This window comes from Orcinus orca, chromosome 17 (genome assembly GCF_937001465.1).
Source record: "Orcinus orca chromosome 17, mOrcOrc1.1, whole genome shotgun sequence".
Taxonomy (NCBI): domain Eukaryota; kingdom Metazoa; phylum Chordata; class Mammalia; order Artiodactyla; family Delphinidae; genus Orcinus; species Orcinus orca.
In genome coordinates this window covers 76235903-76524260 of record NC_064575.1, presented here as the reverse complement: position 1 = coordinate 76524260, position 288358 = coordinate 76235903, and the positions used below count along the sequence as shown (strand labels likewise).

The following is a 288358-nucleotide window of genomic DNA, read 5'->3' as shown; positions in this document are numbered from 1 at the left end:
AAAAGGTGAACCTGGTGGAGCATTTCCCATCCACCCGACTCAGGCAAGCTGCAGGTCTTCTCCCGGTGACAAATGAAGGTAACCGCAACACCCAATGGGGATTGTCACTAAGCATCCCTGACTTAGTGCATTATTAACTAGTGAAGATGCTGAACAGAAACCTTCATAGAGGAGCTGCCATGGCAAATTATATAGGGCACACGTTCTGGAGTCAGAAAAAACTAGGTTTGAATTTGGGGTTTCTCAGATTATTAGTGTGGTGGTCCTTGAGCAATTCTGTCAGCCCATCTCAGCCTCCCTTCACTTCGATCTAAATGGCAGATGATACTACCTGTATCATGCGGTCATAGTAAGATGAGATGATAACTCGTGTAGGAGATGGTATTTGGTGCCCTGTGGAGCTCTTCTTTATGGGGTGGGCAGGTTCCCATCCTTCAACTCTTGTGACATTTGGGTGCTAGCAATTCATAACTACTGTGCATCCCTTTGCACTCTGCTGTTGGGAACTGTCTTGTCTGGAAATTTCTGGGATGCTGTTCTCTCTTCCTAGGTTTGGAGAAGGTTTTCAGTAGCCTGCAGTTAATGACTAACTGATTTGGGAGTTCAAAATGCCTCCTGCTTTAAGGTAGGAGAACTCTAGGATGTCATTTATACTTCAAAGCACCCTATGGAGTCAGAGAGAGACGGTACCTCCACCAAACTCACATCTTTGCCTGACTTTCCCCCTGCCTATCCTGAGAGCACTCAATCAATTATTTCCTTCATAATATTTATCTCAGGCTCCCCTCTAGGGAAACTGACTGAGATGGCTTGTGGATATCTGCCATAAAGCAGGTGCTTGAAGATGGTTAGTTTCTCTCTCCTTCTATCCCTTTTTCCCAGCAACTGTTTCTGAGTACTAGATTTGTTTTGCCTGGGGAAAATTACTGTAAAATAATAGAAAGTTAAAAAAATTCTTAAGTAAATAAAAGATACTAAAAAAATAAAAAGTCAGGCAACACATTCTGTCAAGTTATTTACTATACAAATAATAAAAGATTTATATCCAATACAAAAAACTGCAAGAAAAAGAACAAACAATAAAAAAAAAAAAAGTGGAGAATTTGGTCCACTGATTTTCAGAAGAGGAAACTAGAATGGACAATACATACGTGAAAGAAATTTAGGGCTTCCCTGTGGCGCAGTGGTTGAGAGTCCGCCTGCCGATGCAGGGGACACGGGTTCCTGCCCCGGTCCGGGAATATCCCACATGCCGCGGAGCGGCTGGGCCCGTGAGCCATGGCCTCTGAGCCTGCGCGTCCGGAGCCTGTGCTCCGCAGCGGGAGAGGCCACAGCAGTGAGAGACCCGCGTACCGCAAAAAAAAAAAAAAAAAAAAAAAAAAAAAATTAATCTCAGTAGGGAAAGATGAGATTTTGATTCCATTCCATAGGCAAGATTAAAATGTCTCATAATATTAGTGTTGGCAAAAATGTGAAGCAAACGTAGACTCATATTCCCTGGTGGGAGTGTTCATTAGCATCACTGTTTTGGATTGAAATTTCTCAATATCTAGTAAGTTTGAGGATATGCATATTTTATAATTCATCAGTGATACTTACAGGAATTTACCAGGCATAACTGTCACACATATATAAGAATGTTCCTGGCCAACATTATTTGTTAAAGCAAAAGCAAACAAACTAACAAAACTTGAAAACAACCTTAATGTTCATTATCAGGAATAATGAATGAATTCATTATCAGGAATGAATAAAGCATTTTTAGCATATTTATAAAATGAATGCCAGAAAGCTCTAAAAATGGATGAACTAGAATGATAGATATTTGTATGAAAAATCTGGGAAACATAATGTTGGGCAAAGAGCACAAGTTGCAGTAGGTTATGATCAGGATGATGCCAGTAATTATTATTATTTATTTATTTATTTATTTTTTGCGGTACGCGGGCCTCTCACTGTTGTGGCCTCTCCCGTTGCGGAGCACAGGCTCCGGACGCGCAGGCTCAGCGGCCATGGCTCACGGGCCCAGCCGCTCCGCGGCATGTGGGATCTTCCCGGACCGGGGCACGAACCCACGTCCCCCACATCGGCAGGCGGACTCCCAACCACTGCGCCACCAGGGAAGCCCCAGTAATTATTTTTTTAACTTGAAACATTTGTATACTATTCTTATGCATACTTAAAACTGTTGTAAAATTATACAAACATAGACTTGAGATAGATGTGAACCTTACGAGATATTAACCTGGAAAAAGAAGGATCATCAGACCGATATTGGGAGAGACACGGGTTTCAACTATATTTGTAATGCTTTAGTTCTTTACATTACAATTCTGAAGCAAAAATAGGAAAATGTTAAAATACTATATCTGGGCTGCAAGAATATGTGTTTGTTATTTTTCTTTAAGCTTTTTCTCTATGTTTGAAATATTTTTTTAAAAAAATAGAATGCCATTTCCTGGGTCTGTTTGAGAATTGTAGACTTATAATAATGTGATGATATTTTAATGTGCTTTCTCACACTATACACTTGATTTCAGGCTTGGCTGTGCTAAGTTCTCCAGCTATTCATGGTCCCTTTAAGTCTTATAAGACCTAGCTTAAGTCCTGCCTCTTCCAGGCAACTTTCTGGGTGACCACAGACAGCTTTGGACAGACCCCTTTATGAATTTGACCAATGACATGACTGTGATAAGTTTTATATTTGCTTGTATATTGTTGTTTTCAGTGCTTCAAATGTTTAAATATTGTCTAACATACTTTTAATTCAGAGAAGTCTAGACCTTCTCCTAGGTTCCTCATGAAATTATCTCATAAATACCTGCCTATATTTATCATAAATTATGTCTAGAACACATTTAACTGAAGAAATTGATTTTCAGTAATTATAATTAGTTAATTCATCATTTTGGACTGTTTATGTACTAGTAGTTGTGAATCCAAAGAAAAAGATGTAAGGGTCGTCTCAGAGATCTCACAGCTGAATTAAATTGTAGCATAGATATCTGTTTCTTTCTATATTCATTCAGCTATGCAACCAACAAATAATTATTAAACATAACTCTGGACCAGTTACTGTATTTGAAAATAGGGATAGAATAAAAATCAAGGCAGGAATATTTTTCTTGTATGTATGATTGAGCCTGTCTTGAACTAAAAGTAGAGTCTCAGTTCTGACAAAATACTTCTAGGCTGTGTCTGGTACAAAAGGCCATTTGGAGATTTAGCTTGTAAACTGAATGTAATTTTCAGAAGATGTGAATGACGCAAAGGATTGCCGTGCGTCATGAGACTGCCCTAGAAAATCCGGGAACTATGGTTGTAGTAATCATATATATTAGCTGGATCTGATTTCCTCTCCTGTTTACTTACTGTCGAGCATTTGTTTTCAGTGAATCGATTATTTAGTAACACCAGTGACCAATCATTTTTTTTTTTTTTTTTAAAACACTTGTATTCAATGTGAGGTTATCAATAACAATAAGACAGCCCTCCCAAGGTGATGTTGGCTGATGTCTGTCCTCTCTGCAAGACACTGTACATATCATTTCTTATCGATTTTTGCTCTTTATATATGGCTCTCCTTACATATATGTTCAGGACACCAAGAAAAAGAGTCGTTCTCCAGAAAGCATTATGACGATGATGACTGCAGTTGTGTTGGTCAGCATTATCATTTCCATGCACACGTTTGGTAGGTGTCAGGCATCACACTAGGGAGGGTGATGGAGTCCAGGTGCTTGAGTTGGATTCCCAGTTCTGTCACTTTGCTCTGGGACTTGAGTGCTTGAGCGTTCTGAAACCCAGTTTCACTATTTGGAAAACTGGGGTAAGAGACCTACTACACAGCTCTTTCCAGAGGATCAAGTGACGTGGTGCAATGTGCAAAAGGCATATGTATATGGCAGAGGGCAATACAAAGGAGAGCTGTTGTCTCAGTCAGGGTAGGCTGGGTTATGCCGCAGTAACAAATAGCCCATAACCCCAGCATTCTATGGCTTAAAGCAACAAAGGTAGATTTCTCACTCCTGCTACAGGTCTACCACAGGTCAACCTAGGGGGAACTCTGCTCATTGTAGTCACAGTAGGACACAGGCTGGTGGAACAGCCGTCCACCGCTGAGTCAGAGGGAAATAAAGAACTGCATTGGCTCTTAAAGCTTCTGCTTCTAGTTCATTAGCCCAAGAAAGTCACATGGCCCTATCGACTTCAGGTGGGTGGGGAAGTGCGATCCTACTACGCGTCAGAAGAAGAGAGATCTGGGCTCTTTATTCACAGCCCTATGGCAGGCACAGTTGCTGTTCTACAAGGCTGGATAAGATGTGGTCCCTGCCTTCAAGGAGCTTACCCAGAACTTACCTCCAGATCCTGCCCCAGAGGTTCCAGAAGAGCGCATGCACCTTCCGCCCCAGATTCCCTCCCCCACCTCTGCCCCACGCCTTCTCCTGGGCTGGGCTGCACTCAGTCCCATCTCAGGAATGCCTGTGCTAAAGGCAGGTGGAACACCCACCTGCTTCCTTGGCCTCTGCCACACTGGTTGTAAAATAACCCCAAGGCCTCTCTTTCAGAGCTGGTGTCCTGCCTTTGTCCTTCGCCCAGACTGCACGGAGAGGTGCCCAGGCAGCAGACCCCTCAGGACGGCCTCCCCTGGCTGCAGCTAATTGCACTGGGCTTGACTGCTGCTGGGAGGCACAGCTCTTCACCTGCCTCCAGCCCTTCCTGGGCCTGATGCCTGCTGACCTTCCCTTGGCCCAAGCTCAGGTCTGTCATTCTGCCTTTGGGGAAGAGGCAGGCACACCTAGGTCAGGCTTTGCCCCTCCCAACCTCCTTTAGAACCGTTTTCGTGCTCTTCTGCCAGACTGTAGACATCTCCGACATCCCCTTCTCCATCAGATTCCTGGCATGGCCTGAGATTCAGCGAAGTTTTCCCTCCTTCCTCCTGAGTCATGTCCCTTCTCCTTGACATTTCGGTTGGGACCATGAGGCAGTGTCATATTGACTATTTCTTTCCCTCTGGCTTGGTGTGTCTTTCCTCTTGGAGGAAAAAAAAAAACAGAAGGGAGAACAAAAAGCACACAGGCAGCTCTCCACCTTTCCTGTTCTCATCGCCTTCCATCTCGGCAGCCACTTCCCAGTAACAACGGTGTCGGCAGTGGAGGCCCCTGTCACCATGTTATAACCCGCCAAGTTCCAATGTCATGTCCCAAGGTGGGGAAATTGTAACACTCCTGGGACAGTAGCTGCTGCATTTAAAGCCTTGAATAGCCAGCAATTAGATGAAACCTTCACTTTGATTAAACTCTGGTGGCATAAGGAGCCCTCCTGAGGCAGAGGCAGTGGGGTGTGAAGGAAAGTGGGCACAGGAGTGTCCCTGGCAATGAGACACCAGTCAGCACTCTTCTCACAAAGGATCACTTTCCAGGACACTATCTGCCTCTTTTTGTAACCTTCAGGTTGTCACTTGTCTACTTAGAGCCTCCGTGTTTAACCTTGGGTATATCACTTGACATCTCAACCTCATCTTCCTTGTTTGTAAACTTCTCGCTGCATCGTTCCAGGGGCAGTGACCTCCTTAGTTTCATATGCCACCAACAGAGTGAAGTGTTACCTCCGTCAGGGAGCACAGCCCGCAGGTTCTTGCTTCAGGGATTTTGCATTGATCTCATCTGCTGACCAATCATTTTTGATAACCTTTCATCAAACACATATTTTTCTTTTAAAGTATGACCCTTGAAACGACTGCATGAATGAAGTCTTGCCTTTTTTTTAATGGCCTCCCGCCATCTACAGCTGATCCTTACAAGAAGCATGAGGACAGCCTGATAAGTTTTACTATCCCTATATTCTCAAGGAGGGAAGTGAGTGTCCGAAAGTATGGATGACTTGGACGAGGCCACACACAGGAGCTGAGATGAGAACCAGAAACTTCTGACCCTTAGACAAAAACATCTTTGCATTCTGTGACACTGATCTCTACATATCAGAAATCCCCAAGATGGGAAGTTTACAGCAGGATTTCTCAACCTCAGTACTTACATTCTGGGAATGATTCTTTGTTGCAGAGGAGGGGGCTGTCTTGTACAATGTGGAATGTTTAGCAACAGCCCTGCCCTTTACCCACTAGATGCCATTAGTAGCCCCCTGCCCCCCACAAGTCATGACAATCAAAAATGTCTCCAGATGTGACCAAATGTCTCCTTGAGGATAAAATCACCTCCTGGTTGAGAACCACTGCTTTAGAGCCTTAGAACATTATTCAGTAGCATGCTAGAGTACTTTTTTTTTAATGCCCATGCAAAGATAGAGCTAAGTGCTGGCCGTCCTGTGCATGGAGAAAGATTGCAGATCTCAGCCCCATTGAAGTGGATTAAGATAATGTAATGGGTTCTGACCAAAGGCGTTTGAGTAGAAGTGATGTCTACCACTCCCAGCCTGGTCACTAACCCCTGAGGGGATCCTCTTTTGCTCTCTTTCCATTTTGCAGCAAACCTGGAGAGCATGTTTTAAAGATCAAGGAGCCAAGAGACGAGAGAATCTTGGGTTCCTGGGTGACTGGGGGTTGCAGAGCACTGGCCCCTGATTAGCACTGAATGAGACAGACTTGAATGAGAAATAACACTGTGTTAAAGCAACCAAAATTTGGAGGGTGTTTATCATAGAAGTTAGAACACCCTGAGTATTAGAATGACATTTATTTATATTTTAACGTCTCAATTTTAATTTTCATCAAAGTAATGCATATACATAATAAAGGACAAATAATAATAAAGCTCTTTAGCAACAATCTCCTGTTCCACAAATGCTTCCTGGTAGTTGAGGACTGAACCCTTTGACTCCTTTCCACCATCTCTCTTTTCCCACATCCTGCTTGCATGTGTTTTCTCTGATTATCACTATGCAAATATTGTTCCCTGCTAAGCCAGGTAGTGTAACCTTATATGACCTTATTTGTTTCCCTGGTCAATAACTCTCTCTGGTTCTATAGAACTTCTCCACATCGCCTTGGTTTTCCTATGATCTTACTATGATATATATATATATATATATTTTTTGGATATATGTGTGTATGTATGTGTGCGTGTATATTCATTTTTTCCTGAAGGCCAGAATATCTCTGCTACAGGCCTACTAATAAGCTCAAAAAATCAGTTTTAAAAAAAAATTTTTTAAGACCTCTTTCCCAAAACCTTCTGTTTTTGCAGTAGAATTTGAGATATTTCTTTTTAGGGTAGTTACACAGCTACCTTCCTTATATTTCTTTTCATTTTCCTACACGGGACCTCCTGTTTCATGGATCCCGCATCTTTCTTTCCCTGTAGTCATGTAAACTTCAATTACAGTGTATCCTCAAGTAGCTTTTTCTAGAAATAGATGTACGAATAGTAAAATTTTTGAGATTTTGCATACGTGAGATATCTTGCATATCTTTACTTTTCCTCCATTGAGGGATTTATTCAATCCCTCTATTGAGTTTGAATGTCTCCATTATAGATTTTTTTAAAACTTGGAATTTTGATTATTTCTCTGCCATCTTCTATTTTATAGTATAGCTATTGAGAAATTCAGTGCCATTCTAACTCTTGATGTTCTTATCTGACCTGCCTTTTTTCTCTGGATTTTCATATTCTTCAGTTTCGGGAATTTTCTTGCATTTTAAAGAATTTCCTATGTACCATTTTTTTTTCTTCTTTCTTTTCAGAACTCATTTTCATGGAGTGTTGACCTTTGTCACCTCTATTTAAAAAAATTTTTTTCCCATTCTTTGTCCTTTTGTTCTGTAAATTCATTTGAATTTTATTTTACAACTCTTCTACTCAATTATTTATTTTGATGATGATGTTGTTAACGTCTAAGACTACTTTGTTTTTCTGTGAGTGTTCCTTTTCCGAGGCGGGTTGTTCTTGTTTCAAGGAGCCGGTATATTCTACACTGTTCTCTCCAGATGTTCCACTAAAATCTCACAAGTCAGTATTTAGACTTTCATTTAACTCTGTTTAAATCATCAGATCAACCTGGCTCTGTCTGATGGTCTTGAATCCAGAGTGATCCTTCTTGGGTTCAGTTCTAAACCTCTGGCACAGAGAGGGGTCCTGTAGACCAGGACCAGCCTCTATTCTGTCTTTCCACCAGCATTGCTGTCTTTAGACCTGCACCCAACTCCTCAGGCCTTCCATCATTCCCGGTGTTTCTAAATGCCGACACTCAGGGATTCTGCTGGCCAGTTTGGCTCACTTCTTGGTAGTATTTTCATCTATAGACAGTTAGGTTGGAACTTTCTCAAATCTGCTGAGTCAGATACCAACTTTCTACCTGCTTTTACTTTTCCAGAATGGAACTGAAATCACTGATACGCTGATGTTTCCTCTCTTCATCAATTTGTCTTGTATTCCTTGTCATGCCTTTGCTTTCATTCTGGGTGGATTTTGTGTAGAATAAGTGATAAATGTCTGTGGTCTACTCACCATTTTTCACCTGAAGCCTCCCTCGGGAAAGTAACTTCTTTGGTTTACTTTGTAAGGTAAAGGAGATCATAAAAAACAATTTTTGATGGTTAGGATAGGCTTTAGATTCTTTAAGTCCTCATGAATTGCTGAATTTTCCCTCTTAATCAACCTTTAGGAGACAACCGGCTTGTCCGAATCATCTTGAGTTAACAAGATATTCACACTGTGGACTCGGAAGCGAGGCCAGCTTCGTGGGCATGTGACCAGTGTGGTCACACAGGTCCCTGTTCTCAGATGGGTCCCGTGTTTGTTTTAATGCTCTGCTGTCCCTGTCTTGAAAATCCTAATATATATATATATATATATATATATATATATATATATATATATATATATATATTTTTTTTTTTTTTTTTTTTTTTGCGGTACGCGGGCCTCTCACTGTTGTGGTGGCCTCTCCCGTTGCGGAGCACAGGCTCTGGACGCGCAGGCTCAGCAGCCATGGCTCACGGGCCCAGCCGCTCAGCGGCATGTGAGATCTTCCCGGACCGGGGCATGAACCCGTGTCCCCTGCATCGGCAGGCGGACTCTCAACGACTGTGCCACCAGGGAAGCCCGAAAATCCTAATATTTTAAAGGGACCCACATTTTTATTTTGCACTGGGTCCTGCAAATTATGAAACCGATCCTTCTCTGAAGTGTAAATACCGTGATGGCTAAATATAATTTGTAAGTTCGCATAGTCTTGGGGCTGTCAGCTCAACCTTTCCTTTTATAAATTCTCTACCAGTCTAGCCATGCAGCTGCTTTTGGCTTCTTACCAAGATGGGTCGCTCACTGGCTTCTTAACAATTTCCTTTCCCTCTGAACCTCTCTAACAGAACGTTCTTTCTTACTCTGAAATGAAATACATATCCTTCATCTTATCTGGGCTCATTCCATGTTTTATATGAATAATTTGGTCATTTATATATGTTACAAAACAAATACATATTTATGTTATTATAAAAGAAATACACATCTGGAAAATACTGGAAAATGATGAAGAGCATAAAAGATAATAACCAGTAATCCCTCTATTGGGAAATAACCATTTAATAACCTGTTACCATGGATATTTCTTTTCTATCTTTTTCTTTGCATATATAGTAATAACAACAATGATAAAGATGATAGCTGGTTTATTTAGTGCTCATAATGTTCTGGGAACTGTGCTAAGTGGTTTTTTTAAAAAAATAAATTTATTTACTTATTTGTTTTTATTTTTGGCTGTGTTGGGTCTTCGTTGCTTTGTGTGGGCTTTCTCTAGTTGTGGCGAGTGGGGGCTACACTTCGTTGCGGTGCGTGGGCTTCTCATTGCAACGGCTTCTCTTGTTGCAGAGCACGGGCTCTAGGCGTGCGGGCTTCAGTAGTTGTGGCAGGCGGGCTCAGTAGCTGTGGCTCACGGGCTTTAGAGCACAGGCTCAGTAGTTGTGGTGCATGGGTTTAGTTGCTCCGTGACATGTGGGATCCTCCCGGGCCAGGGATCGAACCCATGTCCCCTGCATTGGCACGTGGATTCTTAACAACTGCACCACCAGGGAAGCTCCTGTGCTAAGTGTTTTAAATGAATTATTGCACTCAGGAGATAGACAGATATAATTAGAGAGATATGGATATATACCACATGCATAAGTGTTAAGATTGTAATGTATATCCAGTTTTTTTTCTTTGTGTCACTTAATATTATATCATGAGCACTTGTAAAAATGAGAGGATTTAAAACAAAATGTAGTTACCACATGGACAGGTAATGAAGAAGGGTCACTTCATTCCTTTTGCAGAGAGTGTCAAGATGTGTGACCTTGGGTAGGTCATTTTTCCTCTTAAATCTTCAGTTTCTGCATTTGTAAAATGTATATAATATAATATCTACCCTGCCTACTTTACAGGATTATAGGGTCAACGATAACATCAGCAATAATAAATTGCTGCCCATGAAACTCTGCTGTGTTTCTGACTCACACACATTTTGTCATGATTATGATTTTACCAATCCCATAAAGTGGGTGAAGTCTTGTTTTCCAGAAGGGGGACTAGAACCTTAAAGATATTATGTGGCTTTTCCAAGGTTACATGCATGGTCAGCTGGGTGATAATCATGGAGCCCATGTCCTTCCACTGCACTGTGCTGTACCAAGCCTGTGGGATTCCGAACATGAGAGAGCTGCCCGCCCTTCACAGGGCTATAATGTCTTAGCAGCAAACGTTTGCTCCTGTCATTTTCCAGGATTAACTTTCCACAATTTTAGTTCTTCAGAAGACCCCTTCTTGTTCATGTTGTTTGGTTCTGTAATATATGTCACTCACTGCAAGAACTCTGGAGCTCCATTGAAGCAGCATCCAGAGAGAGATGAACTCATTAAAATGGACCTGCAACCATTTAGGATTTCCAACTTTTAAAAGGCTGAGGAAGGGAAAGAATATATTTTAACACTTGCCTGAGCTTCACTTATTTAATCTGTGCCACAACCTCAATTTCCTTGATATGTCTCGCAAAATCCATGACAAAATATGACTTGCGCAACTAATTTTGTGAGGCTATAATGGATGCAGAGAAGTTCACTCCTCAATTTTCCCTTCTGCAGAGATCCATTTTCTCTTGAAAAACTGGAACTTCATTCAATCCTTTTACTTTGTCAAGTCACTATTATGGCTTTGCTGTCTGAAGTTTTCCTGTGAGAGTGTTGCACTTTCTCACTCCCTAGGCTGGACCTAGCCTTACTTTGGGGCTAATGAAATGTGAGAAGACCAGCCCTGAGCAGAAGCTTTTAAAACCACTGCAAGTTTTTCACAGAACTGGAACAAAAAATTTCACAATTTGTATGGAAACACAAAAGACCCTGAATAGCCAAAGCAATCTTGAGAAAGAAAAACGGAGCTGGAGGAATCAGGCTCCCTGACTTCAGACTATACTACAAAGCTATAGTAATCAAGACAGTATGGTACTGGCACAAAAACAGAAAGATAGATCAATGGAACAGGATAGAAAGCCCAGAGATAAACCCACGCACATATGGTCACCTTATTTTTGATAAAGGAGGCAAGAATATACAATGGAGAAAAGACAGCCTCTTCAATAAGTGGTGCTGGGAAAACTGGAAAGCTACATGTAAAAGAATGAAATTAGAATATTCCCTAACACCATACACAAAAATAAACTCAAAATGGATTAAAGACCTAAATGTAAGGCCAGACACTATAAAATGCTTAAAGTAAAACATAAGCAGAACACTCTATGACATAAGCAAGATCCTTTTTGACCCACCTCCTAGAGAAATGGAAATAAAAACAAAAATAAACAAATGGGACCTAATGAAACTTAAAAGCTTTTGCACAGCAAAGGAAACCATAAACAAGATGAAAAGACAGCCCTCAGAATGTGAGAAAATATTTGCAAATGAAGCAACTGGCAAAGGATTAATCTCCAAAATTTACAAACAGCTCATGCAGCTCAATATCAAAAAAACAAACAACCCAATCCAAAAATGGGCAAAAGACCTAAACAGACATTTCTCCAAAGAAGATATACAGATTGCCAACAAACACATGAAAGGATGTTCAACATCACTAATCATTAGAGAAATGCAAATCAAAACTACAATGAGGTATCACTTCACACCAGTCAGAATGGCCGTCATCAAAAAGTCTACAAACAATAAATGCTGGAGAGGGTGTGGAGAAAAGGGAACCCTCCTGCACTGTTGCTGGGAATGTAAATTGATACAGCCACTATGGAGAACAGTATGGAGGTTCCTTAAAAAACTAAAAATAGAACTACCATCTGACCCCACAATCCCACTACTGGGCATATACCCTGAGAAAACCATAATTCAAAAAGAGTCATGTACCACAATGTTCATTGCAGCTCTGTTTATGATAGCCAGGATGTGGAAACAACCTAAGTGTCCATCGACAGATGAATGGATAAAGAAGATGTGGCACATACATACAATGGAATATTACTCAGCCATAAAAAGAAACGAAATTGAGTTATTTGTAGAGAGGTGGATGGACCTAGAGTCTGTCATACAGAGTGAAGTAAGTCAGAAAGAGGAAAACAACTTCTGTATGCTAACACATATATGTGGAATCTAAAACAACCTAGGTGCAGGACAGGAATAAAGACACAGACGTAGAGAATGGACTTGAGGACATGGGGAGGGGGAAGGGTAAGCTGGGACGAAGTGAGAGAGTGGCATGGACACGTATACACTACCAAAGGTAAAATAGATAGCTAGTGGGAAGCAGCCACATAGCACAGGGAGATCAGCTCAGTGCTCTGTGACCACCTAGAGGGCTGGGAGGGAGATGCAAGAGGGAGGAGATATAGGGATATATGTATAGCTGATTCACTTTGTTATAAAGCAGAAACTAACACACCATTGTAAAGCAATTATACTCTAATAAAGATGTTAAAAAAGAAATTAAAAAATTAAATAAATAAAATCAAGGGGAAACAGATGCCAAGATGACCCAGATGTTGAAATCAGCAAATAAGGACTTTATAACAGTTATTAGAAATGTGTTTAAGGACTTAAAATTTAAAACAACAATAAGGATTAAAATCTTAGGAGAGATATAGACACTATAACAAAAAACAAATACAAATCCTAGAATTGAAAATTACAGCATATAAATTAAAAAATTTTCTGTGTCCTTAACAGCATATTGAATGGTGTAAAAGAAAAAATAAAAGCAGTGAATTTGAAGACTGGTAAATAGAAATGATCAATCTCAAGAACAGAAAGACAAAGAATTGGGAGGAAAAAAAAAGAAACAGACCTTCTGTGACCTGTGAGATAATATCAACTAAACTATCATATTTGTAAAAAGAGTCCCAAAAGGAGAGGAGAGAGGGAAGGAGCAATATATATTTTCTAAAGAAATGACAAGTGACAATTTCTCACATTAGGTAAAAAATCTACAAAATCAGTAAGTGTAACAACACCAGCAAGATGAATACACACACACCCACACTCATTCTTAGGCATATCAAAGTAAAATATATGAAAAGCAAAAATAAAGATAAAAATTTTAAAAGCACTGAGAGAAGAATAAAAATGACAAGTTACATGCAAAGGAACAAAAGAGACCGGCTGCCTTCCTTTCAGAAACAGCGGATTCCAGGAGACAAAAGAACAACAATCCAGATTACAGTATTTTGAGAAATATTCATCAAAAATATTGGTGAAATAAAGACATTTTCAAATATTTAAAAGCTGAGATATTTTGCACTCCATTTTTATTAGATTTTATGTATAACTGACATACAGCAAAATGCACATATTTCAACAGGTAAAAAAAAGAAAAAGAACCAATGCAAATCTCTGCCATATTCCATTTTCTCTGCCCCTAGACCATCATGTCTCTGGTAGGAGATATTCCTTCAGCCTTTGTTCTGGAATGAAGAAGACAGGATCAGAGCCATAGTTCTGGAGTTTCAACATGGGTGAGAAACAAACCTTTATTGTTGCAAGCCACTGAGATGATATTGGGCTTATTTGTTACTGTTGCATGTCTTATACATTGCTGACTGATACAGTGGGTTATGTCTTTTCTTTCACTCAATCATTTGCTATTATTTAAGTCCTTAGAATACTTGTGACTGTGCACTGTGTGGTGCTCTATGCTATAGCAATGGTTTGTAACCTTGGCTACCTGTTAGAATAATCCAAGGAAGTTCTGTCTGTTTGGTTTATGACGAATCCCTGGGCTACATTCTGGATTAATTGAATTAGAATCCCTGGGTGTAGGTCGAAGCATTGGTATTTTAAGAAGCTCTTTAAGAGTTTGTAAAGTGCAACCAGGGGTGACAACCACTGCTTTAGAGGGAAAGAATTTTGAATTCTTCAGGAATAAGGGTGGTCACTGAGATAGATGATCTACTTGCAGAAAAAGGGTAAAGGAAGAAATTTCCAGGGAAAAGAAAAAACAAAAATACTGAATCACTGTGCTGTACACCTGAAACTAATATAATATTGTAAATCAACTATACTTAAATTAAAAAAATAAAAGAAAAAGACTGCCATCACAACTGAAGAAAGAAGAAGAGAGTCCCTGTCTTTAAGTCAGTTTCACAGCAAAGTCTGAATTTAGCTGAGGCATTTGGCATGTAGTAAGGAAGGTGATGAATTTCAGGTAAATGGGAAGTAGAGTCCCTCAGAAAACCATCCTAATCTGATTATTAAGGATCCCCATGAGATCAAGAAAGACCAAAAGAAAAGATTTTCTATATGCTTAACCATTATAGTACAGCTAGGATATACCCACAGGAAACTGGTAACACAGAGGAGAAAAGCAGGTTTTCAGCTTCATATACCAGCCATTATGTCTATTATTTTATGTTAAAGATTAATTATATAATTTTGGATAAAACTATATGGTATATATTTCCAGTGTTTCCAACAGTGTTGAGGAAGAGGTGAGTGGAGTATTCCAACTTATAATTTTCTATGAATATTTTTATTTTGGGAAATAAGTATAGAAATACACTAACATTAGTATATTAGTATTATCAGGTTTTTGAGACCAAGGAATTGTAACATATATCGTGGCTATAAAATTCAATCTGTCCTTACAAATAGGATAGTAATAAAGTTGGGAAGAAAAGATGGCCCTAGCAGATAATGCCATTTCACCTTTTTCTCTTGAGTAAATTATATTCATCCATCCATCCATTCATCCATTCATCCATTCATCCATCCATCCATCCACAATCATTCCAACGTTTATTGAGCACTTAATATTCATTCATTCAGTCAACATTTATTGAGGGTGTACCACACTCCAGGCACTAATGCCAGGTTAAAAAAGTCCCAATATGCTTGTCCCTGGAGGCGTTGTGAAATCAAATAAGCTAATGTAGATAGAAAGGATATATGTATACTTTGACATGCTATTAAAACATGAAGGCTTATTATTATCCAGTCTTTAATATCACTGCTGTGTAATCCAATGTGGTAATATTTTTCAGTCCATTGACGGGCACAAATATTTCCCAGGGCTCCACAAACTTGCAATTAAGAAACTGGAAACATTCATAAATATACAAGTTGACTAATTAGTCACTAATTAGTTAGAAGACTGGGTATTGTAATCACCCTAATATATATTGGTTAATGTCATGGAATGGAAAGAAGAGTTTTGCTACATTATATTATGTCAAAATTTGCATAAAGATTTCCCTAAAATACTTAATGGGACCTGCCAGTCCTGAGCCATGGCCAGCCAGCCAGTCATTTATGATATCTTATTGGTCTCTGGCAATTTGGGCATCATATTAACAAGTGATCTTTCAATTCTGTCAAAGAAAACTGGAACATTTTCAACACCTATAATATTTCAAGATTTTTATTGACCGCTCAATGGCAATATATAAACATTATTAGTTTGTCTTGCATTTGAAGAGACTAAAGCACAGAGAGGCCAAGAAACGAGCCCAAGATCATTCAGATGGACCTTAGGTTGACTGGATTGTGCTTGGCTTTCAAACTTCATTTCTAACCTCTGCTTCACCCCAGCCACCTGACAAATGCCAAGAATTAGATAGTAGTTCTACTGTCATTTTCACTTTTACTGTATTATGATAGATTTAGGTGCTCTTACATTTGTTTGTTTTAATGCAAAGTCTCTGTGGCTTCCCAACCAGTATCAGAGAAGGTCTAAAAGAGAAGTTAATGGTTTCCGCATAGATACTTCTCAATTTCTTGAGAGAGACTTAGTTGTTCTTCCCTTTGAACCCACGTATTTATTGGTTCATTCCTCTCTGGTCGTATCTCAAGATATTGGAATGAAACGTTGATATCCTAAGTAAGTTAAAGCCCAATGATGCTTTGTTTTTAGCTTCTATTGCTCCATGAAGCTTGAATCATCACTGGCTCAGCATAACTCCTCCCAAAGAAAAACCTTGTCCTTGTAATTTATTATGAAATGTCGATAGAGCTGCTGCCTGAGGACCCTGGCTTCCAAGGTGGCAGCACCACTGTGTTGTTTATTTCCTTGTTCAAGATTCTGGTTCCTGGGTTTTCAAATTTGGAATTTGGTTTGTTTATGATACGCACCCATGCTACCCATATTAGAAGAGAGTACTGCAAACACTGGGATACCTATTTATTAATTGAAACAATTGTCATGATAGTATAAGACTCTTGAGTCTTCTGGTGAACATGTTTCTTGCTGAAACAGCAAGCCACAACAAATCTGGGGTTCCCTTAACATGCTTAGGCATCTTAGTGGCTCTTAGCATCAAGGTACATACACTGTATATAACCCTCTTTAAAATATTAGAAAGATACCTATTAAAGGGGCTGAATATTTAACCTTCTGATCAAAAGTCCCTTCATTTGGACAGTGCTGGAAACTCTCAGTTGTTGCTATCGGCCTTTTGTGACCCTGTATTGACCCTGTTCTGGTGATGGTAAGGAAATTCAAACTAGGACAGTCTTGAATTACTTGAATTACTTCTGCATCTCACTCCTTATCAGCTCTGCTTCCCTGTAGGCCCTTGCTTTTTCACTTCCGCTTTAGTTCATTAATACTTCACCTGCTATTGGACTTTGATCTTGGATTTCTCAGATCTACTCTTGGTTCTCTCTAGGACTGTGTCTTGGACATACAATTTCAGTCTATCTTTCTGGCCTTGAGGACCCAACTTCCCCCCAGTGGCCCAGTTAACTGGTGCTACTCCTGCTTTGTACCAGTTAAGCACCCAGAGAGGAGGCAGACATTCATTGACTTTCCTCTCCCAAGATTCCTCTCATAACAGACCCATTTTATTTAAGCAGTCTTCTTCGTATACATTCAGAACTTTGACTTTCACTAGATTTTCTTACAATTAAGAGGACAGTAGATTAGATTACCAAGATCTTCTTCCTTCTGTCTTTTCCCTGAGAGATGAGTCAGTTGCATATAGTCTTCTGAAAATGTCTTATTCATTATACGCTGATTTTACTTAACTATATCTCAGAGTTTAGGAATGTCTTATTTTTGCCCTTATGCCATTGAATAACTAGAACATTACCTGTGGGGACATTCCTTTGCACTTTAAAGTGTTTTCATGCCCTTTTTCTCATCTCCTTCCAACAGTCCTATGAGGTGGAGGTTACCATGGAGGAAATACCTCGTTTTGGCAAATTTTTGGATCTCCCCTTACATCTGTGCTTTTGATCACGGCTGGAAAAATCAGAGCGACTGACAGAGGCCAGCTAATGTCTCTAGACAAGGAGATTGGGGAAAGCAAAAGAAACATAAAAACAAAGTTGACAATAACAAAAGCCTAATTTACAGAAGGATGAAAAATGGGCGGGTAGCAGGGCCCTGCACATGTTGCATCAGCCTTAGAAAGAGAGCCTCTTGGCCAAAGCACTTGGAGTCAGAACCTTTGCCAAGGGGCCACTCAAATGAGGCTTTGGATACACAAACAGCATTGCTGGTGAGCTATTGGCACATCGCTGTGTTTTCTGGGCCCGTGGAAATTTTCTCAGACCTGTTCCTCGAAAGAAAGTTGAATTATTCTTCAACAGCCAAGGCCTGACTTTGATGTAACTGCTGTGAGCAGGCCTAGCCTCAGGGGCTGTGCAGAAACACTCTCACCTGCCCCTACCACTCAGGCATCACACCTGGGCCCCCATCGGGCGACTGCTGTATCCTCCTCCTCTCACTGCTTCTTTCACTCCAGGTGGCATTTACTCCAATTTGTGCCCCCGGCTGAGCTGGAGCAGTTGACAGTGACTTTTGGGGATATGTGTTTAGAGAATCTTGCTGCCTCTCAAAGAGAGCCAGTACTCCATCCTTCTCTAAAGCTCTGTATGGCTGGCTGGTCTCTCTGCCTTTAGTTTTCTTTCTCCCTTATTCACAAACACACTACTTAAAAAATTTAACAACCAACATCCTTGTTCATACCATGTCCCTGTTCGTAAATCTCCTGTGGCTTTCCATTATATGTAGGTGCCAGACTGAGAGCCCTGGGCATGGCATTCTCATGATCTAGCAATGAGCTCCCATAGCATGTGGCCTGAGGGTCTCTTTTGGGAAATATTTTTCCTTGTTATGTGTGGTGCTACTTGTGTGTGAGCATCTTCTCTCTTGCCCAACTTTAAGCCTCTTGATGATTAGGTCCACATCTGCCTGTCTGACTGAATCTGATGCCTCTCAGAGTACCAACCAGAGCACCTGACTCAGAGCAGATGCTCAGAGAATATTTGCTGCATGTGATAAATAATGAATGAGTTTCATGAGTAACATTTTCCGTCCGAGCAAAGCAGCCAATCTGGTGTTGAATGAATGGCCTGGATGACTGCTTTTTTCTTGTATATGCTTTCATTTGGAGAATTTTCTAAAAAGAAGAAAAGTATGAAGAATAATAAAAAACAGTATCATGCACCCATTATCCCAATGAACCATTGCTAACATTTTTTTTCATATTTGCTTCAGAGTTTTAATGAAAGAAACAAAACATACTACATTCATGTGACCCTTTGTCTTATATCTCATTCCCATTCTGCTTTATCTCTTCTCAGAGACGAGTACTACTATGAATCTCTTGTGAATGCCTTTTATGTTTTCTTATACTTTTACATACAAATATATGCATCAACTGATATATAGCAGGAGTTAACAAACTGTGGTCCATGGGACAAATCCAACCCATAGCCTGTTTCTCTAAAGACTGCAAACTAAAATGGATTTTCCATTTTAAAGAGTTGTTAAAAAAAGACAACAACAAAAAAGAATAATATGTGACAGATGGCATATATGACATGCAAACCCTGAAATATTTACTATTTGTCTTTTGCAGAAAAAAATCTGCCAACCTCTGATATATAATATTTACTTCATTATAGAAGGATCTTGTATCCTACAATCATTCTGAAACTTGCTTGAATATTCAGCCCTATTCTTGAATTCCATTAATATGATTCCATATTATTCCAAGAATTCCATTAATATGGAATCCATTAATGGATTCCAAGAATTCCATTCTTGAATTCCATTAATATGATGGAATACCATGCAGCCATTAAAAGGACTAAAGTAGATACGTATCTACTTTAGTCCTTTTAATGGCTGCATGGTATTCCATCATATTAATATAGTACACTTTTCCTATTCATCCCCGTGCTAGATGGACAGTGACATTGTTTACACCCTTTCACTATTAAAAAAAAGTCAAGAAACATTATGTACTTTGTGTAAATGAGAGTTGCTCAAGGGTTACATTCCTGGAAGTGTAATCACTGGTTTATAGGGAATGTGCATTCTTAAGAGTTGGAATAGAACCAAACTATTCTTGGCAGTAGTTGTAAATATTTCAACACTTACCTTCACTTTGAGATATATTCCTAATTGCTGCAAGCTTCAGCTCTCCCACTGTCCCAGCAAATGGAAAAGACAGCCCCTGCCGTAACAGCCTTCAGTGTTCTATTGCCTTCATGTAACAGACAAGACAGTGGAAGTAAAAACCCTTTCAAAAGCTGTAAGGTGCTCTGACTTTAAAGAGGTTACCTACAAGGACATCAAGAAAGACTCTTGGCAGACTGAATGGAACTGACACAGGCAGAAGGCACTCTCTGGGGAGACTTTGTCAAAAGGATGCTGAATAGCATTCCACTTCAAACAACGTCTGGTGACAGGTGTTCTGCTCTGTGGCAACTTAGTCCACCGCACACCCCCAGGTGCTCTCAGTGAACACTGTGGTCGGGACCACTTCCCTCTAGGTCTACAACTCCAGGAACAAAGACTGACAGACAGAACCCCATGAGGCCAGTTGTGATTGCCCTGAAGAAGCATGTATTGAGCACTCACTGTGCGACTCACCCTGAGCCAGAGGCTGAGACCAAGGCAAGGGAAAGGAACACACAAGAAAGATAAACAAATGAGGGAGGGTCCTTGTTTCCAGTTGCTAGTGGCCTAATGACTCCCTGGCTTGAGAACCAATAGGTGCTTAGTTCTTTCAGGATCATCTTGCTCCATTGAAGAGATAATTATGTATGATCTAAACACAGAGGGGAATGAACCCACACGACTCAGTCCAAGCTGTAGGACCGTTGCATATATTCCTTAGGTACTCTAGACATTATTCCTCACTTGCAAAATGAAGGGATTGCACAAAATGGTTTTCCCTAGTATATAAATATATCCCTAATTTTGTACCCTCCACCCCTGCCACTGCTGCAAATTAGGGTCCATCACCACTCACCTAGACTAATACAATAGGCAGCTAGATGTCTCTCTGGCTCCAGTCTCTCCCTGGTCTACACTGCTGCCAGAGAGAAATATCTTGTGTGTGAAGTTGACCCTTTAAGAAGCCCATTATCTCCAGCTGAAGTCCAACAACATAATACAGAGAACAGGGCTTTGATCCTCTTGTTCCTGACTGTCTAGACTCAACTCCAACACTTCTCAAACTCCTGGATTGTTTGTAGTTCCTGGAAGGGACCACACTGTTTCGTATGTTCCTGAGTCTTGTCACACTCCCTCTGAAAGAAACTTGAGATCCTATCAGGGACTATCTCATATGCATTCTTATAATCCAAGTATCGAGGACAACAGTTGACGCCTAGTGGATCCACAAAACGTGTTTTTAAAATTAATGAATGCATGAATGACGTAGTGTAACTACTCATCTTCATAGTTGGTTGCTTCTTCTTAGAGGAAAGGCTTACTGTTTCCTCAAATGAACATGGAAATGAACTTGCAAAGTGCATAGCAACAGAGTGACAAGTTCAAAGCTCAATTTCCAGTTCTAACTTCTACTAAACAGCTGTGTGGCTTGGAGCACACCATTTAACCTCTTTGAGTCTCAGTGTCTCCTCTGTAACATGGGGTTAAACACTACCTACTTCACAAGTTTATTTGGACAATTAATTCACTGTATGGGAAACATCTGGTGAATGGCTGGCAGATAATATACTCTCAAGTGTGCCTGAGTCTGCTAAAGTCTTGGTTGGGGGAAATCTTCTATGTCAGGGGAATTCTCTTGTGGTCCAGTGGTTAGGAGTCGGTGCTTTCACTGCCGGGGCCCGGGTGTGATCCCTTCGTCCAGCAACTAAGATCCCCTACGCTGCATGGTGTGGCCAAAAAAAAAAGAAAAACGTTTTCTATGTCAGGTCAGGGTGTTAGGGTCTGCTCTTGTTTCCCAGACTTCTCCTTTACGAAACCTTGTTTCCTCCCAGCGTGTGTGTGCACGCATGCGCCCTAGGCTCACAAACACTAGTGACTGTTCATGTGAACATGAACTAATCAGCTTTCTCTCTGGACCTAAGCTCAGTCATCTGTTAGTTAAAGGAGCGGGATCAGATCAGGATGGACAAGTCTATGGCACACATGTCCTCGCTCCCTTCTCCCTTGTCCTTGACAGACATTATTAATTGATGTTGGTCCTGTTTCACTGAGAATCCTTCCAGGAAGCCACTACCAGTTGATCAGAGATGGCTCCTGAGTTGATCTTATCCAAGATTTCTTATAGCTCTGCCACCCTGTACATCTCAAGAAAAATAAGGGAAGTATTTGTGATGGAGAAGTTGCCCTGATTCTCTTACGTTTCTTTGCTAGCACGGTGAGTTTTCTACGACATGTTACTCAAGCCCCAGACCAGAGTGACAGAGGAGAGGCAGCCAGCAACACCACCAGGGACTTGTGGGTGTCTTTGCCATTAGTTGAGATTCTTGATCTGGCTTCAGTTGGCACGCAACACTGATCGCTTATTCAGTAATCACCCCAATAGCCAGCAGTTGTTAAAAAAAACCAAATAACGCAACACAAACCAGCAAAACAAAACTAAAGTCAAAACAATAAAAAATGCAGAATTAATTCCCTTTAAAGAGGTAATCAGCTAAAAATTTGACATTTTAACTAGAGCTAATACACGAGGGGAAAAGACACCTTGTAGATTTTATCAGCATTAATATGAAGTAATAGGGTTGCTCACCATAATTTTATTTCTCTTTGGGGCTTTTGCATCTAGTATATAGCCCATCATCAGCTCTGAGAAATGTTAATTCATCATGAAGCTGCAAAGAGTAGAGGTCACAGAGACCAGGCCAATGTTCTAATTCAGATTCAACTTTCGCATGGCAACAGTGCCTCCCAGGAAAGCACTAGAGTCTTTCCAACACTTTCACAAGTAATTGACCCCCATAATTATTGAAGAGATGGTGTCCATGTTAGAACATGTCTCAGAGTGAAGAGATGGTGTCCATGTCTCTATTCATTCAGGAAAATTGTTGAGGACTTAACTATGTGTTGGGCTTGGGGAACACACATATGAACCAGGCAAAAGCCCAATGACCACAGTCCCGTAGGGAGAAGAAGAGTTGAAGATCAGTTGGCATGCACTGGTATGATTGTGTTGGTTGCTTCCAGCCAACATCAGTTAGGACCAGTTAGAATTTCTGCCACACCAGCTAGTTACGTCTTTTCAATATTCCGCCTGCCTATTTGCTGGCCATAGTTGCTTAACCAAATAACAAGAACTATCAAAGAGGTAAGAACGATGTATTCTGAGAACAGGATGCTCAATTCTGGCAATTTCTAGAGGAAATGAGGCAGAGTGGGATTGTGGAGGGTGGGAAGGGATTCATCAACTTGTAGTGATGGAAGGGTATTCTGAAAAAAGAAAATAGGATGTTGAAAGGCTGTGTGTAGGATCTCATAGCACTTTTGGTGACCTGCGTGGAATTTATCATGGCTATATTACATGGATTTTTTTGTGTCAGTAAATAATTGTCATGAGGGAGGGACCATGCTTCTTTTGTTGCACGAGCACTTCATACTATGCCTGGAATATAGATGCCACCGACTAAATCTTTGTTGAGTGGATGACTGAATGAATGAGGGTGTGGTGGGGAGATGCAGCCAGGGAAGCTTGGGCACCAGCTAATGAAGGACTCCATTTGCCATTTTAAAGAACTTTTAAAATACTTCATCGTGCAGGTAACAGAGAGCATTTGAAAGTTATTTGTGGGTTTGTGAAACTGGAGGTAGTGAACGATGAGGGCATGGATACAGGGATTCATCAGCCTGTCAATTACGAGAAGAGACAATAGGATGCACAGCTGGCAGTGACAGTGACATAACCTCCAGCACCAGCTACCTCTTCACGTCCTTGGCTTCTGTCTTAGCTTAGTTTGAATTCCAAGGCATTCCTAGCTGGTCCTTGTCCCCATTCTATAACCGTTTACTTTCTTCTCACTGACACCTTCTCCCCATCCTCCCGTTCTCATCAATGTGAACTTCTTACTTGTCTCTCACAACTGAGCTCAAATCTCTTGTCTCCTCGTAAGGCATTTATGAACTGTTGTCTCTCTTCTCAGCCCAACATTCCTGGTAGAATTAGAATTTCCTTGAGTCCTCATGATGCCCAATACAGCTTTCTTCCCTGGCATCAACTCAAGGCCATTATTCATTTTTCTGGATTCTTCATTTCATTACAAGCCTTAGAAGCCAGGCACGATGTCATACCCAAATTCGTAACCAATCTCAGTACAAAGCACAGGGCTTGGCTTTAGCAAGGACTCAGAAATAAGCCATACATTAAAAAAATTAGTTGAATTGTAAAGAAAGAACTAACAAATTGGCAAATGGGACATTTTCATGGGAGGTTGCCTGTGAAAGGGCTTACTAGCTGCTAATGGTGGAGCCAGAAAGCAGTGGATGGCTGCAATCTGTCTTAGTTAAAATTTGTAATAAACTGAGTAGACTTAGGAAAGGGCACCTCTTTCTTACGCTGGAATCTAAACTATTAGCCCGCATTATATATGCCATCAAAAGACACTTCTTTTGGACTGAGAGCGCCTTTTGAAAAGAAGCTGCGAGCCCAGAGATCTTGCAGAGTGTTAGAAGAGCCCAGGATGGATTTTTGTTGCTCAGTTCAAAAGACATTAGACTGGACTGTCTGTGTCAATTCAGAATTCCTTCTCCTTGCCATATAGGAAGTAGTGACTCACGAGGACCAAGAAGAGAGATTGCACACACCTTGATTCTTTTTTATCTCATGGTCTTTCTCACACGTCCATTCTCCTTTGTATTTCTCTTGTACCCCAAAGATTGGAGGACATTTTCTAATATTCTTCTCTTTCAAAAAGGGATGGGAGGGCAAGGCATGAGGTGTGCCTTTCCCTTGACATTGTGTAGACAGTGCTAACTGATGATAGAAATCTTTCCTTTTGAATCTGAATGGAATCTAAAAATCTTTCCTGGCAACCATTCTCCATCAGAGGTTGCATAAAAACTATTTTCATTCTGTGTTCTATAGCCTATAGGCTATAAGAGATCCCTGCTAAATATTAGATTGAATCCTGGGAAATTGCCATTTTTTGTAATGACTAAAAATGGTCAAATATTGGGGATTTCATACATTTCAACCTGGAGAAATTTGATAGCTTTGACGTCATGTCCCAGAGTTCTCTGAGTAGATGTGCAGATCACATCTCTTGCAATGATTCTTTGATATACGTGAGTGTAACACTTGACTTATAGCTTCAAAAGCTGATCTGAATAACCCTCTTTCTTTATGGTGCATGTAACTTCATAAGCCAATGTTTCTCAAAGCCTGATCTGCCATAACTTTGCAAAAGGTACCAAGTCGGGTTTATTTTCGGGGGGTCAGGCAGATAACTCTGTGGTATCATTGGAAGAGTTCCAAGGAATCCTACCATTAGAAATGCACTCCTTCGTGCTAGGGCATTGTGTCTCCAAAAGAGTCCTCTCTGCCAATCAAATATCTCTGAAGAATTGACATGTCAACATTAACTATTGACACTTAACACACATTTATGTTACATAAGATGGATCATAGTTTCTCAATGAGGGTGGTATTTCCCCCAAGGGATATTTAACAATAACTGGAGACATTTTTGACGGGGTTGCTACTGGTATTTAGTGCTTCTATACATCTTGCAGGGCGTAGGGCAGCCCTCTATAACAAAGAATTATCCAGTCCAAAATACCAGTAGTATGAAGATGGAGAAACTCTGAAATGGTTAGTTTTTAGAGTGAGCACTATGGAATTTAGCATGAGACAGACAGTTGGCATTTGTTATTAGAATGAGGCAGAGACATAAATCTGGAGATTGGGACATTGTACAAGGTATGCATATCTGGGTGTATCTGGGTACCCTGGGTTAAGGGCCTGTCATAGGTTTAGCTCTCCTGCAAGCAAACTGTTTGATGTCAATCAGTGGGCAGGAGGTTAATTAGTGAGTTCCCCTGGAATCATCAGCTTACCTGGGTGGAGAGAGAAGCAGAGCTTCGTTGCAGTCTCAGTAGAGGTCTAAGGCGACAGCCCAGAGAGCCCTGAAGATGGAATGACCACCTCGTCCTCCACAAGCCCTGATTAAAGGCAGAGCTGACTTCTTCATCATGTGACCCAGGGACTTTCCTGTATCTTTTGCCTTATATTGCCACAAACATTTTCAACTAGCAAATTACACTGGTTACTCTTACTGACACCACTGTTTTATGTATGAGGAAACAGCAGCGTAGGAAGTTAATTTGTCCAAAGGTCACACAGAAAGTGCTGAGCAGAACTGTTCATGGAACCCAGATCTCTGACTCTGCGTCGCTTCCATTCCACCACCCTTGTTCTTAATATCTTTCTTAAAACTTTTAATTTGATATTGGAGTGTAGTTGATTAACGATGTTGTGGTAGTTTCAGGTGCACAGCAAAGTCTTGTCCTTACTGTCTTAAGAAAGGATCTTGTACTGAGGTCCACCCCTGCCCTGATTTGTATTTCATTCTTGTTTTCTTCACGTGTTCCTTTTCTCCTTTTAGAGGGCTGGGGGTCAGGAGCTGTATTATACTGGACCTTTGCCCCATGACTTGGAGCAGAGCCCCTCGCATTTCCTGTTTATGTTCTGGGTAATAGCAGTAATTCCACTCAGTTGTCCAACCCAGAGAAACTTCTGAGTCATCCTGAACCCCTTTTTCTACCTCACTCCACACACAGTCAAGGCCTCTTTCCTACTCATCTCTTGTCCTCACTATTACCACAACTTCTGATATTCGGCATTTGTAGAACCTTGTAACTGCCTTGAATGTCTCTAGATGCACCTCCCTTTGGTTCATTTTTTGTTTGTTTTGTTTTGTATTTTTGCGGTACGCGGGCCTCTCACTGTTGCGGCCTCTACCGTTGCAGAGCACAGCCTCCGATGCTCAGGCTCAGCGGCCATGGCTCACGGGCCCAGCAGCTCCACGGCGTGTGGGATCTTCCCGGACCGGGGCACGAACCCGTGTCCCCTGCATCGGCAGGCGGACTCTCAACCACTGCGCCACCAGGGAAGCCCCCTTTGGTTCATTTTTGCACAGTCACCGGAACATCTTCCAAAAAAGACAGAGCTGGGTTGCATCTCTGTTTCTTAAAGTTCTTCAGGCTTTTTATCAGCTATGGGATAAAGTCCAAATGCCTTATCATGGCCCCCTGAACACTTCTTCATCCTGGATTGCTTGCTTGGTCTGCCTGGTACCCCTCACTCCCTCCAGTGGTAGGCTAAGCTCCAGTCTCTCCATTCATTAAGCACAAGAAACATATTTGGGGCTCTGATCTTTTGCTCTACCTATTCCTAGATTTAGAATATCCTCTCCCTTAGCTTGAAATTCTTTTCAACCTTTAAGACCCAAATGTGAATTTTTATGTGAAAGTTTCCCCATTTCCTCAGCTTCCAATATACTTGTCATTAAACTCCTGTGTACTTTATAGTTAGTTGGAGCTGTCTCGCTCTCTCTCTCCCTCTCTGGACTTGAATAGCCGTCACTGGTAGAGGCCAGGTCTCATTTAGCTTGGTAGGTCCAGAGACTAGGACTGGAATGTGTAAGTACTTACTAAATGCTTGTTAGGAGAATGGCTTTGTGGCAAATATAACCACGTATGAGCATCCCTTCCATTTTCCTCTAGAAAGGCATCAGTGATCTGTTCTCATTCTTTTGCTGTAATGGCAAATACGAACATGCATTGAGAGGGATACCCCAGAAAACATCAAGAGACATTCCTCAGGCCTGTCACAGCTGTCTTTTCTGAATGAGGTGGCTCCACATATAATTAAAATGCCTTTTGTTGTTCCTTTGCATACATGAGAAATACAGGTCATTTCATTACATTAAGGCAGAAGAGACCATTCAGCTTATAAAAGCTGGGCAGTCATCTAAACATCTACTACTGTATCTTCCATTTTCCATCCAGCCAGGGAAAAACTTCATAATCCTTTGAGTTGGGTTCATGTTAGAATTCCATAAGTTTTTGTGCATTTGTGTGTGTGCGTATGCATGCTATATCTCAGTAAATTTCTGCTTTAGAAAATTCCAGGAGATTTCATTTAAAAATTATAATATTCAGGTGCTATCTGGGTGTTGTGGAGGTCCAGTGAAGGTGAAGACATAGACCTTGCCTCCCAAGAGGCCTCAACACCAAGACAAAGCCAGAAATGATCATAGGAACTCATAAATTGTGTTTCCTACGGAGTTTGGTCCTCCTATCCTAGCTTACAAAAGATGGCTCTCCTAAGACTGTCAAGGAAGTCGATCCATTTCCTCTGCCAAGTAGAGTCCAGAGTTTGAAATGACAAGTCTTGAGTTCAAGTTTTGGACCAACTACTTAATATCTGTATAATCCAGAGCAATATGTATAACTGGGCTCTGCCTTACTTTACTCACTGTCAGCCTGTAATAATAAAAACTTCCTTCATAAGGCTGATGTAAGGTTTCAATGAGAAAATATGTAAAATTCACCTAGAATGGTGATCGGCTTATGGTAAGTGTGCTACAAGTTGTGTCCTTTACAGATACAGAGTTTTTGATAAGTTTGCAATATTTTGGGAAACTTAAAGTACTCTGCAAACACTGGTTATTATTGATACCTATTTGATGTAAAGGGACAAGGTTGACTCCTCAGGTATGCTTTAAATAAAACCAAGCGCATGAATAGGTCTTTATAGAGTTGGTACGCAGTTTAATAGTTTAACAAGAGGGAGTGCAGAATAGATCCCTGGAAATCTTTTCCTTGTTTTTGCCCAGTTATAATGTTATGTCTGATAGCTCTGTTCATTTTAGAGCTATCGAGGATGACTGCCAATACTGAAGCATAAAGAGAGAGAAACTGCAAAATTTTACCTTAAAGCATTAGGAATTTAATTAGGTGTGATTTGGTGCTTTAAAATGGCACTCATTAGTTAGGGTCAATACATACACTAATAAGGAACTGAGTCAAAGCAGGTAACTGTTTTATAGGGTAAGATATGAAATGCAGAATTCTAACCCTAAAATATAAGAGTAAAGCAGGTCAGCTGATGTATTATAATAAGCAGGCATGTGGTTTTCGATTCTGTCATGTGTTATGGAGGATGCTTTCATTTTACCACACTTAATCTTCACAGCAGTCCTATGAGGTAGGTGTTAGTATCTCAATTTTGGAAGAGCATTAGGGAGATGAATTGCTTTTTAAAAATTCATGTAATTAGTGAGAGAGAAACTACAATGTAACCTCAGTTCCTCTGAATTTGGAGGGACTTAAATCAAGATTTCAGTTAGTGATGCTCTATGTAGGAGAGGAAGTCCCTGCCTCATGCCTGTCCAGATTAACTCAGAACACAGCGAATCCTAGAGTCAAATCTAGGACCGTCAAGGAAATCGATCCATTTCTTCTGCCAAATAGAGTCCAGAGTTTGAAATGACAAGTCTTGAGTCACTTAACACAAAAGTGCTTTCACATCTAAACATTTCCCGGTAATTACTTTTATGATGAATAATCAAATTTGGACTATGAAGCCCCATTTACATTTCTTCTCCTCACTTGATTCTCATCTGAAACTCTGAAGCAGCAGAGTATGTGTTGAGGGGGGAGAAGAGGGAAGTGGTGTGTACCTGTGTGTACACGTGTGTTCATGCGTGCACATATGTGTGTTTTGAGGGTGATGTTAGAGTTGTGTGTGTGTGTTTCATGGCATGAAGTTGAGTTGGGGGGACAAGGAGTAGGCGAGAGAGGTTTGTGTTCGCATGAGTGGCAGAAATTTTGTTCCTGATGTGGGAACTCCAAGACATTGTCTGTGCCTCACCCACCCCCACTCTACCACCTGTTCAAAAAATCTTAATGACCCCCTCATCTGAGGAGTTGTAACTGAGAACCTTTAAGTCTGAGAAATTCTAGTGAACTTATAGGGCTTCTGAGAGGTAAAATGAGTAAACATGATGTCACTTTTTGATCCCTGCAACTGAGATATAAGACTTGGGAAACTTAGCCGTAGAAAATCTGAAAGGAGGGGAACATTCCATTTAATATTCAACAAAAGAATGCAGGACTGGCATCTCCCAACCCAAGAAGCCTTTCTTCACTGAAAATTGTGATCTTTCAGAGTCAACAGATTTGCTAAGACCAGTTGTATTAGTTTTCTCTGCTGTGTAACAAATCACTGCAAATCTGTAGGCTTAAAACAACACCCATTTATTATCCATGGTTTCTGTGGGTCAGGGGTCCAGGCATCACTTAACCTGGTCCTCTGTGCAGCATCTCACAAGACTTCAATGAAGGTGTTGTCTGGGCTATGTTCTCATCTGGATGTTGGGGTCCTCTTCTAAGCTCATACAGGTTACTGACAGATTTCCATTCCTTGTGGTAGTAGGAGTGATGTTCTCAGCTCCTATCCTAGACACCATCCATTTTCACAGGTAACTCACAACCTGGCTGTTTGCTTCTTCAAAGTCAGTAGGAGATGGTCTCTCCTGCTTTGAGTTTGTTCTTCTGGGAAGACCTGGTCCTTCTTTTAAAAAGCTCATGTGATATCCTGGTAGGGCTACCCAAGATCGTCTCCTCTTCGATTAACTCAAAGTCAGCTGATTAGAGACCTTAATTACATCTGCAAAATTCCATCTGCTTTACCACATTCTATTACTGTGAAGCGAACCATAGACTCTGCCCTCTTTTGAAGGGAGGAAATTGCATATGAGTATAGATATCAGGGGATGGAGATCTTAGAATTCTGCCAGTGGACTCCAAAACAAGGTGTTAGTGTTCAAGCTGCACATGACCCATCAGGTGTAGGGGACAAATGTTAGGACCCCAATTTATAATTACTTTTTATTTCATCCATTTTAATTTAAATTTTTGTGTGATTTATGATGAATACAACCTATTAGAAAAGTAGTAGGTGTATATAATTTATAACTATATCTTTTGCAAGGTGTTTTTTTTCTGATGGAGAAAACAATGAAAAATTTTAGAGACTGCTGACTTAAATAGATGGCCTGACAAGCCCAGTGTGACATTGTTTTTGAGTTTTGAAAACTGACAGGTCGAACCAGATATGTCTATGTTAAAGGCATCACAAATCATTAGTTGTTTCTTTTCTTGACTTTTAGTATGCCTTGTAAATTTGTGTTGCAAACCAGACATGATGTATTGGGCAACAGGTCTTCAGTGTGAAGTTCTGTGTTAATCTGGTGAGAAGCTGAGCTGTGTGTGATATTTGGTGTAGCCGCAAGTGTTAGAGACTTCCAGTTCCTAAAAAAAGTCCTTGTTTTGTCACCTTTGTTGTCTTTGGGCTTCCCTAAGAACCCCTCGTCTGATAGAATCTGATTCTTGCAGCTCTTTCAGCTGTAATTTGCAGTTCTTTTGCTGGAGCCCTGTTGTTTTGGGGGTGAGGTGTGTGAAGTAGAGTGCTGTGTAATCTTATGATTAAAGATCAGTCTTGCAGACAGCCTGTTCCTCCAGGCTGTGACCTTAGCTTCCTTCTCCCCACACTTAGATGACACAGGAAGTCTAGAGGAGGATGAAGGCAGAGAAATGACTTCCTCCAGGAGGGTTAAGGCTCTGGTAAAGTCTTTTTTTTTTTTTTTAACATCTTTATTGGAGTATAATTGCTTTACAATGGTGTGTTAGTTTCTGCTTTATAACAAAGTGAATCAGTTATACATATACATATGTTCCCATATCTCTTCCCTCTTGTGTCTCCCTCCCTCCCACCCTCCCTATCCCACCCCTCTAGGTGGTGGTAAATTCTTTTCCCTAGGAGAGGAGGCTTTTGTTATGGAGAAGTTTCTGAGCATACATCACAATGTTTACTCTTCACTCTGCCAGAGATTCTTCACCATGAGAATGAACCTGGGGTGTTTCCTAGAGATAAAGCCCATAAAAATATGGGCCTCTCTAAGACTGTGGTCCCCAGGAATTTCTCACTATTGAAATAATCACAGTAGTGATTCATCAGAACTACCACTTAGATGTTCCTACCAGTTTATTGTCCTATGAGCTTCTGCTTCAGGTAAGGAGATCTTGTCTGTGACTCTAGATCCACCTGTCTCTCCAGATTTTGGGGGTGGCAGTTTGCCCTATGACCTCAATCTCCTGATGGGTCCAAGAAAAGTCATAGATTTTCAGTTTGTTCAGCTTTTTCTTGCTGTAAAGAATGGGAGTGATGGAGTGGAAACCATTAATTTTGTTTCTTTTCTTTTGTGTTTTTCTTATTGAATATGGAAACAAATCTGGAATCATAGAGATCTAGGTTTGACTTCCATCCCCACCACTTATTTACTCTGTGAGGTTGAAAAGTAATGCCATTCTTAGGACTGTGTGAGGATTACATACAGATACATAGGTGAGCACGTGGCCTAGGATCTGGAACCGAATGCTTGCTCAGTGACTGCTGCAAGGGACCTCAAGGCTCATCAACTCCAAATCTCTATCTCATGTATTTTCCCAACTAAGAGGCTGTCTAGCCTCCGCTTGAAAAATCTTCGATGACATGGAATTCTCTAGCTTTCAGAGAACCTCTGGATAGTGCATGAGATAGTGCACAAGGACTAGGGTGCATCATAGTGCCGTGTGAGATCTGCAGACAGTGTTCCCAGGGCTGGAAGGGCGCATGCTGGGGAATAAGATGCTTTTCACTAGGCAGGTTGGGGGAGGTTTCATAATGAATTTAAGCTGCATTTTGGGAGAGGGAGAGATAATCTTCTAACCTTTCCTCATGAGGCTAAAGGCATTTTGGGAGAAGTACCAGAATGATAGAAAAGGACCTAGAAGTGAAACCAGAGTTGAGGAAGAGGGAGGAAGAGTCCTAACTGCTGAGGGAGGAATGACTATAGGATTATGTAAATTCTTCGTTCCCAATGAGAAGACCTAAGGAGAGGTTGTTCTGACATTCTTTCCCACCAGTTAGTGTGCAAATTAGAAATATTTATTCTTGGTGTGGTCTCAAAATATTCTGTGTTGCTACCACACCCTTGTGGCAGATGCACTGTTAGTTGATTACTCAGTACCTGTGATCTCCTTTTTTTTTTTTTTACCAGAAAGATGATTTTATTTATTTACAGAATTATTAAATAACCTTTTAGATTCTTTTTTCAAAGAAAATCAAAGGAAAAAAGTATTGAGGAAATATAAATGTGAATTGCACTATAACCAAGGAGGTAAGCTGATGAACCGTCTGTGATCTTCTTTCTTGCTAACAAAACTGTGGTTTTATATGGAATAGCGATTGTTCCAAGCCATCAGTGAATCATAGCTGGTCCAAGACTAAGCCAATCATGAAGATGCTGAATTCCCAGTGTTCCCAGTGACCCTTGCAGTTAGAGATTCCACGGGAAGCAGTCTGGCAGGAGGTGGAAGGGGAAGCTGACTTCAAGAAAGCTTCTGATTTCCAGATAAATAGTATACATGTTCCTGTCATCGTTCTTCTGCCACTTCTCTCTGCCTAGGAGGATCTGATGCTTGGACCAGCAGTAATCACCTTACAACTGTCTGCTTCCCAAATGCTTGTTAAGTGAGAAAATAAGACTCTAATTAAAGTCACTCTTACTAAGGTATTTTGCGTGTATCTAAGAGCATTTCTAACTAATATCTCATAATTCATATTTAAAATTTTCCTCCTTGCCTCATTCTGTACCATCTCCAATTTTTTTCCTGAAACGTTGCCCATTTAGACATTTGACATGGGCCACTCTGACGTGGAGAGCAACAGCAAGAGAGGGTGTATCTGAAGACTCTCATTTCTGCATGTTGGTAGGGATACACATGTTACCTTAGAGTAAAAACAGTACGTTTCCTTCTGTGATGTGCTAAATGGTGTTTAATAGGACGGGGGAGGAGGGCAAGCTACTGACACTCATTGGGAAGCAGGACTTCAAAGACAACAACAGCTAAAGATTCCAGTGCAGAGTTCACAGCTAGGGTGGTACCGATTTCTAAGCCTTTCTAAAAAATCATGACATAAGACTTTTGAAAGAATCACGATAAGGCTCTGCAACTCAGAAATTAGCTGGAGCCGCCCTATTTCTTGCACTATATAGATAAGATTGCACAATGCTGGCTACATCACCCCTTGGATTCCTGAGGGGCAGAAGTTCTCCAGAAGGTCATTTCTGGCTTGGAATTCTTGCTGCTTCTGAAGTTGTTTACTTTAGAAATCTGCTGCCTTCACGAAGGTGTTGCCTCTCTTTCCATTGACAAATAACTGTAGAAAGAAGCCTCTGTCCATGATTTTCAGAAATAAAACAGGAAGAAAAAAATAACAGAATTTATCCAAAGCATTTGAGTATCTGGCTCTAGTGGCAGATTGGGGAGCCTGAGGTGTTTACCTCTGCAACATATATGACATCACATTAAGAGAAATATTTAATTTGGGGATAAGTATTAGGTGATGAGGGAAGCCTGGGATTTTGGAGGTCTTGTGGGAGCTGAGAACAATGGGATATAAAAAAGAAAGAGTTAATCTTGAGGATCTCTTGGGGGTGGTAGAAAAAAGAGTGCAGAATGCTATGGTAGCGTTAAATTAATCTCTGAAATTCTGCTGTGAACAGTATGGGCTGCAGTTACGGGGGACTGTTCAGTCAGTTGGGGAGCCCTGTGGTCCCCCCATAAATGACGGTGAAGGGATAGTCAAGGTTGAGGATATGGAATTTCCTTAAATTTGGGAGTGGGAAAATCCTTAAATCATTGTTATCACCCATCAAGTTGCTCTGTTCTCCTTTACCTCTCCTCTCTCCTCATTTTTCCCCCAGAGGGGAAAAAAAATCCTCCCATTTTCTCTGGAACTCCTCAGCTTTGCTGTCCTTTCATATCTATGTTGACATAGGTAAGGGGCTACCAGATCAAGTTTTTAGGTTTTTTTTCCGGTAATGCCTTTATTGAGATTTCACATACCATACAATTCTCCTATTGAAAGTACACAATTCATTACATATTTTAGTATATTTACAGAGTTGTACACCATCATTACAGTCTAATTTTTAGAACACCTATATAATGTGTCATCTTCATTCCCATTTTCTATTTGCTGTTGGGAAAAGGGATGTAGGATGTTAGGCACAATTACATATGATAAGAGTTATTGCACTATATATATGTATATATACATATAATATATATATATTATATATAGTTGTTCTTAGAACACTTTATTTTCTGTTAGCAAATTGGTCTTGAAGGAAGGAAGAAAAGAAGGAAGGAAAAAGGAAAAGAAAGGAAGAAAATAAATGAATCGATTGAGGTAGAATTTTTTACGTTGAAGGTTTATAATTTCTAAAAGTCTTGGAAAACATCTTGGTGTTTTCTGAGGAAGGCAACGGTGTGATTTGACCTTGGACAGATTGCACAATATGTTTTTGTTTGATGACAATTTACATAAAAATATTGAATGGCGATTAGGTTGGTAGTAGGTTTTACATAAATCATAATTTTCCTTTCCCATGTCACCCTGGTAAAATATTTTTCAATGGTGACTGGAGCTCATTCTTTAGTTCCCATGAGCTAAATTTCACAAGTGAAATGAATAGGTTAGTGAATTGCGCATGGTATTTAGCTGTTTGAGGCCTACAGCGCCCTAGTGCAGAAAGTACTGCTCAGGTTTTGCACGCAGCAGATGCAGAAGACAAGGCTGCTTTTGACTTCATTTTGAGCAAATGTACAAGTACTCAGGATGCCATGAAGCTGAATGGGCTTTTTGTCACCTTTCAGAAACAGGGGAGGATGAAAGGAAAATAGAACTCATATCAAGTGTCCCGAGGACAAGAGTTTCAGAGCCACTGCCAAGTTCAGATCTTCAAACGTATTATACAAGCCCTGGACCTCAGCAACAGTTGCCCCGAGAGCAGCCCGCCAGAACCTCTGATCCTGCTTCCTCTCACCTCTTTCTCTTTCCTAATAGTCTGATAGAAAGAACCAATCTTGTTAGCCAGATTCTGGCTCCATCACCAACAAGCTTTGCAATCCTGCACAACCTATGAGCTTGAGAGCTTGTTTATGCAACAGAAAATGGGAATAATAATTAGATATCTAAGAGCATTACTGCAAAGATTGTAGGTACTATACCTGGAGTATCTGTATATCACACACAATACACAATAGCCTTAGATCTTGTTTCATTTCGACAGTAAGCCAATACGTAATAACCAGTTTGTTCACTAGTCAAAAGTAGCTGGTGTTCAGACAGGTTAAATTGTGGCTTCTTGTACAGCAAAAAGGGACGTTGTATGTGTTTTTTAAGAATTATGTCCATTAAGGTATAAAAGAAATCTATAACTTGGCGCTCTGGACTGGTTCATTTGCCCAAAGGTCAGAATAATAAAACTTTTTTGGGGGGGTGGGCGGAGGAGGCAGAAGGATGGGGACCAAAGATTAAAAACTAAGGGAAAAAAACAGCATGTTTAACAACCTAATTAATGGCCAGTTTCCAGTTCAGTGAATTCCATCATTTAAGTAAAGCACTCTAATTACTTCATGTTGAAAGTCATATTTTCTCACATGGGTTGAGGTTTTGAAAGTGTTTATTTACAGTTGGTCATGAATTTTTATTTTTTCCAGTTATTCTGTGCAGCTCTTTAGTGAGCACCTGCCTCGTACCTCTACCCCTACCTAGAGTTTATGATTCTTTTGGGGAAAAAAATTCTACTAAGTAAGAGACGTGCCTAAAACAAAGGTATCAGAAAACTTGACTTGATGCTATCTCATTCAATAATCCAAGCCTCAGTGCCCCTTCTGATATGGTGACAAGACAATATCCTTTGATGGTAACATCAGCGAGTCCTCCTGCATGTGTGGAATGAAAAGCTCTTGAAAACAAAGAACTGAGCCTGATGTGTTGCTTGGTCCCTGTCATGTAACTTCTCAGAGTATAATCAAAGTGGGTATCTGATCATTAACAGAAATAGCAAGAATGGGGGAACCCAAGCCAGATGGAATATGCAGAGCTTCTGCGAGTGTGTGTGTATGTCTGTGATCTCGCACCTGTTAGGTAAGCCACCACCTACCCCAGCCAGATGGAACCTCCTGTTAACAGACTTCATTAGCCACAGAGAGGTGCCAGGGTCTCCCTTGGGTTGTTTCTCATTCTGTGTCTCCATTCTTGAACACTTAAAAAATATTAGGGTATTTTTGGCCTGTAAGACACCTGCTACAGTTGCATAAATGAGTAGTTATGGGACTTTTAATGGAAGGTGGAGGAGGAAAGTGAGTGTACTTAATTTTGGAGCACAGAACCCAATGTTATTTTTTGTTCTATTTTGTTTAAGCAAGGCCTGAGGAGAAAAGACATAGTCATGCAGATGGAACCAGACCATCCAGAAATTCCAGATAGAAAGGTAAAGCCAATCACCCCCAAAGCTGTAAAAATATTCACTTCTCAATCGCTCCTCCAACTTTCTGAATCAGGACTCACCATTTTGTAACTCACGCCCAACCTAAATTAAATTTAAATGAATCTCTTGAAAAGAAGAGGAGGGGAGGGGGAGGGGAAGGAGGAAAAGGAGTAGAATCCAGTTTCTTATTTGAGGACGCTAGTGATTGTTGCCAGTTGTCATGGTAACTTTCCTCACCATGATCAGTCAGCCAGAATCACTTATTTATTTATTTTTTAATTTTATTCCAACAAAAACAGGTCTCCTTCAGTCAAGCACAAGCCAGATAAATGCTTTTTTTCTCAGTGTAAATGGATGGCCAGTTGTTTCCATCATTCAGAGGCTTCCTCTGTTTAAACATTCTCCTCTGCATTTGTTTGTTCACTGTAAGAACCATGGCGACCACATCTAGAATTTATTTTCCTATTTTCAGAGTGATATTGAACTGTTAAAAGATCAGGAATCACTAGAAATAAAGGATCAGTTTAGAGCCAAGTCTTAACTCCATGTCAAGAAGATGAAGTCCGACCAGGCAGTTGAATAGTAAGTTGCAGAGAACACAGCAGAGCAGGATCGTTCCTCTCTTCCTAGCGCTGTTCCTGGTTGTGTGTTATTGGGCCAGGCCACGTCCCTTCCTGGGGCTTAGTTTGCTAATCAGTAAAATAGGAAGGCTGGACTAGATGGGTTCAAGAGCCTTCTGGTGTTTCAGAAGAAGGAGGCAGTGATGAAGGTGTATACACAGGTTCTGGAAGGCAGCTGAGAAAAACAGGTGGGTAGCAGACCTCTGAACATCATCTTGGGAGAACATAAGACAGTGAGCATAGGTTTTGTTTTAAGTGTTATCTTCTTGCAAATTATGGTACTCATGGTAATACAAAGAGATGGTGGATTTTAACATCTATTATGTTTTAGAGAGTTTGTCTCCTACCTATTCACTGAAGAGTGAGATATTACTTTAGACTAGCAAGATGTTTAGGAGACACAGCAATGCTCCCTCCATGTTAACTTTTTCCTTCTCTTTTCTTAAATCCCTCCTTCTCAGTATTATGGGAGCATAGAGGGCACATAAATAATGGCCCTGGCCTCCCTGGAGGAACCTGCTAAACAGAACGCTGCTCTTGGAGAATTTGGATTGGGCCATCTTGTAGGAATTTAATTAGAATCAAGGCCTATTCATTCAAACTGTATTTTATTTCATCATGGCTTCAGCCTCCTCTTGGTCCTATTCTGTGTTGTTGTTTTTTTTTTAACATCTTTATTGGAGTATAATTGCTTTACAATGGTGTGTTAGTTTCTGCTTTATAACAAAGTGAATCAATTATACCTATACATATGTTCCCATATCTCTTCCCTCTTGCGTCTCCCTCCCTCCCACCCTCCCTATCCGACCCCTCTAGGCAGTCACAAACCACCGAGCTGATCTCCCTGTGCTATGCGGCTGCTTCCCACTAGCTATCTATTTTACGTTTGGTAGTGTATATATGTCCATGCCACTCTCTCACTCTGTCACAGCTTACCCTTCCCCCTCCCCGTGTCCTCAAGTCCATTCTCTAGTAGGTCTGTGTCTTTATTCCTGTCTTACCCCTAGGTTCTTCATGACCCTTTTTTTTTTTCTTAGGTTCCATATATATGTGTTAGCATATGGTATTTGTTTTTCTCTTTCTGACTTACTTCACTCTGTATGACAGACTCTAGGTCCATCCACCTCATTACAAATAGCTCAATTTCATTTCTTTTTATGGCTGAGTAATGTTACATTGCATATACATGCCACATCTTCTTTATCCATTCATCTGTTTATGGACACTTAGGTTGCTTCCACGTCCTGGCTATTGTAAATAGAGCTGCAGTGAACATTGTGGTACATGACTCTTTTTGAATTATGGTTTTCTCAGGGTATATGCCCAGTAGTGGGATTGCGGGGTCAGATGGTAGTTCTATTTGTAGTTTTTTAAGGAACCTCCATACTGTTCTCCATAGTGGCTGTATCAATTTACATTCCCACCAACAGTGCAAGAGGGTTCCCTTTTCTCCACACCCTCTCTAGCATTTATTGTTCCTAGATTTTTTGATGATGGCCATTCGGACTGGTGTGAGATGATATCTCATTGTAGTTTTGATTTGCATTTCTCTAATGATTAATGATGTCGAGCATTCTTTCACGTGTTTGTTGGCAATCTGTATATCTTCTTTGGAGAAATGTCTATTTAGGTCTTCTGCCCATTTTTGGATTCGGTTGTTTGTTTTTTTGTTATTGAGCTGCATGAGCTGTTTGTAAATTTTGGAGATTAATCCTTTGTCAGTTGCTTCATTTGCAAATATTTTCTCCCATTCTGAGGGTTGTCCTTTGGTCTTGTTTATGTTTTCCTTTGCTGTGCAAAAGTTTTGAAGTTTCATTAGGTCCCATTTGTTTATTTTTGTTTTTATTTCCATTTCTCTAGGAGGTGGGTCAAAAAGGATCTTGCTGTGATTTATGTCATAGAGTATTCTGCCTATGTTTTCCTCTACCTATTCTGTTCTTGCTTGGGGCCTCCTTTCAAAATGAACTAAGGATATACAAACTCTTTAAGAAAAAAAATTGCTTTTTTAGGTAATACACTTAGGACATTTTACTATCCTCAGTCTTTAGGGAGTCTTTGAGTGATGTAACTTGCTGTGTTAAAGGTTCACATTTATTCTTGTTTTACCCAACCACTTACCTTGTTTCTATGAGGCAGAAGCTGGACTTTGCAAGAAGTGAATTGTATTCAAACTAGTCTAGAGCAAAGCCAGATACCATAGTGATGAACTCAGAGAGACCCAAGAACTGAAATGTTAAAGCCTGGTGACATTTTTCCAGTCATACCCCAGTTGAAGCTGCAATTTCTCCGTCTGTAACATAAGCAGACTGTGCTATATGCTCTGTCAGCTCCCACCTAGTTCTGACCTTCTGTGGAGTTTTTTTTTTTTTAAGTAAGATACATTAAGAAAAGCAACATATTTTAAGATTATATTTAGTTTTGTTGTCTTTTAAATGATCAGTCTAGTTATCTCTAGCATGTTTTGAACCTCCAAATACATTGTCTCAAAGTGTTATTTTTTTCTTAGTTCACCAAGACTAGGGAGTGTACTTGGAGTGTTCTGAACACTGACACGTTGTAAAATTACAGGGCGATCATCAAAGGTGTTTGTTGGATATTTGGGGTATCCTTACTTACTACTGTATTCCTGGATTCTGGTAGAGAATACATAGTCCCACAAAGGCAAAAGGGAATGAAACAATCTGCTTAGTGAAGGTGGCAACAATTACTCTGAATGTTCAAGCCTTTTCAGTAAAGCTTGTGACTGACGACCAAACCCAAAGCTGGCTTTCCTATTTTGTTGTCTAAATATAAACTTTAGAATCTGACTTCAGAACACATGGATCTGAAAAATAGAGTCTGTGTGTTACTCAGTCAGCCCTCATGGAGGAACTGTGGCATGGCTTGTACTCACAGTCTTTGACAGAATGAAGTATATAAGAGCAAGGGCTACGTGACCTTTTCAGTAAAGTTACCCTACCTTCCTTTAAAGAATGGTTCAATGGATTTTAGACTTTCCCCATGTAAATTAGCTGCTCCTTTTCCTGTAATGAATAATGAATGTGGGGCAGGGGGAAAGACTAGGGTGAAACAGGAATAATGCACCCTTCTCTATGGCAATGGGCCAAGGAGGGATGGGAGTCCCCCCACCCCCAAATTATAGGCTTGGAATTTGACAAACCTGGGCTTGAGTCCCTATTCCATCATGTATTAATTGTGCACATGGAAAAATGTCCTCTTTTTGTGTTAATTCCCAAGGTCTAATTTTTCCACATCTGTAATTTGAAGAAAATATTGCCTATCTTGTAAAGTTCTAGTGAAAATTAAATAAGATCATGTATATGAACTGCTCAGTTAAGCAACAGGCATAAGGTATTTTCTCAACACACAATAACACAAAAACACAATAGTGTTTTTATCACTATTTAGCAAGGCATGTCACTGCTCAGGGTCTCAATAATCTCACCTAAAAATGAGACGATTCAGTATTCACTCAGGTCCTTCCTAAATCTGTGGTAGAATTTCCCACATTTATTTGGCCACAGAAACTTTAAAAAAGATAAAGTACTAATAGAACCAACAGTCATTCCTGAGGACATAAATGGTGAATAAGAAGCACTGAATCATGTTCAAGCATGTTCATACCTGTGCTCATCACACATATGGTGCATATTCATTCACTCATCATCGCCTCTGGTGATTTCCCACGTCACCCAGCCAAGGATCTCTGGCAGTTTCTTTGTATTCCCCGAGAGAGCAAACCATTTCTTATAGTGTATTGTCCATTTTAATTACATACATGCATTTAGGTGTTTGCATTCTTGAAAATACAGTTAAGTTATATTTTAGAAGATAAACTTAACTTCAGTTGTTTTTGGTGTGAAACATCTATTAACAGTGTTCATCAGTAACTAACTGGCCAAGCTCCACATCCTGTTTCAGCTAAAGCAGGGTTTTTCAAACTTTTGTGGCAGAGACTCACAGCAGGAAATACATTGTGCCTTGCAAGTGCACACACGCATACAAATGTATATAACTGGAATAAAGTATTTGATGATATAATGATCTCTTCTACAGCTAAACACTCTATTTTTGCATTCTATTCTATTCTATTTTTTCTATATCATATTTAAAGCACTGCTGATCAAAGCCCACTGCTTTGATTTCCAGACCCACTAATGGGCAGCGCTCTCCGTTTGAAAAAGACCTAGGGATTAATCTAGGAAATGCATGGTGTATGTGGCTCTCCTTTACCCAGGCGGGGGTACTTCTTATGTTACACTTCAAGTGTATTTGAAATGGAACCTTCTCTAACCTCCAAAAAGCCTATGGAGGGGGCATTACCTAGGACGGGTCATATTGCCCAGCTGATGAGAGGCAGCTGCAGACTCCCAGGCTTAGAGAAGAGGGGACTATAAGGGAGCCCACAGTTGCCTTGGAGAAAAGCCCAAGGGTAATACTGGGAAGAGGGTTTGGAGGTTCTGCCCATGCCCTTGGGGCTCAGGAGGACCGCTGGGGGATGTCCCCTTCCTCACGACTCACAAGACTGCCAAAGTTTGCATCCCTGCCACCCAGGCTTGTCCCACCTGCTCTGCTCCCAGCAATCAGCCTGCAGCTTTCCTTTGCCCCAAATTTCCACATGCTCACGCCTGAGCTTGAAAACCTTCCTCTGTCTGTTCCTTCCCCTTCTTATGTCAAAAGCCTGCTTCCTATTGATCTGTCATATCTGCCCTTGAAACTTTCCTTACCAGTCCCCAATACCAACCTCACCCACCATCCCCAGGACTGAAACAGAGACTTCATTTTTACCCAAGGCATCCTTTTTTTAAACTCTCCCCATTATAACACATGTTGCATTGTATATAATTATTTTTCTTTTCCACTAAACTGTAGACTCCTCCCAGAGGGCAGGGACCTATCTCTTTGTTTATTGTTTTATCACCACGTCCTAGTACACGTCCTTCGCCTATTATCATGTCCAAAATATTTGCTGAAGAAGTAAAGTCACGAGTAAAACATACTCATTTTATAAACTGCTTACCATGGGCTATGTTGCTTACTAGGAGCCATCTGCGTTCAAGTACATCACCTCATTCAAACATTGTAACAAAACTGTGAGGTGCAGAGGGAAGATAGAACGATTCGCTGCTTGTAGATTAAAAAGCTGAGGTTCAGAGAGGTGAGGAGGTTTTCTGAGGTTGCACAGCTGGCTAGTGGAGAAGGGCAAGCATTGATGCACAGCACAGTTCACACACACAGATCCATTCTCACACATGACCTTCAAAGTTGCAAACAAAAGTCTCACTGACCTGTCCTCATTGTCGGAGTTTTCTGTGAGATGAATGAGCAAAAGGGTGGATACAGACACAAAAGCTTGGGTTCAAGATTGGGCCCATTTTACTGATAATGGAAATTACATCCCCTGAGGATTCTAGAAGACGTTGACCATAGCAGAGAACAGAATTTCTCCTTCCAATTTGGTTAACCCTGACACCTGATTGCATAGAATTTGGAGCAAGAGTTACCTGCAAACATTAAGGAGACGAAGTGTGTCTGTGTTGACACGCATCCTGCATCTGAAAAGTTCAGATACATAAAGAGATGCTTTTGTATAATTCATGTTATTTACTAGAACGATTTTACTGGCCCTCTGAATATCATTGTGTTCTCTGCTATAAATATGCATTTAGACCCTTTCCAAACCACTAGTCATTTGCCCAGCAGGCCATAAAAGCAATGTATCATGTAACCATGTATTGGGATGAAATTTCAAAAGCTCTCCATTTAGGCAGCAGGCCTTAGTGGGTTTGGGGAGCTGTAACATTATCCATTTAATTATACATTTGAACTCACTGAAAAAAAAAAAACCTGTATTATTTACACAATTGCCTATAATATTCTCTCCCAGCTGTTAGACCTGAGTCAGAAACCATTAGAATGCTAATCGAGAGAAGACTATGAAATATATTTCCTTGGTGTAACTGCAGCAAATTTGTAGACCCTTTTATTTGAGCCACAAGGTTTTTTTTTTGTCCCCTCAGACCTCTGTCTGAAGGGGGCTCCCATAGCCATGGTTGGGGTACTACCTACACAGCTAATTTGGGAACATAACGTAATCTGCCAATATTGACTGTATTTCTCAAAGACAATGTCTTGCACGAGGCATGGTGCCTTATACTTGAGAAGAAGCAAATTGTTGGAATGGGCAAGTTGCTTTCTTTGGGGGGAAAAATGTTGCTCAAGGAGATGATCCTGCCAGGGATAGACATTGCATTCACTATTCTCATTTAGATGAACTACTTGAGAGACACAGAGAATGTCTCTTCCTGGATCCCAGGCATTCTAGAGCGTGGTGGAGCAGACTCAGGTGTGTGGAAGGAAGCCCCAAGGTCTGTATTTCTTTCCCAATAATTGAGCAGCTACACAGTTCCCTGTCCTCTACGCATGCTGGCAACACAGAGGCAAACAGAAATAGTTCTTGTCTTAGGGGACTACAGTCTTCAGACAGGAGGCAGATAGCAAAGCAGAAAATTATGCTCGTTGACGAAGGCTCTGACAGAAGAACCAAGACGCTTTTGGCATTGCGCAAGCCCAGAGGTTTTCAGATGCCCCAGGTTCTGGTTTTCTTTTTGCCCCAGGATGTGCTCAGGGCCTCGCAAGTAAGCTTCCTGTCTCTCTTGTCTTCATCCTGCCCACCCCAGCTGGTCATTATCTTGCATTTATCCCTCAGATTTTGGTCATGGGCCTCCCCTTTGCTCAGGTATGTATACACGGCTGTGCACATAGCTTCAGTTTTCCCCTGACTCTTCCTCACTATGCGTACTCAACTTTGGCTTTTCTATACTCCGCCTGTAAAAGACTCTTAAGCTTGTAGGGGCTTGATGCTTCCAGACACATACATAGTTTAATATCATGTGAGACCAGAGAACTCAGAAACCTCCGCGTCTAGCATCTGATTTATCTCCTCTAAGCAATGATAACTTTGAATGACTTTGTATCCATTTGCATCATGGATAGACTATCCTCTTCTTTATTTTGTTGTCCCTGCTCACTGCTTTATGTTGTTATACGATATAGCTGATGGTTCCCATATTCTCCTGATACAGAACAGTTCCACTGATGTGTAACATTTAGGTAGCTTGTTTCATCAAAGCACGATGACCTTCTGTGGAAATCCTCGGAAAACAAAAGGAGACCTGGGCCTTCACCATGATGGTATCAGAAACCCTTCTTCCCACCTCTACTCATACTTGAATTGTCATGGGGCTGAGAGACACAGCAATAGTCCTTTCAGCAAAAATGCACTGAACTTACCAAAATGGAAAATGTTGGCTCACGATGGGTTAGAAAGAGGTCATAGGATTTGGTGCGGGGTGCGGGGGGATATGCTATACATTTTATTCAGTTTAACATAAGTAAAGAGATTTGCTGTATTACATCAAATGTAGGTGAGATCTGGATAGATCATGGATCTGTCCTTCCTGGAAACTGCTTTGAACTTAAGTAGTTTCTTGCCAACGCTGAAATTTACATTGGTGGGTATTTTAGGGCTCTGAAAATCAATCCATGGACCGTTAAATGAATCCTTCATTTCTACTACAAAATAGATCCTACCATTCGATAACCGTATGATATAACGGAAATAATTTAAGAACTTCTCGAAGATTCAGTTTACTCCTTTGCATCATAGGAATAGTAATAACCACCTTGTGAGGCAGAATTAATTGAGATGATTTCTGTGAAGCGCCAAGTCCAGTTCTTGTATAAAGTAGGCGTTATATATATGTCATTTATTTATTTATTTAAATTGACTTATTTTTGGCTGGGTTGGATCTTCATTGCTGTGCGTGGGCTTTCTCTAGTTGCAGTGAGTGGGGGCTACTCTTCGTTGCGGCAAGTGGGCTTCTCATTGTGGTGGCTTTTCATTGCAAAGCACGGGCTCTAGGCGTGTGGGCTTCAGTAGTTGTGGCACGTGGGCTCAGTAGTTGTGGCTCATGGGCTCTAGAGCGCAGGCTCAGTAGTGTGGCGCACGGGCTTAGTTGCTCTGCGGCATGTGGGATCTTCCGGGACCAGGGCTCAAACCTGTGTCCCCTGCATTGGCAGGTGGATTCTTAACCACTGCGCCACCAGGGAAGCCCCTATGGCTTTGTTATAATATGCTTAGCTCATCAGGTAGAGTGCTAGGCTCATGAAATTTCATTGCCAACTGTAGAAGTTGATTTTGCTTTCCAGTATTTTTCTTTTAACTCCACTCCAAAGAAAAGAAGGGAGGAAGGGAGGAAGGGAAAAAAAGATGTTAGACAACAATAATAACAGAGAGAGTATTTCAAAGTGTGTGAAAGGTCACATTTCTTTGGGCAGAAATCTGTTCCTCCTATCTCTTGGGCTTGCAGGCCGGGCTGGCTATGCTGCAGAGATCAGAACCCCAGTGTTTATTTGTGCAATCCTCACTTTCGCTGGCAGCTGCTCCAGTCCAGGAATTTTATGGCAGGAAATATAAAGTGCTGTTGGATTCGGGTGCTCTAGAGTCCTGGGTAGCACTGTCCTTTCTTAAGAAAAAAAAAAGAGAAAGAAAAAAGTAAGAGGGTGACAATCAGCTAAGGTCTATTAAGCTTCACGGCCTTGATCTTATCGTATTGCATCTACTCTTACCAGTTCTTAATGACTACAATGTAATAACATCTTTAAAATTTATTGAGACAATTAGAAGCAAACAGTTCTTTTGACCCCCAGCTCTTTCGAAGTCACATGATGCTACAAGAGAAAGTGGAGCCATGAGACAAAAGTCCTTTTCAAGGTGTTCGTAGTTTAATGTGCATTTTAGATTCCAAAGTGCCATGAAGAAAAGGGAGCTGGACTGTACAACGAAGACACCAGAATTCTGGTCTCAGCTTTTCCTTTAATTTGTGAGCTGATCTTGGGTTGACCTTAATATACTCATATGTAAAATGGGAATGGATCCAAGGTCACTTCCATCTCTAAAATCCTTTTTTGTTAAAAAAAAAAAAAAAAGAAGAAGAAGGAACTCTATCGGGTGATTGAAAACCAGTGCTTTACTTCAGGTCACTGCCTACACTGTCAACCTCATCATTTACAGGACACTGCTGTGTCCACAGCACTGGTTAGATTGGCAGTGGAACATGTGACTTCTCTCTTACGTCCAAGCCACAGCCTACCGGACAACAAGGCTGAGCATCCCATTGAAAAGCAGATCAGGAGGCCAGTGACCTTGAGCCTTCATGAGGGAGCCCATGATCAGGAAAATGATAGGCAGGAATGACTCACTTGGAAGCTGAACCCAAAAGCCATGAGGTCAATTCAGGATTGAGGCATAGAGTGTGGTTCCCAAATACACGGCAGTTATGGCAGAGCTGGCTGTAGTGAGGGTCTAACAGAGCAGACAGGAAAAAGCCAGGAGAGATGTTACGATTGGGACTTTGTGAGAACCTTGAGACACATGCATGTGCGAGTATATGAGTGCACGCACACGCATGTACACACACATACACACAGAATAATTATTTTAGGGCCCAGTTCCAGGCCATTTAGAGCACAGAGTTTAGGCATGAGGGCTCTGAAGTCATGCTAACTGAATTTAAATTCTAGCTGTGTGACCTTGGGTAAGTCATTTAATCTCTCTGGGCCTCAGTTTTCCCACAAGTGGTATGTAGTGGGAGCTAATAGTACCACTGATTTTGTGGGATTGTAGATAAAGTTCTTAGCATAATTCATGAATCATAATAATAGCTTGATAATTTTGTGCCTATTATTATTATTATTGTTTTATTCATTACATTTATATATACCCCTACAATAAACACCTTTTCCTTGAGGTAATACAAATAGGTCTTTCCTTCCTTGCAACTAGCAAGTCTTAACTAAGGTAAACTCCCATTCTGCCAGTGTGAAGAATTTTATGGCAGGAAATACAATCTTTGTCTCTGTCTGTCTGTCTGTCTCTGTCTGTCTCTCTCTCTAACTTCGAAACTGTTCAGTCAAAAGAAATGATCCTTATACTTCAAGGCTGATCTCTATCTCTCGTTCTCCATGAGACTTTCATTGATTATCATAATCTGATTTTCATCTCTGTTGAATTTTGTCGGCATCCACATAACACTTTGTAGAACTGTATCTGAGAACTTTTCCCACCACCATAGCACATAATTGTATGCCGTTTTGATTGTATTGTATGCTCATGATATTTCATGCTTAAATCTTCTCTCTCCCAGCAAAGTATAAGCTTTTTGAGGGTAAGAGCTATGCTTGGCATTTATTTATTTCCCAAAGTGTCTAATATAATGCTGGAATTACCATAGGAATTTAAGACATTTACATAATTGGATAAACGTGGGTAAACCATGAAGACTTCCTCCACAGAGCTGTCCTTCCATTCCTGATTTCACCTTTGGCTAGCCCATTCGGCAATTTTGCAATATTTATTTAATAGTGGAAGACTTGAAAGTAAACAAGTTTAAAGAAGTCCAGTGCATCTGGTTCTTCTGTTATATGTGCAGCTAATAAACTGGGCAATCATATCTACTTTCTGAATCTCAATTTCAACATGGGCTAATTGAAGCTGATAAATGTTTTGACCTCTAATTTTTCCGCCATATTGTTCTAGTATCCATGAAAGATTATGACTGATTTCTTTGTATTTATTCTTTTGTAAACCTCTCTAACGGGGTTTATTTGTGCTTGGAAGCTTAGAGTGGTCCCAGAGGCAATGTAGCATGGTGGTTAAGATGAGGGCTTTAGAGTCTCAGACCTGGGTTTGAATTCCAGCTCTGCTTACCTACGAGGTGATTTTCAGCAAGCCACTGAACCTCTGATCCTCAGGAATAAGACCTATCTCTGATCGCTGGCATGAGGACCTGGGATGAAGATGTATATTAAGCAAAATCGTTTAGAATATGATGGTAAGGACAGAGCTTGGACCCTAACTATTTATCTCTAAAACCCACATGGCTGAGCATCAGCTGTCCCTCACTGGGCACTGTGTATTAGGGAAGATTTTTCTTTTCGTCTGGTTGCACTGGTGGAGGAGAGATATAGCTGATCCTTAGAATGGTTTTGCTTGTTGACTCTGAGGAATAGGAGATGCTGTGGATGCAGTAGTCGGGGGAGGGGGAAGCTCCGGCTGAGACTTAGATACAGACAAATAGTAAGACGTCACCAACAGCCTTGATCTTTGTATTCAGCCTTTACTGCATGTACTGCCTCTATTGTATTACCATCTAAGACCTTGGAAATGACTCTCAAAGGATCTTTCCTCTTTCGGAACTTAGCTTATGCAAACGAATGGGCTATAGACCAACTCTGCGACCTTAGTAGATTTTCCCCCACATCTACAATCCTCTGTTTCCTTACATATAGAATGAGGATGATAATAATTACCTGCCTCTTAGGAGCTTAAGTAATACAATGCATGTGGCTCCTAGTAAGAGCTCAGAAAATATTATCTTTTCGTCTTATCATTATCCATGTAGGATGACAGCTGTGAATGAAGAGGGCTGACTAACACCAGTGGAGTCACAGGGAGGAGCTGGCTAGATGCGCTGGAGGCCAGATGCCTGTGAAAAGCCTTCCTGGGTAGGGATAACAGCACGTGCAGAGTTTGGAGTGATGGAAGAGCAGAGTGTGTCAAGGGATCTCTAAGTATGTCAAATGCTGGAGCTTAGGCTGGGCATGTGCTGACGACATGGGGGGAAAAAGAGACAGAAAACGTAGGACAGGATCACACCAGGCTTTGGTTGACAAATTTTCAGGACACATCTGTTCCTTCTGTTTATTGGCTAAACCAGGAGGCGTTTCCAGCCTTCAAGTTCTCAAGCCTCCCCTGACCTGTGCTCCAGTGTTCCATGGGTCACCGAATCTCTCTGAGGCTCAGTCCACTTGATGGTAACACGTTCTGCTTCTTTTTTTTTCTCTTTAAAAAATTTTAATTTTATTATTACACATTTAACTTTACAGAAAAACAATATCACATACTTTAATTTACAGAAGGATAGAGTGGCATAGAGGAAAGAGCCTTAGAGCTTTAATCTCGGCTCTTCCACTGCAGTGGATCTATCATTTAACCCACTCTGCTTCCCCTTAATGTGGAGGATTATAATTCTCCATGCTATTCAGTCTGGGTTTACATTCTGCTTCTTTATGGGGTTGTTGGCCCCAAACTGCATGGTAAGAGTACATGTGGATTGCAGGTGCTATGCAAGTACAAATTTTTTTGTTTTGGCCGCACCGTGTGGCATGTGGGATCTTAATTCCCCGACCAGGGATGGAACCTGTGCCCCTGCAGTAGAAGCGCGGAGTCTTAACCACTGGACTGCCAGCGAATTCCCTAAATATTTTAAATTAAATGTTGCTTCATGACATCACATATTATATTAAAAACAAAATGCATCCTATCGGGCTTCCCTGGTGGCGCAGTGGTTGAGAGTCCACCTGCCAATGCAGGGGACGCGGGTTCGTGCCCTGGTCCGGGAAGATCCCACATGCCGCGGAGCGGCTGGGCCCGTGAGCCATGGCCGCTGAGCCTGCACGTCCGGAGCCTGTGCTCCGCAACGGGAGAGGCCACGACAGTGAGAGGCCCGCGTACTGCAAAAAAAAAAAAAAAAAAAAAAATGCATCCTATCATCTAGATATTTGATCAGTATAATAGATACAGATATTTGAAATGTAGCAGTAATAACATGCTACTCTAATAGCAATCATCTTTTTTTAGCATTTGCCACTGAAATAAGCCCTTTATAAATATGGCCCCATTTAATTTTCACAATAACTCTATTAGATAAATAATAGTATTCCCACTTTACAGATGAGATAATTGAGCCTCAGAATAGTTAAGAAAACTGCCTACAGTCCCGCAATTCACAACTTCACAAATCATGCAGTTGGGATTTGAATCTGGGTCAACCCGAGTCTCTTGGTTGAGTCATGCAAAGGAAGCAACAAGATTGGGAACATGGATGTGCTGAAAAAAAGATGTGGAAAATATCTATGTAAATAGAAGGAGAGGCATAATGCCAGAGGGGCAGGTACATTCAGTCCAACAACCAGATACTTGTAAAACGAGTGATTAATAACTGCTAGCTTGCTTCAGTTCCACCTTGTTTATTTTTCTCTTATCCTTCACCCCTTCATAGCTTCATATTGGCTTTAATATATAACCATAGAAATAAGAAAAGAGAGAGATACTGTTGTATTCCCAGTAACCGTTTAAGTAGATGCACATGTTACCAAGGAGAAAATGGAATTTAGAATAGGAACTTCTCAAGGTCACCTGGTTGGCCAGTGACTGACCTAGGATTTGAACCCTGATTCCGAGCCTCTTTCCACTACAGCGTGCAATTTCCTCAAGTCATCTTTATCACAAACAGCCCCATTCTCGTGGCTAAGCACCTCTGTTTCTCCAATTCCCAAAGTTTCATTTGAAAACAATACTGTCTCCACTAAACTGAAAGCTGAAACCACCATTTCCCAAATGGGAGAGTTAAATTCATTACTAATGCTTAAAACTCAATTCAGGTATGCTCAGCTACCAACCCAGGTGCTGGCGGGAGACACCTATAATCATCTCTTTATTGTTTGCTAATTTTATGGGGCCCTAGGCCCCCCCCCTCCCTGCCTACCATCAGGAATTCACATCCCGGAGGCTCCTTTGTGGCAGCATGGGCAAGCATCTCAATTTCCAAACATCTGGCTGGCATCAATCAATGACGCTCTAAACTCACCACTCCTGGGGCTGCAGCGGTACTGGTGGGGATAGCTGGATTCAGGATGCACAGCCAGCAATAAGCAACCAGAGGGCCTCTGCATTCTTTTGTTCATAAAACCTTGGTTGACGCTCCCAAAGCTGGGCTGGACAGAGGGAAACATGAAAACAAAGCCTTACTCAGCAACAGGGCCAACAAGCAAGCTTAGTATAGGGCAGGAAAGTCTGCTACTTCCCTCAAAACCAAAATTCTAGTTAGCCACTGCAAGAGAACAGAATCCAAACAGATTTGCAGAGCAATCAGGGCAAGAATTGGATGTCCAAAGCAGGGGAGGAAATATCTTTTCTAAAAGAGAGGATAACAATAAGAAGTTTTTTGCTTTGAATAGTGCTTTATCATCAACAAAATGTAATCTCACGGACTCTCTGGCCAAACTGCTGTGTTCCAATCCAGCTCTTCCCAGTTATAAGCTGAGTGAGCCCGGGCAAGACAAACTTTCGGTGTCTTACTTTCCTGGGGTTCATAAACCCTACTACTACCTTCCTATTAGGACTTCTGTGAGGATTAAATAAGATCGTGCATATGAAGTATTGAGAGCATGCCTGCTACGTGGAAATGCTACATACATGTGTTTGCTATTATTTCATTTGTTCTTTACAAACGGCCTGCAAAGAAAATAGAATAGATATTACCGAAACTGTGGGTAATTAGCCAAATCCATTTCACCTGCCTTCACTCATCAAGGTCGTCTACAAAAGACTTACATAGCTTTCAAGCAGCACGTAGCCTAAATAATAAGATGTTTGCCCCAGTTTTCCAGGAACTTGGAGTCAGCTGTGTCTAGTTTGAGCTGAGCTCGTTAAGACCGGGCATGCGCAATTGTCAGCTGCTGACCTTTTGACGTCAGAGGGCGTCAGGTCACGCTAAGGGCCTCCATTCCTTAAAGGTGCAGACGCCGGTAGCTTAGTTAGAGAACAACAATTACCGCACCTTTTCCCGACTGCATTTCTCCGTGCTCCCCACGCCTTGGGCCGTTCTGCGTCAGGATTCCTTATCCCATAAATATCCCAAGCCGCTTGCCTTCAGGTAAGTGGATCTGAGACTAGTTCTCCCATTTTCCTGATTGGCTGCCTCGCGAATAAAACCTCTCTCTGCTGCAAACCTCGGCATCTCAGCATTTTGGCTTGCTGTGGTTCGGGCAAAAGGAACCTGGTTCAGTAATATTATCTCCGTCGGAAGGATGGAAGCTACGAGTGGTTAAGAAGTTTAAAAGTGTACCAGTAATAAGTTGTAGAGGTAAGGTTAAAACCTAGCTCCAGTGCTTTTCTTTTTTCTTTCCTATTTTCTTTCGGTCCGCCATGCGGCTTGCGGTATTTTAGTTCCCCAACCAGCGATTGAACCTGGGCCACAGCAGTGAAAGCACCGAGTCCTAGCCACTGGACTGCCAGGGAATTCCCCAGTGCTTTTTTCTTTTTTCTTTTTTTTCTTTTTGTGGTACGCGGGCCTCTCACTGTTGCGGCCTCTCCCGTTGTGGAGCACAGGCTCCGGACACGCAGGCCCAGCGGCCATGGCTCATGGGCCCAGCCGCTCCGCGGCTTGTGGGATCTTCCCGGACCGGGGCACGAACCCGCGTCCCCTGCATCGGCAGGCGGACTCTCAACCACTGCGCCACCAGGGAAGCCCCCCAGTGCTTTTCTTTAGTAATTCATTAATCTATTTTTTAAAAAAATAATTAATTTATTTTTGGCTGTGTTGGGTCTTCGTTTCTGTGCGAGGGCTTTCTCTAGTTGCGGTGAGCGGGGGCCACTGTTCATTGCAGTCCACGGGCCTTTCACTGCCGCGGCCTCGCTTGTTGCGGGGCACAGGCTCCAGACGCGCAGGCTCAGTAGTCGTGGCTCACGGGCCCAGTTGCTCCGCGGCATGGGGGATCCTCCCAGACGGGGTCTCGAACCCGTGTACCCTGCATTGGCAGGCAGATTCTCAACCACTGTGCCACCAGGGAAGCCCAAATCCATTTTTTAAAATTCCTTCATTCGATGTGAGTTGAGCCCTTGCTATGTACGAGCCACACTGTTAGGGACACAGAGCTATATCTTGACACAGGTGTTTCCTGAAAGATATCAGAAGGTCATGGTTAGTGCCTGATAAAAGCATTGGTTTGAGGAAAGCTGGCAGTCATTTGGTGGTGTGGATGAGGTAAGCTTTCCGCTAATACCAGGCTTTCATTACTAAGCCAAGGTTTCTCAAGGTTTAAGTGGTGGAACGAGTAGAAGTCATGAAGTTTTGCTGTTCTTTGGGAAACATCATGAACTACTGATCTGCTCCGTTAACGAAAGAGACACTATCCAATTCGTATTATACTTGGAAAGTTTAGCGGTGAAATTTCAGGCTCAGGAGGAGTTGAACTCTCCTGATTCGAAGCCCATTTCATCTCTTACTGGCTGTGTGACTTGGAGTCGATTAATGAACCTCTCTGAGTCTCTATTTGCTGCTCTTTGAAATGGGGATGTCCGTCAGACCTCCCCCTGAAGGATAACAAGATGATGCAGCACTTCCCAATCTTATTTGAGCATTGCATACTTCTTCCTTGGAATCCTGACTGACATCCTGCAGGTAGCCTGCAAGACACCAACATAGAAAATGACCCTGTTTTATTGATTTTTTTTTAATTGTATTAGTTTTATCTTCATGGCTGTGCCTGAGGAAGGAGGGTAGACAATGATGTACTGCATGATTGGGGCTGCAACTCTACCCTGCTCAGTCATGGGTAAAAACAATCTGGTGTTTATCAATCTTTGAGGCCTTTTACTGTGAGTGTATTCTAAAATCAGTTGTCTGATGAAATTTTTTTTTTTTTTTTTTTTTTTTTTTTTTTTTGCGGTACGCGGGCCTCTCACTGTTGTGGCCTCTCCCGTTGCGGAGCACAGGCTCCGGACGCGCAGGCTCAGCGGCCATGGCTCACGGGCCCAGCCGCTCCGCGGCATGTGGGATCTTCCCGGACCGGGCCACAAACCCGTGTCCCCTGCATCGGCAGGTGGACTCTCAACCACTGCACCACCAGGGAAGCCCTATCTGATGAAATTTTAAAAAGTGTTTATCTAATGCTTACTGTGTGTTAAATACTGTTCTAGTCATTGAGGAAACGAGATTAAGCCCCATAAGGCTCACCCTCTCATAGAACTTATATTTTAGTGGAGTGACAGATAACAACCCCCAAACAAACAGTAATTTAAAGCAGTAATATATACTAGGAAGGTTGGCAAATAATGGCACTGCTACAGTTCCTACTACTAAAATGGTAATAATAGTGATAATTATAGCCAGCAGGAGAGAGCTAAGTATATCATAGGCAGCAGTCTGATCTCTATTCATTCACTTATCACCAGTCTTTTTTTTTTTTAATGGAGCAACTTTTAGCATCTCTTAGACTAGTTTTATGGGGTTATGGTTTGGAAAACATAGCTATTCATTTCAAGCAAACAATCTTCAAGTACAGCTTTCAGCATGCCCGCCCTGAACATTTGCAGGGCCCAGGACAAGAGTACAAATAGCGGCCCACATACCATGTGTCTAAATATTTAAGGGTTACAAATCAAGCGAATAAACTTTCAAATCTATCCTCCTGGCTTGACAAATATAACGTCATAACAACGGGGAAGGCCAGGTTTGGATTTAGAACTCTCAGAGCCTTGGATTTTTGTGCTGGAAGGTGGTGGCCTGGGAAGAACTGGCTCCTGGGAACCACATTCCTTCTTGACCCACCATCAGTAAGAGGCTTTGCTTGAAAGATGTGGACCCCAGTCCCGTCCCACAAACAGTCATCACTTGGGTACCTCTTGGAATGGATCTTAGAAAGTATGGACCAGAGATTCCAGAGTTCTGGGTATCCAGCAAACAAAGAAACATAAAGTACAGATAGAATGACTAAGTTACTTCCAACCCTGACATTTCATGATTCGGTTTTTAGTGCTGGAATTTGCATGATCTTAAACCTGCAAAATGTTGATACTATGCTCTGTGTGTACAAGATGTTTTGTCTGGCAAGAAGTGTGCTTTGTGGAAAATTCTAAACAATGGCCTAGGAAACACAAAATTGGAAATTATTATATAGACATGTCTTGACAGTAATATTATTAATTGATCACACAAGGCCCTAGAATTCAAAGAAATGTCAAATCTCAGAGCAAGTAAGAGTAACTTAAGTTCAGAATTATGGGCAAAACATTTCCCTTTCTTGGACTTCAGTTTCCCATGTGAAAACACTAAGTTTTGGATTCTGAGTTCCTTCTAGCACATTTTTATGATTTTTATGATGTGATCTGCAAGAGCTTTTCCCTTGAATAGAAAGCAAGGGTATTTAGTAAGGGGAAGGGTCTGAACAGAGAGATGTTTAACAAGAGCAATAATTACATATTATGTTCCAGTCTTTTATAGCTTATGTAAAAGGTTTTTGAATGCATTATCTCATTGGATTTTCATCCCCTGCCTGTGATGCTGGTATCTTTTCCTCCATTTGCCACTAAAGAACATGAAGCCTAGAAGAGATGAGTGAATTACCCACAATCTCTCAACCTCTGAGTGACACTAGAGCCAGCTCTCAAATCCATATACAGCCTTTAAAGTGGGTGTTTCCAAACCTTTGGTTTCCAAACCTTTGCATTCGGGAAAGATGGTCTTGCAGGTGTGAAATCCATTCTTTCTGAAGGAAGAGGGGGGTAAACAGCAGCAAGTATAAGCATGTCTCTTATGACTCGTTAGTCAACTTAAGGCAGACCTTTATTTCAGACGGGAAATCATTATTGCAGCTGCTACTAGGCCGACACATACGGACGTACACACCCTCCTCGCAGCAGCATTGTCTCACTTTGCCCTGGACACCCAGGCTCCGGAATAATGCAGCCAGTGGGACACTTTCCTGGCGCATATATTGTAAAATGCATAATGGCTGAGGGCATGTTTCGGAGCACTGCATCTCTTTCCATCCCTTAAACAGATTGTGCAGCCTGGCCGGTTGCCCGCAGCATTCTACCTGCCGCATCGGGAAAGGCTGAACCTCGATGGAGAAGAAAAGGAGACTCCACTGTACGGAACGCTCTCCTGTGCGCATGCTCCGAGAGATTTCATGCCAGGCGGAAGGCACAAGATACTCCGATAATTAACTATCAAAGGTGAGTGGTAAAAATGAAAGAGGGGAGGCGGTGTATGAAAAAATAAACATGCAAAGCCTTACAAAAAAGCACACACCTAAATGTAGTCACTGGAACGAATCAAATGAAAGTAAGTCAAAGCAAGAGATGAGTGCTAAATTCGCCAAATGGAAACACATTTTAGGGACGAAATCTTGCTTGTATTAACACACAAACCGTGGTTGGCAATGATGTATCTGGCCCCCAACACTCTGTTCCTGGGTGGTCAACTCACGTGGAGTCGGATTTCAATCTCTGCTCCTTTCCTTAATATCTGTATGAATGTGGGTCGGTTAATTAAACTTTTGAGTCTTAGTTTCTTTGTTTGGAAAGTGGGGATGAGTTATACCTACCACTCAGTTTTTGTGTGTGTGTGTGTGTGTGTGTGTGTGTGTGTGTGTGTGTGTGTGTGTGTGTGTGACAAATGTGTTATATATTCTATCCAAACTGGCTTAGGTCAGCGTTTGGAAAATACATGTTTATCTGGCCTGTGGTAGCTGCCGGATAACCAGAATCACCATCTTCATTAATTTATATTTCCATCTTCCATGCTTAACACTGGATCTTCATTAAATGTTGAATGCACTTGTTAAAAAATTTTAAATCAAATTTAATGGGGCAGAATTTACATACAATAAAACACTCAGTTCAAGTGTAAAGTTCAATGACTTCTGATAATTCTATACCTTCATGTAATCACCACTACCATCAAAATAGGGAAAAATTCTCGTAGCCTAAACTGCTCTCTGCTGTCCCTTTGTGATCAATGACCCTCAACTTCCAGCCCAAGCAACTACTGATCTACTTTCTGTCACTACGCGTATTGCACACTATTTATTTCCTTCCTTTTCACGTACCTTGGGTTTAATCTGCTCTTCTATATCCAGCGTTTCAATGTGTGAATTTAGATAATTGACTTTAGTGCTTTCTTTTCCCGCTTTAGCCACATCTCAAAAATTGATAAGTTTTAATTTTCTTTCAGTTTAAAATATCTTATAATTTCCCATCTTACTTCCTCTTCAATCCATGGTTTATTTAGTAATGCACTGTTGATGTCATAAACATGTAGGGAATTTTGAGTTATCTTTCAATCTGCTGGTAATTTCAATTTTAATTCTGTTATGGTCGGAGAGCATGCCCAGCTTTATTTCGGTTGTTTAAAATTTGAGACTTCTTTTCTGGCTAAGAACATCATGGTGAAAGTGTATATTCTTTTAAAAACTTTTGTTGAGATGGTAGATTTCATGTTAACTATTCTTACCACAATAAACTTAAAAAATTTAGAAAATTGTCCTTTACATTTACCCTATATTTATATTTATATTACCCTGTACCCTATATTTACCATATATTTACCGCATTTAGCACTCTGCATTCTTATGTGTTGATTTAGCTTTCCTTTTGGTATCATTTCCGTTCTTCCTTTAATTCCTTTAAATTTTATTTTTTGTAGGCCATATCTGTTAGCAGTAAACTCTTGCAGGCTTTGTTTGTCTAAAAACGTCTTTATTTTTACCTAAGTTTTCAAAAGTGTTTTTTCTGGTTATAGAACTACTGGTTGCCTGTGTTTTTCTTTCAGCGCTTTAAAGGCTGTAAGCCATCTTCTGTGGTTTACGTAGTGTTAACCATTCTCATCTCTTATTCTTATCTCTGTTCCTCTGTAGATAATAACTTTTTTCTATAGAAGATTTTGAGATTATATTACTGGTTTTTACAATTTGATTATGGTTTGTCATGGTGTCATTTTCCTTTTATTGTCTGTCTTGGCAATTGCAGACCTCCTTTTTATTTATTTATTTATTTATTTTTGGCTGTGTTGGGTCTTCATTGCTGCATGCAGGCTTTCTCTAGTTGTGTTGAGCAGGGGCTACTCTTCGTTGCGGTGCGCAGGCTTCTCATTGCAGTGGCTTCTCTTGTTGCGAAGCACGGGCTCTAGGTGCGCGGGCTTCAGTAGTTGCAGCACGCAGGCTCAGTAGTTGCAGCATGTGGGCCCTAGAGCATGAAGGCTTCAGTAGTCGTGGCTCGTGGGCTCTAGAGTGCATGCTCAGTAGTTGTGGCACATGGGCTTAGTTGCTCCACGGCATGTGGGATCTTCCCGGGCCAGGGCTTGAATGCGTGTCCCCTGCATTGGCAGGCAGATTCTTAACCACTGCAACACCAGGGAAGTCCCATTGCAGACCTTCTTAAATCTGGTTTTAGATTTTTCAACAAATTTGAAAAAAGTTCAGCCATTTTTTTCTCAAGTGCTTTATCTGTTCCATACCCTCATGCTCTTGTATAGTATGCTGTGGTGTTTCATATTCTCCCACAAATCGCTGAAGCCCTGTTGATTTTTTTTTCAATAATTTTTTTCTCTGTATTACATTATGAATAGTATGTGGCTGTATCATCAATTTAACTGACATTTTGTTCTTCAGTGTCTAATCTGCCATCTCATTCAGTGAAATTTGCTTTCCAAATGTTACCTTTTTCATTTTCCAAAGTTTCACTTTTTTTTATATCTTCCATTTTTTCTTCATTGTGTTTATATTTTTCAAATCCTTGTGCATATTGAGTGTATTTGTAGTGGTTACTTAAGGTTCTTTGTTGTTAATTCCATCATCTGTCTTTTCTGAGTCTGTCTCTACTGATTTTTTTTTTTTTTTAATATGGGTCCGTTTTCTTCTTGGCATGTCTGACAGGTTTTGTATACTGAATATCATATTTTTTGTGGTCTTGAGCACTGAATTTTTTGTTGTCTTCTCTTAAAGAGTGTTCAATTTTGTTCTGCCAGGTGTGGCTAAGTTACTTGGGGATCAACTTGATCCTTTTATACCTTGTTTGTAAGTTTCATTATAAAATGCCCTTTATTCAGTGCTACTAAGTAGATCCTTCTGTGATACTTCCTAATGCCCCTGGTTTTCCTGGAGAACTCTCCATGATGACTGGTTAGAACCTGAGCATATCCTATCCTTGTGTGATATTAGTCAGCTTACAGTTTCCTAGTCATTCTTTGTCTGGCTTCTTGGAACCTTACTGGACGCACACATGCTTTTGTGCTTAGAAATAGACTTGAAAGAGCCTTTACAGACAGTCTGATGCTTAAGAAATTCTTTTCCACCTCTCTAGTTGCCTGTTTTACTAATTTCAGCCGTGCTACCCTCTTTGAACTCCAGTATCAGTCTCTTCAGTTCAGCGAGAATGCCATATTCTCTTCGGGCACCCTCCCTTACACTGCAGTCTGGAAAGTACATCCAAGTAGAAATTTAGGGCAATTGTAGGGCTCATATATTTTGTTTCCCTCCTCATAGGGATCACAGTCCAGTGTAAAATGTTGGAAGATATTTGCTTCACATATTTTTCTGGTGTTTGTTTGTTTGTTATTTAGGGTAGGAGGGTAAGTCTGGTCCCAGTTATCCATCATGGTTGGGTGAGAAAGTTGATGTATTTCTTTTTTACAAAGGTTGATAGCATTATTAAAACCAAATGATTCAATTAGGGGCTAAAATGACAGCATCAGCTAATGGTCAAGGGCTTTCTATTTCTGCCTCTGTCACAAGTCAAAGTTTCACGCCACACCAGGGCTTTGTAGTGGTATTCTCCCTTAGTTCCTGTCATGAGGTCAAGCCTGTGGACAGTTGTCAATTGAATTGATACTACTTTTCTTTCAAGATTGGTCAATTTTAAGCTTTTTGTCCTTTGGACTCATGCCTACTTCCTCCATCAGCAAGTGAATTTAAGGAAAGTTTCTTCCCCAAACATTCTGTTATCACTAGCTCAATATTAGAGTTTTCTGCCTGTTTTCTTATTTCTGCGGCCAAGCTGTAATTTCATTGAGAACAGTCCAAAGGTTTGTATTTATAGCATTTGGCATAGTACCTGACTCATAATATATCTTCTAATATCAGTTGGATAAAAAAGAGGAATTCAAGTTATGTCAAATCATCTCCCTTAAACTTTGCTTTAATTCTTCCAGCTAACTGTGAAAAGTGCGGATCTTTTTCGCTCTCTCCATATATTAATCTTCATATTTTACCAACTCTAGTTGCTCCAAAATTATATAATTACAATATAAGTTTTAGGTATTTAAAATTCAAATTTCATTCTGTACACTATCTTTGGGAAATCTTTTCCAAGCCTACACTGTACAATGATGAATTCTAAATATCCTCTCCGTCTTTCCTCTCTCTCTTGAACTCCAAACTGGGTGTTTGCACTTGAATATCCCACAGGGCTCTTAATCTTAATTATGTCCAAAATAGAACTCATCATTTTTCCTTAATTCTGTCCTCTTTTTCTGTGTTTTCTCTCATGGCTTTTGGATAAACAAAGTCCAAAATCCTTCGCATAGCATACAAGATCTTTCCACATCGAATCCCTGGTGACTTCAACTTTTTTGCTCATAAGTCCTCTGCCCTGAATGTGCTCTTATACCTCCCAACTCTCCATAACATTTTACAATGTTATTTATTCTATTAATTCACTTTTTTCACTGACTTATCCTTTCAGCCTACTGCAGTGGAAGTTTTCTGGCTTCTCCAGATATATTCTCCATTCTTTTCACCTGCTCTGGGCCTGAGCATTCTTCTGTATGGGCTATGTGAATGGGGTTCTTTGCCTCTGATATCTGGTGGGGTTTGGTCTAAGAAAATCCAGCGAAGAGATCAAGAATAGGAGATGCTATGGACTGAATGTGTCTCCCCAAATTTATTTATTTATTTATTTATTTATTTATTTATTTATTTATTTATTTTGTCTCCCCAAATTTATACTTTGAAGCCCAAACTCTTTTTTTTTTTTTTAACATCTTTATTGGGGTATAATTGCTTTACAATGGTGTGTTAGTTTCTGCTTTATAACAAAGTGAATCAGTTATACATATACATATGTTCCCATATCTCTTCCCTCTTGCGTCTCCCTCCCTCCCACCCTCCCTATCCCACCCCTCCAGGCTGTCACAAAGCACCGAGCCAATATCCCTGTGCCATGCGGCTGCTTCCCACTAGCTATCTACCTTACTACGTTTGTTAGTGTGTATATGTCCATGACTCTCTCTCGCTTAACGTGATTGTATTTGAAGATAGGACTTTTAGAGAGTAATTAAGGCTAAATGATGTCATAAGGGTGGGGTCCTAATTAGACGGAAATAGTGGCCATATAAGAAGAAGAGAGTTTGCTCTCTCCATGAGCATGCACAAAGAAAAGCCTTTGTGGGGACACGGTAAGAAGAAGGTGGCCATCTGCAAGCTAAGGAGAGAGCTCTCACCAGACACTAACGCTGCTGACACCTTGATCTTGGACTTGCAGTATCCAGAACTTTGAGAAAATAGATTTCAGTTGTTACTGGTCTACCCCCTAAGCAACCACCATTCTACCCTCTGTTTAAATTCAGCTTTTTTATGATTCCACATGTAAATGAGATCATGCATTATATGTCCTTCTCTGTCTGACTCATTTCACTTAGCATAATGCCCTCCAGGTCCATCCATGTTGCTGCAAATGGCATGATGTCTTTCTGTCTCGTGTCTGAATAATATTCCATTGTATATAAAATATACTACATTTTCTTTATCCATTCAGCTATCGATGGACACTTAGGTTGTTTCCATGTCTTGGCTGTTGGGAAGAATACTGCTATGAACATGGGAGTGCAGCCAGCAATCCCACTTCTGAGTATATATCCAAAGGAAATGAAATCACTACTTTGAAGAACTGTCTGCACCTGCATGTTTATTTCAGCATTATTCACCTCTATTGCATCTTGAATTTCACTAGAAAAGTGGTGCTTTATCCGAGTGAATAGATAAAAGCAGTGGGTTCTAATGAACATGAATCTGAGGCCAGAAAATCCTGTTAACATCATCAGTGCCTACTTCATCCAGAGCAGACTCTCAAAGCTTGCTTGAAACTGGACAGCAAGGATTTGTCTTTCTCTCTAAGCACTTAATGTTTGTTTGCGGTCTTATTCCTATGTGTGGCTGTGTCTACCCTCATTTTGTCCCATCTCCCTATTATATCCTTGTTAGTTTCTCCCTCTACCATTCCCAGTCAGTATCTCAATTTGCCCTGATGTGCTTTGCATTTGGCATGAGTCTAGGTCCTGAACCCTGCTTGGAGTAACACTGATTCGACATGCCCTTCAAATATGTAGGCAAAGGCATATCAAAAAACTCTCAGGAAATCAAAAACTTTCTGAAGTCAGTGGGATTTTGTTCAGCTTTGTTCAGGTTTGAGGGTTGAAACGTGTGTGTAAGCAAAAGAAGGTATATTAGCAGGGAGGCATTAAAAAAAATCCCTTAGTGGAGAAATCTGGTAAAAATTAAGTGATGGTATCGTACCCTTTCAGGCATTTAAGGAACTTGTCTTATAAAAAATGATGCTTTTTGGAGATGACATTAAATACACTTTGTTCCCTGGTTAATGCTGCTCTGTTTTGAAATTTTCTTCTCAAAAGTTTGACACCAAGACAACTACTTAGGTAAGGCTGAGGTATGACAAATCCCCCCTAGCTTGTGATTCCATTGTTCACACCAATGGCTGTTAGGGCCCAGGGGCAATGCACCCTATTGGGAAGCAGTTCAAAGGCAAGATACTCATGACCAATATGAAGAAGATGATGATATGATGAAAGGAAAGGAGCAGAAGGGAGAGGAGCGGAAGGCAGGGCAGAGGAGAGGAGGGGAGGAGGTGAAAGAATGGGAGGCGAGGGAGGGAGAAGAGAGAGGAAGAGAGGGGAATGGAAATGCCCTAGTTAGGTTGTTGCAGGGAATTTCGATGGAAGATATTAAAACATTATAAGCCTGAATACTTCATGTTATAGAAAGTGTTCCTCCTTTCTTTCTCTAAAAAGAAAATGGCTTCATTTTTGATATGGAAGTGTTCAAAAGAAAAGAGAAAGAATTTTCAAAAATTTAAAAGTTGTTTTTAAAATAAAAAACAGAAGAAAATGAATGAACTAGGTCTCCTAGTTCTGCTGACCTGAGACAGCCATTGCTCAGTCTTCTGGTGCCCTGTGCATCTCTTCAGATTGTGTTCACCGAGCTGTAGGCACCATGAGTCCAGGACCATGTTTTAGCGTCAGTGGTTAGAATAGTGTCTTGCACAAAATAGATGATACAATTTTTGCTGTTGAATGAGAGAATGAAAATATGCATATGTAAATTGTATTTTAAAAAATGAGATCATGTTATACCTAGAATATTGCAACCTAACGTTTTTCACTTAATAATCTATTGTATACGTTTTTGCCATATCAACATATGAACATTTACCTCATTTTATAGGTACTCCAGAGTAGTCTACATTTTGCCTCCATGGATAATACTGCATTAAAACAATTTTCATAGATATATAATAAAGTTTCCACTTTTCATTATTATAAACAATATTGCAAGAAATATTAAAAAAATATTTTTGCTACTATCTGATTATTTTTCTTGGGGTAAATTCCTAGAAGTGGAATTGCAGGATATAAATCACATGTTCTTACGGTGTTTAATTCATATTGCCAAATAGCCTTTCAGAAAGATTTGACCAATTTACCTTTCTACCAGCTGTATATGAAAATACATTTCAACAGTTTTGATAAAAAATTAGGCATTGCCAATCTTTTAAAATATGCATTTCTATGACTACTGTTAATACTGAACTTTCTAATCTGTTGTCCTTTAGTCTTTTCTTCCTTCTTGCTATTTGCATTTCTTCCTTTTGTGATTATTTTTGTATCCTTTGACCTTTTAAAATCTACCCCTATGTCTTTCCTTACTGATTTTTAAGAGCTCTCTGTATACTGGGAACATTAATCTTCATGGTATCTTATACATTGCAAATATTTCCCCTTCTTTCTGCCATTTGCTTTTTAGTTCTGTTTATAACGGTGGTAACGGTGATAGTGATGCTGTTAGTGGTGTTAGTTTTGTTGTTTGATGGTGGTGGTGGTTTTGAGTAGTGATGATGGTGTTGTGTCATTTTACCTTACAGAAGTTTACATTCTACCTGTATTTACTGTTATAGTTTCTGCCTTTGGTGCCATTCCAGAAAAAAGTAATAATAAAAGACCATTGCTATGGCAAAACTATATATTTTTTAAAGCGTATATTTTGTCCTAATGCTCTTATGATCATATACATACAATGCACTCACATGCATTTTAATCTTAATCTATCTGGAATTAACTTGAGGTAAAGTGCGTAGCAGAGTCAAAGGATGAGGGGCCCGTCACTCATTATCTCAGATTAAAAGACAAAACTGATGATACTCTTCCCAATGAGGGAGAGCTATGCTGCTGAGGCATGGTGCCCTGCAGTGAGATCAGAGCAGGCGGCAGATCTCACAGGGGGCTGGGGAAGTGTGGAAGTCAGAGATGGGGCGTTTTAGGGGTATAAGTGATCTGGCATCTGCATAAGGGAGGTTCTTTGGGGGAAACTGCTGTTGATTGACTCTCAGAGGTGTGTTTCCTAGAGTGAATCAGTTCCTGGTCAGCTGTCTTTCCAGAGCCAGGGACTGTCACTGTTTGAATGGCTTGAATAAGGAAGTTCACTGAGGGGAGTTGTTGTTGATCAATTCAACAGGTTTAAAGGCAGTTCTGGTGGTTACCTGTTACCATGGCTACAGACAAATCAGCCTTTTCCTACAATTGCAGGAACTTTTACAATTCTCAGTGGGGATCTATTTTTTTTTCCCCTAAGTGATGTGAAGGGAAGGGGAGATTTTGATTTTGTTTTCATGCGTATTTCTTTGTACAATGTGCTTTCCTTGAGGTTAGGAAGTGTGCTTCCTTTTCCCTTTACCCCTAGTCCCAAACAGAGGGCTACAACGTGAAAACGTTCAGTACGTTGAATTCTGGGAGCCAGGCTGTCAAGCACCAGCCCAGGCTATGGCCATAAACAACCATTTAGATGATCATGAACTCATGGATTTGAATTTTGGCTCTGGGAAGGTCCTTCAAAAAGCAACCACTGCTTCATATTCCCAGTAACACTCATATTTATATTTGAGAAGGCAGGCATAAAGGATAAGAATGAGAAACATTCATAATAATACTTTCTATCATGATAACACCCAATATTATTTAGTACTTAGCACATCAGTCAGTGTTAAGTCCTTCATACGGACTGCTTCATGAGAGCTTCACAATAATCCTTTGAAGTACTTCCTATTGCCTCCATTTTATAGACAAGGGAGTCGAGGTTCAGAGAAGTAATCAATGAATTACATGGGGGCTGGGGTGAGGGATGGGTGGAACTAGTATTCATTTAGTGAACATTATATTACACAGTTTTTCAAAATATGCAGACCGATTTTTCAACCTGGATTATCTCCTATTGACCGATAAGTGAGAAGGATTTAATTTTAGAGAAGGCCAGGGAACTAATGCTCACTGGCACTATGTTCCATTCATAACATAATTTAGTCTTCACCATAGCCCTGTGAAGTGGCTATTATCACCTTCTACCTTCTATAAATATGGAACTTGAGACCCAGAGAAGTCAAGTACATTGCCAAAGTCACACGGTTGGTAAGTGGCTGAACCAGGATTTTAAACACAAAAATGCTGTTTGTTTATTTCCAGTGACTAGAATACGTTGTCCATCCCTCCTATTCCCGTGTCTGAAACAAAGTGATTCAGCGTACTCTGATTTTTGATGAGCTGACTTAATTATGAGCTTAGTTAAGGGAATTACAGGAATGGGTCCTAAAATCTTATTCTCTTTCTTTTCAGAACTTTAACCTGTATTCTGAATTTGGCTATTTCAGCAAGTTCTGTGACTAATCTGAAATCCATTTCTGTGCAACCTGATCCCTCATGTTGTTGCTTTGATTCCTATAAGGAGAGAGAGATGGCTTTCCCAATTCAATGTTATATTATTTTCTGATTCATTCACAGTCTTGGGGGTAATTAATCACTGAATGTTAAAGTAGAAAGAAGGTGTGATGAGTCTTCATGATTAAGCTAAGGAGGATGGGACCAATGCCATTAACAGAGTTCTTCCCATGGGAAGAAGCAGAGAGCCTTGTGGCTCTGGGAGTTTTCCATGTTCTCGTTTTAGTCCTCTAAGTAATCTCCAATTGACTCTTGATGACCGTAGAGCTTATTCCAATAAATGCAGTATTTGCCAGATGGCATATTGCAATCAAGAAAGTGACACTAACAAGTAGTTCAATAATATCATGGTGGTCACTAATTTCAGCTAGAAAGTTTTTACTAAGGAGCACCTATGCTTTGTGGGATTTCAGTCACTCTTTTGGCAAAATTAAGTCTTATTCTCTTGAGGTCTTTTAGAAGAAGGGTGATAGTTAAGTTCAAGGGGACAAAAAGTGAAAATATCATTAGTGGTAAGTATAGTCTCTCTATCTCAAAGTCATTACAGATGGCCTTGATTCTCCACTGAGACTACATCACCTAGAATGAGGAAACTCAAATATTTGTTGAATGAAAGAATTAGGGTAAAGTGGTCTGAGTCCTGTGTAGTAAGGTCTCTTCATCTGTGTAGGTACTTGGCATTTTCATCTGGAAAAAGAAGAGGTTGGTTAACACTTATTCAATATTTATTAAGTGCTACCATCTTTTTTTTTTTTTTCCAGATATTGCAAGGTGAAGGGAAACAAAGATGAAAAGAACAGATTTCTTTTCTCTTTTTTTTAACATCTATATTAGAGTATAATTGCTTTACAATGGTGTGTTAGTTTCTGCTGTATAACAAAGTGAATCAGCTATACATATACATACATCCCCATATGTCTTCCCTCTTGCGTCTTCCTCCACCCTCCCTATCCCACCCCTCTAGGTGGACACAAAGCACCAAGCTGATCTCCCTGTGCTGTGTGACTGCTTCCTAGGGGGCTATCTATTTTACATTTGGTAGTGTATATATGTCCATGCCACTCTCTCACTTCGTCCCAGTTTACCCTTCCCCCTCCCTGTGTCCTCAAGTCCATTCTCTATGTCTGCGTCTTTATTCCTGTCCTGCACCTAGGTTCTTCAGAACCTTTTTTTTTTTTTTTTTACATTCCATATATATGTGTTAGCATACGGTATTTGTTTTTCTCTTTCTGACTTACTTCACTCTGTATGACAGACTCTAGGTCCATCCACCTCACTACAGATAACTCAGTTTCATTTCTTTTTATGGCTGAGTAATATTCCATTGTATATATGTGCCACATCTTCTTTTCCATTCATCTGTCGATGGACACTTAGGTTGCTTTCATGTCCTGGCTATTATAAATGGAGCTGCAATGAACATTGTGGTACATGACTCTTTTTGAATTATGGTTTTCTCAGGGTGCATGCCCAGTAGTGGGATTGCTGGGTCATATGGTAGTTCTATTTTTAGTTTTTTAAGGAACCTCCATACTGTTCTCCATAGTGGCTGTATCAATTTACATTCCCACCAACAGTGCAAGAGGGTTCCGCTTTCTCCACACCCTCTCCAGCATTTATTGTTTGTAGATTTTTTGATGATGGCCATTCTGACCAGTGAAAAGAACAGATTTCTGTACTCACAGGCCTCAGTTTAGTTGAGACAGACATGTAGACAAGCAAATAAAGCAGTATAGTAATTCCTTTGGTAGACATATAAACAAGTTGCAGGGTGCAGGAAGTACCTCACTGCCTGAGAACTAGGTCAGAGAACCTCCTTGCAGGAGGTGATGTTTAACTATTATAAGAAGAACTGAAATGCGATGGTTCTTCAAGCCAAGGATGGGTACTGGAAATAAGGATAAGAATTAGGAGAACGTATAAAGAAGCAAAAAGGAAAGAGAATACAAGTATGGTTTTGGTGGAGGGAGAAAGGCTTTATAGAAAGTCAGTAAACGGTGTCATATATCTTTAACATGCAAGTCATTCATATTTATTGAATATCAGTATATGTGAGTCATTCTGCTAAGCACCAAAGATGTTGAAAATTAAAGAGATCTATCTGGTCTCTGCAATTACAAAGATTCCTAATAGTCCAGGGTGAATAGACAACAAATTAAATAATTAATTCCAATTGACTGTGGTGTGGATCATCGTGGAGAAGTACAGGGGGCTTTGTGAACACACAGCCTAGGAAACCTAACCAGTTTGTAGGGGAAAAAGGGTTAAAAAGGTAAAAAGCTGGGACTTGAAGGACGATTAGGAACCAGCTGAGCAGAAGGGACAGCATAGAGTGAGAGAAAATGCTTAAGAATGTTCAAGATACTGGAAGATAGGTCAACTAGATCTTAGAATTTAAAGCAGGGTGTGTGAGAGAGCAAGCTCAGGAGGTGAGATGGTCAGATAATAAAAGGTATTACTAGCCACATACTGACTAACAGTGAACATTACCACAAAGAGCTCTAGATATCCAGGAAGCTATTTGAGGGCATTGATCGGGGAAAGGCAAAAAATTGCACCCTCGTATTTTAGAGTGGCTGAAGATTTATATCTAGCTTCAAGAACTAAGAAATAGAACAGGTTACGGGACACAAATTCTGGCCTTGGAGGGTCAGGAACCCTAGTGTCACTAACCACATTGCAACAGATGTCATCTTTCCTGCTTTCATAATGCTGTCACATTCGTGATCTTTTGCAGTTCTTTGAGGAAGTGAAGGGAGAGCATTATTATCCCATTGAGCTGACAAAGAGGCTGCATCTCTGGCTGGTTCAGACATTTGGCCAAGGTTAATTAAGTGCTGTGTTGCTTTTATAGCTGAGGCAGCCCCAGACCTCTGGCCTTCTGTTGTGGTACATTGCCTTTTCCACTACATTTACTGTGTGGGTTTTCAAAGGCCCATGCAAAGCCAAGTATTTCCATGAAAAATTGATTCCTTTCTCTATTGCAGTCCTCAAAATGACACAATCCCTCATCCCCAACTGCCCAGGCTGTTCTTAATAATACTTCCACCATGTTACCAATTACAGCAACTTGTGGATGAGAAGCCTTGCCTACATGGTGTGATGTAAAGGGACTCTGAAAAGACACTACTGTCCTTCGAAGTCTTCCCAAATTTGCCTCCCATAATTACAAAGCATTTTGCCTTAACATTTTTATTTGTTTGAATGAAAAAGCGGTATCTACAAGACGAGTCAGATCTCAGCTTTCATCACCTACCATCCAAACTGGGGATGCTTGTTCTACCCATGGCAGGAGCTCAATGATCCAAGACTTGCAGACAATCACAGTTAGCAGGAGGTGATGTTTAACTATTATAAGAAGAACTGAAATGCAGTGGTTCTTCAAGCCAAGGATGGGTACTGGAAATAAGGATAAGAATTAGGAGAACGTATAAAGAAGCAAAAAGGAAAGAGAATACAAATATGGTTTTGGTGGAGGGAGAAAGGCTTTATAGAAAGTCAATAAATGGTGTCATATATCTTTAACATGCAAGTCATTCATATTTATTGAATGCCACTATATGTGAGTCACTCTGCTAAGTCATTCTGGGAGGGCTGGAAAGAACCCTAGGTATCTTGTTAGATTTCCCCATTTTATGGGTAGAGAAATTGAAAGTCTGAAAGAGATTGTGACAGGTCTAAGGTGACATTGGTTGCCGGAGCCTCTGGGTAATGACTACACTCCTGGTGTCCTGTCCCCCAATCCTGATTATCCCGAACACCATGCTAAGCTTATAGCACAGCTAGCACCCAATATGTGCCAGGCACTGTCCTGAGTGTTTAGATACAGTAACTACTCATAAGAACACAATGAGGGAGGTACTATTATTATTTTATGGATGAGGCACAAACATATTGAATTTCAGAAACCTACAGAGCTGGCAAATGTCAGAGCTTGGATATGACCCTGGGCAGGCCAAGCTCTCAACTACCGTAGCATACTATCTTTGAGGAGAAGCTCGGCAGCTATGTTAAGGTAGAAGAGATGCAGAAGGTCCAAAAGCAGCAAAAGGGAAAGGAGTGTCCGAAATACAATCTAGGGTGATTTTCTGATTTTGTAAAAAGGCTCTATTCTTTCCAAACGCTTGAGTGACCACGAGCCCTCTGGTTCTCAGTATAGCCCAGCTTATGCCTTGGAGAAAGAGCAAAGCTCACAGATTGACCACAGGACTAAACACAAGCCAAATGAGTACCACAGGTGCTGAAAAAACAATTAAAGCACATGCTTAGGCAAAATTAATAGAGATGGAGCGCACAGGTCAAGGGAGGTGATAACTCCAGGCGTTTTCTCTGACACAGCCCACGTTAGAGGTGCTGTTTCAAGTGTAGGTGGCTTATTTTATTTTTTTTGCGGTACGCGGGCCTCTCACTGTTGTGGCCTCTCCTGTTGTGGAGCACAGGCTCTGGACGCTCAGGCTCAGTGGTCATGGCTCACGGGCCCAGCCGCTCCGCGGCATGTGGGATCTTCCCGGACTGGGGCACGAACCCGTGTTCCCTGCATCGGCAGGCGGACTCTCAACCACTGCACCACCAGGGAAGCCCTAGGTGGCTTATTTTAAAGTGTGCATTGGTCAAGTGGTACCACTTTGGGACGCAGAAGCAAGATGGGGGAATGATCTGAGATTTATGTCCAGCCAGGAATGGGGGAGGAATTATCTATGCTTAACATGGGGGAAAGAAGGCTAAGAAGATGTGTGAGGCTCCTTGAAGAACAGCTGTACAAAGAACAAATCCTTCTTGCCTTGTTCCAGCTGGGCCAAGGCAGCATGTTTCATGCCAATAACTGCAACTGTTACACAAAATAGAACGGGCCGAATCATAGAACAATCAAGTAGTAAAGTTCCGTGTGTATTGGTGTATTCAGCAGAAGTTAGGTAAAAATCTAACAAGAATTATTTTAAGGGTGGGGGCTGGTGAGATGGGGGAGATAAAAAATAACTTTGGCTAACATGATCACCTCGTTTCCTTGAAATTTTAAGAATTTGGGAAATCTTTTGCAAATGTGATACATTCAAAATGGCTTCCCAGTTATTGACTGTATATTACTGTGAACCAAAGATACCTAATAAAGAGGAGCTTTGCTTTCCAGGATGGAAAGCATGACGCCTAGCTTCATATGATCCAGTTAGTTAACCACCACTAATTCCTAGACATAGGACAGCTTCTGCAGATGATTGGGTTTCACTTTTGTGGGTGGCAAAAAAAAAAAAGAAAAAGAAAAAAACTAGCATAAAGCAAAATACATGTGGTGGCAACTAATGGAATTACTCTTTTTTGCTGCACTGGTGTCTTGGGAGTGGAAGTATCTCTTGTCTATTCTGGTGAATAGAAGCAGACATGAGTTGTTATTATAGTCTCTGCCTCATAATTTCTGTGTCACCAAGATGTGCTCTGTTTATTACTGCACTTAGAAAGCTTTGGAATAGTAGCCACATAAAGTCTCTCTCCATGGATTCTATTACCACACCCTTCAGTTGTTCCAGGAAACTGAAGCTGTAGAATCACACTTCTGGGGAGACCTAGCCCTCAGCCTTGTTTCTTCCTGGTTGTGCAGTCCATGGGGAAAATTTTGTGATCGATCATTAAAGCAGGAATAATCCCCAGAATCTTCTGGTTTCTCCCTGTGCCTCCTTGCACATTTGAGGAATTGAGACCCAGGGAGCTGAGAGGACTAGTATAAAATCATAGAAGATATTAAAGATTTGGACTTCTAATCTCATTTATTCCCAGATGAGTGGATATACTCTTCTGGGATCCAACTGACCTCCTTTAGAAGTTCTAAACATGTATAAGATGGGTGAAGGAAATAGGTGGTGACCAGTTTACCTGCTGTGCCAATCTCTTGACGCATGGAATGCCCCAGTTTCCACAGGGTGGAGATAGTGAAGGTACCTTGGGGATTTAAAAATGAAAGACAGGATAAGAATAGTTCTAATTCTATCAAAGCTCCTTGAGGATGCTCTGGCTTCTAAACTGTCCCTGAGTAAGGAAGACAAACAGAAGGTCTTCCCACAGTAAGCACATCAAACTTCAGTTTCCTCACTGTAAGAATGGGACTGGCCTAGGGACTGTTGTTAAGGGTAAAATGAGACCAGATATGTAGAGCACCCAGCACTGCTCCCAGTATAGGGGGGCCCTTTGTACCCTCCCTTCTTCCTGTCTTATTTAAAGATGGGAAGGTGTATCTCCAAGCATTGGTTGCGGGACTCTGGTCTCTGCATAGTGGTGGGGCTGGAGTTAGGGACAGGTTTTTGGAATATGGGGAACATACCCTGATTCTCATCTCTTCATTAAGATTTTTAAAAAGCTCCCGAAGGACAGGGATCAAATGAAATCCCTTATTTCCCTTACAGTGGATTTGCACAGCACTGAAATTAAAGTCAAAATCCTATCTAGGGCCCAGAGGCCTTATGTGTCCAGAGCCTTGGTTCCCCCTCTCATCATGCTTCTCTTTCTCTACTTCTTTTGCTGCCTGGAGTGAGAACAAAAAGTTATCTCCACACTCCCTATGTGGGCTTAATTAGTACTAGTGGAGTAGTTCATTAAAGTTAAAATTCTCCTGATTGTTTGTGTACCTGCTAAATAATTCAACAGTTAAAAAAACCGTAGCACCCAATGCTGGCAAGTCTCCGTGAAATTAATACACTGATGTAATACTGGTTGGTGTACAACTGGTAATTGTTTTGTGATTGCAATTGCCAGTATGCGTCAAGAACCACAGTAAAGGGGCTTCCCTGGTGGTGCAGTGGTTAAGAATCCACCTGCCAATGTAGGGGACATGGGTTCGAGCCCTGGTCTGGGAAGATCCCACATGCCACGGAGCAACTAAGCCGGTGCACCACAACTACTGAGCCTGCGCTCTAGAACCTGCGAGCCACAACTACTGAGCCCACGTGCCACAACTACTGAAGCCCGCGCGCCTAGAGCCTGTGCTTTGCGACAAGAGAAGCTACCACAATGAGAAGCCTGCGCGCTGCAACAAAGAGTAGCCCCCGCTCACTGCAACTTGAGAAAGCCCACGTGCAGCAACGGAGACCCAATGCAGCCAAAAATAAATAAATTAATTAATTAAGTTAAAAAAAGAAGAAGCACAGTGAAGATCATGTCCTTTGATCTAGTTATGTCACTCATCAGAATTTATCCTGAAGAAAGAAGCTAATTGAAATAAAAAGGCCACATTACTAGAGATTATCTTTGTAAATTTATGTATCTTTGTAAATTTACGTCTTCATAAACATTGAAACACTTGAGTGGTCCTACTCAGTAAGTTATGATTTCTCCATTCAATAAAGTGTTATGAATAATTAAATATAATAATTATAAAGATAATGATAAAACATTTGCAAAATAATGTTAAAGTATCAAATAGTATATACACTGTGATAATAATTGTATAAATGTGAATTTGTGTGGACAAGAATAGTAGGGACATGGAAAACGAAAATTCTTGTATTAGGTTATGGAATTTTCCTAGTTTAAAATCAAGTGTATGCTCATAACTTTTATCCAAGGTAAATATATTTTTTAAAAAGAAATGAGCCGTAAATTAATAAGAAAATGTCATTGATTAGAAACACATTTTTAAAGTATTTTTAAAAATTTTCTGATTTCTATTTGGAAAAAAATCTTGCTTTTTCCTATTGACATGTGAAAGTGAGAGACACTTTTACTGTTCTTTATATGGGAGATAAAGTTTCATTTATTTTAGTTTTCTCTGTACCTTTCTCTATACTTTCCTTTCAATCAAAACTATCCTCTCCCCAAACTTCACTTCTAATTACTCATCCTTTATTGTTTTCCTCAAATGCCTGTCCTCCAAGAAGCATCCTGAAGGCCTTCTCAGTTACTAGTCCATGGATTTATTCACAGGAGATAAATTTTTAAAAAATCTTGAATACTCATCTATCCATCCACCCAGTCAGCAAAGAGACTAGGCTTCCCTAATCTCTCAGTTGTCATTTGGAATTTAAGGTATTAATTTTGAGACCAAGTCTGTTTTTCAGAGACATTGGCAAGAAGGAAAATGACAGAAATCTGTTTTTTCTTTATATATTTTTCTTTTTTGGAAATGATAATTTGTGTTGGCCACAGTTCTGGTGGAGCATTCGTCTAATTTAACTATATTTCTCATAATACTCTAAGTCAGTGGCTAAATGAGTTGCCTTTATTGCACTGGAGTTGAGCTTTAGCATTTTTCCAATATCTGGTGAAAATATCCATTCACATAAACAAAAACTCCGTAATAGCTACATGTGGAAGTTCTGAGGTAATGTCTCCTTTTCTCAAAAAAGCTTCGTTTTGGAATTTTCCAGAGTGACCCATGAAGCAGTTTGAGATTCTCCATTCCCATTGGGTCAGATGAACTTAGTGAGAACAGACAGGGGAGATGTTGAATGACTGCCATATTACAATCAGTGCAAGATTTCTAGTCTCTGGTTCACAAAAGGATTCCTAGTCACACATGGAAAAGAAAATAACAAGTGCCCTAGGGTAAGTGGGTAGGGAAGAAAAAAGTGGAATAGCATTTCTTGAGTGTCTACAATGTGCCAGTTCTATGCACGTGGCTTTTAATACCATATTTCGTTCTCAGAAGAGCTAGGTGATTTCTCATGGGCTATTAGCCCGTTTTATAGGAGAGCCCTGGGACCAGGAAGGGTACTTATCCAGGGAGTGTTAACCTGGGGTACAAGCAAGCCATGATGTGTCCTGTCCTGAAAACATGGCCATATCCCATCAGTTGTCCTCTCTTTGGAATTTGAAATAGGCAACAAGGAGGGGATAAGAGAGATAGCAGGAACAACTAAAGTTTTGAAAATGATGTGTAGAGAGAGGCCATGAAGTAGAATCATGTTGGAGATATATTGGGATGGAGGATAGGGTGTGGGTACAGAATTATGAGAGGATAAGAAGTTATGAGTAAGCTGAAGCCTTGAAACTATGAGTGAGTATAAGCTTTGAGACAGAGAATAGATGTAAAAAAATTGCAACCCAAAGATCTTACTAAAACAACAAGACTGTCTCCGTGGCAAACCGAGACTGCCCTGAGGACACTTGTGTCTTATTCTTTGTTGTAACACTACAGCTAAACGTTGTTCAGTGTTATCCAGTAGAACTTGATTAACACTTATTAATTAAATCAGCGCATTTGCTTTTTCATCCCATTGGAACATCTTTCCACTGACTTTGGTTGCTATGCAATTCCTATATTGTTATATATAGTTCTTCATGAGTTTGTGCCTCAACTCCACAGTTGTATTAGAAGATCTACATGCCAGAAACAGTGATGGAAGTATCTCTGTATGCCTCTTTTCACAAAGTCCAATGTCGTCATTAAGTGCCAAATGAATATTTGCTGATTGACGCATCAGTACATTAAAAAATACTGATTTGCAAGAGGGCCTTCTAGTGTTTATGTTAGCACAGTATCTTCAGTAGAGTATAGGACCCTTTATCCATCCCTATCTAACTTCTTACCTCCACTGAACCTTCCCTAAAGATGTTATCCATGTACAGTATTTTGTGACTTTGCTCATCGTTTTTCATCTCCCTGGTGAATTATTTTCATCTTTGAAGTTCCATAAATTGTCCCTGGACACAGTCTTGGACAATTACATTCACTTTAATTCTCAGCACTAGTAATACAAAAAGATCTCTAAAAACATTGCATCATTCCATGAAATAATAGGTCATTTGTCGGGCAGAAGTAAAATGTTTGCTCTTAGGAATCAATACCTACAACAATGATTTTCAACATGATGGACACTTTTATTATTTGACATGTACCTTCTAAAAATGATTTACCTTTAGGCAATACCATTCTCAACTGTTTCAGTATTATGGTCCAACAGTATTCTTAGGGCAAAATGGTGTGATAGAAGATCTGTGAGATGCTCTCAGATGGCAGAATCAATCCGCGAGAAGACTCACATTTATATCTTTGAGCTATTTTGACCACAGTTTGGGAGTGTGAGGACTTTTCTGGTAGCCATCTCTTTTGTAAGTTCCTGCAGAACTTGGTTTTGCAAGTGCCAGGGAATGCCACTGCTCCCTTCTGCTTGATCTCATTGTTTCCAGCTAATACAGTCAGATGGCTTTTGGGCACATCCAGTAAAAAGCCAACCACAAAAATGAACAGTTGCTGCTTATAAAACCCCCACGTTGTTATATAATCCAGATGACAGCACAAGTGTGAAATGCTGTTAATATTCAGCTTCAACCACAGTTTTAACACTTGTAGACAGCAAATGTGTTGCTGAGGTATCCAGTTTTACATTAGGAAAAGTCCTGGTAGAAATGGAAACTTTATGAGCTGGGTCTATTGCACTGAAATTTTACTCTGCCTGTTACATGCTGAGGTACCAAGGGGCAGTGAATTAGATACACATAAAGAACCAGAGTGAATTTCCCACAAAGCCTCTGGTTGGTTGTGCCATCCTTCAGTGCTCTGAGGTATGTAGCTGTGTGCTTATTATGGTGCAGTTTTAGCCTGAAAATATGAAGCTGAATAGATGTGTTATTGGGTCGTTTATAGAACTGACTTTGTCTCGCAAGGAACGTATCACTATACTTAGAAATGCCATTTAAATATGGCAGGAAAAACAAATAATAACATGCATTAAACAGCAAAATAACCATAAATCCTTTGCTTTTGTTTACTTATGAAGTCTCGTAATACTAATACCTCTACCTCTGTGTTTATCCATAGCTTATATAGTTTTATCAGGTAGCAATGTCTTTGGATCCAAGTAGCAGGAAATTTAACTAAGAGTGGGTGTCTCCTGTAACAGGAAACTTAGAGGTAGTGCTGGTTCAATGGCTCAGTTATGTTGAGGTTCAACTATGATTTACTTGGCTTTTCTCTAATGGGCTCAGGTGGTTACTGTACCTCCAGACATCATTCCCATATTCAAGTTAAGATGGTGGGAAGGAACAATCATGACTTTCTTTTTTTAAATCAGGAAAACACAGTCTTCTTTTGGAAGCCCCAGAAAGCTTCTTAAATTTCATAGGCTAAAATTTGAACCACAGCTACCCTGATGTCAAGAAAAATAGAGCGTAAGATGATAATGATTGGCTTTAACCAATGACGGTTCACCACCCAGGAATGAGCACATCATGATTCAGAACAAAATCTAGGTCCTTTTGGCAAAGAAGGAAGGTGTTCTGGGCATAGGGTAGACATGCGACAGTGTTTGCCAAAATACCCTGCAGGTCCAGCTCAAGTCTCTCTTCCTCTATCCCGTTGGTTTTCCCCATCTTTGCTTCTCCTTCTTGCTCTTTCCTATCTGACCTGGGCCAATCAGTTTCTCAGTGAATCTGGAAGTGGTGTCCAAGCCATAAAGTTAATACTGAATTATTTATAAAAATTATACACATTTAAGGATGGGAGAGGAAGGCAGTAAAACGAAGTGAATTTAAAAGCAGGGGCTTTGGAGTTAGGTAGAATAATTTTTAAGTCCTGGTGTGGGAGATTTAGCTTCCTTAAATGTCAATTTTACCATGAAAGCATGAATAATAATGCTCAATTGAGAAAGTGGTATTGAAGATTAAATGCATGTAAAATACTTGTAAAACTGCCTGGCCCGTGGTAAAGCACTCAGTAAATGTTAGCTCTAGTGGAATTGTCATTGTTTAAGACTTGAAGACTGTTTTGATGTCATATGATTTTATACAAATTTTAAGAAATATTTAGAGTTGTGTATGTTAGTTTAGAGCTCTAGTAAATGTTTTGCTGTGCTTCAGATAGATGTATTAGTTTATTGCCAACATACATGCTGGGCATCACAGAAGCCTAAGGTCAGGTGTTGGAGATTCAAAGATGAAATGGTTGATAAGTTTAACAGTTTGAAAAAATACATATAAATAACTCTTACATACAGAGAAACATACATATTGATACATAAGGGGGTTCGTTTGGATGTTCATCACATTAGAGTGGTTCAATGTGATTTGAGGTAGAAAGATTGGTTCTGTTTAAAACCCAATTGTTGTATAGATAAATATAAAAGAACCATTTGGAATATATGCCTGACCAATTAAAAGTGTTACCTAGGGCTTCCCTGGTGGCGCAGTGGTTGGGAGTCCGCCTGCCGATGCAGGGGGCGCGGGTTCGTGCCCCGGTCCGGGAGGGTCCCACATGCTGCGGAGCGGCTGGGCCCGTGAGCCATGGCCGCTGAGCGTCCGGAGCCTGTGCTCCGCGACAGGAGAGGCCACAGCGGTGAGAGGCCTGCGTACTGCAAAAAAAAAAAAAAAAAGTTACCTAATATTATTTTTTTCTACTTTATTTTCTATTTGTATAGACTGCAAATGTTTAATCTCCATGTATATATGTTTGGTGCAATAGAATTACAGAATATTAACTCCAGAGGATAATAACAGATGTCAGAAACCCTTCATATAAGGAACTAATACAAGTAAGATGATAAAAATGATAAGTGGCCAACGTTTATTAAGCGAATATGCTACTTTCAAAAGTTCTTTATATGTGCAAAGATCTTTACATGCATTATTTCATTGAATGCTGATGTCAGCTGTATGAATTCTAGTATTCTCCCATTTCAGATGTGAGAAAAAACAATATTTAGAAAGAATATATAATTTGTTCAAGGTTACACATCTAGTAAATACTGTAACTAAAATGCAAACCCAGGTCTATGTCAAGTGAGCATTCAAGGTCTTATCTCCAATGATATTCTGACTACACTTGTCATTGTTTACTAATTACTTCAAGTATTAATATTTGTTCAGTAAATAAATACATAAAATAAAACCTAGTTAGAGACTTTCTAATGGAAGATGTTCCCTACTGGTCACTATTTTATTAAAGCCATGGTACCATGTTGCTTTTATTTTTATAAGATTCAAGAGGGCTGACATAAATGAGCACTTTGCTAATGAGATCATTTATTTTCTAGAGTGGACTTGATGCTCCCACTGACCTTTAATCTCCCCCATTTAAATTTCGCAATATAAGTAAGAGGTGTTCTTATTAATATTATGAAAAAATTAGGTTTAAAAAAAGGAAACTGTGTCCTACATATTGATCAGCTCTCTCTGGGACTTTTTGATTTTTGAATGCTTCCTTGTTCACCTCACTTAAAATGTCCATTCATCCACCTTAAGGGAAAGGAGAGGACTAATTATGATGGCAAGACAAATGATATTCCAGTTTTTATCAGTTGTGCTTTCTTAGAGGTGTAACCAACTTCAGTTACTGAAGGAAGAATTAAGAAACAAGTGTTAAGAAATTTGTGATGCTGATAAGGTATCCACGTTTTGGCATTTATGATCCATAAAAACCAGGTTGTGGAGTCACACCTGTTCTACCAAATAAAACAGCTCCCTCCTCTGTATATCTATTTCGTTTTCCCATGAATACCTAAAACCCAACATGTCCCAAACCAAACCCATCACCTTCCACCTCCTCCCCACACCGCCCGCAAGCAAATGATCTTCTTCTCCAGGGTACTCTGCTCATTGATTGGCATTTCTACCCAACCCATTTCCCAAGCCAGATATCTGAAAGTTGCCCTTGACTCCATTTTCCCTCGCTTCCTACATCTAACCAAGTCGTGAAAAATCTAAAATTATTAATCTGCAAATCTCTGTTCTTGCCATCCACCTGGCACTGCCTTAGTGCAGACCACCATCCTTTGTCAACTTCACTTGAATTACTGCGATGGGGTATTGTCTCCAGTGACCAGTGGCTCCTTTCAAGCCATTCTGTAAACTCTAGCATGGTGATCTTTGGTTTAAGCAAGGCTGATAGTGTTGCTTTTCTGCTTGTCAATCCTCAAGGATTTCCCTTGACTTCAGGAGGAATTCCAGATTCGTTAGGAGGATTTCACTCTACCAGTGGTCTCTGCTTATCTCTTCAGTTCCTCTTCTCACTACCTCCCCCGAGCTGCCCCACCCCCACTCCCCCCTCCCCCGCTGCCCCAGGCATGCTTCCATCAAGATGAATGCTGTTTGGTTTTTCCAGAGGATTCTGGCCTCCATCACTCTCTGTAGTCTGCACAGGTATTCTTGCTTCCTGGAAACATTTGCTTCTCTTTACATCCATTTGAGTGAGTAATTTTTCAGATTTCAGCTTAAAAACTACGTGCTCTTCGAAGCCTTTTCCTGATTTCTAGGACTGGACTTTCCTTTATCTCAGGGCTTACCCTACTATTCAATGACCTTGTTGAAGAACTGTGGGTTTTTTTTGTTTGATTTTTTGCGGTGGCCTCTCCCGTTGCAGAGCACAGGCTCCGAATGCGCAGGCTCAGCGGCCATGGCTCACGGGCCCAGCCGCTCCGCGGCATGTGGGATCTTCCCAGACCGGGGCACGAACCCGTGTGCCCTGCATCGACAGGCGGACTCTTAACCACTGTGCCACCAGGGAAGCCCAGAACTGTGTTTCTGTTATGAAGATTACATCCTGCAGTCTGTCCTAGAGCCCAGCATACAGTAAATGTTCAATAAATACTTACTGAAGATATGGCATGCTGATGGGAAAAAGGAAATTGGGGGTATTTGCTGAATTACTTCAGCAAAGTACTTTGCCTCAATTATTCGATATTTTGAGATAAAGCCTGGGGGTAGGGAGAGAGAGTGTGTGTGTGCATGTGTATATATGTTTAACTTGAGTGTTAGAGTTATTACTGTCAATCTTTCCTTATCTAAGCTTGGATGCATAAACAAGTCTTGCTCAGAGGCCAGAGGACTTAGAGCAACTTCTGGCTTTTGAGGTATTCAGTTTTCTATTGCTATGTGACAGATTACCACAAAATCAGCAGCTTAACACAATACCCATTAATTAGCTCACAGTTCTGTAGGTCAGAAGTCCAGCATGACACGACTGGGTTCTCTGCCCAGGGTACTGCAAGTTTGAAATTAAGATGTCAGCTAGATTGAATTTTCATCTTCAGGCTCTAGGAAAAGAAAAAAAATCCCTCTTCCAATCTTATTCTTGTTGTTGGCAGAATTCAGTTCTTTATGATTGTAGAACTCATGTTCTTATTTCCTTGATGGCTGTCAGCTCTCAGCTTGGAGAAGCCATTCGCATTCTTTGCTCTGTAGCTACTTCCATCTTCAAGCCAGTAATGGTGTGTCAAGTTATTTGCATGCTTTGAATCGCTGGCTTTTCTACTACCAGCTGGAGAAAACTCTCTGCTTTTAAAGGGCTCATGTGTTGAGGTCAGGCTCACCCTCATACTCTTTTTTTTTTAATTTTTATTGCAGTATAGTTGATTTACAATGTTGTGTTAGTTTCTGCTGTACAGCAAAGTGAATCAGTTATACACATACATATGTTCACTCTTTTTTAGATTCTTTTCCCATATAGGTCATTACAGAGTATTGAGTAGAGTTCCTTGTGCTCTACAGTAGGTCCTTATTAGTTATCTATTTTATGTATAGTAGTGTGTATATGTCAATCCCAATCTCCCAATTTATACCCCCCCCCTTTTCCCCCTTGGCAACCATAAGTTTGTTTTCTATTTGTCTTAAGGTCAGTTGATATGGGATCTTTATTACCTCTGCAAAACCCTTTCACAGCAGTACCTGTGTTAGTGTTTGATTGAATAAATAAGAAGTATGAGTACACCAGGGTCCAGGAGTCTTGTGGGCCATTTCAGAATTCTGCCTGCCACATCAACAAATTGTACAAAAAATGAAAACACGTGAAAACTAAATAGAAAAACTACAACAAAATTTGGTGCTGAGAATTAGGTTTGGGTGGAGGGAGACATGTCCTAATTTTGAAGGGAAATTTGGTTTCCTGATATCACTCTTGATGTTATATAATGAGAAACTTGTCCAATGCAAACATCAGTTGACGTAAGTTAGAGGCTGTGTTTTAGGTTCAGCTCCATGTTTCATGGCTTCCTCACTCTCCCTGATTGACCCTGGACACGTTTTCCCAAATTCTTCATCTTTTTTCATTCATCATTTTTATCATTGTTATCATCATTTTTATTGCTACTATGCATTGAATATTTATTCTGTACCAATGTGCTATGTATCTTATGTCATTTAATTCCTTCGACAGCTGTTACCTAGTTATTACTGTGCCCATTTCATAGATTCACTTAAGACCATTCAGCATGTAAGTAGCTGAGGCTCTAGCTGCCTGACTCTAAAGTCCAGTATTCTAAGTATTTGTACCTGTGTCTTTTGAGACTGTGATAAACCAGATTCATTCAGGAGCATGTATTGGAAACATAAGGATCAGAACTCAGCATCTCAGAACTTCTAAACATATCCTCCAAACCCTTCATATGTAGTCAGTAGCTGAAGAGACATCCCACCTGCCTTCTGAGAAAGTCGCCCTTGTGGGCATACAACACATTCCACATTTATTTCCTCTGTCATGATCAGTTAATTATGAACTAAGTGACCAAATCATCTTAATAAAATTGGCCTCTAAATGCTGAATTGTAAACTTGCATGAATCAGGATCATGTGTCCTGTAAGATTTTTTCTTTCTTTTTAAATTGAGTTTCACTTTAATATTCTCAGTAAAATGCAACAATAGGATGTTCTGTTTCAAGAGTTAGACCCAGCTGCTATGAAAATAATATGTTTGAGAAAATTGACTTGACATTTGATGGCCTTACGATTCTTCTGACAGGATATAATCAACTCATTAGGGAGAAACAGAAGCCTTCCTTGTATTGCTATGTAATTCTGGGCATGACCGCATTCACTCAAAGTTGGGTGGGTGAGCTTTTAGGGCAAACTAGGGCTCCATTGCCTTGGGGCCAGCAGTCAAAGTGACTGAATTTACTTTCTTTTCCTCTGTCCACTGCCCTTGATCTGATGAATGGGAAACTTTACTCTCTTAAGCCAACAGTTTTCTTTTTCTTCTGCTTCTTTTCCTCCCCTGAAGTCTAAATTTATAACAAGGGCTTGGATTTTAAAAGATTCTCTCAGCCTTCCTTCTACTCGGGAACAGCTGGGACAGCTCTCTTGGGAAAGTGATTAGAAGCAGGAAGTGACAATTGGGATGCTTCATTTCAGTTCCCAGGCCTATCCTGAATCCTCTGTGGGACTCTGAAGGACTCATCTTAACCTCTTTGCTTAGTTCCCTGCTATAAAATTCCAGCTTCCCACTCCCTGCTGCTTTGCCCATGCTGTTCCCCAAACAGGCAGTATGGAGGAAGGGCAAGACAACCATCTTTGGAGTCTACATCTCAACTCCCTAAGACCTAGGAAGAGATGAAATGTCTTTAGGCCACATTTTCACATTTGTAAAATGGAACCAATAATAACCACCTTGAAAAGCAGCTGTGTCAGATGAGGTCACTTACAGAAAATACCTAGCAGAGTTCTTGGCATGTGTCTTAAATTCTACACTAGATTTGTTTTCCTGGAACTTTCAGCCATTTAAGTCTTTCTGTTCAATCAGTCAGTAAATATGTGCTTGACATTATGTTAAAAAAATGCCTTATAATAAAATAATCATACTGAATATGAAATTGAATCATCACAATGATGGTGATTTATATGGATTTCATGATTTTCAGCTTAGAAAGCTTATTATTATGGCTATTCTCAATTATACAGTGTTCTGATTCACTGTATTATAATATCCACCAGAAGAGGAACTATGTCTTGTCATCACTGTATCTTGAGTATCTAGAAGAGTTCCCAGCACATAGAAGGCATTCCTTGGAGATGTGCTGAGTGAATTGACAAATTAATTAAATGTCCTTCAAATATTTTCCGATCTCTATACCTGACTTCCTCCTGTATACTTTATACCAGGGATCAGCAAACTACAGCCTCTGGACCAAATACTGCCTGCTCTCTGTTTTTGTAAATAAAGCTTTATTTAAGCACAGCCATGCCTATCCATTACGTATTGTCTATGGCTGATTTTGCACTACAACAGAGGATTAAATAGCTGTGATAGAGACTGTATGGATTGCAGAATGCAAAATATTTCCTATCCAACACTTTGAAAAAATGTTTTCAGAACTCTGCATTTACCAGACAGAGTGATATTTCCAAAGTGCAAATCTAATTATTTCACTATCCTTGCTTAAAACTCTCAATGACTCCCAGTTGCCCTTATGAAGAAGTCTAAGATTCTTCTGTAATCAGATTCATGACCTGAATCCTGTCAAACTCCACAGACTCATCACTTGCTGCTCTCCTCTCAAACCATGTGTTCCCTCAGTCTGTCAAAGGTACCAGACTTTTGTATAAGCTACTGCCTGTGTTTAAAACATTGTTTCTTTCAATTTTTGCTTGGTAACCTCTACTCATCCTTCTTGAATTTGTTTATATGACATCCTTTCTGGAAGGCCTTCTCTGAAGTTTCCTAGCTAGGAACTCCTTGTCCATGGGTCTAGTTGCTTCTTGTACTTTTCTTGTTATGGCACTGATCAGCACTTTGCAAATGATGAAAGCCAAATTCTTAGGGATTATTTGATTTGTCCACAGTCACAGTAGTAAGTAGAGAGATTGGATTTGCACTGAGATAAGTCTGAATCCAATGGTTACTTTCTTTCTATTACACCTTGCTTCTGATTAATTATATACAAAATAATACAGCACTTGGGGCCTCTGCAGGATGGTGTGTAGAGACTACAATGAAGCATGACCTTGGGACTTTTCTATAAATTCACAGTCCCAGCCACAGACAATAGTGAAATTGGTAGCAGCAAAAGGCATATAACAGTTGATTTAGGTGGAAAGTACTGAGAGTTATAAATGTATAAGTTATAAGTATATAAGTTAAGAACAAACTATCTACTGTGTAAGTTATCTACTGCTTCATAACAAATTACCCCAATTTGTAGTGACTTAAAACAGCAAACATTTGTCATTTCAAAGTTTTGTGGATCAGAAATCTGGGCATCGTTTATTTGGGCATCTCTGGCTCAGTCTAAGTTAAGTTGCAGTCAAGTTGTTGACCAAAGCTGTGGTCTCACATAAAAGCCTGACTGGGGAGAGATCTGCTTCCAAGCTCACTCGCATGCTGGCAGACCCCATTCCCTTGGCATGTGGTCCTCTCCTCAAAGCTCCCTCACATCATGGCATCTGGGCTTTCACCAACACAAGTGATCTAAGAGAGGGATAGAGAGTCCCCAACATGGAAGTAACAATCTTTTTATAATCTAATCTCAAAAGTGACATCGCATCATTTTTGCCATCCTCTGTTCATTAGAGGTGAGTCAATAAGCCTGGCCCAAACCCAAGGGGAAAGAATTATACAAGGGTATAAATACTGGGAAGGGGAGGTCATTGGTGGCCATCTTAGATCCTGCTTACCGTGCTGCCACTGCTCTGCATTCCACAGTTGAACTTTTCCATTGTAAATATTCCTTCTAGTTTGATTCAAATTATAGTTTGATTCCTTTCTTTAAAGGAAGCTATAATGTATTTGTATATTGACATTTTAAACTGAATAATTCTTTGTTTTTGTGGGCTATTTTGTGTATTATAGTATATTCAAAAGCGTCCCTGGCCCACTAGATGCCAGTAGCACCCCCTCTCCCCAGTTTTAACAATCAAAAAAGTCTCTAGACGTTAACATTGACTTAAATTAATCAGGCATCACCCTTAGGACTGAGACTGACATAGTGAAGAATGTTGAAAACCACAACAAAATCAGGCTTCTGCTAGGAGTAGTAGATATTGGGAGAGTAATAGTAGTGTAGCAGTAGTGTCTCTTAAAGCAATCTAAATCCTAACTTATATAGTTCAGGTAACTGGATAATAGAGTAAGGATGTGAAATAGCACTCTATAATGCTAGGAGGGCTCAGGTGATCTAAAAAGTGATGGAGAAGGCACAGAGTTATGAGATATTTTGAGTCCATATAATAAATATGTCCAAATCTTTCAACAATAGAAAGAAGTGCAGACTTAGGAAAACTAAGGTTATCAATGTTTAAAACTTAATTTTCTCTATTTATATCCATTACATGTTGATGTTCCTTAAGAATTTTGAATTCGAGTTTTTTTTTTTTTTCCAGCATGTAGCCCACCACCTCATTACACATTCTAGGAATGAATAAGTGACTCTTTTCCACTCCCTTGGCTTTTACTTTCTATATGCAAACAGAAGATAGTGGAACATAAATATCCCACCCAGAGAGCTTTCTCATGCTCCAGACTGATTCATCTTCCAATTATCTACTCAGTCTACATATGGAGTTTCCATGCACCTTTCAAACTGATTAATTTTTAAAAGTAAACTGATCATCTCTTCCTTAGAATCTTCTCATATTTCTGAATTTCCTCTCAGTGATTTCCAAAGTAGAAACATCAAAGTCATCTTTGATTCACCTTTTTCCTCACCTCACTTCCCAAAATGTCCTACAAATTCAATTACCTAAATATTCATTGAATAAGGACATTTATTCACTCTGCAGTTATTCATTGAACCCCTGGTATGTATTAGGTACTGTGGCACTTCTCTCCACTACTTCTGACACTGTCTTCATTTATGCTCTCATTACATTTTACCTGGATTAGTAGTAGTATTTTTGAGTGACTGGAGCTATTTAAAGGTGAGAGAGTGGCATGGACATATATACACTACCAAACATAAAATAGATAGCTAGTGGGAAACAGCCACATAGCACAGGGAGATCAGCTCGGTGCTTTGTGACCACCTAGAGGGATGGGATAGGGAGGGTGGGAGGGAGGGAGACGCAAGAGGGAAGAGATGGGGACATATTTATATGTATAACTGATTCACTTTGTTATAAAGCAGAAACTAACACACCATTGTAAAGCAATTATACTCCAATAAAGATCTTTAAAAAAAAAAAAAGGGCTCAGACTAGATAACTAAGGATTATTTGACAAGAAAACCAATCAGAGTAGATCAAACTGTTCGTTCTTTTATCATAAGTTGACATCTTTGATTTATAATTAGAACCACATTTGATTCTAGTCTTTTTATATGGAATCCACGGTGAGGAAAAAATATCACACAAACGATGAGCTAAAGAAAAAGTTAGAATACAGCCAGTTGCTTTACAGTAATTGGAATGAGACAGTTACCCCAAGTATTTTCTACTAGTTACAAGCACCAAAACAGCCAGAAGAATTGGTAGAGATTTCCATCTATCCAGTCCTAAAACATCGATTCTGTTGATTGCAGTAGATCAGTGCTGGGGTCATTCTTTCCTTTAAACTGTGAAGGAAACTCATATCTATTCTTTCCAGGCTTATGTTACTGTCTAAAAATAAGGTAGGTGCTCAGGGACCTTATGTCAACAGTAATAGTGACTTGAAATAGCCCACTCTTGTGAATTAGGAGTATGATATAGTAGTAGGTTGCCTCTCTCTGAGTAACAAGACCCATTACCATCTTTTGGTGGTTAGTGCATGACCAGCAGCAAGTCACTTAAGCTCTCTGAGCCTCAGTTCTGCCCTCTGTTAACTGAGAATAACTGCCTGACTTCTTTTTAATATGATTCCTAGGATTATATAAAAATATTCTATGTGAAAACATTTGAAGGTTATAAGCACTTTACATGAAAAGTTATGTCTTTTCTTATTGCTCTAATTAAGTGTAAATTCAAGCCTCTGGTTACTCAGCCTCTCAAATGATGTTTCCCCATTCTATTTAACGGTAATAATAATATATCAAAAATCTGCAATGACGATTACATGTGAAGCTCAATAATTGTTAGTCCCTCAATATTCTCTACTTCTCTTATAAGATGTATCCTTATGAATGTGACAGATCAAAATATCAAGTGCAATTTTTAGTATTGCTTCTATTCTGTTAGCCCACATAATCTAAATCTGAATTTAAACAAAGCTAGCATTATTAGAAGGAATCGTAGTTCTGGTTGCTGTATTGGCTCTGCAAGATGTGTATAATTGAACAGGTCATTAATTAATAACTATTTTCCATTTGATTTTGGAGTCGATTGAGAGGTGGACACAAGAGTTAAGATATAGAAAATGAACTGTCAGCTTTATTATTGATAGATCTATTGACTTAGGTACATGAGCAAGTAACTTTGATATTCCACCCTTGAAATGGGATTACTCAGTCAGATTCTACATCTAAAGACTGTCCCATATGTAGGGACTTCCCAAGTAAACTTAGGGTACAAAGAGTGATGCAGAACATGTTTTTCCTTGTGCACAGATGGCTTCCAATAAAAGAGAGATGAGATCAAGTGTGTGAAACGTATATAACCAATCATTTATCTCAAAATTTATCTAGATTAAATGCCTTATAGTAAAAATCCCATCACACATTCTTGTAGAAATTGACAAGATGATTCTAAAATGTACAGAGAACTCTAAAGACTTAAAATTGCCAAGAAAACTTTGGAAAAGAATAAAGTTGGAGGACTTACACTACCTGATTTCAAGATTCACCATAAAGCTACAATAATTCTGAGACTGTGGTGCTGGTGACATAAGGATAGACTTTTACATGAATAGTCAATAAACTTATGACAGAGATATGAATGCAATTCCGTTGAGAAAGGAAAGCCGTATGGAACCATGAGAGACCCCGAATTTCCAAAACAATCTTGAGAAAAAAGAACAAAGCTGGCAGTATCATCCTCCCAGACTTCACACTATACTACAAACCTATAATAGTCAAAACAGCGTGGTACCGGCACAAAAACAGACATATAGATCAATGGAACAGAATAGAGAGTCCAGAAATAAAACCATGCATCTTTGTTCAATTAAGCCATGACAAAGGAGGCAAGAGTATACAATGGAGAAAAGACAGTCTCTTTATTAAGTGGTACTGGGAAAACTGGACAGCTGCAGGTGAAACAACTTAGAACATTTTCTCACATCATATACAAAAATAAACTCAAAATGAATAAAGACCTAAATGTAACTTTTATGTCTTACATAAAACTCCTAGAAGAGAACATAGGTGGAACACTCTTTGACATAAATTGTAGCAATTTTTTTTTGATCTGTCTCCTAAGGCAAAAGAAATAAAAGCAAAAATAAACAAATTGGATCTAACTAAACTCAAAAGATGTTGCACAGCAAAGGAAACCATGGACAAAACGAAAAGACAACCCATGAAATGGGAGAAAATATTTGCAAATGATAAAACCAACAAGGGGTTAATATTGAAAAAATATAAACAGCTCATGCAACTCAATATTGGAAAAAAAAATCAACCCAATCAAAAAATGGGCAGAAGACTGAGTAGACATTTTTCCAAAGAAGACACACAGATGGCTAGCAGGCATATGAAAAGATGGTCAACACTGCTAATCATCAGAGAAATGCAAATCAAAACCACAATGAGATATCACCTCACACCTGTCAGAATGGCTATCATCATAAAGTCTACAAATAACAAATGTTGGTGAGGAAGTGGAGAAAAGGAAACCCTGGTACAATGTTGATGGGAATGTAAATTGGTACAGCCACTATGGAAAACAGTATGGAGTTTCCTCAGGAAACTAAAAACAGAACCACTATATGATTCAGCAGTTCCACTCCTGGGTATATATCTGGAAAAAATGAAAACACTGATTTGAAAAGATACATGTACCCCAGTGTTTATTTAACAATAGTAAAGATATGGAAGCAACCCATGGCCATCAACAGATGAATTGATAAAGAATATATATATATTCTTATATATATACACATATATAAGAATATATGTGTATATATATATAGGAATATATGTGTATTCTTATATATATACACATATATAAGAATATATATGTACATATAGACACATATACATACAATGGAATATTAGCCATAAGAAAGGATGAAATTCTGCCATTTGTAGCAGTTTGGATGGATCTAGAGAAGATTATGCTTAGTGAAATAAGACAGACAGAGAAAGACAAATAACTGTATGACATCACCTATTTGTGGAATCTAAAAAAAGATCTTGTTTATTTTTTAAGGTGTGAAATATTTCACATGGCACCATGGGCCCATTACTTGATTTTTATCAAGTTTAACATGCTATATTTGTTCCTCATATGTTAAAATAAATTTAAAAGTTAGGTGTATCTTTCTATAATTTGTTTCACTCAGGTTTTTTTGATAGTTATCTATGGTGACAGATATTCCTCCATTTCATTGATTTTATCTGCTGTATAGTGATCCATTTGTATCACAATTTATGTATTCATTCTTCCATTGATGAACATTGAGTTTTTTCTTTTTTATCTCATTCCTATTCCTTTTGCAAATATATAAGGTTTTCCCTTGAGTATATATCTAGAAATGGAATTGTTGGGTTATAAGGTATAAATATCCTCGATTTACTTCATAGTACATTTTCCTTCTGTCTGTATCAGTGAGAAAATATGAACTGCAGTAATGACCTCAGAAATGCAGTGATTTAACACATAACGTGCTTCTCCTCCTTTTGCTGATCATTTTCTTCTGTATCTCGGTTCTCAAAGGAGAAGATAGCTGTCCCTCAGCACTTTATGTCAAATGAAAGAAGCCACCCACAAAGGACCACATATTGCATGTTCTCATTTATGTGAAATAGCAAGAACAAGTCTATAAAGACAGAAAGTAGATTAGTTGTTTCCTAGTGATAGGGACCAGGGTTCTTGGCCTTCCCCAATCAATAGAAATCGGCTAGAGGCCAGACAAAAATTCAGGTAAGGCTTTACTGGGGCCCCTGCTACCCCAGGAGGGAATGAAAAGAAGTAACAAGTTCCCCTCCTCGCTCCCTGAAGTGGGGCGAGCTTGTTCCTTGTGTGAGGTGAGGGTAGGGCTATGTCCAGGGGTTGGGCCAGAGCGGGTGGCTTAGGTGTTTTGCCCACCCCTTTGTGGTATTGAATGCAGGGGGCATGTTCAGTACCCTACTTTTGCTTCTGACACCGGTTTTTGCTCCTGGCTCTTCAGAAGTGGCAGTTGGAGTTTTTGGTCTTTTTGTATCTTTTTTGTTCATAATTTGCCCCAATTGTGTTAATTTTGGTCCCATATAGCTTCTTTGTATTTTGTTGCTGGAGGAGACGTGTGTCCAGGTGCCAGCATTGCAGCAGTGCAGCAAAGGGTCCCAAGTCCCAGCTTGTCTCACTAGGGCTGAGAGGAGGGGTAATGGGGAATGCCTACTGATGATCATAGTGTTCCTTGTTGGGGTGACAAAATGTTATAAAATTAGTTTGTAGTGATGCCTGCACAACTTTGTGAATATACTAAGAACTCATTGAATTTTACACTTTAAATGAATTTAATGTATGGTGTGTAAATTATATCTCAACAAAGCTCCTAAAAATCAGCACTGAGGAAGAGATTATTCTTCATATCATTTGACAGATAAGGAAAGTAAGTCCACATAAAGTTCAGTTTCTTGAGCCAGGATTCCAATCAGCCCCTAGCTGATTTCAGATCCCATGTTTGCCACCATACATCCCATCTCAGGTGATGGATCTCATGCATAGCCCATCGCTTAACGTTGACAGAGAAGCACGGCAGAATCCAGAATGGTGAGCGCTGGCCTGCAAACAGCCACAGTGTGTGTCTCGGCGCACTGAATCTTCAGCACTTTCATGAGAAACGACAGAATGGAAGAAGGAAGTTCAGAAAGGGAATAATAACGTTTATAGTCTTCTTCTTAAGGAGGTGTGAGGATAATGAGCCTGCATTATATCCCCAGTTGAGAAATAAGGAAGCAGAATCTCAGAGAGGTTTTCTTCCAGTCGCAGAGTTAGCAAGCGGATGGACATCATCCATTGAAAACTATAGTTTGGGGGTTTTCTCATTTTCTCTCTGCAACAAATTATATGGAAAAGCATGCTTTTTACCGTGGCAAGGTTTACTCATATTTCTTACGATTAACTACTTAACTGAAAAAATAACTCTCAGCCTTTTTGCATCTAGTTGTTTCTTGGACTAAGACACGATACATCATGTTTTGTTTTCTTAGAGAAGGTCGGCCTTCAAATGTTGCAAGTGACTATCTAAATATGTGAATATTATAAGGACAGTAAACACAGGTGCAGTGTTTCATGACACAGACCCTGTAACAACTCTTCATCAGGAATGTGTTCCACATTCACAGTCTTACTGTCCTTTAGTTTTGAGTATGTGTGTTTAAAAATAGATCCTCGTTAAGTCTGTAAAGACTCGCCCTTCAAGTATTCAGGTCTCAGATGTTCTTGGCACATACTGTCCTGGTGATGTAGACAAGAGAGTTATGTGTTGCAGGCAGGGCAGCCAGTGGACGGTTCTGGCAGGCTGGTTGCCCCCAGTCAATGACCTGAGAGAAGGGGATTGGTGTCAGGAGCCTGCAGCTAGGATTTATGATTTTAGGGCAATTGCTGTGCCTGCTGAAGCCTTCAGAAGAGGAGCCAGTGCTTAGAGAGGTCGTTTTCACTTCTCAGGCTCACTTGAGCCTGGTAAATGTGGAGAGGCATATTGCTGTCTTCGCTTTAAAGACAAATAAACTGAAAGCCAGTGAGGTTACACAGCCTGGGCAATCTCACAGAGATATCAGCGGCAGAACTGGCATTTGAACCCAAGTCTGTCTAAAGCTGAAGACAGTGTCCTTAACGGCTCCAACCCAGGGCCTCCCCACTGCTGTGACCTCAGCTGTGTCCTGGGTACTAACACTCTGAACAGCATCACCAGTTTGAAATGGAAAAAACTGTGTATCAGTATCTAGACATCTTTCATCTTGATGTCTCAGACAACATGTCTTCAAAAGGAAACAGCCTTGAGAAGGAAGGAAACAGATGAGGTCCCGTCACTGCCGCTAACCTTATGTGACCTTGGGAAAGAAAGTCACTCCAGATCTCTGAGCTTTGATCATTTCGTCTTCTGATGTGGGTCTACTAGTCTTCCCATGCTAATGTCACAGGGTTATTGTGAGTACTAAATAGTCTCAGATCTGGAAGGATGGTAAAAACACGGGATATCCTTGATTCATTCAGGACCGTGACTCGGCAGTGACTCAGAAAAATCTAGGGGGTGGTGAAGATCATCTCTCTGATCCCCTCTCTGTGCTTTATTTCCACTCTGTGATCACACTTCTGCCCTATGACCACCACATGGCAAGTGCTTTCAACCGTATCCCCAGTTGCTACATCAGGGTACAGATATCCAACTAGCAGCGTCAGAAGCTGACAGATAAATTCTAGGACATTAGTAATTGACAATCCAAACCTTACCGGTGCTTTTGCATTTAAATGTCTTTTATAAAACAGTAGAACTACCATATGACCCAGCAATCCCACTACTGGGCATATACCCTGAGAAAACCATAATTCAAAAAGAGTCATGTACCAAAATGTTCATTGCAGCACTATTTACCATAGCCCGGAGATGGAAACAACCTAAGTGTCCATCATCGGATGAATGGATAAAGAAGATGTGGCACATATATACAATGGAATATTAGCCATAAAAAGAAACGAAATTGAGCTATTTGTAATGAGGTGGATGGACCTAGAGTCTGTCATACAGAGTGAAGTAAGTCAGAAAGAGAAAGACAAATACCATATGCTAACACATATATATGGCATTTAAGAAAAAAAAAATGTCATGAAGAACCTAGGGGTAAGACAGGAATAAAGACACAGACCTACTAGAGAATGGACTTGAGGATATGGGGAGGGGGAAGGGTAAGCTGTGACAAAGCGAGAGAGAGGCATGGACATATATGCACTACCAAACGTAAGGTAGATAGCTAGTGGGAAGCAGCCGCATAGCACAGGGAGATCAGCTCGGTGCTTTGTGACCACCTAGAGGGGTGGGATAGGGAGGGTGGGAGGCAGGGAGACGCAAGAGGGAAGAGGTATGGAAACATATGTATATGTATAACTGATTCACTTTGTTATAAAGCAGAAACTAACACACTATTGTAAAGCAATTATGCTCCAATAAAGATGTAAAAAAAAAAAAAAACCCCAAAACCAGGGGTTCATAATCTGGAGTCGCATTCATCTGTAGGCTTCGGGGAGCTCGTAAAGCGTCTGAAATTGTAGAAACAATCGTATATGTCCATCTGTGACTTTTTCTGAGTAGAGGCTTAAGTTTCTGACAGATTCTTAAAAGATGCAGTGAATCTCAATAGTTAAGCATTTGTTCTAGGAGATACAGTTTCATGACCGCGTGGCAGCCACCTAAATTAGAATCTCCATCACCTTCAGCTGTTGCTGTTCTGTCATAACCAATCTCCAATGTATCGCTGAGTCCTACCTTCTGATATGTCCTAAAGTCTAATTTTCCTTCAAGCCTGCTTTCATCGTTGAGACTTTCATCGTCTATTGTCAGGAGTATTGAATTCTTTGAAATGGTCTTCTTGTCTCTACTCTTGCTACCTCTGAGCTGTCTTCTTCAGTCCTGTCACAGGGACCTCTCCAAAACACCCACATAACCTGTTGCTACCCTGCTTCAACTGACTTCCTAGCATCTTCAGTGCAAAGCCCAACCTCCTTATGCTTCATCATGGCCTTCAAGACCCCTGACTGCCTCGCTCCATTCCTGCTTTTTAGCCATATCTCTCCCCAGCTCCCTTCTGTGAGCCCTTTGCACTCTGTGCCAGGTGATCACACACTGTTATACTTTGATTTTCCTCCTTCCTCTGTCTGGAATACCCTTTACCTTATACAGCTAATAAACTCATTCTCAAGCTTCAGGGCCCAACATCACAATGTCATGTCCATCATGAAGCCTTCTCCTTATCCCCATAACTTCCCCCCTAGAAGAGCGAGTCACTCCTTCCTTTACATTCCAAATCTTACCTCTTACATGATTGTTTCTGCCAAGTTGTGTTTTCTTAATTCTATAGATATCTCCTTCCCCTACAGTACTCTGACCTTCATATTGTCCGAGGTGACCAGTCATTGGCAATAAAAAGCTCACAGTGTAGTAGTTTATAAATGAAAGTTTGTCAACTAAAAAGATCAATAGTTTAATAAATAATGCTGAAGAAGTAGGCAACACTGCAGACGACAGGGTGTGGGACCTGGGGTCAGTGTGAAGTTTTCACCGTGCTTGACAAATCACACCTCACGTTGGTGTCAACTGAAAAATTATTCACAACCTAAAAGTTGAGAGTTATGTTTTACTCGGTGGATATTTTTAGGCCTTCAAGCCCGGGAGGCAGCATCTCAAGTAACCCTGCGAGAACTCAGAGGAGGCTAGGGAGGGAGCTAGCATATACAGGAGTTTTGCAACAAAGGGCAGGTAGTCTGAACGTCAAAAGATTACTGTTAATTAGAGAAAATCAGATATCTCAAGTTAAGAAATGTAGTGCTCTTCTGTGTATGAGAAGATGCAAGAGTCTGGGCTCACTGAAATCATTCCTTTGATGTGCACCTTAGCTATCTGGCGCCAGTATCCTGTGTTTTCACAGCCTGAGTTTCTTCAGGGCTCACCTAGGAAATGGCTGCAGTCTGATGGCTGCTAGGTGGCAGGTATTCTCTTTCCTTCCTCAGTTCCCTCAGGGTTCACCAGCTCACCAGTGGCTGAAGTAGGCAGGTGGCTGCCATCACTGATGACTGTGACATCTTTTGTTTACTGATATGACAGGCAATATTCCACTTCTCATTGCTTACTGCTTTGATCTATAAAATGGGAGCAGAAGGTCAATAATTGTATATTGGAAATGATTGGGTCAATGGATACAGGCTAGCGTATTGGAAAGAGCATTGAGTTAGGAACCCTAGATCTTAATATTAGCCCTGCTATCAATTCCTTAGATGGCATTGGCCAAATTGGTTCTTTCTAAGGGTCTGTGTTCTTAGCAAGATAATATTGACCCAGAATATGTCTCAGATCACTTCTAGCACTAACATTTTATGAGTCTAAGAAAACAAACTATAACCCCACATTCTGGGCTGGTTTCCTGACCCTGTTTGTCAAAGAGAAATGGAGATATGAAAACTACCACAACTCAATAAAAAGTATATCTTTTAATTCTAGGGCCTTTAGTCAGGAGGCAGTGGGGAAGTAACATTTTGGTGGTATTGATCCGGGATTCTGTAAAGATACCTCAATTGTGTAAAACTCTGGCATTACTGTCTAATTTCCCAGAAGAGCCTTTATGAGGCTGTCCTGAGTCAAAGATCTCCTGGAAGACCATCCAGAATTATGACTCAAGCTTGGTATGTTAATAGGAGGGTCAAGAAGCTCAAAGACCATGGCAAGAATCAAGATCTTAAATCTAGACCACACTCCAAATCTGGCTGGGGCCCTTGGAACATATAAGCATGAATCAAATGTCCTCTTAAAAAGAATGGGCAGAGTGAAATATTTACCTACGTGTGCTGGAATATTTCTTTCACGATGATAAAACATTTTAATACTAATGGTTTAGTAAGAGGATACTAGACCTGTTTCAACTAGCTGTGTCAGTTCTCTTTGGATAGTCATGTCATCTCCCTGGGCCTTAGTTTCCCCATCTGTGTAATGGGAACAGCTTTCCTTCTTTATGTTGTTGGGAGAAACAGTTGAGGCTTTGTACGTGAAAGCACTTTGTAGATTGTGAGATGAGAGTACCTTTGGAAGGGCTGGTGAGAGTAGGATAAACATAAAAGAAAATCCTATCCTTTCCCTAACTCATGGTTTACTATATCCCGAAACGGGACTGGCTTTTCTCCTGGAGGTGACCAATTTAGAACTTACACTTGAGTTGTTTGGTCTCCGAAGAAGGAGGCACAGAGTGCTAGAACCCAGAATTTTGGGGCCCGCAGTTATAGTGGCTACTAAACATCAGCACATAACAGGAGGAAGGAGAAGTGGTAAAGTCGATTAGCCAGTACATTTTACTTTCCATCAGACACTGACTCCAGAAGAATGTAAAAATAAATATTTCTCCACCTTTGGTTTGAGTTGTATGTTTCAATCCATCTCAAGTCACCGGTCAAAGGGACTTGGGACGGGCCCCTCTAGTCACTTCAGCTTCCATCCCAAATCCTCACCTGGCATTACTACTTTTCTTCTAGTATGTGCCTGTATTAGTTTTCTAGGGCTGCTGTAAAAACGTTACACAGACTAAGGACTTAAACAACAGAACTTTCTTATCTCACAGTTCTGGAGGCCAGAAGTCCAAGATCAGGTGTTGGCAGGGCCAGACTCCCTCTGAAGGTTCTAGGGAATGGTATGCACAGGCCTGTCTCCTGGCTTTTGGTAGTTCCTTGGTTTGTGGCAGCATAACTCGAATCTTCATGTGGTGTGCTTCTCCCAAGATGCGTGTCTACGTTCAGATTTCCCCTTTGGTAAGGACACTAGTCTTTTTGGGGTAGAGGCCCATCCTACTTCAATATGCCCTCATCTTAACTAATTACATCTGTAATAACCCTATTACCAAGTAAGGTTACATTCTGAAGTGCTGGGGATTAGGACTTTAACATATGAAATATTTTTTGGAGTGGGGGACACAATTCAGCCCATAATGCCACCCTTCTCTGTCAAAAGAGAAACATTTTTTCTTTGGACTCTCTCATCTCCACCTCCCACCAACTTGGTTGTGTGGTCCCTTTTACCCATGTGATCTCTCTCCTGCTTTCCCTTCTCCTCTCTGGCTTTGGGCTTGGAGTATTAGTTCATTGGAGTTTATGTTAAATAGGATGGGCAATGTGTCATGGATCCTATAAGTGGAGACATGAAGAGAATGAAGAGTTATTTGAGGTGGACAGGCATCAGGATGGAGGACATGCAGTTGCAGTATTGACTTTCTACCAGGGCATTTCCAGTGATTTAATATGATAAAGTGTCTTTATTCTTTCTCTTTCTTGATTTACATGGCTCCCTTCTGTAAATCTCCTTTAGGCAGGGGGAGAGGGGTAGACAACTTTTCTTACAACATTCCCAGTGTACCTTGGTACTTCTCCAACTTCATCATGGAGCTGACCTGCCTTTGGATGAAGCTGGACCCACAGAGATGAGAGGAGAACAATGCATACGGACATGCATGCACAGACACGTAGATAAACATACAACACAAACAAGTCCTTGGTGATATTGTTAAATCTCTCAATCAAACCCACCCCGAATCTACCTTCTTTCCGGACTTTTAACTATGTAAGTAAAATACAATTTCCTGTATCTTATAAGATTTGGGTTTTCTCATATTTGAAACAAAATGGGTCCAGCACAATACAATTAGAAAGTTGGAAGCACAAAACACAGGCCAAGAAACAAGCCTCACTTTAGGTGTTTTATAAATGAACCCCACCTCTACAATATTGTTAATGCTATCATTTCCAGAATACCACATTGAGACAGTATCTAAGTTGGTAACCTGGATATTCAGTAAGATGAAATAATAGTCATGACCTTGACACAAAGTCCACTTTCAATATCTTGTTTCCATTTTTCTGCCTTCTCTATAATTTGAAATATTTGAGAGATAGACCTAGTTAAGTAAAGGCAGGAGAGAGAATAATTCTTAGGCATCTACATGTTCATAAAAGGTACTTTAATCCCATCTTATTTTATTCTACAATAATCCTCTATAGTGGTGATTAAAACCTCTGTTTCATAAATATGAAAACAGTGGCTCAAATAAATTATATAGTTTGTTCAAAATCCAAGATTGGACTCGAGTTCCTCCTTGTACCATAATCAGTGTTTCCTTGTTTCTCATATTGTTTCAATTAAGAGGGAAACAGTTCAAGTATCAGTAGCGTTCGGAGAAAGTAATTATATTCCTTTTGTGTTTGTATATTATCCAGAATGTGACTGCAAGAAGGATGCTAGGAATATCAAGTGAATCTACCTACGTAATTAGCCTGAAGTAATTTCTAATCCCTGTATAATTTGCTCCTCTTTAAATTGTTACTTTTGGTATTTTTAAAAGCAGTTTGGTCTTTTAAACAGAATATAAACACTTAAAGTGAACTCGTGTAGACCTATATTATAATTCCAGCTCTGACACTTACTAGTTGGTTATTTTAGCCAAGTCCCCTACCCTCACTGGGTTTCCAATTTCCCTACATTGTAAAAGTCAGAATAATAATACGAACCTTATTGTGAAAGGTAATAAAAATCATTTGAATGTACCTAGCACAGGGCTTGGCATATGGAAAGTTATCAGTGAATATGTAAATGAGCTATAAAAATAGTAGTGGAGAATAAAATAATGAATTTTTATTGTGTAAAAGAGGTGAGCCTCAGTCTCCTCATCGTATATTTTAATCTAACTACTTTACATGATCATTATTGCACGAGGTAATTTGAGATTCTGTAGGAAACAAAGGTTCCATGGAAACTTCCAGTGTCCTAATAACTTCATAATATTGCAACTTAAAATATGAAACCAGTTGGAATGGATGGAAAGTTCCTTGGAAATCTAGTGTCTTTTTTTCATTTTTGAGTTCATTTGCTTTGAACAAAGCAGGAACCGTATGCCTGAAATACTATTTCTGTCTCCCTCTATTTATCTGAAGCATGATATTCTTTAGAAACTTCTTGAATTTTAGTAGCTTTTTGAATGTATAATTTCTTTCTTTGATCTATTGTTTGTGGTGTCTAAAATGCTCATTTAATCATGCCTGCCATGTATTATTATATAAATGTCTCATGCTTTTATCCAATCACTTTGCTATCTAAGAGATATTAATTGAATACTCAATTCTGCAGAGTACTCTGAAGGGAAAAAAAAAAAAAGGTGAACCACGAATGATACCTGCTTGTATGGATGTTATTTCTGCTTACTCCATTTGAGATATCTGCAGCCACTCTGTAACCACAACAGATATTAGCCTGAAGCCAGCACACGGGGGGATTCCAAGCCAAGAGAATTGTTGAGAAGTGCAATCAAAGCCATTGTATTACACCAACTCTGAAACCTACCTTATCTCTGGATTTCTATTCCCGAGAGCTTTATGAACTATTTCCATGTTATGTAGGCTAAGCTCAGTTTGACTTTCTGTTGTTTACAGCCTATGATATTTCAGTTGGTATACCTACTCTTTTATCTCTTGTGTGAGACCCTGAGTTCCTGAAGAGTGGGGAATGGTTTATGAGTTCCTTCATTGATTGACACAGTTTTGAACCTAGGGTGGGTACCCAGAATTTGAATTCAGATATTTATGATTCCATAGACCATGATAACGCATATTAAAAATAATGATTCTTAGTGTTTTTAGGGTCATGTTCCTTTCAACAGCTGATAAAAAAAGTATTGGCTATGTCCACGAGAAATATAAATATATACACTTCTGTGTGCAACAAAATATTTACATGCAATTTCAGGGTTTTATAAGCCTCTAAAGCCATTCATGCACTCAAGGACCACTGCTAAGAATTCCATTCTAGGTGATGACTTTTGTCTAGAAATTTACATTTCCCCATCCTCCACACTCTTCTCCGAAACCCACCTAAAATGAAATGTGACCTTCCAAACCTCTGTAGAAAGGGCACTTGTTTTTTTACTTACCAGTTAATGTCAACGTTATCTACACACATTCTCTGCTATTAATCTGAGAGACATTAATTTAGTGCCCGATACTAATGGAATAATTTCTGTAGTAAAGGAAGGAAACCTTGAAACTTTGAAATGACCATGATTTTAAAGTACTTTATTTTTTCATAAATCCTGATATTAATAACAGCAGTAATGAGTATTTGTATAGCGGGTTTCAGTCTTCAGAGTTTTTGTCTGTAATTTATTCCACTCTCAACAACCTTGTGAGGTGGTAAGAGTGGACATTTGTTGATTTATGACTGTCCAGCGTCCATTAATTTGAGGGACCTAGGTGGCCCCCACTTTGTACAATCTCAGTGGGACTATAAATCAATGTCCACTGCCCTCCTAATAGAGGACTAGAGGCCCCTGGAGGCGGTGCGTACCTTTCCCTCCAGACTTTCACTCACTGCTTCAAAGAAGCCGATGGGTTTGTAATCTACACTTAGTTGATTAGACTCTTTTCCCCACTACTTTGTATGTTGCATCAAGTGACTCACAGCAGGGGAAAAAAATGGCCCAAATCCTTCATTCCAGGCGTGGCACTCTGCTGAGATGGTAGGATGCTCTTGTTACCTTGATCTTATTCTGATATTTCATTCTGGTTTTTGCCTTATTTCTCAGCCTGGACACTAGCCTATCAATTTACTTTGTGACATCTTTGACTACATTCCAATACATTCCCTTTTCAAGTTAACTAGATTTAGACTGAGCTGCTGCCAGGAAAGAACTTTAACGATGAAGAAAACATAGTAGACGTTTAAATCTCGGTATTACGAACGAGAATGTAGAGTTGCAATTAGACAGTAAGAAGTGAAGCCAGACCTTTAATTTAAGACTCAGAGGGTTCTGCTCTTTCTGCTGCTCTTTTAGGTACCTCCTTGTTTGTTTGTTTATATATATATATATATAAAATCATTTGGGTGTGTGTATATAAGGTATATATATAACATATATAGTCATTTCTGTGTTCTTTGTGTGGAAGCGAGGACTGAACAGAATTCCACCTTGAACTTTGTATGAGTTAAAATGAACTTCAGCTGAATTAACAAAAAAAATCCAAAATAAGAATGTTTTAAACAAGACCATTTCCCCCCCACCCCTCTTTCTCAGGTAAACTAAATCTAGAGGAAAGGGCTAGTTTAGCAGTTGTGAAAAGTTCTCAGGCAGAGTCAAAGCTTCTTCTAGCTAATCTCTCAAATATCGCTAGGATGTGGCTCTTGTCCTCATGATCAAAGATAGCCTATACATCATCTGTGTTCCCAGATCTAGGGTTGAAGAGGGGAGGAACATGTCCATATCCCTTTAAGAGACTTATTGGCAATATCTCTCCACATATGTGTTTATACTTCATTGGCCAGAACTCAGTCATATCACTCCCTAGCTGCACAGGAGTCCTAGAACATATTTTTTAGCTGGACAAAAATAGGCCCAGATAAATGAAGATTTTTAAAGTTTAATTTTCGTTGATGATTTTATATATATAATAGTATTTCATATTTATATATATTTTTATGATAAATATATCATAAACATATACCCTGATAAATTTTCTCAAACTAAATATATTTCTGTAGGCAACATCCAAATAATTAAACAGAACATTATCAGCACCTAAAATGAGAATTCTTTTCATAAAGAAAAGGAGGGAATAGGTACTTCGGGGCAACTGGTAGTCTCTGGCATAAACCCCAAACCACACTGAACCACAGTAATTTGCTGGATATTTGATGTAAGCAACCATTTCTTCTTCTAACTGAATCACCATCCAATCAGTATTTTCATCACAGCATCCCCAGTAGCAAGCCCGGTGACCAGCACAGAAAAGTTGCTCAGTAAGTTAAACGTATGTGGAATCACTGATTGAGCAAATGAACGTCTCGGACTCCCCCCAAAGCTGAATTATTGAATTAACTAATTTGTACCTGAATTTACAGAGAATGTTTCATAAAATGTTTGAACTTGTACAGGAAGGGAAGGTTGAAAGTTACATCACATTTGCTAATGGCTATTTCCTTGTGGTTACTGCTGAGTAATTAGTTACTAAGTTTCAGGCACTAGGCATCTTATATGAAGTGTCTTGTTTAATTTGCACAGCAATTTAGGTAGTATTATCCATGTTAAAAACTAAGGCTCAGAGGGATTAAGTCGTTGGTTCAAAGTTACCTGATGAGTAACATTTTCCTAAAATTCCTGTTCCTGTGTCACTTTTCTATGTAAAAAAATGAAATCTCTTTCCTTTGCCTTCTTCCTATAAGGACTCTCTCTCCAGGTCCATTTCAATTTTCTCTGATCCCCCAAATACTCTCTATGTTCTGGGTCTTTTAATCAACTCTTTCTAATCTCATGTTACCTTTCCACACAGGCACACAGTATTTCAATTTGCTAACTTACTTGGCCTTCGGGCCTTAGTTTAGATGTTACTTCCTCTAGGAATTCTGGCCTATCCCTCTGTGTCAATTTTCTCCCTTTTGTAGTCCCGCCTGATGTCACCTCTCATCAGAGCACGTCTCAGCCTTATTGTGATGCTAGCTTTCTTTTTCCATGACCCCTGGGTGATAAGCTTGAGAAGAGGACCATATCGCGTCCACTGCTTTATACTCAAGCACACAATAGTCACTTAGAAGTAACTGTTGGATGATTGAACGAATCAATGAATGAATGAAGTAGTGGAGCCATGGTTCAAAGCCACTTCTAGGCAATCCCACATCTTGTGTGTCTATCTAACCCTATAATGTGCAGCATCACTTTAGAGTTCCTTGTCAGCAAGAGAAAGACCTGTCATCGCATATAGAATCCAAGATGGGCTTTATCTTCTCCAGAACAGCACTCACCCATAGAACGTGGCTTTCCTCTGTGCTATAAAACACTTTCCTGCACACTGCGTCTCTCATCTTGACACGAACGGCCATAAAACGTTTCTTTGTGTAACTTTTACCGTGATGCTGGCTTTCCATTGCATTCCACTTACAAGTGTTCCTTTTTGAGGCACCAGAACTCTAATTGGTGAGACCCAATCAGCCCTAGTGGGGTATGTCACCATAGAACACCGATTGCCTCATCACTCCACGTGTTGGAGATCTGGACATTGATGCATGTACTGTGGGGGAAGGTCCAGGACTAGCTCCCGGGAGAGGATCACTCGTCCACGGAAGCATCTCCATCTTTAGCTCTTTGGATTCTGTGAGCTGCATTGGTTGGGGTTTGATTTGCCATTAAGGGTAGGTGAACTCAACAAATAAGGACGATTTTCCACTCTTACTGTCTCATTTCCAGCGCAGCCCCGGTCCAGACATGCCAGAAGCCATTTATTGTGGACGCAGAGCTGTGGCTACGGCAGCCTGAACCGCCTGATACACATGCTCTGTCTGGGCTTTTATAGGCCAGCTGTTTCTCTGAGGATCAAACTCAGGTATCAGGAGTGTGAATTATGAGTCCTAATCAACTTGGTCATGCTTTGTGGCCTGGGAAAAGCCAGAGTGTTTCCCTTTTATGATTTGACGGTGCACTTTTTTGCAGCCTGTGGAGCAATTAGCCAATCTTTGAAATGGATACCCTGTAAATGCGGTGTGTCCTTGGAGAGCCACCATGACAGGTTACTCTGGGAGGGGAAGCCGTGTGGTGGTCCCACAACTGCTTTAGTGCTCGCTAAATGGCCTGCAAGTCAGGGGAAACACTGACTGTAAGAGAAAGAAGATAAAACTTCCAGACAGACAGGAACGTCAGCACATCCATGGCTATCCCTCCCCCCACAGGATCATCAAAGTGTTGAAGAGTTTCCACTAAAGGTTCAAAAGGATCATGCTATTTCCTTTATTGTGAAAGTTCACCTGTTTCTCTGATTGTAACATTGATTTTGTCAGGGCCCAACATCACGTTTGTGTAAAGGAAGAGAGGATCTCCTGAAACGGTTGAGAAAGACCAGGAATCAAATATCCCCCAAGTTTAAGTGAGAATCTGAACCAGGGGGAAGTGGGACCTCTGTCCTTGGTGTGATTATTTCTCCCCTGTACATTTTATAAAAAGTTATTGATATGAAATTCATTTAACATAAAATTAACCATTGTAAAGTGAACAATTCATTGCTATTTAGTACATTCACACTGTTGTGCAACCACCACCTCTACCTAGTTGCAAAATGTTTTCATCACTTCCAAGTAAAACTCTAAAGCCATCAAGCGGTTCCTCCCCGTCTTCGCCTCCCCCCAGCTCCTGGCAACCAACGATCCGCTTTCTGTTTTTTTATGGACTTACCTATTCTGAATATTTCATATATAAATGGAATCACACAATGTGACCTTTTGTGTCTGACTTCCTCCCTTGTACATATTTAAGGAACCAGTATTAAATTAGATGACTTCATGTCAGGCAAAAAGATAACTTAGTTCCAGAGCTCTGGTTCTAGTAAGCTGCAAATTATCATTTATTTGATATGGGTACTGAAAATACGAAAAAACAAAAATCATGAAAAATGAATTTTTACTGTCCTCAATAAATAGGACCATTATCTACCCAATTTCCAAGCTTCCAACTTAAATATCAGCCTTGATTCCTCCCTTTCCTTACGCATCAACCTTCAATCAACTAGCAGTTCTTCTTTCCAAGTACTCAGAGATTCTTTAATGTACTAATGTTTCTCTAATATACTGCCATTTTTTAAAAAAATTCAAGCCTCTTACCATTTCCTTTCTGGACTACCAAAAGAGCTTTCTAGTTGGTTTCTAACTTCAGTCTTCACTCCCTCTAACCCATTTTCCAAGCAGTAGCTTTTGGGGTACTCTTTATTTTATTATTATTTTTACCCTATTAAAAACCTTCAGAGTTTTTGCTGCCTTCAAAATAAATCTGAACTGTGTAACGTAGCCAGCATATAAGTAGATTTAGCCTCTCTGTTCTCAATCTTCCGTCTCCCCTGCTGTGTTCCATCTATTCTGAACTCCCTTAAGGTCCTGACTGCACCCCTTTTTTTGGTCCTCCATAGGCCTTTGTTTTTACTACTTCCTTTCCTGGAGTGCCCCCTTCCTTCACCCTTCTTCACCTGCATATCCCCTGCGTTTCATTTCAGGACCTAGCTTAGATGCTTCTTCTAGGAAGTATTCCCTCCACCGCCCACCTCCCCAGCACCTGCAATTTGTCACCCTCCTCAGCTCACATCAGTCCCCTGGAATCAGACTTTTAATTGCTTAGTTTGGTACTTTTCTCTTCCCTAAACTGTCCAACGTTTGAAGACAAGGATCATGGCTCATTTATTATTGATTCCCCAGTGCCTAATGTAAGACCTGGTACTAATTTATTGATGGATCATGGAATATTGGGAAAGCTTAACTGACTGGTCCCAAGAGACCAGAGACCAAAGGTTCACTATATAAGGCCATGTCATATTATATTATTTTTGATGAGTTGGATGAAATGATGCCCATCTAGAGTTAAAAGACTGAATGTCAGAAATCCCTTGCTCAGCTGCAAGGGAAGAAGCAGTCTGAGTAGTAAAGTTTCTGTCATTGTCTCCCTGAACCCTGAAATCTGGCCCTATATACAAACAATGATCTTTCCTCCTTGTGAAGAATTTGTAAGTCTTAAGAGTTGACTTAGTCACATTCTGGACTTGCTTCCTGACCTCAGTTTATGAAATGGAGGAAGAAAACTGAATGCAATAGCCCTGAAGGAAACTTACCCAGTGAAACCAAGCTTGAGCCAGAACGGGCCGGCAGTTAAATATGTCTATGTGTCTGTGTGGTCACTGAATCAACCACTGGTCATTGAGTCGGGGTTTGGAAGACCATCTTACAGGACTGAGGCTGATTGATTTTACTGACCATCCAAGCAGCCTCAAACGTTTGCTGGGTTTGTTTTCACAATTTTTGCCCCCCATGCAGAACTGGTCACTCCCACATTTGTTCTAACATAGCACATAGTGCAGGCAACCGCTATGGCGTTACCGAGGTCTGTAATTATTTAGGGACATATCTGTCTCTCTTTGAGGATAGGGATTGCTTCTCAAATTCTTTCTATCTCTTTTTTTTTTTTTTGCGGTACGCGGGCCTCTCACTGTTGTGGCCCCTCCCGTTGCGGAGCACAGGCTCCAGACGCGCAGGCTCAGCGGCCATGGCTCACGGGCCCAGCTGCTCTGCGGCATGTGGGATCTTCCTGGACCGAGGCACAAACCCGTGTCCCCTGCATCGACAGGCAGACTCTCAACCACTGTGCCACAAGGGAAGCCCCTTTCTATCTTTTGTATGTATCGCAGAACCTGTACAGATGAAGTACTTAAATTGATAAATTTAATAGCTCTGAATAGTCAGTTATTTCATAAGAGTGAAATTGTGTCTGATTCTTTAGTACTACTATAGTTTCATAAAACCCTCTCAATTATTCTTGGTATTATTGATATTATATAAATTAATAAATTCACCTTAATCGAGAAGTATAATAGTATTACTGATTATACACTGTCTTCCAGACTCTGAGAGTTTAATGGTGCTCCTGTATCAGAGATGGTCCTGGGACCAATGGGCATGGTTCTGCTTGTTAGTATTCTGTGTTCTCAAAACCACACTAGGGAATATATGTTATTAGGAACAACTCAATATAAAACACAAATTTATTGTGAAATTATATGTGTCTCATATATCAAATTTTAGTTGAGGCTGATAAAAATGGTTTGAAGTGAAATTAAAGGCTGTCTACCCTAGTAATGACCAGAATGCAATGTGTCTGGTCTGCTTGACCACAGCCAGACCTGGAATCTGTGGGCCTCCTTTGCAGGGGACATTGTCTTGAGTCAATCGTGCCTGTCAGTAAAGACCACTTTTTGGTTTTGGTGATTACATTTTCTTGGAAAAGATAAAGATGCCTCCCAGCTCAGAGTTCAATAGTTGAGACACAAGGAGCTTTATTCTCCTTGTGGGAATCTGAGAATGTCAATCAGAGAACCGCCCAGTCAGTTCGGGGGAAGGGGAAGATCTTCCCACATTCTTTTCTCTGACTCAGTTTCCCAGAGGATGTGTCCAGTTATTTTAGTGAGTCATGAAAAATCCCTAGAGGTGTCATACTTTTCTGAGTTTTGTGCTTTTTTTCCCCCTCCAGAGAAAATTAAGGTGGAGGGTGGAGAAATAGTGATGATGATTTAAAAAGAGGAGAGGGTTCTAAGACAAAAGTGGCAAAAGACTTAGTCATGCAGTCATGAAACTTTGTGTAACTCTGTGGCCTTGGGCAAATCATCTAACCTCTACCCGCCTTAGTTTCTTCAGTAAACTCAGAAAAATAGTGTGCGATTTTTTTCTTCTGAAGGCTCAGAATGAGAAATAGGGATGCTGTTTACTACACTTGATCTTAGCCAAAAGGCCGAGAAGCGATTAGGGATGCTGTTTACTAAAAGATGCATTATTAATAATGCATTTTGTATTTATTTTAAATGATACAATTTTGTAAAATCGCTTGCACAGAAACTAGTTCACCTCTGCAGTGTACTTATCTTAATGGGACCATTGAACCTGTGCAGACAGGGGCTATCAGTTTAGCTGAGCTTCTTGATTCTGATTTTGATGGGCGGTCTTACTAAAGAAGTGCTTGAGGAGGAGTGTGATGGACTGAATGCTTGGGTCTCCCCCAAATTCATACGTTGAGGTCCTAACTCCCAATGTGATGGTATCAGGGGGTAGATTAGGTCATGAGGGTGGGGCCTCTGTGAATGGATTCGTACCCTTATGAAAAAGACCTCAGAGAGCTCCCAATCTCTTCTGCCATGTGAGGACATAGCAAAAAGAAGGCTATCTGTGAACGAGGAAGCAGGGGCCTTCACCAGACATGAGATCTGCCAGAATCTTCTGGCACATTGATCTTGGATGTTCTCCCCTCCAGAACTATGGGGAAAAATTTCCGTTGTTAATAAGCTACTCAGTCTATGATGTTTTGTTATACCAGCCTGAATGGGTGAAAACAAGGAGCTAGTCCTGCTATCTTCTACCTCCTTCTCGATTCCAGATGGGCAATTACAAAACAATACCCATGCCATTTTAATGGGTTTCATCATATATCTTGTTGTCAATTTTATACAGGCCATGACTTCACTTTTATATTAGTGAGAGAACTCTTTAATTTTGGAAGATAGAGACTCTACGTGTGTCTCTGTGCCTTAGTTTCTTTACTTATCAGATTGGGCCCAAAATTCTCATCCTCCTTACCTTAAAGGGAAGTTGTGATGTCACATAGTAAAGATGCTTTGAGAAATGGGAAGCAGTAATTCAATGTGAATTGTTTCTCTTTTAACTTCTCTTTTGGCATATAGCACTGTGCTGGGCAACTATGAGACATGCAGTAAGTAATCATTGAATGATTTAAATGATTCAGATTTCAAATGTTAGATTTGAATGGCCATTGTGACTCTCTACAGATAAACAGTGCTGATTGGTTTATTTATTGCAAAGTTTAGAGAAGGAAAGCCACATAAGTGCACATGTCTTACCCTTGGGTGAGACCAATGCTTTCTCTTAAATTAGTAACAGTCTTCTGGATTACACAGGCTAATGGCCACCATTTTAGTTTCAGTAGATGTATAGCAGGTTATTCACCCTGGCACTACTGACATCTTGGGCTATATACATCTTTGCTGTGGGGCTGTCTTGTAGGTTGCTTAGCAACATCTCTGGCCTCCACCCACTAGATGCCAGTAGCAATTTGCCCAAGTTTTAAAAACCAAAAATGTCTCTGGACATTGGCAAATCTCTGCTAGGGACAAAATTGTTCTTGCTAGCCAATCTTACATAGTTCTTTAATTGGAAGAGTGAGTAAACGAATGAATGGATAAATGAATGAATGAGTGTAAAGAAAGGAAACAGAAAACAGACTTAGAAGGGTTGTTATACTTCATCAAACTAACAGTCCCTTATAGTCTCTGTTTTTCTCATACTCTAACAATAGAAATAGAAAAAATACAGATATGTATGTGTGCGTCTATGTGCATTCCTCACCCAGACACAGCATACTTAGTAGAGCTGTAGTTTTTAGTATCCCTAATTTCAGGCCTGGGAATATAGGTTGAGATGCTAAAGTAGTAGAGAAATCAACTGTTGGCTATTCGTTGGTTGATTGAGTCACTCATGTAACAACTATCTATGGATCACGTACTAGGTGTCAAGGTCTGTATTAGGCATAGTCTAGTGGATTGAAACACATGAATAGCTATCTATAATATCAGGTAGTGCAATACACACTGCTATAGTAGAATTAAGAACATATTGCTATGAGAAAACAGACTATCTCTATCTTAGGGTGTGGGTAGTTTCGGAAGGGTTACCTGAGGAACATGGGAAGTATCCTACGATTAATAATTTGCACAAGTTTTCCCAGCTGTGTGTACCCCTAAACAATCAATCAGTTGTTTATGTTATTCTATAAATTTTTAAGTGCTGAGCATTTCCATTTAGGTAGCTCTCTTTGTGGATAGGAATGAGCTTGGTGTGTTTGAGAAGTGGCAGGAAGGCTGTTTGAAAGGCGTTGTGCTTGGTGTGCCATATGCTACGACAATGAACAAAACACACACTTGTGGCCTTCCACAACCTAGTAAAGCGAAATTCTATGCTTTTGTCCTTCACTCACTTCATGTACATCCTTAGGTAAGTAACCTTATCTCTCTAAACCTCTGTTTCCCAAGGTGTAAAATTAGGAGGTAGGATGAGATGATTTCAGCGTGTCACCGTTTGACCTTCTAGTATTCCACATTATTATATCTCTCACAGCCATTAAGTTCTCAACAAAAGTCAATTGCTGTTTGGTTTAAGGAAATAAAATGGATGGAAAATGCATCTTGTTAAAGATTCAGGGTTTTTTTTTCCCCCACTTTTTTTTTTCACGTCTTTATTGGAGTATAATTGCTTTACAAAGGTGTGTTAGTTTCTGCTTTATAACAAAGTGAATCAGTTATACATATACATATGTCCCCATATCTCTTCCCTCCTGCGTCTCCCTCCCTCCCACCCTCCCTATCCCATCCCTCTAGGTGGTTGCAAAGCACCGAGCTGATCTCCCTGTGCTATGCGGCTGCTTCCCACTAGCTATCTATTTTACGTTTGGTAGTGTCTATATATCCATGCCACTCTCTCACTTTGTCACAGCTTACCCTTCCCCCTCCCCATATCCTCAAGTCCATTCTCTCGTAGGTCTGCATCTTTATTCCCGTCTTGCCCCTAGGTTCTTCCTGACCATTTTGTTTGTTTGTTTTTTAGATTCCATATATGTGTGTTAGCATACGGTATTTATTTTTCTCTTTCTGACTTACTTCACTCTGTATGACAGACTCTAGGTCTATCCACCTCATTACAAATAGCTCAATTCCGTTCCTGTTTATGGCTGAGTAATACTCCATTGTATATATGTGCCACATCTTCTGTATCCATTCATCCGATGATGTACGCTTAGGTTGCTTCCATGTCCTGGCTATTGTAAATAGAGCTGCAATGAACACTGTGGTACACGGCCCTGAGGCTCAGGTTTTTGAGAAGTGGCACCACCTTCTTGGGGAAGACATCTTTGCCTCATTGGATATATTCACTAGAAAAGCAAGGGAACTGAGAGGAAATGAGAAATAAGGAATGTCAACGTCAAGTTCTGAAAATACCTGTATGAGTGCGGAGGCTCACATCTGGGAACATTATTTCGGTCTTACAAGACTTCCTTTTTTTGTGTAGGATGTGTAACTAAAAGTTCTTTATCTCGCGGATATGAACTAAAGATATCACGCTCATAGGTGATTTATTCCTAACCTGTTTTTCTACCCAGCATATATTACACTTATATAAGTTATCTATAATAGTTATAAACCATTGTTACAGTTCTTCACCTGGATACTGTATGAATTCTCAAGCTTCTGCCTATGTAGTATCTAATTTGTTCCTCCCAACAACAATATGATATAGGTTGGGTGAGGGTCATTCTTCCCATTTTATAGATAGGGAATTCACGTTCAGAGAGCTTATTAACTCACCTGAATTCTCACAGGTAAGAAACTGCGGAGGCATGATTCCACTTCATTTGTTTCCAGAGCAATATTCAGAAATGAAGAAGACTCAAACCAAAGGCAAGCTGCAGAGCAAGAGAAGATATTTGCACCACATATGCTAACCAAAGGACTCTGCAAAATATATAAAGCACTTCACAAGTCAATAAGTAAAAGATAGACAATTCAACAGTAAACCATGGGCAAAAAACTTGAACAGGAATTTCATTAAAAGAGTATATCCAAGTGACAAATAAACTTATGAAAGGCTGTTCACCTTTATTAGTCATCAGGGAAGTGAAAATTACAATCACAAAGCAATATCACTGTACATTAACCAGAATGGTTCAAATGTAAAAGATGGAACATGTCAAAACATGTTGAACGATAGGTACATTAGTTAATAGGAACCAACCGATAGGGAACAATGATAATAATTAGTAGCAAGAATAGCTAGTGAATGTATTGAGTAACAGGAACTCTATACCCTGTTGGTGGGAGTATACATTGTTGCAGCCACTTTGGAAAAGTGGCCATATTGACTTGGATAAAGTTGGATATTTTCATACTCTGTGACCCAGTAATTCTAGTCCTAGGTATCCAAAAGTGTACCTCTGTTGACAAAAACTCATGTGCAAGAATGTTTATAGCAGCACTCTTTGTCAATGTCCAGAACTGAAGTAATCTAAGTATTCATCCACAGAGAGATGAATAAACAATTGTGATATATTCACACAATGGAATAGTATACAGCAATGACAAGTAACACTGAAGCTAACAACATTAATTTATCCTATAAACATGGAGTTTAATGAAAGAAGCCCTAAGCAAAAGAGTGCCTACAATGCTCTTATTGGTATTAGAAATAAGGATAGTAGTTAGCTTTTGGTTGTGGAAGAGGATGCAGGGGATTTTGGGATGTGGAAGGTGTTCAGTTTCATGATATAAATATTGGTTACACAGGGCTCTCAGTTCGTGAAGATCCATTAAGCTATCCATTTATGATGTTATTCCTCAATAACATTTTACTAAGTCAAACAAATAAAGAACTGGAGTTATTAGGATACAGTGAGTATCTCTGTATGCCAAGAAGAAAGATGACTCCATGGAAAAATTAACAACAAACCTGGAGGTAGGTTATTTAAGAAAGTATAAGTGAGGAAATGAAGAAGAATGAAAATTAGAATATCAGGGTGTGAATAGACCACTGGCCACCTGCTCAGATGAAGAAAAACAGCTTCATGTGCATTAAGTAAATTGCTGAAGGTCCAACAGGTCGTGCGTGGTTCAGCTGGAATTCTAATCAAAGTCTTTTTACTCCATAGCTCATGCTCCTTCAACTGTACCATCTCAGCAGGCAATATTTTACTTCAACCCTGAAACAATAAAGAATAGGAAAAACAGAAGGAGGTAACAGCGTAGACGTCATCAAGAAACAATTTAAAATATTGCTTTAAAGTCTGCCTTTCACCATAAGCTCTAGATCCTTATCTACCCTGTTAGCTACTCTTTATCCGAAAAAAGGTCTTTAATTGAAAGAATGAGTGAATGAATGAATGGAGAGGAAAAAGAAAACAGCCTTGGGATGGATGCCACACTCCATCAAACTAATACAGTCTCTGATGGCCTTTGGTTTTCGTATTCTAAGTGAAGAAGCAAATAGCACACACACACACACACACACACACACACACACACACACACACACACACACACACACACACACACACACACACACAGACAACACGCTTACTTGGCCTACAGCATCAGGGATCTCAATATCCTTAATTACAGCTTATATTGCAGGCTACACAGAAGCACTGCTGATTCCAGTCCTGGCATGACTCCTGTTCAAACATACTTCCCAGAAATCTTAGGCAGCTTGCCATGGTAAGGAAACAATTTACGTCAGATTTTGAGCAGGGGACTCCGTCGAGGGTGGGGAGGAAGGCGGGGGCGAGTCGTTAAAGGTGGTAAGAGTAAGGCTTTTCATGGAGGCTACAGCTGATCAGTATTTCCCTGGTCCAGGATGAGGACAAAGCCCTCATTATTCCTCTTTGGCTCACCATTGCCCCAGCAGCTCCGTTCTGAAAGTCAATGGCTGCCTGAAGATTCCTTTGGGGATACAGAATGAGTCTGGCTATGATGCTAAAGAATTTTCCTCTCTTTTGCTGGCTCTCTTGATGTTTTGCCATAGTTACAAGATTTCTTTTTATTAATTATAGACAGTCTTTAATGTTCCCTTTAGTTCATGGACTGGTATTGAAATGACCTCAGAAATTATTTTGTCAAACTTCTTCCCATTGTAGGAATTATTTGTGTAGCAAAAAATCATTCTCCATTCGATAACTATTTATTCATTGTGACAGTTATTTTTAATATTCTACCTAGTGTTCAACTACTCTTCCCTGCTTGCTAACAGCACTCTCATGGAGTTGTTTTTTTTTTTTTTTGAGTGGAAGCATTATGTCCACAGCCAAGCAATAAATTTTTTTGGTGTAAGTCAATCATGATAATCTCATTCTCATTCTTTCAGCATTCTTGGAAGCCTTCGTATACCTTAGTTTTGTCCAAAGAGACCTAGGAAAATGAAGTTTTCCTGCAGAATTCTTAAAGAGGTTTTGATTTTCTGATAAAAAGGGACAGACACACTGCCATGTCCTTTCTCATTCTGGCCTTGACTGTGAATATGACAGTTGCTACCTTGTGACCATGAGGGTAATGGCAAGCAAACCACAGACTTCATTGATCTATTGAACCCACATAAGTTACTCTTCTTATATACCTGTTGGTAGGAATGTAAACTGGTACAGTCACTGTGGAAAACAGCATGGAGGTTCCTCATAAAATTAAAATAGAACTAACATATGATCCAGCAATTCCACATTCCACTCCTTGGTGTTTATCCAAAGAAAATGAAAACATCAATCTGAAAGGATATATTACCTTCAATGTTCATAGCAGCTTATTTATTACAGCCAAGATGTGGAAGCAACCTAAGTGTCCAGGGACAGGTGAATGGATAGAGAAGCTCTCTATCTATCTGTCTATCTATCTGTCTGTCTATCTATCTGTCTATCTATCTATCTGTCTCACAAACACTGTATGTTTTCATTTGTATATAGAATCTAAAAAAACAAAGCAAACAAACAAATATAACAAAACAGATACAGATTCACAGATACAGAGAACAAACTAGTGGTTATCAGAAAGGATGTGGGGTTGAGGGATGGGTGGAATACATGAAAAGGATTAAGAGTTACCAACTACCAGTTATAAATCACAGGGATGTAATGTTCAGCATAGGCAATATAGTCAATAACAGTAATAACGTTGTATGGTGTGCATAATCTATAAAAATATCAAATTGCTATATTGGAAACCTGAAACAAATATAATATTATAAGTCAACTATACTTCAGTTAAAATTAGAAAAAAAATACAATGTCACTAAGGTCAGGTTTTCTGTTTCTTGCAAATACATGAATATATGTACTATATTCGAGGCACTGTGTGTGTGACAGCCTTCAGCCATCGGATCCGTTAGATTTCAGTGTCGACCTCAGCTACCCAGAACTACTTAACTTGGGGTCTCACCCTTCCTTGGAAGCCTATATCTTGTGCCTAAGTGAGATGGGGGTGTAAAGACTCAGTCATTTGGGGCCAATGTGGGATGCTCTGACAGGCAGTACTTAGTCCAGAGCTCCCCACTAGGTTGACTGAGGGTTTGTTGAGCTAGCATTGCATTAATGCCCTTGAAAGGCAGTAGCAAGGAAAAATACTCTTAATGGGTAGAGTTTTGGGCATTGCATCTGGTTATCCATTTTGTGTGAAAAGATAATTGGCCAAGGAAGAGAGAAGGGGTGATATAGGGGTAGAGGACTAAGAAGTACAAACTATGTATAAAATAAGCTACAAGGATATATTGTACACCATGGGGAATATAGCCAATATGTTATAATAACTATAAATGGAGTATAACCTTTAAAATTTATGAATCACTATATTGTACACCTGTAACTTACATAATATTGTACATCAGCTATACTTCAATAAAAAAATTCACCATGATAAAAAGATAAGGGTCAAAAAGGGAGGGACAATAAAGAGATGAATGTGAGAAAGAATGAAGCAGAAGAAAAATGGGGCAAGACAGAGAGAGAGTGGGGACGAGAGATACGAGTAAAAGAGAAAATACTTCTCTATGGTAAAAAAAGAAATTACACATTTTAAGGTGCAAATGAAAGATGAAGTAAATACTGGCAGCACACATTAAAAAGTTTCAAAATCCATAACACAGAGAGTTCCAACACATAAATAAAGGAAATAGATTGGGTTGACCTTTTTATTTCTTATGAAAGTAGTAGGTAAGTTGTTTGATTAATGATTTAAAAGAAGACATCACGGAGAGAGAGGTATTCTGGATGTGCTGTTCATGCTGGCAGAACGGCACATCGAGGGGCCAGGTCTGGGCCTTTGGGTGCCCTGTCTTTCCGGTCAGTCCTTCAAGAAGCAATTCCAATCTTGGTGAGTAACCAGTATCATCAGGTACTGATTATTAGTCCAGACTCCATTTTATGAATGAAATATAGAGAATGTAGCTCTAACGAGGACTAAGGAGTTCTTGTTTGTCATCACATTTTTCCCCAGTGGGGAAGTTCCCAAGGAAAGTGAAGTCAGTATCAGTAGCTTATTGAACAAAGGCAGTAGACCCGCAGCATCTTTTAAAAGCTGTTTTCGGAACCCGTAGAGAACAGTTGAAAGAGCCCAGGTTTGGGGGGATAGAAAGATCAGGATCTGATTCTCAGTTCTAGCAGTAATTAGAGCAATTTTCTTATTCTCTCTGGACCTCAGTGTTTTATCTCATTTCAAAGAGGTAATGATTTTAAAGGATTGTTGTGGGAGATTAAGTGGGAATTCCTGGCACTCTAAATGCAGGCGTCCCCGTTTCCAGGACATCAAAGCCTGAGACTGGCTAATCAGAGCTGCTGCTTCTTCCTTGTACTGTGCCACTGACCTTGACCCAATTTCCATCACCGTGCAAACCACGTGGATCTATTAACATATCTTTCCTCAGAATGTCCAGTTGTAATTCAGTAGATGAACTAACAACGGTTCTGGGTCACATCTGAGATCTGAGGATGTACACAGTTACTCTGGTTGAATTTGGGTGATTTCCAAGTTTCCTGCGGACCATGTTTACAATGTCATGTCTTAGGAAGGGCTACTCTGGAAAGTACTGTTTATTACTCACAGATTGTTTTTAGTCTCTGCCAGCGGCCTTTTCTCACCTTTTTCCAATTTTTATTTATTCAACACATTCTTTTAGAATATCTATGACATGCCAAGCACTGTGTGAAGCGTTGGGATACACATCTTAGTAAGATCTGGTTCTGGAGATGAAGTGTGAGGAATATAGACATTTCACTAAAATAAAAATGTGATCAGTGCTAAGACAGAATTATATCTAACATTTTTATGTCATTCTCTGAATCATAGTATCTTCTTGAGATACTGTTAGGGGAGAGTCCAATTTCCTAGTAGCATGTTTCCAGGAAGAAACTTCCACTCCCAGGAGAGCAATGAATTAGGACAGGAACAGTTTTGCCTTTTTGAGCCACTGAACTGACAAGACTAGTGCCAGATCTGGGTGTGAAGTTTGTACACAGGTTTAGCTTTCTTTTCTTCCTCCTTGTTGGAACAGGCCTAAAATTGTCCGGTTTCTACAGGGAGAAAAGTTTAATATGATGAAAGCAGTGGTGGTGGAAGGAGTAGTTGGAAGCCTTATTCTGACAAAAGGTTAAAGCACATCCTCTAATTCACCTTCAGCAGTCATGAAACTTTGTTTTGTATTCATTCTTCTGATCCTCCTGTTGGTCATTCTGTTCTGCAGTTAATGTGTGCATTGTTCTCTATGTGTCAGGTTGTGTTTGTTTTTCATGTTAGTCAAATATCCTACATCCTTGCTCGTTTTGTATCTGCTTATTTGATCAGAACTTGAGCGAGGGATGCATGAATTTCTGCCAAATGACTGTGACTTTATTTCTCTTTTTAGTCCTATTAGTACTTGCTTTATGTACTTTAAAGCTATGTTATTAGATGTAAATTTAGATTTGGTACATTTCCTCATAGGTTGATCCTTTTATTATAAAAAAATTGCACCTTTTAATCTGTAGTAATGTTTCTTGCTTTAAAATAACTGTCAAATATTAGTATATATCAAACTTCTTTTATTAATGTTTGCACTGTATAAATATTTCCAACCTTTTTTTTTTTTTTTTTTTTTTTTTTTGGCCGAACGCGGGCCTCTCACTGTTGTGGCCTCTCCCATTGTGGAGCACAGGCTCCGGATGCGCAGGCTCAGCGACCATGGCTCACTGGCCCAGCCGCTCCGCGGCATGTGGCATCTTCCCGGACCGGGGCACGAACCTGCGTCCCCCACATCGGCAGGCGGACTCTCAACCACTGAGCCACCAGGGAAGCCCTTCACTTTTATTTTTGAAGGGTATTTTCACCGAGTATAGAAGTCTAGGGTGGTCATTATTTTCTTCAACACTTTGAATATGTCATTTCAGTTTTTTCTGGCTCCTGTCTTTTCTCTTATGTAGTCAACGATCACTACTGCTGGTGCTGATGTCCATTTGAAATATCCGTCTCCCCACCTATCTATTTATCTGTCTATCCTTCTCCCACTGCACTTGGGCTGAGGGACAAACACATGCCTCCCACCCTAGGGTAGGCGAAGGGTGATGGCTCAACACCCTATGACTGTGCAATTAAACTCTCATTCTGCCATTTTCACCTCAACCCTTTCACATCCTCAAGTGAGACCTCCCGCCCTCTTTAGTTGGTCTCTCCTGACTATATGTAGATTTACAATATGCCAACAAAAGAAATTTTGGAGAAACTACATAATTAATGTTAAAATACAGCCTATGGGTTTAGACTTACTGAGTAATTGTTATTTAATTTTCTGTAGTTTTCTCTTTTTTCCCAAAAGTTGTACGATGAACATTTGTTACGTTTACAACAGAATTTTGAGTTTTTTTTTAAAGTGGAGTTAAAGTTATTACCTTGAAATGTATCCTGAAAGACTGTTTAATGATGGAGTGCCTGAATTGTAGTTAAATACCAAAATTATTTTGTTTTTAAAAAAAATAACTAATCAGTCCTCTTCCTCGTCACTTCTTAGTTTTCTGAAGCATCTCAATTGAAATGTTATGGTTTCTATGTATTTAAATCAGATGTGAAGTCTTTTAAGGACCCACTGAATTAATCACAAAATGTATCACTTTAGGCATCCTTAGGATATACAGAACTTGTTTATTTTAAGTGAGGTCACTGAATAATGCCCATCTGTTTTTGCCTTTCTTCTCCTCCTTCAGGTTGATGGAGCGCCATGGAAATTCACCGAAGGCTGCTAGCCAGGAGGCTCAAGAAGGAATTGTCAAAAAGGAGAACTATCCAGACATTGTCTTTGCAGCCTAAACAGGAAAGAAAACTCATAGGTAAGTAATAATAGGTGCTCTGTGTGCTCGAGCACTCTAAGAAGGGTATTGTCTGGACTGGGGAGCTGCGGCTTTGGCTACACATTCAATGAACCAAGGTCTATGAGGTTCAAGTTCAGAGAAATGGATTTCTGCCACTGCAGACTCATTAGGGCTGATGCTATCACAGTGCTAAAAGGAAAACCTTATGTTCACCTCAGGGCTGCCAACTGTCCAGCTGCCATCTGCATCAGCAATGGCAAGGAATGCTCTGAATTTGGACTAGAGAAAACATAGCCAGAGCCAGGCTAGTCAATGAGCCTAATTATAATAATGCTAATAATAGCAAACCTTTATTGAGCCCTTACTGTGAGCCAGCACTGCTGAGAGCAGCCTGTGTGCGTTACCCCGTGTAATCCTCACTACTCCAGTCATGAAGCTGGAGCTCTTATGAGGACAGTTTTGCATCTAAGAAATGAGGCTCAGACAGGTTAAGTAATTTGTCTGTGATCACTCAGCTGGAGCGGAGTAGAGCTGGGTTCTGCACTCTGGTCTGTCTAACGCTGTTGCCCAGAATCCCACCACTTGGTTTTTCTAACTCTGAAGTCCAGTCTCTCGGCAGGGCACTCTGGTCCTCCAGGATGTGACTCAGAGCATCCTGCCCCTTTCCCCACCCCCAGACCCCAGGGTCTCCCCTCCCTACCACCCAGTGCCTCTTTTCTCTGGCCCAGTCGCAGACTCCACGCCCTGCGCACATCTCGCGTTTCTAAGGTCCTTTGCTTTTGCTCATTACTTGTGCCTTAAAGGTACATTCCCTTTTCCCTGCCAAACCAGCTCTATCATCCATTAATTCTCTGTGCAAAGGTCACTTCCTCTGTGAATCCTGTCTCAGCATACGCCTCCCAACTCTTGGCCTCCTTAACTGCTCCTTTGGTACCAAGTTCATATTTAAGCACAGAGGTCAGCAAACTATGGCCTGAGGGCCAAATCTGGCCTGCTGCCTGGTTTTGTATGGCCCACGAGCTAAAGATAGTATTGTGTTTTTATATATTCGGAGGAAGAAATCAAAAGAAAGATATATTGTGGCACATGAAAATTATATGGAGTACAAATTTCAGTGGACATGAAGCAAGTTTTATTGGTACATAGCCATACTCACTTGTGGACATATCGTCTGTAGCTGCTTGTGTCCTACAATGGAAGACTTGAGTAGTTGCAACAAATACATAGGGCCCAGTGTCTAAAATATTGGTTGTTTGGCTCTTTCTACAGAAACAATTTGCTAACTCCTGCATTGGAGTGCTATCAAGTGGTGTTTTGGAATAATGAGCACCCATGTGTTACTGATTATTATATTGCCTGTGCCCAGCACGGGGCCTTTCTCTTAGTAGACAATAATTTAATGAGCATATGATTGAAAGTTAAGTGAGTATGAAGGACAGATTCTACACCAAGAACCAGCAGTCTTGGACTCCAGTATCATTTCTGTCACTTACCGTTATCTGGCAGAACACTCAAAGTAGGATAATTTGATAAACATTTTTCACAAAGGGACAGTGCAGTAATTCAGAGCTGGTAGCAGCAAACACGTTACCATCTGTCAACTGGAAGGGTCCAGAGGTGGGAGCAGTTTCAGGATTCTGGAAAGATAAAGTCACGTAGAGTTAGCCTACGTGAGCACCTATAGCTTCTGTAGAGGTACACAGCAGCTGAGAGGGTCCTCTCGGGGAAGAAGCCAAGAAAAGAAATGCCCTGACCCCATTCTCCTCTCCCTTCCCACCTTCTGCTGTGTCTCCCTATTGGGGAACTCATGCAGGCACGGGAGCCTTGTCAGTGTCATGCATGAAGATTGGCTCTTGGAAAGCAGAGGAGGATGGAGAAGATAGCAATCTGGAAGGGCAAGGGAAGACATCCCACACACAAACTTAGTGACAATCACATCTATTCCTCAGGCTTTAATTTCTTTACCTATAAAATGGGCGAGTTGGATTATCAGATATTTACAATAATAATAACTGAAACAACAACACTGATAGAGGTTATTTGTTGAGACCTTATTCTGAATCATACATTCATTTTGTCAAATAGCCTTCAGAATAAATATTATCCCCATCATACAAGTGAGGAAACTGAGGCTCAGAGAGATAATGCAGGATACTCATTCACATCGTTGTTAAATTGACCCCTCCCCCTTGAAAATATACTTTCCTGAAGTCCCTCCCTCACTTTCACTTACCCTAACCCTAACCCTAACCCTAACCCTAACCCTAACCCCAGTCTGCTTGCACTGTTTGGGGCAGTAGCTGTTTGGGGTTTCTGCTGTCTTTGTTTTATTTATGATTCTTATTATTTTTTTAACATCTTTATTGGAGTATAACTGCTTTACAATGGTATGTTAGTTTCTGCTTTATAACGAAGTATCCCCATATCTCTTCCCTCTTGCGTCTCCCTCCCTCGCACCCTCCCTATCCCACCCCTCTAGGTGGTCACAAAGCACCGAGCTGATCTCCCTGTGCTGTGCGGCTGCTTCCCACTAGCTATCTATTTTACATTTGGTAGTGTATATATGTCCATGCCACTCTCTCACTTCGTCCCAGCTTACCCTTCCCCCTCCCCGTGTCCTCAAGTCTATTCTCTACATCTGCTTCTTTATTCCTGTCCTGCCCCTAGGTTTGTCAGAACCATTTTTTTTTTTTTTTGGATTCCATAATGTGTTAGCATATGGTATTTGTTTTGCTCTTTCTGACTTACTTCACTCTGTATGACAGTCTCTAGGTCCATCCACCTCACTACAAATAACTCAATTTCGTTTCTTTTTATGGCTGAGTAATATTCCATTGTATATATGTGCCACATCTTCTTTATCCATTCCTCTGTAGATGGACACTTAGGTTGCTTCCATGTCCTGGCTATCGTAAATAGTGATGCAATGAACACTGTGGTACATGACTCTTTGAATTATGGTTTTCTGCCATCTTTAAAATTAAGCTCAACACTAACTAGTCATCCTTGGGGTTTCTTGATCAGCCCTTCTGGATTCACTAAGTTCACACAGCCCTCTCTGATCTCACACCTGGTTTCCCATGGACACCAGTTTCAGCCAGGGTCCTCCCTGAAAGATCAGAACTTCCAAAGAAACATGCAGCCACCCCCACTCCATCCCCTGACCTCTTTCTTGTTACTATCATAACATAAAGCTTGGGCAGGAGTCCTGGTAACAGAGATCTCATCAATAGAATTAGCCTGATGACAGATGTACCAAGTTTTTCCAAGAAACATGTTTGAAGGCTGAATGTTATAGGTCTGAACCCTGGTATGTTTCTTTATTTATTCTGGGCAATTTGCTCAACATTGGAACCCTTGTACATCATAGCATGGATGTGATCTCTTAATTATTCATGCCATTAATAATTGACACCATTAATAACACCGTAATACCATTAATAATTGAGTACATAAAATGGAATTCTCTGGAATTAATTTATTATTATTAATTTTCTGTGCCAGCTAGCAGGCCTCATTAAAATGGTGGTCAGGGTCTGTGCATCAAATTATTTTAACTAGTAATCTCCAGGTTTAAAAGGCCAAGGAATTGTGGAATTCACTTCAGCCACTTCCTTTCCTTGCCATTAACAGTGCCTCCTTTCTCCCTCTAGGAAAGGGGGAAAGCTTCTTGTGAACAATTCTATAGAATTCAGCACATCTCACTGCTGGCTTATAAAATGGGGCCTAACAAAAGGGGAAAGAAAGCTACCTTTGGGAGTACAAATCCTTGCATCAAACCTGCCCTCAGGGCTACCAGTCCTCCCAGGCCAGGTCCAGGCATCAGCCCCTTTCCTGCCGTAGACCCCAAGGGCTGTGACCACTCCCTTTCCCTAATTAAAGCTTTGGCCCCTATTCTCTCCTCCAGGATCCCTCTTTCTTAAACTGACCAAAGAAAAATATTCCTGACTCCCCCCATCTCCCCTTGATGCTATCCTCTGAGACAGGCCCCTTGTCCCTTCTCGTAGTTTCAGAGCCAACTTTAATAGAGACACTGAAAGGAGAGAACAAGAATGATCTACATGAGTCGTGTACACAGGCTCAATTCTTTGATTTTACAGAGGTCCAATTCTCATGCAAGTCACTGGAATTCACCCAGCCTAATTTCCTTATCTACAGAATGGTGGAGTGCCTACAGCAAAGGTAAGAGTGGTAACCATGGAGAAGCACTGCTCCAGATGCTCATTCTAGGAAGGAGCTGATACCCAGGTGAAGAGGGGCTTCAGCAGACAGACTCCAGCTGTCGGTGCCTTCAGGGTCTGCTCAGGTGTGGAGAACTGCCCTGCCCGATATCACAGCCTTCTCAGGTAGGATGACCAGCTCACTTGGTTTCTTGGTACCAAAAAGTCTGGCACCATAGGATGGGTCTCTGGGCTGGAGTCTGACCCCATGGGCACGTCCTTACAAGCAGAGGCATTTGCCCTCAGTGTCGGACGAGGACGATGGTTTGTGAAGTTTTGGGTGCATTGTCTGGAACAATGGACCACAGTGATTCCACTCTTCCACCCCTCCCCCATGCCAGCTGAGCTGAGTACAGCTGCCACTGAGCCCACTGGGATCTTTGACAGGAAAATTAATGTGATATATTCCTCCCATGAAGTCCCATAACACTCCGTAACTTTCTAATGGTGCTCTCCACAAGCCAGCTTTTATTATAGCTATTGCTGGAACCTGTCTTCCTCTCTCTCCTGGACCTGTGAGCCTCAGACCCCTTGCCAGCGACTGGCATGTTTGTGTGTGAAGAAATGGGCAAATGGGTGGTACATTGCAACCTATACTTCCCTTTCTTATATGCCTATTAAAGTTTAAGAGGGCTCCCAACTGGGAGGGGTTCAACATATATGAAAACCTGTGACATCAAAAATCGACATTCTTCTCCCACCTCCACCTGAATTCCTAAGCTTCATTTTGCTTAGCTCTTAGGTTTGTCTGTGCATGAATAAATATGTTAAATAATAGATGCAAGGTCATTTTAGGAATTATTTATATGAGAGATTAAGCCTAGAAATACTCTGTGTCTCTGTTTAAACATAGTTTAATCCAGTCTTTGATATAAAGCAAAATGTGTCAAATTGCTATTCTAAATTGTACTGAGGTTTTCTGATAAAAAGAAATAACCTAATATTGTCTAGTAGCAGGTTCTTATTACTAATCTTCTCTTAGTGGATTGAATGGTTCAGTTAGTTTTTTAGGATCTTTGAAAATCTTATCTTGCATTCCGGAGTCTTTTTCTCTCGTGTCCCTGGAGGTATGTATAAATAGATTCCATCATGTGCTCTAGAATGCAAATTGTGGCGGTTTTTCCATCTCTCTGACCTTGTTTAACCCTCCTTCTGGATTTAGTCTTCCTGATTAACCAGAGGGGGAAAAATTCATAGTATCACTTGGACACTTTGATGAAGGATACTGAACCCCTGTGATAGAAATCGTCTTCTCCCTGATGAAACTTATCAACTATTAATTAGTTCCCTCAGCTGACCAGGGATCCATCTGCATCAGATGATATTAAATGTTATAGGAAAAGGAAACATCTGGGACTCAGAGGCCCATGAATTTGAAACTCTTTGCCTTCCTGCCACTGGGGTTTGAAATTGAGTACTGCTCTAAGTTAAGTTTAAAACTCAGCTCCAGCGAAAAATGTTAGATCTTATATTAGCAGGTATGGTCATCTGGCCTATTAAATGTTGATTCGTTTATGTGTTTATTGTCTATCTCCCTCCGATATACATAAGTTCTATGTGGGTAGGGATTTTTGTGATCGGGACCTAGGACAGAAATTTTTTATTTCTTGGGTGAATGAATCGTGAATTTCTGAATGTTCAAACTCATAAGATCTCAAGTGTAAGGGATTCTCAAAGCCATCTAGTCTAACACGCACTCCATACCCATCTTAACAGTCATCCCCTTGAATATATGCCATTCCAGGAAAAGGGGCTTGTCATCTCCCAGAAAGGCCACCCAATTATTTTGCTTTGCGGCATAGAATAAATTTACTCACAGGGAACTTTGTCTATAAAGTCATAGCTGTTTTTGTACTTGTTACAATGGAACGAGCCTTACAACTCCCCCATAGGGTTAGTACTTTTCATAAAGTCAAATGCGATTTTTTACAAACATTTATTAAATCCCTTCTCTACTCTAGGTGCTTTGCTTACAGTAATTCACATAATAGGGCAACGAGGTAATCTTTAGTGTACCCATTATCCAGATGAGCCAGGTGAGCTTCAGAGAGGGTCTTATGAAGGCATTCAGCTAAAAAGTGTCGGAGAGTTCAGTTCTGAATTCAGGTCTTAGTGTTGTCATGCCCATTGCTCAAATAATGAGTAATACTTGCAGAACACTTGCACAGCTCACCAAATGCTCCAAGATATCTGTATTACTTGAAATTTATTAGCATCCCATAAGTAAGGAAGGCATTAATCACTCTGAAACTAGAGGTCGAGAGGCCATAAATAGTGGAGTTGAGTTAAAAACAAGTCAACTAAGAGCAGATTTCATAGTTTTTACACTAATACCATATTACTACAAAAAATTATCTGATCCTCACACTGCTTCAAAAAATTGATATTTATTTCAATCACCTAATAAACACATTATTAATAAACACATTTTCTTTTTTTTTTGCGGTACACGAGCCTCTCACTGTTGCGGCCTCTCCCGTTGCGGAGCACAGGCTCTGGACGTGCAGGCTCAGCGGCCATGGCTCACGGGCCCAGCCGCTCTGCGGCATGTGGGATCCTCCCGGACCGGGGCACAAACCCGTGTCCCCTGCATCGGCAGGCGGACTCTCAACCACTGCGCCACCAGGGAAGCCCTAATAAACACATTATTAATAAACACAAATGTATTCCAATTATAAGCCATGGCTGGAACTGAAGGGGAAAAGATGACCCAAGCATAGACCCTGTATGGTATGGGTTCACAATCTTGTTGGAGAGATAGGGACAGTCATAGAAAGGTTTAGGAACATCATGGAAGGAAGTAAGAGTTAGGTGTCAAGCTTGCTTTGGGAAACCAGGGCAGGGCAGGTGTTTCATCCTGCTAGTCTTTGCAGTTAGTTGTGAACACATCATCTTCCCCTAGAAGATTGTTAATATCTGGAGGGCAGATATGGTGTCTGAGACATTTTGACGTCCTCTTAGCGTATGGCACAGAACTTTGCCCAAAGTCTGTGCCAGTGATAGTGTATGATACAAGCAGCTTTTAGACCATGGCATAACCACTCAGATGCTCAAATAAATCAGTAACCCTACATGTAATAGGTTGGGCTGTTTTGGAAGTGTCTCCCCATGAGAGGACTGTTGGAAGTGGCTAAGTGACTCAGCAGAGAGGTGGACCACCAAATCAGGGGCTGGAACTTGGAGGGAAAAGGTGTGGTGAGAGACAGGCCAGGTAATTGGAGCTCCCATGGAATTTCTGATGAACTTAGGGAAGCTCTTCAAGGAGCGGTTATCCATATTGGGAATCTGCCACCCCAGAGGGCACAATGATCAGATGATGTCCAAGCCTGTCTCAGCTCTGGGGCAGCCTGAGATAGCCTGTGAGGGAGAAAAAGAGAGGAAAAGAAAGGAGAGAAAAGAAGCTGACTGGGTATATGTGCCTTACTGAAGGCCCTGAGGCATGAAGCAGGACCCCAAGTTGGCATAGAAGTGAAATCTTAAATTGTATTAGTGGGTGGTGTTATATACTGATGGATAATTTATTATTGAAATGAGACTGTTTTCACACCTGAAGGTCACTAGAGGGTATTTTGTGTGTGTGTGTGTGTGTGTGTGTGTGTGTGTATAAAAATCAGAGATGGCCTGGAAAAGTTAAAGGCCTATCTCTATAAGTCTGTTGTACAGATTTAAAGGGACAGCTGAAAGAAAGAAGAAAGCTACTTGCTGTTTGTACACTGTGGAGCCCATCATGATCAACCAAACTTGCTTATGTTGATGGATCGACTGTTCAAGGTGCCCACTGCCTCTAGAAAGGCTCGCTGTAAAGCAAGTACTGAACGCTATTTTTGCTTTTCACCTATTTTCGTAAAAGTGAAAATCCTCTTCTAATTTCTTGTGGTTACTGGAAACAGGTACTAAAGGAGGTCTTTAGTAAAAGTGAAGTGGTGTAAAGCTGATTTCCCAACAGTGGGGATACCTGTAATGCGGGTTCCAGGATTTCGAATCTTGCATTGTTATTTAAAGTTATAACATGAGCACTTCTTCATACTCAAAAAAATTTACATAACTATTTCATGGCTGCATAATGATCCATTCAATGCATGTGCTTCCCCAGTGATTTTGGGGATGTTTGGGTTGTTTCAAGTAATTTACATTTTACACTCAGATTACACTTACATTTTACATTTTACACATTTTACACTTATTACTCCATGTATAACCATATAAGGCAGCTGGAACAAGTGAAGTTGAGTTCTAATTCTTTTTTCATAAAGCATTGAATTAAGTGAATTACTACTGCTCACCCAGGGGAATGGACCTGAAAATTAGATTTTCAGGAAGTTTGGGCTTCTTTCAAACAATGGGCTGATTGTCCCACTTGAATTAACTTCTTGAGAATGATGCTAGACAGCAAACAGGAGGAGGCAGTGTCCTGCTCAGAGCAGGGCTCTCAGCTCTCCAGTTAGCTCTGCTACAGCTCCCGTAGAAGATATTACAGATTCTGAAGATTTAACAGTGAACAAATCCCCTGATTATTTTGACACTGGGATTGATAGTGCACGCGACCTAAGAAAATCCCTTTCCCCCAGAAGTCATTGGACATATCCTGCATCATTGAGCCCCAGCACCCTCATTATTTCATTAGGGCTAAAAAATAACCTTGGCTTGTGAGCAAGACAGACTCATTAACTCATTTAGTATATGAGGAAATTGAGGCTCAGAACTTTTCCAAACTCAATCTACTATTGGGTAGCAACACCTGAGGACCAGAACCTAGGCCTTCTCTCTCCTAGTTCCCTCTATATATTCATATATATGATTTCATATATATATAATTCATATGTATTTTATATATATATAATCTTAACACTATTTGCAATAATCTGATATTTATATATACAGATATAAAACCTTGACACTATTAGTGATAATCTGGGATTGGAATAGTTTGCTTGGATAATGAAGGCCCTGGAATGTGATGTGGTCTGATTTCACTGGTGCAGTGCGTGTTCGACAATTCTTCAAATTCTTGAATTTCAAGCCAGAGCCATGCATTTAGCAATTAGGAAAACTCAGTGAAGTATGGCCTCACAGAGGGAGAAAGCTTTATTCAAAGTGCTTTTCAGAAAATATAGCATTTCCTTCCCTTGATGAATACAGTGATCTAAGCGTTCCATTATTCAAACACGGGGTGAATAATAATAAGGCACTGGTTGAAACTATTAAGGAGGGAAAAATACTTGGAGGGATTTATAAGTCTTTGTATTTAAACTTGTTCGACCTCTTCTCTTGGAGAAAACATTCCCATGACTCAGTTTGACTCCTTTGCTGAATGTTATTTTATTTTCTGTTCAGGTCAGAGTTGCTAAGAAATCCTGGCTGTTTCCAGTGTAAGAGGCAATGGGTTATAGAATCATCTGAAGTAGAGTTGGGGAATAGCTGCAAAGCTATTGCCTTCGTCCTGTGGGGACGAATGCTGGATTCCACCCTATAATATGTTCCTCGTGTGGTGTAGCTGAATCTGATTTCAGTGGTGGGTGTAACCAGAGACCTTTGCCCCCAAATTCATTGCAAGCGGCTGTGGACAACAAAGGCCACTAGAGGACTGACAAGGGGTCCTCTTGGAATGAACGTCATCCAAAACCCAGCACAGAGTTTTATTAGAACCAGGGAAGGCGACAGAACTATTGGTCGTGACTCCAAAGAAGCTAAAGAAAACCCACACGATTCAGAGACTAATGCAAAGTTATTTCCAGAGCCAAAGGCTTATATCAAATAGTTTTCCTCTTTGACTGAGGGCAGAAGAAAGTACTCATATTGTTGAATTTGGGCCACTTATTTTGGCTCTTTCTTTTTCAACTTTTCTGGAAAATGTGACCATAAACCTCTCTAAAACAGCATCTTCTGTTGGTTAAAATTGGACACACATCACCCGATATAACCAAGGTGCTTATGAGTGCTCAGTAGAACTTAGCCTTAGCTTAACTTGTTTCTTTCTTGGCAATATCCACTTATTTTTTTTATTTTATTTTATTTTTTTGCTGTACGCGGGCCTCTCACTGTTGTGGCCTCTCCCGTTGCGGAGCACAGGCTCCGGACGCGCAGGCTCAGCGGCCATGGCTCACGGGCCCAGCCGCTCCGCGGCATGTGGGATCTTCCCGGACCGGGGCACGAACCCGTGTCCCCTGCATCGGCAGGCGGACTCTCAACCACTGCGCCACCAGGGAAGCCCTATCCACTTATTTTTATGATTTTTGTAAGGGAGAAGACATTCCTTAATTAATGGAAAGAGTTGTAGACAGAAAACTAGCTTTTATCAGTTATTAGTATGTTACTCCAGGAGAAATTCTAAACTTCCCTGAGCCTTAGAGATAGCTAGCATTTTCATAAACAGTCCGATGACTTGGGGCGCATCATTGCCATTTTACAGACGAGAAAAATGTTACCGAGAGAAATTCCATAGTCACACCAAAAACAGAGTTAGTAGGTACAGAGCTAGACTCTGAAAGCTCATTGCTAAAACTCAGTGACTATGCTGAGTCCACTTTACAGTGTATTTTCTCTAGATGGTACTATTCATCGGGCATCTGTCTGTCAGTCCTTCTCTAATCATGTACTTCATCAAATTTTGGACCAGCATGGACATAAACTTTTTCTTGATAGAAAAACAACCCGGTTTAATTCTGAACTCCAGTTTGCTTTCAGTCTTCTCCCCTGTATTTCTTGATCTGGTCTGGCATTACATAGTCTCTGTGAACCGTGGATGGAGGGATTGTTTGATGTTTAGAATATGAGAGCACTCATAATATTGTTTCCAGAAACATGCTACTTTTTGACCCATCCCAAATAACCCGTCACCCACCCATGGAGGCTTAGAATCATTCTGTTATGCATGCATGACACTCTAATATAGTTTTTACTTTACCAAAGAAGGTTTTTATTTTATAGTCAAATCGACTAGATTTTGAACTCAAAAGAGGTCAGATGCTGGGTTTTCTAAACTTGTTGGTTGAATTCAGTTAGGCACTAGATTGATTGTAGGGCTTTCTTTCCAGACCCAAGTAAATAAAAATTCACCTGGATACATACACACAAAGCCACCTAAACAGACTCATTCTCACACTTAAAAAAATTTAATGAGCCCCTCTTGCATACAAGCCACTATACTAGACAGAGAACCATACATATGCAGGCCCTGCCCTCATGAAGCTTTCTGGCTAGCTGGGAAGACATGTTTGTACAAATAATGGCAAGTGCACTGAGCTTAACGAAGTATAGTGTGTGCTATGTGGGCATGTCTTTAATTAGTGTGGGCAGAGATTGCTAAGAAGGCTTTCTGAGGAGTGTAGCATTTGAGCTGAAATATAAAGGATGATCAGAATTAATTAGGTAAACTTGGGGTGGGGAGAAAGATCAGTGTAAACAGAAGTAGCCAGCATGATGAGACAGTCTATGATACCTTTACGAAGACAATAGAAGCTCAGCATGGCTCAAATCTGGAGATGAAGTCATTGTGGTGGGCTGTGATGAGAGGCTTAAGTGATGGATCAAGAATTTGGATTTACCAAAGGCTGAGGGTATGAAGGGTATTAATACACTTTAAATTTTGGAGTGACCATATCAGATTTGCGCTTAAAAAGAACATTACAATTCTATGTGAAGAATGCATTTGAAGGGCAGAAGAATGGATTTGAAAAGACTAGTAAGAATGCAGTTATAATACAGCCACATATGCTGATGGCCTTGACTAGGATGAGGAGGGAAGAGCAAAAGAGGATGGAGACAAGTGGATGGATTTGAAAAATATTTAAGGAGTATCATTTATCAGCTATTGGTGATTTGTTCCATGTGGGATGATGAAAAAAAAAAGATTCAGGATTAGGCTGCAAGTTTCTGGTTTTAACAGCTGTTGGATGGTGGGGAAACTACCTGTTATCCATATGAAAACCTAGGGTGAGATGGTCATAAATGCTATACTTCCTGGCATTTATTGCGCATTTACTATGGACCAGTGACCATTCTGAGTGTTTCACATACATCTACTCATTTAATTTTTTGGCAACTCTGAAGTATATGCAGTTATGAATAGTTTATATAATTCACTCATGGTCCTATAGCTGGTACATGGTAGTACTGATATTTCAACACAAATGGTCTGATCTCAGAAGCCTTGAGTTTACTTATTACCCTATTTGAGGGTCCTTGTAGAAAGGCTGAATAGAAAACCAAATGAACAGTTCTGAAGCTCAGAAGCAACGTCTGAGCAAGAGATAAACTAGGGAGTCACTGTAGTAGTCATGATAGGCTATAAAATCTCAAAAGTTTACCACAATAAATGTTTATTTTTGTTCACACAAAGCCCAGTGTGGATGGTGGTCTGTTGGTTCTCGTAGGCAGTTCCACTCTTAAGTGTTAACTCAGGGATCTAAGGCTTCTTCCAGCGTGTGGCTCCACCACTGCCCGGGGCCTTCTTGGAGTCCTTGGCCTGTTCCTGTGCCTTTAACTAGCTGATGAGCTAATGGGAAGAGAGTGGAGGATTTCTCAGAATGATTTTAGAGGCCAGATCTGGAAGTAGTGCTCATCATTTCTATCCAGATTATAGTGGCCAGAACAATCCATGTGGCCACAACTAGCCACTTACATTTAGCTGTGTGCTCTGAGGAGCATGAAGAGATTTTTCAGAAAATATATAGACGGTGATTGAGCCCAAAGGAATGAATAGGCTCACCTAGTGAATGACTATAGAATTAGAAAGATGGCCTATGTCAGGTATCTGACAAGCTCTCTATGATAATGATGATGATTAATAATAGCTAAAACTTTTAAAGCACTTTACTGTGTTCTGAGAACATTTACATATATTAATTCATGCACTCCTTACAAAAGTCCTTTTATGTAATGCCATTATATATATATATATATATATACACACACACACACACATATAGACACACACACACACACAAAGCTGCAAAGATAGTAAATAACTCTCTCAAGGTCACAGAGCTCATAAGTGACAGAACAAGAATTTGAATGCAGGCAGTCTGCTTCCAGAGTCTGTGAGTTTAACCTGTGTCATATGCTACATAATTACTATCTTCAAATACTTGAAAAATGTCACATTAATATGTAAGTATCTTTGCTGTGGATTCCCGAGGGATAGGACTATAACTAACAAATGGAATTTAAATGATGATAGATTCAGCCCAGAAGAAGCCAGCTCTTTCTAACAGAGCTGTCTGGAAGGAAGGAAACTGCACCCTGAGGTAGTGAGACCAGTGGAGGTACTCAAGCACAAGAAGAACAAACCCCTGGCAAGGAAATCAGAGAGGACTCAGGCATCACATGAGTGCTTGGGAAAGGTAACATTTATGTTCTCCTCCCACCAACGAAACTTATAAGAATTTGTAAGTATACATTTGACAGTTTCTCCTTGTGAATGTGTATAACCCTTGCACCGGTGCCTCTAAGTTCTGAGTTAACTACTTAAAGTAAATTTCAGTGCCTGGCTCTCCTAAGTATTGGACTGAACTCTGAAAGTAGGAGAAGAAAGGAAAGAGCACATAAAAGAAGAATCAGCCCTTAAAATTCTTACAATTTACTTAGATAAGACATACACATGGGTATCATTCTTGTGAATTACCAGCGAGCAATCTACTTAGAATCTAGCCTGGAAGGGACTGAGAAGTGACTTATAGATGACAGAGCCTCTCAGGATTGGCTCAGGTGTATGCGTCTCTGCTCCAAAGTCCCTTTTGCTTTTCACTTTCAAGGTAGTTGATACTTTAGCATGTATCTGAATCACCTGGAGAGCTTGTTAAACCAACCTCAGCTTTCTGATTCAGTCTGTTGGGTTGGGCCCGCACATTTGCATTTCTAACACGTTCCCAGGTGATGCTGATGTTGGTCAGGTGATCACACTTTGGGAATCACTGCTCTAATGTGAGACTTAGTGCTCAAAACCATGATCCTCTATTTATGTGTCTAGTTCTCCTTCAGACTGTGAACTCCTGAAACAGGACTGTCTTGTTTGTCTTTGTATTTCCAGGGTCTAATCCACTGTTTGTCTCTCAATTAACTCGTGTTGACTAAATAATTGGAAAGAAATGTGTGGTTTTCTAGAAATACAAAGAGGGAAAGAAACTATCTATGGGAGTCAGTTGGGGGAGGAATCCAAGGGCCTCTCCTCCCACAGATTCGGAAACATGATTCATGCAATGAGGTGCCTGAACTGAAAAGCAGCTATCCATACACAAGCTACCCCGTTTCACAGTTATGCACATTGGGACTCCCGTCCTCAGATGAGCATCAGAATCTTTTTTTGTCACCTCTCTTCCTTGTCATGTTTCTTCCTCTTCTCTCAAGCTACTTCATGGAAGGAAAATATTCTCGTACATTGAGTTTAATTTTCCTCCTCCTCAAGTCCATTCCCTTTGGACTGGCTTTGGCTGAACTTTGCAATCTTCACTGAAGAGGGAACCCTTTCCCACTGTTCTCTGGGAGAGCAGCCCCTTTGAAGTCACAGCTGGCTTGACTAAACTCATTTCCTCTCTGCACAATGTGCGTCTGATGCAATGCTGGCTGACGCTCCCTCTTGCCGGCTCCCGCTATTGAACCGGACCCAAGTGCAATGTTTAATGTGAGTGTTTGGCTTGGCTTAAATTTGGCCAAATCATCTGTACTTTGTTTCATTTGAAAGCCCTACTTCTCTCTCTCTCAGTCTCTCTCCCTCTCCCTCAACTAGTTCATTCCAGATGTTTTTGATTTGTCCTTTTGTGGTCTGCTCCACCCAGTTCCTAAATCAGTAAATCATTTTCATGCTTCTTCCAAAATCTAAGGAAAGAAAGTGCTCAATTAGAGAGAGAAACTGATTATAGGTTTCCTAGAGCTAACACTTAGGGATGGCTGCTCCCCTCAGGAAATACCTTTGAAAGGTAAGAGAAAAAGTCTCATAATTGGGAACACTTGAATTTGGCTTTTTAACTCCGGCATCTCGAATAAGAGTAGACAATGTTGATGTGCTAATATTATAAATATTAATATTTATAATATTAAACTAATCCCTTGTTTTGAGACCTGATGTGGTTGCTATTCTTGTTTGAAGTCCTTCTGTTACTTAAGTAAAATAGAGATTCCCATTCTGTGAACCTGTATGTGAGCAATAAGACACAGTAATATATTGAATATAATAGTTATGGCCTTTTTCCCTCTCCTGTCATCTCTTATACTTCTCAGCATGTTGATTGTAGTGATGAGGGTCAGGGTAGACAGGATGCAAGAAGGGAGAAATGTTTGCCTTATTATCATTATGAAGAGTAAAGAACTTCCCCCTGGCGGGAACCATAGATCTAGTAGGCTAGCAAGGGAACTTAGAAAAGTCAGTAAACTCCTTGAGTTTGGAAAGAGAGTTTTGGATGTTTTTGAGAGTAGAGAGAAAATATTGAGGACATCTGACTATATGAGAGAAGAAAAATGAAAGATTTTAAGAAATTTTAGTGTGTTAAGAATGTAATTTCTCTTTGGTGTCTTTTAAAGTGATGTTAGTTTAGTCAGCACTTACAGTTCTTCCCAAGACTTTTTTGGAGGGGATATGGGTTTTCTGTTGGATTTGACACTAATATGAGGCCTACTTTTCAGGTTACACCTATTAAAAATTGTGCAACTTATTTTGTTATTTCGTCCTGCCATTCGTCTGTATTATCTGACACCATGATACAGCAGAAGGAGAATGACCTTTGGAGCCACACAGACGCTCTTGTTTTTTTGGGGGGGTGGGGGGGAGTAGGAGGGTTCTTTTTTAGTTACTTACGGTATAATGTATGTAGTTAGGTTAGTGACTTCTCCGAACCATTTCTGAAAAGTGAGTGTATTACTATCCAACTTGTGCGGCCATGATAAGAATTAAATGAGATCCTTTAAACTGCCTGTCACTTAGTAAAATTTGTAACTGGTGTGTTTAACAACCAGGACTCATGGACTGTAATCAAAGCACAGCTTCAATTTTGTATTCAACTCTATTATTTAATTATTGGGGGCAGTTACACAGGCCAGTGGGTGAAAATTTTGGCAGATTACATCATTTTTTGGACATTTTTGGATAATAGAAAATCAATCATGTCTATATCAAAAACAGATGAGTCAGAAATGTTCAATGAATAATTGACATGATAATCTCCAAATTAATACCTAAGTTTTCATTCAAAAATAAGACCTCGCCCCTTAATCCACTAAAGTGGGGCAGCTCCAATAGGCCAGTCTATGCGGAAGGAAGGGAAGTCCCTTTCGGTAAGATTCCTGTATTTAAATGGCTGATCTTTCCAATGAGATTCCATATCAGGAGATTGCAAGAAAATGGTTTTAATTCAATTGAATTCCTCAGGTTTGCCTAATTAACATATATAGAGAGATGTGGTATGGTTGAGTGTTCTATAAATATTCGCTGAACTAAAGAGAATGAGTTACCATGAACTCCGACTTTGCTACTAATTGGCTGTGTTATCTCAGGTGAAGCATCCCCTCAAAAGTCAATTTCTTATTTATCAAAGGGTTATTTTGCTGATCTCACCTCTAAGCCCTTTTAGCGTTCAAAGCCCCACAATTTTGTAATTCTACACAAGGATTTTTCTCATTATAATAGCTTTACATGTGTACCTTCTCTGGTCAAGCAGATGGCAAGGGGAATGTGGGTCTGGACTGTGTTATCTGTGTGTTTATAGGTGTTAGAGTTAATAAAATTGGTTTCACTTCCAACGTCTGTAAAGAACCCAAGTGTTCTGAATAAGAGAGGCTATGATGGATCAACGGCAATGGCAAGGATGCTACTATTGGGTAACCTTTCTAATTGTCGGTGTTTTGGGGGATTAGGAATCAGTCAAAGGACATAATGTCCCTACAGTGTGGTTTTTCAGAGTCTGTTCTTTGGTTTTTCTTCTAGAGATTATAGTCTTTGTGTAATTTTTGTAGGTGTATAGACAGGGTTAGGTAACTGACAAGTCTCATATGGAAGAGCCATCCGTGAAAGCTCAAATGAGGGAGTGACCACTCTACCTGTGGGGTTCAGGGAAGCTTCCACAGAAGAGAGGAACTTAGCAGAGTCTCAGAAAATGACTACAGATTTATGAGGCTGAAAGAGGAGAAAGAACGATTACCTTAGGTAGAGAGAGGAGGAATCATTAATCATCTCCCCTCTCCTATGGGATCTACCATAACTAAGAATCAGAGATCCAAATATCAGCTTTAGCAATATCTAGGAACAGTAAAAATGCACTTACCTTAGGATGCAGTAATTCTCCTCTGAGATACATAACCCTAGAGAAGCTCTCACATATGTTTATAAGGAAACATATCACAGAATATTCATAGTAATGCATCTATAATGAAATATGGGAAACTACCTACATATCCATCACCATATATATATATATATATATATATATATATATATATATACGGTATACTAATCCTTGGGAATACTACAGTCAGTTAGGATGAATGTGCTAGCAATACATCTATTAACATGAGTAAACCCTGACAACATAATATTGAGGAAAATATTTTACTCAGGTAAAAAAAAAAAGGAACTTTTTATATGAACATGTTAATATTGATACTATTCATATATAAAGTATACAAATAAGCAGAATGAAATTTGATATTGTTAAGGAGCACATAAGTAGTATAAATATAAAAACACTCAGGGAAATGATAAACCCAACGTTCAGTAGTGGTTCTCTCTGCAATAGGAAACATGTGGAAGAAGAAAGGGAACAAGAAAGGATATACAAAGAACTGAAATTGTATGGACAGTGTTTAGCTCTTAAGCCGAGTGGTAGGAGTATTTATTCTTTGTTCTCTAGCATTATCTGAACTTGTTGGATATCTGGAATATATGTCCAATATACATACACACACATAATACTTTTTCTCATAAACTTTATGGTTAGCAAATGTACATTGGGATGTATGCCTCGGGCCCAAGACCCAAATGGGCTTCCAGTGTTTCCTCCTGAACTGACTTCGTCCACCTGGTGCAGAGCAAAGAATCCCTGCTCCAGTGACCTTATCACAAGCCAGCAGCCACAGAGAAAAGAGGCTGAGCTACTTGTTCACCTGGCCATTTATCTTCCCTGGACAGAGGCATGTGTGAAATGGGGAGAGAAGGTTACAAGCTTTTCCTCAACATTTCTAAGTGGGCAGGAGTTCCTATTATATGGCCCAGCCCTTCCCATTTTAATAACTAGAACCTTCAGTTTCTACTTACGCTATTTAGTAAAAAGAGTTTTGTTAATATCAAAATGCATCCAAATTATCTACAGCTACCCTACGTCTATAAACTATGGCTTTGGTTAACATAGTCAGACTTATAAAGAGTTCCATGATTCTTATTTGGACAGATAAAGGCAGCAAATACCCTTTGAGCGCCCATGATGTGCAGTCTTTTGCAACCTCAGGAACTTATGATGCTCTGAAGAAGCATCTCCAATTGCAAACAGACCGTGAGACAACAGAACCTGATTAGACTGTCCCAGGTCTGTCTGGGGAACCAGTGCACCGTAGCTTTCTTGAGAAAGACTGATGGAGAGTCAAGAAAAACCTGGCAAGGCTAGCAATTTGCTAGTTCTTTCAGGCATTGTTTCCCTCTAAGACTTTCAACACACAACATATTTCCCCTAAATTCCGATACCTGTAGAACACATTGGGAGGCTATATGTGAAAAAATGGCAAGTTTGGCTGGAGAGTAGAGTCTGAAGGGGAGTGGGCATTGGGAGGTGGAAGCTGGTTTCCAGAATGTGGTTCTATTAGGTTCTGATGTCAAGAGCACAGAGCCAGTTAACAGGGACAGGCTGTTGGTTGAAATCAGGTGTGAACTGCCTGGTTACCAGGATGTACCTTGAACAGGTACCTGAGGGCAGTAAGTACGGTTGAAGCCGGGGATCATGACCATTAACTGACCTCCAAAATTTTCAGGAGGGACAAATTAGGGCAGCAAGATAAACGATAAAATGGTTGTGTGAAATATAATGGATCACTTTTAGTTCCATCTGATTTATGATAGGATAAAGTCGCAATTTTTTTCATCAAGATAGACTTAAAAAAAAAGAGATTACACATGCTTTATTTGGGAAAAGCCTGCCATGACTAATTTAAGTAATCTATAAGCCCCTTCCCAAGTATTTTAGTCTAGAAGCAACATGAAGAAAGCCAACCAGTCAGATTAGGAGAGGCATGCCACAGAAGCTGGGCGTTAGACAGTGAGGACTCCAATTGGCCCCAACCAAAAAGCTGTTTGCCTTTAGGGGGGAAGTTGCTTACTGTATGTAAGCCTTATTTTGTAATGCTGCTGATAGTAAAGGTGTTAAGTGAGATAAGACGTGTATAAGAAAGGATAGAATGGGTCACTCCCAATTGGGCTTCATCTTTTCCCCACGAGTGGTACTCCTAGACTTCAAAGCTGAGTCAGATTTCCGCAGTCACCCAGCACCGTCTGAGAATTCTAGTCATGCGTACCCAGAGAGCGTTTTCTCATGGCATTTCTGTATTCCTGTTGCCAGTCTTGACTAGGAGCCAGGGGGAGAAATCATTACAATATTTCAGAAATCCTTATTCAGTTTTACTTTTCTTTTAGTGGTGGGTGGACTTGGGTTATTCCTCTGAACACATCTGCCCTGAATTTGCATGTATGATGAAAATGACTCTTAGTTAAAATGTTTTTGTTGTGTTTAAATTTTTATTTCAAAATATTTTGTCGTGGTCAGGATACATGCTTTCCTAAAAGGAACTCCCCTATGAAGATATGTGGATAACCCAAAGTGGGTGGTTGCTAAGGGAAACCAGCAGTAGACTAGAAACACTACTGTATACATAATTCTAGAAATTTCCCGCTGTTGGGAGGAAAGGGCCAATTGTCATTTAAACAGAATGTTTATTGAGGTGTAGATACACACACAAATCTTAAGTGTACAAATCAAGGATTTTTACATGCATATGTAAATATAGGTACATGTATATATATGCTATATATATAATATCTTCAGCACTCCAGAGGGATCCCTCATGCTCTTCTGTAGGTTCATACCTACACTGTTCCTCTCTCACCCCAAGATCAGGTAACCAAAAATCTGACTTTTATCATCACATTTTACTTTCTCCTGTTAGTGAATCTCATATAATTAAATCATGTGGTGCTCACTCATTGGTGCCTAGCTCCTTTCACCCATGCATTGCTACGTCTGTGAGATTCAACTGTGATATTGCTGGTAGCAGATGTTCTCTTTTATTGTTGCATAGGATTCCATTTTATTAATACCCTGCAGTTTATCCACTCTAGAAAGACATTTGTGTTGTGCTAGGTTTCAGCAATTATGAATAAAACTGCTATGAAATTCTTGTCCTTCTCATTTGGTAGACAAATATATTCATTTATCTGTCCCAAGGAATGGAATTGCAGGGTCATAGGGTAGACATGTATTTAGCTTTACAAGTTGATAGCTTTAAAAGTTGATGGTTTCAAAAGTCTTTCCAAAGTCATCCCTTTCTTGTAAGAGAAAAAAGTACCCTTTTCTTTTCTTTTCTTTTCTTTTTCTGAGAAGGGCAGAGGGAGATAGAGAGATAGATACTGGACCATACCTTTCTAGGATGCACGTGAAACTGTTTCTCAGATTTTCTTCTTTGTAAGGTGAAAAAGATGGAGGGAATTTTTGTTCTTAAGGAAAAGCAGCTGGGGGAGAAATACTAAGTCTTTCTCTTCCCTTTGCTGCACAGATCACAGCCTACAGATGGGAGATTAAAATGAAGATGTCAGGTGAAATCACAGAGGCAAGCTGAAAGTAACCCTGAATCAAATGGCAAAAAGAGTCAGTGTTACTTTTTCTTAGATATACTGTGGAAAAGAAGGAAAAGAACAATACTAATAACAGAAATTAGTGAATACACTGCATAATTATGCCTCTGTGTCACTTTCTCTAAAAGCTTAGGATGTATTATGTTAAATACAGCTCTAGCAATAATGAGTAACTACTTTAAAAGAAAAACTGTTTCTTGAGGATTCAACTTCCAAAACTATATCACTAAAGTGATAACAAACTCTACAATTTACTGTCTTGAATTTCTTGTTGCCTTGTAAAAGGAAAAACAGCTTCAGTTAGCCTCTTATTAGGAGCCAGGTTATCTATTACCATGATGCTACACATCACCACCTTGTTAATTATTCACATGTGTTCTTGTTCAAGGCTTGATGAGTTTGTATCATGAATATTTATATGTGGCGGTCCATCCCAGTCATTCCAAATTTCTCTTAGGATCAGCAATATGAGTACATTGTCAGCTGCAAGCTTTAGAAGGCATCTAACTATTATATGGGGGCTTTGGGGTATTTTTAAATTATTTGATTCTATGCCCAAGTTAAGTGGGGATCTGTCAACAACCTGGCTTGTGATCAGTGCAAGCATATCAGACAGATAATTCAGGTCCCTACAGGGAAAGCTACATAAAACATTTTGTAATGTGAACTCAGGCATGTCACTCTTCCTCTCTGATGCTCAGCCTCTTCATCTGCCAGAAGTGCGGGTTAGAGGAGGTAATCTCTGAAGGCATCTGCCAGCTCTAATGTTCGATGACTTTATAATTTTCATTTAGCAGTGTGGTTATTTTATCAGTGGATCTCAGAGACCCAAATCATCAATATTGATCAAAGGAAGCTAATCAGTTCAATTAAACAAATATCGAGGGACTTCTCTGGTGGTCCAGTGGATAAGACACCAATGCTCCCAATGCAGGGGGCCTGTGTTCGATCCCTGGTCGGGGAACTAGATCCCACATGCATGCTGCAACTAGGAGTGCGCATGCCGCAACTAAGAAGTCTGCGTCGCCGCAGCTAAAGATCCCGCATGCCGTAATGAAGACCCGGCACAGCCAAAACAAACAAACAGTTAAAACCAGACAAACAAAAAACAAACAAAACCCAAATATTGAATGATCACTCTTGGGCTGGCACTGTCCAAAGAAGTCAGTGACAAGTTGTTGGATAAATGAATGATTGAATAAATAAATGAATGCCTAGCTGAAGAAGGCACTTCCTGCAAACCAAACAGATGCATTTCTTTTAAATAATGACAGTATGCATAGCTGGATGAAATAGTTATAACAAAGACATAAACTAAAACCATGTCTCCGCAAATATCTGAGTAACTTTCCTAAAAGATCAGATGCCATCTGATTACAATAATCAGGGTAGCAGAGAGGGAGAGAGCACAGGACCAGAAGGTCTAAGACACACCCAGACCCTTTCACCGAGCAGCTTTGTGACATTGGGAAAATCACACGCACTTTCTGAATCTGACTCTTTAACTATCAAGGTGTTAGTGGAACTTCACAGCTTAAGTATCAAGAACACTATTTCTTTGTGTCAATCTAAGAATTAATGAAATTGTGAAGATAAAGTTACTTTACAGACTGAGAAGAACTATTCAAGTGTTTATTGCTGTTATTATTAATAAGCAACAAGTTGTAAAGACACAGGGAAATTGGCACTTAATCAGGACAGGAAGACGTCAGAGAAGGCTTGACGAATGTGCCATTTAACACAACGGGCGCTTTCAGTCCATTCCATTTTCTGGGATGCATCAGGCACATATTCAGGAGACCAACACAAATTGAGCATTTATTATATGCCAGAACGTTGTAGGTTTTAAAGGTGCACAAATACTTCCAGTGTGGTTCTTGACCTTGAGAAGCTCACACTCCTGTGGGATTCCTAAATATTTACTGAAACTTTCTGTGCCAGGCATTGTTAGGTGCCAACAATCATAGTGGTGAGCATGGAAGGCACTGATTTTGTCTTGATAGAGCTTACATCTAGGCAAGAAAGGGAGATCTTTAATCATACGGTTTCAACACAGGGCCCTACACGTGTGATGAGGGGCTTGTGAATTGCTGTGGGAATACATACGAGGGATGCTCACTTGAGACTAATGGGGAGGGATGGGGGAGTGTTTAGGTGTAGTGTGGACCACTACACACTACAAGCCCTTTTGAGGACTTCTCAAAAGCCGAAATGTTTAAGAATCCCCTGTGGAGGGCTTCGCTGGTGGCGCAGTGGTTGAGAGTCCGCCTGCCGATGCAGGGGACACGGGTTCGTGCCCCGGTCCGGGAAGATCCCACGTGCCGCGGAGCGGCTGGGCCCGTGAGCCATGGCCGCTGAGCCCGTGCGTCCGGAGCCTGTGCTCCGCAACAGGAAGAATCCCCTGTGGATCTGGTTAAAACACAAGCTCTGCACCAATAGGAAGGGGTGGGGTCTGAGAGTCTGCATTTCTAACAAGCTCCAGCTGGTGCAGCTCACCAATGGCCCTCACTTTGAGTAGGACAGGGTGTAATAGTATTAGATACAGCATTATGTATAGGAAATACAGTGAGTGGAATGAGTTTAAAAGTAGATCATTCATTTGATTTCTGTGATATGATTTAACCCGGCTGATCTTTCTTCTCAGGGAGACAACAACAGTGACATCAACAATAAAACAAAATGATAAAACAACCTTCTTACTTCCCTTTCAGTGATTCTCAAAGGCTGTCAAGAGGCAGGCCCCTTAGGGAGGCATATGTAAATCACCAAAGACTTTAAGAAAATGCCATCCCGTTGGTGATCTCTTTTCCTGAGAATCAGTGCCACAGCAAAGCCCCTTTAAGTAATAGATTTAATAATAGTTTAGATAGTAGTTGGCACTTCGTGTCTTTTTTATAGACATGTTGGGACTGAAAGCCACTACTCGCCTCTATAACCTGGCACAGATACGTAGTATTGGACAATCTCCCTGAAATCTGTTGATGGTCTTCTCTCTAATTCCTCTGGCTTTCAAATCTCATTACGGAAATAATTTAAAACATACCTCTTGCCTGCCTTCTCAGGGTGTAGTGTGGGTAAGTGAGTTGGGTGTCAGGTTGAATAATACACATTGATACCAATTACATTGGATCCAGCAAACATCATAGGTGGGCAAGGTTCCAGGCAGACCTGGATACAGATGCTGGGCACCCTACTCTCTGTCTGACTTTAATAAAATTCTCAATTTCTCTGAGTCCTAATGGCTCCCCTTTCAAATGGAGCCAATAGTATGTGGCTCAAGAGTAGTTCAGAATTCAGTGAGGTGATGGGGTACAGCAGCTGGCATATAATAGGTGTTCCCTCAGTGTTAGTGTTCTTTATCTTCCCTGCTGTGTATGGAATAAGAGGAGTGTTGATTTTGTGTTCTCCTCCCACTACTTTCTGAGAAACTCTTCTTTCTCAAATAGTGGGTCTGACGGGAAAACACCTGCATATTTTCCTCCCCCTTGCCACCAACTATGTGTGTGCAAAGGTCAAGGCCAAGGCAATAAGGAAGGTCAGCTAGTGTGCTCACAATTCAAATGTTATCAAGTTAAAACATAACTAACATAAGTTAGTTTTGTTAGTTAGTTAACTAACATAAGTTAACATAACATAGTTAAACAATGTTATCTCTGTGTTTCCTGAGTTAGGACTCATGATCGAGTTCCATGCTTTGTAATGATATCTGTCCATAAAATAGACCAGAATATGTCCATGATTGGGAGAGTCAAGAAGACCAATAGGTATTTAATTTTTAGAAGATTTTACCAATCAGAGTTGTGCTACAATAATACGGGCTATAACAGGAACTGGTGGATATTCCTTTTTTTTTAAAAGCACTTATTTATTTATTTATTTGTCTGCGCCAGGTCTTCGTTGTGGGATGTGAGATCTTTTTTTTTTTAGTTTTGGCATGCAAACTCTTAGTTGCGGCACGTGGGATCTAGTTCCCGGACCAGGGATTGAACCTGGGCCCCCTGCAGTGGGAGCACAGAGTCTTAGCCGCTGGACCACCAGGGAAGTCCTGCTAGTGGATATTCTAACACTGAAGGGCGAACAGATACTGAATATTGATTGTTTAATTAACTAATTCATCAAATCCCTCTTGGATACCTTCTAGGTATCAGGCACTGTGCTCAGTGTTAGGAGTGAAGGTTAGGACTACACACGTGGTCTCACATATGGCTAGACTGAGAAGTGGAAAGAACTCATGTAGGCAATAACTTGAAGCCCCTTCAAAAGACATTTTAAAATTTTTAAAAATGTTTACTTAGTAGGGTGGGGAGAAACTTACTTTCTATAGACAAAACTTTTATAACATTTTATGTTAATATAAAAGACTTGTTAAATGTCTGGATGTAAAATATTTTTACTTATGTGAAATGTTTTTGGGATTGTAATTTTCTGGGCCAGGCAACTTCTTGGTTGTCATATTTAAAGTGTTTACATGGTAGACGCTCTGATAAAGACACGAGTCTTAGTCAATAGAATGAAGTTGTGCATTGCTTGGTTTGGGGATTGTAGTTGATTTTGCTGACACCAGATAGTGCTCACTGGCTGGTCATGGGGTTAGTGATGAGGCCAGAGCTGCACACTGCAGTTTACACATGTCTGCAATAAACTGTGCAAGAGACAGAGACTGAGGCTGCTGAGGCGTCAGTCTCAGGCATTTCTGCTCAGGTATGTCATCTCCCTCTAAGGCAGTGGGCCAGTTTCCCTTTTGCTTGTTTTATTTATTTATTTATATATATATATATATATATATATATATATATATAAGAATTGAGTGAACAAATATAATCCATTGGGTTCCATATTTCTGATTTGTTCCAGCTTTGTTTTAAAATTCCTTATAGTTTACAGATCCCAAGTAGCTTCCTGGTTGGTCAGCCCCTTAATCCAGCATTGCCTCTTGTTCCCGAGTAGTCTAATGATTCATTAAAAATGGACAACTGGACTTCCCTGGTAGTCCAGTGGTTAAGAATCTGCCTGCCAAAGCAGGGGACACGGGTTTGATCCCTGGTCCGGGGAGATCCCACATGCCGCGGAGCAACCAAGCCCATGTGCCACAACTACTGAGCCGACGCACCGCAACTGCTGAGCCCACACTCTAGAGCCCGCAAGCCGCAACTACTGAGCCCGCGTGCCACAACTACTGAGCCCACGCGCTGCCACTACTGAAGCCTGTGTGCTGCAACTAGTGAAGTCCGCGTGCCTAGAGTCCGTGCTCTGCAACAAGAGAAGCCACCGCAATGAGAAGCCCGTGCACCACAACGAAGAATAGCCCTGCTCGCCACAACTAGAGAAAGCCCGCACGCAGCAACGAAGACCCAACATGGCCAAAAATAAATAAATAAATAAGCAAACAAATAAAAATAAAACAAAAATGGATAACCAACAAGGGCCTACTGTATAGCACAGGGAACTCTGCTCAATATTATGTGACCACCTAAATGGGAAAAGGATTTGAAAAAGAGTTGACATATGTACATGTATAACTGAATTACTCTGCTGTACACCTGAAACCGACACAACACTGTTAATCAACTATACTCCAGTATAAAATAAAAAGTTAAAAAAAGGGCATGAAAACAAGTAATTACAACCTGTTATGATAAATGTCGTGTTAATTATTTCTGGTTGGCACCTAGCAGTGGATAAAGAGAAACAAGGTGAGGCCCAAGGGAGAGGTCATTTTGGTCACCGAGGCTCTATGGCAGCTGGGTTCGATTTGAAGGGAGTTCTAACAACAGATGGCAAATGTCTGAAACGTGTCAAGTATGAGAAAAGCTGTTGTTCTGTATTTCTGTTGACTTCCTTTTTAGCCATATTATCTTCGGCTATGGTTTTATAGACTGTGCCTGTAGAGCGGGAAAGCTACTGATAAAATTCTGAAAAGGAAGCCATGTACTGCTTTCCTCCAGAGAATCTATTGGTTTTTTAAAAAGGGGAGCCATATTCTGCCGCTTGAAATGTAATAGCTGTTCTCCTGGGTGTTGTTAAAGTTCAGAATAAGATTCACTTGGAATCTTTCGTCTATATGTCTGTGTTAGATTATGTGAGAATGCTTCCCCTGTTCTTATTTACCTAGTTGACTTGGCCTGTGATGAGTACATAGACCGAATATTCCCAAATACCTAGAGAGAAGGAGGATGTGGGTGGTTTTTGAAGTAGCAAGTCTTAGTGAGTGTCTGTAACGTACCTCACATTATGACCAGTACCATAGAAGATTCTCATCACTTCAAGCTCACTTCACCTCCTCCAATCCTCTCTCAGTGAATGGTACCTCCTCCTGTATACTCACCTGAACCAGAAATCCAGGACACACAGTCTCACTGCTCCCTCTCTCTTGCCTTCTGTGTTAAGGTCAGCATGGCCGATTGGCTGGCCATTCCTGTCCACTTTTCGATTAATGTTGCACTACCCCCATGCCACCTTCCTCTCTCACTGGAGTACTAAAATTACTTTTTTAATTATAAAAGATTTGAATATACAGAAAATTATAGTGTCTATGATAAATAATTGTGTACTTCTCATCCCATTATTAACAAATCTTAACATTTTTATACATGCTTCAGACTTTGACAAAGAAGAATATAAATTTAGTTGAAATTCCATTCAAGTTCTCTTTGTTTCCTTTCCTTTTCTTCCTTCCTTCATCAGAGGCAAGAAGCCACGCAGTTGTTCATTCTTCCAATTTATGCTTTTAAAACTATTTATTATACATGCAGGTATTTACACATGGCATTTGAAACTCTATGTATTAAAAATATACACATATGACATCAAACTGTATACACCACTTGTATTCTTTTATCTTTTATTGTTTCTGCTGTTACATACAGATCCATGGTTCCCTTTGTAATAGCTATTGTATTCTATCTGAAAAGCCACAGTGTATATGTTCCTTTGTTGATGGACTTTTAGGTTGTCTTTTCTTCCTCTCCTTTTTTCTTTTTGTTGGTACAAATGGTGCTACAGTGAACAATTTTCTGTGTATCTCCTTTAGTTGCTGTCTGAGAATTTCTCTAGATTATATCCCTAAATGTGGAATGCCTGAATTATCAACATATACATTTCTAGCCTGACCAAATTGTTTATCTTTATAGAAATATATATATATACCCTTACATATATAAATATATATTATATGTATATCATAACATTATAATTATATATAATGTAGGAATATACATATATTCTATCGATTGATGGATCAAGATAGATATTTTAAGGAATTGGCTCGTGTGATTGTAGGCACTGACAAATCTGAAATCCATACAGCAAGCTGGCAGGCTGGAGAGTCAGGTACGAAATGATCTTGCAGTCTTAAATTCAAAGGTTAGAAACTGAGGGAGAATTTCTATGTAGCAATCTGGAGGCAGAATTCTTTCTTCCTTGATAAAACTCAGTCTTTGCTGTTAAACCTTCAGTTGATTGGATGAGGCCCACGCACACCATGGAGGGTCATCTGCTTTACTCAAGGTTTACTGATTTAAACATTAATCACATCTAAAAAATGCCTTCACAACAGCAGATAGACTGGCATTTAACTGGGAACTATAAACTAGCCAAGTTAAGACATAAAATTAAACCACTACAACATTCTTTGCTATTTTTCTGTTGATTTGTTTGTTCTTGTCTTTCTTTTTCAAAAAAATTATAATTTTATTTAAAAGAAAAACAGAATTGTAGAATAAATTGTAGAATAAAGTTTGTAACAGAATTATTTTTGTTAAAAATAAGGGTCGAATTTGAATATGACTTTCCTGAGGGGAATAATACTAGGAACTTTATAATCTTTTATTTATTAAACAAACACTTTATCCTAATTTATTGAAAAAGTGAACATTTTTGTTCATTTCTAGTGGGTTTAAGGGGATTCTTTAAATATTTTGAAACCTAATCCTTTATTTGTTTTATAGGTTTCAAATATTATCAGTCAGTGTTTAGCTTGTGTTAACATTTGTTTATGGTGATTTCTCATTCAAAATTTAAAAATTTTGATGTAGTAATTTTATCAGTGTTTTCTTTTATGACTTGTATTTTAAATGTCTTGTTCAGGAAATCCTTTCCTCTCCCAGTTTCATATAGGAATTATCCTGTGTTTTCTTACAAAATTTTAAAAGTATACTTTTCACATTTGGGTCTTTAATTACATCTTCCATTAGTATGATACATTTGTTATAATTAAGAAGCCAGTACTGACCATTATTATTTAACTAAAGTCCATACTTCATACAGTTTTTCCTTACTTTTTACCTAATGTCCTTTGTCTACAAGTCATTTATAAAGTAGATGTTGTGCAAATGCTTTTTGTCACTCTATGGCTTGTCTTTTCACATTCCCCCTCTCTCACCTCTGTGTCTTTACACCTGCTTGTGCTTCTGTCTGGAATGGTATCTTAGTAGTTCTGGCTGCTATAACAGAATACCATAAACTGAGTGGCTTTATTAACGATCATTTATTTCTCATAGTCAGGAGGCTGGAATACTCACGTTCAGGTGACAGCATGATTGGGTTCTTGGTGAGGGCCCTCTTCCTGGTTTACAGAAGGCACCTTTCTTGCTGTGTCCTCACATGGCAGAGAGAGAGAACTAAGAAGCCAGCTCTCCTATCTCTGGGCACTAATCCCATTCATAAGAGTTCCATCCTCATGACCTTATGACCTCTCAAAGGCTCTGCCTCCTAATTCTGTCACATTGAGGTCTAGGATTTCAAGATAAGAATTGGGGGGTGGGCACAAGTATGAAGTCCATAACAAATGGCTTTGCCTCACTAAATTCTTACCTGCAACCATAGGTTTTGTGCCTAGATGTTGCTTTCTACATAAAGTCTTTCCGGGCCTCCCTAGATGATAATAGTTTCCCCTCCTTTCTGCCACTGATTCTTCCTCCCAAAGCCTCTATCGGTCTGTATTATTATTGTCTATTTACTGACTCTTCTACTCCGCTTGATCTTCAGATGCTTCGACTGTGCCTCTTCTCCTTGTAGCTCTGGTCTTAGTATAGTGTCTGGCACATAAAACGTGCTCATCAGATGTTGGCTGAAACAATCGTTATATGAGTGGTTCTTGCCCTGAGAAAACAAACGTAATTCATTTGGATCATTCAAAGCACAGTTGAACTTGAGCTTCTGCAATACTGACTATCTAGGCAAAGGGACTTAGAATAGGTTGACGTTAACTCTGAAGTTATATAGTAACAGCATCGATATGAGGGGGATACACTTGAGTGAGAGATTTTGGCATATTCGTATGTGTAAAATAATTGAGAATCTGGTTTAGGACAGCAACTTGAAAATCGAAAGGAAGGGAAGAAATGTAGCAGCATGTTACAATAAGAAACAGCTGGGCCTAATGACAGATTTGTTTCAGTGAAAAAGGAAAGAGAAGATAAAGATAATTTAATAATAATGCTGGTATTATCGAGTGCTTGCCAAGATGCTATCAAACATAAACCTCTCACATTGCTGGTGGGAGCATAAATTGCTACCAACTTTCTATGAAATACTTGGGCATTATTTCTCAAAAGCCTTCACATTCTAACACCATTTTACCCACTATTTCTATTTCTAGGAATGCATCTCAAGGAAATAATCAGAAATGGTAATAAATATTTATGAACAAACATGTGCATTATTTATGAGAGCAAGAAACTGGAAACCACCTAAAAATCCAGTACTATGAAAATGAGTATGTATATCATGAGATATATGTATGTGAAGGAATAGAATGCAATCATTAGTAATTATATTTATAATGCTTGTTGATGAAAATACTTACGATATAGCATTAAGTAAGGAAAGTAGATTATAAAATATAGTATCTCAATTATAAAGAGAAAAATGCTTAGTAAAAGGCTAAAAGAAAACATGTCTAAAATATTAATGATGGTTGCTTCTGCGTAGAGAGAAGAGTTGATTTTCTTCCCAGCTTCACTGAATATGTCTGTAATTTCTGAATTTTTTTACCTTAAGTATTAGTTTGATGACCCAGAGGGGATTTCGGAATCATTTTTAATGGCATATTTTGGAAGTTAAGACAGTTTTACACTCAAATCCAAATGCTCCCTCCTCCAGAAAATCTGATGTCCTCTAAATCAAAAAATAATAACCCCCTCTTCTTATACTTTCACTCATTGATTAATTTATCCATCAGCAATCTGTGTATTATGCTCAGTGCTTCAAATAGGCAACATAACGCACACTCTCTGCCTTAAAAGAGCCCTGTTTATGAGACAGGTGAGCATATAATTAACAGAGTGATTTAAAAAATGCACAACACCCAGTGGATGTGTCTATACAGTGGCTTGGGACCACAGAGGAAGGAGTGATTAACTTTGCTTTCCTGAGAAGATAATATTTGAGCTGGCTTGTAAAAGTTTCAGTGGCATTCATTTGTTAAGGAATAAGTCATGGGAAGGTAGGGATTTGTAATCACAGGTAATAGGAGGTATAAAGCTAGAATATGACTGGGGAGAAGTTAGTCTAATTAGATTGGGGTAGGTGATTTATGGACTTGTGCTTGGGTTTTACAGTTGTGTACTGTGTTTAGGGGCCATTGAAGGTTTGATTTAGTAGGACTTGACATGACCGCTTTCGTATTGTTTAATGTTATTTTTCCTCCCAGCACAATCCAGGGTCTGACCCATAACTGTTGAGACACTTGCTACTCAATAAATATTGGTGGTAGAAGAGGATTCTGACTTTGGTCATGGCCAAGTGTCTGAACTGGGCAGAGATCTCTTGTAAATATTTTGGAGCTGGAAACTGGAACATGGATGATAGCTTAGTGGAGAGTTTCTCAATATTTTTTTCATTATTGGCCCCCAAAGGAGCCTTGTTAGACACTTTTTACTTCTAATCATCCCCATAGGATTTTTTTGCTTTTTAATTTTATTTATTTATTTATTTTATTGTTTACATCTTTATTGGAGTATAATTGCTTTACAATGGTGTGTTAGTTTCTGCTTTATAACAAAGTGAATCAGTTATACCTATACATATGTTCCCATATCTCTTCCCTCTTGCGTCTCCCTCCCTCCCACCCTCCCTATCCCACCCCTCCAGGTGGTTACAAAGCACCAAGCTGATCTCCCTGTGCTGTGTGGCTGCTTCCCACTAGCTATCTATTTTACGTTTGGTAGTGTATATATGTCCATGCCACTCTCTCAATTTGTCACAGCTTACCCTTCCCCCTCCCCATATCCTCAAGTCCATTCTCTAGTACGTCAATGTCTTTATTCCTGTCTTACACCTAGGTTCTTCATGACTTTTTTTTTTTCTTAAATTCCATATATATGTGTTAGCCTACGGTATTTGTCTTTCTCTTTCTGACTTACTTCACTCTGTATGACAGACTCTGGGTCCATCCACCTCATTACAAATAGCTCAATTTCGTTTCTTTTTATGGCTGAGTGATATTCCATCGTATATATGTGCCACATCTTCTTTATCCAGTCATCCGATGATGGACACTTAGGTTGTTTCCATCTCCGGGCTATTGTATATAGAGCTGCAATGAACATTTTGGTACATGACTCTTTTTGAATTATGGTTTTCTAGGGTATATGCCCAGTAGTGGGATTTCTGGGTCATATGGTGGTTCTATTTGTAGTTTTTTAAGGAACCTCCATACTGTTCTCCATAGTGGCTGTACCAATTCATATTCCCACCAGCAGTGCAAGAGTGTTCCCTTTTCTCCACACCCTCTCCAGCATTTATTGTTTCTAGATTTTTTGATGATGGCCATTCTGACTGGTGTGAGATGATATCTCATTGTAGTTTTGATTTGCATTTCTCTAATGATTAATGATGTTGAGCATTCTTTCATGTGTTTGTTGGCAGTCTGTATATCTTCTTTGGAGAAATGTTTATTTAGGTCTTCTGCCCATTTTTGGATTGGGTTGTTTGTTTTTTTGCTATTGAGCTGCATGAGCTGCTTATAAATTTTGGAGATTAATCCTTTGTCAGTTGCTTCATTGGCAAATATTTTCTCCCATTCTGAGGATTGTCCTTTGGGCTTGTTTATGGTTTCCTTTGCTGTGCAAAAGCTTTGAAGTTTCATTAGGTCCCATTTGTTTATTTTTGTTTTTATTTCCGTTTCTCTAGGAGGTGGGTCAAAAAGGATCTTGCTGTGATTTATGTCACAGGGTGTTCTGCCTGTATTTTCCTCTAGGAGTTTGATAGTTTCTGGCCTTACATTTAGGTCTTTAATCCATTTGGAGCTTATTTTTGTGTATGGTGTTAGGGAGTGATCTAATCTCAAACTTTTACATGTACCTGTCCAGTTTTCCCAGCACCACTTATTTTTTTTTTTTTTTTTTTTTTGCGGTACGCGGGCCTCTCACTGTTGTGGCCTCTCCCGTTGCGGAGCACAGGCTCCGGACGCACAAGCTCAGCAGCCATGGCTCACGGGCCCAGCCGCTCCGCGGCATGTGGGTTCTTCCCGGACCGGGACACGAACCCGTGTCCCCTGCATTGGCAGGCGGACTCTCAACCACTGCGCCACCAGGGAAGCCCCCCCAGCACCACTTATTGAAGAGACTGTCCTTTCTCCACTATACGTTCCTGCCTCCTTTATCAAAGATAAGGTGACCATATGTGCGTGGGTTTATCTTCGGACTTTCTATCCTGTTCCATTGGTCTATATTTGTTTTTGTGCCAGTACCATACTGTCTTGATTACTGTAGCTTTGTAATATAGTCTGAAGTCAGGGAGCCTGATTCTTCCAGCTCCAGTTTTCATTCTCAAGATTGCTTTGGCTCTTCGGGGTCTTTTGTGTTTCCATACAAATTGTGAAATTTTTTGTTCTAGTTCTGTGAAAAATGCCAGTGGTAGTTTGATAGGGATTGCATTGAATCTGTAGATTGCTTTGGGTAGTAGAGTCATTTTCACAGTGTTGATTCTTCCAATCCAAGAACATGGTGTATCTCTCCATCTATTTGTATCATCTTTAATTTCTTTCATCAGTGTCTTATAATTTTTTGCATACAGGTCTTTTGTCTCCTTTGGTAGGTTTTTTCCTAGATATTTTATTCTTTTTGTTGCAGTGGTAAATGGGAGTGTTTTCTTGATTTCACTTTCAGATTTTTCATCCTTAGTGTATAGGAATGCCAGAGATTTCTGTGCATTAATTTTGTATCCTGCTACTTTACCAAATTCATTGATTAGCTCTAGTAGTTTTCTGGTAGCATCTTTAGGATTCTCTATGTATAGTATCATGTCATCTGCAAAGAGTGACAGCTTTACTTTACTTCTTCTTTTCCGATTTGGATTCCTTTTGTTTCTTTCTCTGATTGCTGTGGCTAAAACTTCCAAAACTATGTTGAATAAGAGTGGTGAGAGTGGGCAACCTTGTCTTGTTCCTGATCTTAGTGGAAATACTTTCAGTTTTTCACCATTGAGGATGATGTTGGCTGTGGGTTTGTCATATATGGCCCTTATTATGTTGAGGAAAGTTATCTCTATGTCTACTTTCTGCAGGGTTTTTATCATAAATCGGTGTTGAATTTTGTCGAAAGCTTTCTCTGCATCTATTGAGATGACCATATGGTTTTTCCTCTTCAATTTGTTAATATGGTTTATCACATTGATTGATTTGCGTATATTGAAGAAATCTTGCACTCCTGGAATAAACCCCACTTGATCACGGTGTATGATCCTCTTAATGTGCTGTTGGATTCTGTTTGCTAGTATTTTGTTGAGGGTTTTTGCATCTATGTTCATCAGTGATATTGGCCTGTAGTTTTCTTTCTTTGTGACATCCTTGTCTGGTTTTGGTATTGGGGTGACGGTGGCCTCGTAGAATGAGTTTGTGAGTGTTCCTCACTCTGTTATATTTTGGAAGACTTTGAGAAGGATAGGTGTTAGCTCTTCTCTAAATGTGTGACAGAATTCGCCTGTGAAGCCATCTGGTCCTGGGCTTTTGCTTGTTGGAAGATTTTTAGTCACAGTTTCAATTTCAGTGCTTGGGATTGGTCTGTTCATATTTTCTGTTTCTTCCTGATTCAGTCTCGGCAGGTTGTGCATTTCTAAGAATTTGTCCATTTCTTGCAGGTTGTCAAATTTATTGGCGTAGAGTTGCTTGTAGTAATCACTCATGATCTTTTGTATTTCTGCAGTGTCAGTTGTTACTTCTGCTTTTTCATTTCTAATTCTATTGATTTGAGTCTTCTCCCTTTTTTTCTTGATGAGTTTGGCTAATGGTTTATCAATTTTGATTATCTTCTCAAAGAACCAGCTTTTAGTTTTGTTGATCTTTGCTATCGTTTCCTTCATTTCTTTTTCATTTATTTCTGATCTGATGTTTATGATTTCTTTCCTTCTGCTAACTTTGGGGTTTTTTTGTTCTTCTTTCTATAATTGCTTTAGGTGCAAGGTTAGGTTTTTTATTCGAGATGTTTCCTGTTTCTTAAGGTAGGATTGTATTGCTATAAACTTCCCTCTTAGAACTGCTTTTGCTGCATCCCATGGATTTTGGGTCATCGTGTCTCCATTGTCATTTGTTTCTAGGTATTTTTTTATTTCCTCTTTGATTCCTTCAGTGATCACTTTGTTCTTAAGTAGTGTATTGTTTAGCCTCCATGTGTTTGTATTTTTTACAGATCTTTTCCTGTAATTGATATCTAGTCTCATAGCGTTGTGGTTGGAAAAGATACTTGATACAATTTCAATTTTCTTAAATTTACCAAGGCTTGATTTGTGACCCAAGATATGATCTATCATGGAGAATGTTCTGTGAGCACTTGAGAAAAATGTGTATTCTGTTGTTTTTGGATGGAATGTCCTATAAATATCAATTAAGTCTATCTTGTTTAATGTATCATTTAAAGCTTGTGTTTCCTTATTTATTTTCATTTTGGATGATCTGTCCATTGGTGAAAGTGGGGTGTTAAAGTCCCCTACTATGAATGTATTACTGTCGATTTCCCCTTTTATGGCTGTTAGTATTTGCCTTATGTATTGAGGTGCTCCTAGGTTGGGTGCATAAATATTTACAATTGTTATATCTTCTTCTTGGATTGATCCCTTGATCATTATGTAGTGTCCTTCTTTGTGTCTTCTAATAGTCTTTATTTTAAAGTCAATTTTGTCTGATATGAGAATTGCTACTCCAGCTTTCTTTTGATTTCCATTTGCATGGAATATCTTTTTCCATCCCCTCATACTCAGCCTGTATGTGTCTCTAGTCTGAAGTGGGTCTCTTGTAGACAGCATATATATGGGTCTTGATTTTGTATCCATTCAGCCAGTCTGTGTCTTTTGGTGGGAGCATTTAGTCCATTTATATTTAAGGTAATTATTGATATGTATGTTCCTATTCCCATTTTCTTAATTGTTTTGGGTTCGTTATTGTAGGTCTTTTCCTTCTCTTGTGTTTCTTGCCTAGAGAAGATCCTTTAGCGTTTGTTGTAAAGCTGGTTTGGTGGTGCTGAACTCTCTCAGCTTTTGCTTGTCTGTAAAGGTTTTAATTTCTCCATCAAATCTGAATGAGATCCTTGCTGGGTAGAGTAATCTTGGTTGCAGGTTTTTCTCCTTCATCACTTTAAATATGTCCTGCCAGTCCCTTCTAGCTTGCAGAGTTTCTGCTGAAAGATCAGCTGTTAACCTTATGGGGATTCCCTTGTGTGTTATTTGTTGTTTTTTCCTTGCTGCTTTTAATATGTTTTCTTTGTATTTAATTTTTGACAGTTTGATTAATATGTGTCTTGGCGTGTTTCTCCTTGGATATATCCTGTATGGGACTCTCTGGGCTTCCTGGACTTGATTAACTATTTTCTTTCCCATATTAGGGAAGTTTTCAACTATAATCTTTTCAAATATTTTCTCAGTCCTTTTTTTTTTTCTCTTCTTCTTCTGGAACCCCTATAATTAGAATGTTGGTGCGTTTAATGTTGTCCCAGAGGTCTCTGAGACAGTTCTCAGTTCTTTTCTTTCTTTTTTCTGCTCTGCAGTAGTTATTTCCACTATTTTATCTTCCAGGTCACTTATCCGTTCTTCTGCCTCCGTCGTTCTGCTGTTGATCCCTTCTAGAGTATTTTTAATTTCATTTATTGTGTTGTTCATAGTTGCTTGTTTCATCTTTAGTTCTTCTAGGTCCTTGTTAAATGTTTCTTGCATTTTGTCTATTCTATTTCCTAGATTTTGGATCATCTTTACTGTCATTTTTCTGAATTCTTTTTCATGTAGACTGCCTATTTCCTCTTCATTTGTTAGGTCTGTTGGGTTTTTATCTTGCTGCTTCATCTGCTGTGTGTTTTTCTGTCTTCTCATTTTGATTATCTTACTGTGTTTGGGTCTCCTTTTTGCAGGCTGCAGGTTTGTAGTTCCCATTGTTTTTGGTGTCTGTCCCCAGTGGTAAAGTTGGTTCAGTGTGTGTAGGCTTCCTGGTGGAGGGGACTAGTGCCTGTGTTCTGGTGGATGAGGCTGGATCTTGTTTTTCTCTTCGGCAGGTCTACATCTGGTGGTGTGTTTAGGGTGTCTGTGGACTTATTATGATTTTTAGGCACCCTCTCTGCTAATGGGTGGGGTTGTGTTCCTGTCTTGCTAGTTGTTTGGCATAGGGTGTCCAGCACTGTAGCTTTCTGGTCGTTAAGTGAAGCTGGGTGTTGGTGTTGAGATGGAGATCTCTGGGAGATTTTCGCCGTTTGATATTATGTGGAGCTGGGAGGTCTCTTGTGGACCAGTGTCCTGAAGTTGGCTCTCCCACATCAGAGGCACAGCACTGACTCCTGACTGCAGCACCAAGAGCCTTTCATCCACACGGCTCAGAATAAAAGGGAGAAAAAGTAGAAAGAAAGAAATAAAGAAAGAAAGAGGATAAAAGAAAATAAAATAAAGTAAGGTAAAATAAAATTAAAAAATTTTTTAAAAAGTAAAACAACAAACAAAAAAAAACCCGGACGGATAGAACCTTAAGACAAATGGTGAAAGCAAAGCTATACAGACAAAATCTCACACAGAAGCATACACATACACACTCACAAAAAGAGGAAAAGGGGAAAAAATAATAAATCTTGCTCTCAAAGTCCACCTCCTCAATTTGGGATGACTCGTTGTCTATTCGTGTATTCCACAGATGTAGGGTACATCAAGTTGATTGTGGTGCTTTAATCCACTGCTTCTGAGGCTGCTGGGAGGGATTTCCCTTTCTCTTCTTTGTTCTCACAGCTCCCGTGGTTCAGCTTTGGATTTGGCCCCGCCTCTGTGTGTAGGTCGCCGACGGGCAGCTGTTCTTCGCTCAGACAGTACGGGGTTAAAGGAACCACTGATTCGGGGGCTCTGGCTCACTCAGGCCGGGGGGAGGGAGGGGCACAGAGTGCGGGGCGGGACTGTGGTGGCAGAGGCCAGCGTGACGTTGCACCAGCCTGAGGCGCGCCGTGCATTCTCCCGGGTAAGTTGCCCCTGGATCCCAGGACCCTGGCAGTGGCGGGCTTCACAGGCTCCCGGGAGGGGAGGTTTGGATAGTGACCTTTGCTCGCACACAGGCTTTTTGGTGGCGGCAGTAGCCGCCTTAGCGTCTTATGCCGGTGTCTGGGGTCTGCGCTGTTAGCTGCGGCTCGCGCCCGTCTCTGGAGCTCCTTTAAGCAGCGCTCTTAATCCTCTCTCCTCATGCACCAGGAAACAAAAGAGGGAAGAAAAAGTCTCTTGCCTCTTCGGCAGCTCCAGATTTTTCCCCGGACTCCCTCCCGTGCCGTGGCGCACTAACCCCCTGCAGGCTGTGTTCACGCCGCCAACCCCAGGCCTCTCCCTTTGCTCCGACCGAAGCCCGAGCCTCAGCTCCCAGCCCCGCCCGCCCCGGCGTGTGAGCAGACAAGCCTCTTGGGCTGGTGAATGCTGGTCAGCACCGATCCTCTGTGCGGGAATCTCTCTGCTTTGCCGTCCGCACCCCTGTTGCTGTGCTCTCCTCCGCGGCCCTGAAGCTCCCCTCCTCCACCACCCGCAGTCTCCGCCCGTGAAGGGGCTTCTGGTGTGTGGAAACCTTTCCTCCTTCACGTCTCCCTCCCACTGGTGCAGGTCCCATCCCTATTCTTTTGTCTGTTTATTCTTTTTTCTTCTGCGCTACCCAGGGACGTGGGGAGTTTATTGCCTTTTGGGATGTCTGAGGTATTCTGCCAGCATTCAGTAGGTGTTCTTTAGGAGTTGTTCCACGTGTAGATGTATTTCTGATGTATCTGTGGGGAGGAAGGTGATCTCCGCGTCTTACTCTTCCGCCATCTTCCCCCTCTCCTCCCCATAGGATTTTAAAACCACAGATATACTGTGTATTTGTCTATGAACTTTATGTTTATCTACGCTTTATACATAGAAAGGTGAGAATCTTTTTTCGCTTCCCTGCCTTAAGACCAGTTTTTGTACCCTTGGTGGTGGTATCGCCCCTGCGGAGGGTGCATGAGTTAGAGGCTTTCTAAAACATGCTTAACTGTGGTAAAATACACACAACATAAATGTTACCATCTTAACCATTTTTAAGTATCCAAGCCTGAGAACTCTTTTCAGCTTGCAAAACTGAAACTCTGTATCCATTAAACAACTCCCCATTCCCCACTCCCCCGGTAACAACCATTCTCCTTTTTTCTCTCTATGAATTTGAGAACTGTGGGTACCTCATATAAATGGAATCACATAGTATTTTGTGTGTGTGTGTGTGTGACTGGCTTATTTCACTTAGTATAATGTCCTTAAGTTTCATACATGTTAGAGCATATGTCAAAATTTCCATCTTTTTAAGGCTAAATTATATTCCATTGTATGTATATACAACATTTTGTTTATTCATCCATTAATGGACCCTTGGTTTGCTTCCACCTTTTTGGCTATTGTGAATGATGCTGCTATGAACATGGGTGTGCAAATATCTCTTTGAGACCCTTCTTTCAATTATTTGGGGATATACCTAGAAGTGGAATTGCTAGATCATATGATAATTCAGTGTTTAAATTTTTGAGGAACCACCATACTGTTTTAAACAGTGATTTTATAATTTTACATTCCCACCAACAGTGCACAGGAGTTCCAATTTCTCCACATTTTGCCAACATTTGTTATTTTCTGTTTTTTGATAGTAGCCATCATATTGAGTGTGAAATTTTATCTCATTGTGGTTTTGATTTGCATTTTCCTAATAATTAGTGATTACTGTTGGCCATTTGTGTATCTCCTTTGGAGAAATGTCTATTCAGGTCCTTTGTGCATTTTTAAATCAGGTTATTTGTCTTTGGTTGTAAAGTTTTAGGATTTCCTTATGTATTCTAGATAATAACTGCTCTGCTTATCGGATATATGATTTGCAAATATTTTCTTCCATTCCATAAGTTACCTTTTCATTCTGTTGATTTTGCGCTTCGATGGGATTAGCGCTTTTAAAAATTCACTTGATATTAAGATTTTTGATAGCCTTTTACATTCTTTCACTATTTCTTCTTCCCATGGTAATTAGGAGGTTGGAGTCTAGATGGTATTATCCTAGGCCGGGCAGACATTGAGATGCAACCTGGTATTTTGGGTTTGGGCCATGATGCCTTAGGAAAATCTTAAATGGAGGAACCTATGGATTTATGCATTATTCAGGGAAAGGTGGGCCATGTCTGGTAATTCAACTCAAACAGGGCCTCATGGGAAGGGCGAATCACACTGCTAAACAGGGAGAGTTTAAACAAGAAAGGAAAAGAGGCATGAGAGGATTAGACATTCTAAATATTCCTGTACCCCATTCGTTAATGTAACTGTTAGCATGAGTTTGTTTCTTTCTTGTCTGTATAATTTTGTCAACCTGTCTGTCTCATTGGTGTTTTTTTAGGTGGATATCCAGGCAATTTACCTGAGGTTTCCTTTTCACCTGGAGATTTGGTCAGGACCAGTATTTGGAGGTGTGGTCTCTGGTAGACACAACTCCAGACAAAATCCAGCTAGAAACCTAATACCTCTCAGGAAGTGAGGGAGGCTTGACTTCAGTCTCAATTTATGTATCAACCCATCACCTTGTATAAAGATTAAACTTCTTGCAGTAGGCGGGTAAAAAATCTTCTCTGTTATTCCTGTGGGAGAGAGGTAATGCAGTTAAAACTCTTTCTGATGCCATGACCATAAGATTAATGCTGTAATCCAGTTTGTTATCTGTCTGCTACGTCTCCTTGTGTCTAGCATAAGTCAATAGAGCTTCATTTCTCTAATTGAAATCAGTGTGATGATGGCGTCTGTTTGTGGAAATGAAAGGTGGCTGCCATAACCTGTTGGGAGCTGAGTTAATCCTCTGGGAGCGAGACCAACCTAATTACTCAGAAATACTGGGCTTGCTTTGACTTCTTTGGTATACAGCCGTGAGAAAGAGGCCAAGGTGCCATTTAGCAAATCTTTTCTTGAACTGCTTTAAACTCACCTAACATTGCATTGTGAGACCTTTTCATTGGAAAGTGCTATTTCTTGTGTGTTTCACCTTTTTATTTGCAGGTATTCTTAAATGAAAAGAAAAGGCCAATTTGCCAGTCACATACTAAACTGTTCCTGCCCTATATTGTCACACTCAGTTGTTATTTATAGAAGTTATGCCTTTGTTACTCAAATGTAATGCTTCTCAGAGATACTATTGGGAGAAACACGAGGTTTAACACCTTTCAGAAACCATCTAGTTTCCCCCAATTATTACAACAACAGCATCAGTAACAGCAACAATTTGTTGAGTGCATATCATGACTCAGGCACTGCCCTAAACATTTTGTAAATATCTTCTCATTTTGCACTTATAATCTTTTGAAGTAGATGCTGTTAATATTTCCTCCACATATTTGTTTTTAAAAGGAAGCACTGAGATTTTAAGGATCTGTCTAATGTCACACAGCCAATAAGCCTCAGAACATGTTTGAAACAGGCAGTCCAACTGCACAACTAGATTGCCATGAAAGGTACAGGACCCTCATTAGATTTGAATTTTAGATGAGCAATAAATTTTTTTTTTAGTAAACATACATCCCAAATATTGCAGGAGACAGTCACATACTAAAAAAAATTATATGTTGTTTATCTGAAATTCAAATTTAACTGAGTGTGCTATGTGAGTTGTTAGGTTTGTTTTGTCTTTGTTAAAGCTCGCAGCCCTATTTATTTTTAGTTTTTGTAAGTTTTCCCCTTTTTATTCTTTTGAATCTTTCCAGTTAAAAGGAGGAAGTCTCACTTGGTGAAAGTATATTTTCAACACCTCTCTATCCCTTACTTGTTACCTTTACTTCCTCCCTTCCTTTCTTTCTTTCTTCCCTCCTTCCTTCCTTTCTTCCTTCCTTCCTCTTTCTCTCTTTAGCCCTATTTAGATCTTATGTTCGTGAGCACTCTGCTATATAGCTACTACGTGTGAGCAGTGAGGAAACATGTATTACTCAAAGTCCTACAGCCGATGAGTGGAAGAGCTAGCTTCTCTCCTCTCCTTCCTACCCCACCCTAGGCAGAGTGAGTTCTTTCCTTCTCTTGTCATTTCAGATCCTAGGTTATGATTCTTAGTTGAATGCTTCTTTTAGTATATCACAAAACACATTACAAAGACTTTGGGGTCTTTGTCTGGGGGTAGGTATACATTTGCACTATCCACGCTAAATCTCGGTAGCTGTAATATTATTGGCACACATTTGGAACATAGTGGTCCTAACATTTAGGGGGAGGAGTGGACATTTTCATCATTCAATAAATATAGTATTTACATATTCATGTATATAGATAAATTTATTATTTTTGTGGTCCTTTGAAGTGTTAAATGTTTTGCTAAAATATTTAAGTAATAATGATAACATCACATCTAGCATACAGAATCCAACACAGAATATTGCTTCATAAAGACTTTGGCTTCATTTAATTCTTTTCTCTATTCGTAAGCTTTACCTTACAGTGATTAAGACATCTGCATTCTGATCCCAGCTGGGCCATTAGAATTTTTGAGACCTCAGGCAAGCTTCTCTCTGCATTTTAATTCTATCCCCTATAAAGTGAAAAATGGGATTTGGTGTTTCTTTCCTAATGTTCCTTTTGTCCTTGATATTCTATGGTTCCAGGACTTGAGAAAGATTGGCTCAGGTGTTTCATTATTGATTTTCTTTTTTTTTTTTACATCTTCATTGGAGTATAATTGCTTTACAATGGTGTGTCAGCGTCTGCTCTATAACAAAGTGAATCAGCTATACATACACATATGTTCCCATATCTCTTCCCTCTTGCATCTCCCTCCTTCCTAACCTCCCTATCCCACCCCTCCAGGTGGTCACAAAGCACCGAGCTGATCTCCCTGTGCTATGCGGCTGCTTCCCACTAGCTATCTATTTTACGTTTGGTAGTGTATATATGTCCATGCCACTCTCTCACTTTGTCACAGCTTACCCTTCCCCCTCCCCATATCCTCAAGTCCATTCTCTAGTAGGTCTGTGTCTTTATTCCTGTCTTAACCCTAGGTTCTTCATGACATTTTTTTTCTTAGATTCCATATATATGTGTTAGCATACGGTATTTATCTCTCTTTCTGACTTAACTTCACTCTGTATGACAGACTCTAGGTCCATCCACCTCATTACAAATAGCTCAGTTTCGTTTCTTTTTGTGGCTGAGTAATATTCCATTGTATATATGTGCCACATCTTCTTTATCCATCCATCCGATGATGGACACTTAGGTTGTTTCCATCTCCGGGCTATAGAGCTGCAATGAACATTTCGGTCCATGACTCTTTTTGAATTATGGTTTTCTCAGGGTATATGCCCAGTAGTGGGATTGCTGGGTCATATGGTAGTTCTATTTTTAGTTTTTTAAGGGACCTCCATAGTGTTCTCCATAGTGGCTGTACCAATTCACATTCCCACCAGCAGTGCAAGAGTGTTCCCTTTTCTCTACACCCTCTCCAGCATTTATTGTTTCTAGATTTTTTGATGATGTCCATTCGGACTGGTGTGAGATGATATCTCATTGTAATTTTGATTTGCATTTCTCTAATGATTAATGATGTTGAGCATTCTTTCATGTGTTTGTTGGCAGTCTGTATATCTTCTTTGGAGAAATGTTTATTTAGGTCTTCTGCCCATTTTTGGATTGGGTTGTTTGATTTTTTGTTATTGAGCTCCACGAGCTGCTTATACATTTTGGAGTTTAATCCTGTGTCAGTTGCTTCATTTGCAGATATTTTCTCCCATTCTGAGGGTTGTCTTTTGGTCTTGTTTATGGTTTCCTTTGCTGTGCAAAAGCTTTGAAGTTTCATTAGGTCCCATTTCTTTATTTTTGTTTTTATTTCCATTTCTCTAGGAGGTGGGTCAAAAAGGATCTTGCTGTGATTTATATCACAGAGTGTTCTGCCTATGTTTTCCTCTAAGAGTTTTATAGTGTCTGGCCTTACATTTAGGTCTTTAATCCATTTGGAGCTTATTTTTGTGTATGGTGTTAGGGAATGATCTAATCTCATAGTTTTACATGTACCTGTCCAGTTTTCCCAGCACCACTTATTGAAGAGGCTGCCCTTTCTCCACTGTACATTCCTGCCTCCTTTATCAAAGATAAGGTGACCATATGTACGTGGGTTTATCTATGGGCTTTCTATCCTGTTCTATTGGTCTATGTTTCTGTATTTGTGCCAGTACCATACTGTCTTGATTACTGTAGCTTTGTAATATAGTCTGAAGTCAGGGAGCCTGATTCCTCCAGCTCCGTTTTTCATTCTCAAGATTGCTTTGGCTCTTCGGGGTCTTTTGTGTTTCCATACAAATTGTGAAATTTTTTGTTTTAGTTCTGTGAAAAATGCCAGTGGTAGTTTGATAGGGATTGCATTGAATCTGTAGATTGCTTTGGGTAGTAGAGTCATTTTCACAGTGTTGATTCTTCCAATCCAAGAACATGGTGTATCTCTCCATCTATTTGTATCATCTTTAATTTCTTTCATCAGTGTCTTATAATTTTTTGCATACAGGTCTTTTGTCTCCTTTGGTAGGTTTATTCCTAGATATTTTATTCTTTTTGTTGCAGTGGTAAATGGGAGTGTTTTCTTGATTTCACTTTCAGATTTTTCATCCTTAGTGTATAGGAATGCCAGAGATTTCTGTGCATTAATTTTGTATCCTGCTACTTTACCAAATTCATTGATTAGCTCTAGTAGTTTTCTGGTAGCATCTTTAGGATTCTCTATGTATAGTATCATGTCATCTGCAAAGAGTGACACCTTTACTTCTTCTTTTCCGATTTGGATTCCTTTTGTTTCTTTCTCTGATTGCTGTGGCTAAAACTTCCAAAACTATGTTGAATAAGAGTGGTGAGAGTGGGCAACCTTGTCTTGTTCCTGATCTTAGTGGAAATGCTTTCAGTTTTTCACCATTGAGGATGATGTTGGCTGTGGGTTTGTCATATATTGCCTTTATTATGTTGAGGAAAGTTCCCTCTATGTCTACTTTCTGCAGGGATTTTATCATAAATCGGTGTTGAATTTTGTCGAAAGCTTTCTCTGCATCTATTGAGATGATCATATGGTTTTTCTCCTACAATTTGTTAATATGGTGTATCACGTTTATTGATTTGCATATATTGAAGAAATCTTGCATTCCTGGAATAAACCCCACTTGATCATGGTGTATGATCCATTTAATGTGCTGTTGGGTTCTGTTTGCTAGTATTTTGTTGAGGATTTTTGCATCTATGTTCATCAGTGATATTGGCCTGTAGTTTTCTTTCTTTGTGACATCCTTGTCTGGTTTTGGTATCAGGGTGATGGTGGCCTCGTAGAATGAGCTTGGGAGTGTTCCTCCCTCTGCTATATTTTGGAAGAGTTTGAGAATGATAGGTATTAGCTCTTCTCTAAATGTTTGATAGAATTCGCCTGTGAAGCCATCTGGTCCTGGGCTTTTGTTTATTGGAAGATTTTTATCACAGTTTCAATTTCAGTGCTTGTGATTGGTCTGTTCATATTTTCTATTTCTTCCTGATTCAGTCTTGGCAGGTTGTGCCTTTCTAAGAATTTGTCCATTTCTTCCAGGTTGTCCATTTTATTTGCATAGAGTCCCTTGTAGTAATCTCTTATGATCTTTAGTATTTCTGCAGTGTCAGTTGTTACTTCTCCTTTTTCATTTCTAATTCTATTGATTTGAGTCTTCTCCCTTTTTTTCTTGATGAGTTTGGCTAATGGCTTATCAATTTCGTTTATCTTCTCAAAGAACCAGCTTTTAGTTTTATTGATCTTTGCTATCGTTGCCTTCATTTCTTTTTCATTTATTTCTGATCTGATTTTTATGATGTCTTTCATTCTGCTAACTTTCGGTTTTTTTTGTTCTTCTTTCTCTGATTGCTTTAGGTGCAAGGTTAGGTTGTTTATTCGAGATGTTTCCTGTTTCTTAAGGTAGGATTGTATTGCTATAAACTTCCCTCTTAGAACGGCTTTTGCTGCATCCCATAGATTTTGGGTCATCGTGTCTCCATTGTCATTTGTTTCTAGGTATTTTTTTATTTCCTCTTTGATTTCTTCAGTGATCGCTTCGTTATTAAGTAGTGTATTTTTTAGCCTCCATGTGTTTGTATTTTTTTACAGACCTTTTCCTGTAATTGATATCTAGTCTCATAGCATTGTGGTCGGAAAAGATACTTGATACAATTTCAATTTTCTTAAATTTACCAAGACTTGATTTGTGACCCAAGATATGATCTATCCTGGAGAATGTTCCATGAGCACTTGTGAAAAATGTGTATTCTGTTATTTTTGGATAGAATGTCCTATAAATATCAATTAAGTCCATCTTGTTTAATGTATCATTTAAAGATTGTGTTTCCTTATTTATTTTCATTTTGGATGATCTGTCCATTGGTGAAAGTAGGTTGTTAAAGTCCCCTACTATGAATGTGTTACTGTCAATTTCCCCTTTTATGGCTGTTAGTATTTGCCTTATGTATTGAGGTGCTCCTAGGTTGGGTGCATAAATATTTACAATTGTTATAACTTTTCTTGGATCGATCCCTTGGTCATTATGTAGTATCCTTCTTTGTCTCTTCTAATAGTCTTTATCTTAACGTCTATTTTATCTGATATGAGAATTGCTACTCCAGCTTTCTTTTGGTTTCCATTTTCATGGAATGTCTTTTTCCATCCCCTTACTTTCAGTCTGTATGTGTCTCTAGGTCTGAAGTGGGTCTCTTGTAGACAGCATATATATGGGTCTTGTTTTTGTATCCATTCAGCCAGTCTGTGTCTTTTGGTGGGAGCATTTAATCCATTTATATTTAAGGTAATTATCGATATGTATGTTCCTATTCCCATTTTCTTAATTGTTTTGTGTTTGTTATTGTAGGTCTTTTCCTTCTCTTGTGTTTCTTGCCTAGAGAAGATCCTTTAGCGTTTGTTGTAAAGCTGGTTTGGTGGTGCTGAACTCTCTCAGCTTTTGCTTGTCTGTAAAGGTTTTAATTTCTCCATCAAATCTGAATGAGATCCTTGCTGGGTAGAGTAATCTTGGTTGCAGGTTTTTCTCCTTCATCACTTTAAATATGTCCTGCCAGTCCCTTCTAGCTTGCAGAGTTTCTGCTGAAAGATCAGCTGTTAACCTTATGGGGATTCTCTTGTGTGTTATTTGTTGTTTTTCCCTTGCTGCTTTTAATATGTTTTCTTTGTATTTAATTTTTGACAGTTTGATTAATATGTCTCTTGGCGTGTTTCTCCTTGGATTTATCCTGTATGGGACTCTCTGTGATTCCTGGACTTGATTAACTATTTCCTTTCCTATATTAGGGAAGTTTTCAGCTATAATCTTTTCAAATATTTTCTCAGTACCTTTATTTTTCTCTTCTTCTTCTGGAACCCCTATAGTTCGAATGTTGGTGCATTTAATGTTGTCCCAGAGGTCTCTGAGCCTGTCCTCAGTTCTTTACATTCTTTTTTCTTTTTTCTGCTCTGCAGTAGTTATTTCCACTATTTTATCTTCCAGGTCACTTATCCGTTTCTTGCCTTTTGGGAGGTCTGAGGTCTTCTGCCAGCGTTCAGTAGGTGTTCTGTAGGCGTTGTTGCACATGTATATGTATTTCTGGTGTATCTGTGGTGAGGAGGGTGATCTTACTTTTACTCTTCTGCCATCTTCCCCTCATCCCCATTATTGATTTTTGTAACTAGTATTGTGATGACATTCTAGGATTTGTTTTTGTTTCGTTTGTGTAAGTCATTTCTTGAATTATACGCTCATTCCTAGGTTGGCTGCTTACATCACACAATTTGGCCAACTTGTCCTCTATATTAATATGAGAATTGTGTCTAATAATTCTATCATTTTTCTACAGAATTCTGAACAATTCTGGGCAATTGAAGGTGAACACAATCTCTTTCATTGCTTGCTTGATTATTTAATATCCTGTGGGCACCAACCAGCTGAAGACTCTATGCGGTCTGGCCCAAATCCACTTTTCTTTTTATGCTCTTTTGTCACCTCTCGACATAGGGATCCAGTCACATCAAGTGACTTCTTCTTACCTGAGTATGTCATGCAGTTCCTTGCCTTTGTGTAGTTGTATTTGTAGTGCTCTATCTTCCTTAGCATTGAAAGCTAACTCGTTTAAGGTTCTTACTACATGCGAGGCACTGTTATACATTAACTCATCCAGTTATCTCAACAGCTCAGTGATGTAGGTGATGTTCTTATCCCCATTTTTCAGAAGTGGAAACGGAGGTATGGAGAGATTAAGCAACTTTTCCAAAGTTGTATGGACAGGGTCCAAGGATCACATTGAGAGCAGCTCAGAACTATAGCACAGAGAACAACAGCTTTGGGGGCAGACAGACCTGGGTCACTTACCAGCTGTATGACATAGGAAAAATGTCCTTATTCCTCTGAGCATCAGATATGGGACTACAATACCTACTTTACATTGTGGTTGTTATAAAAAATTAGGTAAGAAAATAAATAAGTATAGAAGCACCTGTTAAGCTAGTCATTTAATATTACCTTATCTTCCTCTGAGTGAGGAGAAACTTGATTCAGAGCCTTGGTGTGTTGTAACATTGGGCAGTTTCCCTCATTACTATGTCAGCTCATGCCCACAGCACTAGTATGGTATCAGGCACTTTAGAGGTTCTCACTGAAAGCTGAATGCGTGCTGGAGAGAGTGACAATCACTGCTCTTAGAAAACACATACTGTGAGTGGCTAGTGCATGGCTTGACTTTTCCTTCACTTTGGTCTCTTTGGCAAACAAGGACCAGAGTCATAATTTAAAGCCTGATGGTAATGCTGCCTTTGGAAAAATAGAACTAAGACTTGTTAGAGGACTGTGTAAGTAGAAGGATTTGTTTCAGCTTGAGGGACAAGCTAGAAAAAGCTGATGGCATTTCTGTGCCTATGGTTCTTTTGGCCCCAGCAGACTTCAGGAATGTCCATGGGTCAAAGGCATGACAGACCTGTGGTTATGGACTATCTCTACTGCCTTTCCTAGTCTCTGCTCCACATCTTACTTGTCTCTTTAGAAATGCAGGAACGTTTCTTAGTGTGTAGACAAGAGCTGCCTGTCATTGCTCTGTGCCCTTTCCCAGGCTACCTGGAGAGAACAGAGATATCAAGAAACAGTGAGGGGCTTCCCTGGTGGTGCAGTGGTTAAGAATCCACCTGCCAATGCAGGGCACACAGGTTTGGGCCCTGGTCCGGGAAGATCCCACATGCCACGGAGCAGCTAAGCCCATGTGCCATAACTACTGAGCCTGCGCTCTAGAGCCCGTGAGCCACAACTACTGAGTCCATGTGCCACAATTACTGAGCCTGTGTGCCACAAGTACTGAGCCTGCATGCCACAACTACTGAAGCCCACACGCCTAGAGCCCGTGCTCCTCAACAAGAGAAGCCACCACGATGAGAAGCCTGCGCACCTCAACGAAGAGTAGCCCCTGCTCACCACAGCTAGAGAAAGCCCACACGAAGCAACAAAGACCCAACGCAGCTAAAAATAATTTAAAAAAAGAAAGAAACTAAGAGGACAAAAAATAAGAACAGTGAGGACAAGAGGAAGCAGTAACTTTTTCAGAATAAAAAGGAGAAGGTACAAGTTGGTCAGAAAGGAGAAACAGCAAAGGGGAAGAAGAAGGCAAGAGGCTGGGGTTTCCTTTTGAATGGACCAGGAGGCTGTGGCTGCTCCAGTCTCTGTTCCTCCTAGGTGTCTACACTCTTACCTCTGCCTTCCTGGTGCCACCACCCAGGCACCTCAGCAGAGTAACTCCTATTCTTTCCTCAGGAATCAGCTCAGGACTTGGCCTCCCCTGATCACAACAGTGGGTTTAGGGGTCCCTCCACAGTGTTCCCTTATGACCCTGTGCTACCTCAGCTCACTGCTTCACAGTTTAGTGCACTTTGTAGACAAGCCTATCTTCAATGAACCATGGACAACTTGGGGAGAAGAGTTATTATCACCTTCAATATTCAATAACTCTGTAATTCTAACACACCTAGTAGAATGAATCACTGGGAGATTTCTGTCAACATCACCAATGTATGTACTCCTATCTTGGAAATACTACTTAGCATAGATTATGGGATTAATTGCTGGAGAGCTAGTGTACCAGGCTCTGAGTAGAATAAAATATCAATACCAGTCTATCAACATTTATTTCTTGGAATAGGTCATTCATTCACTTATCCATAAACTAACTCATGTTTTCAATAAACATTTATTAAAAACCCCATAGTTTGGGATTCCTTGGTGGTCCAGGAGTTAGGACTCTGTGCTTTCACTGCCGAGGGCATGGGTTCAATCCCTGGTCGGGGAGCTAAGATCCCACAAGCCACACAGTGCAGCCCAACAAAACAAAACCAAATCCCAAAAACCATAGTTTTTCACTCATTCTGTCCATTCATTCATTTACTCAACACACATTTATTGAGTGTCTGTTAAGTGTTCAGACTGTGGATGTATTGGTGAATGTAACAGGAATGTTTCTCCAATGGGAATCATACAGGATACTGGAGAAAAGAGACAATGCAAATGTAAAGGCATGGATGTAAAATTATGAATTGCATTAAGTGCTTTGGAGGAAACTAAAAAGGTGCAGTTATAGAGAATAAAAATGAAAGGGTGGTCAGAGGAGGTTTCTCAGAGGAAGTGACAATTAAACCAAACATTGTACCAGACACTGAACTCAGGAGGAACTGAAAGACTGGTGGGCAATATGCGTAGAAATCTACAGTGGGATACCTCCTGCCGAGGACAGTTGCAGAAAATAGCAGTGGATGGAGAACAAAGAATGGATTACCAACTCTAATTAGGCCCACGAGGAAAGCTTTCCCAGAGGAAGTGATGTTTCCACTGCCTCCTGGAGAATGAGAAGGCGTATTTGAAACCTTCCAGGCAAGGAAATCAACATTGGGTCTTAACGTTGCTCAACTCCTGCATTTCTGCCCTCCAGTTCATGATGTAAGAAGGATCTTTCTAAACCTTATGTCTGAATATATAAATCCCCAAATTAATAGCTCAAGTAGCTTCCCATCCTCTCTCCAGGAAATACAGACTAAACTCTATGGCATATTTCATAACATGATCTCAGCATTAACAACTGCCCCCTCCTTGCCTATGACCTTTAGCAGTGGATTCTCAGCTGGGCTCCTTCACACACTGATGGGTATCCCAAGGTATTCCCTCTGCTTTGGGAAACTCCAGCTTCCAGACTTCTACTTTAAGGTCCAGATCAGCTGTCACCTGGGTGACACCTGCCCTCATCACTCCCCTACGCCACCTCACACCTGGAGAGAGCGAGTCCTTGCTTTTTGTCCTTCCACAGCATCTTGAACCTAGCTCTATTTTGGAAGTTATCTCGCTAGACTATGATTATCTTGTGGTCTGTCTTTCTTACTAGACTGTGTACTTCATGAAGACAAGAATATTGTCTTAGTAATCTTTGTACTCCCGGGCCTAGAAAGCACAGTGCTTATACTATAGGTGAACAGTCAATAGTTTCTTATTAAGTGCATGAATGGCGAGAAGGAAATGACTTACTGGGTAAATTCTCATGGTAACAGTTTAGTTTAAAGAATATAGGCTGGCACAAGGAAGAGAAGGAAATTAAGGAAAACAAAAGAGACTATACTTAACCCTATGAGGAATGTACGAGAAAGTAGGAAACATTGGTTCCAAATTTCCAATTTTCTGAATTCATTAAGTCATTGAGGTGAAACAGAATTAAGTATTAGCCATGTATATCCATGGATAAATCTGGGAACTAGCTGTAGCAGCCACATCTAATGGTTATATAGTGAGAGCCAACTGGGTAATTTTGAATTTTCTAGTAGCCACATTAAAAAGGTAAAAACAAACAGATGGAATTCATTTTAATTATATATTTTACTTAACATAATATATTCAAAATATTATCATTTCCACATATCATCAATATAAAATGTTGAGATATTTTAATTTTTGTTTTTGTTTTTTTGCAGTGAGTCATCAAAATCTGGTGTGTATTTTATATTGGGTTGGCCTAAAAGTTCCTTCGTGTTTTTCCTTAACACTTTGCGGAAAAACCTGAACGAACTTTTGGCCAGGCCAATACAGCACATCTCACTTTGGACCAGCCACATTTCCAGTGAACAGTGTAGCTAGTGATTCCCACGTCAGAAAGCTCAGAGCTAGAGCATTTGGGTATTTCTGAAAAGATACTATTTTTTTCTTTTAAGTTATTATTTGCCTCCTTACTTCCGTTGCATAGGCAGGAAAATGAATGTATACTTAAGTAGAGGGTTTAATTATAATTTTACACAGTTTCACCAAGTTGGTTTGTATATGCAATTCAATGTCTTTGGAACTTGTTTTGCCAGGAGGTGGGGTTGGGAAAAGCAGGAAGAAAATGGAAAGAAGGAATTAAAACTCCTTTTCACAGACATTTCTGAAAAAAGTATACATTTATAAACCCTTTCCAAAAAGTTACCAAGAACTTTAAGAATGTTCATACCTACTGTTTGACATAAGAATCTTACTTCCAGGAATCAGCCATCAGGAAACATTTGGAAATGCATTCTGAGATTTAGGCATCAAGATGTTCATTACCATTTTGGTACACAAATTAATAACTGGAAATATCTTAAAGTCCAGAATTATTGGACAGGCAAACTATGGTGTCTATTTATAATGAAATATTGTGTTGCCACTAAAATGTATGCATGGGAAAACTTTTGATGATGTGGGAAATTGATAGAATGTTAAGCAAAAAGCATAGGAAACAAAATTGTATATTCAATATTAAACAAACTATGAAAGGTGCAATGATAGACTGGAAGGAAGTATGATAAAGTGTAGCAGTATCTCAATAGCAGAATCTTGAGTGCTTCATTTTTTCCTTCCGTTTTAATGACTTTTACAATTTTTCCCACAAGGAGTGTACACTAGGTCTATAAGCAAGCAAACAGAAACATAGAAAATATTTAACCTTGTTCACTTTCTCACAAGTGCTTATAACTCTAGCTAGGAACCCTTCCCTATACCTTCTCTTTCCTCCACACACATATGATCTCCCTCTCTGGCTTTGGGTGAGAATGGCGAGAGAAATGGCTAAAGAGAGGGGCATCTGAAGGCAGCTAAGTGATGGGGTAGCTTACTGGAAGAGAAGCTGGGAGAACAGCCTTCTTGTGTTGGATTTCTAAGCTGACTGGGAAAATCTCATCATCCCCCTGGATTCCAGTTCCTCATCTATAAAAGGTGATGAAAATTGTTGGAATGAATTTCCCTTAGCCACTTCTAATTCTCTATGATGAGCCCTCTGACAAAAAAAAAACTTAAGCTTAGCACTTTTTCTCTCCTCCCTACAACACATCTTTTCAGTTCTGGTTTCTCTCATTCTATGTGTTTATTTTACAAATGGTAACCAGCTGTAAGACTGACCCCCCTCCCCCGCAAATATCTAAGTCTTTCTACTACGAAATCCCCATAGTGCCCCAAATGTCATACCCTTAAGTTCAGGAAGCTTCTCTTATTTAACATATTTTTGGAACACCACCTGTCTCCGAGGTCAGTAGCAGGAAAGAGAATCTTGGATCCATTTTAGAAACTGTTTCAAGTAACAACATTACTTTGAAAAATGAACAGCCCTGTTTTGGAGATGCTAAGTTCAAAATCAGAAAATCGGGCTTCCCTGGTGGTTGAGAGTCCACCTGCCAATGCAGGGGATACGGGTTCGTGTCCCCGTCCGGGAGGATCGCACATGCCGCGGAGCGGCTGGGCCCGTGAGCCGTGGCCGCTGAGCCTGCGCGTCCAGAGCCTGTGCTCCGCGGCGGGAGAGGCCACACCAGTGAGAGGCCCGCGTACCACAAAAAAAAAAAAAAAAAAAAAAAAAATCAGAAAATCTTTCCCAGTATCTCCTCTCCAAGAGTCCCTTTTTGGTACCAGTATGGAAGGTAACAATGTTGATGAATAGTGCCCTGTAGATACCCTAGTGATCTCTACAGTATGACCCATCTGCCTCTCCAGAGGATTATACAAAAGCAATGTCTGCAAAAATAGCTCCAGCATGGGACTTTGTCTCATTCTTATTAGGCATCATTCTGTAATGCCTCTCTTAAGAGAGAGATTTTGCCTTTACATTATAGGCTTAATGTCTACATTTTCTCTATGCAAATTAAATCCAAACACATGATTTGACAAACTAGTCTCTGAAATCCTCAGAGCCTTATGATAGCTCTGTTACCTAAAATGGTACGTGGTATGTGGTAGGCTTTTCATATATGTTTATTGACCAGAACTGTTCTTAGACTGATAAATCTCAACAAATGGTTGAACTTCTGGTCTTTCCTAGAAATTGTGGGATGTAAGGTTCTCAAACCTCTGAGCCACCGTAGTATTATCAGCTTCCGGAGCTTTTGCTCAGTGGACTTTCATTAGATTATTTACTCACTTACATTCATTCTTTCACCACATATTTTGGAGGTATTATACCAGTTACTACTTTTTGACACCCATCAGTTAGCTGTAGACTACAGAAAACATTTTGGGCTTAGAACATTTGGGATTCAAAGTCAAGTTCTGCTTCTTACCAGTTGCATGAACTTGAGCTATTTAATCTCTCTCACACTCAGTTCACTTTTTTCTAAAATGGGGATAACACCTGCGTCACAGGCTTACTATGAGTATCCCATGAAATCATTTGTGTAAATCACTAATGGAGTTTCTGGGATGGACTTGAAATTATTTTTTAAAAGTATCTATATTTAAAGTATGTGGAGACTGTAAAACAATTTTCACAAATGTTACCTCTTGCAATGCTTGCATCTCCCTGGAGAGAAGATGCCTTATCTTTAGGTTTTGCATCTGGGGAATTGCATGAATGGTCTGGGGGAAGAAATCTGGGGGCATGGGGACCAAGAGAACACTGGTGTCATGAAACACAATCTTGACCCAATGATGATGTGAATGGCTATTAGTGAGGAGTGCCTGGGGTAACAGGTGCCGAGGCCTTTTGCAAAGTGAAATTTCAGAAACAGCAATGCTCTAAATATGGCCTGGTGAAGCAGGGAGTTGACATTTGAACATTTACTTTGCACTATAGCCTTCATTATCACCACCATAGTCCTCCACCACTAGACACATTTACAAATGAGGAAACCTAGGCTCAGAGATGTCTATTTGTACAAGATTTCCCCAGCTCCCAAGTAGCAAAGGTGGGCTTTAAATTCAGGTGTGCGTGTGGCTGAGAAATTCAGCTCAAGCAGCAAATCTGAAATTGCTAGTCACAGATGTTTTAAATAACGCAGATAACATCTACTGAGCACTTACTATCTGCCAGGAAATTTCTAAGACTTCTACATGTTAACTCATTTAATTCTCATCAAACTCCATGAAATATATAATATTATATTTTTCATGTTATAGATAAGGCAAGTAAAATGAAAGTTATTAACATACTTGCCCAACATCACATGACTAGGAAATAATGGTGATGAGATTCAGTACAGGCAATCTGATTCTGGGGTCCTCTGACATAACCATAATAGAGTCTTTTTAGAGGTCAAGCTTCAAACACGGGTTAAGGTTTATGACCTTCATAACTTGTAAGTAAATACTAACTTAAAGAATCTGTAATTTGAAATGTAATGGTTTTCTGCAGTTTTTCATATTTGATTAGAAGTAAGAATAGGAAAATTTGCAGTTTCAGACAATAGCTAAAACTAGACAACTATAAAACTATGGCTTTGATTGAGTACCCATGTTCTGATCAGGCTTTGTCATCTGAGTTTTATATTTTTTGAGGGAAAAACAGTCATAATTTCTGGCTGCAGCCTGTTTGGCTGTGCATTTGGAAGGTGTAAAATATATTCATTTATCTCCATCTGATGATGGTCTTGGTCAGCAAGCTGTGGGCAATTCATATTATTGATATTATTCTCTAATTTCACTTGTCTATGTCACTGTCTCACTTCTTAAAATTCCCCTTTTTATTTTTCTTTCCATTTTGATTTGCTATCCTTGGTGAAAAGTGACTTTAGAGAGAAAAAAAACATAGGTTTGTGAATTTTTGAATGGGTGAGTGAACAAGGTTGCTATGTTCAGCTGTATAGGTTGAGTACTGCACAACTATAGGAGACACCATTTGCATGGTCTGTGATGTGAGTAACATCCCCTGGGGTTGTGCGATGTGTGTTCATATACCTGAATGAATATTGATGTGTGTGTGGTTAAGATGGCATTCATGTATGAACATGTCTGTGTATGAACATGTGACTAACGTATCTAAGAACTCCTATTGTATATGTGTGAATTTGTATGTGTATTTGCATCTGTGTCCGAGTATAAGTTTTGATGGTGGAGTGGGAGATATGAGTTAGGAAAGAGTGAATATCTTAGTTTCCATAAGACGTATGAGTTTACATCAAGAGGAGTCACACGTTTCTTTTTGAAGTAACATTTAAGCATGATATATGGTAGGCTGTATTGACAAAGTGCCAAATAAAAGCACTTGATGATTATTCAAAGTTCCTCCAATTTTTTTCCCAAGGAATGCACCTCTGTTTAGCCTGAATAGTATGATTTACTTTTCTTCAGTGTGGGAGAATACTTAATGGGAGTTTCAGTTCTGAGCTTCACTCCTAGCTTTATAAACTTTTTTCCTAGACATACCTGTTCTTCCTCACCTGTAAGAAAAAAAAAAACCCCAAAAACAAACCCAAGCATATGTGTGTGTGTGCATGTGTGTGCATGCATATGTGTATGCATATATAATTTTCTTGTATCTCAGAGAACTCTATAAAATCAAATCATAAGATTTGATGCAAAGGTATTATTAATTACAAGTCATACAGATATACCAAATTTCTGCTTTTCTTCTGTATTATTAATTCAGTTCACTCATTCTTCAGTAAACATTTATTGAACAGGTACATTCTTCCAGGTACTGTGGTAGATGTTTAGAATACTTAATACTCTCCTCAGAGTACTTATAGACTGTAAGAGGAGACACATGCATAAACATACATTAAAACACATGGTAAGACAAATTTGTGACTTTAACACACTCACATTCTAATTGGGAGAAGAGGCTAATAAAGAAAGCATAGGAATCCTGATGGGAAAAGTACTGCTTTTGACATGTTTGTGGGGAACAACTAATGCCACTTGGGTTTGTGGGTCCTGAAGTCTTTGTGGAAGATAACTTTTTGATTTATTGTGTTTTGTTTTATTGAGGTATAATTTACAACTAATGAAATTACCCATTGTAAGTGTATAATTCAATGCTGTTTTGCAAATTTATTGAGTAGTACAGCCATGACCACAATCCAGTTTTAGAATATTTCCATTTCCCTGATGCCTTGGTGGTGGTAGGCGATCTCCACTCCAAACCCAAGTCATCTGCTTTCTGTCTCTACAGAATTACATTTTATGAGCATCTCGTATAAATGGAATCACACAATACATAGTTTTTTTGTGTAAGTCTAGGTTCTTTCATTTAGCATAATGTTTTTGATGTGCATCTGTGTTGTAGAATACAACAGTAGTTTGTTACTTTTATTGCTGAATAATATTCCACTGTATGATTTTACCACATTTTGTTTATTCATTCACCAGTTGATGGACATTTAGATTCTTTCATTTTGGGGCTATTATGGATAATACTGCTATGCACATTTGGGTACAAGTCTTTGGGAGGACATAGGCTTTTAACTTCTGTTGGGTAGTTACCTAAGAGTAGAAGGAATAGAATTGCTGGATCATGTAGTAATTTTTAAACAGCTAAGTGGAGCTATAATTCATATATCCTAAAATTTACCCTTTTCAAGTATACAATTAAATGCATTTTAAAGTTAGCTTTTTAAGAAACTGCCCATTTGTTTTCCAAAGAGGCTGTCCCATGTTACATTCTTACCAGGAATTTATGAGAGCTTCAATTTCTCTACTTCCTGTCAACACTTAGTATTGTCAGTGTTTTGATTATAGCCATTCTTTTGTGGATATGCAGAAGTATTTTTATTGTGGTTTTAATTTGTATTTCTTATTGAAGAATGATGTTTAGTATCTTTCCATGTGCTCATGCCCATTTGTATGACATCTTTAGTAAAGTACCTATTTATATATTTTACCTTTTAAAAAATTTGCAATGTTTGTCTGATTATTTTTGAGTGGTAAGAGTTTTCTATATATTGTGGATAAACATAATTTATCAGATATATTATTTGCAAATATATATGTATAACTTAGTTATACTTTTAAAAATCCTGTTTGGTATTATCTGGTAAATTTGAATATATTCATATATCTCATGTCATCTAGCAGTCCTACCCCTAGTTATATATGCAACAGATATGTGTGCACATATGGACCAAAAGATAGGGAAATATGTTTGTGACTGAACTATTTGTGTTAGATCCAAAATGGGAACAGTGCAAGTGTCCATCAGTAGGGTAGATGAATGCATTTTGCTATGTTCATAAAATTGAACTCCACAGAGATGGAATGTACTCATAATGGCTAAAGCAATAAGTGGATAAATCTCACAAAAGACTGCTGACTACAAAAGGCTAGAAGATATAAACTATATAGTTCAATTTATATAAATTTCAAAAGTGATATATGGTGTTAGAAATCATATGATTTTTACATAGCAGGGAGGAGAGTGAATAGTGATTCAAAGTAGGTGAGAAAGGGGCTTCTGGATTGCTGGCAGTAACCTACTTTTTGACCAAATGGTGGTTATATAAATGTGTCAATTTGTGAAAATTTATTGTATTTTATGCTTGTGATTTGTGAACTTTTTCTCTATAGGTTATTCTTCCAAAAAACATAAAAGATTTTAGGGAAAAAAAAGGAACATGTGCTCTCATACTAGATTGGGTGCAAATCTTAGCTCTATTACTCTCTAGTTGTAGTACCTTGGCTTAGTTACATAACTATGTTCCAGTGTCCTCATTTGCAAAAGGAAAATTATAATAGTACCTGTTTCCTAAGTGGTTGTGAGAACTACATTACTGTAGTTGAAGCATTAAGAATGCTTATACCTAGTATGTGCTCAATTGAATATTGACTACTGTTGTTATGCTCTGGATGTTCCCTCTTTTCCCTCTTTTTTAAAGTATTGTCTACATTATATCTCACCTCGAGATCTCAGTTTTTCTCTAGGATTCCATCCCAGTACTCCACTCTTCTCACTCTGCATACCCGCTTGGATCATGTCATTCTTCCTTGTGTTTCCCCACGACCATTTACTGCTGGTTTCTCAGTCCTTAGACGTCTCCAAATACTCTGGCAACCCCAGATCAATCAACTGAATTCAATACTTTGCTTTGAAACCGACTTCTCCCTTTTTGTTCTCCATTCTTCTCCTCATCCATTGCCAATTCCATACAATAGCAATGGGACTGAAATCAAACAGATCTGGGGCCAAATCCTAGCTTAATTTATGCTAGCTGCGAGATATTGGGGAACTCAGTTAATCCTTACACACTTCTGTTTCTTCTTATTGAATATAAGGACGATAATACAACCTACCTAAGTTTGGCTGAAAGCACAAAATTTTTTCAGGCTTGATATTGAGCTGTGGTTTGGTACACAGTAGGCATGCAGTTAATGTTCACTATTGTTATTTTTGTTATTACGCTATTGTATATATTCATCTCTATTCCTATAATTAAATCACATTTATTTCTTTGACCATGTCCCTCTCCTAAAGAGGATATACCATATTGCCTCGAGGCAGGGGTTTGGACCATATGACCTCATTAGTTCTGTTTTAGACTTGGGAGTCTTGGTGTAGAGAAACATTTCCTTCTTTGCAAAGGAGGTCAGGGAAAGGGCAATACAGTGTTTTGCACTAATGAAATAACAGTTACAGTGGGAGATCAAGTCACTCAAGGAGATTGACTCTTATTTTTAGCTCAGCTCAAAGAACTGTAGCCTATTTTAGGCAGTCCTGGGACTTTCCACAGCAATCTCAGAGATGGATGGGTGTTCTGGCTGCAAATACGTGCAGATATTCCAAGTGAAAGAAAGCCATGGGTTCTAGAGAGATGATACTTATCACCAGACAATGAGAGGTATATTTTGACTAAAAATAATTTGGCTTTTTTGGGGAGCCTTTGGACACAAGAAGTTCTATGATACAATAAATAGAAAAATATATTTGATGATCAGACCTGAGTCCCATTTTCCCCCCACCAGTTATTAGCTGTTTAGCATTAAGTACAACAGTTAATCTCTGGGAGCCTTGTTTTCCTAGTTTGTGAAATGGGAATAATGAGTCGCATCACAAAGTGTTACTGTGAAAATTATATGATAAGGAAGGTAAGATGCCTGTCATGTAACAGGTGCTCAGGACATGTGAGGTCCTTTCCTCCCAATGATTAGTGGATTCTGATGTGGCTACAGGGATTTTCATTGGCTGCATTACTGCAGCATTACCTTGGGCACACTGTTTATCAGGAAGAAACTTGAAAGTAAACCTAGTCCATTCTCTAGACAGGGCAATTAAAAGTGTCCTAGGCTAGCAGCTCAGGGCCATGAATCTCCTTCTTCTGGCATCTATTCCTGCTCTGATTAAGCCTTCACCATTTGTTCCAGTCCTTGTAAAAGGGTCCCTACCCCTCTACATCTGAATCCTGTTCATTTGAAAGACCATGGGCAGCATATTGCAAAGGGCAGGGTGCTAAGTGGCCTCAGATTCAGAATTTTGAATACTGAGTCCTGTTTGTCACTAAGTCTAAATTTATACTTTGGAACAGATTCTCTGCTTCTGGGCATCATTTGGGTTGAATTTTGCTCATTAACCCAAATTTGTTTACTTGTATTTCATTCAATAAATTCTTCTGCCCTAAGCTACCCTACAGTAATCTGTGATAGTTGTTTAACTATAACATTTTTCTAAAGATGAAATGAATAGAAAATTTAAAAAAACACATAAAATTTGAAACCAGATATCTGGTTTTGAATATCTATAGTTTTAAACACTATGTTTATAATAAGGAACATACATGAATCAAATGATTAACTGGGAACACTGTGACATATTTGGTAGACAGCATCATAAATGAAGGTGTCTTTACATTCCCACCAACCGTGTAGGAGGGTTCCCTTTTCTCCACACCCTCTCCAGCATTTATTATTTGTAGATTTTTTGATGATGGCCATTCTGACCGGTGTGAGGTGATACCTCACTGTGGTTTAGATTTGCATTTCTCTAAAGATTAGTGATGTTGAGCATCTTTTCATGTGTTTGTTGGCAATCTGTATATCTTCTTTGGAGAAATGCCTATTGTAGCCACTATGGAGAATGGTATGTAAGTTCATTAAAAAACTAAAACTGGAACTACCATATGACCCAGCAATCCCACTACTGGGCATATACCCTGAGAAAACCACAATTCAAAAAGATACATGTACTGCAATGTTCATTGCAGCTCTATTTACAATAACCAGGACATGGAAGCAACCTAAATGTCCATCGACAGATGAATGGATAAAGAAGATGTGGCACATATATACAATGGAATATTACTCAGCCATAAAAAGAAACGAAATTGAGTTATTTGTAGTGAGGTGGATGGACCTAGAATCTGTCATAGAGAGTGAAGTAAGTCAGAAAGAGAAAAACAAATACCGTATGCTAACGAACATATATGGAATCTAAAAAAATGGTACTGAGAACCTAGTGGCAGGGCAGGAATAAAGATGCAGACGTAGAGAACGGACTTGAGGACATGGGGCGGGGGTGTGGGAAGGGGAAGCTGGGACGAAGTGAGAGAGTAGCAGTGACATATATACACTACCAAATGTAAAATGGATGGCTAGTGGGAAGCTGCTGCATAGCACAGGGAGATCAGCTTGGTGCTTTGTGATGACCTAGAGGGGTGTGATGGAGAGGGTGGGAGGGAGCCTCAAGAGGGAGGGGATTTGCAGATATATGTATACATATATCTGATTCACTTCATTGTACAGCAGAAACTAACACAACATTGTAAAGCAATTATACACCAATAAAGATACTAAAAAAATTAAGGTCTCTTACAAATTAATGAAAGGAAGGTTTTCAATGAACAGTATAATAATAGATGAGACATGAACTGGTAATTACAAAAAGAAAATAAAACTAGCAAATGAACCAAGAAAACTTGGGAAGACTCACTAGTAGTCAAAGAAATTTAAGTGAACAGGGCCATAACACACATCAATGATTTTTGATCTGGGGACCACATAGACATAGAGTTATGAGATGGTAGCTTGACAGTCTTTGGGGCAGTAGAGGTAGAGTTTGAGGTAGAGGAAGAATGGTAGCTTGACACAGGTTCTCTCATATCATCTAAGCTCTCTTTCTTACTATAATGTACTACCTTGTGTTTGGCCTCAGACAAATGATAGGAGCAATTTCTTACCAGAAATATGTATAGGTCAAGATAGATACGAAGAATTTAATTGTACCTTCTTTTCTCTTGTGTTACCTGGTACGTGGCAGATGTCTGGGTAAAGAGCCAATTAGTAACATGTCATGTAAATCTCAGGTTAGTAAGATATTAACTCCTCCCATGAAATGGACCAGCATAAAATAAAATGGGCTCAGTGACAGAAAGAGAAATGGTTGGATAAATAGAGAAGAAACATTTACTGAACCTATGCTGTAAGTGCGGGGACTCTGGTAAGAATCTTACACATTACCTTGTCCTTAGGCATACTTATCCTTATTTAAAAATGAGGCCCTGAGAGATGAAATCACTTGCTCAAGGTCTCAGAGTAAGGAAGAGAAGAGCTGGAATGTCTAATACCTGCATATGTTAAGCCCACCAACCCACTACCAGAAAGAAGAGCAGAGTAGAAACCCACGTTTTACACTCAGCTTTAAATTATTTTTCAAGCCCTCTGTTCTTCAAGGTTTAAAAAAGTAATCCTGAGATTGTTTAAGGAAAAAAGTATGTTTAAATATGTACTTTTGGAATATAACTAATGGCTTTTAAAAATCACCTGGCAAAGAGTCAGCTTTGAGCAGCAGAAAGAGTCATCTCTTGCTCTCAGTAATATTTCTGCAAAGCAGAGAATGTTTGCTGAGTATAAAAAATGTTCTGATTTGAAGCTAGAATCTGCAGATTTTTTTTCTTTCTAAGAGTGGCAAAGATTCCATGTGATAAGTAAATGTGCACTTGAAAAATTTGAATTTTAAAATAGAACATTTTAAACTTTCATCCTGACATCTTGAAAAACATAGTTCACAGTTTTAAGAATGTTCTCCATTTATTACAGCGTATGTTAGGTTACACTGCCCATATTGAGCTGTGTTCTGATAGAGAATTTTATGTTGAAGAGGATTCTTCATTACTATGATAAAAAAAAAACTATTTGCAAGAATCTCAGTGAATAGCATAGTCATTGGGACCTTAATGGCAAAGAGGAGGACAGAGCTGAGGAATGTCACTAATTCCTTAGTGAAAGAAGATTTGAGTCAGGCAGACCCTTATATAGTATATTTTTTCCTGGGTCTCTGCCCAGCCAATAAACCATACATTATTTTCTAACAAATGCCATCTTCCAACAGGTGTGCAAGATTCTTTGACCAAAGATTCTTTGACCACCAGAATTTTACTACGTGACCCTATTTTCCCAGCACTGCCCTTCCATATGGGTACAGAACCAAGAGTGGGCACATGATCCCTCCAAAGGTCAAACATATTCTCCCAATTCAGGATTTAAAATTGGAATTCAGAGATGTTAGTCAGATTCTGCTAGTCACATATGAAGAAGCATGTGAACTTTGGAGGTAGAGGATGACCATCTTTTGTCAGACACCCAGAAAAGGAGAGAAAACCAGTTTGTAGAAAAAAAATAAAGGAAATGTAAACAAAACATGGGCTGGAGCGTGATGTCATAGAGGGAGGGACTGAGGGATGTTGGGACTTGATTTTTCTGACAGATCTCAGTTTCTAGGTTTTAATCTTTTCTGACTGTGTTTCCTTTCTTTGGGTTCCATGGAATATCCCTATCTCCTTTTCATAGGTTCCACCTTTCCTAGTTTTTCTGCTTAAGCTCATTTATGCAGTTATTTGTTTGTTGTTTTTTGTTTCACTTGCTACCAAAAGAGCCTTAAAACCCAGGCTGTCAACCACATGGAAGCCAGCAGAGGCTGTTGTTCCAGGGATGGCCACGTGTTGTACAGTTCTAGAAAGCCAATCAACCAGGAAGTTCAGTCTCTAGCTTCAAGGCAGCACAACTGAATGCTGTAAACCCTGGGCAGAGCTGAGACTAAGATTCAGGGAGAGCAAATCAAGCTAGAGCCCAAAGGGAAGAATGCCAGGGAATTTCTAAAGTGGCTTATTTCCCAGGGTTACGTGAAGTCAGTGAGAAAATGTACATAAAAACGTTTTCTTTATTGTAAAGGGTGAGATACTTTAGTGGTTTGGGGCAAAGATTCTAAACTCCCTGAGTTTAAATCTCAGTTCTGCAGCTTTCTGGGTGGGTGACCTTGGGTAAGTTAAACTTTGCCTCAGTTCCTTTGATGTGTACATTGGAAATGGTAAAGATAGTTCCTACTTCATAGGGTTCTTTTGTTGATTAAATGAGTTAGTATAGGTAAAGCACTTAGAATAGCTCCTGGAAATTGGTAAGTGCTGTTAAGTCTTTGTTAGTGTCTGTTGTTATTAGTGTTTGTGTAACTGTATTGTTGACCTTCACTGTCACACAGACATTGTGATGCTTGTTTTATAAATAACCGTAGCATTCTGTACTGTAATCTACAGAGCACACTGTATGTGGCATACATTTCCCTTGAGCTAAGGATTTATGGCATTAAGAAATAAACCAGAAAGCATTTATTAAGCTCTTATTTTATGCCAGGCACGGTGCATACACCGTTTAGTTTCGCCAACACTCACAAGCCTATGCTGCGTTTCTTCTCATCCATACTCCAGGTGAGGAGGGGAAAGGTTGAATAGCTTAGTCAGGATCTCAAGGGTGAGATACGGCAGAGTCCACTCAGGTCTAAACCCAAGGCTAACTGACTTCAACTTGGCAAGTCTAATGCCTAGATGTCAATGAACAGTCATACGTAAAGTCATATAACACAACTTGCTACGGATACTTTGCTTCCTCAAAGTCAAAGGCAGTTTTTCCTGCAGGGATTCCTCTAAGTAAGCCACATTCTGCAGCTGGCTTCTCTTTTCTCTCTACCTGGGGATGAGCCAAAAAATACGGAACAAAATGATTGTAAAGTACTGAGGAAATGTGGCTAAGCATGAAAGGGGGTTGTAGCAACATGAGAGGATCCAGGAGGGCTGGGTGATGCTCAAGATGGAAGGCAGATTTGGGAGCATCGAAGAGTTTCACAAACTCTTGCTATAACTGAATAGCTTTTTATAATTGCTAGAAAGGCTTATCTGATTAAGAGTGGAGCTGTGGGAGTTGGGAAGACATGTAACACCATCTTTCATCTTCTCCAGGACTGAACACTGTGCAGGACCACAATTCATAATGCAGAACATAACTTCATTCATAATGGAAAGCGAATTTTGGTTGACACAGCACCATTTTTATAATTTTACAGACTTGGATCAATTGATCCTAGAACATTTTCGTCAGTAATATAATACCCTGTGTGTTACAACTTAACCGTATATACTTAAAGAAGATTTGAGGAGTCTACCCTTTGGATCCCCTTTGCATCTCCTTTTGTGGGAAAAATGGTATTCAATCCCCAGTGGAGTTCCAGTGGTTCAGCTGGTCAACCAAGTGAAGTCGTGAAATCAAGGGATAGCTTTGGGAATTCTTCATGTTCCTCACTACTACTCTTCACATGTTGCCCAGAAAAGCATATACTCAAAGGGAGAACAGTAGGTTTTCTATGAAAGTGCAGCTTCTAATCAATTTTCCACTCAGGTGGTATGAATCAGCTCTCAGAAAACAAAAGCAACCCTGCTTTGTAGTGTTTGTTGATCTTTGTCATGTGAATACTCCCATTATGGCTGATTTCAAGGATAGCTGTATTTAACAGTTGGCTAGCAAAGTCTCTGACTAACAAAATTCCCAATACAGGCTGGCTCCAGTGCACCCCGGCCCTCCTAAGCCACACCTAGGTAGAAGATCTGGGGCTAATATCGTGAAAGAGGAATGTGGAACTTTCTCTCCTCTACGATATTTGGACAATTATGGGATGTAGCCACAGAATGGGTATTCCCCAGGCCAGCAAGATTTGTTTCTACTCTTTCCTCCAGCTTTATTGAAAGATAATTGACAGATAAAATTGTAATTTATTTAGAGTACACAGCATTGATATATGTATACCTTGTGAAAGGATTCCTCCATCGAGTTAATTAACATATCCCTAACAGCCCATATTTACCTTTTGTGTATGTGTGTGAGAACACTTAAGTTCTACTTTCTTAGCAAATTTCAGTTATACAGTAAAGTGTAATTAACTGTAGTCGCCATGTTATACATTAGGTCTTCAGACCTTATTCATCTTATAAGTAAAAGTTTGAATCCTTTTACAAACCCCTCTCCATTTCTCCCACCCCTGTAGTCTGGCTTATTTCATTCAGCATAATGCCCTTCAGGTTCATCCATGTTATTGCAAATGGCAAGACTTCCTTTTCTGTTAAGGCTGAATAATATTCCATTGTATATATATACAACACATTTTCTTCACTGATTCATCCATTGATGTGCACTTAGGTCGTTTCCACACCTTGGCTGTTGTGAATAATACTGCAATAAACAAGGGAATGTATATATCTCTTTGAGATAGTGCTTTTATTTCCTTTGGATATGTACCCAGCAGTGAGATTGCTGGATCATGTAGTAGTTCTATTTTTAATTTCTTGAGGATCTTCCATACTGTTTTTCATAGCGGCTGTACCGGTTAACAATCCTGCCAACTGTGTACAAGTGTTCCCTTTTCCCTATATCCTCATCAGCATTTTTATCTATTTTCTTTTTGATAATAGACCAGCTTATAGATATGAGGTGATACGTCATTGTGGTTTTGATTTGCATTTCTCTCATGATTAGCCATTTTGATCAGCTTTTCATGTACCTGTTGGCCATTTGTATGTCTTTTTTGGAAAAATGTCTATTAAGATCCTTTGCCAATTTTTAAAATTGAGTTATTTGGGATTTTTTGCTTTTGAGTTATATGAGTACCTTGTATATTTTAGATATTAACCTCTATTGGATATGTGGCTTGGAAGTACATCCTCTCGTTCCATAGGCTGCCTTTTCATTTTATTGATGGTTTTCTTTGCTCTGCAGAAGCTTTTTAGTTTGATGTACTCCCAGTTGTTTATTTTTGCTTTTGTTGCCTTTGCTTTTGGTGTCAAATGCAAAAAGAAATTACCAATACCAATGTCGAGGAACTTTTTCCCCATGTTTTCTTTAGGAGTTCGTATGGCTTCAGGAGTTTTATGGTTTACAGCTTTAATCCATTTTGAGTTCATTTTTGTGAATGGTGTAAGACAGGGGTTCAGTTTCATTCTTTTGAATGTGGAGGTACAGTTTCTCCAGCACCATTTATTGAAGAGACTTATCTTTTCCCCATTGTATACTCGTCACACCTTTGTTGAAAATTAATCGACCATATACGCATGGGTTTATTTCTTTTTGAACTTTCTCTAGAAGAAGAAAGGAAAATTAAAATTGTGGCATAAACAAATTCGTCAATTTGTGGCTTCTTTCCCTTTTTCCCTTTCTCTGAGTGGGTCAGAAGTACTGATCACACTTTGAGAGGAAAAATTTTATTTTTACATTCAACAAATATTTGTTGAGTTCTTATGTGTGTCAGACATGGGGCTTGGCACTGGGTGTGGAGTTGTTTGCCAGGAGGTAGGGAAATGGATGCACTCAGTATCCTCCTGTATCTTAGTCTCTAAATGCTAATGACTCCTGAACCATGACCACCAGACCCTATCCTGGAAATCTATCCCCCTTTCTGATCTCTAGTTTCAGTACTGCATCTTCACTGTTAGCCTCCTTCTTGCCAATCTTTCTTGCTCCTTATTTAACAGTATTTATTGAGCAACTACTGTGAGTTAGGCACTCTTCAAGGTTCTTGAAATGCATCAATGGAAAAAAATAGAATAAGATTACCTATATTCTACTGGCAATAGATTCCACCAGCTCATCATTAAATACTTAGTTTTCTCAAAATCCCATGCTATATATAGTTCCTTGCTTTTCCTCTATAAACCCTTCCAGTCCCTTGTCTGTCTGATAAACACCTAATAATCCTTCGAGACTCAATTAAGTATCTTTTCCTCTGTGAAGTCACTGGTAACTCCTTTTCTTCCAACAAGCTAAAGCCTCTTTTCTTTCTACTCTCATAGTATCATCACCTATTTTCCACTTAAACTGTGAACTCCATGTGGAAAGACATGGTTGTTGTTATACATATTGACATACTTTAGACAGTAATTTAGTTGTTAACTAGCATAAGGGACAGAGTGAATGTCTAATACTCCAAGTACCCGGTTAAGGCAATTTGTACTACAAATGATTTAAGAATATACTGCTTGAAAACATTCTTCCTTACGTCTAGCTACATTTTAGGAGTGCTTCAAAAGAATATTAAGCACACTTAGATTCAGAGAGTATCTGATAAATGTGGGAATGTTGGCTGAATCCAACATCCTTCATTGTACATCTATAAGAAACCCTAACGGATTTGCATTTGTTGAACTTGAAACAAAAGAACAAGCTCCCAAAGATATAGAGGTAGGTGGTAATCTTCAAATCTCTGTGGAATGCATTCATTTAGTAACCATTTGTCCCCATCCCTCCTGTACTAGATTACACAGTGTCTTTTTCGTATTCAGAATGTTCAGGACACTGTGTTATTCATCTCTGCAGTACCAGCACCTACTGTGATGCTGGCACTCAATCAGTGTTTGATGAATAAATGATACATTAGTTCAATAACAGTTTCAATAGGCATTTATTAAACCCACCAGCTATTCTAACAAAATGACCAAATTACCAAATGTCTTATTATCGAGGCACTACCACAGGCATTACAAACTGCTGTCGCAGACTCTAGTCAATTATTTAAGCAAATTGCAGATGCCAGAGAAAATGAGCTGCCATGTAAGAAATATGCTTACTATGTGAAATATGAAGTGAGAGGATATGTTTTATTTTATGTTTAAGGAAACCTTGACTATGATGAGGAGACATAATTTTTGTTGGACAAAAATCTTTCAATATAAAAACAAAAAGTTGGTTGTCCAATAAAATATTTTTTAAAAAACAGCTTGGTTTCGTATCAAATGGCAAACCTAACACTGTAAAATACAGTTTCCACTACCAAGTCAATGCATTCCAGCAAATATTTACTGAGCACTCACATATCAGCTCATGTGATATAAAGATTAATGAAACAGTCCCTTCCCTCCAAAGAGAGTTTTAGAATAATGCAGTTACCCCTGGGGTTAGGTGTGTTTAATTAAGAGACATCGGAATGAGCAGTAGATCTAGGTTTTAATTTTTAAAGCATGTGTAACCTTAGCCATGTTGTTTATGCTACGCACCCAGAATACCTCTCCTGACTGCTTATCTTGTGCCAGACACCAGATTGGGCTTAACCTGAGAATCTAGGCAATGCCTGGAGCATAGTAGGTACTCAATGAATATTTGCTGAAGGTGTGAATGAGTGAAGGAAGGTAGAACATCAAACAGTTCACTGTTCCTCCTTATTCACAGTCAGGATTTGGTGGAAGCAGCATGATGAGAGAGCAATGCAGAAAGCATTATCCTGCTTGAATAAAAGTCAAGTAGACAAGGAATTTTGGCCTCAGCTGTGTTTCAAAAATACTAAGTTTTCCAGGAAGGTTGGCCATCTCAGGCAGAGGAAGCAAAGGCCTAAAACTGAGAGATGGTGGTGGTCTCTGAGATATGCAAATCCTTTAGTTTGGCTGGGCACTAGGGTGGGATACATGTGAAAGAGGGTGGGGCTGAACCAAGAGATGGGTGGGGCCAGTTGCAGAAAATGTGTGTCAACTTCAAGTGCCATTCATTCCTATACCTATGAGTAGTACAGCCACTCTGGAAAACACTTTAACAGTTTATTATACAGTTAAGCCTATGCATACAGTATGGCCTCTTCCTAAGTACTGTATTTAACCCTGGATAATTAGAGACATTTGTTCACACAAAACTCTGTACATGAGTGTTTTTAGCAGCTGTATTTGTAATTGGCCCAAACTATAAACAACTCAAATGTTCTTCATGGGAGAACAGATAAACTGTGGTACCTCCATGGGATGAAATACTATTTGCCAATAAAAAGTAATGAAATTTTGATTAACACAACCACTTGAATGGATCCCATAGGTGAGTGAAAGAAGTTTCCAAAAGTTACACAATGTATGATGCCATGTATATTGAGAAACACATCAGTTGGTTGCTAGGGGTCAGGTGTGGGGGAAGAAGATGACTATAAAAGGATAGCTTGGGGGAGTTATTGAGGGTGATGAAATAGTTCTCTATTGTGACTGTGGTGGTGATTGCACGAATCTATACATTGTGTTAAAATGTATAGACCTGGGGTGCCCGTGAGCAGCTGGAGCAGATCTGGGCTGCCGCTGGGGCTTTTTGATCCACTTCCTGGGTGCCAAGGGGCTGCTGGGCTGGGGCAAAGGTGGGCAGCAGCCCTCAGAGATGGCGGCGCAGAGGTGCTTCTGCTAGTTAGCACCATTGGACAAAACTGAGAATTGGGAAGAAGTACAGAAATTTCACATGAGAAAATCTTTGGATTTTCAAGAGGTACCACACATTACATCATCATTATCATCATCATGGTTATTACTGTTTACTGTGGATAAGTCCAGTGAAGTATAAAAGAAAAGATACCCAGGATCCTCAGTGGAGAGTCTTTCAGTCAAGAGCAGGAAAGAAAGTCTGCCAGTTTTGGAGTAGCATGATTTCATATCAGTTTCATGCCGTGTGGCTGACAGGGTCTTGGTGCTCCAGCTGGATAGGAGGCCTGAGCCTCTAAGGTGGGAGAGCCGAGTTCAGGACATTGGTCCACCAGAGACCTACCGGCCCTACGTAATATGAATCGGTGAGAGATATCCCAGAGATCTCCATCTCAATGCTAAGTCCCAGCTCCACTCAACGACCAGCAAGCTACAGTGCCAGACAACCCATGCCAAACAACTAGCAAGACAGGAACACAACCCCACCCATTAGCAGAGGGGCTGCCTAAAATCATAATAAGTTCACAGACATCCCAAAACACACCACTAGATGCAGTACTGCCCACCAGAAAGACAAGATCCGGCCTCATCCACCAGAACACAGGTGCCAGTCTCCACCACCAGGAAGCCTACACAACCCACTGAACCAACCTTACCCACTAGGGGCAGACACCAAAAATAATGGGCATTATGAACCAGCAGCCTGTGAAAAGGAGACCCCAAACACAGTAAGATAAGCAAAATGAGAAGACGGAGAAATACGCAGCAGATGAAGCAGCAAGGTAAAAACCCACCAGGCCAAACAAATGAAGAGGAAATAGGCAGTCTACCCGAAAAAGAATTCAGAGTAATGATAGTAGAGATGATCCAAAATCTTGGAAATAGAATGGAGAAAATACAAGAAAAGTTTAACAAGGACCTAGAAGAACTAAAGAGCAAACAAACAATGATGAGCAACACAATAAATGAAATTTAAAATTCTCTAGAAGAAATCAATAGCAGGATAACTGAGGCAGAAGAACAGATATGTGACCTGGAAGATAAAATAGAAATAACTACTGCAGAGAAGACTAAAGGAAAAAAATGAAAAGAATTGAGGACAGTCTCAGAGACCTCTGGGACAACATTAAATGCACCAATATTCGAATTATAGGGGTCCCAGAAGAACAAGAGAAAAACAAAGGGACTGAGAAAACATTTGACGAGATTATAGTTGAAAACTTCCCTAACATGGGAAAGGAAACAGTCAATCAAGTCCAGGAAGCACAGAGAGTCCCATACAGGATAAATCCAAGGAGAAACATGCTAAGACACATATTAATCAAACTATCAAAAATTAAATACAAAGAAAAAATATTAAGAGCAGCAAGGGAAAAGCAACAAATAACATACAAGGGAATCCCCATAAGGTTAACAGCTGATCTTTCAGCAGAAACTCTGCAAGCTAGAAGGGACTGGCAGGACATATTTAAAGTGATGAAAGGGAAAAACCTACAACCAAGATTACTCTACCCAGCAAGGATCTCATTCAGATTCGATGGAGAAATTAAAACCTTTAAAGACAAGCAAAAGCTAAGAGAATTTAGCACCACCAAACCAGCTTTACAACAAATGCTATAGGAACTTCTCTAGGCAGGAAATGCAAGAGAAGGAAAAGACCAACAATAACAAATGCAAAACAATTAAGAAAATGGTAATAGGAACATACATATCTATAATTACCTTAAATGTAAATGGATTAAATGCTCCAACCAAAAGACATAGACTGGATGAATGGATACAAAAACAAGACCTGTATGTATTCTGTCTACAAGAGACCTACTTCAGACCTAGGGACACATACAGACTGAAAGTGAGGGGATGGAAAAAGGTATTCCATGCAATTGGAAATCAAAAGAAAGCTGGAGTAGCAATTCTCATATCAGATAAAATAGACTTTAAAATAAAGACTATTACAAGAGACAAAGAAAGACACTACACAATGATCAAAGGATCACTCCAAGAAGAAGATATCACAGTTGTAAATATTTATGCACCCAAGATAGCAGCACCTCGATACATATGGCAAATGCTAACATCATAAAAGGGGAAATTTACAGTAACACAATCATAGTAGGGAACTTTAACACCCCACTTTCACCAATGGACAGATCAACAAAAATGAAAATAAATAAGGAAACAAAGCTTTAAATGATGGATTAAACAAGATGGACTTAATTGATATTTATAGGACATTCCATCCAAAAACAACAAAATACAGTTTCTTCTCAAGTGCTCATGGAACATTCTCCAGGATAGATCATACCTTGGGTCACAAAACAAGCCTTGGTAAATTTAGGGAAATTGAAATCATATCAAGTACCTTTTCTGATCACAATGCTCTAAGACTAAATATCATTTACAGGAAAAAAAAAACTGTAAAAAATACAAACACATGGAGGCTAAACAATACACTACTAAGTAACCAAGAGATCACTGAAGAAGTCAAAGAGGAAATCAAAGAATACCTAGAAAAAATGACAATGAAAACACAACTATCCAAAACCTATGGGATTATATACACTACCAAATGTAACATATAGCTAGTGAGAAGCAGCCACATAGCACAGGGAGATCAGCTTGGTGCTTTGTCACCACCTAGAGGGGTGGGATAGGGAGGGTAGGAGGGAGATGCAAGAGGGAGGAGATATATGTTTATGTATAGCTGATTCACTTTGTTATACAGCAGAAACTAACACACCACTGTAAAGCAATTATACTCCAATAAAGATGTTTAAAAAAACCCCACAAAACCTATGGGATGCAGCAAAAGCAGTTCTAAGAGGGAAGCTTATAGCAATATTATCCTACCTCAAGACACAAGAAACATCTCAAACAACCTAACCTTATACCTAAAGCAATTAGAGAAAGAAGCACAACCGCCCCCCCCCAAAGTTAGCAGAAGGAAAGAAATCATAAAGATCATATCAGAAATAAATAACAAAGAAATGAAGGAAATGATAGCAACGATCAATAAAACTAAAAGCTGGCTCTTTGAGAAGATAAACAAAATTGTTAGAACATTCCCCCGACTCATCAAGAAATAAAGGGAGAAGACTCAAATCAATAGAGTTAGAAATGAAAAAGGAGAAGTTACAACTGACACTGCAGAAATACAAAGGACCATGAGAGATGACTACAAGCAACTATATGCCAATAAAATGGACAACCTGGAAGAAATGGACAAATTCTTAGAAAAGCACAAGCTTCCGAGACTGAACCAAGAAGATATAGAAAATATAAACTGACGAATCACAAGCACTGAAATTGAAACTGTGATTAAAAATCTTCCAACAAACAAAAGCCCAGGACCAGATGACTTCACAGGCAAATTTTATCAAACATTTAGAGTAGAGCTAACACCTATCCTTCTCAAACTCTTCCAAAATATAGCAGAGGGAGGAACACTCCCAAGCTCATTCTACAAGGCCACCATCACCCTGGTACCAAAACCAGACAAAGATGTCACAAAGAAAGAAAACTACAGGCCAATATCACTGATGAACATAGATGCAAATATCTTCAACAAAACACTAGCAAACAGAATCCAACAGCCCATTAAAATGATCATACACCATGATCAAGTGGGGTTTATCCCAGGAATGCAAGGATTCTTCAATATATGCAAATCAATCAATGTGATACACCATATTAAATTGAAGGATAAAAACCACATGATCTCCTCAATAGATGCAGAAAAAGCTTTTGACAAAATTCAACACCCATTTATGATAAAAATCCTCCAGACAGTAGGCATAGAGAGAACTTACCTCAACATAATAAAGGCCATATATGACAAACCCACAGCCAACATCGTTCTCAATGGTGAAAAACTGAAAGCATTTCCAATAAGATCAGGAACAAGACAAGGGTGCCCACTCTCACCACTATTATTCAACATAGTTTTGGAATTATTAGCCACAGAAATCAGAGAAGAAAAAGAAATAAAAGAAATCGAAATCAGAAAAGAAGAAGTAAAACTGTCACTGTTTCCAGATGACATGATACATAAAGAATGATACATTCTTCATGATACATAAAGAATCCTAAAGATGCTACCAGAAAACTACTAAAGCTAATCAATGAATTTGGTAAGCAGGATACAAAACTAATGCACAGAAATCTCTGGCATTCTTATACACTAATGAAAAATCTGAAAGAGAAATTAAGGAAACACTCCCATTTGCCATTGCAATGAAAAGAATAAAATATCTAGGAATAAACTTACCTAAGGAGACAAAAGACCTGTATGCAGAAAAGTATAAGACACGGATGAAAGAAATTAAAGATGATACAAACAGATGGAGAGATATACCACGTTCTTGGATTGGAAGAATCAACATTGTGAAAATGACTCTACTACCCAAAGCAATCTATAGATCCAGTGCAATTCCTATCAAACTACCAATGGCATTTTTCACAGAACTAGAATAAAAAATTTAACAATTTGTATGGAAACACAAATGACCCCGAATAGCCAAAGTAAGTTTAAGAAAGAAAAACGGAGCTGGAGGAATCAGGGTCCCCGACCTCAGACTATACTATAAAGATACAGTAATCAAGACAGTATGGTACTGGCACAAATACAGAAATATAGATCAATGGAACAGGATAGAAAGCCCAGAGATAAACCCACGCACATATGGTCACCTTATCTTTGATAAAGGACACAAGAATAGACAATGGAGAAAAGACAGCCTCTTCAATAAGTGGTCCTGGGAAAACTGGACAGCTACATGTAAAAGAATGAAATTAGAACACTCCCTAACACCATACACAAAAATAAACTCAAAATGGATTAAAGATCTAAATGTAAGGCCAGACACTATAAAACTCTTACAGGAAAACATAGGCAGAAGACTCTATGACATAAATCACAGCAAGATCCTTTTTGACCCACCTCCTAGAGAAATGGAATTAAAAACAAAAGTAAACAAATGGGACCTAATGAAACTTAAAAGCTTTTGCACAGAAAAGGAAACCATATACAAGATGAAAAGACAACCCTCAGAATGGGAGAAAATATTTGCAAATGAAGCAACTGACAAAGGATTAATCTCCAAAATATACAAGCAGCTCATGCAGCTGAATATTAAAAAAACAAACAACCCAATCCAAAAATGGGCAGAGGGCCTAAATAGATATTTCTCCAAAGAAGATATACAGATTGCCAACAAACACATGAAAGGTTGCTCAACATCATTAATCATTAGAGAAGTGCAAATCAAAACTACATGGTATCACCTCACATTGGTCAGAATGGCTGTCATCAAAAAGTCTACAAAAAATAAATGCCGGAGAGGGTGTGGAGAAAAGGGAATCCTCTTACACTTTTGGTGGGAAAGTAAATTGGTAACAGCCACTATGGAGAACAGTATGGAGGTTCCTTAAAAAACTAAAAATAGAACTACCATATGACCCAGCAATCCCACTACTGGGCATATACCCTGAGAAAACCATAATTCAAAAAGAGTCATGTACCACAATGTTCATTGCAGCACTGTTTACAATAGCCAGAACATTGAAGCAACCTGAGTGTCCATTGACAGATGAATGGATAAAGAAGATGTGGCACATATATACAGTGGAATATTACTCAGCCATAAAAAGAAATGAAATTGAGTTATTTGTAGTGAGGTGGATGGATCTAGAGTCTGTCATACAGAGTGAAGTCAGAAAGAGAAAAACAAATACCGTGTGCTAACACATATATATGGAATCTAAAAAAAAAAAAAAAATGGACATGAAGAACCTAGGGGCAAGATGGGAGTAAAGATGCAGATCTACTAGAGAATGGACTTGAGGACACGGGGAGGGGGAAGGGTAAGCTGGGATGAAGTGAGTGAGTGGCATGGACATATATACACTACCAAATATAAAATAGATAGCTAGTGGGAAGCAGCTGCATAGCACAGGGAGATCAGCTTGGTGCTTTGTGACCACCTAGAGGGGCGGGATAGGGAGGATGGGAGGGAGATGCAAGAGGGAGGAGATATGGGGATATATGTATACGTATAGCTGATTCGCTTTGTTATACAGCAGAAACTAACACACCATTGTAAAGCAATTATACTCAAAGATGTTAAAAAAATGTAGAGACCTGTATTCACACAAAAAGTTAATTTTATGCTATGTTAATTTTTTTTTTTTTTTTTTTTTTTTTGCGATACGCCGGCCTCTCACTGTTGTGGCCTCTCCCATTGCGGAGCACAGGCTCCAGACGTACAGGCTCAGCGGCCATGGCTCACGGGCCCAGCCGCTCCATGACACGTGGGATCTTCCCGGACCGGGGCACGAACCCGTGTCCCCTGCATTGGCAGGCGGACTGTCAACCACTGCGCCACCAGGGAAGCCCATATGCTATGTTAATTTAAAAATTAAAAGTGCTTACAAATGAGATGAAGCCTATGAAAAGACTTTTTAAAATTCAAAATTCCATAGATATATAGTCATTTTTTTTTTTTTGAACACACACCATCTTGAACTTAATTTTCACCGAGTACTAGGAACATTTTTCTTGTTGCCAGGTTATATATTCTGTTTCTGACATGATGTTTCATTTAGACTACTCACAACCACCCCCCCCTTTTTTCTCTTTAAAAATGATACAAACTGTACTTTGTACTTTTTAATTCATAAATGTGTGGATTTTAAACATCCTCTTGTGAAGAGCTGATGGAGGTACAAATGTGTTCTATTTTGGTGGGAAGTGTTAAACTTGGGATATGCACATATTAACATATGAAAAAGCCCTTTTTATGTGCTTAAATTGGATGAGGATTCATAGGAAAACAGCCTGGGAATGAGAATGGAATTTCCCCTCAATGATCCTTTGACTCTTGACTGGGTTATGAAGACCCTTGTGGACTTGTTGATGATAATCTCTTGCTATGAACCCTGACTTTCCAGTCCAGAGATGACGTGTGCGCCTGTGCCTTGGAATAACCTCATTTATTTTACACATATTCTTAATTAAAAACTTGTGGAAAGGTAGAGCAACAAAGACATTAGAGCTCATCTTTTTCGGAGGAAGAAACCAAAGCCTAGAGGGGCGATGTTTCTTTCCCAAGGCTACACGTAGAGCAGGATTAAAATCCAGTTTATTCAGATGGCTGCTTGAGCACTCTCTGTTTTATACACTGCTTGTTGACACTTTAACTGTTTGCTTGTATTTTTGAGAAACTATCTTAATACTCTGGGGGTAATCCTTTTGCCTTTTTAAAATAACCTTTAAAAAAATGGATAGGAAGTGCACAATTCATCTAGCCCACGCTTCATAGAAATAAGGTAAATCTAGCTTTATTTTCTTTTTGTGGGTGACGATGAGAGTTGCTTGATGTGAAAGTTCACATGTGAGGGAGAAAAGCAGCTTGATCCTGATTTAATTATCACAGTTTCTTGCACACGGAAAAAATGCTGTTTCCCCTTTTATAGGAAAAGCGCCTAGGCTCTGACTTGCTGTTCAGAAAGTGGAGATGATTTGCAGTGAGTCACGCATACTCCTTTGCTGAACTTTGTTACACTGTGAGACCATTTTCCAGATGTCTTTCGTGAGTTGTGATCAGTGGGGGATTTAACCCAATTTCAGGCTTTGAAGGGGCACCTGGCCCAAGGGTCAATCTGATCTCTGACACAGGGTAGCTTAATGCATTGAAAAGGCGGTAGAGCCCAGGAGTCCAACAACTTGGTGTGAATTGTGGCTTTGACCCTAGCTTATACTATGTGACCTTGAGCAAGTTATTCCCTTTGCATGGCCTCACTTTTCCACTTTTCCTATATGGAAAACAAAAGATTTGGATTAGATCAAAATGGCCTATGGGCTACTCTTTCCCAATCTTGGGTCCATGTGGCAGCACTAGATGACCACAGACTAGATATTCCTCTCTGGATCCCAGAATCTTTGTTCAAGGTAATATAATAGGGCTGTAAAGGTTAATTGTTGTACTTATTGATATATCATTATTAACATATGTTTGATTTCAAAATAGGTTTTGTTGGATGAAAGATTAAACACATAAATTGAAATCTGTGCTGGAACTAAGAATACTCTTTGACATCTTGCAGACTTTTACACCTGGAGGTGGCTGAATCCTCCCTCCTATGTCCTCACCTGGAACCATGACACCAGCCCCCATGCACTGATGATCTCCCTGCCATGTCCTCCTCTCACTTAGCTTCCCTGAGAGTTTTACCAACCAGAACCAATTCAGAGTTTTGTATGGCTCTTTAGACAAAGCCATTTGGATATTTATGTGAATAAAACAGACTGTTACCAGCATTAAATGACATTATGCACAGGATGTGCCTCAAACAGGAACTGGCACATGGCTAATAGCCTATCATCATTATGCTTATTACTACAATTATTATTATTATTAATAATTTAGAAAATGGCTCTGCTTATCTACTAGGGATTATTATTAAATATATCTTCTTCAGCTTCTCTATCTTCTTGACAACAACCAAATCTATTGTAGCTTCCAGATCTGAATATTCATTCCCTACTCTCTGAGCCCAGCCCAATTTCACTAGGACTATTATTTTATTATTTTGGACTCTGCTGTTGGGAAGTAGTAGGTAAAGCCTTGTTGTCTAGGATTTTTTTGAAATGGGCCATTTTCATGTTTTCTCTTTTATAACCAAAAAGAAAAGGAAAAAGAAAAAAAAAACAGAAGAGAGGAAGGGAGGAAAGGAGAAATGAAGCAGAGAGCCCATGTTGCCCTAATAGAAAGTCAGTTCTTTGTTTCTAAGAAATACTCATTCTCAGAGGCTTTTTCTGTGCTGCCACTCTAATATAAAATAGATCTTCCTGTTATTTTTTCATAGTTCCATGTACACATCTTTCATGGTTAACAGTACATTAACTGACAATACCTTAATTGGTGTGAATTTGTTTCCCTACATTAAAGTGTAATCTATCTGAGAGCAGGGACTTACTTCTATCTCATCTTCTTTCCTTCTTTGCTTACTATTACCTGACAGAGAGTAGGTACTTAATAGATATTTGTTAAATCAACGATTCCTCACAGGAGGTGAAAAGTGGCAATCATTTGAAGAAGCCCTGTTTCATATCTCCTAGAGTGAGAAGAAATCGTGTTGACGTCATTTTGAGAATTAGGAGTAGGGGTACCTACGGGAGTCCATTACTCTCCACAGATGCCTGGTCTAAGCCTTTGGAGACTGTGGTGGTTAATTCTGTGCATCAACCTGACTGGGCCAACAGATACCCAGATAGTTGGTTGGACATTATTTCTGGGTGTGTCTGTGAGGGTGCTTCCTACGGAGATTAGCATTTGCATTGGTGGACTGAGCAAATCAGATGGCCCTGCCCAATGTGACAGGCCGCATTAACCCAGCCATGTATCACTTATTTATCCAATCTGTTGAGAGCCTGAACAGAACAAAAAGATGGAGGAAAGCTGAATTCACTGTCTGCCTAACTGCCGTGCTGGGACAATTGTCTTCTCCTGTGTTCATACTCCTGGTTCTTAAGCCTTCAGACCCGGACTAGAATCGACACCACCAGCTCTCTGGCTCTCAGGCCTTTGAATTACATCCCTGGCCCTGCTGCTCTTGCAGATGGCATATCATGGGACTTAGCTTCCGTAATCTCATGAATCAGTACCTTATAATAAGTCTATACGCACACACATATATTTATAAATATATTTTTCTGGAGACTCCGAATGAATACAGAGACAGACCTTTAAAATAATTACTATTAAAAATAGTTATTAGTCATTTGATCTTTTGGTTTATGAATGTTATATCCTCTTCCTTTTCCACTCAGTGTATAATTAGGCTTTGAGATCGACAGAGCTGAATAGGACCCTCTGTTGACAGTGAACGATGCTGAGGCAAGTAACCATATCCTCTGTCTCCCCATGAAACCATCAGCAAATTCCATATTTTCAAGTATTGCTTTTGGAATCTATCTATCATTTGTCTGCCTACCTATCTATCTGTCTATCTGTCTTATCTATCATCTATCACCTCTTTAAACTATGCAACAATATGCCGCTATTAGTTTCAAGGTGCAGGGCTGGTTTTGCAGACCTAATCACATTGTAGTTACTTCCGCCACATTCTGTGTTGCTGTTACGTACATGTTCTGGTCCCACATGATAGGTTTTGCTCCTGTTTTGCACATAACAAAACTGAGGATTAGAAAGGACAAACAATGTGCCCTAGGTTCTAGGTTTAGTCTCTGCTGCCTCCTAAAGATGCTTGATGTTATAGAAGTGGGAAAGGGAACGGATTTTCTTTTTTAAGTTGAAGGATGTCCAAGAAGCAAGGCATTAAGGTGTGAAAGGGCATGGTGTGTCCAGGGAACCTGGAATTTTAGAGTTTACATTCAGGAGTGTATCAGGAAATGAAGGAGAGTGGTACCCTGTGGGTCCAAGCACTGATTTCTAAGTCTGAGCAATAAAATAGTAATGGAAAACTGGTAGCTATTAATACCATACTGTTCTTTTTGGGAACAACAGGGTAAATCTGCTTATTCCTAAGAAAATACAGCCTTTCCTTTCAACCTTCAGCTGTGTAATTGATGATAGAAATAATTATCAAAGGGTTTAGAACCGGCTAAGGTTCATAGAAGTCTCTCTTAAAAAAAAAAAAGAATTCCATGGTAATCCATGTTATATCCAATCGCTGAGTGGATGTGATGCCAGTTACTGCCACCTGCCCTGTCTTGTCTCAGTTACAACACCCCAGGGAGAGCTGCACTGTCAAAAATGTCAGCTCTGCTTCTGGGGCCAGATGCAATAACTTCCCTTGAAGATGGCTGGGGCTGGGTCCCACATGAAAAGCAGCATTAAATCTTCCCTTAGGCCAACCAGGGACTGCCAATCTAGTCCTCTGTTGTCAGCATACACAGGGAGGCTGAACATTCCCTCCAAAAGGAATGTGCCAGGTGCTGAACCAGATGCTCTAGATAGGTTATTTCATTTAATCCCCAACACCTGAAAGCCTATTTATCATCATTCCCCATTTACACATGAGAATATTGAGGCTCCAAGGTCACTAGCATTATAAGGGTAAATAAGGATTTTTGCATAATCCTTCTCACGCCAACATCCATTTTCCACCTCTTCCATTATAAATGGTAAGAATTTACTTAGATTTCTTTTGCATTCTTTAATTTGCATTCTTTAATTGGGGAAAGCCCCAATAACTTTCTTTTCTCTTTCTTCAAAATTCTTTGTTTTCATCCCCTGCTCCCAACAAAAATCTAACTTCAAGTCTGACTGGCTTTAAAAAGGCACCGCCATCTTGGTTTTTCACAACGGTACCCATGGAAACAGTATGAACACTATGGAACCTCTCTGTTGCGAGAGCCCCAACTGACAAATATAAAAACAAAAATTTATAGGCCATATTTGCAAGTTTTAGCCAAAAGTAGTGTTAAAAAAAGGATGTAAATGACTGTTAACAGTTTCTGAAAATGATGGAATTCTTCATATCCATGAGCCCATATAGTTGACAAGCACTTAACAATTTCAAGTTACTTTTGCAGTGTGTCGTTAGATGTTCACAGTAGCCCTACTGGGCAAATCTATTAGGAGATATATCTGTCCATCTGTAAAATTCCTTGTTCAAAGACTCAAAGCTGTAGGTAGCAGACACAAAATTCAGTTCTAAATATTCTGAATATAGCCAGGGCTGTTTTCACAGCTATATAGTTGCCTCCCAAAGCTTGGTTAATACTTAATCATTTAATATTCATTCACACATTTATTCATCCACATATTCTTTCAACAATATTAATTTTTTTCATTGGCCAGACATTATGCTAAGTGTGTGAGAGAAAAAAAAAGAAAAAAGAAAATGGCTGACTTTTCTGTTACCAAATAGCTCGCAGTCTTAACTGAAAAACTGCCCTGTAACTAATAATCATACTTTAGTAAAACAAGTAAAACCACCAAAGATTGAGATCACCGTGGGGAGCTACAAAGGAGAGATGGAGTTTTGTTTCAATGCTTCACAGAAGCCGTTGATGTGGCTCTTGACAGATGATAAGATTTTGCCAGGTGGCTAAACATGTGAAAACATGTCACATTAATTTTGCCTAAAGGTCTATTATATTTAATTAAAATAAAAATGGCTTAAAAATACGATACCCCTTTCTTAATTTAACCAGTCATACTTTTGCTTTTCTATATCTCAGGAAAAGCTTTAATTACATCAGATCTTCCTTGAATCTAGATGCTCTTCCAGTGGCTGGGTATAATTTTTATACATTTTGCTTGTAGACACCACGTTTTATTTAAAGGATTATCTTCTTTGTTAATCATTTAACCCAAGGGTTTCTTTTCTGATTATTAACATTAGGAAACATGAGTATTCTTTGCACATTGCAGGAGTAGTTGAATTTCACCCCAGGGAACTAGGTAGTTCACATATAATTTCTTGCCTTAATCACATCGATCGATAAAGAAATCCTTCCGACGGGCTTTGATTTACGTTGGAAATAAAATACTGTACACAATCATAAATAGAAAGATAAACACATGTGATGTTTGTTCAACACTTGCTGCATGAATTAGCCATACAAACATGTTGGGGAGTATGTAAAGATCAGGTGTCATTCTTCCCAGTGCTCTAAGTCAGTGTTCAAAACCAAATCCAAACTGGGGCCAGACAGATACCTTGAGTGAAACACATGCATAGGGAAAGGAATGTCCTATCTGAATGGTGTAGCTTCTAGTCAGCTACAGTGAATCACTGCCACGTGCCACGCAGAAAAGTGGGCTGTTGTTGCCAGGTCTTCCGCTTTTCACAAGAAATTGAGAAAACAGATTTTTTATGGAAATCTCTGAATATTTTAGTATAATATTCCTTCATCATTCATTCATTTAAAATAATGAGTTAAACAAAACACATTATAGGGCTGGCTATGGTCCACTGGCCATTGCTTCAGAATTCAGCTCTAACTGGTGATGCCAAATCATAAAGATGTTAAATAAGTACCCCACATGGGAGAGTCAGCCTTAGGCCATCCTGAAAGGAGGCGCACCACTGACCATCCTGATGTGACTTCTGATTGTTCACCCTAATGCCCCTTTCATCTAGATGGGGTCAAACTGAATATTTTCTAGACAAGGATTGGAGCAGTACTGATGCCACAGGCAGCCATTGCACCTGATTGAACTGTTAGCACTGTGGGGGGGCGGGGGGAAATATGGCTGGAGGGGGAGCCGGGAGGGCTGGATCTAGTCTATACCTGCTGAGCATCCTCTGCTTCTCCAACTAGGTAATGTGAAGATGCTTTAAACAATCTCTGAGGTTTCAACTAAAAGGTGCATTTTTACTTAAGTAATAATTATAGAAGCCTTGCTAAGTACCAAATCATTTTAATCTGCGTCTTAGTAGGAATAAACCAAAAATCCCACTCTTACTCATTTTGGAGTACGTGGAAGAGAAAAAGCAACCCATCAATGGGATTGTATATTGTTTAACTGACCATGCACATATAGCCCATTTGACCAATAAAAAAAAATGATGTAATGACATTGTGACTCCTTAGTGTGAACTCCTGCATTGTGTTTACCTTAAAAGCTATAAAATTTAACAGTCTATTCTTCTATGACCATTTTCACTCTTCTGCGTTCCCTTCCAGGTTAATCTGTATGTTCTAGGAGATTAACTGTCAGTGTTGAATTACTCTAGGCCAGAGCTGTGGTTTCTTTTCCTAGTTCCAGCAAACTCAAGGCAGGATGGGATTTAATATTCAGTAGCACAGCTCTGGAGTCTGGATGTCTACGTTTGAATCCCAGGTTCACAGTTTTGTGTCCAGAAGTTTTGGACAATCTCCTTGATGGCTCTGGGCTTCAGTTTCCAAAGCTGTAAAAGAAGAAGATGCTGTGAGGGTTGCTGTGTGGACGAAATAAGTAAAAATGGTTAGAACAGTGTGTGGCATGTAATAAGTGTTCGATGAATGTCACCTGTCATAATTATGTTCCTTATAACATAGATGCCCAGGTGATATCCAACGGATGGTTTTTCTCACATCCAATCAGTGGTTTCAAGCATGTATAGGTAAAGAAGGAGGGATATAAGTAGACTGAATGCCTTCAGTGAAAAGCCACCCTCAAAGGGAAATGGGCTATAAAGTAGGGGCTTCCCTGATGATCTTCCTCAACACACAACATGGGCTCCAATAGACCACCTAGTACCCACGGCTTCCCAAACTGGTAGGCTGCTACTCAACCTTCAGAGATCAACTTAATGCCATTGACTTCGTCTGGCTTTTGTGGAGAACCCCAGTAGCATTAGTGGCTCCTTCGTGCTCTCACAACCTAAGTAATACTCCTGAATGATAGCACTCAGCCTGTTCGAATGTGTTATGTTTTTGTCTCTCCTCTATTCTATGAGTATCTCCCAGAACAGGGATCAGGTTGGTTCCTTATATCCCTAGTACTTTGCAAAGTGCTTGGCATGTCATGGAGATGCAGAAAATACTTGTTCAGTGAAAGAGTAAAAAAATAACTAGTGGCTAAAATTCTGATGGAATGGCAATGAATGGATGGGCAAGGGAAACAGGAATGAATTATACAGATTGTTGGTACCAAGTCCAAATTGTATTTTCTTCTTGGTTTTCCCTAGTTTAGAACAGTGGTTGGCTTAATATAATCTAGTCTTCTAAAGAGTCGTCAAATTCTGTTGCAAAATGATTGTAAATGTAAAAGGAAGCCAGATTAACTGCTCGCCGTCAGCTACAACACATCCCGTAGTTAATTTCATCTCCTTTTCAACTCAGTGACGCTCAGCTTGGTCTTGTTGTTGCTGCTATTATGTTCTGATGTTGCCCAGTAATTCCTCTTATCCTTCATGCCTTTTCTTCTCCATTCCATCTTGCCAAATTCTATTTATTCTCTGAAGCTCAACTTAATACTCACTCTTCTCCAAAGCTGCCCTATCCATATGACCTTCATTCATATTTCACAATTACCACAGTACGCTATTTTATATTTTTATTATCTCCCTGACAATGTATACATTTCCTGTGAGGAAGACCCACATATTCTATTTCCCCTTATATATCTTTTTTTTTTTTTTTTGCGGTACGCGGGCCTCTCACTGCCGTGGCCTCTCCCGTTGCGGAGCACAGGCTCCAGACGCGCAGGCTCAGCGGCCATGGCTCACGGTACCAGGCGCTCCGCGGCACGTGGGATCTTTCCGGACCGGGGCACGAACCCTTGTCCCCTGCATCGGCAGGCGGACTCTCAACCACTGCACCACCAGGGAAGCCCCCCCCTTATGTATCTTATATTCACAATGACTACAAATTTCTAAGCAACCGGGGCAAATTTTGGAGCAAAGGAGTTTTTTCTTTATAAGAGAAATCATAACAAGCATAAGCATTAAATATTACTTGTCTTTTATTTTACTAAAGATCTAAAAAATGTTTTCTAACTCCCATCACACACCAAAATAAACTTTAGATATATCAAATGTTTAAGCAAAAATAACAAAATTATAAAAATGTAACAAGTGCTAAAAGTAAACATATTTAAGATACTGGTATCGGGCAGAAAAAGTAGAGAAAAAGATTGATCATGTAAATATTGCAAATAGTATTTTTGCACATCAGACTACTTAGCGGCAAATGTTATATAGTAACACGTCAGAAAAAAATAATATCCTGGATATATGAACCACACTTACAGGTCAGTAAGAAAAAATGAGCCTATCAATCAAAAGAAAATTGAGTAAATACATGATAAAGAATAGACACAATAATCAGATAAAGTTCTTCTTAGTTTCTAGTGATCCAATTGAAATTTAAGTGAACACTGAGATAAAACTCAAGACTGGAGAAAAATGACTGCAATGTTTCCAGAGGGTGATTTCTTGATATGTATCAAAAAGCCTCAGAATATCTACATCCTCTCATCCAGAAATTCCACTTACAGGGTAAAAATGGGTGTGACCCAAGGGGAAGGATATTGCCAACACTGTAATTGTAAGGGCTGCTTCCTTTTATCTTGGTTTTTCTTTTTAAATAACGTGTGTTCTCTGTCCTTTCTAAGAAGAGTGTATTAGGTGCTTAGAATACAAAAACACTCTTAAAATGACTAAAAATCCAAAATGCTGCTTAAAAAAAGATATACCAGCTAATACTGCTAAAGGTATTCTTCATTTATGGTCCAGGGTGAACATAGAAGCTTTTTTCTTTTTTTTAGTTTATATCATGTAAAGTTATGAATTTCATTTTAATACATGGTGAAAGAAAGAACAAGTTTTGTACAAAAAAAAATCAGGGATTTTTAAAAATTATTATGGACTTGAATATAGCTTCACTTCTCAGCTCTCTGGCTTGGGGCAGTTTCCATAGTCCTCCAGGACCTTAATTTTTCTCATCAGTAACAAAGGTTTCTAATACGTACCTTTCAGGTCTGTTGTAAAGTTAAATTAAATAAACTAAGTAGAGAATCTGGCCAAATTCCTGGTGCTCAATAAATGGCCATGATTCCATAAAATGAAACTCTTAGAGAAAAGAGCCAGTTAGTTTTAAACTGAGAAATCATTCAGTCACTATAAAGGTAGACACACGTGTTAGTATAACTTGAACAGGAGACTCTTTTATGGAGGTGTGAATCTATGTGCTTTGCACATCATGGGTGCTTGAAGTTGGTTTCTTTGGCTGGAGAAGGTGGGCCTAGATTTTCCAGAGGCTGGGCTAGCTCTCTGATCTTGTTGCACTCCCAGCATTGCACCAGCATCTTTGGCTAACATTCTGCTTGGTGTGTTCCTTCACTATTTCCTCATCAAGATCTCTAACTTGGGGCTAGGCATCGCATGGAACGGCAGTAGGACTGATGTCAGTTCTTAGATTTCCACTAACAGCTCTGCTGACAGAGAGCAGAGGGAAGAAAACAGATGTAGGAAAAAGAAGCTTCAATGCCTGCTTGCCAAATCCTTGCTCATAAACTTTCCCAATGCAGAAAACCTCTCTAAAGCCACTTGTACATTTTCTCTCTCTTTAAAAATTGTCTGACATTTATTCTTTATCACATTACCCTCTCTGGCTGATCTTCAGATACTTCGAGCCTCTTGCCCTATCTCCAGCATACATGCCCTAATCCCCTCTTTATCGGGCAGGGGTTTTCTCAGATGTGCATGATGGATGCTGAGAGATTTGCTAACAGGTGGGGTGAGAATCATTCCCCAGGCTCTGCGGGAGCCTCACGTGGCAAACAAAGGCGGCGGGTCTGGGAGGCATCGCCCAGACTGCTTGTGCATTGAGGACAGGGGAAGGGGGCCAGTGGCGGCTGTTCAACACAGTATTTCCAGCCTGTGACACAGAGGTGTTTAGGACGTGTTTGCCGATCTAAAGGTGAGCCTTGCCTGTGACACCTGCCAGGTGGTGTGCTGATGGTCAGGGATCTGGTAAGAGATGGTGCTTTTACTAAAACAGGTTGTAAATCCCATCCCTCCTCCCCAGACAAGTAATATCCCTGCCAGGGGTCTTGTATCCCTCCTCAAGTACCTCGAGGGCAGCCCCACAGAGACAAATATTTATTGACGTTGAAAGAAGACTAATTTTGGACACGAGCTGAGGTGGGTTCAAGCTATCTAGGTTAAATTAGCTTATTCATATAAAATATGAATATGGGAGGCCAAAAAGGGGTACTAATTCTCAGTGGGGATCTCCCAGCAGCTCTACTTCTGCCTCCTCTGTGAAGTCACCCCTGATTTGCACAGGCAGCTTTTCCCCATGTCTCAGATACAGGGCTCCCTTATACAGACATCTGTCCCTTCACCCCCATCATTAACTTAGGTTCCCCTGTAACTTACTCATTCGGGGTCTGGCCCAGAGCAAGTGCTGAAGGAACAAAAGTTTCTCTTCTGTATTATAAAGATGAGCTCAGGGTTCAGACTTGAGATAGGAGGAGTGCTTCCTGCCTTCCCCTTCTCTCCAGCCCCCGACCCAGAAGGACAGTAGGGGTTGTGTGGGCCCCTCAGTCTGAATGGTGGGTCAGTGCCTGGGTCACTGGCTCCCACAGGGGAAGGGGTGCAGAGCAGCGGGCGTGGTGGCTCAGGGGCCTGGGCACGAAGCATGGGCTGTGGGTGGAGTGATCATTCCTGGGACACATTTAGTACTTGCTTGTCTTTACCATCCACGTTTCTTTTCTTCCAAGAGCTTCAAGGATGATCTTGCCTTCTTCTCACCACTGCTATTCCCTCCTCATCACTTTGGCTTTTCTCTTTCCAAAGTAGGACAAAACCGTTTTGATTGAACCATCACATGCTTTGGGGTAGTTCAGAGCTGTACCAAAGAGACAGTTCCAGAGGTCCCCTGGGAGATCCCGTGAGCGATAAAGCAGATTCCAGGGGTCCTGCTGATGAGACCCATCTCTGGAGACAGGAGGAGGGAAAGAGAGAGGGTGGAAGTGAGACTCAGCTGGCCCCCATCCCTCCTCTGTCTGTGCAGTTTCACCCCCCAAGCAAAACAATCCCCAGTGACTTGTAGGTGTATAGTGGGGACAGGAGCTAGTTCTAGAAGTTGGAGTAGGGAGAGAAATGTGAGCAGCAGGGGACAGCCATCTCTCCAATGTCAACAGAAAGGGAGAGACGCCCTTTGTCTCGGTCAGCCCTCCATGGTGGTTCAGATTAAGTCCAGTGACTGCTAAGAGAGTAATAATCGCCGTGAAAACAATAATAACTGTTAACATAAACTGAGCTACTGTAAACTTAATTGAATATGCACGTGCACACCCGTAAGATAAGCACTATTTCCTATTTACTAATAAGGAATCTGGAACTTGGAGAGGTTAATTAGATTGTCTGAGATTCTGTAGTTTGAAAGTGGTGGCATTGTAATCTGAACCCAAGTGGTCTAGCTCCAGAGCTCCCCCCAACCATTATACTGTGTATTCAAAGACTTTTGCTTCAGGTTTTTAAAACACACACACACACACGGACACACACACACACGGACACATACACAATACATGCACAGTTGACATACAAACCCTTTTTATTACTAAACTGTTCACACACATCCATCATTTAATACGATGGAAGCAATGGTGGGGACTGCGAAATTCTATGTCCCCACCAGTTTTTGTTTTAAATAACCACTTATTGAGATATATTTCACCTTCCATAAAATTTACCAATTTATTTAAAGTGTACCTTTTAATAGGGAGGGTGGGAGGGAGATGCAAGAGAGAGGAGCTATGGGGATATATGTATATGTATAGCTGATTCACTTTGTTATACAGCACAAACTAACACACCATTGTAAAGCAATTATACTCCAATAAAGATGTTAAAAAAAGTGTACATTTTAGTGCTTTTTGGTATATTCAGAGAGTTGTGCAACCATCAACTCTGCTTAATTACGGAACATTTCATCACCCCCAAAAGAAGGCCCACACCCATTAGTAATCATTCCCTATTTCCTTTTTCCCTCAGCCTGTGGTTACCACTAATCTACTTTCTGTTTCTCTTATAAATGGAATCATATACACGTGGTCTTTTGTGACATATTTCTTTCACTTAGCATGTTTTCAAGCTTCACCCACATTGTAGCATGCATCAGTAATTTATTCTTTCTATGGTTGAATACTATTCCATTGTAGGATTGTACCATAATTTGTTCATAGATTCATCTGTTGATGGCTATGCTGGTTACCTCTTTTTTTTTAACTTTTTATTTTATATTGGAGTATAGTTGATTAACAATGTTGTGTTAGTTTCAGGTGTACAGCAAAGTGATTCAGTTATACATATACATGTATCTATTCTTTTTCAAATTCTTTTCCCATTTAGTTTGTTTATATAATATTGAGCAGAGTTCCCTGTGCTATACAGTAGGTCCTTGTTATCCATTTTAAGTATAGTAGTGTCTACGTGTCAATCTCAAACTCTTAACTAATACGAATAAGGCTGTTATGAATATTCATTTACAAGTTTTGTGTAGACATATGTTTTCATTTTGGGGTATATGTCTAGAAGTGGAACTGCCAAAGTGTTTTCCACAGTGGCTGCACCCTTTTACATTTCCAGCAGCAAATGTACAAAGTTCCAATTTCTTTACCCTTAGACAACACTTTTTGTTTTCTGTTCTATTTTTTAAGATTTTAAAGCCATCCTGGTGGGTATGAAGTGGTATTTCATTATGGTTATGATTTGCATATTCCTAATGAATAATATTATTGACCATCTTTTCACGTGCTTATTGGTCATATGTATATCTTCTTTGCACAAATGTCTATTCAAACCCTTTGCCCATTCTTTTTTTTTTTAACATCTTTATTGGAGTATAATTTCTTTACAATGCTGAGTTAGTTTCTGCTTTATAACAAGTGAATCATTTATACATATACATGTATCCCCATATCTCCTCCCTCTTGCTTCTCCCTCCCACCTTCCCTATCCCACCCCTCTAGGTGGTCACAAAGCACCGAGCTGATCTCCCTGTGCTATGCAGCTGCTTCCCACTAGCTATCGATTTTACATTTGGTAGTGTATATATGTCCATGCCACTCTCTCACTTTGTCCCAGCTTACCCTTCCCCCTTCCCCGTGTCCTCAAGTCCATTCTCTAGTAAGTCTGTGTCTTTATTCCTGTCCTGCGCCTATGTTCTTCATGACCAGTTTTTTTTCTTTTTTTAGATTCTATGTATATATGTGTTAGCGAACGCTATTTGTTTTTCTCTTTCTGACTTACTTCACTCTGTATGACAGACTCTAGGTCCATCCACCTCACTACAAATAACTCAATTTCGTTTCTTTTTATGGCTGAGTAATATTCCATTGTATATATGTGCCACATCTTCTTTATCCATTCATCTGTCAGTGGACACTTAGGTTGCTTCCATGTCCTGGCTATCGTAAACAGAGCTGCAGTGAACACTGTGGTACATGACTCTTTTTGAATTACGGTTTTCTCAGGGTATATGCCCTGTAGTGAGATTGCTGGGTCATATGGTAGTTCTAGTTTTAGTTTTTTAAGGAACCTCCATACTGTTCTCCATAGTGACTGTATCAATTTACATTCCCACCAACAGTGCAAGAGGGTTCCCTTTTCTCCACACCCTCTCCAGCATTTATTGTTTGTAGATTTTTTTTTTTTTTCCGATACGTGAGCCTCTCACTGTTGTGGCCTCTCCCGTTGCGGAGCACAGGCTCCGGACGCGCAGGCTTAGTGGCCATGGCTCACGGGCCTAGCCGCTCCGCAGCATGTGGGATCTTCCTGGACCGGGGCACAAACCCGTGTTCCCTGCTTCGGCAGGCAGACTCTCAACCACTGCGCCACCAGGGAAGCCCTGTTTGTAGATTTTTTTGATGATGGCCATTCGGACTGGTGTGAGGTGATACCTCATTGTAGTTTTGATTTGCATTTCTCTAATGATTAATGATGTTGAGCATTCTTTCATGTGTTGTTGGCAATCTGTATATCTTCTTTGGAGAAATGTCTATTTAGGTCTTCTGCCCATTGTTTTTATTTCCATTTCTCTAGGAGGTGGGTCAAAAAGGATCTTGCTGTGATTTATGTCATATAGTGTTCTGCCTATGTTTTCCTCTAAGAGTTTTATAGTGTCTGGCCTTACACTTAGGTTCTTAATACACTTTGAGTTTATTTTTGTGTATGGTGTTAGGGAGTGTTCTAATTTCATTCTTTTACATGTAGCTGTCCAGTTTTCCCAGTGCCACTTATTGAAGAGGCTGTCTTTACTCCATCGTATATTCTTGCCTCCTTTATCAAAGATAAGGTGACGATATGTGCGTGGGCTTATCTCTGGGCTTTCTGTCCTGTTCCATTGATGTATATTTCTGTTTTTGTGCCAGCACCATACTGTCTTGATTACTGTAGCTTTGTAGTATAGTCTGAGGTCCAGGAGCCTGATTTTTCTCCAGCTCCGTTTTTCTTTTCCAAGATTGCATTGGCTATTCGGGGTCTTTTGTGTTTCCACACAAATTGTGAACTTTTTTGTTTTAGTTCTGTGAAAAATGCCAGTGGTAGCTTGATAGGGATTACACTGAATCTATAGATTGCTTTGGGTAGTATAGTCATTTTCACAATGTTGATTCTTCCAATTCAAGAACATGGTATATCTCTCCGTCTGTTTGGATCATCTTTAATTTCTTTCATCAGTGTCTTATAGTTTTCTGCATACAGGTTTTTTGTCTTCTTAGGTAGGTTTATTCCTAGGTATTCTTTTTGTTGCAGTGGTAAATGGGAGTGTTTCCTTAATTTCTCTTTTAGATTTTTCATCTTTAGTTTATAGGAATGCAAGAGATTTCTGTGCATTAGTTTTGTATCCTGCTACTTTACCAAATTCATTGATTAGCTCTAGTAGTTTTCTGGTAGCATCTTTAGGATTCAATATGTATATTATCATGTCATCTGCAAACAGTGATAGCTTTACTTCTTCTTTTCTGATTTGGATTTGTTATATTTCTTTTTCTTCTCTGATTGCTGTGGCTAAAACAGCCAAAACTATGTTGAATAATAGTGGTGAGGAGAGTGGACAACCTTGTCTTGTCCCTGATCTTCGTGGAAATGGTTTCAGTTTTTCACCATTGAGGATGATGTGGGCTGTGAGTTTGTCATATATGGCCTTTATTATGTTCAGGTAAGTTCCCTCTGTGCCTATTTTCTGCGGGGGTTTTATCATAAATCGGTGTTGGATTTTGTCGAAAGCTTTTTCTGCATCTATTGAGATGATCATATGGTTTTTATCTTTCAGTTTATTAATATGGTGTATCACATTAATTGATTTGCTTATATTGAAGAATCCTTGCATTCCTGGGATAAACCCCACTTGATCATGGTGTATGATCCTCTTAATGTGCCGTTGGATTCTGTTTGTTAGTATTTTGTTGAGGATATTTGCATCTATGTTCATCAGTGCTATTGGCTTGTAGCTTTATTTTTTTGTGACATCTTTGTCTGGTTTTGGTATCAGGTTGATGGTGGCCTTGTAGAATGACTTTGGGAGTATTCCTCCCTTTGGTATATTTTTGAAGAGTTTGAGGAGGATAGGTGTTAGCTCTTCTCTAAATGTTTGATAGAATTCGCCTGTGAAGCCATCTGGTCCTGGGCTTTTGTTTGTTGGAAGATTTTTATCACAGTTTCAATTTCAGTGCTTGTGATTGGTCAGTTTATATTTTCTATGCCTTCTTGGTTCAGTCTCAGAAGGTTGTGCTTTTCTAAGAATTTGTCCATTTCTTCCAGGTTGTCCATTTTATTGGCATATAGTTGCTTGTAGTCATCTCTCATGGTCCTTTGTATTTCTGCAGTGTCAGTTGTAACTTCTACTTTTTCATTTCTAACTCTACTGATTTGAGTCTTCTCCTTTTCTTGATGAGTCTGGCTAATGGTTTATCAATTTTGTTTATCTTCTCAAAGAACCAGCTTTTAGTTTTATTGATCTTTGCTATTGTTTCCTTCATTTCTTTTTCATGTATTTCTCATCTGATCTTTATGATTTCTTTCCTCCTGCTAACTCTGGGCTTTTTTTGTTCTTATTTCTCTAATTGCTTTAGGTGCAAGGTTAGGTTGTCTGTTTGAGATGTTTCTTGTTTCTAAAGGTAGGATTGTATTGCTATAAACTTCCCTCTTAGAACTGCTTTTGCTGCATCCCATAGGTTTTGGGTCGTTGTGTTTTCATCATCATTTGTTTCTAGGTACTTTTTGATTTCCTCTTTGATTTCTTTGGTGATCTCTTGGTTATTAAGTAGTGTATTGTTTAGCCTCCTAGTGTTTGTATTTTTTACAGATTTTTTCTGTAATTGATATCTAGTCTCATAGCATTGTGGTCAGAAAAGATACTTGATATGATTTCAGTTTTCTTAAATTTACCAACACTTGATTTGTGACCCAAGATATGATCTGTCCTGGAGAATGTTCCGTGAGCACTTGAGAAGAAAGTGTAATCTATTGTTTTTGGATGGAATGTCCTATAAATATCAAGTAAGTCCATCTTATTTAATGTATTATTTAAAGCTTGTGTTTCCTTATTTATTTTCATTTTGGATGATCTGTCCAATGGTGAAAGTGGGGTTTAAAAGTCCCCTACTATGATTGGGTTACTGTTGATTTCCTCTTTTATAGCTGTTAGCATTTGCCGTATGTATCGAGGTGCTCCTATGTTGGGTGCACAAATATCTACAATTGTTATACCTTCTTCTTGGATTGATCCCTTGATCATTATTATGTAGTGTCCTTCTTTGTGTCTTGTAATAGTCTTTGTTTTAAAGTCTATTTTGTCTGATATGAGAATTGCTACTCCAGCTTTCTTTTGATTTCCATTTGCATGGAATATCTTTTTCCATTCCCTCACTTTCAGTCAGTATGTGTCCCTAGGTCTGAAGTGGGTCTCTTGTAGACAGCGTATATACAGGTCTTGTTTTTGTATCCCTGCAGCCAGTCTATGTCTTTTGGTTGGAGCATTTAGTCCATTTACATTTAAGGTAATTATCGATATGTATGTATGTTCCTATTACCATTTTCTTAATTGTTTTGCTGTTGTAGGTCTTTTCCTTCTCTTGCGTTTCCTGCCTGGAGAAGTTCCTTTAGCATTTGTTGTAAAGCTGGTTTGGTGGTGCTGAATTCTCTTAGCTTTTGCTTGTCTTTAAAGGTTTTAATTTCTCCATCGAATCTGAATGAGATCCTTGCTGGGTAGAGTAATCTTTGTTGTAGGTTTTTCCCTTTCATCACTTTACATATGTCCTGCCACACCCTTCTGGCTTGCAGAGTTTCTGCTGAAAGATCAGTTGTTAACCTTATAGGGATTCCCTTGTATGTTATTTGTTGTTTTTCCCTTGCTGCTTTTAATGTTTTTTCTTTGTATTTAATTTTTGATAGTTTGATTAATACGTGTTTTGGCGTGTTTCTCCTTGGATTTATTCTGTATGGCACTCTCTGTGCCTCCTGGACTTGATTGCCTATTTCCATTCCCATATTAGGAAGTTTTCAACTATAATCTCTTCAAATGTTTTCTCAGTCCCTTTGTTTTTCTCTTTTTCTTCTGGGACCCCTATAATTCGAATGTTGGTGCGTTTAATGTTGTCCCAGAGGTCTCTGAGACTGTCCTCCATTCTTTTCATTTTTTTTCTTTATTCTGCTCTGAAGTAGTTATTTCCAGTATTTTATCTTCCAGGTCACTTATCCATTCTTCTGCCTCAGTTATTCTGCTGTTGATTCCTTCTAGAGAATGTTTAATTTCATTTATTGTGTTGTTCATCATTGTTTGCTCTTTAGTTCTTCTAGGTCCTTGTTAAACGTTTCTTGTATTTTCTCCATTCTATTTCCAAGATTTTGGATCATCTTTACTATCATTCTTTTTCAGTTAGACTGCCTATTTTCTCATTTGTTTGGTCTGGTGGGTTTTTACCTTGCTACTTCATCTGCTGTGTGTTTCTCTGTCTTCTCATTTTGCTTAACTTACTGTGTTTGGGGTCTCATTTTCTCAGGCTCCAGGTTTGTCGTTCCCGTTGTTTTTGGTGTCTGTCCCCAGTGGCTAAGGTTGGTTCAGTGTGTTGTGTAGGCTTCCTGGTGAAGGGGACTAGTGCCTGTGTTCTGGTGGATGAGGCTGGATCTTGTCTTTCTGGTGGGCAGGTCCACGTCTGGTGGTGTATTTTGGGGTGTCTGTGACCTTATTATTTTAGGCAGCCTTTCTGCTAGTGGGTGGTGTTGTGTTCCTGTCTTGCTAGTTGTTTGTCATAGGGTGTCCAGCACTGTAGCTTGCTGGTCATTGAGTTGAGCTGGGTCTTGGTGTTGAGACGGAGATCTCTGGGAGGCTTTCGCTGTTTGATATTACGTGGAGCTGAGCGGTCTCTGGTGGACCAATGTCCTGAACTCGGCTCTCCCACCTCAGAGACACAGGCCTGACACCCGGCTGGAGCACCAAGACCCTTTTGGGAGGTCTGAGGTCTTCTGCCAGCGTTCAGTAGGTGTTCTGTAGGAGTTGTTCCACATGTAGATGTATTCCTGATGTATTTGTGGGGAGGAAGGTGATCTCCATGTCATACTCTCCTGCTATCTTGAAGGTCTCCCCCTTTGCCCATTTTAAAAATGGCTCTCAAAGAAAGAAGAAAATGCAAATTTAAGCAAGTTAAAAAATGACCTAAAATATAAGAGTTCTTTATGTTTTCTGAATACACGTCTTTTATCAGATATATATGATTTGCAAGTATTTTCTCCCATTTGATGGGTTGTCTTTTCACTTTCTTGATGATCTTTTTTGAGTCACAAAAGATTTTACTTTTTTTTTTTTTTTTTTGGCGGTACGCGGGCCTCTCACTGTTGTGGCCTCTCCCATTGTGGAGCACAGGCTCAGCGGCCATGGCTCACAGGCCTAGCTGCTCTGCAGCATGTGGGATCATCCCTGACCGGGTCACGAACCCGTGTCCCTTGCATCGGCACGCAGACTCTCAACCACTGCGCCACCAGGGAAGCCCAAGATTTTACTTTTGATGAAGTCTAATTCATCAATATTTTTTCATTGCTAGTGCTTTTGGTTCCATATGTAAGAAACTATCACCTAAAGTCATGAAGACTACCTCCTATGTTTTCTTCTGAAAGTTTTACATTTTCAGCTTATAAGATTTAGGTCTATTATCCATTTTAAGTTAATTACTATGTAGGGTGTGAGGTAGAGGTTCTGCTTTAGTCTTTGCATGAGGACATCCCAGTTATCGCAGCACCATTTGTTGAAAATTCCATCAGTTAACTTTTAAAATCAGAGTATCAATAAGTTACTATTTTATAGATATCGTATATAGCATATTTGAGTACACTTTTTATTCATTTTCCCACTTGCTTAAATTTCTCGTTTCTTTCCTCTGTAAGAGCCAGGACTTATTAGTTTTGTTTACCACTGTATTCATAATGACAAGGACAGTGCCAGGCATATATTAGGTACTCAAATATTTGTTTAGTAACTGAGTTTTTACCTTGTAAGGCTGCTAATATATGAATTCAAATTTCAACCAAATTAGAGCATTCTGAAGTATTTCCCAGGTACCAATTGCTTCTCCAGCACAGTGACTTCTCACCCCTGGCATCTCAGAATGCAGCTGAGTAGAAAGTGGAAGACACTATCTTCAGGTACCAGATTATCCTTACATAGGACCCCAAAACCAACCTTCTGCTAGATATACCCATCTATCACTTCTTAAAAACAGCAACAAAGATGTCTTCCACTGCTCTTAGGAAGAAATAAAAAAATGAAGTAGGGCTTCAAGAAGAAAAAAGGAATAGAACTATACATTAATAGACTTGCATGATTTTGAGGTTCCCAACCAGGGCAGTATTTTTGTGGTTGCCTCAAGGATGTCTGCGAAATAACATCCTTGTTGAAAAATGTTAGTGCTGTTAAAAAGAGCACATGGACCAAACTCTAAGTTTTTGCTTTGCCTTTTACTATTATATAACCTTGGGCAATGGTGCTTTTTTTTCCTCATCTGAAAGGAGGGACAAAAATGACCTCTGCACAGGATAATTGTAAGAATTGAAAGAGACTTGGCCTTAGTCTGTTCAGCTGGTATAATAAACTACTATAAACTGGATAGCTTATAAACAACAGAAATTTAGTTTTCGAAGTTCTGGAGGCTGGAAAGTCCAAGATCAATGTGCTGGCAGATTCAGCATCTGGTGAGGGCCTGCTTTCTTGTTCATAGATGGTGTCTTCTTGTTTGTGTACTTACGTGGTGGAAGCGGCAAGGGAGTTCTCTGGGTCCTTTTTTATAAGACCCTTATCCTATTTATCAGAGCGGAGCCAAAGGCCCCACCTCCTAATTCCATCATCTTGGGTGTTAGATTTTCAATATATGAATTTTAGGGGACACAAACATTCAATCTATAGCAGATACCATATACTACCAAATCCATTGTCAGTAAGGTATAGATATCTGCTTCCTTACCCAGTTACCCTCAGAAGAGAGCAAGCAGTGAAAACTCTAAGAAGAAAGAATTATAAATGAGGAAGAAATGTCCTTTGAAAATGACCATGGTTTCACATGTTGATAATTTGTTTCTGTTCAGGAGGCCATACACTGTGCCAAATAGAATTCTATTGGTCATAGAAATTTTCTAAATTGCTCTTTATTTTGTTTTCTTCCCTATGCTTGGGCACTAGGCAGACATTTTCAATGAGCTTACTCAGCTTTTAATAGCAAGACTGAGTCTCTCAAGTCTCTTTGTATGTATAGGTCATGAACTCGTAAATCCTGCCTTCCTGTAAGCAATATGGTATATTGGAAACAAACCTGAATTTGAATCCCGTGTTTTCTACTTACTAGCTGTGTGACTTTGGACAAGTTGCTACAATGCTCTGAGCTTCAATTTCTTTAGTTTTAGCTTCCTTTTCAGTTGAATGTGGGTGAATTATAAAATTTAAGGAAATACTGAAGAACCAGGACTTAAAAAATAGAATAGAACCAGTGTAGTCTTGGAATCTAAGGATCCACTGGACTTTTTTGGGGCGGGGGGGGGGGGGGCGTTGGGAGAATGCTCCAACACAGGCATCAATCAGTTTCAACTCTCTCCATCTATCATCTGCCTTAAGATTTGAATTCCCAAGGGAAAAAATCTGATTGGCCTAGCTTAGATCATGTGCCTACCCCATGGCCCTCTAACAGTCTTACTAAGACTTCAACAGATGGTAGAGAAGATGCACTGTGGTCTTTTCTTCTTTTTTTGCTCTATGAAGAGTATTGCTTGATAGGAGCTTGAGTACTGGAAAAGGGACTCAACCAACCCATAGTGATCTAGCAAAGAGGGCTGCAGTCATAAGTAGCTTGACCTTACTTCTTTCTAGCCCTTCCTGTCTCTTACCAGTGTCTCCAGCTGGCCAAAGCCAACTGGCAGCTTGATGGCAAGAGAGCCCATTGATACAGTTTATATGAAGTCAGCCTCCTAGGGAACACAGTAGAGAAGAGTGGAAAGTGAATCTGTAGGGGCTAATGAAAAATATGTGTAGCTTGTGCATATAATGTCCCTAAAATATTCATGGTAGTGAATTCTTTCTTCCCTCTTATTTAGAAAAAGGGCTCATGATTTCTCTTATCCCAGAAAAAATAACTATGCATGCAGTCCCTGGTTCAGGAAATTCCTAATAATTTGGAAGTGGCCAAAGGCAGGAGTCAGCAGGTTTCTCTCCACTTCTTCCCTGGTGCAGCCTGATCTCAGCAAGGCCCAGCTCCAGCTGTGCCCCCTCCTTGAAGAGCCTCATGGAGGCTGTGGGTGGCAGTTCCTCCTACGCTGGTGGCTCTCTGAGCTGCTGCCAAGACTGGAGGAAGCCACTTCAAAAGACACCACCACACCACTGATAAATGGAATCAGAAGGGCCCTGCTTCAGCCCAGACTGTCTCTAAGCACTTTTCACCAGGCCCCATTCTTGAGGATGCATTCCTCTTCTAAGTGGATTTGGGTAATGATGGGGGGGCCTCTCTACCAGGCAGCCATTTGTCAAATACAAACTCATCCCTCAGTGTTAGGAATACGGGGAGATGAGGGGTTCAGCTTGAAGAGACGAAAATGGGGTTTCTGCCATGGCCTGTCTATAGGTTCCCTCTAGTTCCTATTTGCTAAATAAGGTTGGAATACTTTTCAGTTTACTCTCAGAAGACAGATCATTTGTAATCTCTGAATGCATTAAAAATAGACCGACTCAAGTTAAATTTACGTTTTTCTGCCATAGTTTTCAAGTGAATTCAATCACTATGATTCCATGGTTTAGGAAAATAACAAAATTAGATACTTGTAGTAAATGAGGCTTTGTTTTTTTTAAGGGACAGCATGACATGGTGAGGGGAACACAGAAGTGAGGCTCCCAAACCTGGATATTCGTATCTGTTGAACTTGGGAAAGTCATTTCTTCTCTTTGGGCCTCAGCTTCAACATTTACAGTGACAGTTGGATAGGAAATAAAGTGATGATTCAAATACACACGGTGGCCAAATATACCCTAGAGGAATGTTCTACAGCAGATGTGATGAGAAGGCATTAGCTCTAGAAGGGAGGAAGTATGCTGTGATCAGGGACGGCTGCAATCATTTCTGATTTGCCTTTTAAACTTCCTGAGTTGTGGATTCCAAGTTTTACACTCCATTTTTCTTTATGCCTTTTTCTGTTTTAGTATTTTCATAGTAGGGAAACAAGGATAGGATTGTTTGTGTGACATGATTTTGCTTTTATTTTTTTTTCTGTACGCGGGCCTCTCACTGTTGCGGCCTCTCCCGTTGCGGAGCACAGGCTCCGGACACGCAGGCTCAGCAGCCATGGCTCACGGGCCCAGCCGCTCCGCAGCATGTGGGATCTTCCCGGACCGGAGCACGAACCCGTGTCCCCTGCATCGGCAAGTGGACTCTCAACCACTGCACCACCAGGGAAGCCCCAATGGATTTTTAGATTCCACAAATAAGTGATAACACACAGCATTTGTCTTTCTCTGACTTATTTTACTAAGCATGATACCCTCTAGGTCAGTCCATGTTGTTGTAAATGGCAGAATTTTATTTTTTATGGCTGAGAAATATTTCATTGTATATGTGTGTGTGCGCACATGTGTGCGAGTATGTATGTGTCTATATGTATGTATGTGTCTATACGTATGTATGTGTCTATATGTATGTAGGTATATATGCGTATGTAGGTGTATATATATCACATCTTTTTTATCCATTCATCTGTTAATGGACACTTAAGTTGTGTCCATATCTTGGCTATTGTAAATAATGCTGCTATGAACATTGGGTTGCATGTATCTTTTCGAATTAGTGGTTTCATTTTCTTCAGGTGGAATTGCTGGATCATATGGTAGTCCTATTTTTAGTCTTTTGAGGAACCTCCATACTGTTTTCCATGTAGCTGCACCCATTTATGTTCTCACCAACAGTGAACTAGGGTTCCCTTTTCTCCATATTCTCACCAACATTTGTTATTGGTACACTTTTTGATGATAACTATTCTGACAGGTGTGAGGTTTTATCTCATTGTGGTTTTGATTTACATTTATCTGATGATTTGTGATGTTGAGCATCATTTCGTGTACCTGTTGGCCATCTGTATATCGTCTTTGGAAAAATGTCTTTCTATTTTTTTATCAGGTTTTTGATACTGAGTTTTATGAGCTGTTGATATATTTTGGATATTAACTCCTTATCAGTCATATAAATTGCATATATTTTCTCCCATTCAGCAGGTTATCTTTTCATTTTGTTGATGGTTTCCTTTGCTGTGTAAAATCTTTTAAGTTTATATAGGTTCCATTTTTTACTTTTGCTTTTGTTTCTCTTGAGAAGACAGGTCCAAAAAAATATTGCTAAAATTTATGTCAAAGAGTATTCTGCCTATGTTTTCTCCTAGGAGTTTTATGGATTCAGGTCTTACATTTAGGTCTTTAACCCATTTTGAGTTTATTTTCATTTTGGTATGGGAAAATGTTCTAATTTCATTCTTTTAAGTGTAGCTGTCCAGTTTTCCCATGATTGTTTACTTGCTTTCTCTGAGAGTTCACTATTAGTGTGTATAGAAAAGCTACAGATTTCTGCATATTAATCTTGTATATTGCAACCTTACCCACTTCATTTACAAGTTCTAGTAGTTTTTCTGTGGATACTTTAGGGTTTTCTACATATAGTATCATGCCAACTGCAAATGGTGACTATTGCTTCTTCCCTTCCAATTTGGATTCCTTTTGTTTCTTTATCTTGTTGATTGCTGTGGCTAGGACTTCCAATACTATGTTAAATGGAGGTGGCAAGAGTGGGTATCCTTGTCTTCTTTCTGATTTTAGAGGAAAAGTTTTCAGCTTTTCACTGTTGAGTATGATGTTAGCTATGGGTTTATAATAGATGGCCTTAATTATATTGAGATATGTTCCCTCCTTACCAACGCTAATGAGAGCTTTTATCATGAATGGATGTTAAATTTTGCCAAATGCCTTTTCTTCATCTGTTGAGATGATCATGTGATTGTTATCCTTCCTTTTGTTAATGTAGTGTATCACATTGATGGACTTGCAGATACTGACCCATCCTTGCATCTCTGGCATAAATCCCACTTAATCATGGTGTATGATCCTTTTTATATACTGTTGAATTCAATTTGCTAATACTTTTTGAGGATTTTTACATCCATATTCATTAGAGATACTGGCCTATAATTTTCTTTTCTTGTAGTGTCTTTTGTCTGGTTTAAGTATCAGGGTGATGTTTACTTCATGGAATGAGTTTGAGAGTGTTTCCTCCTCTTCAAATTTTGGGAATAGTTTAGTTTGAGGATAGGTGTTAGCTCTTGTTTATTTGTTTGGTGGAATTCCCTTGTGAAACTGTCTGGACCTGGACTTCTGTTTTCTAGGGGTTTTTAAATTATAAATTCAATTTTACCTCTAGTGATCAGTCCATTTAGATTGTCTGTTTCTTCCTAATTCAGTCCTGTAAGGTTGTGTATTTCTAGAAATTTGTCCATTTCTTCTAGGTTGTCCAATTTGTTGGCATATTACTGTGGCAATTTGTTAGGGTTTTTTTGTATCTCTGTAATGTGGCTTATGTCTCTGCTTTTATTTCTTATTTTGTTTATTTGGGTCCTCTATTTTTGCTTAATGAACCTGGCTTAAGACATCAATTTTGTTTAAATTTTCAAAAAAACAGCCCTTGGTTTCATTGAGTTTTTTCTATTTCTTTTGGTCTATTTTATTTATTTCCTCACTTCTTCTGACTTTGGGGTTTGTTTCTTTCTCATTACTTTAGATGGTAGGTTAGGTTGTTTGAGATTTTTCTTGTTTCTTAAGATAGACCTATATTGCTATACATTTCCCTCTTACAGCCACTTTTGTTGCATCCCTTAGATTCTGGAAAGTTGTGTTTGTATTTTCATTTGTCTCCAGGTATTTTTTGATTTCCTCTTTGATTCATTAACCCATTGGTTTTTTAGTAGCATGTTTAGTCTCCACATGTTTGTGTTTTTCCCCTTTTTCTTCCTATAATTAATTTCTAGTTTCGTATTGTGGTCCAAAAAGAAAAAATGCTTGGTATTATTTCTACCCTCTTAAATTCGTTGAGATTTATTTTGTGTATCGTCTATTATAGCTTTTTGACTTATGGTTACCATGGGGTTATTTGTTGATCTGTATCTATTGTTTTAAACTGGTGGCCATTTAAGCTCAAACACATTCTAAAAGATCTACATATTTTTACTTCCCTCTCCCACACTTTGTGTTTCTGATGTCAGATTTTACATTTTCATGTTTATCTCCCTCAATTCTAAATGATAATCTTGCTGGGTAGAGTATCCTAAGTTGCAGGCTTTTTCTTTACAGCACTTTGAATATATCATATCACTCTTTCCTGGCCTGCAAAATTTCTGCAGAAAAATCAGCTGATAGCCTCATGGGGGTTCCCTTTATACAACTTTTTCTGTTTCTGCCTTTAGAATTCTCTGACTTTTGCCATTTTAATTATAATACGTCCTGGTGTGGTTCTGTTTGGGTTCATCTCGTTTGGGACCCTCTGTGCCCCCTAAACCTAGATATCTGTTTCCTTCTTCAGGTTTGGGAATCTTTCAGCCATGATGTCATCAAATATATTTTTAACCCCCTTTTTTCTCCTTCTTCTGGGACCCCCTTTAATATGAACGTTGATATGCTTTTTGTTGTAGTAGAGGTCCCATAAACTGGTTTCTCATTTAAAAAGTTTTTCTGTTTGTTGTGATTGATTTCCATTATTCTATCTTCCAGATCATGTATGTATTCTTCTCTCTTACCTAGTCTGCTTCTATTCCTGTAGTCCTTCTATTGTGTTTTTCATTTCAGGTATTGTATTTTTCAGTTCTGTTTTTTGTTTTTTGTTTTTTTTGGTATTTCAGGTATTGTACTTCCTTGTTGAAATTTTTGCTGTGTTCATCATCTATTCTTTTCCCTAATTCCATTAGCATTCTTAATACAAAAGCTTTGAACTCTTTATCTGGTAAATTATTTATGGTTTCATTAGTTGTTTTTTCCAGGGGTTTTCTCTTATTCTTTCAATTGAAACAAATTCCTGTCTTCTCATTTTGCTCAAGTTTCTCTCACTAAGAAATTAGGTGAAACACTTACCTGTTGCAGTCCTAAAGGGCTGTCCTTGTGTGGGAGCTTCCCTATATAGTCTGTGTGCCCAGTGGCTTTGGTAGGAGAACTGGATCAGATGTGAACATGAGTCATGTCTTCCCCCAGGGTGTGCTGGCAGCTATCACCACTAGAAGGTGGACCTGGAGATGGACAGCCTGGAGCCAGTGCCAGGTGTTAGCTGGGGCCTCTCCTCTATTCAGTGGCCAACACCACCCAATTGGGGGTGGGGCAGGTCCCAAGTTGCTGGAGCAGAAGTCTCAGGGTTGAGTCTCAGCTGGCTCCATTTCCTCTAAGTGTGGGCTGTCCCACCACCCAGCACTGCACCCTGCCCCAGAGGGGTGCTGTCCTGGAGCAAGAACAGCTGGAGCAGCCACAGGCTGTGGCAGTCCTGGCCCCGGTGACAGTTCTGGGCTGCCGTCAATGTACTGCCTCAGTAAGGACCAGTCATTTCTTTCCCCGATCCTGTTCAGATGCTGTTCTGGGTCTAGGCCGTCTTTGTCCCTCACAACTGCACACTCCCCTTCGCTGCTACAGCCCTAGCCCTAGGGTGGAGTTGACCATAGAGCAAGAAGTGCTGGTGCAGGCTCTTGACGTGGGCTATGGTGTGGACTGGGATGGTCATGGGAAACTGGCCAGAGCCCCATGCAGTTTCAATCTGCTTCCAATGCCTTGTTTTGGGAGTGTGTGTACACTCTTCAAGAGTGGAGTCTAGGTTTCTTACAGTTTTCCTGTTACTTCCACTTGTTTTCAAACCACCTAAGGGAACCTGACTTTCCAGCACTGGTCCCCAGGGTTGGGGTACTCAATATGTGGTTTGAACCCTCATGCCCCAGGGAGGATCTTGGCCTGTGTAATCCCCCTCCCTCCTCTTCCGTGTTCCCTTCCAGGGGCACAGGTTCTAACATGATTGCTTCTCTTCCCTTCCTACCCAATTTCGTGTGGATCTTTTTTACAGCCTTGGTTGTACAAGGGTCTTCCTGCTAGTCTCCACCTGCTAGTCTCCAGTTAGTTTTCAGTGAGAATTGTTCCACATGTAGATGTATTTTTGATGTGTTCACGGGAGGAGGTGAGCTCCACATCCTCCTACTCTGCCCTCTTGATCTCCCCTCTTCTATGCATCAATATTGTTAGAGTGCTTAGAATAGTACCTGGTGCATAATAAATGGTACATAAATGTTTGTTTATAAAAGAAGTGGCCATATGGTAAAATCTCTGGTTCGGGAAATTCCTAATAATTTGATGTGGCCAAAGGCGTGAGTCAGCGGTTTCTCTCCTCTATATTTTTAATGTAGACACTTAAGAAACTTGATTAGCATTCATGGGCTTAGGAGCCAAATTCCCCACTGTTAATTATTAATGAACTCAGGTATCACTTGGGGCCTCTCTGCCCATTAGAGATTTTGGTAACTTTGTCTTGATGTTCTAGGACTCAACCATTAGGAAAAGTGTTGAGTCCTCTCCCTAACTTTTGAACATGTCTGATATTGTAATAGGGATTGGAAACTGGATAAAGTACCTTTCTCTGTCATGTAAAAGAGGGTCCTACATTTCAGTGTAGGATGCTGACTGTCCGGTAAGCAGCAACTCCTTCCATTCCTAGTGTCACTTCCTATTCCCAGAATGCTGCTGCTGGAACTCCAGGCATCAAATGCTAGTTGTAGACCAGAAGAAAGATTTCCTAAAAAGTGAAAGGAAAAAAACCCCAAAAACCTTATTGATTCCTTTTAAAGGAGTCTTAGAAGAAATTCTAGAAAATAATTCTGCCTTTATCTCTTTAGCCAGATACTAGGGAGGATCAAAAATAATCTTTTAGATGAACACACATTGTCAAGGGATAGATATTAGGAGGTAACTTTTCAGTTTTTACATGCGGTTCCCTTGTCACCATTCCCAAATATCTCAGACCCATGTATGGACATGGGTGTATACTCCGTCTCTCACCAGCCTTCAGAAGAAATCTATCTCATAATACTATATTTTGAGACTTACTGAAGTTCGTTATAGGTTTAGAGATGTAGGAATCACAGGTAAGCCATTCGGCCACTTAAGCCTGTCATGTTACCCAACAACACTTTTCTGTGCACCTCCCCTATTCCTTCCAAAAACTTTTTTTTTTTTAATTGTGATTAGCTTTTTTTTTTAACTCAGCATAGTTCTCTGGCGATTCATCCAAATTGTTATGTGTATTAAGACTTCACTCCTTTTTTAAAAAAAATTAACTTATTTTTGGCTATGTTGGATCTTCGTTTCTGTGCGAGGGCTTTCTCTAGTTGCGGCGAGCGGGGGCCACTCTTCATTGCGGTGCGCGGGCCTCTCACTGTCGCGGCGCACAAGCTCCAGACGCGCGGGCTCAGTAGTTGTGGCTCACGGGCCTAGTTGCTCCGCGGCATGTGGGATCCTCCCAGACCAGGGCTCGAACCCGTGTCCCCTGCATTGGCAGGCAGATTCTCAACCACTGCGCCACCAGGGAAGCCCCCCAAAACTTTTTATAATGTCAGAGCTTCCAATATGTGACTTTTTCTGCTGCCCACAGACCCCTGGAACATACTGCCTAGCTCTCTCCCTGTTTCCCCTCAGTTCTTTGAGGGAAGTGATGATCAGCTAGTTAGAAGGCTGGAGAACAAGAATAAGGATAGCAACCAACCATTTATCAAGTGTCTGGCATGTGGCAAATGCTCTGTTATATAACTAATTTTTATAACAACCTATCGAGGAGGCTGCTGTCATCCCATTGTCACCAATGAGGAAATTCAGGCTCAAGAGACTATAGTAAGCGGCCCAATTGCATTGAAGCAGTGCTTACATTATTTGTGGCCCATACATTTATTCACTTGTACGTTCTTTCATTCAATATTTCATTTTCACAAAACTCAATGAGGACATAAATGACAAACCGGGGTTACAACCAGGGGCAGTCAAATAAGCTCTCTGTTTTATGTGATTCTCCATCTAATTCTTTTCAAATCTTCTCTCCTCCAGGACAGACAGGCCCCCTTCCTTCAACTCTCTCAGAAATTACAAGGGTTTCTAGATCCCTTATCATAAAAGCCTCCTCTTGACACGTTCTGGTTTGTCAGTCAGTGCCATTCTTGAAATGCTGCTCAGACTTGAAACTAATTCTAGATGTGGACAAAAAGCAAAACCAAACAAACTTTAATTCAAGACACTTCTTTTAATGGTAGACGGTCCGATCAAAGAGGGCAACTACTCTAATTAGAAGTTGTGTTACTAGCACCAAGTGCTAAGCCTAGCACAAGTTGAATAATGAGGTTTTGAAAGGGCTTGGGGTTGTACAGTTTAGTGGTGACTTTATTTAGTGGAATGTGAGAACTGTCTACAGATATCTGAAGGGTTGTCATGTGGAACTGGGATTCGAGTTGCCTTTGTTGCTCGTAATAACCTTCTATTAATAATAATAACCATTATTTATGCAGCACTTTCTAAATATCCACTAAGTGTATGACTTGGAATATACTTTATTCCCTATAACAACTTTAGTATTTGGGAATTATTATCATTTTGGAAATACTATTTCTATAAAATACAGAAAGCAGCTGAGGTTTGGAGAGTCAATCTATTAATACTTAGGAACACTCAGAATAAGCAGTAATGAGAATCAAATCCATAGCTCTGCTGACTTAACCCAAAGCAGTGAAGTTACTCAATTTTTGGACCATTCTCATTTACGCCCAAGGCCTCAATTTCTCATCTGTAAAACAAGCAGTTTGAGTCCTAGGCTTTATAGAAGCAGTAGTGTGCTGGAGCCCACGTGGAATCTGAGAGCGGATGGGTTTATTTTTAGAAATGATGTGAGCTGGTTTTAAACACAGCATCACTGGCAATTAAACTATGTAGACTGCACATTTAACATATTACGTTAAAATGTAAAGTGCTCAAATTCATTATTTTCTAATATTTGACTTCATCTATTTTATCTGTTCTCTTTAGGATATGAATAGCTATTGCATCTCTATGGTGGAAATAAATATTATAAAATAGCTGTGCTACTGCCATCTTTTCCCAGCTTTCCATTCAGTGGGGTCATTTTATAGCTTGTTATCTGCCAGATGGGAGTATTTACACCGTGAAAATCGGCAAATACTACAAATCAAGGTGTGGTTTATTGTTTTGTTGATTGTATTGACTTATGAAAGTGATGGAAAATATAATACAGATTAAAGTTAAAATGTCATATCTATAGGCATTACAGCTGAGTTGCACAAAAAATAGGGAAATATTCTCCCAGTATTTGAAAACCATGATTCAATTCATAAAAGAAAGCACTCAATGTCTTTGATGAATGAAAGACGTTCCATCCAAGTTTGTTGTTTCACTTTGTCTTATTCATTAACATAAATGGATGTTGGTTGACATTTTTAATTTGTCAGTTGGAAAATAGGTTAGCTATAATGAAGCATTCAGTAGTCATTGAAAATATCCAGCGAGAATCATTTGGCTATAGGGAATTTATAATAATGTTATTTCTATTTATTAACTTGAGCTACATATCCTTTACAGACATGAAGTATATATGTTTATATATAAATGTAAATATACACACACACACATAAAACACTGTGGAGCTGGTTGTTAAATGCTCACTAGCACATACTTAAACTGCATATAAGGCCTTTCTTATCTTTGATATTTTAGGAGTCTAACCAGGACCAGAAGGTAGACACCACAAAAAACCAAGCACTATGAAGAATTAGAGAGGTAGTGAGGTCCCCATCACTATGCTGATGACAAAGCCACTTCACAGGGCAGAGGAGGATGCAGATGATGTTGGATCTTCCTCTTCTCCAATCAGAAAGTTTCATAGCAGCGAAGGAAGAGGACGCTGGTGTGAAAGGTGGGTACAGTGTATTCACAAGGCAGTAGCCAATGGCTTGTGAGACTTTCCAGAGTCTTATCTATTTGTTGCTATCCCTTCATGAGCTGAAACTTTCTGGAGGGTCAGAATACATGACTCCTTGAGCCTATTTCCTCCACTTCTGTGTAAGCTTCCTCAATGGCTGTGTATCTTAGGTGTTTAGGTATTAGCCTCTCACGTGAGAGTTTATGTTTCTTGGGTCTGAAGACTGTCTACCTATAAATAAGAGTTGTTCAAGAAATCTTTTTCTTCTCTTTGAGTGCATTTTGAGGGAAATCATTATAAATTCAGTTTGTTCTCCCTTTTAGTTCCTCGAACTCTAGAACTGTGCAGAGGTTATAAGAAAACCTTCTCTCAATAAATTCTCTCTACTGCCCCATCCTTAAAAACAGAGCGGTTTTCTCTTCATCAATAGACAACATCCTGGCATGTTAGCTGTAAATTACAATGTTTAACTGTGATGATTTCCTTAGAACTTCAGGACCAAATTCAACTGAAGCAAACCAGCGAATACGTTTTCTTTATTAACTTGGCATTGATACTTGTTTAACATCAGTGAAAAGCCAAGTAGAGGGAATTTGAATGTTAGGAAGTTAATATTGATTGAGTGTGCACTGTGTTCCAGAATTGTTCTAAACACATCATGTATGTTTTAATCTTCATCATTCTACAAGGGAATAGACAGGCTGAGAGGTAAAGATGGCTTACCCAACACCAAACCAAATACCTTGTAGGTGGCAGAACTAGGATTTGAACCCCCCCATTCCAACTGTTGTTTTTCATATCAGTCCCTTTGCCTCTTTGTAGAATGCTTCTATTTGTAAATAGATGTTTCAACAGTTGTCTATAGGATAACCATTCAACTGATATTTCATAATTATTTATAGGAATAGAGTATCATAGTGACAGAGTGAAAAGGAGTATTTGAAAAAACTGTGGAGATTGCGTTAGCTGTTTTTGACTGACTCAAAGACATGAAAAAAATAACCCACCCAGAATGGGTCTGAGCCCTTAAACCCGTGAGACCCATATATTCTGCTGTCAAAGACCCTGGTTCCCCACCCGCAGGTTTCTCTAACCACTGACCCACAGCCTCCTTGCACATGATTGAGTTCCGTCTCCTTCATTCCCTGTCCAGCTTCTCTAGGCTTCTCCTTCTCTTCTGCTGCTTCTCACTCTTCATCTCTCCAGAAAACACTTGCAACCATTTCTAGCACTTAAACCCCTAATGTTAGCCCACTGGCCCCAGGAATGTACACTAAGGCACTAGCTGCAACATGGTTTTCCTCATTTATTCTGACTCGTTATCTTTAGAGTTGTCAGTACCACTGAGGGTATGACCTGGATACTCTGCCACGGGTCACATGAACCCAGACCTCGCAAGAACCTGATGAAGTGTGTGTTAGGCTTAAAACCATGCACCAGCATGCGGCAAATCTCTGTATCCCTCATAACTTCCTTACTCATAGACACCTGCTGCATTTCTTCCAAGTAGCCTTAGCTCTTAACATCTTGTACAGGGATATATGTGAACCCATTACTAACTGAAGTCTCCAGAAAAACAAACGTAAAAAAGGTGTTACCTGAGGCCAAGAAACAAGACCCAGAACTGCTGAAATGACTTTGCACACACACATACTCTTGGGAATTCAGTAATGGAGTAAACATAACTTGATCTAATTAATAGTCTCAAAGATAACTCCATATACATTAGTCTGGTATAACCTACAAAACAAACATCCTAAATCTGTATTTTGGCAATACTCCACATGTGCAGGTTTCAGGACACTTCCCTAAGTGGCCTAAGGATTAAGAAACCAGTATCTTTTAGAAGGAGAGTGATAACATTGATTTATGCTTTAAGGGCTTATAAATGATGGAGACAGAATAATTCTGAATAATACGCAGAAAGTATATGCCTACTGAGCTTCCAAAAAATGATGGTTTCTAAGTCACCTGCTGAGTTTTCCTAAAGACACTTCTAAAAACTTTTGAGAGACACAAAAGAAAAAAAAGAAAGAAATAGAAAGTCTTCTCAAAGCAGTTACACTCTGTTCTCTCCCTTGTGCATTTCAAAGAAGCTATTCAAAGCTAGTACATTTTAACATATAAACCAGGACTATGCAGCTAGCCCAACTATCAATTTATGTTCTTTTTTTGAAACAACTTGTATTTTGCAATCCACTCTCCCTTTTAATTATTACAACAATGACTTAGAATAATGTTTCTCTTAACTAACTCAGAGGTTGTATTCTCATCACCCACTGCATTGCTAGTCATTTTTTTTTCCCACCAGTATTTGGCATTCTACAGCAGGTATGGGGTTTGTATCTTCACAGGCCAGCCTGTCTGGAAAGGGCTTTATGGCAGCGCTACTGAGTATTTTCTCCCCTCAGCCTCCATAAAGTGGCCACTTCCTTGATTTCCACCTCTGCCAAGCTGGAATAATGTCACCTTCTTTGGGTGGATGCTAGGAGCAAATGAAATAGCTCTTGGTACATGCTTCTTTCTCTGTAACAATTATTAATCACTAATCCTGTCCTCTTCTCCATAGCCCTTTCCTATCCCCCTTCACTGCCCTTTCAGCTGTGGTGATTTCTGGGAGGAAGACATTGGACTTCGATTAAGAAGGGCTTATTGCCATCCCAGTGCAGCTAATCGTCATGTTGGCCTGTTTTCTCAATTGTGAAAAGACTGAGTTACGACCCAGTCTGATTATCTTAGCATTGCTTGTGGTTTTTATGTAGTCTAACTCTGACTATTTTCTATGTACTGGACACTGATCTAAACAATTTACAAATGTTTATTTCATTTATATATCTTTAAGGGGATATTTTAAATTTTAAAAATCAAGGTAAATATATTATTATCCCAGCTGGCAGATGAAGAGGTGGAAGCACTCAGTGGATACCCAATTTTCCCAAAGCTTTAAAAGGGAAACAAAGCAATTTGAATTCAGACTACAAAGCTTCTCCACCACCAATCCAACCCATGGCAGTGGCCTCTTTCGAAATTTCCAGCATCAATTTCCCTGACTTATTGGTTTCGACCATTCAGCACAGGCCCTGTAGCCAATTAAAACCATTTCCATGGTCACTGCTAATTCAATCTGACTCACTTCTACAGACACTGCTTTCCTGAATTGCTTCTCTTTTTTATCCCTTCCTCTGCTTCTTTTTCCCTCCAACAAAAATTGCGTTCCAGGAGATATACTCAGGACTGAGGATTCAGAAAAGAATACTAAGATTGTTGGCAGTCTGAAACACAGCACAGTGTAACTGTGTAGGAGGGCAAAGATAGATTTGACACAGGAAAACTGTCATGTCACATGTTTTTTCCCCCTGAGAGGCAGAGAGAAAGAGAGAGAGAGTTAGAGACACAGAACACATACCAGGAGAGTCACACAACCAAGCAGGGGCATAGGGACAGCAAATAGAGTGGACAGAACCATAAACTCTCCCTAGGGAGCCTTGGGGAAGGTTTCCCAGAGGTGTTCATATTTGAGCTGAATCTTGAAGAAAAGGAGGAGGCATTTCATGTAAAAATATGGAACATTCTAGGCAAAGAGAAGACTAAGGAAAAGGCCCTATTTGTGTCAGGAATGGAGCATTTAAAGGGACTGGGCTTGGGGAAGGAGAGAAGGAACTAAGTTTGAAAGGGGTGACTTGCAGGCAACATCTAAAGGGTGTGTGCGTCCATACTTAAGATATTTTTAGCACTTCTGGTGAGCACTAATAAAGCCACTGAAAGATGATCAGATTTATCCTTTACAAGCTTAACTTGCAGATACTCTGGAGAAGAAACTGGAGTAGAAACCTCTTGTAGTAGTTTTGTTAAGAAATGATGAGGTGATGATAAACCTTTAGCCAGACTCATCAAGACAAAAAGGGGGAGAGGGCTCAAATCATTAAAATTAAAAATGGAAAAGGAGAAGTTACAACTGACACCACAGAAATACAAAGGATCATAAGAGACTACTACAAACAACCATATGCCAATAAAATAGACAACCTAGAAGAAATGGACAAATTCTTAGAAAGAGACAACCTTCCAAGACTGAACCAGGATGAAACAAAATATGAACAGACCAATCACAAGTACTGAAATTGAAACAGTGATTAAAAAACTTCCAACAAACAGAAGTCCAGGACCCAATGGCTTCACAGGTGAATTCTATCAAACATTTAGAGAAGAGTTAACACCTATCCTTCTGAAACTCTTCCAAAAAATTGCAGAGGAAGAAACACTCCCAAACTCATTCTATGAGGCCACCATCACGCTGATACCAAAACCGAAGATACCACAAAAAAAGAAAATTACAGACCAATATCACCGATCAACATATATTCAAAAATCCTCAGCAAAATACTAGCAAACCGAATCCAACAATACATTAAAAGGATCATACACCATGATCAAGTGGGATTGAAGAATCCTAGGGATTCTTCAGTATCCTCAAATCAATCAGTGTGATACACCATATTAACAAACTGAAGAACAGAAACTATATGATCATCTCAATAGATGCAGAAAAAGCTGTTGACAAAATTCAACACACATTTATGATAAAAACGCTCCAGAAAATAGGCATAGAGGGAACTTACCTCAACATAATAAAGGACACATATGACAAACCCACAACTGACATCATTCTCAATGGTGAAAAGGTGAAAGCATTCCTTCTAAGATCAGGAACAAGGATGTCCACTCTCACCACGTTTATTCAACATAGTTTTGGAAGTCCTAGCCCTGGCAGTCAAAGAAGAAGAAATAAAAGGACTCCAAATTGGAAAAGAAGAAGTAAAACTGTCACTGTCTGCAGATGACATGATACTATACATAGAAAATCTAAAGATGCTACTAGAAAACTACTAGAGCCCATCAATGAATTTGGTAAAGTTTCAGGATATAAAATTAATACACAGAAATCTCTTGCATTCCTGTACACTAACAACAAGAGATCAGAGAGATTAATGAAACAATCCCATTTACTGTCACATCAAAAAGGACAAAATACCTAGGAATAAACCTACCTAAGGAGGCAAAAGGCCTGTAACTCTGAAAACTATAAGACACTGATGAAAGACATCAAATATGATACAAGCAGATGGAAAGATATACCATGTTCTTGGATTGGGAGAATCAATATTGTGAAAATGACTATACTACCCAAGGCAATCTACAGATTCAGTGCAATCCCTATCAAATTACCAGTGGCATTTTTCACAGAACTGGAAAAAAACATTTTTACAATTTGTATGGAAACACAAAAGACCCTGAATAGCCAAAGCAAGGCTGAGAATAAAAAACAGAGTTGGAGGAATCAGGCTCCCTAACTTCAGACTATATTACAAAGCTACAGTAATCAAAACAGTATGGTACTGGCACAAAAACAGAAATATAGATCAATGGAACAGGATAGAAAGCCCAGAAATAAACCCATGCACCTATGGTCAATTAATCTACAATAAAGGAGGCAAGAATATACAATGGAGAAAAGACAGCCTCTTCAATAAGTGGTGCTGGGAAAACTGGACAGCTACATGTAAAAGAATGAAATTAGAACACTCCCTAACACCATACACAAAAATAAACTCAAAATGGATTAAAGATCTAAATGTAAGGCCAGACACTATAAAACTCTTACAGGAAAACATAGGCAGAACACTCTATGACATAAATCACAGCAAGATCCTTTTTGACCCACCTCCTAGAGAAATGGAATTAAAAACAAAAGTAAACAAATGGGACCTAATGAAACTTAAAAGCTTTTGCACAGCAAAGGAAACCATAAACAAGACAAAAAGACAAAGAATGGGAGAAAATATTTGCAAATGAAGCAACCAATAAGGGATTAATCTCCAAAATATACAAACAGCTCATGCAGCTCTATGTCAACAAAAAACAAACATCCCAATCAAAAAATGGGCAGAAGAGCTAAGTAGACATTTCTCCAAAGAAGACATACAGATGGCCAAAAAGCACATGAAAACATGCTCAACATCACCAGTTATCAGAGAAATGCAAATCAAAACTGCAATGAGGTATCACCTCACACCAGTCAGAATAGCCATCATCATAAATTCTACAAACTGCTGGAGAGGGTGTGGAGGAAAGGGAACCATCCTACACTGTTGGTGGGAATGTAAATTGGTACAACCACTATGGAGAACAGTATGGAGGTTCCTTAAAAAGCTAAAAATAGCCCACTCCTGTACATATATCTGGAGAAAATCATAATTTGAAAAGATATATCCACCCTAATGTTCATTGCAGCAGTTATTTACAATAGCCAAGATGTGGAAGCAACCTAAATGTCCATCGACAGATGATTGGATAAAGAAGATGTGGTGTGTGTGTGTGTGTGTATATATATATATATATATATGATGGAATATTAGCCATAAAAAGGAATGAAATAATGCCATCTTGCAGCAACATGGATGGACCTAGAGATTGTCATACTGAGTGAAGTAAATCAACAAATATCCTATGATATTTCTTACATGTGGAATCTAAAAAAAATGGTACAAATGAACTTATTTACAAAATACAGACTGACTCACAAATTTCAAAAACAAACCTATGGTTACCAAAGGGGAGACGTGGAGGGGGGACGGATAAATCAGGAGCTTGGAATTAACATACACACACTACTATATATAAAACAGATAACCAACAAGGACCTACTGTATAGTACAGGGAACTCTCTCAATATTCTGAAATAATCTATATGGGTAAAGAATCTAAAAAAAAATGAATATATGTAAGTGTATAGCTGAATCACTCTGCTGTACTCCTGAAACTAACACAACATTGTAAATCAACTATACTCCAATTAAGAAAAAAAAAGAAATGAGGGTCTGAATTATAAGGGTGAGAATGAACATAGCGAGAAAGGGACAGATATAAGATTTGGTGATGTAGCGCCGGCAGGACCTAAGGGTAGAAAAGGAAAGGGGAAAGATGACTCCAGGATTTCAAGGTCATAGAAGGTGGGAGTGAGGAGTCACAGTCTATTTGTTCTTCCTCTTCAGTCCTTGACATGAGTCCCCTCCAACCTAACTACATCCCTCCTTGCCTTATCACCTACCCTTGTGAAACAGAAAACAGCAGCCCCCATGGGCACAGAAGCCCTGAGTCAGCAGATCCAGTCCCAACTCATCCCCCATCTCTGCAGCCCTTTTACAAGGACCCTCCAGTGCAGCCATGCTGGTGGCCTGGCCACCATCTCTGGGCTATAACCTCCTCATTCTCTAGTCCTTCTCCTGCCGGCTTTGGAAATGCCCTGATTTTTCTCTGTTCCACAAATCCCAACTGCAGGGTCCATAGACTATTTAACCTCCTTTAAAAATCACTGTCTTCTGTGAAATAGAGATTGAGAGATACTCGCTTCAGGTTATGCTGAAATCCAAGTCTCCTTCTATTTTTGGTAGATAAAGTAAACGTGGAAAAACGTTCATTCATTCATAAATGTATTCGTTGAGCTGGCAGCATGCCAGATGGGTGAAATATAAGGTAAACATTGCCTATGGGAGTACAAGGATGGGTGGGGTCCCTGTGGCCACGGAATAGATACTATGGAGGCAGATCGTGAAACAGATGAGCCAAGTAATGGAATAATGACAGATGCAGTGATTAATAGGAAGGGAATATTCAAGATGCAGTGTTGGGGAATAAGTGGGCAGGGGTGGACTTGCTTGAAACAGGTTCATAAGGGAGGACTTCTCTGAGCAAGTGATACTTAAGATCAGAAAGACAAATGAGGAAGTAGCTACAACATGCAAAAACATATGAGTAAAATGCTATCTAAATAATAAAGCACAAGTCAATATTGACCAGGAATAAAGGTAACCACTTAGACACGCTTTTCCTATCCCTATAGAAAGCCAGTGAGGAAGTCATGAAATCTTGGGGTATTTACCATGCTGTGCATGTACGGGACACTCCACTTTTAAGAAACCCATGTTGTCCTTGTATATAAAGGCAGAAATGGGTCTGTTGGGAGATACTACACCAGGGTTTGGTCAAAACCATCTATGAAGAGTGAGATAGTAAACATTTTAGGCTTTGTGGGCCATATGGTCTGTTGCAGCCACTCAACTCCACCACTGCAGCACGAAAGCTGCCATAAACAATGGATAAATGAAGGAGCATGCCTCTGTTCACTGACGTTTATTTATGGAGGGTGATACATGAATTTTCATGTGTCAGATCTGATTCTTTTGATATTTTTTCAGCCATTCTAAATGTCCATCAACAGAGGAATGGATTAAGATGTGGTACACACACACAGAGACACACACAATGGAATATTACTCAGCCATAAAAAAGAACAAAATAATGCCATGTGCAGCAACATGAATGGACCTAGAAAGTGTCATACTGAGTGAAGTAAGGCAAACAGAGAAAGACAAATATCATATGATATCGCTTATATATGGAATCTAAAAAAATGGCACAAATGAACTTATTTACAAAATAGGAATAGAGTTACAGATATAGAAAACAATCTTATGGTTAGCGGGGGATAAGGGGATGGGAGAGGGATAAACTGGGAGATTGGGATTGACATACACACACTACTATATATAAAATAGATGACTAATAAGGACCTACTTTATAGCACAGGGAACTCTACTCAATATTCTGTAATGAGCTATATGGGGAAAGAATCTAAAAAAAGAGTGGATCTATGTATATGTATAACTGATTCACTTTGCTGTACACCTGAAACTAACGCAACATTGTAAATCAACTATGCTCCCATAAAAATGATAGAAAAATCTATTCTTAGTTTGCAGACTTACAAAAACAGGCAGTGGGCTGTATTTGATCTGCGGGCTATAGTCTGGTGACCCTTACTCTTCAGCAAGGTGGTTAAAAGTACAAACTCTTTAAAAAAAAAAAAAAGTGCAGATTCTTAATCAGACTGTCGGGTTTGTTTCCAAACTACTCCATTTGCCAGTGGTACATTTTCATGTCCAGGTCAAAGAAAAATTTACTTTGATCCTGCTTTGTTCTCTTATCTTTCTATCCTTTTCTTAGGCAAACTTCTTAAAAGAGTAATCTGTACTCCCTCTCTGCAGCAAATTGTGTTTTACAAAAAAGGCTTCAATAATGCTTCTTGTCTCTGATGCTCTTCCAGAATCATGCCCCCTCCCTTAACCCCCATCAAGAAGTAGTATTTGTGTTCCCTCCCCTTGAAACTGGACAGACCTTTGTGAATACTTCAACTAATAGAATGCTACATAAGTGATGCTACGAGACTTACAAGCTGGATCATAAAAGGTAATATAGCTTCTGCCTGCCTTGTTTAGGACCTGTGCCTATGGACCCAGGAACTGCCATGTAAGAAGTCTGTAATGACTGTTATTTCATCTTAAAGGCTTCATTAGAGAAGTCTCCAAAGCAGATGTGGACATAGGCAAAGAAAGAGCTGTCTATGTGTATTGTGTGACTGGAGTATAAGGCATCTGGGGCAGAGCGTTGGCCAGTGATGTCAGCAGAAGCTTAGGCCAGTGATGTCAGCAGAAGCCATTTCATAGAAGACTTAATTATAGGTTTAGGATGTTAGACTGGACCTTAAGGGCAATATGTGGCCATTCTTTAATGGCCGTATATTTCTGTTTCAGAGGGACCACTCTGATTGCAATAGTAAGGCTGGATTAGAAGGAAGAAACAATGGTTTTGAGAGACCTGCTGAGAAGAAGCCCCTGGTAGAGTCTGAATGATGAGGACTTAAAGAAGGGCAGTGGTAATGGACATGCATAAGGGAATAGGATCAAGAGAGATTCCAGAGACCAACTGGGAAGAACACTGCCTATCTAGCTAATGGACAGAAATCAAAACAATTGGTATTTTAGTATCTTCCACTACTGTCATGTTAATAGAATAGATCCCTCTTTTATATAGCTAAGCCTCCTAGCCTTTCTCTTTCATGACTTTTTTCTCCTGTCAATACGCAGTATGGTTCCCATGTGGGTGGTTCATCTCCCTTCTCTTTAGCAGACAATGGGGAACCGCTCCTTGAATGCAAGATGCCACAGATAAAGCTCAAAGCTGGCCCGATATGGTGAAAGGGCTTCTGGGCTCCCCCTGTGTAGCACCTGCCTCTGTAGACTACAGATCTGGTCCCCTGAAAATACCCTGGGAACCCAGTCCTGAAGCATCCTCCCAGCTGTTATCTTGGCACAATCACTGTGTTCTGGGTTTTTAATCTGGGAGATTAAATCTTTACATGCCTGAGTGGAAAGATCATATCCTTGTAATTTTTCACCTATATAATTTCTCAGATGCCGTAGTTTAACCTGTTGTATTTATGGCCCAACTGTAACTTAGAAGTCTTGTAAAATGACAATTTCAAAGGACAGCTCTTTCAAGTTGCCACTCAGAGCAGCTTTCTGAGTGAGTGTAGTGAACTGTGGTAAAACTGATCATTTCAGTCAATTAGATTTTTAGGCTAGTCACTTTTTACTGTTCTGAAAGAGAGAACGAAAGCATTTGAAAGCTAGAATCAATTACTGTCTAAATGTAGATCAAGGAGGAAGCTACACAAAAAAACATATTTATAGGTTTTTTTGGTAGAGATGAACCTTGTAAAGGTCACTGGAGTTCTATTATGGAATGTTCATTTTACATGAAGTAGAAGTCACTGTTAAAAAAGAAAAACGCCTAACAAGATCCTTTGAATAGAAACTGGGGACAGAGAATTAAAAGGTTGTTAATGGGAGAATAGAAATGCTCAAGCTAGGAAAGGGAGGGGCTTGTGAAATGAATACCTATGGTATTCTTATATGGTATTCTTATAAAGACATTACTGATTGTTGATTCAGAAAGCTCTAAGTCTTATATAGTAGATATTCTGTGATTGTTCGTTTCTTTCATCCATACCCAAGACTGGATTACAATGTTTAGAGATTGTAAAAATGTCTAGTAAGAGATTGTGCTCTCTCTTTAGGTAACTGGAAAATCAAAACATCCCTAATAGTAAAGTAAGGTTAATAGTAAAGTAAGGTTAATAGTAAAGTAAGGTTAAAGATAACATCAGAAATACTCTCATCTTATATACTTTGCAATTTCAAATTTTAAAAAGTCTTTCAAAATATTTTCTCACATTAAAAACAAATGTCCTAGGGATGGTAAAAAGAGGATGTAGGTCAGAATTGGATTGGGGCCATCCAGCAACACTAGTTTTTTGTCGTTGTTGTTTTTTAACATCTTCATTGGAGTATAATTGCTTTACAATGGTGTGTTAGTTTCTGCTGCATAACAAAGTGAATCAGCTATACATATACATATATCCCCATATCCCCTCCCTCTTGCGTCTCCCTCCCACCCTCCCTATCCCACCCCTCTAGGTGGTCACAAAGCACCGAGCTCATCTCCCTGTGCTATGCAGCTGCTTCCCACTAGCTATCTATTTACATTTGGTAGTGGCTATATGTCCATGCCACTCTCTCACTTCGTCCCAGCTTGCCCTTCCCCCTCCCCATATCTTCAAGTCCATTCTCTATGTCTGTGTCTTTATTCCTGTCCCAGCAGCACTAGTTATGATGGTATTTTTAACTGCCCAAGAATGCTCTGCTTTTAGACACACTCTTGAGACACTGTTTAGCTGACACCTTTTCCATTAAGCTATCTATGACCAGTTCAGACCATTACCGTAACCTCCTGCCCTGGCCTTCTATAGCAGTGGTCTACACCATTTACTTAAAGCCCTCTTTTAAATACCAATACTGCTTGTATGATCTAGCAGAAGGAGAACCAGATTTCAATGAGCAGGTCTGGATTCTGCTTCTCTTATCACCATTTATAGACAAGCATATTTTGGTAAGTATATCGGCCCAGGGAACATTGAGAAAACTGTCCACACTAGGAAGATAAATAGAGGCAATTTAATACACAGGTATGGAGAAGTTGTTAAGACAAACAGGAGATGGTGAGACAGCCAAAGAGTAGTAGCAGCACAAGGCTACTGGCAACAAGGGGCTTGGAGGGCACAGGGAGATGCTGATATATCAGAGCACAGACGGTGAAGCAGTCAGGCAGGAGCTAAACTATGGTGGGGCTACCATGTAGGAGATTGAACCCAAGAGGAAGGGTCTGTCTGGAAAGCATTTGGAACTAACTTCAGAGGAGATGTAGCTATAATATACTATCAGAATCACTGCCTGAAACACAGCAAGAGGGGAGAAAATCCCTGCCTTCTCCCCACTGCCACCTTTTCATTTTTCCACCAGTGTCACCCAATGGCCACATCTACCTGGAAGCCAGTTGACAAGGGCACCTCAGAAATGTAATCCCCAGTGCTGCAGAGCAGTGGGTGGAGCCAGGGGATGGATTTGAAAACAATGTGCATATTGCTGGCGCAGTAAGTCATTCACCTTGTGAACTGTTGTACCTTCCTCTGTCAAATTTTAAAGCAATGCCTTTCTAACCCACTTTTTAGAGTATATGAGCGTATTTTAATTTGTTAGGGGGGTAAAAATGGAAACTTCGAGGATACTTTGGATAAATATTTTAAAGATCTAAAACATTAGGTAATGGAATTTCCACTTCTAGGGAAATAGAAAGTCACAGATATGCATACAGATGTAGGTACAAACATGTATATCTCAATATTTATAATACTGAAAGTTAGAAGCAACCTAAAATAGATGTGATATTTTCAGGGCTTTAAAATATAAAGGACAATTTCTGCCTTCAAGGATATCTTATTCATTAAAGGCAGCTTGCACTAAGGTTCATGAAAATAGGATGAAATGCTATGGAGATCCAGGGGTGAGAAGACAGTGAATATTTGCCTTGTTTCGGCTTCTAGACAAGCGAATAGAGTGTGCATATTATATGGAATATAGAAATGCTAGGAGGAATTTTTAAAATATCTGTATCCAAATAGGAAAATTCTTCCAGATGAAAACAATAAATTAATCTGCTTTCAAATTTTCCAAGATCACACAGAAAAGAAATAGTGGGGTTAGGTTAGAAGCCTAGGTAGAGTAGCAAGTGATGACATGAACATAATTAGAATCCAAGTGCCCTGTGAGTTCATTCCAGTTCTGGTTCTGATTCCAGTGGTGACCCTGTCCGGGCCTCCACTCCAATTTTCTGATGCAAATAATGAAAACCAGAGCCAGCACACATACAGTGTTGCTGAGCATTTTGCAAACGAATGAACCAGCTTTCCCAGGATCTGAGGCCCTGTGTGTAACTCACTCCTCAGCCTGCTCACCCCACTGACAACTGTCAGCATATAGTCAGACTCCACCATATTGGAATCATGCTTTACACTTCCCTCACCAGTTAAAGTTAGATGCTTAGCTTTGCACTTAAGACATCTTCTTTGTCTACCCTAAAGTGCCCTAAGCTTTACCTTTCTTCATACAAAATGTATGGTCCTCGGAAAAGGTCAGAACAAATTTTGAATTCTAGCTTCATGGCTTTTGTTTGATCCTGTGCAATTAACTTAATCTCCCTAATTATTCAACACAAGTGAGGAGCTTAGCATAGGTTTTAGGCCATAAGTAGGTGTTTAATAAATTTTTGTATTTTTTAACCTTGCTCCTATTCCTTCAATATGCCCTTGGGCCCCGAACAAAGGTACGATTTACCTTCCCTACAAAATATCTCATTTGTTCACCCCTTCATGTCTTTGCTCAAACTATTTTCTTTGCTTGGGATGTCCATTTCTGTCCTTCATGTGCAGTTCAGGTGTGAATTTAACTGAAATGGGAAAGACGTTTAAAAAAATATCCAAGACCACTTTTTCTGAACCCAAAGGTGCCAAATCCTTTCACCTTTGAACTGTTATCTTTTTAATTTGTATTTGTCTTACCCTCCATCTTCAGTGTCTCATCTCTCTCTCTAAGACCAAATAAAAACCAATGCTTATACAGAAAGAGAATAGACCTTACAATTAGACAGACATACCTGGGTTCAGATTGCAACACAGAGTAAGTGTTTTGAGACATTTTTGCTACATGCTATTGAAAGGAATGTTTCCCTTTCAGCAGGTTGGGACCATTAGCAGGAATGAAAGAAATATCCTAGACAAAGGAAGAACTATTCCAACGCCAGGCTCAAGCTGGAATGTTTTCTAGTCAATTCCCTTTTCTTGCTTAGCAAGCACTAAGCTTCCTGTTTCTGGTTTGGACCTGAAGTGGAGGTTCCCAAATACCAACAGGAAGGTCATACTTGTGGTCTCCCTCCCTTGCTGAAACCTGAAGCGCTGGAATTCCATGTGGGTGTCATTTTCTCAAGAGATTTCCAGCTCCTATTCCCAGACCAGAGGTAGAGGCCACTGTATGCTATTAGATCCCTAACCATTCTTCCTCTTTTTACTTTTCTAAGATTCCATTATTATCTTGCCACGTATGGGCTCAGTAATTAAGAAGAGTTCCTGTGGGGAGTGGTGGGATTTTTAAACATAGGACAGAATCTCAATAACTTGAGTTGTGTTAGATTTCTACGTACAGGCGATGGAAAGGGCAGGATTCATCCATCCACCCATTCACAAATATTGAATACTCATGATAGCTAGTCATTGACCTCAAAGGGGAGTCTCTTCTAACACTACTTCTGAGAATCCACCTCTACGAGCTGTAGGCAGTCAAACATTCAGATGGATAAAATTGGATTATTACATGAATTCATTAGTTCCGCAATGTTTATAAAGACCTTGTGCCTACCAAGTGACTATGGTAGTCACTGGTGTTACAAAGAGGAGAACTTGTTGAGTGCCGACCATACTCTGTATGCTTTTGCATATGTGATCTTGGTTAATTTTCACAACAATCCCATGGATAGAATCACCTTAAAAGTAAAGTTTGGAGAGGTTTTCCAACTTTCACAGAAAACATAGTCAGATCCAAGATTTAAGTCATTACTTGAACATTTGTCTACTGATGGATATTTGGATGGTTTCCATTTTGGGGCTATTATAAAACGTAATGTTATTACTCTTGTTCCTGTCTTCTGTGTGCACATCCAACATCTATTTCATATATACCTAGGAGTAGAATTGCTGGGTCATAGGATATGCATATATTAAGCTATATTACACATTACCAGTTGATAGTTTTTCTCTACATCATTTTTTGTAATAGAATTTGCTGCATCAATTCATATTTCACAAGGACAGGCATAACAGTATCTCCCATCCCACATGCTTCTTTTTCTACTATAACCTTGAATGCTTTCTCCAGCAAGCAGTGGATTCTAGCTCCTTTCCCCTTGAACCTGAATGGACCTCAGTGGCTTCCTAGACAAGGGCTGTTCAACAGAACATTTCCATAATTGCAGAATGTTCTATCTGTGTGGTCTAATACAATAACTCTAATCACATTGGATACTTGAAATGTAGCTACGATGACTGTAGAACTGAATTTTAATCTTAATTAAAGTTAAATCGACATGTGTTTAGTGGCTATTGCACTGGAAAATGCAGGCTTAGACCAATGGAATATGGTGGAATTGTTGCTATGTGATTTCTGAAGTTAGATCACTACAATGCCATACACTCTTATTCTCTTAGAACACAGCCACTATGTTTTAAGGAATCCCAATTAATTGGGAATGTCAAGCTGACTGAAAAAAAGCTAGGATTTTTTTTTTTTTTTCACACAGAGAAAAACCTAGGATTACTGGTCATAGGTACCGCTGAACTCCCTAGTAGCAGTCAAACCCAGCTTACCATCTGTGTGAGTGAGCCATCCTGAAAATGGGATTGTCAGCTCCCAGGTTAGCTGTTCTAGCTGATGCTGAAGAGTACAAAGAAGCCATCCCTGCTGGTCCCTGCCTAAAGTGCAGATATGTTTTTGATTCTTTTAAGCCACAAGTATAAACAGCTTATTAAGCTGTATGTCTAGTCGGATTGTGACTCTTGTTATATGCATTTTAGATCTTTGTACTAGATTCTTCACATCTCTGATCTTTAACCGTCTGTTCTCTTTACAGTATCCTGAATTCTGGAGTGGTGATATCAGAATTTACCCCTAGGACAATGGAATCTTTAGCTTTTCCTTATAGTGTACTGATATTCCAAGTCCTTTGATCATTTTGCTAATCTTCTGTGAATTCAGCAATGACTTAGAAATGATGGTTTATCCAGGACCTACTTCTGTAAAGCAGGGGAGCACTTTCAATGACCTAGTCTTTTCTACCTCCAGAGCAAGAAACATCAACAACCAAAAAAAATAAAAAATTAAAAAAACAAGGAAAAATCAAAGACATAAATATAATTTCCTGAGCTGGAAAAAAAAAACCCAGAATATAGAGACTGAAATATCACCATATACCATATTCTATACACAATTAAGAAACTAGGTACTGAACATATTTTGTGAAATTATAGAATGGTAAAGATAATGAAAATAATTCTTAGTGTCTAATGTAGTGAGTAGTGGGTCAGGAAGAAACAGTTTTTCTCCAGAGGAACATAAGTAAGCCTGACTAGGACTTCCAGAAAATCATGGAATCATGAAGAATGAACTTTATGATTCAAAAACTATTATCAAACCAATATGGTAGAGAGAATGTGTGTGTGTTAAAGCAATAGGAAGACATTCTCAGATATCTACAGATTCAGAAAGTAGATCTCAGAAGGAATATGTCTAAAAATGTATTTTTAAATACTTCACTAAATACATAGGATTTATCTTGATGTCCCATAGACCCGTGTTTAAGAAACTGCTCTGCTACTTTCTAGTTGAGAGACATTAAGTCTTTCCATTTTCTCATCAATTTCCAGGCTGATGCTGCTCTTATGCTTTAATTAGTCATGTATGGTCCATGGGGCTAAAGTCTTTGATGGTAAAGGGAACGTTGGATGCCTTGTTGTAGTCTACAACATGTGCTTAGTGCTCAGGACATCATAAGTGGTAAATGAACATAAGATGAATGACAGATTATATGAATTATTACCAATACAACTACCTGCTTGAAACATGTATGCTAGAACTCAGAAAAATTATCAAGTCTTTGAAAAATATATTGAGATAGATATAATACTGAGTCAAAGAAGAAGACAGAAATATAAAAATAAGACACTAGAATAAACAACCATGTATACTGAGGAGATAAATATGAGGATCACTTTGCTTCATCTTTTGCAAATTAATTTGAAATCTTGACTAAGAAGCATAATATTCTAGAAAATATATATAATGCAAAAAAAAGATATTAAGAAACTTGTCAAAAGCTATCTCAAAAAAGCATCAGCATCAATTTATTTCAGAAGTAAATTTTACGAAGTATCTAAGGAATGCAATTTAAGTTGTTTGAAAGCATAAAGAAGGTGAAAGTTTCTAACGGGTTTTTACAAATATAGGAAAACATTGGTAGAAAACTTAATAAAGGCAACATAATAAAATGAAACTACAGCTGGATTTCTCTAATGGATACTGATGCACAATTCCTAAAATGTGTTAGCAAATAGAATGCAGCAGCGTATTAAAAGATTGAGAGATACTCTTCTGGAGTGATTAATTCAATAAATTCAATATATCAATATGTTTTCCATATTAATTACAGGTCAAGGTAGAGAAACATTGTGTTTGATTATGCTGACAAAGTGCTTGATAAAAAGTCAATATTAACAAGTTTAATAAGTAGGAATATATAATACTTAAGTAGCAATATGCCTAATAGTGAAACACAAAAATGTTCCCATTAAATTAAAACGTAAAACAAGGATGTTGATTATCACTCCTATTACCTAAACTTCTGTGGGAAATTCATTCCAATGACTTGAAGAATGATAAATATGAGGTACAAAAGTTCTAACACAGAAGGAAAAATTTAATTTATAAATACATAGATAATTGCATAAACCTGGAAAGCCCAAAATCAACTGGGAAAATTGTTACAAATAATGGAAAAATTTAGTAAGGAGAATTTAAGAAAACCCCGTTGGCTTTACTATGTTCAAATAGGATGTACTTAAAGAAATTCAGTTAAACAAAAATTACAAAATAAATGCCCAGAAATAGAGGTAAGTAGAAATGTGCTAGATTTATATGAATAAACTTTAAAATGCTCTACTAGGACATAGAACTTGAAAAAACTTTAAAGTGGTCCAAGAAACATAAAATACAATTTAATTAATGGGGATTAATGCCCGGTTCTATTTAAGGTAATGCAATATTGTAAAGATGCTAATTTACCCTGTGTTAATCTATAAATTGTATGTGATCCCAATAAAATTACCAATAGAATTGTTTTTATAAAAGTAAACATGACAAATCTATAGTCAAGTAACTATTAAGCAGAGAAATTTTGAAAAAGGGAACAAACTACATTTTTACACATTATAAAACTTCCATAAATAAGAGTTTGGTACTTGTGCATTGTATAGAAATAAAGGAAAGAAGCAGAGTCTTGACTGAGACTCAAATAATGTGGATATTTAGATTATGATAATCTAAATCAAATCTGTGTTAAAGGCAGAATAATCAATAAATAATGGTGGGACAACCTACTAAGAAAAGAATAAATTATCACATACAAAATTTATCACTTTTCTGAGAAAGATAGATAAATGGAACTGGAGGAATCAGGCTCCCTGACTTCAGACTATACTATGAAGCTACAGTAATCAAAATAGGGTGGTACTGGCACAAAAACAGAAATATAGATCAATGGAACACGATAGAAAGCCCAGAGATAAACCCACACACCTATGGTCAACTAATTTATGACAAAGGAGGCAAGAATATACAATGGAGAATAGACAGTCTCTTCAATAAGTGGTGCTGGGAAAACTGGACAGCTACACATAGAAGAATGAAACTAGAGCATTCTCTAATACCATACACAAAAATAAACTCAGAATGGATTAAAGACCTAAATGTAAGAGTGGACAGTATAAAATTTTAGAAGAAAACCGGTAGAACATTCTCTGACATAAATCACAGCAATATCTTTCTGGATCCACCTCCTAATGAAAATAAAAACAACAATAAACAAATGGACCTAATTAAACTTAAAAGTTCTGCACAGCAAAGGAAACCATCAACAAAATGAAAAGATGACCCACAGAATGGGAGAAAATATTTGCAAATGAAGCAACCAACAAGGGATTAGTCTCCAAAATATACAAACAGCTCATGCAGTTCTATATAGAAAAAAATAAAAAGTAATCCCAATCAAAAAATGGGCAGAAGATCTAAATAGACATTTCTCCAAAGAAGACATACAGATGGCCAAAAGCACATGAAAAGATGCTCAACGTCACTAATTATCATTGAAATGCAAATCAAAACTACAATGAAGTATCACCTCACACGGGTCAGAATGGCCATCATCAAAAAGTCTACAAAAAATAAATGCTGGAGAGGGTATGGAGAAAAGAGAACCCTCCTACACTGCTGGTAGGAATATAAATTGGTACAACCATTAAGAAGAACAGTATGGAAGTTTCTTAAAAAGCTAAAAAGAGAACTACTATGTCATCCAGCAATACTACTACCGGGCATATGTCCAGAGAAGACCATAATTTGAAAAGATACATGCACCCCAATGTTCATTTCAGCACTATTTACCATAGCCAAGACATGGAAGCAACCTAAATGTCCATTGACAGAGGAATGGATAAAGAAGATATGATACATACATACAATGGAATATTACTTGGCCATCAAAAAGAATGGAATAATGCCATTTGCAGCAACATGGCTGGACCCAGAGATTATCATACTAAGTGAAGTAAGTCAGACAGAGAAAGACAAATATCATATGATATCACTTATATGTGGAATCTAAAAAAAAATGATACAAATGAACTCATTTACAAAACAGAAACAGACTCTGACTTCGAAAACAAACTTACGGTTACCAAAGGGGAAAAGTGGGGGGAGGGATAAATTAGAAGGTTGGGATTAACATACACACACTGCTACATATAAAATAGATAATCAACAGGGACCTACAATATAGCACAGGGAACTCTATTCAATATTCTATAATAACCTATATGGGAAAAGAATTGGAAAAAGAATGGATATATGTGTATATATAACTGAATCACTTTGCTGTACACCTGAAACTAACACAACATTGTAAATCAACTGTACTCTAATATTAAATAAAAACTAAATTTGAAAAACCCAAAATTTATCACTTATACAAATTTACCACTAATTTAATTAGTGATACTAATGTATCACATACAAAAATTTTGATCTAGATGGATGAAAATTCAAAATTAAGATGAAAATAGATTTTTTTTCTTGTACACTTGCAGCAGTCACCTTTTTCTAAGCAAGGTATATAATTCAGAACTCACATAACATTGAATATAACTTCATAAAAGTTTAAATTTCTACTTGTGAAAAATACTATAAATAAAATCAGTACAATATAAACAACTTGGGAAATATATGCAGCAAATATGATAGATGAATATGAATAAGGTTCTTAAATAAAATTTTCTTACAAATCAATTAACAAAAGACACTAGCTCAATATAAATATGGACAAAGGCACAAATGTTCAATAGAAAATAAACACAACTTCTTTTAACGTAAAGCTGGTTAACTTCCCTCAAAATTAGAGAAGTGTAATAAAACAAAAAGAATGTTTATGGAGTGGACATAATGAAATATTTCTGGCGCTGGTAAGACTGTGTTAAACAACCATCCTCTCCCACACTTGGTGGGAGCGTTAATTAACATAATCTTATTGGTGGGCAATTTGGCCGCATTTCCGAATATCCTAAAAACATAATTTCCTTTGAAGTGCACACATCATCTAACAATTTTGCTTTCATCCTTCAGGCAACCAGCACGTGTACAAAAGAATTATATACCGTGACTTTTGTGGCCATGTTGGTTTTAAGAGCAAACATTTAGAAGGTAGGTGAATGTATGCCAATGGGGGATGGATGAAATGCTTTATAGACAGCACATCTATAATGCGGACAACTTTGGACATATTTGGAATAATCCCCACTACTGAAAAATCACAAGGTTCAGGGCAGTGTGTTTCATTGGACGTAAAGAAAAAAAAAGTGTATAAATATACATAATCCTATTGAAAAGAATATCTTTTGATAGACACAAACAACTGGTAACTATCATTGCTCTAGAAAGGTGCTGAGGGTTGGATGCAAAGTCCATCATCACTCTACAGTCATTTTTATTGCTCGACATGTTTGCCACCACACATGCCCTATAGTTTTTTTTCTTCAAAACAAAAACTACTTAGTAAAAAAAAGTTCCACCTGCTCAAAAATATCTCCCAACTTAGACTGGCACACTATTAGAAATTCTATCAATAAGCCTTTGGGGAAATTCCCATCTCTGCTTCAAAGGCAATGTTAGAAAAATCCATGAAACCCCAGGCTCAGCACCTACTGATGAATTTCACATAGTAGCCACTTGATTTTTCCTGCTGTGTGTCCAAGCCCGAGCACGCCAGTGAGGAACCCCCCACCCCCCATATAGAGCCTTCTCTGTGTTTTCTTTTATGGGGCTTATCCCTTTATATGCCCTAAAGATGCTCTGTGAATCTCTGATCAGCTTCATAGCCGATTTATCTCTCCGGCCCCCAGAGAATACCTCTTAATGTTCTTTTTACATTATAGGCATTCAATAAATATCTTAATTAAAAATGTAAGTTAAAGGTTTGTTTTTGTTTTTTTTTGCGGTACGAGGGCCTCTCACTGTCGTGGCCTCTCCCGTTGCGGAGCACAGGCTCCGGACGCGCAGGCTCAGCGGCCATGGCTCACGGGCCCAGCCGCTCCGCGGCATGTGGGATCTTCCCGGACCGGGGCACGAACCCGCGTCCCCTGCATCGGCAGGCGGACTCTCAACCACTGCGCCACCAGGGAAGCCCTAAAGGTTTATTTTTAAAATCGAATTCCATGTAGGGCATGAAAAATATTCTTGTAGCACTGCATAGCACTTACCATGAGCCAGGCAGTGTTCTAAACGCTTTACATATATAAAGTATATACAATATATATTATATAATGATACTCTATACTTTATATATATTATATATAACAGAGTATATATATTTACCCAGCTAGTATAAAGATAAGATTTGAGTCCATGCAGTCTGGCTCCACTGTACACAGGGAATGTTCTTAACCATGAGGCACCTTTTTTTCAGTGTCCATCACCCCTTCATGTCCACATTCCCTCTTTAACCACCCCAGATTCCATGACCCACCATTATATTCCTTCCCTTACAAAGAGTCTCATCTTTCTGGCCTCTCTTGCTCTCTGGGCAAAACCCTAGCCTGGTCAAGCCCAACCTGCTATCTCTTCCACATCTACCCAGAAAAGCAAAAGGGGTGGCATAAATACACATAGCCCCGCTCATGGATCACAATTTCCAATTATAACCCAGAATTCCAAGAGGACCTTTTTTTCTCCATCTTGCAATCCCACTCCATCCAAGTCTTGTCACTCTCCTATTCTCCTAGATGGCTGTATGCACCATTTTGCTCCTTATTCCCTTTTCCCCCAGCCTCCCTGGGGGCTGATGACTTTGCCTCTTATTCTCTAAGAAAACGTTCACAGGGGCTAGGTAGCTAACAAAAACCACAGAACTAGGAGTACGGCACAGTAGGGAGTGGTGGGGACAAAGTTGCCTGCCAAGTTCAAAGCCCCTGGGAATGGTTAAATGCCACTCAGCTCCAGTTTATCATGGCCATGAAGTGGGCCAGCCTGGTGTAGTCAGAAAGTGTGACCTTTTCAAGAGAATTTGAAAGTGCATATTTTGATCTAAATTTTCCTGATGTTAAGTATCTTGTGAGAAAAAAAATGTTTCAGCAAAGCAGGGATGTACCTTGTAGACACCCCTTAGTTCATAACTCTGTAGAGGAACTTGAATCAAGAGGAATCATTCAGTATTTTAACATAATTTCAAAGACAGCAAAACCAGATTTCTAAGAATAGTTTAAATTTGAGCTACCATTTATTCTCAAGAACTTTCTCTTTAAACTTCTAAGGTCAGTTCAGGGTCCCAGAAGGAATTTAGGATTATTTGAGACTTGAATAAAGAGACTATTTTTAATGCTGCAGGTATAGAGAGACCATGGAGGATAGCGCTGTACCCTGGAGATAGTAGCATAGTTGTTCTTACACTGATTAGGTGCATTACAGCACATCTATAAATTCGTGATTTTGTGAGCTGACACTTTTCTTCCAGTAACACAGCCAGTCTTGAAACTTGGGAGCAAGTTAAGAGAGTAAATACTTCTTACCTCATTCTTCTCCCTCCCCACAATGGCCAAACCCAACTTGAATCCAGAGGACAAGGCATACCACTGATGTTGTCCTTACATGTTGACCTACCAGGGCACAGAACAGGGTGGAGAAGGGTGGGGAGTGGGCTTGGGGAGGAAGATGGAAGATCAAGAAGAGACCCCACCATAAGTCTTACAAAACAGCTACTATTACTATTCTATTTTTACAGTTGAGAAAACAGACAGGTTTAATAAGTTACTCAATATCCCAAACACTAATTGATAGAATGGGCTGAGCTTTATAACTCCAAAGCCTGAAAACATTTTTCTGTGCTGTTTCTTCACCATGAAATTCTCTACGATATGTGAAATTTGGAAAAAAAAATATGAACCACTTAAAGAATTCAATATGCTCTACATGTTAAATGAATTACTTATTTAGAAGGACTGCTTTAGCAGGAAGCTGCAGATCTGTACATTCAATACATACTTGCTGAGTGTCTGTGATGCTATTCTCAGGGGTGAACAGGACATAATGTCCCTTCTTTTACAGAGACAGAGCTTAGACTCTAGCACAAGATAGTACAGAGACAATGTAAGTACATAAATAGATTCAATAATAACAAGTGATGTAAAAAAAATCCTAAACAAAGCAGTGTTTTAGAACAAGAGGTCAGACTACAGTCCACAGGCACAATCATAGCCTACTGCCTGGTTTTATATGGTCTGTGATTTAAGAATGATTTTTACAATTTTTCAATTGTTGGAAAAATATCAAAAGTAGAATCATATTGTGTGACACATGAAGATTATAGGAAATTCAAATTTCAGTGTCTATAAATAAAGTTTTTTGGCTCACAGCCCTGCTCATTTGTTTACATGTTGTCTGTGGCTGATTTCATGCTGCAGTGGCACAGTTCAGTAGCTGCAACAGGAACCATATGGACCGCAAAGCCTAAAATGTTTACTCTCTGGCCCTTTACAGAAGTGAATGCTGGGGGTGTAGCTACTTTAAATTGGGGGGTCAGGAAAAACATCTTGAAATGAATATGCACTCCGATATGGAAGACAGAGAAAAGGGCTTTATCCCACATTACACTGGGTTGTCCTACAAAATTTTCTTTAAGAAATAGTCTAACATGCAGACATAGAGAATGGACTTGAGGACACGGGGAGGGGGAAGGGTAAGCTGGGACGAAGTGAGAGAGTGGCATGGACATATATACACTCCCAAATGTAAAACAGATAGCTAGTGGGAAGCAGCCGCATAGCACAGGGAGATCAGCTCAGTGCTCTGTGACCACCTAGAGGGGTGGGATAGGGAGGGTGGGAGGGAGACACAAGAGGGAAGAGATATGGGGATATATGTATATGTATAACTGATTCACTTTGTTATAAAGCAGAAACTAACACACCATTGTAAAGCAATTATACTCCAATAAAGATGTTAAAAAAAAAAAAAGAAATAGTCTAATAGCCATTCTTCCAGGTCTAGTACACCCTGAAAGGAAAATAAACGGCAGACTTGAGCCATCATCCGTCCATAGGCCAAGTTTCCAAAATATAGAAATGTTGGCTCCAACAGAAATATTTCCAAAAGGTTATATATGAAAACAAGGAGAAGGAATTATTGTTATAACACCACGGGTGAGCTTTTTCAGCCAAAGATTGCATATGTTATTTGGATTTTAGACCATCAGATAGATTAATCAGAACCCTCTATAGAAAGGTTTGAACCAAAGGAAACTTGTTCTTCCTGCCAAAAGTCCACTGACTCATTAACAGAATATAATAAAGATTGAGGGCAAGTTTTGGAAAAGTTGTCATAAATTCTCCACAGGAGGAACATCCATCCAGAAACTTCTGCAAATTCCACCCATATTTTAGATGGAGACTGTATTGGGCTGCTGTGTGATTTGAGGGGGCCTAAGGAAACCTGCTTCTCTGTCATCTGACTAATGTTTAAGAATTGCCTCTCAAACTAAGCAAAGAAAAAAAAAAGAATGGGCCTCATGACCTCCTAGGGACTGCCACTTTTCATTTAATTTTCATATGAGGTGAGAACACGTGTAAGTTTTACAACATTTGATCTGTACGAAAATCACACATATGTGAAAAGTTAGGTCCTGAGAGGTAAGTAATTGTTACCATATCCCCTTTTACAGGTGAAGAAAGTGGTGCTTACAAAGTTTAAATATCTTGCTGAAATTCATATGACTAATATATGAATGGCTAGAATATGAATCCTGCATGAACGATAATTCCAAGATTGCTGTAGTGATTGTAAACACACACACACACACACACACACACACACACACACACACAGACACACCCACCCACCCACCCACCCACTGCCAGTCTGTGTCTTGCCACATGGGAAAATAAGTATAATCTTTCAAAGCATAGGATTTTTAGTCAATCAGGCCTGGATTAAAATCCCAGCTAATTAACCAGTGTGAAAATGCAGTGAATTCTTTAAATAACTTTGCAACTTCATCTATAAAAACTATTTTTAGCATGACATCACTCATCCACATTTATTGAGTTACCTCTATCTGCCTTTCTATCATCTACCTTTACTGACATGCTCAAGCTAATTCCCTTAAGACACAATTTAAGTGTAACAAATCAAAAATTAAAGGACCAACACCAAACTAGAAAAAAAAGTAGACAAAAGAAAAATGCAGTTCCCAGAAGAAAAAAAAAAGAGGTTGAATATACCTGTACAAAGAGGAAGAAGAGAGATTAAGATGGCAGAGTCCCCTCCCCCGCCCACAAACACATTACAACACATCTAAATGTGGAACAATTGTCACTGACAACTGGAGACTGGCAGACAGGCTCCAGAACCACCAAGGCTGTGAGAAAGATCCATACAAACAAATGAAAAGAAAAAGAAGAGGCATGCGGGGTCCTGGCAGAGTTAATTATAAGAAGAGAGACTGGAGTATATTTACATAAATGAAAGAGCCATTAAAAAAAAAAGATCCGTACAGAATCGGGTAGGGAGGGAACAGAAGTGATCAGCTCTAGAACTGTGCCTCTTGAGAGAGGACTGAGAAGGGCTGTGACACGGGCAGAGACCCTCCCTGGGGAGGGAGCTGTTCCAGCCACATGTTGAGCTCCCCAGGCCTGGGTCCAGCACAGGGAAGATGAGCCCCGTTAGCTGGTGGGAGGGCCACTGGACTAACAGGCGGCCTGTGGGAAGCCTGGGCTCTGCTCGTGAGGAGCGTGCGTGCTAGCTTGCTCCTGAGGCAGGGTGGAGAGTGTGGACTGAGAGCCGCTCCAGTGGCTGCCTGGTCTCCCCCGACTGACACTGCACATGCCCCAGACTGAGCTGAGTGATGACTCCAGCCCCGCCTGCCTCACAACACAGCTCCACACTGGGGCAAGGACTGCCACATCCTAGGCGAAAGCTTGGCTTTGAGACACAAAGGTGGCTCAGACCCAAAGCCACATCTGAGCGGGGCAGGGGCAGCATTACTGGCACTTACACAGGCAGCACATCAGAAGCAGCCTTGATCTCTGTCTGTGGCTGGACCACGACAGCCCCATCCCGATCCGTGCCAAGAGCCCACCCAGGCCCCAGTGCCCTGTGGCACAGCTCCACACTGGATGAGGGCAGCAAAGGCTGAAGGGAGAGCTCAGCTGTGGGGGACAAAGGAAGCACAGACCTGAAGCGGCGTCTTGAGCAGGGTAGGGGCAGCCGTTACTGGTGCTTACACAAGTAGCGCATCCAAAGCTGTCTGGGTCTCTGACCCCAGCAGAAGTGCCACAGCCAATGCCCCAACCCACCGTGAGTGCCCACACCCTCCTGTCACTCCCCAACCCACCGTGAGTGCCCACACCCTCCTGTTACTCCCCAACCCACCGTGAGTGCCCACACCCTCCTGCTACTCCAGAACTGTTCCCATTTGGGGTGAGGATGCAGATGCTGGGGTGGGGAGAGCACACACTTAGAGGGAACAGAGCCAGCTCAGACTCAACCCTCAGGGCTTCTGCTCCAGCAACATGGGACCCGTCCCCGTCCCTCACCGGGTGATAATGGCTACTGACCAAAGGGGAAACCCTGACTCACATCTGGCTCTGACTCTAGCCCCTCCATTTTCAGCACCACCTTCTACCAAGGTGATAGGTGCCAGCACACACTGAGGAAAGATTTTAATTACGTTAATTCAAGGCCAGCTCTTCCACCAAAGCCACTGTGCACACACACATTATATAGGGAGGCCCCCACATAAGGACATCCCTTCAGGACCACAATAGGAAACTGTTTCACCTCATGTCCTAGAGACAGAGAAAGTTAAGCAAAATGAGAAGACAGAGGAATTTGTCTCAATTGAAGAGCAGTAGAAAACCCCTAAAAAATAAACCAAATGAAACAAATAATCAATTTACCAGGTAAAGAATTCAAAGCCTTAGTAGTAAGAAAGCTAAATGAATGAAAGAAAAGCATAGATGAACACGGTGAGAATTTTAACAAGGAACAAGATAACGAAAAAGAATAACTCAGAACTGAAAAGTACAATAACTGAAATGAAAAACACACTCAAAGGAATTAACGCAGACTAGGTGATACAGAAGAATGCTCAAGTGATCTGGAAGACTGAATAGAAATCATCTAGTCAGAACATCAAACAAAAACAAATTTTGAAAAATGAGAACAGTTTACGGGATATCTGGGACAACAGCAAGCATACCAACATTTACATTATAGGGGTCCCAGAAGGAGAAGAGAAAGACAAGGGGCTCAAAAATGTATCTAATGAAATTATGGCTGAAAAATTCCCAAACCTGAAGAGGGAAATAGATATCCAGGTACAGGAAGCACAGAGGGTCCAAACAAGATGAACCCAAATATAACCACACCAAAAAATATTGCAATTAAAATGTCAAAAGTTAAAGATAGCATTTTAAAAGCAGCAAGAGACAAACAAAGTCATACATAAGGGAACCCTCATAATGCTATCGACTAATTTTTCTGCAGAAACTTTAAAGGCCTGAAGGGAGTGGCATAATATATTCAAAGTGCTGAAAGGGAAAAACCTGCAACCTAGGATACTCTACCCAGCAAGATTATTATTTAGAATTGAAAAAGAGATAAAAAACTTCTCAGATAAACAAAACCTGAGAGTTCACCACTATTAAACTGACTCTAAAAGAAATGTTAAAAGTTCTTCTCTAAGTGGAAAAGTAAAGGCTGTAAAAAGAAGTAAGAATCTATAGGAAAGGAAAAATCCCACTAATAAAGGCAAAAATACAGTAAAGGCTGTGGATTAACCATTTAAATAAGCTAGTACAAATATTAAAAGACATAAAATTGTAACTACAATAATCAGTAAAGGGATAAACATTAAGATGTAAAATATGGCATCAAAAAGACAAAATGTGGGAGAGAGGTGTAAAAATGTAGATCTTTTAGAATGTGTTTGGACTTAAAGGACTACCAGTTTAAAACAAGTAGGTATACAGGTCAACATATATATGAACCCCATGATAACCACAAATAAAAAGCCTACAATAGAAACACAAAAACTAGAGAGAAAGGAAAACATACCATTAAAGAAAGTCATCAGAAGACAATGGAATAAACAAAAAAGAACAGGGAAGAACTACAAAAACAACAGGAAGACAAGAAATAAAATGGCAATAAATACATACCTATCAATAATACTTTTATATGTCAGTGGACTAAATGCTCAAATCAAAAAACATAAGGTGGCTGATAGGGTAAAAATCAAGACCCATCTATACGCTGCTTATGAGAGAGACTTCGGAGCTAAAGACACCCACAGACTGAAAGTGAGAGGACTGAAAGATACACTAATTAGTGTATAAAGACACACTAATTCTGAAAGATCCAGGCAACCCAATGTTCACAGCAGCGTTATTTATGATAGCCATATATAGAAGCGATGTAAGTGTCCATAAACAGATGACTGGATAAAGAAGACATGGTATACACACACACACACACACACACACACACACACACACACACACACGAATATTACTTGGCCATAATAAAGAATAAAATTCTGCCATTTGCAACAAAGTGTATGGACCTAGAAAGTACAATATTATGCTTAGTGAAATGCCGTGTGTTATCACATGTATGTGGTATATACAAAATAAAACGAATGAATATATATAATGAAGCAGAAACAGGCTCACAGATACAGAGAAATAACTAGTGGTTACCAGTGGGAAGAGGGACAAGATAGGGGTATGGGTTTAAGAGATAAAAACTACTATGTATAAAATAAATATACAACAAGGATATATTGCACACCACAGGGAAATACAGCCATATTTATAATAATTTTAAATGGAGTATAATCTATAAAGATATTGAATCACTATTATATACCTGAAACTCATATAATATTATAAATCAACTATACTTTAATAAAACAAATAAGTGAAACCAAAATACCCTAAACAAACAAAAACCCAAAGAAGGTCAACTGTATTTGTAATTAAGGAAATAGGAACTAAAGCAAATATAATTTGGGGTTACTTGATAGGTAAAACTTTGCAAGATTAATACTAATGGTGCTGGAAAATTGTTAGCAATAGGCAGCACTCCTTAACAGTTGGTGACCTGTATTGGTGTATTTCAAGCCAAGATCTCCAGTTTGGGTTTCCTCCCATTTTAGCATCTGCCCGTTGAATGTCCCACTCAAGAAAACTGCTGTTGGCAAAATACCTATGTCGAGCCAAGGATTTCATCCCATTAAATTGAATGATCATATCAATCCTATCAAGTGAATGATATGTTCATCCATTACTTAAAAAAATGGAAAAAAAGCAGAATCTCAGCAAGGTTAAGTAACTTATCTAAGATCTCATACCCTGTAAGTAGGAGAAGCAGTGTTTGCCTGACGCCACTGATTTGCTGAATATCCTCGGTAGATTATCTCTACCTGTTCTGACACCTGTTCTACAATACTTTCCTATCCCTAGATAATATACTCTTCTTGAGCATAGAATAGTCTTACTCTCTCCCCTTTTATGTCAAGCATGATTATTTCACACGAAGTATCTGTTGAATTAATATACATACTTAGAGCAGCCTTTTCTGATTGGAACAGCCTTTTTTGATTCAAAATTCTGGGATGAGTAAAGCAACCAGTTTCAAACATTGAGCTTTTTTAAGGCCTGTTCTTTGTACCTTTGTTAAATCAGTTTTTAAAATGTATCATTAGAACTGATGTTAATCTCTCCTTACGGTCCGGCAGGATAGCACATCAAAATTACCTCAACCAAGACTGTCTTACCCTTAATAATCAGGGAGAAACATGATTTCAGATAAAAACCGAGAGAGCTTAACCACAGATTATCATGAAAATAACAATTAGAAGAGAGATATTTCAGCTAGAAAAAGAATGTGAATTCAGAAGCAAGTCATAGAATTTAAGAAACAATGCCCAAACTGGCAGTGTGTCAATATGTGTAATTAAAAATCAACTACATAGGCCACAGCCGTCGCTCCTGGGCCTCCGGCTTCCCCGTGCAGCACGAGCCTACTGGCTCTCAGATACCTGCGGCTGCCTGGGCTCCAAAAGGTGGGCACCGGACCCCAGGGTGCAGTCTTAGGAACTCCTGCACCTTCAGGCCCCACACTGGTGGTGCCCAGGCAGAGGCTGGCAGCAGGTGAGCTGTGGGTGACTTTGCCATCAGTCTGCCTGGACCTGGGGAGGAAGAATGAGCAGCTCACTGTCCCCTCCTGCCTTCCCCACCATTTAGGACACACTGCAGGGACTAGTTTGGGGCATCCCAGAGGCATGCCCCTCTCTGACCCCAGCTCCATGACCACCTGTCTTTGCCAAAGTGACCCTTCTCCTATAACCCTGCGGTGCCTGGAGCTCTCCAAGAATGGCATAAAAGGGGCCTAAAGCCAGGGATGGACCTGGGGTCAACTGAGGAGTGGTCCCAGGAGGTGGTACATCTGGGAAAGGCCCTGTGAGAGTGCAAACAGAATAATACTGGAGCAGTATGACTGTTAATGAAGCCAAAGAGAAATTTAAAAAGTCACCAGAAGGAACTTGCTAGAGATAGTTCACATTCAGACTACCTATTAACAGTATCTGTTAAAACGTCAACTGTACCAACTAATCTGCAAATATAATACCAAGATGAGAAATTTAGGTTGTAATTGAATCATACGAATCGAGTCCAAGTTTCAACAAGTTAACAGCATGGTGTGTCTGATCTACTGCTTTGTTCAGGTGTGCAAGGATAAGCCGATGGGCTGGAACCCCTCCTGAATGACACTGTTCATCTTTACCTGTCCAAACTGCTCTACACATCAACACTGGACTGTAGACTTACTGTATTACCTTGGCCTGCTATAACAAGATCCCATAAACCAGGTAGCTCAAACAGAAAATTATTTTCTCACAGTTCTGGAGGCTGGGTAGTCCAACAGGAAGGTCTGGCAGAATTTGGTTTCTGGTGAAAACTCACTTTCTTGTGTGTAGACGCCTGCCTTTTCCCTGAGTCCTCATACAGAGAAAGCAAGAGACAACTGGAGGAGGAGCGCTCGCTCTCTCTGTTCTGCTTCTGCTTCTCATAAGGCCACAGTCCTATCAGATTAGGGCTCTACCCTTATGATCTCATTTAACCTTAATTACCTCCTAGAGACTGTATCCAGGTGCAGTCACATTGGGGGTTAGAGTTTTAACTTAGGTTTTAGCTAGGACACAATTTAGTCCATAGCACTTACCACGAACATATATAGCTTTACCACCTGAGGGTTTCCTGCATCTATAATACCAAAAGGTTACTTGGAAAAATATAAATTTCAGGTGTAAGTATCACTTTTTCCCTAAACATTGCTTCATGCCTCTGAATGCAGCTATGTAAAAGAGAACCAAAACTTGAGTGACTGCACTGGAATTCTTTCCAAGAACAGCTGAAGTCAATCTAATTCGAGAGCATGCAGTGGTAACTAGGTACCTAAACTTACCCCAAAGATTTTTTTTTTTTTTTTTTTTTTTTTTTTTGCGGTACGCGGGCCTCTCACTGTTGTGGCCTCTCCCGTTGCGGAGCACAGGCTCCGGACGCGCAGGCTCAGCGGCCATGGCTCACGGGCCCAGCCGCTCCGCGGCATGTGGGATCTTCCCGGACCGGGGCACGAACCCATGTCCCCTGCATCGGCAGGAGGACTCTCAACCACTGCGCCACCAGGGAAGTCCCCCAAAGATTTTTACCTGAGTGATTTTTCCCTTCTTAAGGTGGACCCTAGTAAAGGCTATTGGAGCTTGTTACCAGAAGTACTTGCCTTTCCATTAGGTCAAAGGTCCCACCCCTGGCAGCAGATAAGGAGCTCTTCATAGGACCACTGAAGAAGTGGAAGGAATCAAGTTAACATAAGTTTAACGTCAATTTTATATGCTTGGTGATCAGTGAATATTTTAGAACATTTTATATTTTGCATTCTTATGTACCTAGAAATCTTGTTAAACAGATCATGCTTTTGAGTATTCACCCCTCATTGTTTTAAAAATATTTATTTATTTATTTTTGGCTGCATTGGGTCTTCGTTGCTGCACACGGGCTTTCTCTAGTTGCAGCGAGCTGGGGCTACTCTGTTGCGGCACGCAGGCTTGTCATCGCAGTGGCTTCTCCTGTTGCGGAGCACGGGCTCTAGGCACGTGGGCTTCAGAAGTTGTGGTTTGCCAGCTCTAGAGCGCAGGTTCAGAGGTTGTGGCACACGGGCTTAGTTGCTCCCGGGCATGTGGGATCTTCCCGGATCAGGGCTCGAACCCATGTCCCCTGCATTGGCAGGTGGATTCACAACCGCTGCGCCACCAGGGAAGTCCCTATCCCTCATTTTATACAGTTAACCAAATCCACCCAAAATGGTGATCAGGAAATCCTATATTCTTTTGGTCTTTTTACTGCAGTTATGAACTCTTTCATGTGAATGAATATTATAATGTGAATGGATACTATAATAAAGGGAGCCTTGTTTCAGAGTTACTTCAAACTGGTGCAACAAAAAGACTTTCTCTTTACCTTTAAGGCTAAAGACAAGAATGGCACACTGTACAGGTGCAGTTCAATTGCAATGAATAAAACCAACATATAACATAGACTCTACCCTGTTGAAGTAGGAGGTGTGTCCCAACCCACTGCCACTGATTTTCTGGAAACAACTTTAGAAAATTTTATAGGTTGTTCTTGAATTAGTTAGGACATCAGCAGTTATCTCCCTTCTACGATGAAAAGTACTTTCACTTAATTTTCTTCTAGATAGAGTGATACCAGCTTGATTTTCAAAATATTTATTTACTGCTGTTACAACTTTATTAGAGTATATTAAATTTTAGAAACTGACTTAAAATTACATAATACTCTCGTATTTTGTGTGTTTAATAAAAAGGTAGTCTTTTTTCTCACCATAAAGACTAAACAACTTCAAGTTTTGGCAAAAAAGTCAAGCAGTTACACTGCTGGTTGATGTATAAATTTATACAAGAACTTTGGAAAATCTTTTAGCAGTAACTACTGAAGTTAAACAAATGCAAAGCCTATGATCCAGTGTACCACTTCCTAATTTTAACATAATTCTTATTAGGAAACCACCAGAAACTTCAGTGCCATACAGCAACAAGCATCATTTCTAGCTCGTATGTAGGACAGTTGAGTTTTAGTTGATATAGGTTGGGCTTAGATGGGCTTGTCTCCAGACCATGGGTCAAATCCAACACCAGGCTTCCCAGGATATGTTCTTTTCATAGCCTCAAGTGGACAAGCAGAAATAGTATATGCCTCTAATGCCTAGGCTCAAAACTGGTAACTAACACTTCCACACGCAATCCATCACCAAGGTAAGGTGTATGTCCAAGCCTAATATCAAGCGAGCAAAGAAATTTATCCTTGCAAAGCATATTCCTTCCATGAAGATTTTGGAGATAGTTCAGTGGAAACATAAATGCAAAGAGAAAAAGAATAGTAAATTTAAAAAAATAGAAATGAGAATCCAAAAACTATGGGGCAATATAAAATGGTCAAACATGAGTAATTCCCAGGAGAAAAGAGCAGGAAAAAAATTTGAAGACTTAAGGCTAAGAATTGTTTGAAATAATAGAAGACAGCAAAGTGACATACCCAAGATTCTCAGAGAACAGTAAGCAAGACCATTCTCAAGAAATATAAATTACCAAAATTGACTCAAGAAGACAAGGAAAACATAAATATCCTATTAGCCATTAAAGAAATCAAATGATTAGCTTAAAACTTCCCAAAAGGAGAACACTAGGTGGGTGACAAGTGAGTTCACACATATTTGCACAAATTACAACAGATAATTATAATCTTATACAGATTATTACACAGTATATATGTGTCAGAAATATTAGCTATTAAGTACAAGAGCCAATATAGAAGAATTTCACTGCAATCATAGATAGAAACATATCAAAATAATAAAAAAATTTCCTAGGAATTGAAGGATGGCTTAATATTAAAATATCTATTGACAAACTAATGAAGAAAGAGAAAGTGTAATAATCTACATAGATAACAAAATATCCTTTGGTTAAATTCAGAACACTTCATGATTTTTAAAGCACTTGAAAATTTAGGAATAAAAGAGAATTGCTTTACTGACAAAGAATATATACCATAACTCTACAGCAGGTAATATTTAACGGTGAAATGTTAGAACTATCTTCTTAAAAGTCAGAATGTAGAGACGTTTTTCTGTTATCACAATCTTTAGTCAATATAACTTTTTGTCTTAGCCTAGACAGTGAAAAAAGTTATAGTAGTATAAAAGAAGAAATGAAGAAACAAACTCATTTACATGTAGATAATATGATTGTCTAACTAAACCACCTAGGTTATATGCACTTTTAGAATTAAGAATGTTTAGCAGACTTTCTATATTATCAATAAGCAAAATACAGTTACATTATAAACACCAGCCACAGACAGTTCAAAAGTAAAATATAAATAGTATATATTATTTATAAAATCATCAAAAAATATAAGAACCAAAGAACAACCCTAACAAAAGATATACGTGATGTTTATTGGGAAATTTAATTGTAACATTTTCTAAACAATATTAAAGTAAGCCTAAATCAATTGAGAAATATATGCTATTTGTGGATAGAAAGAAATACCATACACATGTCATTTGCTCCAAATTGGTTTGTAAATAAAGTTCAAGGCCAACTTCTCTGTGGAATTTAATATTGCTGGTTTTAAAATATATATAGAATAGCCATGAGTAGTTAACATAGTTTTGAGGATGAACAAGTTTAGGGGAATTTTCCTACATGATATCAAAATTTGTTGTGAAGCTATAGTAAATAAGTCAGTGTGACATGCTGCGAGGTAGGCAAATAGATCAAAACAGACCCTATAAACACATTCATGTATATAGAAATTTTGACTCAAGACAGCATATGCCACCACAAAAACAAGCTAGCATATATCACCACACAAACAAGGTAGAATGGAATGCCAATAAAAGTATAATATAACATACATCTAAGGTGGTACTTTGTGGTCAATTTGTAACCTAAAGATATTTACTTATAAACTAGAGGTAATAAATATAAATGGTGAAGAATTTAAATCAAATATCTGTTTAATTGGATAAACAGAGTAAATTTAAAGAAAATTTAAGAAATATGGTAATATAATAAAATGGCCAAAATCAAGGAAATGCTTTTTTACAAAGCATGTGTCTGTTATGCTTGGGTGCTTATTGTTTCCAACTATTTTCAACTTTGTGCTTATGTTTCTTGACTGTTCAATGAGACAATTTTGCAAAGAGCAATTACATGAATTGAAAATAGACAAAAAGTGTCCTAAATGAAGATCATGTAACTGTCAGCATAAAACAAATATAAGAAAATGTGTAAATAATGGTTAGAAATAATAGGAAACATGATAACATTTTCTAGGTACACAATAGTCATATAAAAAATCAACAGCAATCCTATTTGCCAATGTAACCGATTGGGAAACATAACCAGCAAATGATTAATTTGCAGTATAGACATCTACAAATCAGTAAGATAAAACAAACAACAAAGAGAAAAACGTGCAAAGGATATGAACCAGATATTCACAGATGAACATATGAGAGTGCAAAATAAATATATGAAAATGTCCTCAACCTCACTAGTAATCAGGTAACTTCCACTTAATATAATATTTAATACGCATTAGAATGACAATATTTTAAAATAGCAAATATTGGTAAGAATGTCACTGTGTGGAACTCATCCACCTTTGGTGGGAGTGAAAAATGGTGTAACTGGTTTTGAAACGATTCTGTAATATCCAGTACAGCTGAAGATGTGTGTGTCATGCGACCTAGGAATTTTTCTGTGTGTATGACCTAAAGCAGCTCAGTTACAGAAGCATAAAGACCCATGTTTAAAAATGTGTGTTATAGCAGTGTTTGTAATAACACAAGTTGAAAACAACCTAAATAGTCTTCAGTGTGATACCAGTAATATCACTACTATAAATTATAGTATTTTCATAGAATGGAATATAAGACAGCAGTTAACACCAATAAAAAAGAACTACATGTATTTATTTGCAGGCTGTGTTTCAGAAGCAATGTTCCTCCAGAAAAAAGCAAAAACAGATTAAATAATAATAGGTACCACATGGTACAATGTCAATAGTTTAAAATATGCCAAGTGATTTCAGATATGTAAGATCAGTGTTAAAAAATTATCATAGGAATGAGAAGCACAAAATTGACAATAAAGGTTAACTGTTCAGTTGGGGAAGGCATGCAGGAGGGATATCCTGAGGATCTAAATACATCTACTATGTTTCACAACTTAAAAAAATTAAATAAGGCAAAGTATTAAAATATTGATTCTGGCTACACAGATATTATTTTATGTAAGTCTATGCTTGTATGAATTATTTTATGATGAAAATGCTTTTTAAAAAGCAGCTAGAACTGTGTTCACCAAAAGAACTAAATTAGCTGTTTCAATCTGGCCCCAAAGCTGCACATTTTTCAATGTTTAAAAAAAAATCTGTTTACCAACTGAGAGTTTTTTCCAACTATTATATAGTAAACTATTGCTAGATGGAACTCCTGTAACGAACTTTCTAGGTCCAAAGAATTCTGTGTCCAGCAAAAGGCTGAATTCCTATTTTAGGAATTAGTTGTATCTGGAGGCTCTCAAAGAAGAGTGGATTTAAAAAATTATCTAGATGACTATTTTTTAAGCCATTTTATAGCAAAAATTTTGCTTTATTTTCAAATGAATTCTTACCCAAACTCCTATATATGAAGCATATATAAATGGATCTGTTCTGCCCCACTAAACCCCTTCCTGTATAAAAAGAACCAGGGCTCCTTGGAGAAATGGTTGATTCCATTTTTGAGGCAGGGAACATATTTGATGAGCCTGGAATATCTTGTGCCAGAGTAAAGAGGCACACAGAGACTAATGGTATCACATCTAAAGGACACAGGAGACAATCTGAAGGACCTCTCACTGGCCTAGGATGGGACATTTGGGAATCAAAAAGAATAATGACTTTAGTGCATCAAATACATCAAAAACATCACAATCTACAATTTGCTAATGATACCAAAAGCCAAAAGAAACCCAAAACAAAATCAACAATCCTCAGTGATGACCAGAGAATGTGACTGACAAACACTACTCTGAAAATTCGTAAGTAATGGGAAAGATGCAAACACACACACAAACAAAAACTGGAGACCTAGACGTCTGCCTCTTCACATGTTTTTCTTGCCCCGCCAGGCTATGGTTTGAAAATCACTGAAACAGGATATCCTTCCGTAGGACACACATCTCCTCCAAGAATGTCCCAGCAAAGGGCTGCTCACACTGTCAGCTTCTGCCGGAGCTGGGGGCGGGGGATGTCCAATCCCCATCCACTTGAGCTACCCATGAAATCCTTAACAGCAATGCTTTTAAGAATACTTTTCTTCAACTCCCCATATACATGAAGGGGATTAAGAGGGAGAAACTACCAGTTATAAAATAAACATTACAGTGATGTACTGTGCAGCATAGGAAGTATAGACAATATTTTATGATAAATTTGTATGGTATGTAATCTATAAAAATATTGAATCACCATGTTGTACATTTGAAACTAATATAATATTGTAAGGCAACTATACTTCAATAAATTTAAAAATTAATCAAGAAAAAAGAATAGTCTTCCTTAAAGAAAAGTAAAGGTTGTGTTTCTATAGCTTTTATCCATTGGGTCCTGTGCTCCAATCAGACACTGAAAATAAAGAGCCTAACCCTCTTCAACATGATCATCTTTTAGGTGTGTGCAGGCATCTTTCAGGTGTCCACCTGTCAGATCCAGGTTATTCACCTCTAGGTCCTTCCTTTAATTCTTAACCCTATGACATAGTTTTTGTCCCCATCCCATCTGGGTCTACTAGATATATTGTACTTTAAAAAAAATTTTTATTGTAGTTGATTTAAAATGTTGTGTCAGTTTCTGCTATACAACAATATCAATCAGTTATACATATACATAAATCCACTCATATTTAGATTGTTTTCCCACATAGATCATTACAGAGTACTGAGTAGAGTTCTCTGTGCTATACAGTAGGTCCTTATTAGTTATTTATTTTATGTATACTACGGATATACTAGATTTCATTTTATCTTTCCCTCATTTACATAAGCACTTAGAATTAAAGATAAAACTCCCTCCACGTGGAACATGACCAATTCAGCATAATGAGGAATTATTGTTAATACTTGTTAACATATCCCATATGGTCAGTTGGCTACATAAGGGCACAAAAAAGAAGCACCGTGCATAACTTTTTAGGTTTGGAAATCTGGTGCTACTCAGTAATCACTGCACAGTTTAAGAAAGTTACCAAGAAGGAGGAAGAATGATTTCACCCTCAGGAACTCATCATGAGTTCATTTTACACACATTGCAAGAGGATAAAAACCTGATGTTTGGAATGGGATTTTGTTTTCCTTCATGCCATGCAATTTGTGCCTGAGACTCAAGGCTATGAGAGAGACGCTGAGAACACAACCATTTTCTATACGTACTTCCTGAAAATAAATTGGCAGGCTCTTAGTGAAATAATTACTGTATGCTACTGCCTTCATGAAAAATTGATTTGCTGTATTTTATTATTAGTTTTTATATGCATAAATGAAAACAGGAACAATATGTAATTGCGGTAATTGTAGGGTAGCTGGATATTCTCATTTGGGGAAACTTTAAGCTTTAGGTCAGTTTTAGAAGATGGCTCATGACCTGCAAATCTTTTCAAAACAACAGAAAGAATTATGTTGTTTGATTCCTCAATTTACAGTATACTCTAGAAAGATGAGATCCTTTAGGTCTGGGAAGGAAGTGAGAATTGAGAAATAAGTGCCTCTATAAAGGAGACATCTTATACATGCTGGCTATTAAGTTTATTGTTCTCATTATAGCCTAAATAAAGGTCACCGGAAAAGGACCACTTGAGATATATTCTGAATCGTAATAGATTGTGCCCACACTAATTTTTATACAATCTGTCTGATGCTTTCAAGGGTTCAAAATTATTATTTGATGCTATTTAAGCATTGTGTCTTTCTAAAATAACCACTCTGCCTTAGGTGGTTAGAAAAGGAGAAAGAATAGTCGTAGGAGATACGTAGCAATAGCAGGAAAAGAAGCCGACGGAATACTGGAAGGACTGAAGAATGAAAGGCTATAGTGTCACAAAACAGGCATAAACACGAATGCTTCATTTATTGAACTGTTTTAAAATTAAACGAATACTAAGAGCCAGTTACTGTGCAAGGTGCAGTGTATCATAATGAATAAATTTTGGTTTTGGTTTTCATGCAGTTTACAGTCTAGTGGGGAAGACAGACATTGAACAAATACATTATATAAAACATTAATTAATTGCAGTTGTTATACATGATATGAATGTACTTTAGATTTGTGATGAGAGGGAAAAGCCCGGGCATTAATCTGACCCAGGGAGGATGGTGACACCTATCTTCTCTTGGGCAACTGGAGTTAAACAGGGAACAGGGGCTAGCAAGGGGAGAGTGCACACATGTGGATGATTTTATGTAATTCTCCTTCAGCCAGGAAGCCCTGAGACCAGCTTGGCAGATTCAGGGAAATGTGTCCAGACCAGAGTGAAAAACTTTTATAATTTAAATTGTAAAAGAGACATAAAGTTGAGGAGACTGCAGGGACAGGCGAGCTAGATCACCGAGGGCATTGCAGGCCATGTAAAGTTTTGCCTTAGAAACAATGCAGTCAATGATTTTAAAGTGAGTAACATGGTTACATCTTCAAGTTTAAAATGTTATTTTGGCTATCGGAGATTGAAAGGAGAGATTTATTTTTTTGTATTGTTAGTTCTTTCTCTGTTGAGTGACCTTGGGCAAATAGCTTCAGGTAATTTGAGCCTTGGTGTATCCATTGTCAGAATCAAGGGAAGAAATTAAGTAATTTTGAAGACAAAACAGCTCTTTAAGTCTGTGACCTGAAGTACCCTGACATTCTTACTTTGTTCCTATGCCTCGGCAAATCTGATTTCCTTTAACTGTTAGCAATAACTCCTACGCCAGCTCTTAAGATAATTTGCTTTTTAAGAACCTCGTCTCAAAAGTACGATTGTCAAATGCAGTTATGAATTGGAAAAGAGGGAAGAAAATGATCATTTATGCAGATGATGGGATTGTCTCCCTAGAAATTCTAAGCATCACTTAAAAAACAATAAGAACTAAAAAGAGAGCTCAGAAAGAAGGTGAGGTACAAATAAATCTTCAAATAATCAAGGAATGTTCTATGTACCGGCAATAACCAAGCAGAAAAAAGATAAAATCTGTTTATAATTAAATACATCTGTGGTGGGTTAATGGTGGTCCCTCAAAAGATATGTCCAACCAGAACCTTATTTAGAAGTGTCTTTGCAGGTAGATCTTGGGATGAGTTTACCTGTATTACTTGGGTAGGCCCTAAATCCAATGACAAGTGTCCTTATAAGAGACAGAAGAAAATACAAAGAGAAAAGAGAGTGAGGCCATGTGAAGACAGAGACAGAGATTGCAGTGATGCAGCCATAGACCAAGGAATTCCTGGAGCCACCAGAAGCTGGAAGAGGCAGGAAGTCTTCTCCTCTAGAGACTGTGGAGGGAGTGCCTTCCTTCTGACACCTCAGTTTTGGACTTCTGGCTTCCAGAATAAATTTCTATTGTTTCAAGCTAACATGATGGTCATAATTTGTTGCTTCATCCACAGGGAACTAATACAGTACCCAGGGCCCCTGACTCCTCTCCTCCTGTGTTCCTAATCCTGGTAAAGAGAAAAACTTTCCTCTTGTTTTCTTTTTGAACACAGATTATCTGCTTGCTCTCTCTTTGCTACAGGGACTAAATGAACCAATGTGCAGCTAAAGTTATTCTCCTCTTAAAGCCTGATGCAAAGGGTTCTGGTTTACAAGACAGTGAACAGGAGAGGAAGCTCAAACAGAGAACATCACTTTCCAGATATGAGGCCTTCTTTAGTAGGATTGTACAGCCCTTGAATTTGGAGCTTTTGGTTCCTCTTTGCTGCAGTTCACACCATTTCATTTTGTATTAGGACTTGCGAGGGGGGAGAGACTATACATTACCGAAGCTGAGCAACACGTGTGTGTGTGCAGGCAGAGAAATAAAGAATTTGGAGTTAGAAGACTTGCTTTGGGCTCTGCCACTGCTGCTTTTTTGATTCATTCCTGGCAACATCTGCCTTGTTTCCTTAAGCCTCAGGTTGCTTACTATGAGATGGAGTTAATGTTCTCTCCAATTTAACTTATAAAGTTAGCTTTGAAAATCAAGACAATGAATGATACTGAAGATGCTTTAGTAAACTATGAAATGTTAAAAAAACAAACAAATATTTACAATAGCCAGGACGTGGAAGCAACCTAAATGTCCATCGACAGATGAATGGATAAAGAAGATGTGACACATATACTCGATGGAATATTACTCAGCCATAAAAAGATACGAAATTGAGTTATTTGTAGTGAGGTGGATGGACCCAGAGACTGTCCATCCACAGGGATGGACAAAAAAAAAAAGTTTCTGAAGAACCTAGGGGCAGGACAGGAATAAAGATGCAGACGGAGGGCTTCCCTGGTGGCGCAGTGGTTGGGAGTCCGCCTGCCAATGCAGGGGACACGGGTTCGTGCCCCGGTCCGGGGGGATCCCACGTGCCGCGGAGCGGCTGGGCCCGTGGGCCATGGCCGCTGGGCCTGCGCGTCCGGAGCCTGTGCTCCGCAGCGGGAGAGGCCGCAGCGGTGAGAGGCCCGCGTACCACAAAAAAAAAAAAAAAAAAAAAAAAGATGCAGATGGAGAGAATGGACTTGAGGACATGGGGAGGGGGAAGGGTAAGCTGGGATAAAGTGAGACAGTGGCATGGACATGTATACACTACCAAATGTAAAATAGATAGCTAGTGGGAAGCAGCCACATAGCACAGGGAGACCAGCTCGGTGCTTTGTGTCCATCTAGAGGGGTGGGATAGGGAGGGTGGGAGGGAGGCTCAGGAGGGAGGGGATATGGGGATATATGCATATGTATAGCTGATTCACTTTGTTATACAGCAGAAACTAACACACCATTGTAAAGCAGTTATACTCCAATAAAAATGTTAAAAAAAATTATCCTTCAATAATAATATAACTTCAATAATAATCCTTCAATAATAATATAATTATATAATATAATATAATAATACTTCAATAATAATATAACTTCAATAATTGTTTGCCAAATACGTATAACTTAAAAAAATAAATAAACATGAATGTGGCTTTGGTAAGAGTTTGGAATCATGGACCTCAGTGTTCTCATGTGTTCTATGAGAGAGCTGTGCTAGACCAGTGCTTCTCCAGCTGGCTGACCATTAAAATCACCTGGGGAACTTCGAAAAACCACCCAAGAAAAATCCAATGATAATTTCTTGGAAAGGGGTTTACCCATACTATCTTTAACAGCTCCCCGGGTGGTACTAGTGTGAGCAGGCCAGCGCTGAAAGCATTATACTAAAATCACTAAGGCCTCTGAAACTCTCAAGTTCAAGGCTGCTTTGGCTTTTTCACTATTAACATTATTCCTGTCCTTTCTGATTTTGTATTGTGAAAATGTAGCTCTCGGCAAAATTCCACAATCACTGTAAGAACAGTCATACTGTTTTTACTCTCTGTTTTAGGTGACTGTGGAATTTTGCCGAGATGCTACATTTTCACAATACAAAATCAGAAAGGACAGGAATAATGTTAATTATAGCAAAAGATGCTATCTTATGTGATCATAAACACCCAGATATTCTCCAATATCTGGGTACTTGTCACTGTGGTTGACAAGACCTCTAACTGTCCATATAGTTTCTGTTTTCGTTTTTCATCTGAAATAAGGGAAAGAGTGAGACACGTAGCACCTGTTATGCTTCAGGAATTGCTCACGACATTTAACAGTTACTGTGATGCACAATCTCAGTACTACCCTATAGGACCCGATAGGTAAGTTACAGAGGCCTGAGGCTGAAGGAAACTCAGGACATTTACCCAGGTGACTCCGTCAATAGGTCATGAAATCAGAAGTCAAGTTGACTATTGCCTGCTCCAAAGAACCTGCGTATTTATTTTCCACCATACTAGTCTTTTGTAGGGATACTGCAAGATTTTTCATCCATAAAGAGAGTCTAGAAGTTTTTCTGGGAGACAGGGAAATTGATCAAGTGAACAAACCCAGCTTATCTGGAATATGACACAGGATTAGCCTTTATTTATCTGCTGAAAACGTGATGCTCTGGGTTACAGAACATTTATCCATTTCTTTATAATTTATGTTATATTTACCTCCAAAAACCATGATCCCCTTCTATATTTCCTAATATTTTTAAAAGAACTATAAGCATATAATTGTATTGGTACTGGTGTGTTTTCAGATGATCACAGGTTCTATCATAAAAATCTATGTTTAAATTAACCGTCTCTCCAAGATGGCCCCCAATGTTCCCTGCCTCCTGCCCTGTGTAATGTTTTCCCACAATCGATAGTGCTGATCCGTATAAGTAGCAGGACATTACAGAAATGGCGGTTTGACTTCCAATACTAGGGCATAAAAGGCTCTGTGGCTTCCTCTTCTTTTCCTTGGATCGCTTGCTTTGTGGAGAAGTCACCAGCTATATAATGAGGATTCTGAGGCATCCCTTTGGAGGTCCATATGGTGAAGAACTGAGGTCTCCTGCTATAGCAATGAGCCCCTACTCTCTAGCCATGTGAGTGAATCATCCTGGAAGTGGATCCTCCAGCCACAGCTGAGCCTCCAAAGGATCCGCCTCCAGGGGTCACTTTCAAACCTCTTGAGAGACTGAGCCAGGACGACTAGGCTGAGCCACTTCTGAATTCCTGAACCAAAGACTGTGAGGAAACACTTACTGGTTTAGCTACTACATATTGGGATAATTTATGCTTTAATAGGTAATTTTTATTGGAGTATAGTTGCCTTACAACGTTGTGTTAGTTTCTGTTGTAAAACTAAGTGAATCAGCTTTATGTATACATATATCCTCTCCCTCTTGAACCTCCCTCCCACCGCCCCCATCCCACCCCCACCCCATCCCACCCACATAGGTCATCACAGAGCACCGGGCTGAGCTCCCTGTGCTATAGAGCAGCTTCCCACTAGCTATCTGTTTTACACATGGTAGTGTATTTATGTCAATCCTAACCTCCCAATTTGTCCCACCCTCCCCTTCCCCCCACCCTGTGTCCACATGTCCGTTCTCTATGTCTGCATCTCTCTTTTCGTCACCTCTCCTTCTATTCTCCTCTTTTCTTCCTTTTCCCCTTCTCTCCATTCATTCTCCTCTCTTCTCCTCCTCTGCTCTTCCTTTTTCCTTGTTCCCCTTTTTCTATCCTCCCGACTTTCCATCATCACCTCTTTTTTGGTCCTCCCAACCTTCCTCCCTTTCCTATTTTCTCCTCCCAACGTCCCTTCCTCCCTATCACAAAGTTCTAATGAGTGCTTACTTTATGCTGGGTGCCACAGAGCTATGTAAATTTTTAAAAAACCCAAAACCACAGTCCTGCCCTCAAAGGAGAGTTTAATTCTCATCGGGTTATGGACACAAAACAGATCATTTCAACGCCATTTTGTACCTTGTATAATAAATTCATGAAGTGGGAGCATAGGGAACTCCCTCTAAGGGAGTTAGCAAAGGTTCACCAGAGGGCTGGTGACAGGCAATGGAGGTATCCAGGAAGGACTCATCTGACCAAAGGTAAAAACATTTACAAAGATCATGAAGGCATGAGAGACAAGGACCAATTCGGGGAATTGCTAGTAATTCCACTTTTGCCAAAGCACAAGTTATTGAGGATAGGGTGAGAGATTAAATTATTATTTCACCCAGGACTAAACAGTGAGGACAGTAATACCATAAAAAGTTGAGACTTGAACTACTCACATCAAGTTCTCTGAGCCTTGCTTTGCTCACCTGTACCGCACGAGCAGAGTACCCACCTCATAAAGTCGTGTGATGATTTCAGGATACACCTTATAGGATGCCTGACATATACAGTAGGTGCTTCGTTCGTGTTTCCCTTCCTCCACCATCATACCTTTAAAACTTTAGTTCTCAAATTGTCCTCGAATGTCTACCCTCCATTATAGGATGTTGAAAGACGAACACTATGAGAGGCATAATACTAGAGCATCAAGACGTTTCTCCATCAAAATATATTGAAGTGAGCGTTTCCCTGCTTTTAGTGGTCACCATGTGTGTAATTAACAGGCATCATTTGACTTTGTATCATTTAACTCTGGGGAGAAAATGGCTGGAGGATGGGAGGGAAAGAAACAAGCTTTCTGAGAAGTTTTTGCCGTTAAGAGCTTCCCTTCCTGAGCACAGTGATCCTGGATCTTACTGCAGTTTAGTGCATCCAGAATGTTCATGCTGAAAGCATTTCCTCTGGATAGTGGTGCCCCTGAGAGGAGTGAATTCCAGGTCAGTACATCCCTTCTTTATTAGACTTCACTGCAGTTGCATTTGAAGTCTGGTGTGACTGCCTAGCCTTTTGAACTTCTTGGAAGAGGAGGTGTTGCATGAATACCAGAAATTCTTACGTTTTCTATATGAGATACCTACTTGTGCAAAAGAGTTTATACGTGTGCCTCATCTTTTCCTCAGATGCTGTTCCCAATTCTTAGTTTCAAATAGTTTCACTCCAGTTTTTTCAGACCTGTCTTCTCCATCTTACGTCTGCTTAAGATTTTAGTTTTTCTGGCTGTCAGCCTTTCAAGTCTCATTTGAAAGGAATCTTAAAACTCTGTACATTTCCCAGTCAGGTGCAGAGTTTAATGTGCTGAAGTTTTCCTTAGATTGTGTTTGTTCTTCTCTTATCCCTCGTGGGTAAGGACACATGGAAAATCTTAGCTGAGGTTCACATACTGGGTTTTGGGGAGACCCGGCTGGGACACCTGTCACCTCACTGGTTGCTAGGCTTGATTCAGTGATTGGCTGACTGGCGGAGAGGCATGGGGGCGGGGGAGCAGAGCTGTATCCCTTCTGCACTGATGGACATACTATGAACCGAGGACTCAGAGACTGTTGGAGGCAAAGGCAATACTAAAGATAATTATGTCCAATCCCTTCACTGCAGATGTAAAAAAAACTGACACCTAGGACATTGGATAGCCTTATCCAAAATCTTACTTAGAAGCACAGAGGGAATAAAACTCTTGGATATTCTGACTCTAATTTGGAACCACAGTCTTTGTAAGTGTGCAAAACAATGTGGTTTGACAGAAAGAAAATAGATTTTGCAGTTAGACAGACATGGGCTTTGAATTCCAAATCTGCTCCCTTCTGGGGAGGTGACCTTGTGGACAGGGCTGTTGCATGGATTGCAGATAATTTATGTACAGCGCTTTATACATTACAGACCCTCAATGAAAGTTAGTTTGACCATTGACCAGGAGGAGAATGCCTGAAGAAGAACTCTGTGCGCTGCCCCCTGCCAAACCAGTATGAGACATGACAATCCATTTTGTTAATTGATTAACAGAGTTATGTCTGGAAGCCTTGTAAATGCTTGCTGGCAACCGTTTCTGTGAGTGCTGATTTCACTCTCCAAGCTGAAATGGATTGGTGGCTTGCCTACCCTGCATTTATATTTAACAGAAAATAATCAGATTGAACTATGTAAGTTCTTTGCACTATCTTCAGAGAGAAAGATCTTGGAAGCTGAATAGGGCCAACACTTTTCTTTCCTTTCAGAGGGAGTCCAGACTACAGCCAACATTTCTGGGATAAGAGAAACTTCTCAGGGTATCTGGACGCCATGTAGTTCTCCCTACAAATAACTCGCTGTTGTATCCCTCGGAAAATGAACTCCTATTGCCCTTTAACCTCCTCTACAAATCGTAAGATTCCACCTTTGCATAGGACCTGATATTTCATGGAGCACTTTCGTGTTTATAGGCTCATTTTTGGTTCTCAAAATGATCACGTTAAGTGGACAGGGAAAAGATAATTATCTCTCCCATTTTACAAATAAGAACATTCCTCAGCAGGTATCTGCATCATTAGAGCACTTCACTGACCCTCAATGCATGTTCTTCAGTATTGCTTGTTATACCATCATGCATGTGGACCCAAATATTTGCTTAAGCTTCCATGACCTGAATCCTACCCGCCTCTTTGCCTCAGCTCCCGCGTCCATCCCTCTACCTCACATCTCACACAGTAACCACGATGTGGTCCTCATGGTTGACCTCAAATTGCTCTGCAGCTGGTTGTTGTGTGGGTAAAATGAATTAATACATGTTAAAATGCCTAAGATAGTGACCAGCTTGCAATCGGATCATAAGAGGCGTTATCTTTTATTACTTTGTTCATATTCCCTTTGTCTAGAAAACCCATTTGAGCCTTCTTTGCATATCTCTTACACACCCTTCAAGACATCCCATGGACCACCTTTTTATTTTGGTGAAACATTTGATTACTCCATACAAACTGAGTTATCTAGCACTGTATGTTTTCACACTACTTCTTCATTATTGCAATCCTAGTACTTGTTACACTGTTTCTATTTTCATTTCCAGCTTCCTTTCTGGATTCTAATACAGACCTGTTTTAGTCTGTGTCTTGTTCACACTCAAATACTTGTGTCTTTATAGCATCCATACACTTGTGACCAGTCTAGTGCCTCTTAGGCAATGCTGAACAGAAGCTCTTTGGCTTGACTCAAACTATCTTTTTATCACCAACTGAACTAGAAAGTCAATGAGAAAAGAGACTGAATCTCAGTCCCTTTACATGCACCTAGCACAAGGCCTTGACTTACTGGGCCCTTGATCTTCCTTGGATTTCAGGCCCTAAATTAACTTTCTATCACAGGAAACCTCAAGAGTCAGACAGCTCCATGTTCCATCCAGACTTCTGTGTTGCTCTTCTCAGGCACAGAGGTCACGGCCAGATACCCTGGCATCTTCTAGTAAGAGGAACCAAGCGCCCCCAGTCTCCCTCCCACTGAGAGACAGAAAGCCCACAGGGTCTACATCCTATCTTCGCTTCTTTCTCGAGCAGAAAGCACATGCCCGAGGCTCCGGCTGCTCAAAGCACCACTTCTGATTCTCGGTAGTCAGCTGACTTCCCCTGAAGGAGATTCATGAGCCGTGAAGCCAGCCTCTACCTAGGCTCCCTGATTTGGGTTCAGTCACGGTATTTTGGGGACTAACTAGAGACAATGCAATTGATTCAGAACATATGTGGGCTTCTCAGGAAAGCCTCTGTAGAAGTCATCAATAATAATAATTAAGAAACTCTCTGCTTGCAGGCTGACATAAATATAATTACATGGGTGATTTCAGCTTTAAACACAAATGGGCTTCCTGTTGGGGATCCCAAAACAATCTGTGAGCTATCCATCTAATTATTTCTTGTAAAAGATGTCAGGAATAATAAAATGCTTCAAAAAGATTTATGAAAAGACTTGGACTTCAGGAAATGTGAAGAGTAGATGCATGTTTACATATTTTCTCTCTCCAAAACTTATCAAAAGGAACCAAAAGTGACAAAAGGATTAAAAAGAAAGAAAAAGAAAACACTGTTTACCCTGAGTCTAAGGAATGGGTACCTCCCAATCAGTAACTCTGAAGAATATTTTCCAGACATAGTTCCACTTGAATCAAACAGAAAAAGAACACCACCTGCTAAAATTAGGCAAAAGGAAAATTTGCCTTGGCTAAAAGCCAAAGTTGACTTCTAGCTCACCATTATTTAACTCTGTTCTAGAAAGTAGTAGTCAATGACTCTTGTCAAGAAGGCTAAATAATTTTAAATATTGGAAAGAAGATAAAATTGTCATTACTGGTATGTGAAATGACCTTACACTTAGAAAAGAAAAATGAAAATCTATTTTCAAAAATTAGAACAGAATTTTAAGGAGACTGATGTATCAAGAGTAATTTACACCAAAGTTTTTCTTAAAAACGGACAGCGATATAAAGCTTTTACTTCTCTATTAATATATACATTTAATAATCTATGTGTTTAATATGAGTCCAATAAAAATACCAATTGAGGTTTTTAGAAGTAAGTAGAAAAATAAGAATGGGTATCAAAGGCAGCACAATGGGAATGAAGAGAATCTAAGCCTAACCTAAATATTTAAGTGTGCTTTAACGCTATTACAAATGTAAATGTTTTGTTCTGGTCTGTGAATAGACAGCTGTTCAACCACAGGGAATAGGGATTCTATCAATAGACTACGTATGTGTGGAGACATATGTAGTCTATATGATATATGATAAAGATAAAGAAATATGATATATGATATGATAAAGAAAGCATTTGAAGTCAATGGAGAAAAGAATAATAAGGGGTGTTTAGACAAATGATGAGTCATTTGGTTAAAAAAAAGATTAAGCTATACCTTCTAGCTTCCATTCACCTTAAACTAAGCATTTGAAGTTAAATATGACCACCACGAGAGTATCATTAGAAAATAAGGCGAGGCCTTTATAAGAAAATGTGACCCAAAGAAAAAATATAAATGTGACTAATTAATAATTTGAAAGGATTTCTTTGTGGGAAAGCTATAATCCAAGTCAAAAGATGAACAGAAAATTAGAGACAATCATTTGCAGCACATGAAGAGAAAGGAGTTCATTTTTATGATGTGTGAACATTAGGTTGTTTTAAAATCTTGATGTATGAAATCACTTAAAAATCACCACGAAAATGACTCAAAACTCAGGAGCAAACAGAAAAATGACGTAAGTGGGCAGTCCATGTATCCAAAGAATTGTAAGCAATTCATGAAAGTCACAAGCATGGAACGATGCTCAGCCTCAGCTATTGGCTCACGACTATCAGCTACCACTTTTCACAATCAGACTGGCAGAGATCAAGTAATTTGATAGTGCAGAATACTGTTAGAATTGTTGTAAAGGCATGCATTGCTTTGGGCTCTTTAGACATATCTTTGAAACTGAATACATTTTGATCAACAATGTTCTCCAGAAATGGATTTTATCCAAAGTCTTGGATAAAAGAATGTACTTTGTTGTTCTGTTTGTGTGTAGTTATAGGGATGCTGTCTTAACTAGATAAACTAAATTAACCCATAGATCACAAGAACTTATTGCAAAAGAAGTTCATTTCTCACTCATGTAGTCAATATAGGGTATTCTTAATTGGTAGGGGACACTCTTCCAAATAGTAATTCAGGGATGTGGCTTGATTCCATTGTGTGGCTCCAACCATCTTTAATACTGGACTTCTAAGATCTCCAAAAGAGAGGGGGGAAATGTAGTTACATATGTTATTTATCAAGTGAGGATAAGGTATATGTAAATTTTGCCTACATTCCATTGGCCAGACATCAGTTGCATGGCCATACCCACTCACAAGGGAATCTAGAAAATGTAGCCTACTTGTTCCCTCAGAGGCAAAATAAACAGATTTGGTAAACAACTCTCCCACTTGATCCACAGTTACTAATAAGAAACTAGTTAAAAAGGTTCTATCACAGCTTTAAAATGAAATAACCTATATCTGTAAGAAAAAAATGAGATAGATTTGCATATACCGATATAGAATAATCTCCAAGATATGTTTTAACAAAGTAAAAAATTATGAGTAGGATTAAAAAAAAAGTTCATTAAAGATAATTACAAAAATAGATTGTTCTATTTAACTTGCTAACCTGATGAATGACAGAGATCGAAGTTATGCAATATTAAGAACAAAGAGATTAAAGTAATTTTAAGCATATGTTCCATGAGATTCCATAACATTTATAAATCTAGGGGAAATTACCAAAATGTCTTCAATAAGAAGCAGAAAATTTGAACAGATCAATGATAATGAAATTAGAAAGATGATTAAAGGTATACTCAGGAATAAAGATGAACCAGAGCAAGGTAGTTTCATAGTTGAGTGCTATCTGACCTCTAACGAACACACGTTTAAACAAAATACAATGTTATTTAAACAAAAATACAAAGGTCAGGAAAATTTGTGGGGTGCATTTCCATGGGTTAAAATATTTTCTGGATGAATCCAAAAAATATTTGAAAAAGATGTTTATAGAATTGGAGGTCTGTGAATCTGAACAGGGAAAGGGAAAAATAATTGCATTGTGTACCACCTTAGACTCCTGGGATTATTTTTTTCCTCTAGTTTGGAAATTTGCATGTAATATTTTTAATTAAGAAAAAGAAGATAATGTGAACAGGCAATTCCATCCTTCCTAATTTTGAGTCCAGGGCCGTGTGCTGGAGTAGGTGAGTGAGTCTGGAAGACCTAGATATTAATATGTGTGGAAGGTAACTATTAGTTCCCTTCTAATAACCCTTGTATATAGTCTTCTTTAGTTACATAACCTTCATTTACAGCTGGTCATATTGCCACCTAGATAAAAGACTACACTTTACTGCTTCCCTTTATGTAAAATTATGGCCATGTATCTAAGATATTTCCATTAAAATCAAGTTACATGTTTTGTGCCACTTTGGAGGACTCTTGTTAAAAGGAGAGACAAGTTTTCTTCTTCCTTGTTCTCCATTTTGCTGCTTGAAAGGTGGATACTGTTTGCTGAACGTCACATGGCCATCTTGAATCATGTGGTTAAACCACATCCTAAGGATGGGAGATGGAAGAAGCCTGACACTGATATCATAAAGTTGATTTATGAAACCTGGAATGAACAATTTTGGATTGTTCTACAGAGGGGAAAAAAGTCATATGATTTTTTTTTTTTTTTTTTTTTTGCTTTATAGAGAATCTATTCTCCTCCTGTATCAACAATGAGGTTGTCATGCTCAATCAGAGTTCATATAGCTATGTATGTTTTTTTTTTTCTCCATTCCAGATTTCAAAATGAAGATCAAAGCATGAAAGTAAGACTAGGTCCGGAGAGAAGTTAAAGAAATAACCTAGGAGTCAATTTTGTAACTTCATTTGTATTTTACCCAACAGTGAAAGTATATTCCACGAGGGCCGCTCGTCATGTGGCTGGTAATACAGAATTCAGAAAACCTGAAAGAAACTGCTCCCTCCCCCCAAAATAGAGGCTTTCATTGAGAAGAGCATTTCTACATGTTTTTAAAGAAAGACTATGTTTCCTCAGTTTCCTTTTCACATCAGGTTTCTGACTGAATCTGGTACACAGAGCACCAACTGCCAGGCTTCTAATACTAGATTCGAAGAGGAGGTTTCAAATAGAGATTAGGTAAAGCAGAGTACGAGTGAGAAATTGCTGGGACTGATTTTGTGTAATAGTTGAAAATCACCTTGAAGTTTTTCCTCGTACTGATAATACTAATATTCAAAATAACAGATACTGGTCTTTTATACATTCCAGAAACAATGCTTGGACTATCTTATTTAATCCATTTAATCATAAGAGTTAGGTCTTATTATTACCCATACTTAGGTTGGGGATACTGTGGTATAAAGCTCGGCTAGAGACCTAACCCAAATCATACAACAGATACATAGCAACGATAGGATTCAGACATAAGCAAGACCCCAAATCCTCGCTTTTATACTATATTGACACTCACAACGTCTGCAGATAATGCATTACGTACAAGGAAGTTTAAGTTAGTGTGCAAAAGGAGGCAAAGATCATGGACATAGACGCAAAATTCTCCAACAGAATATTATCAAGATGGATCCAATCTTCTATAAAAAGGCTGATTACAATCATTAAAATTCAAATAATGCAAGGTTAGATTAACATCTCACAATCAAAGTAATCCATTACATGACCAGAGTCAAGGAGTAAAAATAAATGAACATCTTGATACAAAATGTTATAAAATTCATAAACAATTCATGGTTTAAAAAAACAACAAATTCTCAGTAAACTACTATATTAGTTTCCTATTGCTACTGTAAAATATTACCACAAGCTTTGTGGCTTAAAACAACATCACAGTTTTTAATCTTAGGCTTCTAGAGGTCACAAGTCCAAAATGGTGTCACTGAGCTAAAATAAAGATGTAGGGCTGCTTTCTTTCAGGAGGCTTTCGGGAAGAGTCCATTTTCCTGCTTCTAGATTCTACCCACATTCCTTGGCTTGTGGCTCCCTTCCACCTTCAAAGCCAAAATCAGCCAAGTCTTTCTCACGTTGCATCACTCTGACTACTGACTCCCTCCTTCACTTATAAAGACTCCTGTGATTACACTGGGAGCACGCAAATGATCCAGAGTAATCTCCCCGACTCACAGCAGAGGATTAGCAACCTTAATTCCTACCCTTGCCATGCAACATCACATATTCGCAGGTCCTGGGGTTTAGGACATGGACATCTTTGTGGGGGGAGGGGTGTCATTATTCTTAACACAGCTAGAAATAAGGGAACTATTTTAAGGTAGTATGTATTTCTTAACATTGGAGTTAATTCTGGCCTATGAAACACTGTAACTTTATTCTTAGTTTAAGCAGAAATTTAAAAATTCTTTAATCCAAAAGTTATTTAACAATTAGCCTTTCTAGCAAAGAAAGATATAAGGAGTTACAACTTTTTACCGTTGTTGCTTATTGGCTTGACAAGTTTGTGGCAGATTAGAATTAGGAGCAATAAAGAAAATGGAGACAGGGAGGTGTAGCCTTGGTGAAAAAGTATTTAGTCTGAAATGCTTCAAGTGTTCAATGCCAGATGACACAGATGTTTCCAGAACCAAGTCTACAGACCAAGCGTTGGAAAGCACATCACATACAATCTCAAGCTTGGGCTCAGCACAGCCCAAACCAAAAGCCATTCCAGGACCTGAACTGTAGAAACACTTCTTCAATATTTGTTGAATAAATGAAGAAGTAAGTGAAGGAATGAATAGATGAAAAGCTGATGCTTGAATCAATGAACCTTCCCTGTTTCCTATATGTATTATCATCTTCTTTATTCTTAAGCCCATGACTGGGCCTCCCAAGAATGGGTTATCCACGAACTAATAGTGTAGAGATAAAGGACTTGAATCTGCCTTATTAGGCCAAAAGGCAGTCTTTGGGAGATGCTTGGTATTTTTGTGGCCCTGTAATTTATTGTGGCTGGAAACATTTGTCTTAAGTAGACACAGCTTCGTGGAAATTTTCCTGAAATACTGGCAAAACTCCTCTAATGCTGAGGATATGTTCCAGAAAAGTTGGGCGCCTGTCAAATTAAATCATAGGTTAAATACTGAACTAGAAAAAAACCCACAATTTTGCAGGCAAACTACGGTTGCTTCTGCAAAAATATAAAAATAACTCAGTGTGAAAGGAATCATCATATATTCTAAAATGAAAAAGGCAGGGTACATTATGTCCTGTATAATCAGTTATATAGGAAAGATATTCATATATATAGTTATATTGTTTCGTACGATTGGGGTAGATGTTGATTATATTATTTTTGCTTCTATTACTTCATAACTTTAAAAGAGAACATATATCTGTCACGACCTAAGTAAAATCTTATTACATTAAATGAAAATAATCGCCTTTCTCTAAGCAATGCTCTGCATTTGGAAGCCCTCATCCGAAACGCTTAGAGGATCACTAAATCAGTTTACACGATGTCACATGCCCTCTAAGCTTGCTCCAGCCACTACGTTCTTTTGCTTTCTTCCAGAGATCTTACATTCCTCTTCTGTGATCTTGTATTAAGATTGTCTATCTACACAGCTAGTCCACGAGCCCTTTGAGAGCAGAATTTTACTGATTTTTCTCTACTCGGCACATAAGCAGTGCCTTCATCATAGTTAGAATTAACTCTTGCCTGTTTAAAGTATGAAAAATGTTTCATCTTGCCCTCAGACACCAAGTGAGCGCCTGTTGGATTGCTGACTTTCTCTTAGAGGCGTACAGCCTCTGGTGTCAGATTCCTAGGTTTAACTTCCTGCTCTACTAGCAGGATTGCCTCTAACAAGTTACTTTTATCTATGGGGTCTGGTGAGAGAAGAGAGGACAGACTCAAATTGGATAACTAGAGAGGAATTTAATGTAAAAGCTATTTACAAAGTATGGGTTGAGAGTAAGAAAGTCACAAAGGATTGTGCAGAACCCCAGGGTTACTACTAGGTGGTTTTCTTTACCACCCTAAAACCTGAAGGGACAAGGAGAAGAGGCAAAGAGAATTGTCCAAAGAGAAGGGACCCTGTGTCCCTAAGTGAAACCAAGCAGGGCCCTGGGGGTCTTCTGGGCACATAAGCTTTTCTGTGTCCCCCATTTCTCGTGTGTAGGGAACAGATTCCAGCCTCCATGACCTTCCCTGAGTTCCAAAGGGCAGATTCAAACAGTTGCTAATTAGGGAAGGGAGGGGATGCCAAGAAACAATAGTGCAGCCTTGGGGCAGGGTCCTGGTTCTGCCTCAAGGGATACACAGAACAATATCTTTGAGCTCTTTATAGAACTAAAACCTCCAACAAATGGAAGATGAAGCAATCCTCATTCCAGAGAGAAGGTCATGATTTGATAGCCTTGAGAACCAGAGAAGCTTACCAGGAGAACACCAGAAGCCAGGTTAAAAGAGGTTAAAGCCAGGTTAAAAGAGTGCACACTCTAACCTTATCAGCAACCCTGCCCTTGAACCGATTGCTATAAAACTCCTCATCAAAGCTTCCTGGGTTGGGACACATAGTTTTTTGGAGCAGGAGCCTGCTGTGTCCCCCTTTGCCTGGCAAAGCAATAAAGCTCTTCTTTTCTATTTCACCCAAAACTCTGTCTCTGAGATTTGATTTGGCACCGGTGCAGAGGCTGAGCTTTCAGCATCCAAGGTTGAGGGATGTAGTCAGTTACATGACTCTACAGGGAGGGATGCATGACAATTTCTTGCTCCCTCAGGTCTCCAGCTGAGGCTTTCTGTGGCTTTGAACCCAACTGGATGTCAAAGGGCAAGGAAGCATGTGGAAGCATATTGCTCCACAGGTGGAGGAGATGGTGCACAGAGCAGGAGAGAGAGCGTGTACCACTGGAGAGTCAAACAGCGGAAGTCCAGTGCATCACCTCACCTCCTGTTGCTCTGTTTGTTCATCTACAATGGAAGTGGATTGAGCAATAATAGTACCTTTTGGCATAGAACTGTTCTGAGCACTGAAATAGTTAACACATGTCAAGTGCTTTGAACAGTACCTGAAACATAGCAAACACTCAAAACATCAAATATTAATATTGCTTTTCCTCTGCTCACCATGATGTATGCTACCTATGTTCTGACAACTGTTCTCAACATACTGTTTGCCTTAAACTATTTTTTTGTTTTTAATGAGTTCATCTGGACCTTCGACCTATGGATAATGTCTTCATGCTGTTGAATTAATTAAATAAAGAGGCCATTAGACTGAGGTTGTTCTAATGCCTTAGTTTAGTGAACAAACCAAAACTTAAGACTGTAAATACTTCAAGGATAAGAAGTTGAAATCTAAAGGCAACCAATCACAAAAAGCCAACTGGACTTTCCCATGTAAGGCAACCGCTTATGCTATAGCCAATCAAATACGCTCTTTTCTTTACTTCTTTCTCTTCTCTATCAGAGTCTTTCCCCCACCTCCTATTAGTAGAGCACTCCTAACCACTTCCAGTTTGGTGCTGCCCAATCTGAACCCACGTTTGTGCCAATAAGCTCTTAAAAGTTTTGAACATGCCTCAGTTTATCTTTGAACAATACCTGTTTTCCCACCGTTGTGTCTCGGTCCTTGCTGCTCTCTGCAGACCACGATCTCAGTCCGTTATTCTGTCACAGATATTTACAGTCTACCCTTTTCCAAACTGAACAGTCTGTTTGCTGTTCAGGACCTTTCTTTGTTAAGTTGGTTAGAAATAACTTAGTTAAAACTTTTCAAAGTGTAAGACAAATTGTTACCCAGATGTTATTTTAAACATCCTTTCATCATTCTGTTTTTCATGCAGCCAGATAATTATAAAGACCTTTCATATTCCTTCAGTACAACATGCATTTTTAAAATACATTCACCAAGAAATTTTATTTACTCTTCATGAGTACTTTTAGTGGTTGGCAGATGGGGCATAATTACCCCATTTTACACATAAAGAGACTGAGGTTCAAAAAGTTGTATGTTACTGCTTAACCACACAGCTAGTGGGCATCACCGGAGTAGAATTAGGTCTCTTGATTCTACTGGACCTTGTTGGATTCCTAATTTAGAGCTAGAATGGATCCTAGAGATCATATTTTAATAATCATTGCACTGTTTATTATTTTTTTGGTATACTGTGTCTCTCATACTAGACTAAACTGTGTACATGACCTTCCTCAATACTGTGGCATATAACCATTATAAATCACTTGCAAAAGTTCTTGAAGTTAGTTAGTAGCAGAACTGGTACTCTAATCCAGATCTTCTCATGCCTAGGTAAGGATGTTTCTAATTTTGCTTATATAATCTACAGGTTCTTCATTATTCATAGAGACCATGGAAGGTTTTATATTCCCTCCTTTTTTTGTTTATTCTCTCTGCCACATAGTGAAATCTGGTCTATATATTTATATGATGTCTATGTTTAAGTAGGAGATACTTCATTTCAAAATATTATTGAGTCCAGGAATAGACTCACACATATACGGTCAAATTATTTTTTACAAAGGTGCAAAGGCAATTCGTTGAAAAAAGAACGGTGTTTTGAACTAGAACACTTATATATCCACGTGCAAAAAGAAACCTTTATTCATTACTCACACACCATACAAAAATTAGTTCGCAATGAATCATATACCTAAATATAACATTTCCAGAAGAAAACTTAGAAGAAAATCTTTGTAAACTAAGATTAGGCAAACATTTCTTCAATATGACACCAAAAGCACAATCTATAAAAGAAGAATAATGTGAAATTGGACTTCAGCAAAATTAAAAACGTATGCTCCTCTAAAGATACTGTAAGAAGATGAAAAGGGAAGCCATAGACTGGGAGACAATTTTTGCCAATCCCATATCTAATAAAGGACCTGAAAATATAAAGAACTCTTTAAAACCACAGTAAGAAAACAAACAACCCAACAAAATGCCAGCAAAAAATTTGAGCAGACACTTCAGCTCAGATGATATGTATGCAAATAATTACATAAAAGTTTTAAAAATTATTAGTCATTAGGTAAATGCACATTAAAATCACAATGAGATACTATTACACGCCTACTGAAATGACAAGCCAGTGAACAAAAACACTCCACAACCTGACAATTCCAAGGACATGAGGATGTGGAGCAATGAAACTCTCATAGATTGCTGATATATAAGCAAAAAGGTACATCAACTTTTGAAACCAGCTGAACAGATTTTTATAAAGT

The 288358-nt window shown here is 39.5% G+C and overlaps 1 long non-coding RNA gene across 1 annotated transcript; it reads left to right on the top strand.

The window, feature by feature from the left end:
- Positions 1 to 56357: 56357 nt before the first annotated feature.
- LOC117199619 (uncharacterized) lies at positions 56358 to 229144 on the top strand. Its single transcript, XR_004480884.2, has 5 exons — positions 56358 to 56524; positions 119099 to 119221; positions 123362 to 123549; positions 228412 to 228576; positions 229117 to 229144. It is a non-coding gene; the product is annotated as an uncharacterized LOC117199619 (long non-coding RNA).
- Positions 229145 to 288358: the final 59214 nt, after the last annotated feature.